Source organism: Homalodisca vitripennis, chromosome 2 (genome assembly GCF_021130785.1).
Source record: "Homalodisca vitripennis isolate AUS2020 chromosome 2, UT_GWSS_2.1, whole genome shotgun sequence".
NCBI lineage: Eukaryota > Metazoa > Arthropoda > Insecta > Hemiptera > Cicadellidae > Homalodisca > Homalodisca vitripennis.
The window spans coordinates 101,039,432-101,327,789 of NC_060208.1; the positions used below are offsets into that span (position 1 = coordinate 101,039,432).

Here is a 288,358-nt window from a genome sequence, read left to right on the forward strand (position 1 = left end):
ATCCTATTGTCAAAATCTGTAAGCAGGGAAATAAGGTATCCATATCTTGAGGCGGCCAGTCATCGTTGAATGAGAGCAGTCTCAACATTCCTAATGTTATTTTATCAAACGTTCCTGATAAAAGACAAGAAATTAGAATTGAAAGCAACATTTTAAGCTCTCTTATGACTTTAAAGGAACTCAGTTATCTAGTCATGATGAAAGTTAATTTTCCCACTCACCTTGTAAAGCCCCAATTCCGCTTTGAAGTCCATGCCAAGGAAACACCATTTCTCTAGAGACAGAAATCTGGGGGAATAAATTTACTTTTTAAAGTGAACATGGAGCTGTAACTGCCAGCCGGAATAAGAGATAAAACCGTGCACTTAGCTGGATTAAAAACAAGACCCTACACTATCGCTGCCAGCTCGATAAGTTTCAGAGTCCTCTAAAGATTTGACTATTTCGCAAACAAAGATTATAATCAATAATTATGAGTGTAAACTATGTAATTGATTTCCTGGTTCTAAATATCAGAAGCCACGTCTCGTGATATGGTCTTAAAACAAAATCCGTAAAAATTCCAAACACTATTAACGACGTTTGCTTTGTCTTACACTACAATTCTTATGATTAACTTGTGACTCTTTAGTTGTCACTTCAAATACAATCCAATTTTACTCATATCGGCTTATTTGATACTCTGAAAATCTATTTGTCACTTTGCTAAAACATTGCAATGCAATGCTCTACTAGGGACATAATATAAAGCTGACACAGCCTAACTTCAGAGAACATAATACTTGGTGGTAAGAAAGTTCAGCAAAAGCCATTAGTGCAAATGGCAGACCAAAGGTGCTCAGTCAAGGTTTTAAAGATTAAAACAAATTAATTATAAAAAAAAACTGATAGGCTTATAACAGATTTCAGAACCATATTCCATTAAGACAGACAGTCAACTAACCTATAGTAACTGTTCCAGTTTATCTACTAATAAAAGGTGATCTTGGATCAGGTGGCTTCAATCTCCCCTAGAGGATTTTTAAAGGAGATCAGCCTCTAATAAAAAGAAAAGAGACAGGTGGAATTGTACTAGAGCTATTAATTTTATATATCATTATTCAGCTCATAAATTTGAAATGGTTCATAAACTTTAAGTTTCTCCCAAGTATTGAGTTCTGTATTTTTTTAGTATATGCAAATTATTTGACTAAGCAACTAAAAGAAAACAGCAAAGCCTATTACTCGAGAGGCTGGACAAATTTCATTGCTGTCTACCTGTCCACACACTATCTCGAAAACAAACTGACCTACAGACTTAGTAAATAATATGAAAAAAATAAAATGGATTACGGAAGGTATAAAAACGTCTGCTAAGAGAAAAAGAGAGTTACATGTCATAGCCAAAATAAACAAAGATCCAAAATTCCAAAACTATGTTAAGAACTACAAAAAGTGTTTTAAAAAAGTAGTAAACAAAGCAAAAATTATAGCAAATGAAAAGTTTATAATCAATGCAAAAAATAAGTCAAAAGCCACTTGGGCCATTGTGAAAAAAGAGCTAGGAGTACAATGTAGCAGGGATGACAAAATCATTTTAAGCATTAATGGCGATGAGATAAGAAACCCCCGTGCACTTGCTGAACAGTTTAATGCCCATTTTGCTAACGTTGTTGATACGCTACATATACCAAAAACAGTACAAACACATAACATTAATGCTAGATCAGTAAACAAACTACCAGAATTAGATTTTCTTCATTTTGTATCAGTTACTGAGGTAGAAAAGATAATTCTTGGTTTAAACAATAGTAAGGCATGTGGCTGGGATGGCATACCCATATCTTTACTGAAACTTTCGTCCAAAATAATAAGCCCAATATTGACCAGGATAATATACCAGTCATTCCTCTTAGGACATTTCCCAGATAAACTAAAGTTGTCTGAAATCATACCTGTATATAAAAAGAAAGACTCCCCTAAGGACATCTCAAACTATCGACCTATCTCTTTATTGAGCAACATTTCAAAAGTCTTTGAAAAGGCAGTACATTCTAGATTAACAAAATTTTTAGAAAGAAACAAATTAATATGTGATGAGCAGTATGGTTTCAGAAAGAACAGAAATACAGAGTTAGCTATGGTTTCGTTTGTAAATAGTGTTTCAACTTCCTTGGATCAGTCAAAGTATACCGCAGGTATATTTTGTGACTTATCAAAAGCCTTTGATTGCGTAAATCATAAATTGCTCCTCTCAAAATTATATCAAATTGGAATTAGGGGTCTAGCTTTGGATTATCTGCAATCATATCTAAATAACAGGAAACAAAGAACCATTATCAATGAGAATTCGCATAGAGTCACATCAGATTGGGAAAATATTTTTTATGGTGTCCCTCAAGGCTCTATTTTAGGGCCTACCCTTTTTCTTATATATATTAATAATTTACCAATCGACATACCAAACAAACAATTTATTTTATTTGCAGATGATACAAATGTTCTTATTACAGAAAAAAACTTTTTCAATATGGAGGAATCTATAACAAGAACTCTTCAGTTGTTAGAAAATTGGTTTAATTCTACTGGACTTCTGTTAAATCAAACTAAAACCAATATAATAAATTTCAGACCTAGTAACAATGGTAATAGCTTCTTAGAAAATTCTGGATTAAATCTAGTGGACTCTCACTAATTTTTAGGTATCAAAATTGACAAAAACTTAAATTGGAAATGCCATGTAAACCACCTTGTAAACAAATTGAGTTCGTTCCGATTTGCAATGAAGATTTTGGTAGAATCCGTATCTATAAACACATGTAAAATTGTATACTTTGCATATATTCAGTCAATTCTTAAGTATGGTATAGTAATATGGGGATCATCTCCTGATTTTGAAAAAGTTTTCATGGCACAAAAAGCAGTGGTAAGAGCAATGATGAGAGCAAACTTCAGAGAAAGCTGCTGTCCTATATTTAAAAAAGCAAAAATACTTACACTGCCATGTTTATACATATTGGACATTTTAAATCTGGTCCACAAACATCCAAATCTTTATAGTTCATACACAAACCAGCATACCTATAACACCAGACATAAGGATCTTTTGTTGTTTCCAATTCATAAAACTACCTTATTAGAGAAAAGTCCTTTATATATGGGTATTCGTGTGTACAATAGTTTGCCAACACCATTAAAACATCTTGAAGAAGCTCAATTTCACTGTTTTACTTTTAAATTTAACATTGTTTATTAAATTATGACAATGCACCTGTTTGTATTACAAATTGTAATAATGTTCAAATGTAATGTGCAATAAAGACTTTGACTTGAAATTTTGCAAGAAGCTTCTTTTCTATATAGGTAACAATTAGTTTGATGATGGTACATGGCATTCCATGGAATTGGCCGAGTGTTAACAAATATTTTTACATTGGTATTATGAGTAACCATATTGGCAATGAGAAAATAGCAGGATAAATACATTTTTAAACAAACTAAGTACAATCAAAAGATTTAACATGTGACATTTTATTCATAGAGTAGAAAGATAAAATGAGTTGAAAGTCAGTAACAATCTTATATTTCAGTGCATTGTGTATTGTAGTAACCTCCCTAGCTCACTGGACTTCTATTATTTGAACACTGCTGTCAAACTAACTAAACTATAAGTACTTTGAAAATCGACTTAGATTCAGGCAAGACTGAAGTAAATGTCCGACTAGTGTTGGCTTGGGAGAGCAGGCAACAAAACAGTTCTGCGGTATCATGAATTTGCCATACCCCACTGAATTTAAGCCTTACAATGTACTCTTACGAAATGTTGTCAAAGAGGTGAGTTTAGGTACCATGACACAAGCTGCTGAATAGGCTGTGGCCTTACAAAAAGTGGAAAGTGAGGAAGACCCACCAACAAATTATAAACCTAACCTTACCATAGCATTGGATGGTATGTGACAAAAAGGCAAAAAAGAGGCCATATCTTGCACAATGGTGTAGTATCTGCTATCTGGAAAGGTAGTAGATGATGAAATACTAAGCAAATCTTGCAGATGCAAAATTAGGCTTCAGAAAAAGCATGAACAAACCTGTGCTGCTAACTACCAAGGTTCTAGTGGTGGCATGGAGGTAGCTGGTGTAAAAAATATTTTTCAGCGTTCTGAAGAGCTCCGTAATGTCAGATATGACAAATATCTTGGTGATGGCGACACAGCTGCCTATACCACCATTGCAAACCTCAAGCCATATGGCCCACAATGTAATATTGAAAAACTTGAATGTGTAAGCCAGGATGTGTAAGGATGAGCACCAGATTGAGGACACTAAAAACAAAATTTGGCAAACTAACACTTTCTGATGCAAAAACAATAGGCGGCCAAGGATGGTTGACAGGGTTGGCAATACAGCAGATAACAACTTATTATGGGCTTGCTATTAGAAGAAATGTTGACAGTCTAAATAAGATGAAACAGGCTGTTTAGGCTGATTTCAACTGATTCTGAACCAGCACACAGGCTGTGCCCCAAAGATCAAGGTACTTGGTGATAGTACATGAAAACCGTTCAAAATAAGGTAAAATACTGTCTCAAAGATCACTTCTAGCTGTTGTTATAGGGCAAATAAAGCCCATTTTTAAGGATTTGTCAAACCCAGAACTGCTAAAAAAGTGTTTACATATGAGTACACAAAACCAAAGTGAATCGCTCAACAACATGATTTGGGCACATATACCCAAGCGCACTTTTGTTATGCTGACAACGTTGGAATTGGGGGTAATATGATGCTGTTGCTGTCTTCAATAAAGGAAATATAGCCAGATGTGAAGTTTTAACTAAGCTGGGGATTACACCTGAGACAAACTGTGTAACAGTGCTTCAAGACGTGGATATTGTACGCATCAAAAAAGCAAAAAAAGCAGTTAATGAAATAGAAAAAAAGGGTTGATAACAGACCATTTAGAAGAGAAAGAGGCTAGAGGATGATTATAAAGCAGAGGAGGACCCTAACAATCCTCGATATGGGGCAGGAATGCACTAATGTGAGTTTGGTTTCTATGGTTACTGCATGTGATGATTAAATTGACTTTTTCCAAAAATTTATTTTTTGTATAATTAGATATATTATTTTTAAAACTATAAATGATAGGCCAGTATATATTTTTTATTTGTAGAGTGCATTTATCTGTACATATTAACATGGGGAAAAAGACAGTTTCAATCATATTTTTTTCCAGATGAAATTGACTTTTTTGTGATTTATAGCAATTTTCTAAAAAATTGCCAAAAATATAAATCAGATACAACATTTAAAAAAATAGTGATTAAATGTGCAGAAATGTGTGTGTTATATTAATTTGCTATATCTTTTAGTTTTTTGTAATGTTCCTTAAAGTTAGACACATTAACATTGATTTAAATGGAGCTCCCAACTCCCCTTTAAAGCAATCAATTTAAAAATCATTTACACCGATCAAATTAATAGTTTGTTATATAAGATATGTAAATTGTCCTTAATTTGAGCAAGACATTTATTCCAGTTAATTATGTAAAGAAAAATGTAATTGTTTAAATATTTAAAGAGAGAGAGAGAGAGAGAGATGTCTTCATGTTTAGTTTGTATATGGAATTTATCTGAAATATAAAAATTTGAAACATAATATTTAAGTACTTATCTTGTCATTAGAAACAATGAAATCTAACTTATTATTAGAAACGATTATTAACATTTGTTCAAGATCAATAATAAATTGTTATGTATAATAGTATACTTCTGATCTTAAAAGATGTTTAAAAACTATTACAATGAGGTCTTATAGGTAATTGAATAAAACACTTTTAGGCAAGAACACAAATTCATTATATGAAATTACTTACATATTACCATACAATGTTATAGTTGTTTGAAATGTCCACCTTGATTTTGTATACACTTCATACAACGACTGAGAACAGAATCACAAATTTTGATGTGACAACGTCTTAAATTAGGTTGCGGCTCGGAGTCACTCATGAAAAAGTGTAACGCCCGGTAACGTTACGATGCCCGTCCAGTGGGTCCGCCGCACGGGATAAAGCAGATAACTGTGGGTCCGCCGCACGGGATAAAGCAGATAACTATGTTTATTCGTGAAAATGTGGAGTGCTTAGATTCGTCATTTACAACAACTACAACAATAAAGGTAAATAATTGTACACTGATATTTCATTATCGTAAACTATGATTGATTGATTAATTGTTAGATTGACACAAAAGTTGAGAAACTGAGTTTATAGGTTATGTCATACTATTGACAAATGTTGATAGTATTAAGTAAATTATTAGTTTAAATCACTCTGCAATCAATCGTAATTCAGTCGATTGAGAAGAAACAGCGCGTATTGCTAGTCAAACATTTAAAATAACAAATTATAACCTCTAACCTGTCATAACAGTGCGACCAAACAAACGAACTAAACCGACCAATCACCACGCGCGGAGTTAGAATTTAACTGTGTTTAGCAAGAATTTCAAATTCCAATTTTAGTAAATGTTTTATTCAACTTTACCATTTACAATAACAAATTTTAATTAATTTCAAATTATGTACAATGTTTTAGTAAACAAAATATATTTCTATAGTTAAAATTTGTGCAATTCTTATTTTCATTCAATTCCTTGTTCCTATTGTGCAATTTAATAATATTCATATCAATAAATATTCTACCGAGAAAAAGACGTTGTCACGTAAAATCTTCGCCCGTAAAACCGACTTTACAGGCAACCATAATTTTTTTTTAGCAATAAAGGTTTATCATTATTAACAAGTTCAAATGTATTTCTAATTAGGTTTCTGAGTTCGTCAAGATATCAGGTCTGGCGAGAGCACAGGCCAATCGGTTGTACCATGGCAACCAATCCATTCATTAAATGTGTTATTTAAAAAATGTCAAACTTTGGTACCGAAATGTCATCTTGTTGCAAGATGAGCGATATGAACATTGAAAACAGGATTGTTTAATGATATACACTTGGATTCTTATTTTATTCCAATTATTTTACTCAATAGTTTTTAGTTTTTCCTCGGGTTTAGTAAGAATAAAATACGTATTCTGTGTCTTTACTTATATAGCATACTGAGCATTTTGTCACCATTTTAAACTGTTTACTATTTCTATGTTAGTTAAAATACCATTTGTACTAAAATCTTGTATAATTTTATGAGTTTGAACTTTTCCGTCAGTTACGTATTTTTGCTATCAAGTAGAGCAGCTTTTGTGAAACACTTTATACAATCAGCTTAGATTTCTTATTTACAGATCACTTTCATATTTTTCAATAGATTTCAATGATTTAGGTATAGTGTGGAGAGAAAGAAGACAATGTAAAGAAATAGATGATTTATTGGTAACATTGACAAGTCACAGATGCATGGTCCCTTGCAAAGGCACAAAACAGGCAAGGCATCACAACACAGCTCGTTATCGTATTAATGGGACAAGTCAAACATAATAACTCCAACATTGTTGTTAACTTAATTAAACGTTCTATAATTTTTTTGAACTAAACCAGTTAAAGCCTGACAACATTTAGATTACTTCAACGTATAAAATACTGTGTAGACAGCCTGATCTTAAGTGACCAAAACTTTAGAATTTTATAAATAATTATAAATATAATAGAGCAGGAACCGTGGTGGCTACACAGAAAGCAATTTATATTCTGTACAAGCTGCCAAGCAAGCATACATGGAGTTTTGGAAAGACTTAAGGTTATAAATTACCACCATTAAATTAAAATATTGTTAATTTAATGCCTGTCCTTGATTTATTTACTCAGTGAAAAGATTTTAACTTGCTCAAACACTTCAACTTTGTACATTTAATTATCAATAATCTTCACAAAAACAGATGTGAATCTATATAGACTTTTTGATGTATAAGACAGGCAGTTGATGATATTAGAAGAAAGGGGTGTAGGTTAGCCCATAGTCTTGTAGTTTTATATTTAAGTAGAAAATTGACTGATAAAAAGGCTGCAACTAAAAATTTGCTGCATATCCTTTTTTAGACTCTTTTAAGCAAATGCCTGTAATAGTTATAAAAAAATCAATAATGCTGTGTTTTATAAATGTATTTGCTTCTTTTCATTTTCTGTATATTATGACAAATAATGTAATACTCTTATTGGCTTGTAACTGTTCATTCATGAAAATCACTTTAAATGCAAAAATAATTTCCAATTAACTGCTAGATCTGTGCAGAAATGTGATTTCACAGACATGTTTTCAATATTAAATGTAAATAGTCTAAGTCACACAGATGTATAAAAATATTTCTATAAACTAGTTTATTGACCAATATCACAAACAACTGACATTTATGCAAGTTGACTAAGAGTTCTAACTTTCAGTAAATAAAGAGAAAAATCCTAAAAAAAAAAACAATGAACTTCATTTCATAACAAACAATATGACCTGTGTCTGAAAGATCTAATTTGTTACACATATACCAACACTAAAATTCTTACATTTATATATAAAAAAACAGTTTACTTAAAAATACTGACTAGTTAGGTTATAAGCGATATTGTTCTTGGTAATATAAGTAATGTTTTCAGTTCAACATAAACTGTGCATTTAATAGACTACTAAAACCAGCCTTGTTACAATAAATTACCTTTGAAAAAAGGTAACTTGTTTTTTTCATATTTTTAATTTTCTGAACAAAAAAACATACAAGTAAGATACTATTTGAAATAGTATTGACGCATTAAACAATCACATTATTTCAGATTGTTGAACTTTTACTATTAAAATAATTGTTTTGTTATTTTGAAATGTCTAATTTAATAAATGTTTTAATTTGTTTCTACATTCTTTTAAAATTATTGTTTAAGCTTTTTAAGTATGTTTTTAATACTATTAAATGATATAAGTAATAAATATGATACTTAAATGTGTAACATGTTCTTGGTACGCTTATAGATGAAATTAAAGAATCAGTATAAATTAGAATAAGGCTGAACCTCATTTCTAATTAGAATGTGAGAATGAAAGTCTCCCAGGTACACGAGGAATGTAGGTCAATTACTTGCAGTAACATACACCACGTAGTATTGTAGAATTAGCACGCAATTCCGCTGGTAGACAGTCCGCTTGTGATCCGTAACGATTGATCCGCAAAAGTTCCCCCACAACTCTCCTCTCCTCTCGCCCATCTGTAACTTTCACATCAACACTCGCTTCAAACACACCATCACCAGGCCTCGTACGGAACATAACTTGTACTCTGTATTCACTAGTGTGTTTTCTGTGTTGTGTCATCACTGCCGACTCGACTGCAGTCAATTCTTGTGTTGCACATTGTGTCAGTCCATGTAATAAATCCTCATTGAAGTGCTTCACAACAGTTTGTGCCGCTGATATACTCCTGGCATCGTCCAATGAAAGCTTCTCCTGGTCAGTCTGGCAGACGCAGAACCAGTCCGGAATTCCTGCTTCGGAACAGGTTCTGTCGAGTGGAACTGGTTGGAAAAAGGACATTTCGGGACTCTTCGCACTGAAATGTTTTGCCCATCTAATATCTAAACCGGTCTCTTTGAGTTTTTCAAATTCAAAAACACTTTGGACATCTATAGATCCTGGCTTCTGCAACGTCGATAAAACGTCTAAAAATGTTCCATGTATGTCATAACTTGACAACAATCTTTTACTGTTCTTCTGCAATGCCTCCCTCCAACCTGGATAGATCTTATCAGTCCATTTAGGCATGACTACAGATACCATCGGCATTCGATCTTCAATCCGACCAACATCAGTGAGACGAATCGGGTCGATGCGGTTTCCATGGTCACCCAAGATCAGAACCACTGTACGATTGAACAAGCCTTCTGTGACACTCGCATTGAGGAAATCTCTGAGATCTTGATCTATTGCCTGCAACAAACATTAGGTAAAGAATTTTAGTGTCTTAATGACATGAAACCTTAGAACCATCACGAATTGTTTGGGGGAAAATTGTGCACGTTCACTGAAACTCAGTGGTAACTATGAGGTATTATTGTGTGAAACTAACATGTGTCTGATACTCAATACAATTCCTGCAGCTGTCTGCTGTGAAAGATAGTTTGCTTTAAAGTCATTTTGAAATCATATCTTACTCTCTCACTCAAGTACTCACTGACTCACTCTCTCTAAATAGCTCTGATACCATTCAGGAACTAGAAAACAGTCTCATTGCAAATAACTTTTTAGAAAACTTGAACAGTCGGGAGGATAAATTAGAAATGGCAGCAAAAATTGGATCAGCATTAGTAGAAGAAAATGAACTCTTAAAAGACGAAACACTCAAGCTAAAGACCAAACTGAGCATTATGGAAGAAAAACTTGAAGAAATGGGAAATGAAGAAAAGAAACATCTACATAAAATTGAAAATCTACAACTGAATGCAGATGTTGAAGCTCAGCTCACTAAAGAGAAGAAACTTTGCCAAGAAGCGCAATTTATCCATGAGGAACATGATTTACAACTCAGTCAACTCATTGATAGCTATGTAAAACGAATAGCAGAGCTTGAAAAAACTGTTTTAACTCTGCAAAAGAAAATTAAAAATCAAGAAACCAAGACTTTTCATGATTCCGAGACACAAACTTCCCCTCCAGCCGAAATAATCAAAGATAGTCCTCCCTCATCCCTCCTATTTGAAATGTCCGGTATCAAAACAAAACTTGATCAGATGAAGATAGCTGTTAATACCATAGCTATAAATACTTTAACTTCAGGAGACAGACAAACCTGTAATGAAAAACTGAATAACACCTTGACAGAGGTAGACCTGACTTCAAGAACCAATCAAACCTGCCAACAAAAACTGGAGAACTCTTTAACAGACATAAGAACACACTTGACTTCAGGAACCAGCCAAACCTGTAATGAAAAACTGTACGCCTTGACAGAATGTAGCCCACACCACCAGACTTCAGGAACCAGCCAAACCTGTACGCCTTGACAGAATGTCAGAGGAAAATAAATAAATTGAGACTGAGAGAAAACAACAGGACACTGGAATCAAAACTTGTGGCAGATGCAGAAACACAAACCAGAGAAACAACTATTTAAGAACATCTTGCACCTCTGTCTCTGGAAGTGATGCAGCTGAGGTCCGGCCAGGGCAGGATGGAGCAATTGATGGAGAGTTTGAGCATTAAGCTTGAGCTACTTGCTAGGACTACTCCACCGGCATCCCTCAACATATGCACTTCTGTGGAACAGACACACCTTAAACATAATGCCATAACCAAGATGAAAAATCCTGAAGAAGTGGAAGAGAACCACTACAGTGTCTCCCTTCAGATGGCAAAAGCTAATGCCCTCCTTAAAAAGACCACCATAACGAAACCATCTCTGGAGTCTATATTGACGAGTCAGGAAGGAAAAACAACAGGAAATGCAAATGCCTTGAAAGTGCAAAGAGGACCACCTGTTACAGCTAAGAAATTGGGTACTGATGAATCTCTAGAGAAATTCTTTATAGACAACATAGAAAGTTCCATGAAAATAAACATGAACTATTTATCACCCCCCCCCCCCCCAATGAAAGAGGTCAAATTAAAGAAACAGTCTCTGTAAGGAATATATCCATCCTCCCATCAAAATGTGGATGGCCTTATTACATTTTTTTAAATGAAAGACTAACCAAGTTTATATATATAAGTTGTTAAATGTAAGATTTTGTTTAGTTTTAAGATTTGTTCTCAGTTATTTCTAATTTCATAGGTTAATTTTAAGTTTAATTCAGATTTTCATGTTACATAATATAGGCCTAAGACCACTATTAGTTAAGACACAACATAATATCATCATTTCATGCAAACACATTCCAAAACAATATTAATTATAAGAAAACATGTACCTAAATAAGAAGATTCAAAAATAATTATAATATTAACTAGTCTATCCAATTTCAACATGGCCTAACCATAATTGAATTTTAACCCTAGACCTGACACAATGACAAATAGATTCGATTTATTTAGTTTCTTATAATATTATGTAATATAGCTCTGAACATCACCAAAATATGTTAAAAAATCACTTATTAGATATTAAATACCATTATCCTGTAGTTAATTATAAACAAACATAATTTAGAGCCTAGTTTAACAATATTTGTCAATACCAGAATAATAGTACATTTAATAGCGAAAAGGACCCAGTATATAGATAATTACCACCCAGGATCATAAAAATCATCTACAAAAGGATTTTTGAATATAATTTCTTTCAATGCTCGGGATAACCTAAAAGGGAGCAATCGACAGTGGAGGTTTGGTGTAATAATAGCAGCCATCTTGGACAGTGACCACTGACCTATCTCAAGTAACATCCTACCGACAAAATCGATGTTCTTTCAAATCAAACACTTGCCCATGCATTAAAATAAGACTTCTTATATAATATATTTAATAATCTCTAGATTTAAGAACCAAACAAATTATACTTTCCTATAGTAGATTTTTGTAAGGAATACGAATTTAATAATGCCCACACCCACAATATAATAATTTAGAACCTTAGCATAAGTATATTTAAGCACTTGTACAACAGGAGAAGCCATTAACTATTACCAAACAATGCTTATATATTAAAAAAAAAAAAAAACTTGTCCGAATACCTAAAGATCGTTTCTTTTAATATAATCCGATATATTTCTAAATTATTATTTTTAATTATAAGAGCAATAAAGGAACATTTAAATCAAATTCTAAAACCTCAAACCCAAAACCCTTCTTCCTCACTCTGACCAATAAGAAAAATTCCTCAGTTCGCCATTGTTAACTGACCACTCTGATTGGCCAGCAGTGATCTAAACAGCTTCACACAGACCCAAGCCATCTTGTTAGCATCTTTAACCAGTCTCCTCGAGGTCTTGAGACAAGACAGACCTCCGTTTACTGACTACTACATTTTTTTTAAATTTATCATAAAAACCTTCAATTTAACCAGTAAAATATCAAATTACACAGTACACTCACCTGAGCTTTGAGAATATTCCTTTTATACTTGACAAAGGGAATTAGTTGAGTGAGAACATTGAACTTATCATAATTGACACCAAGCAGTGTATTATACTTGGTATTTTTTTCACTCTCATATTCGTCGCTTCATCTGCCAGAACTGACATCCAGCATCAAGAGAAGTATTTCAAATAGAACTTCAAGAACTTCAGCACATAGAACATCCAGATCTTCACTCTCATCATTTCACCAAACTACCCACCAGGATGGAGCCCGTCTTCTAGACATTCGTCAAGGATACCCTTCATCACAACCCAGCTATCCAATCGCTCAATAAAGGAGAAAACTGGTCAGAGATTTAATTTAGGCTATATTCCAATATAAACCTTTCTTTCAAAGATCATTGTCCAAACCCAATTAAATGAACTTAAAATTGTACTAAATTTCCTTTAAAGCTCATAAAATACTTTAATATCAATTTTCTGTCATAATATTTTTTTTACTTACAATTAATATCAATTTCTTTATTTCAATATTTTAATCTTCCAAACAATAACTGTCATGATAAATAATTTAATATATGGCTGTCTTTGCTTTTAAATTGTCTTTGTCAGGTGAAAGAACCTACCCCTAGATAAGAGCAGAACAATTGTATTTAATAGAGCATTCATTATATTTTTTAAAAGAACCCTGAGAATTGTTAATAAAAGAATTGTAAAAGAAATTAATAATTATAGTTCATTAAAAGTTTGTAATACAGATTGTAAACAAGAATTTATTTATTTTCTCAACCACCTTTTCTCTTTATTTATCTTAAGATATAATAATAAATTGACACCACAACGTGAGAGAGTATTTTAATAATAGCCTGGGAAGTAAGATAAACAGAGTATCTCACCTACTAGATGAAATACATCCACATATCCTCATCCTGTCTGATCATGGCCTTCAAACTGAACAATTGGAAAATACAGGAATCCCTGGATACTCTCTTGCAGCCCACTTTAGCAGAATCGAACATAGGAAGGGAGGTGTGGCAATATTTGTTGATAATACGATGACTGACACAACAAATTCCTGTGACATCTCACAATGTTGTAAAGAGCTTACTTTGAGGCAGCTGTAATAAGAACTACCCTAGGTAAACAACATCTCAACATCATTGGTGTCTACAGATCACCCAGCGAAAACTCGGAAACAGGACTGGAAACACTCATTGATACTGGATGAGGTGGAAGCAGAGAAGTACCCTACAGTCATACTGGGAGACATAAATGTAAACAGCATGATACAGGACCGAGATACTAGAATGCTAAGTGAGATGCTAAACTCTCATAATATCACGAGAATGAACCTCCCCCAACTAGAATTACTCCTACTAGTCAAACATCGATAGACTGTGTATGCTCGAATCTCTCTGCAACTGACATGACTACAACAATCGTCATGACAGGCATCTCAGACCATACTGCACAAATGAGCACAATTAACATCAAAATACCCAAGCCTACTATCCTCAGCAAAATGACCAGAATCATGAATGAAAAAACTTAAATACACTGAAGGCATTGCTACATAATGAAAATTGGGAAAATATCTATGGAGCTCAAACAACCAACGAAGCATACACCTTTCTAATTAATACCATCAATACATCAATGGACTATGCCTGCCCAAAAAAAATCTGAATTCGGAAAGGGAAAAAAGACTGTATCTTTGCGGATGAGGAAGCTTCCAGACTTAAAAAAGATTACCTAAACTGTCTTACAAACTATGAAACTACAGGGCAGCACCACTATGAAACTACAGGGCAGCACCACTATAAAACTGAAGCACATCAAATTAAAAAAGAATATGACCTCAGACTCAGATTTCTTAAACAGCAAGCGTCCACAAACTATATTGAACAATCAGGCAATAAGTCAAAGGCTATCTGGCAAGTAAGAAACGGACAACGTAAAATACAAGCACCTACAAGCAAACAATTTCAACTTAGCATTAATGGCAAAACGACAGAAAATATTAGAGAAATATCTGACCATCTAAATCTGTTTTTTACTAACATTGCACCAGACAATTAGAAACAACCCTACCTGTGACAGGGAAATTCTTACAATAGCAGAAACCAATCATGATTTTCTACATTTACCTCTCATAAATGAGAAAGAAATCAGTGATATTATAAACACATTAAAACCTAACACATCCTCTGGTATTGATGATATACCAGCGAAACTGTTAAACACTCCAGTACTGAATTAATACCACCCCTGACACATGTTGTAAATATGTCCCTGACACAAGGACTTTTCCCCTCAGCACTTAAGCAAGCTAAGGTCTACCCTAAGCTAAAGAAAGGAAGTGCACTTGAAGCCAGTAACTACAGGCCTATCTCCTTGCTCCCAACATTCTCCAAGGTAATGGAGAAAGTGGTTCTCAGAAGACTCATGAATCACTGTGAGACTAACCACCTCTTGACAGGTAAACAGCATGGATTTCTTAAAGGCCGCTCTACAACATCAGCCATCATTGCTCTAGCTGAATTCATTGTTGAAAACTTAGAATCAGGAAAGTTGGTTACAGGCATTATGTTGGACTTTAGTAAGGCTTTTGACTGCCTGGGCCACAGTCTGATCCTTGGCAAGCTTGGAAGTTTGGGTGTCGGGGGTACTGCTATGAAGTGGTTCAGAAGTTATCTGGAGAGCCGCAGTCAGGTGGTAGAGCTGACAGAAATAAATAGAGGGCTCTCACAGGCTATAAGATCAAACCCTCTTCCCATAAAAAGGGGTGTGCCGCAGGGCTCGGTACTGGGGCCAGTGTTGTTCATACTGCTTACAAACGATATGCCGCGGTGGTACTTGGGAGAACACTGTGAAGCTGTAATGTATGCGGATGACACGACGCTGTTACTTGCTGAACACTCACCAGATGAACTCGCTCTGTACAGTTGTATATTGCTCTGGAAATGGCTTACCAATACTGCCATGAGAACGATCTTGCTGTGAATGTTTCCAAAACCAAGCAGCTGGGTTTCGAGAGAAGAGGGGTCTTGGTTCAAACTGTGCCTGGTATGTCTTTGGAAGAATACTCTGCATTTCTTGGAGTAATTATAGACAACCAAATCACTTGGTCTCGGCATGTAGATGCCTTAACAGCTAAACTCAGCTCCTGTATATATGTTCTAAAACGCATCAGACAATCAGGTAGTCTAGAGACTGCTATGATCGCCTATTATGCGCTCTTTCAGTCACACCTGAAATATGGGCTGGCTGTTTGGGGAGCATCAACAGCAACAAACACAAAACGTATCTTAGTATTGCAGAAAAGAGCAGTGAGAATACTGGCCGGTATAAATTCTACAGGCTCATGCAAAGAAGTTTTTGCGACATTAAAAATAATGACTGTCATCTCCCTTTATATAAAAGAAGTAGTGTTGTATGTTGATGCAGGAACCCTCCCACAAGGCTCAAATATCCACAGCTACAACACCAGATATGCCACACACTACACAATGCCTCGCCATCACCTCACACTGTACGAGAAGACACCAGCGTATATAGGAAGAAAACTCCACAACCTCCTGCCAAATGAGCTCAGGACCCTAACAGGAACAAGACTGAAGACTGCTCTGACAGCATGGGTGATCGACAAACCTTTTTATACGCTGGAAGAGTTCCTGCAATGGAAGAACTGAAAACTGTCCATTCTCTTCTTCTTTTCATTTTTAAAATGTTTGACGCCATTGTATTTCTTGACGAAACTGCAAATAAAGAAAATGTCTATGTCTATGTCTCAGGCAACATTTATAAATAGGGCATCTTTTTTACGAAACTTGTATTTTATAACATTAGTAATTTATGTGATATTTTAAACTTAAATATCTATATATTAGTGACACAGCAACAGCAAAGATAGCTTACTACGCCCTCTATGAATCTAACCTCCGGTATGGGATTGCGGCATGGGGGACACAACAACAAGCAACTTGCAGCGGCTCCTTGTCCACCAAAAAAGAGCAATCAGGGTTCTAAAGGGTCTCCAGCCTAAAGAATCCTGTCGTCAAGTCTTTGCAGAGTTAAAAATACTCACTGTAGTGAATCTTTACATCCTGGAAGCAGTCTATTTTCTCCACCTCAAGTAACCCGAAGCAGCAAGAACCGGTGCCCAAATTCACAGCTACAACACCAGACATGCCTCCAGCTACCAGCTCCCTGTACACAGATTGACAGCCACAGAAAGGAAACCGACCTATGCTGGAGCCAAGTTATGGAATGCCCTTTCAGAGGACCAGCAGGCTGCAGTTTGGACAACTCCTGAAGTGCTGGCTACAAGAACATCCTTTCTACCAACTTGATGAATTTGATCAATGGACTGACAATGCCTAACCACTGAATTTTAACATGTATTTCTATGACCCTTGTTCTTATCTCTATGATAATGTACAAAAGAATGTCAATAAACAATAAATAAAATAAACAACTTATATTAACTTAAATTGATTAGTTACTAAACATATTTTTCTAATTTCACTTTTTCATAAAATTATTTATGTCTACTCAGAATGGTTTTCAAGTCTGACATATTACAAAAAAAAGCTTTTACGGTATATATAATAATTTTTAACATTTTATTTCAAAAATGAGTTTTTTGCTAACTATTGTAATGAAAATGATATAAAACATCGTTAAATGGTGTTAAATTTGTTGGTTACCAGGCAAAACTAATTCTAAAAATATTTTAGTCCACATCAAGATTTATATCGTTGATGTTGAGCTTTTCATTCTTTTTTCTAAGGGATTTGTTTAAAAGTATTATTACTTTATTTAGTTGTGAATAAACTTGCAAGCAACTTCAGAGCTTGTGATTGAGACTGTGTTAATTGATTGAATATTAAACATTATATTAAGTGCTAGTTACATTTTTGTATTGCGTAGGGATAGGTTTCAAATGGCCACACTAGTGGACAGTGAACCTTGTTCTGGCAGACCATAAACAAGATAGAACAATGAAGTACGGTGACTGATTTAGTATGTATTTAAGTGATCATAGAGTAAATTTGCATAGATTAGTTAAACAAGTAAGAAAGGAAAGTAAGCACGTGGTAGAGATTCAGTTCCTTAGATTTTGATAAAAGATTCGGTATATTCAAAACTTCTTGATGAAACAAAACTTTCCAGTGTAATGTCCGAAATAGTATTATATGACTTATAGAAATTCTTTCTCTTAACAATGCCATATCAATTTTTAACATTAAGTTCAGAAATAATGTAATGCAAAATGTGAGTCCACTGCAAGACCAGACCATCCTACACCTAGGCTTTCTAGACTCTATTCCAAAACTAACAAGGTTTTGAAGAAAATTGTTAGTTCAAACTTGTTGGTGAATTTACAAGATATTCCCAGCTGAGGGTTATAACATGCATGTCTTTGATCAGCAATGGGAGCCTTAGTTTATGGTCACATGATGTCATGAATAGATGTTCCTACTTGTAAATGTTCAGTTATATAATCAAAATATAATCAGTCATGATAGATAGTATAAAAATGATTCTGTCTACATTCTTTTAAATGCCATAATAAAAAGTTCACAGGTTTTTAATATAATCTACACTGATATACTGAATTCAACTACCACCCTCAGGCTGTTTTACTGTCATTTGGATTTCTAACTCCTCATGCAATCAGTGACGCCCTTTAAATAGAAGTTTCCAATGACTGATTTTTTTCTGATAGTTTCCATCTAAGGCTAAAGATATGGAAAGGTGGAGAAAAATAGTTAAGAAAACCACTTTTTCCACATAACAAACCAACCGGTTTTCTATTGGATATTTAAAAAAATGGCAATAATAATACTTTTGATTTAAATTCTAATTTGATAATCCAAAACTTCGTAATGACATGGTTAACTGTACTAGGAAAAAATTAAGATATGTTTTGATTTCAATGTTGGCACATCTGTGTTAGCAACATTAACAAATGCCGCTCAATATACTTTTCAAAACAAACTGAATTTTTGTTATATGATCCCAAAATTGATTTTATACATATATGATCAATAGCAACTATGAAATATATTTACATAAGTAATATTGTTTTAAACACAGGCTTATTGGTATGGAATGAGGGGGCTCTGCAAATTTGTAGTTGATATTGCAGTAACATTGCTTATAATTCATAGAAATATAGTACAGTTTTCAGAAACACAGAAACATGATGAAAATTTATGATTCTGTGGCAAATAACAATAAAGAATTAATTATTACTATTATAACTTTGCTCACCCCAACGGTATTCACATAATCGTGGCTAGCTTCGTTGAACAGAGAGAAAAGGAAGGCGGGAGAATTTCGATAAACCCGCAGGAATGAGAGGAGATAGTGGAAGTAGATGACATGCTTCGGTCTGGCGCCGAGGCAGAAGGTAGAGGACATACGATATAACAATGATTTCTCCACAGCCAGCCAGAACGTGCGCATATAATGTACAGTCGGCTGGTGCTGCAGACCAGTGGAGAGATAGTCAAACATGTTGAACTGAGGCAGATCCTCTGAATACATTGTGGCAGCACCTTCATCAGCAAACTGCTTCCAGACAAATGGCCAGTTCTGGAAATATATTTCATTGTTATTGACCTAATCTAGGATTACATTAAATTATATAATTTTTCATTGTACCCTAACATGCAAGGATGTTGCAAGGTTGCTCATCTTATGTTAACCCATTATAAAATATCAAAATGGAAATTAATTGTTATAGATGATAATTTTTAAGGTTGCTTCAGACACTAGTGCTAAAATATTTATTAAAATAATGTTAGTTTATATTCAGTATATGCAATGTCTGAACATATTTATTTAAGGAATTAAAATAGGCTACATGTCATTCAAACAAACATGAAGATATTATATGAGATTTTACTGGTTGCATATTCTATTGTTTTTGTTTTAGTCTACTAATTAGTTTCTTTGGTCACTTGTTATGCATGTAGATAAAATTGAAACTTTCTTGTTGAAATGGTGATGTTGTTTAAATAATTAAAAAAAAAGATAAATACTGAACAATCAATTAATAGAATAATAGAATAATGTTTATTGTCATTTTACAAAATGCATTGACAAAGTCATAAATACACCTAAGTGGCATAGTCAAAAGAGATATTACTCTAATATATAAAAATACTGTACATATATTTTAGATTTGATGTTAAATAAAACATAATTCCAGTATACAGATGAAAGCTTTAACCCACTATACAAAAAACCACAAGAGAGTGCAGTTGAGGGAGGAGCCTATTTTGCCCGTAACCTTGGAGCGGCCAACGAGAACTGAGCGACGTTGCCAAACTTGTTCCCCGCTGTAACCACAAGCCGCGCGAGTCCAGTGTTCTTAAAATACTTAACTGTTACGCTCGAAAGAAATGTTAGAGCTGTCTTGAATTAATTAACTACGTATTACAAAATGTGATTTTACGGTCATTTAAAAAAAAGTACATCTCTGTAGCTTATTTCCATGTTGAGTTAAATGGATTGAAATAAATTATTGTATTATATTACTCATATACGAAGATCGCAGGATTAAAATCTTTAGCCGAAATATAAATTAAAAAGAAAACATAAAAATACCGCAAAAACGTTAATTTCCCGTATTTAAAAGTTAGATAATGCTATTATCACTGATATATAATAAGGCATTACATGTTTGCATAGTATAATCATGTTATGTTAAATGGATTTTCAATTTGGTAAGAAAGTTATCAAATACATCTGAAATATATGTTCTTTTCCATAAATATACTTGTTCAGTACATAACGGTGGGAATGGTTGCCGCAACGGTTTTGTTACGCACTTCGGTCTCATAAATTTATAACCATTTGAAAGCATTTTTCCTACCTGGCTATTAATAGTCTTGAATCTGTGTTATGTAAAATTGTTTTCACACGTGGGTGATTTAAATATTTAAACTGGCCATAGTTGAAAAATCATACAGCACAAGTATTTTTATAATATGAATGCACTTTCTTATAAAATTCTAAAGTAACGGTTTTCTATAACATCCAATTGAATTTGAACACAGTACATAATAGATGATGTCAGACGAGTGAAAATGTGGAGGAAACGGGTGAAATACCTGTAAACAAAAGCTGTACCAGCCAGCAGTGGTGGTAATACCAGACGGATGAGTCATACTGTTTCCAAGAAACAGCCCCTTCCTCCTTCCGGTCTCTGACCGTCAGTCAGTGCCTATTGTCGCTTAATCAGTGGCGGTTGAAAATACTGCATTCTCTTCAATTCCAATACGCGTATATTATTTTGTGCTGAATTTTACTGTTGATGAACGTTTTCGTGTTTTTAAGTGTTGTTTATTGGTAGCTATTATAAGTGTACTGATTATTTTCTGTGTAGTGTCATTAAATTGTAATATACTTGTTATTGTAATTCCTTATTTGGACAAAATGGAGTGTGATGATGTTTGTTCAATAAACTATACAAGTAATTTAAATATAATATAGCAAACTGCCAACGCAATATTGTTTTTCAATTATACTGATAAGTTTTAAATGTTCAGTATCAGTGTTAGTTGTGACAGCGCAGCGGTTTATCAGCCACAATGCGCCAGCCGTGCCGGGCGGCAGCGGCAGTTGTGTGGCAACGTCGCGAAGGCCAGTCCATTCTATTGGTCGCCGCCAACTGCACTCTCTGGTGGTTCCTTGTATAGATTAACAAATTGGAATATACAATTGGACAATCTAGAAATATATATCATTAATACTAAAAAACTCTGAAAGTTCATAAAATGGGTTCTGTATTAACCAGTTATATAGCTTAGTTTTAAAAATATTTACAGAATACTTATTAACTAGACCTATTAATTTGTTGTAAATCTTTTGGGAAATTAAAATATGACTTTGTTGGGTTTTGCTTAGCTTACAATGTTGCATTACAATATTATTTTTATTTCTGGTATTATGGCTATGTAGATCTCTGCTAAAAGTTTGAGAATGAATATATTTCATATGTATAATACTGAGTCAAATATATATAGGTCAATAACAGTTTGCAATTCTAGTTTTATGAAAAGTGGTTTGCAATGGTCCAGTGGTTGTGCTTGTGCTATTACCCTAACTGCCTTTTTTTGTAAGATAAGAATTTCATTGATTTTAGTGCTATTACCCCACATTACTAAACCGTACCTTATTATAGATTGAAAAAATGCATAGTAAGCACATTTTACAAAGCTTTCAGGCACATATTTCATTATTCGTCTTAGTAAAAAAATTACACAGGATAATCTCTTGGAAATATATTCAACATGAGGATTCCATGTTAAATTTTTATCAATAAAAATACCTAGAAATTTTACACAAGAAGAGAAATCATTTAGTATATCATATTGAGGAGTTCGTCTTAAGGCGAATAAAATATTTTGGGTTTTTAATTCATTTAATAAAAAGCCATTTGACCTGAACCACAATAAAGCTTCTTCGACTGTGTTAATCCAGGTTAATATCACAACATTTTAACCATACTGCTCACCAAGATTGACAATGGTGAAGGAAATTACTGCACAACTTGACTACTCTTAGTATTTTCTTTTTGTATGCAAAACTTAGACTTCAAAAATACCATAGATACTCTGATTGTAATATAGTGACAGCATGGTAATTACTGAGTGATGAGAAAGACTAAAGTGCCGGTGGCCTTAATTTTGCAACTGCACCAACACCTCAGCAGCAGTAAACATATGTCCTGCCCCCTCCTTGGTCTTGTACAAAACACCACTTGGAACCAAATATTGTAATATGACGGTAATTTTACCATGTAATTCTTTTACAAATTAATAGGTTCCAATAATACCGATAGAACATAGTTATTATGATTGGAAGAGGGTTAATCTTAAACTCAAAAGTAAGGTTTTAACGAAAGGTTGTCACACAAAAACATTATTTAGGATGGGCTCCATAATCAAGGCATCAATCTAAATTGACTTGAGGTCAGAAACTCACCTCGTAGTGATAGTAGGCTCCCCAGGCACTCGCTCTACCTGTCAACATCGGCACTAAATTGGGGAATGTGTTCTCTCCCACCTTGTTGAACCCCAGCAGTACAACGCCTTCCATCACATCGGTGATGTATCGGTATGAGAGTGGCAACTGGCGCATAAAGTTCAGCCGGGACATAGAGTCTAGTCCTATCACTGCCACGCTGAGCTCCACATCGTTCTGTAACAGATGCGTAAATGTTTGGTTAACTGATGAAAAACAAACACAAGATAATTTGTCCTTATGGCAATATAGAATCTTTAAATCTAGTTCATTATAATTATCATTAAAAATAAATAAGAGAACTTACATTAGTAATTCATCAGTTTAAGAATTACCTTGAACTTTCTAACAGATTGATTGCGCTGAACACTGGCATGGAAATTCTGGTAGATGCTGATTCCAGCAAAGTTATAACACTCGACAAACACAAAGTCTGATTGTAGCTGGTCACAACCTTTCATCAGGGTGGGATTGCTGTAGATGACATCAAAGTCACTCTTAGGAGCCCGGAAGATCTCCTGCGATAGCAGATAACAAAATATTATTGGTTAATTCTCAGTGAAACATCAATATTTGAGAATTACAGAAAATGTATCGTGAAGGAAACAGGAATTTTCCGGACATTTGCCATCGGTCAGTGATACAATACAATCACCGGAAAAATCCTATTTCCTTCACAATCCTTCCATCGTCAAAAACAGACTGCAAACAAAGAAAAGTATTGTATTTTTAAAGTTTCCAGCACCACCAGAAGGAGAGACCATACTCTTAAGTAGTCTGGTTTCAGACACGATTTGAACCTGTACTCTCTCACTCAAGACGTAAAATACTATGCCTCAACCCATTGGAATAACAAGCACTGGTTACATACCACTCAACCAGAACCAAATGCTGAGTCACAAGCTCGTTGTCGTCTGCATTAGACATTTAACTGTTCACTAGTGAGCCGTGCTTCCCTAGATATTATTGGGGTGCTGCCAAGTTTTTTATGCAACACCTAACCAAATTATTTCATTTTCATGAGTCAAGCTAGCCCGATATTTGTTGATTTGTAATGTCTGCTTCACTTATGATTAGCTGTACACTGTATTGTCTGACAGTTTGTTTTCATTATGTATAATGACGCGTTGTGAAAACTTGTGCGTTTCTGACAACTGTAACAAGTATAACATTTCAAAGAGTGATTGTGAAGAACATGTGAAAATTGTCAAGGCATTTTATACTTTGGTAAATTACTTATTCTAAAGTTAAAATGTTTAGATATGTAGTTACCATTTTTCTCTGTATAAAAAACATGATTAACTATTAAAAAAACCAAATACTACTTAAATATTGTTTACTTAAATTTAATTTAGATTTATATTGTTTTGTTAAGAATTTGTTATACATAAAAAATGTTTTCTAAATTAAAATTTTATATATTAACCTAAAGGAAAATTAATTTGACATAATATTTCAAAATTCATTGCTCTACCTTAAACAAAAAAATGTTATTACTGTACAACAAACTCTTTGATTGCACTAAAATTAATTGCTGCCACCAGACCTACAGAGGCTTAAATAACTACTACCTCAATGGGTTAACCATGTAGATACTAGTCCCTCCATTTTAACTTTTTTCCCATCTTCTCTGTTCCACACTCTCTGCTTCTTTCATATTCCTCAATTTATAAAAACAAAAAAAAGCAGAGAAAACAAAAACAAAAATTTTGTTAATTGTTATATCAACTTATACACCAGTACAAACTCCCAGTACAACTAGTTAGTGGGATAAATATACATAAAATAAATCTTGTTGGATGTAATAGAAATAGTGTTATTCTAGCAAGTTTGGAAACAACTGGCTACAAATTCAATTTTTGTAGAAAAAACGATTTAATCTGCATTGACATTTATTATTGGCCACTGGTCAGTTATCTATGGTTGGTTGTAGCGAGCAGTTATATTGTGTGTGACTTATGTTCTTCAGTCAAGTAATCAATAATGAATAAGTATTAGGTTTACTAAGTGTATGTTTTACAGATATTATGTATGGAGTTGACACTCAATATGTTTGTTGTGATGTCTTACTTCTATTTACACACAATGGTTTCGCATGTTTTGCTCACTTCAGCATAGTGTGTAGTTATGAGTTAGTTGAGTTATCCACCTGATGAAGAAATATGATTGCAGATCTCCAAACAGTAACACTATTTTTTGTTTCATATTATAATATTCATATTTATGATTCAAATGTCTGAAAATATCTTGCTACCTTTAACCTTATATTATACAAAGAAAATAAAGTTCCACATTATTAATATCATTTAAGTTTTCCAGTTTTCAAATGTAGCAAAATTGCCAACACAATAAAAATCTTGATATATTTTGGCCTTGTTGTAGAGATCCATCACAGACAAAAGATGTTAAAAGTAGAACAGGAAATGGCTTTCCACAGCAAGTTCTAAAATTCTGAAGTTTGTTTTAACCTCTGACTCATCGAGCAGGTTCAACCATGGGTCGAAAGGCGGCATGACGAGGTTTACCTCACGCAGTTCCTGACAGGTCACGGCTATTTCAAGTCGTACCTGAACCGGATGGGCAAGACCGGTTCATCGGATTGCATCTATTGCCCGGGCGTTCCCGATGACGTGGAAAACACCTTCTTCCGCTGTCCGAGTTGGGAAAGACCCCGCCAGGAGGCCACAAGAAAACTCTGTGTTTTTTCGGTGGACACAGTCTGCGAAATGATTATGGAGGATGAGGGGAACTGGGATTGTTTGTCACAGTTCGTCTAGGGCATCCTGCTGGAAAAAAAAAACTCGATCTGGACCGCGAAGTAGCCCAGATCTCTTGACCGAGCGGCTGGATAAGGAGCGAGCCCCACGGGCTTAAGCCAGATTTAGGCCTAGCCTGACGTAACGTGATAAACAATTCCAGGTTACAATCCTAAAGAGTAGAGGAGGTTTTTTAGTGGGTAAACCCATTTTTAGGGGAGTCCCACACTACAGGCTGGCCAATTGCATGCGTAATTGCATTTTCCCTGCCTCTCCCTCAAAAAAAAGTGTTTCGTTTCATAGTTTATTTTGATTTGTTTCTTGATCAAGAAAATATATATCACAGATCAGAGAAGCCTACTCTGTCAAAAGAGAACTTAGATGGATTTTATATCAGTCTTTAAATTTGTAGTAAAAGTATTTTTTAAATATTTTAGAACATTTAGAGATGGAGATGGTTCTTTAGTTAAAAGAACAGTCCAGTAAAAATTCATCTAGCATAATTCTTGTAGAGTACTTCAAAGGGAGTGTTTGGAGTTAAATTCCGACCTTATATTTTAGAATATTTTAAAGGTAGATTAGTACTTACCTTATCAATTAAATCTAAATTGGCTTGATAAATTAAGGTTACTCTTTTGACAATTTACACACTATAAATGTTATCAAATTGAAAATAATAAACAATGTTTATACAGAACAGTTGATTACATTTGACAGGCTCATTCAATTAACATTACACAACTTTAACAACCAAGATTGGATTTTTCCCTGCTTTAAATACCAGTGCATAGCATGGAGGGAATTTCAAAATAAGAATAGGCCTATATTCATCCCAGGAACTGTAATAATGGCCTTGTAAAACTTCAGTACAATCGGTTGAGTAGTTTACACACGAAAACAAAACAAATAAAGGTACTTTTGCATTTATAATATTATTAGGATTGTATAACATTTTCACACATGCTGATGTTTACCAAATTTAACTTACCATTTAGTAACTAGCTTAATCAGTACAATAAATAAACTTGTGCAGCCAGCCAATGAGTCCCGGAGCTCGGCCACTTACATCAACTCAGTACTTTGGAGTGATCAGTACAGTACATTAATTGGTACTAAAAGGACCAGTCGGTATTGGTATTTGGTACACCTGGGTTCCAGTTGCTTTGGACTAGTACTGACCTATCTTTTTACTAAAATTATGACATACACTTTTACTCAGCAATAAAAAAATTACCTGGAAATAACAGCTAGGAGGAGAATCAATGTCATAGCCACCTTCGACAAGGCCAGATTTATTGTACTTCAGGTATCCCTCCTCATCTATCATTGTAAGAATTTTGTTACGAGCAAAGCACCTGCAAAAAATTATTGTACGTAAATCCATTGATATTTGTCAGTAGTTATCTACCCATTAATTTAAGAAAGATTATTGCTTGCATTGAATGGAAAAGTGTTTTAATTTTATTAAATTAATTTATAGCAAGACTATGTTTAGGTTATCTTAAGGAAACGTAAGATTGTTGAGTTTCTGTTAGTTGTATTGATACTACGTGCTCATTCTATGACTGTATATTTGTAGGCCATTGTGACAATGAAAGCTCAAGAAAAGTTAAGGTAGAAGAAATATACAAAACATTTTGTACATTAATCTTGTAATTTTGAAATCACCAACTGGTAAGAGCTGACTGAACTAATAATATAATGGATGTCACTAAGCTTTGTATAGAAAAAGCTTGTTTGTTGAATACTAGGAAAGTTGCTTTTTACAGAAACTTTACAAAATTGTCATTTTTTGTCTGCAGCATTTCATTACAACTTAAACATATAAAGTGGTAAGTTTGAAGAAGGCATATACAGCTCTTTTGTTCTCAAGGGATTATATGTTAAAAACATTTATTTTTTCAAAGAAGATTTCCATTTTAGCCTTCTATCTATCCCCATGAACCCCATTGTCTCTGATTTTATCAAAAAGGATAAGGGAGAGAGTTGTCATAATAGAGAACACAACTGATGAGATATGAACCTGCACTGTTTTAACCCTTTGACTAGTAATCCCGCAACAGATTCAGGAGCACCCTACCTGCCACCTACAGTAATTCTGACAGCCGTGCGGGAAGGGCTATGGTGCTAAACAGTTTTAATAAAAATGTTTTGTGATGAATAATCTCTTGCTTAAGGGGGGAGTTCACGTCAGAAATGGCCAAAATATGAATTTTTACAATTTTTTATTTTTTTAAAATTATATATTAAATTTTGAACATAAAACAGTTAAAACCAACCTTATAAGATTTTCTTTCTCATAAAAAAAATACTTTGAAGTTGCACTTTATTTTAGTGATTTTTGCAGCATTACACAATCTTGACATAGTTTGCTTTTGTAGATTGATTACTTATTCTAAACTAAATCTAGCCACTAATATGGCATATAGTATTATGGATTTACTTCCAAAGCTAGAACCCATCAGCTGACTGAGAAACCAGTTCCAGGGAAGGGGGGGAGGGTATTATTCTATAGCAGAAATGTTTTCTGAACAGCTGACTCACTGTTTTGTTTACTTTGGTACAGTACAATAACTAGCTCCAGTCTTTGTTGTTGTTACCATGGAATTCAAAGTTTTCTTCATTATGTGTACATTTGTAGTTATTACTGAGTGAATTAGCCGGTTTAGTGAAGCTGTATGACTTACAATTTGATCTGTTGAATTTCACCAATGAATTTGTTTTGTTCCTGTAGTGTATAATGTAGTACATTTGATAAAGTGCTTTAGAGGTTAGATTTTTTTAGTTTACTAGTTTTTGCAATAACTGTTGACTATGCCTCCTGTGAAGCAAGCTGTGATAAAAGAACTTAGCACAAAAACCCGATCTAAAAAATCTAAGGCTGTGTTGGCAGCAAACAAGCGATGGAAGAACATAGGCCTAGCTCCAAACCTAACTAGGCCTAGTGAACCTACACATTCCACGTCAAATCAAACTCAGGCTGTGAATCCTGTAGTTGAACAGCCAAGTACTTCTCAGGCAAAAGATAAGTATACAAACTACAGAAAAGATAACCTAAATTTGTCGGAAACTGAAATAGATCGAGAAGTAAGCCTAGGCCTACCAGCAGACACAGCTGCGGAGTACTTGCTAGTTGATGTAAATAGTTTGAACACTTTAGTTGAGCAGCTTGCATGCAATGAGTGCTTTGAATGTGAACTAGTTTTAAATATAAAAAGGAATTTAGGCTTTAGTACCTCTTTATGTGTGGAATGTACAAAATGTAAGAAAGACGTAGCGTGTGTGTCAAGCTCAAAAAAGATTGCAGAGGATGACTCATATGATGTAAATAGGAGAGTAGTTAGATCTTTTTTGAATATGAGCAAGAGTTATTCTGCAATAGAAGAATTTTCTCTTATCATGAATATGGTTTGTATGAGTAAAGGGCTATTTCATAAAACGTCGGCCGAACTCCATAAGTTATCCCTAATGAACGGCACTGAGTATTTGGCTAAGGCAAGAAAATGTGTGAGAGACTACTGTAAAGAACATGACAATACAGTTACAGACAATTCTGTAATTGACTTAGCTGTAAGTTATGATGGTTCGTGGCACAAACGTGGGTTCACGAGTAATTATGGTGTTGGGACTGTCATCCATATCGATACTGGTTTAGTGATTGACTGTTGTGTGCTTTCTAAGTATTGTCATAATTGTGCGCTCACCAAAGAACGGTTGGGTGAAACGAGCCCAGAGTTTTTTTTTTTTGTATGAAGGGCATCAAGCAGAATGTGACATAAACTACACTGGATCGTCACCAGCAATGGAAGTCGCTGCAGCTGATACACTGTGGAGGCGCTCACTGGACTATAACTTTCAGTACACAACTGTTGTCTCTGACGGTGACTCGAAAGTATTCAGCCACCTGATGGAGATGGATGTCTATGGTAAAGATGTGGTAATAGAAAAGGAGGAATGTGTTAACCATGTCTCCAAAAGGCTGGGAACAGCATTACGGAAGTTAGTGAAAGATGCTAGTAAAGTGCATAAAGTTACTCTTGGAGGTAGAGGGTTTGGATGTTTGACCGAAAAAGCGATTTGTAAACTAACTAAATATTATCACAATGCTATTTTGGAAAATGTCCACAAAGAGGTCATATCCATGAAAAAATCCATTCTGGGTACACTGTACCACTGAATTTCTACCAACCAGAATCCAAAGCATTTTAAATGTCCCGAGGGTGAACACAGTTGGTGATTGTACATCCGAGCTAAGGCCAATAACTTACCTCCAGGTGATCATAGTCAAAATGTAAAAACACCCATAAACAACACAGTTCTAAAACATATTGTACCAGTATATAAGAGACTAACAGAGAGGGAACTTCTAAAAAAGTGTTTGAGAGGGGAAACTCAAAATAGCAACGAAAGTTTGCACAGCCACATTTGGCGCAGATGCGACAAAGCCAAGAATACTTCCAAACGTTTAGTAGAAACTGCAGTTTATAATGCTATCAGTGAATACAATTTGGGAACGTTGCCACCATAGCAGGTCTTGTGAGAGCATCGTTGAAGCTGGGCGCAAACACCACAAGAATCGCCAAGATCCGTGACCGACGTCGTTGCCAAAGAATAGAAAAGGCTAAGTGTGAGAGGTTAAAAAGACGAAGACACTACTTAAAGTTGAAGAAAATCCATGAAGAAGAAGCAAAGAAAAAAAATGAAGGAGTCACTTATGGACCTGGAGAATTTTAATGTAAGTAGGTCTTTGTCAATCACTAAAAGCACCGTGTTTTGGTTTTCGGTCGTTTTTCAAAAGTTTACTTTTTTCGCATGGGAACATAAATATCTCAAGTTCTATACTAGATAGAAGGATGAAATTTTTTAAATTTTGTTCAGTTTGACAAGATCTACAATCTTTAGCATGGATTTGTAAAAATAATGTCATTAAAATATTTAAAAAAATAGTTTTTACCAGTTATTTTGGGGAAAAAAATATTTCGAAATTTAAAAATTTACTGTAATTTTATTTTATATAATTTTCTTAAACCCATACTAGAGATTGTAGGTATTACTCTCAGGAACAGATTTAAAAAAAAACAACCCTCTATCACTTTAAAAACCTGAGAAATTTATGTTCTCGCAAACCCTTGCAATACACAAAAAATCCCCCCCCACCCTTGCGTAGCGGAAAAAAAATTTTTTCCAGTTTTTTTCTGTATGTTTTATATAACTTCACCTTAAGGTGTAGTATGAGTAAAATTGGTTTGTAAATAAAGATTTTCACTTTTTATTTGAACTCCCCCCTTAAATGCAAATGCGATCTAGCGGAATAAATAAAAAAACAGTTTCAAGTAGTTTTTGTTGTTCCCACTAGATCATAGTTGTTCTTTTATTTATTTATTTCAGAAACAATTGATGGTATTCAGGCCATATGACTGTATTCAATCAGATGTTCCAAGTAATCAGCTTATTCTATTTCTGTTTATGTAGTGAGTACAGGTTGTAATTTCCCTTTTATGTTACCAGTTGCCTTAATTGTAAACGTTTTGTTGTGTTTACCATGAGTAAATAAACGTGGCTATTTACTGATTACGTAAAATGGCGTGAGAAAGACTTACAGACAAATTTTTGGCTAATATGCTCCCCTGAGACTTAGATGCTCAGTATTTACCCGCCACCATTCCTGCTAGCCCCGTGCAGATAGACCAGCCTTGGGACACGATGTGCCAGGATTGCCAAGTTCCACTTAATGTGTCAGACTGTTTCCGCGCCTTTCATGCCATCAAAGATTTCTGAGGAGACGTGTATTGTTACTAACTTGTACCTAACCTGTACCTTGGTATGTTTATGAGAAAATGCTGAATATTTTATTTTATTCTCATATCTTGTAAATATAACAACTTTTGTGCAAAATTATATTATTTTTTGTAAAAATTAAAAAATTGCCAAAAAGTTTAATTGAGTGTTTTTTATAACACATCTACTGCAGTAAATCCAAATCATCTAAAAAAAAAACCAAATTAAAAACTCACTTTTTAGAGCTCTCTTGCTGAAAAAAAAACCACCAGTCAAAGGGTTAAATTCTGAGTTTGGTGAAAGTTTCCCCAATAAAGTTTGTTTTGATTTATCAAAAGCCAATTCATCTTCTAATTTGATATGAAACTAAGTTTTATTAAGTATTAAAATTTTTCTTATAATCTTCCTTACACTTTTTTTTGCACAATATACAATATTAATTATAGTGGGTACCACATGAGTGGCCCTGCATAAGCTAAAATCGGCCCTAAACACAGGCTAGTATGGCTGTTTAGTCTGTGAGAGCACTTGGTCAATCCTTGAGATGCTATGGCTCTCTGAACACAGTATTATTGAAATAATACTGTCGAATCTTGATAAGTTAACCTTCAATAGCTAAAAATCCTTGATTAGTTGAATTCTTTTGAATTGTCTTAACTTTTTGTTAAGTTCATGTTAATTTAAAATTCTAACACCTATATAATTTGAAATTCTTGCTATCCATATGGATCTGTACAAGTTAGAAGTTTAAGATGATGCACCTCAATGAATCGAAAGTAAACAACTGTGCTAGTATGCAAGTAAATAATTGCCATGCAAATTTTCATGTTGTAATAAGAACCTCCCCCCACTGCAATGTTCTGTAACAGTGTGTAATTTTATATCGTACATACTTGTGAATATGATTCATAGCCCCAATGTTAAATCAATAGTTTTGTTTTGATTAATGCTTTTCTGTGTGTAGCGTGATGGATGATATTATAAGTATGATATTTAGTTAAACAAATAGTAAGACCAGCTTACAACCTAGCAATGCAACCAAGTCAAGTTTAGTGACTCTAATAACTCGAATGTCAGCAATTTTCATTCTCAGTAACTGGATTTTCCTTGTAACTTCAAATTTATGTTAAGAAGGTTCAACTGAATATCATTTGTGCAAGATAATTGATTACAACATAAACTGCAAATTTTTTAATAGTTCAATTGATAAACACAATTTTTTGGTCAAGACCACTTTGTGTGCAGTCTCAGTTACCCTCCATTCTCGCAGGCCTGACAGCTAGGTGTAAGCCATCAGTAAAATGGGTGATTTTTTTATAACAGACTTGGCTACCTATGTATTTATCCTGTATTTACTAAGATCCCTACATTAGTCTATAAGTTACCTGATAGGCTTTGCTATCTTGACATGAGGAAGAATGGATTCGTCAAATGGATGCAGAATGGGGAACTGACATGACACCTCCGGGTCTCTCTCATTGGCATAGTAGTTCTGTAACATTAGTTAATAATGTATTAATGCTAGTGGGATAAGTGAAGTTATTTTGGTGTAGAATTTCTCAATCTCCCCTAACAACACGTGAACTCAGAAGGCTTCACTTCTGGCTGGCATATACCTCCCAGTTTAACCTACAATGGGTACAGTAAAAACTGATGTCACTTATATCTGGGCAATCCTATGGATATCCCTGAGCAGCACATCACTAACCACAAATGTGAAGATATTGAGGTAAAAGGGTAGATCAGTAGGTCTAGTCTATTGCAAAGGATGACTTAAGAGTGGATGAAGGAATGTTGCATGTTGGACATGAGGAAGTCCTGTCCCCTGCCTGCTTTGACTTAAGAGATTGGAAAGTAGCTGGCCTTCCCTTCTTCCAAGGCAACATGACTGAAATATAGTGTTCGCTATCCTTCTCACAGGATCTTGACAGGAGGCGACCCTTACCTTCGACCTTACCCATCCTGGGTATCCTGTTACTCCGGAAGCAAGCACAAAGGTTCCTTTTGGTCAGTTTCTTGTCCTAGTGAACAAAAAGAAAAAAGATAGCTTAACTAGCTAAAGGGCCATCATTTTGTTCCAACAGTGGGATTAGCAGATATCTTTACATTACCGTCAAACTGTTCCTAAATATCACTAAAATCTGTCAAAGTCATCATTAGACTGTTTAGCCACTGTTTTTATACCCTAACTATCTCCTGATAGCACTAGGTCCATAACATCAAGGGTTCAAATAATATTATCGAGATTACATGTTCTGTATTATTGAAGGTTTGGTGATGAGTCAGTTAATTGTTTTTGGCTTATATAAATTCACAACTAGTTACCCATGGCTTCACACACAATTTTCTGCATCATAGGCATATCTTTTATAAATGACATAACAAATATTCCTGTGATAAATGATGGTCACCAAAAGATATTCTAATTTCCTGACCCTTTTTTGAATAGCTGGAGATAAGTTTTAAGAACAGTATTTTAAGATCCTAAAGTTGGAGAGTGAAACAGTTTTCATTAGTACCAATGAAGCAAATTGAATTTCTTTCTGGATCTAGTCAATAAGCATCGGGACTAGTTCCAAAAATCGAAATTCATTGCAGGTATCATTACAATTACTTAATACTCTTCAAAATACATTCCTCCTGCATCAATACACTTAGTTCGGCGGGTCTGCCACTTATCAAAAACCTGCTGAAAGTCAAATATTATTGAGGATCTTTGTTAGCAAGGTTCTCTTGAACCACCTCGATGGAGTTGAACCGATGTCATTTGAGCTCCTTTTTCATTCACAGAAACAAGAAAAAGTCTGAAACACCCACGATTCATCACCGGTAATAACATTGTCGAGAAAATCTTCGTTTCTCTGGATGCAGTCTAAATTTTTGTGTGAAATTTTCACCCAAGTTTTTATTTCTCAAAACTTTTGGTTCCAGTTTCAAGCACTCTTTCCTCATTGCGCATCTCTGTTACAATGGTTTGAAAGGTTCCGACAGTCATGCTGGCTGGCATGATAACACAAAAAAAAAATCACAAGTTACAAAAATTCACCTCCTGTCTCAACGCATGCCCGCAGGTGACATAAAGTGCACCTGAGTGGTGCGGGACTCCTCTACCGAGGCCGACTGGTTGGACCCCCTTCCAACTCACTGGTTTGTTCTCTTCACCAGTTTGTTCAGGATACAGCGAACCAGTCCCGATACTTATTGAACAGACCCTGTAGATCCAAATATTTAAATAACAGTAGGTCAATGTGGAGGAATAATAAAGTTGAAGCCCATAGTTTTGTTGTTGTTGTGAAAGCACTTACAAAGTAATACGATGGAGGCCACTCCACCAAGTGTATGAACCATACTCCAAACTTGCGATATCTCTCATATTGAGCAGGATTACTCAACGATCAATGACTAAATAGATTACTGCAATGAATCGTCATCAGTAGGGTAAAACTAATCTACTTAATAAGCCTACTTCTGGTCTAAAAGCGTCTAATCCTGGAACTTGCTACTTTAGTACAAAGAATAGAGAAAAATCTTCCGGATAGACTTTTCAATAGGACAACATTGTTGTTAAATCTCTGCACTGCATGTCACATGATTTTCAAAAAAACGTTAGGATGCACACGTGCACAAATACCTTAATACCAACACTTTTTCCCAACTGTCCCAATTTGCAATGGTTATGAATATGGTTATTCCCTAAAATGAAAGCGTGCCTACTTTGCAGCAACCCAGCTCTCACTGTCTTTGTTTGTACCCTCGACATTGGTTCTTCAAATATATCATCCTATTTTCTTCGTTCTGTCTAGGAATTATAAACATTTCTATATATCTATTCAGTATTGTATGTCTCACTCTTCCAGACAGACCCACTGCTTCCTCAATGGTTTTCTGCCATAAAAAATTGTACTTTGAGTCAGGTATTTTGCTTTGTGATTCCATTTGCAATGGTCACAGACTCACTGTGTTTGTTTCCTAAGATTGTAGTCACATAGTAAATGGTTTGTTTAGTCATTTTAGTGCCAGACCCCTTCGTTCGCCCCCATCATATAAAAGGAAACTAATTTTCAGTAGCCAAAATAAACTAACTGGTTGAATTTGCTACTGCTAATTATTAATAGGATTAACAGTATTGGTATCAAAATGAGAGGCTATATTTATGTTCTGAATAGCTGTAGCTGCTCTTAAGTTTAAATTTGTACAATCTGGATAGCTTCTGGTTTGACAGAATATTCAAGGTGAGCCATTATTCCACTCAGTTATATCATGTTAATAAAGTTTGTTGAATTATTGTTAGTTTTTTTATCCTCCTGATAAAGATATCATAAAAAGTCTATTAGTTACCAAAAGGATTTTATTTTTGTCAAAATCTTTTAATTTTGCACTCCTGATACTATCATATTTTTAAAATGAAAAAGAACTTTTGATGGTTTCTAGACACACCTTCAATGTTATTTTTTGCACACTTCTGCATTGCAGATTGATCATAGATAGTTTTAATTAACTACACTAAATTTTAAGGAAATATTTAATAATGTACCATACGTGTGGAAAAGTGAATAACTTAGTTGATATTAAGAAATAAGTTGCCTACCTCGTATATAACCATTGTTTCAAGTCGTGGACCAAAAAACTCCTTCTGCACATGATGATATGTAACAATAGCTGAAACAAAAATTCAAATCAAATCAGCAAGTGGTAATTTAAACCTTTTAAAAAAATAATCACTAAAAATACAATAAATTCTTTAGGAAATTCCTCATTATCTAAGCCATTATTGTGTATTGCATTTAAGCATCATAAAACCTTTTACATATGTTTTCAGCTTGTCTTGGGAAAGTAATAGTCCAGAGGTTAGAACAATTGTTGTTGGTGATATTAATGTTGACTTCACAGTTGCTGATATTAAGGTTTACAATTTGATATATATGTTAGCTTCCCATAATTTAAAAAATAAAATAATGTCATAAGTCAGGAAAATTTAAAAATGTCCTTGTTAGATCATGTTTACACTGATCTTCCTGATGACGTGTTCAGCTTAAATACAGTTACGATTTATTGGTTTTACTATGTATTTTTTAATTAATTAACACTGTTCCTAATGTTATACACAGTTCACGTTTTTTGGTGAAAGTATGATTTTTGGATTTGTCTAATATACTTATTTGTATATTATTAGCAACTAAATTATTTTAAACTTTGGAATAAATTTACAATTTGTAAAAGTCCCTTTATTCCATTTTTTCAAAAGTATTATAGATAGGGTGCATACACTGATGTTACTCATAATTAACATAATATCAATTACATGTTATAGGTGAAAACAGAAATTTTCATTACAGTTTTACATAGGTATATTTTTTATAGCATCTAAATTTATGGAAAAATCTATTTAAAATGTTGGTATGTGAGATAGTTAGGCTAACCATGTCAGTTACCGGTGGAGGACAGGTCTGCAAGACCAGACAGTGAGCAAACAGTTGGGTGTTAACTATAGTTGAAGCTTAGTAGAGAATTTCTTAATATAATTTATAATATTCATTCAAAAATATATCAGTCTGACTAATGATGATTAGCTAATGTCTGGTTGTCTATAAACCTCATTCACTGAAAGCACATAACTGAACCTTACAACTTTAAAAAGTTGATACGTTTTTCTCTCTAAGATCAATATTTAAATTAAACTCCAGCTCGACAGCGCTAGTTCAAATTGTGAGTTACTTGTGTTTCTGTAGCAAATCTTGCTTGCTGTCACATTGTTTTTCTGAATTAAACAGCCATCTACTTTATCGCAACGGACATAGTGCTAAGTATCATAGGTTTATTCTTCTTTCCTTCTCTTCATTTACAAAAATTTTTTTCTTTATTTTGATGTTTTGTATTTTCGGTTTACATATACTTTTTACATTATTTTATTTCACATTACCACTCTTTCTTCTTTTTATTTTCTTTAAAATTATTCAATTCTCGTGTACATGGATCTATTATTTTACACATAGGATTTATATAGTTTTTTAATATATCTCTTCTTTCTTTATGTATTAAACTGTCTTTAGTTCACCACAGTTCCTCCTCAAAGTTAAATCCTATGAGCATTCACTGCAAGTTTCTATGTCCACTTACAAAATGTCAGTCTCCTATTTCAATCATCTTCTCTCTCACAAGTGAAACATTGGCTCATCTCTGTCTCTTTATGCTTTCATCTCATCTGTCACTATTCTATGGCGATGACTTTAATCTTTCAGGCCACAAATCAGATAGAACATGCTGTCAAAAGAAGTTAATACCTTGGCTTTCAGGTTTTGAAGTAGGAAATGTTCAAGTTGCTACTGGAAAAAAAGTGTTAGTAGGTGTGAAGAATCATCACCAACCAATAGGACCTTCTATGACTGTTTTGTCTTTTACTTACAAATAATGTATTCTTTGTTTTTTATTTATTGCTCTTTTTGTAAACAAATAATGTTTCACGATAAAAGTGATAAAGGCACAAACTGTTTCCCTTTATTTAATAGCCAATGTATGTTACTGTCAAAGTTATTGTTTAATAAATAAAAGAATAGCATATTATAGGCAATAAATGGTCGCATTTAGTCATAATTGTTTTGGTTATTATTAGTCCATACACACAACCAACAATTTAAAATCCCTCTTTTCTTGATGAACTGTGAAGCGTTAAACAATTACTGAACAAAACTTGCAACAATTATTTTCCCTGCATACCTTATATAATGAAAAGGTAAAAATACAAAAAGCACAATAAATTGAAATCCTCATTTTCTTAGAATGCTCATAACTCTATAGAGTAATCATCAATAACATTGAAATAAACTGCCTTAAATACGTTAAAAAACTGTTATCATTGTATTCTGGCCTAGATTGGTTGAAAAGTAAGGGGTTTCTCAGTGTACTTTTGTATTTCAAAAACGATTTTGCATTCCAAAAATTATTTTATAAATCAATCAAAACAATGCTGGCTCACTTCAGATATGAATTTACACAATGTACAATACACTTTTCTTAAACAACAATCCAAGTACTGACCAAGAGCTGTGAGGAAGATTAGAGCGTATCGCAGTTTCATGTTGAGCGTGACATCACCTGACCACCTCCCCCCACCACTTCGGGACCATTGCTGGAACAAAAAAAAATCTAAGTACTGACTGAGAACTGTGAGGAAAATGATAGTATTGCAGATTGTATTGATAGATTGCAGTTCCATATAGAGCGTGACATCACCTGACCACCTCCCCCCACCACTTTGGGACCACTGCTGGAACAAACACAACAATCCAAGAAGTGATCGAGAATTATGAGGAAAAATTAGGTTGTATCACAATGTCTTGTTGAACATGATGTCATTTGATAATCACCTCTATCCACACTCCGTGACTTTTGCTAAGACAAACTGGACACTGTTATTTATACATGTACAAAAAAAGAGCAGCTTAACCTAGGCAACCCCAAAGCTATCTAATAGAAGAGCACATCACTAACCGCATACAAGTATAATTTTGAATATTGGGAAGGTTCCAGAATTTGTGGCAGTAAATATCATCTTTAAGATTTGACAAAATGTTTGATTGGTATCATAGGTGGACAAGGAGAATCTTTCGGGTGCAAGCCAAACAAAAGAGGAATCAAAAAGTAAGGAAGCTGCTAATCTTAATCAATTTATTATTCAATAAATATTTAAAAATATTGCAACAGCACATTGCCCTCTGACACTGTCATGTAATGGATACACTAAGGAGGCGTTATCCCGTATCTATCAATGGATGTGACTTTGAAAGGGTTAAGGCTACTCAAGACTTGGACAGGTGCCTTAATATCAATTGACCAAGGCATTATTATAATTATTATTTAATTTCAATATTATGTCATTTTAATAATTCAAGTAAAACATATTTGTTTTGAGTACACACATCAAAATATTCCATACATAATTTAAAATGTTAAAAAATAGTCAATAAACGAGAAAAACAAGTTTTAATAAAAATTTATTAATTTCATACACTGTGAATGAATCATGTAGAATTTTAGTTGCAATTGGCCATAATTACTTATTGTGTATCATTAATTATAAATCTATATATATAAAAATGAATGTTTGTATGTTTGTCCTTTATGGAATCGTGAACTATTGGACCGATCATGATGAAAATTTGTACGTATATGTATTTTTCCACGGAGAAGGTTTATAAGCTATGCCCATCCCTTTCCCGATTCAGGATTCCGCCCCACTGGTTACAGAAATACCCATAAGAAATGCATTGCAGCAAACATATGTTAACGTCTTTTCAAATTTTTAATCAGCTGTTCTTTGTAAACATATATTACACTTATAGTTTTAAAGCATAGAGTAAGCTTAAGAGAAACGACAAATTTTGTTTAAACTGTTTTTGCAATCACTGTTAAACATAGACTTTACTATCCAGATAATACAATTCAAATTTGACGTAAAAATTCACCTTTAACTGCAATATTTATTTAATATAAACCATGCTCATGCTTGATCAGAAGAGTAATGCAGATATCATAATTACTATCTTACGTTGGCTACAAATATAAAGAATGTTATAAAATCAACCTTAGTTGTTTTTTTTGACAGAAGTATGGTTCTCAAAACTCCGTGTGTACATATTCTCTCGATCGAGACAACAAAGCAAGCTCAATCGTGGCATCGGAGATATAACTAATTTAATCTAAAATTTATTATAGTAAAAAAAAAAATTTACTAAGTAATATAAGGACTTCGGTTCTTAAGATTTGCGTGCGAAGCCGTGGGTAACAGCTAGATAGAGGCAGGAATATGGTACATACCTTCATAATACGCCCAAGAGGCTCACGATGGAACGACTATCAATTATCTCAGCAATGTTTAGAATGTGATAGAAAAAGAATAAGTGAATATAGTGTACTGTTTTCAACGGGAAATTGCGTGCGAAGCCGCGGGCAACTTTTGCAAAAAATTATTGAAATGCGCAGCAAAGCGCGCCGGGCCCGCTAGTTACTCAATACTATTGCACAGTTAGATTTATATTTCATAACCATATGGAATGCACAATGGAAATATGTTTTAAAGATTTGTTATCTTATAGTTACATCAATTGATAAGTTGTTACTTTACATTACAGTTCTGCATCAGAAAAATCAGCTATTATAGTCTTGCACCATCACTGAAGATGAGGTGTGTGGTACAGGCCTCTAAAATACAAAATGTGTATATGGTTTTTGTGTTTAAGTAAATGTATATTATTATAAATATACACACACAACTAATTTACCAAAAATCCTTTCTTGTTATAAAAACTACTTCGGTGTTGCCATAGCCTGGGGAAGAGTTGTTTTGTTGCTGCAATACATTGAAAAAATACTACTCATAATACAGTATGCTGGCTGAGTATAATAGAAATGGAGCCAATTGAAATGATGACTCAAAGGAAAGCCTGTTTAGTTGCCTTTGTCTCAATTCAAAACAAAAGACTCATTTCTGTTCTCATTACTCGAGCCAGAGAAAAACTGCTATACTGTGATAATGTGAAATCATAGAGAATTCTATGTGTTTGTCCAGTATATTATAGTTATAAATGTCTTCTAGGATATAGAATGATAAACTGAAGAACAAAAGACTGATGTGAAAGAAATCATTGTTCACATGGTGTCAGTCAACCAATACTTTGAAGGTGGAAGAGGAACTGATAGGTAAATTAACCATGTGCAAATACTATAATTCTGCCCATTAATCAGTTATTGGTTTTCTTACCACCACTGGGGCGCTTTTTCTCCTGAGGATACTATTTGTGACTACAGCACTACTATCTGAATTTTTTGTTCTTTCCCAATTAAAGTACCAATAAAGTTCCAGACAATAGCAAATCCATTAATTTTCAGTAGTCTGCTTCTCTCACATAGTCCCAAGAGATCAGGAAAAATATTTCTAATCCACTCCTTCCGATGTTCGAGATGACTGGGCATTCCCGCCAACAGTATTCCACCGCCTCCTTTTCTTCATTGTCAAATCTATACAGATCTCTGAGTAATTTTGTCTTAGTTTCATAATGTTTTCAGAGAGGTCCTTGACCTACATCTTACACAATCCGGCCTAACATTTCTAATACAAGTCTTCTAATAATAATATCAATTCTTTTGATGGCAGTGTCAAAGCCATTGCATTGTTTCCCCCACAGGACCTGTAAACAGCTCCTCAAAAACTCGGTGTATTAGTCAGTTATGCCACAACGAGATTGAAGTTTACATTTCACACATCTTCAAAAACCCTCTCTGAATCTAAAGGAATATCCACCTAAATGTTTCAGACCTTTCAAGAGGGACTGATCTCTTTTTGTCAGTAATATAATCTCCTTGTTTCCCTTAATATTTTCAAAGTCAGGTATCTGCTTGTATTTTGCTAGTTCTTTCAAGCTGATTGATAGTGTTGTGATCATGCTTGGTCCTGTATTATCTTTGAACATTGACACCTCTTTCATCCCATTTGATTCTTGTAAGGGAATCTTACTAATCGTTCAATATTACTTAATTTGTTTTGCACCGTTTACATATAAACCATGCAGTGAAATCATTGTGGATTCCTGTATATGCTTTCTGATTGCATGTTATGGTGAGTTACTTAGTATATCATCCTTCCCATACCAATTCAGAATGATATCCACAGTTTCAATGAAAGTAAATAAGATTTACCAGGCTTGACCAATTATCTCTTTGTCATTACTATTTTCTTAACGCATGATCAAAGCACTCTATATGACTTTGAGACATGCTCTAAATATAAACGTTCTCTAAAAATTGTAATTGATCATCATTAGCACAGCTTGGGTGTATCCAGTGTTTTACTGATTCAAATTTGTGCCGACCCTCGACCCATATTTATTTCAGTTTTAAACTAAAAAATCTCAAACTTGTTTTACTTATTTTATGGCGTACAACTAATAGTCCTTATAGGCTAAATAAATACTAGAGAACATAATATACTTGCAACTTTCTAAATGATATTGTGCATGGGGCGGTGAGTGTATACAAGTTGATAAGAGACTGTTGACTTAATTTTATAATTTATATAGTTAACTGTAAAGAAGGGTCAATATCAAAATATTGACACAAGCATACTTCATATTTTCAGAAATAAGAGGAATTGTATTGTTAATGAAATTAATTCATTTTTCAAACAATAACAGAAATAACTATTTATCTTTTCTTTATTTTTTATCCATGCTATTCCCGCTTATCAAAATCTAACATAGAAATCCATCAGAAGAGCTAGCTGTTATTTCATGACAAAACAATCAAAACTTGTGTCAAATAATTAAGCAGTTTTAGAGTAATTTATATTAATTTAATACAATTAGTACAATAGCAATTAATAAAATTTAATTATCACGGTAAAATTATTTGTTTTTGAAAAGTTAAATCTTAACCAAAAAGTTTACTTTTTGAGTATAACCCTGACAATAGTGACGGTACTGAATGCCAGATTTTATACAATCGGTCCGCTTGTTTGGTTATGGTCAATGCATACCCTACAAATGGGACATCATTAGTGAAAGCCACATCTCAACTTAGTGGCAATAAAATATCAAATCTGATATTTTAACTGAAATATTTAAATTTATGGAACATAGTAATACTTTCTACTGTTACGAGACACTCTCCTAACACTCATTTAAACAGTTAAACCAGAGGGAAATTCCTCGTGCGTAGTTGGCAACTGGTGTCAGTCGAGCGCCTTCCTCTATTTGGTATGCAACACGCCAGGCAGAGCTGTAAAGCAAATCGCATCCATTCCACAGCAGGCGAGAGGCGCCTCATTAAGATGGAACACCCTAGATACCAGTTTTGTATTATTCGGTGCTACCTCTTAAGAGACGCATTGGCTCTTTCTCCATAACTCCTCTAAGGAGACATTCAAAATTTTGTACGTGTTCTAATTAATGCAAATTCTTAAAAAGGTACTCTTATTAATGCATACAATAATTTATAATCAAAGAAAATAATGTCAAACCTAAACATATTGTTACGGTATAGTATATATTTAGCACACTACGATTACAATACGGAAAACAGTTTTATTATATTGTAAAGTATATTATAAAGTAGTAATATACTGAGTTTTTATTTAAACCACCTTTTCACATAATTGGTGGTATAGATATGCCTACTGTACAACTTCATTCACTGATGGTGAACCACTGCAGATCATTGTAGAGAAGTAAACACTTTCACAAATTTAACACTTTAAATCACAAAATTTTATCCATCTACAAGAAATAACTTATATTTTACAAATATAAATATGATGTGACACATGAGTTGTAATTAGTTTTCATGCAAAACATCTACCTAATTATCTAGTGCGATAAGCACTAAAATTATTAAAACTCAAGTTTACTTTTTGCGGCACCTAATCTTTTTACAAAACATTTTTCAGAAATAAATTGCACACATGAATACGCTTATTAAGTTTAAAAAATATTTAATATTTATCAAACTTTTCCCCTTTTGGATCTATATCAGGAAATAGCTGAGTAACATGTTTTTACAAATGCATATAAAGTTGTGTGTTTGTTGTTAACTCGTCCAATCTATGTACAAATGCTGCCTTTGTAGTTATCACAGTTTTGACTGAATCTATGAAACATTATGGAAGATATCGTATTCACAAGATCGCGTTATATTGCATAAGCTGATACATACAATATATGTAAATACAATTTCAGAATATGGTGGTTTTGGGTTGTAAAGACCATGATCAAAGAAAATCATTATGTGATTGCAATAAGCAGATAGATTTCTATGAAATCTGCCTAAAATAGTGAGTGATGTTATCCGTAATTTATAGTTTACACATCTAATTAATCACGTGTTTAGCCTGTGGTCATATTAAATTAGTTATATATTTAATGAGTGGTGGTGGTAATATTATATTATTTAATCATGGTACAAACCTGACTGAGTCATGTATTTCTTCATAAATTCAATATATATATATTCATATAACTTTTTTTTAATTTTGAAAGACTGTAACTTCTAACAAGTAATGTTTTATTGTTGTATTGTTTTAAACAATATTTACTTCAAGAAAAACACAATTACCTGTACAAAATTTTGAATTGCAATAATAACACAGCGCAGCAGCGAGGTTTTAACACACACCTGTTGACTAGTACCAGGTTCCCTTCACTTTCCTGTTGATGTTGTTCATGTGTCTAGTCTGAAAAGAAAATTTATAAACAGTTTTGCTATTTTATCAGAAGTCAATACAGCCGGTTAGTTATCGTTATCAACTCGATGTACCATATTTCTGCAACTAGAAATTTGCAATAAATAAACTTTTCTATTAGAACTCGATTAGGTGGGTTTTAAAATCCGAGTCGGCGCCTGCAAATGCCAGGCCACTCTCACACACCAGTTGTTGAATGTTGTAATCATGAATGTTATACTGCACGGTAAGGCCGCACTGCCCCGCTTCGGCTGCTGACATCACCCCGTAACCACGTGGTTTAGCCTCCGACCTAACCTCTACTAATGCCTGACAATACTCTAACATCAGTTGTATTATACAGGGTGTACATAAAGTCCTGCACGGGTATAATATTTTCTGAACGATAACAGATAAATAAACAAGATTTGGTACATCAATACTACACCTAAAAATCTACTTTTTGATGGAACTATCAGTTTTCTGTAATATCATGGGAACGTCCCGCAAGGAGTCAGAAGGAAATCTTAAATAGGAGCATAGGTCAATATGGACATCATTTTAAAGGGCTTATCTAGCAGAGTTTAATGCCGCAAACCGCACTCAAAAAGATTGATCCAGTACAAAATGGCGGCTGTTCAAAGATTTTACTTGGTTACATTTTATTAGTAGCCATAACCCCAGTAAAGCAAAACTGCAACCAAACAAATACTGCAGCTAACTACTACATTATGCTTGTCAGTTGTACAGAAGTGAATTATGACATTAGTTATCCTCAAGGGTTACAAATTTGGTCCTAATATATTGATAACGGGGAAAACCTGATAACAGTAACAATTAGAAATCTCAGCGACCTATGACGATCGGAAACACTTCCTATTTCCATAAAGTGTTGAACAGTTCTCCCTACAGTTGTTCTAGAAATTGGCTGCCTTTCGTGAAAGTAGTCATTAAATAAATGGCATGCTTCCTCGTGTGATCGTCTGTTATTTCCCCAACCAACCATCATAAGAAGTGTTATACGTTCACGTTCGTCAAGCGACATAATGTAGTTGAAGAACTACAAGCAATACGACAAACTCTTTTGTACTAAAGCGCACTGATAAAATTAATGGACAGCACTACTAAAACAAGAAAACTAGAATAGCCTACTATGAATAGACTGGCTAATAGGAAAGTCCTAACTGCAACCCAAAGATAAGAGATTTCTAATTGTTACTGTTATCAGGTTTTCCCTGTTATCAATATATGAGGACCAAATTTGTAACCCTTGAGGATACCTAATGTCATAATTCACTTATGTACAACTGACAAGCATAATGTAGTAGTTAGCTGCAGTATTTGTTTGGTTGCAGTTTTGCTTTACTGGGGTTATGGCTACTAATAAAATGTAACCAAGTAAAATCTTTGAACAGCCACCATTTTGTACTGGATCAATCTTTTTGAGTGCGGTTTGCGGCATTAAACTCTGCTAGATAAGCCCTTTAAAATGATGTCCATATTGACCTATGCTCCTATTTAAGATTTCCTTCTGACTCCTTGCGGGACGTCCCCATGATATTACAGAAAACTGATAGTTCCTTGAAAAAGTAGATTTTTAGGTGTAGTATTGATGTACCAAATCTTGTTTATTTATCTGTTATTGTTCAGAAAATATTATACCCGTGCAGGACTTTATGTACACCCTGTATAAACACGCATACTAGACTGCACAGTCGGGACGCAGTATCCCACTTAGACTGCTAAAATCACCCTGTCACAACGTGGTTTAGCCTCAGTTGCTACTGCTCGCAATGCACAAAGCTAGAAGCTAACTCCATCAACACGTGTGGTAGGATGTACTGAATAAACAGTCAACAGTGGATGCCGCGGCGAGCCATCAGATGACAATGTGGCGTTAGTTGCTACTGCTCACAATGCACACAGCTAGTAGCTAGCTGCAACACCACTTGTGGTAGGATGCACTGAATAAACAGTCAACAGTGGATGCCGCGCCGAGCCATCAGATGACAATGTGGCGTTAGTTGCTACTGCTCACAATGCACACAGCTAGTAGCTAGCTGCAACACCACTTGTGGTAGGATGTACTGAACAAACAGTCAACAGTGGATGCCGCGCCGAGCCATCAGATGACAATGTGGCGTTAGTTGCTACTGCTCACAATGCACACAGCTAGTAGCTAGCTGCAACACCACTTGTGGTAGGATGTACTGAACAAACAGTCAACAGTGGATACCGCGCTCCGACCCGCGTGGTAGTAGGTATAGGTAATATATATTTATAACCTAACTCTAGGTGTTAACTCACATTTAAATGCCTTATAATGGTTAAATGTAGGCTCACCTGGATTACAAATTAAGACTTCATTAAATTATGGAGGTGGTTAGATTAATCTTCTCACAGTGGTCTGAGCCGAGGGCTTCTTTACTTGACTAAATTCCGAAATCAAAATATCAGTTCTCAAAACCTCTTGGAGACGCTCGGAAACATATAAACGTGTTATAATTCAGATGTTCACATACATTTAAGTCATATTGCTTTTCATTTCAGAAACCAATGACACCCCTTCACGTTTCCAAATAAATGCATGCTCATAACCAGCATATAGGCTATAGGTCATGCACATAGTCGAGGTACTTGTTCAAAGACAGTTCCAATTATTTAGATAAACGTTTTATAAATACACACATTGTATAAATAAATATAATGTATGTATTATACACAGAGTATCCGTAAATGAGTTGACTTTCTATAGAAAATAAAAACACTTAATATATTATTATTTAAACTCAGCTGATTAATACGTTTACCATATGAAATAATTAGCTCGTTTTTGTTGATTTGATTAAATAAACTCATTTTAAGCAAGAAAATATATAATAACGAAATTGTGTAGGCCTAAATCAACCTGTATGCTTAAAACAAGCGGTATTTGGTGACATTACATAAACAAATTAAATCAAAATTTAAAGAATAAGTTGGAAAAACTACGTGAATGCGTAAAAACATGTTGCATCGAGTGTTAAAATTACGACAATGGCCTCATAATTTTGGCTGTTAATTGTACTAACGGATTATGAATCAGGAGATAGACAACTTTAATAACAAGATTAATGTATTTTATGAGATATGACGCTCGGTAGAACCTTTGTTATATCATATTATTTGTCGTTGCGAAATAAACTTGTTCATCCCGCTTCTTAGTTATTATAGTTTAAACATTTTGTATTGTGGCAGTTTTAAAATCTGAGATTACATGTTCAAAAACGTCTCAATAAGACTAACACTCCTAATCTAACATTTTGAAAAAAGGTTTTAGTATATTTCGCTTCTTGCGTACGGGTATTCCAAAATGTCTAAAGAGTTTTACGATTTCAAAATGTACTGTTTCCTCGTGAAGAAATTTAGCAAATCCAAATTTTTATCTAAGGTTGCCAAAGAAGTACTCTTCCTAAAAGTATATCACAGTTGTCACTTTTCATCACATTTTAAATGTTTAAAAATAGTTCAATTTAGGATATTTCCAACACATGAAACCTAAATATTTAAATAGTAAAGTAGGACCTACACAGTACATATTAATAGCTAGCTCTCTTAAAAACTATTTTTTTTTTTAATTTAAAGTTTGGCTTTATCTTGGATGGTTCAGAAATGGCACCAAAAATACTAATTTTCAAAATGTTTTTTGCATTACAGCGTTATGAACTCCTGTATCTGCAGTTTGTTCTTAATAAATATTATATACATTATATTATAATATATTAAATTATTATAATATAAGTTAATATATTATAATTATAAGTTAATAAATTATATTATATTTACCATTTTAACGGTTTTTTTCTCTGATAGATGTTGTAATTTAAGTAATTATTATTCATACAATTATCTATCTAAGTTCGATTATCTCGGTACAACAATTATGTTATTTAACTAACCTTTATTTACGGATGTTCGAACTGTAATCCGTTGTTTTAGAACTGAAGTTTTTTACAGCTCTTAAGACCTCTTCTCTGTTTATTGATCGATTAGAAGACCTGATTCGTTGCACCATGTCCTCTCGAGTTACGAGTATGTGCCTTGATAGATAAACCGTATTTTAACCTTCCCTACAAGTAAGTAATAGTTCATGCACGTTATTTTTAGGGATCTGGGTGGGTAATTGACTGACCCACCTCTCCAAATCCATTTTTGAGGAAATTCCTCATCCACAGTTTGTCACACCGTTTTAGAGTAGTGGGGACACCCCATCGTAAACATAGACCACGTTTGTTAGACAGTTTGTTCACGATTATTCAACAATACATTAAGCACGTAATAGATGATGAAATGCCTTTAGTTGTCTACCTCTCGCATCAGTAGGAATTCTCAAAAACCTAGAACCTCGTGTTGTTACGGCTCACTTCTCCATTGCTCCGGAAGGTTGCTTCGTTACCTTATAAAATCTTGCGAAAAAATATTCATATTCGTGCATTTTATCACGAGCCCAAAAATATAAGATAGTCATCTTCATGCAGTTCTTGATGTACCGAAATCCGGTATGGGTGTATTTTATTGTCCTAAGGGATCCTGAGTACTGATCGTTGGCCAATTTCTTGCATCGGTAGCCGCTCTTCGGAATGAACCACGGAACTATACCATAGCCAAAACGTTTGGAGCACTATCACTCCTTACAGGCCTAGTTAGCTGTTTCCCTTTGTTGTGATCCGATAGTACACTTCCAGTTTTACGAACAAGACTAGCAAGTCTTTGGAAACCCTTTCGTGAATGATGTTTACGGTCCTGGTAACGTTGAGCGTACATTGCGACAGCAGCTGTGTAGTTCTGTAACAATTCACCTAGCACCATCAAAATCGAGAAAGCTTACTAGTTGGTGAATGGCAATATTTGAAAGACAACAATAAACGTCTTTACGGACACATCACAAAACTGACTGACTAACTAAAAGAAAAAATCAAGACACGATTACCATCTCTTATCATTTTTCCCAAACTTGTTCAAAAAGATTCAGTATTTGTCGAAGATAAGCTTGCTCATACCAGCAGAAAGTAACTGAACGTTCAAACACGTTTTTAAATTAATTAAAGCGGATTAAAACATAGCTGACACTGCTATTTAGTTTGCTATCAAACAAATCCATCACGTGTCACTAATACATAACTCGTAATCAACGTTTAAATTTGATAGGAATTAGCATTTTTAGTATACAGAAATTATTTTAAAACACGTGGTACAATACCTTTTAACACCCTAACACAAACGTAAACAACGGCGTACTAAATGCAACAAACCGTCGTAAAAATTGGTACTTTTGGCGTCTTTTCACAACCATAAAAGATTAAGACAATCTTTAAATAATTAAATAAATCGTTTTTAAGATAGCTAGGTGTATTGAAAATCCTACTTTACTATTTGAATTTTTATGTTATATAGACTTACTGTGACGACATGGCTCACATTGAGGTTCTCAGCGAATAGCGAACAATACAAAAATTTAAATATACTGCAGCTCTCGATGTGGGCCATGCCTTGTCACAGTGAATTTGCTCTAAATCAGTTATTTATTATTCGATTTAAATAATTTTAGTGTCATTAGATTTGTGAAAAAATCTCTAAACACTGTTATTCTTGCAACTTTTGAGAAAAAATACTAGTTTTTATGATATTCAAAGTTTAAAAGTTTTAATGGCCTCCATTTTGGAAATAATAAAGTTAATTTTATTATATTTTTTAGTAACTGGCCTTGTTATCATACACATTTGAGTCAAATTTGGTATAATTTAATTTCTTACTTTTTAATATATTAATTCTTTTAAAAAAAACACATACAGACAAACACATGGAAAGCTAAGCATCCGAGACCCATATTCATATGGTGAAATATGTCTTTATTGACCTAAGCAATAACGTGATATACCTTTTTCCAGAGAGCAACGGGACACCCTTTATATTTATTTCGAGACCAAACACTTTAATTACCGAAATAACCTCAAGGAAATAACGATGGCATATCCGATAACTTTGTAAATTTAGTGAACAACTCAATGCACGTTTCTAAAACGGTAGGCCTATAAACCCAATTTCATAATTTAATTAATTTGTTCTAAGAGTCAAATTAAATAAACAAGTTTTGAGACCCGCTGTTGGTCAACTATAGCAATACACACCATTGCAAGCCAAGCCCCCCCCCCCCCCGTTCAGCCAGCAGCGTTGCCGTTTTGTCGTATCAGCTGATTTTCAGTATAAAGGCCATGTCACACTGCCGTGGCGTCGCGTCCGTCCATCTGCAGATGGATTTTTAAAATAATCGCTAACCATGTTGTCAAATAGGACAAGTCACACTGACATAACCGACGTGGCGCAACGTTCGTCGCGTCGGCCACCGTCTGCTGCGCTATGCGGCTGGAGCGATCCTTGGCCGACGCCGACGTCGGCGATGCTACGAAGGCTCGCGCATGCGCATAAAGCACCTCCCCAACCCCCTCACCAGGGCATCGCGCGCTCTTGCCACTGGCTACTCTTTTTATTTTATATTTTTAATAATTTGTTTAAAAAACCCTTGCGCGAAGCTCTAAAACAGCCCGACACTCCAGGATGAAATGACCGCCAGTTCTAGGGTTAATGAATACTCTGGTGTCATGTTTATATGCAATCATTTTATTTGTTATTTTTCATATTATGTTTGATCTATAACAAAATTAAATAGGCCTTATTTTATAAACATAAAGACTTATTACAAAACTGAAAACACCAACACAAAAATTACAAAATAATCCTTTCAAGTGCATTTTATTTATAAAAACCAATAGTTTTAAAGAGGTATATCAAAGTATTGAATGCCCTAATTACTAAGTTCATAATAGAAATAGTATTGCATGTAATAATGAAAATATAATTTTTATAATAATTTATATAGCGTATTAATGAATACGATCCAGAACAATAAATTAATTTTGTAGAGCTATAACAAACTATTAATTCCACTATCAGTGTATAACTAAACAAATTCAAAGTAGTTGAAATGCATAAGCAACTCCTAGAAAGACGTGGCGTTGGCCGCGGACGCGGACGCGTGTCTGGTAGTTTGACGGGATTCGAGACCGTCGCGGCATACGCGGACGTTCATACCAGTGCTTAATTTCTAAAATTTTAGGTGTGGGAACTCTTAAAGCGGGAAGCTCAGACCGGTGGGTATGGAATACACCCCAGGAAGGAGGGGGGCCCTCACCCAGGAAAACTTTTGAAAATTATAACTGTAAACCTTTGTTTTTAGGCCACCCAGACATAATAATACATTCATTTTTATAAAATACCAAGTGATATTTTAATGCTGTTTATTTTCTTTAAGGTGCTTGATTAGGATGTAAGAAAATAAAAACATGAATTTAAATTATTGAGTTTACTCTCTACTCTACTCTACTCCATTAACACCTTGTTGCCTACTTTAAATTTCCCAGAAATATTTGGTTTGATTTCATTGAACATTTTGTTTGAATCAATGAAGCTCGCCAATATTAATTTTTTAATGAATGGTAAAATAAAAACAAATTGAGCCTTATTCACAGTTTTATTTATACACATTACAGTAGTAATAATAATACATATTAATATGTAAATGGATGTTTGTTAATATAACAGCTCTTTTACAAGTTTGCATATTTTACAAAAAAATTGCATACCTTATGGGTACAAAACAATATTAATACATTCAAAATAAACCAACTTCTTGGAAAGGAAAAGGAAGCGTTTAATTACACACAAAATAAATGACACACAGAGTGGAGTAACACGGTTTCATTTTTTAAAATTTAGTGTAGTTTTAAAAAGTTAAGGTTGATTATTTTATTTGCTTATTAGTTATTATAACAAATATGTACGGATTTGTAGTATAATATTGTAAGGCAATGCCAAGACTGTTGGTAAACTTAGTTTTAGTTGTTTGTTAATATTTTAAAGTGAAAACTACAAAAGAAACAAAACAACAATACACAAAACTAACTGTAAGTACAAAAAAGAACTCAGAAACTTGAGTTCAGAACACAACTATAAGTCATTTCTTTATTGCTTTTAGACAATATATAACATTGTATAGCAGTCGTCATATATTCAAACAGCAAATACTCTACACACTCACACACAGTCAGACTTACATTTCACTCATTCACACTAATTCACACTATCTTTGGATCCAGATTTTAAATTTTGGTAATTTAAGATATTTTAGATATCCCAGCGACTCATCATAAGTTAGGCATAGGCTAGTTATTTTAATGAAAACTTAATGTTCTGAAATTCTAAAAGATATTTAAAAAACAGATTTAGGAAAAAAGTTCCCACAATGCAATGCTGTCTTCATGGTAAGTTTTCTGCCCTCGTTGTTTTGACTTGGTGTCAAGTGCAGAATGGTGTCCCTTCGCCAGCCAGGTTTTGACGTGTCGCTCGGGATTATATCTAGCCACAGGAGGTCCTAGGAGCCTGATCCGCAATAAATCGCAAACAGTGCTAATGTAGAGTGAAGATCTAAGAGGAGACATAATTAGATTCATTGCAGAAAACCCACGTTCACATTCAGCACTAGACACTGCAATACTATTTATGATGGAAATCAGTTTCTTAAACGACGGCGGTTGCTCTAGAATAGTAGGTTTCTCTCCACTTAACATAGGCTTCAGTCCCTGCTTGAAGTGTCTGAATTCTCTAATTATATCCTGAGAGCTGCTAATCTTAAATCTATCGCAGATTCGCTGGATCTCACATTCTCCGTAGGTGATGGATAAGTCTTTTGGCCAATACAGGGGGTGGATCACTTTGATGTCATTCATGATTTTGGTGTAGTGTTCAGCCGCATTTGAAGATGATGATAGCAACCTTGAAGTCAAGTTGTTAGCGAGGCTCCGATAGAACTGTTTTTCTGGAATACTGGGTATCTTGGATCTTACACAAAGTTTAACATCTTGAAACATCAAATCGTCAATAGCAATTTTAGCTTCCACTGAACGTCTACCCATGTTTTCAACTCGGTTTTCAAACACTTTGATTAACAGTGTTACATCACTGTGGGCTTGGATAAGGTTGAGGCTTGATTTTTGAAGCTGTAAGGACAAATCCGATAACTCTTCTAGAGCATCGAACATCAATGCCAGGTTGTGTACAAAAGTTGTAGAAGATAATGTACTACAAAGCCCTTTGCAAGTTGAACGTTGCTTCGAGTCCCTTTGTTTGTCTTCAGATGCTTCAATGAAATTATTGTACAAAGCTTTAAAATCTGTCCAAACTGCTTTCACCGCCATTAAGCTGGAGGCTACCCAACGAGTATCTAAAACACGGCCGATTTTCAACATTTGCTCCTCTAGTCCTTTAGCAACTTCTGCCAACTCCCTGCTGTTTTTCGGTGAACAACTAAACATGTTTCTAATTTTATCCATGAATATCTTAAAATGATTGATTCCAGCTACTTCTTCTATGGAATCGTGCACGGCAAGCTCTAAACGATGGTTCAAACAATGCCAAATGAACAAGTTGGGGAACGTTTCAGTACGCTGTATAGCAAGGCCAGATTTCTTGCCTAGTAGCACTGAAGCACCATCACAAGTTAGAGCAATCATATGGTCTTTCATGAATTCAAAGCTTAGACCTAATGCTTGTAACTGATTTAAAAGTTCTTGTAATATACCAGCTGATGTTGTGCTATTTAGCTCAAAAAGTGTTAAGAACACTGTCATAGGGTTTTGCATTCCCTTTAGAACAGTTCTGATATAAACCACCAAAGCATTTTTGTTTGAAACTGAAGTGGCTTCATCCAAAAGCAGGGAAAATTTAGAGTCTGACTTGATTAGGCCATTTATCAAGTCTGATTTAATTTCATCAGAAATATGATGAATTATATTGGAGCAAGCAACATTTGAATGTAGGATTCGCCCCATATCTAAGCCATTCATTATTTGAAGATCAATTTCAGTTTCAAACTCAAAAAATGGCCTATTTAGTTTAGCTTGCTTATAAGCCGTGCGGAAAATGCGCTCAGTTACAATCTGCTGCTCTTTATGCATAGAAGCAACAGCTTTTTTGATTGTATCTTTCTTAACTTCAATGAGTATTTTTTCAGCTAAAGAATGAGCTCGAGACCCACGGTGTAAAAATATCTTTTTCCTAAGAGAGGATTGCTGGTCTTTTTTATTGTTTCCATTAGCGGTAACAGTTCCTAAAACCCACTCTTCGCTAATCTTTAGGCCCTTCGTTTTCTCTGCACCTAGAGTACTCACACTACGGCAAACGTTGCAACCTAGTTCTCTGTTCACAATTAACCATGGATTTTTAGCTTTAAATTCAACAATTTGTTCTTCAGACCAACAAACTGGCTGTTCACCCCTATTAACAAAATCATTATTTTCATTACTAACCTTAGCTTCGTCTGCATCAGATCCCAAACCCACCAACCTGGATACTATTTTGACCGACGAGGAAGTCGAAGGGGAATGGTAATCGCAATTATCCTCATTGATCCCGATTGCGTCTTCTTTTTTATCTTGATCAACAATTGAAGTTGTAGTCAATGCTTCCGAACTGCAGTTCTCATTATTCGCATAACCTTTTTGTTTCTTAGGGTTAGGTTTAAAGAAATCAACAATTTTTCTGGTAGTCATAGTCAATTAGGAAACTATTTAGCTGCACCAGCACTAATAAGCATAAACACGAACACAATCAACGACCTGCACCTCAAAAACGAACTTAAGCGTGATGGGATGCGATGCAACTTGTAACTAAAACGCGAAACACACCAAGGTCAAGTCAACTAGTCAACACACTTGTGATCACTGGGGCGGTGGCGCGGTGAAGGAATGGAGGGGGAAAGGAAGGGGGTGGGGTGGGTATTGCTTTGTTATTGAGAGGCGCAGCCGCGCATGCGCGAACTAGGATGACTCGCCCGTCACCTTCCTCCTGCCTGATTCCGTGCAAGACTCATCACAGCACAGCTCACAACTGCTTGTACGGGCGCTTACTATCTGCTTACGAGTCACTCGCAAACAAAGCATAGCATAATATTGATCCTACCTATAATTTGTTTTAACTAAAACTTGTACTCGTAGTTTTAAAAGCGTTCCCTTGCGTTCCGGCACTCTTGGGAGGTAAGGGAACCGTTCCCTTGCGTTCCCACTGAAATTAACCACTGGTTCATACTATGGATGGACGGACGCGACGCCACGGCAGTGTGACATGGCCTTAAGGCGACGCGGACGCGACGTTAAGCTACGTTCCGGTTGTTTACATCCGTTTTGTTTTTCGGCGTTTGTTTATTCTGGATTTTATTATTATTATTATTATTATTATTGTTCACGTAATGTCTCGTAGTGTAAATAAGCGTTAATTTATATCGTGAAAGTAAGGGATTCAGGAAGATATATGAGAAGTAAAGATGAGCAGTAACGATCGCTGGGTTGTTGAATTCAATCGATTATCCCATCACTAGTTATTCTTTCTTTACAGTTGACAACACTGCGCCACAACTCAGGCTTGCATTGACATGTCTCGTACTATATAGTACTGTACAATACAATACTATACTAGTTCTAGTATCCAAGACAGTCCAAAAAGATCGTAGTTATTTGTCACTTCCGGTGGTCATTGAGCAGGTTGGCCGGAAGTAGCAATCAGCTGATAATAGTGAGGCCGGCCTGCTGTCCCGACACCGCTGAACATCTGCTACACAGTGCATTCAATTGAGAGTCAGGTCCTGGATACAGAAAACTTGTTGAGCCGACAATGCTAGTGTGACAGAAAGAAGACAGCTAAGAAGACAGCATAGTAGTGTGGAGGTAAAAAGTTCAATTTTTTATATTGAAACTAATAAAGCGGAGATTTAAAACGGTTTGAACGATTTAAAAACAACCTAATATTAGCTAAATATTAATCCATAGCAAAGACAATGTTAAGGTAAGGAACATTGGTGATGAAATCTTATGATCATGAAAACAAATCCATATTTTCATATTTACAATGACTCTAATAGCTACTCAGCTATAAGCAGCAATTAACGAATCATGACAATTATTTATATATAAAAATATATAATAAAAAACATAAATATTTTGCACCTCTCTCTTTATTCTTTTGTCAGTGTTGTGCCGTATATTTTGGAAACTAGAGAAAGTGGTAGATCACGTTGTTTGCTGTGTCCTCTTGAAAGTGCAATTTCTATGCATTTTGCGTAGGTTATGTTTTTTCCAGCACAAGTTTATCAGTCTCCATTACTCATTTGACAAATATGATAATTGTATAATAAATATTTATAATACATGAGGAAATAGAAAACTTGTAGACTATCATACTAAGATAATCTTAGCCAGGAATGTTTTAGTAATTTAGTTCTCTCCAACACTGGCTGGGATGGTTCTCGAAGAGAGAAAAAAGCCCTCAATCTCCAACTGAGAACTCTGTAGTACAGTAACAGTTGAAATTTGTTGTTTATCTGTACCTCATGAGACGAAACAACGTCGAAACAGCTGCACTAAGCGGGACATATGTCTCTAGCCTCAAACCAAGCTTTCGCAAGGCGAGCCGGCGCATACTCGTAGTAGTGTAGTGGTGCCTGCCTACACTACTTCGACCTCCCCTTTGGGGGCGAGCTTCCTTTTGTCACAGCGAGGAAGGAAGGTCTCTTTCAACCAGGCCTAACCACTGCTTGGATTGGAGTATTACTTACGAGCGACATGAGAGCATGCAAGTGTTGAATCCCTACCGTCTCCAGCATGCGTTTTCGGAAACGTTGCGACTGGATACCGTCCACCACCATTTCTTGATTACGGTCTCCAAACTCACGGAACTGTGCCTAAGGCGAAAGCCGGTGTGCCTAACGCCCGAATGTTTCGTCTCATCAGGTACAGACAGACAGCAGATTTCAGGTATCCCTGCACTTCAGCGTTCTCAGTTGAATATTGCTCTCTCTTCGAGAATCATCCCAGCCAGTGTATATCATAATTGTACCCACGTAAGTGAAAACCCCCCACGGTTGGGTTTAAAACATTGGAACACAACAAAAAAACTTACAAATTTAAATAATTTCTTTTATAACTTTACATTTTAAATCACAACAAACGATTCAGTCAATAAAGTCTTTAACAAAAATTAATTCTGTTAAGGTAGTTGAAGGATTTTGTATACGTCTTTCAATAATTAACAAGCAAAATAAAACTTGGAATAATATGTGTTGTAATTAGATAATCTACAACAAAACATTATGAGTTGGAAAAGGCTCGCTGGATATACTGTGCTGTGAATCCCCTTCCACAAATTATGCTCGTAGCGTAGACAGCCATTTCACTGGACTCGCGGTTCTACATCAAGAGGAAAGGAAGAGCTGTTTGCAGCTAAATTGGAAAATAAGTCACAACGAATTGCAACATGACTAGAACAAACTACAATGAATGCGAAGAATACCATTTGAAGTTTTTTCTATGTGCCGACAAAACTGTGTACATTGCCAATGTTTTCCACTGATTGGATGGAATTGGGAGGGGGGAGCAGAATATATCGTTATTAATAACCCCTCAGAACGCAGCTCTTGATACGCCCCTGGGTCATACTGTTCAATAGGTACTCCTCTTAAGAGTACATTTTTATCTGTGGGAGCAATCATTTGTAAATCCTCAGAAAAGGAATCCAAGCACTAATTGACAGGTCCGGCACTAGGTTATGGCCTACTGCTAGCATTCCTATCTCAATGAATTAAATTAAATGAATGAATGAATGAAAAATGCCTTTATTAAAGAGGCGGAGTTAGGGCTATTAAGCCCTCTCTACCACTCTACCTCTAAATCATCTAGACCTCTACATCTCAATCAGTGATGTATTCTCAATATCGATGTTTTATCCATGGTAGAACTCTTTATATACCATCAGAAGAGGGATCCAGTACTAATTGACAGGCCCGACACTACCCTATAGCCGATTGAGAGCATTTCTATCTCAATCTGTGATGTATTCTCAATATCGATGTTTTATCAATTATATCACTTTGTAGATCCTCAGAAGAGGGATTCAAGCACTACACAACTATTTTAATCTTGCCTAGGTAACAGAATAAAGAAAATGGTAATGTGTTCTATTCTGACCTTTTCCTATATTCCGACGCGTTCCTTTTCCACTAGAATGACGGTTGTTTGTTTTCCAGGAGGAACAACCTTGTATTAATTTTGGTCCTTCACGTACATGATTGCTTCCTGAAATTAAACTTGACTTTATACACACCGGATGGTACGAATTTAACCTGTAAAAACGCAATTAAGAGAAACTTCAATTTTTCAGCAAAGATATTAACGTACAGGTAAAACTTTTAATTTATAGGTTTATACAGTAATAGCTCGTACCTTACAAAGTTAAAATAAGTCAGTAGGCAATATGAAATCAACGTCCGTGTATAACGAGAAGGGTTCAAATATCAAATGTATCTATCAGGAAATGATAAACTGGTTAAATAATGTTATTTCCGAGTGACAAGTTCAATCTCGTGAACAAGATTCTGTAACTTATAATGAGAAACAAATTTTGTTCAATGTTCGCGCTGGACCCTGGAGATCGATATTGATATTACCAATGTAATACTACGTGATCCGAAGAGAGCTACCGAACTTCTAAATAAATTCGACTACTTCTGTTCTGTGCAAACATTGTCTAGTGACAGCATAACCTTATGTTTAATTAACTACCATTAAGTTTTATAGTAACCTACTATTATTTCAATCTTTCTGTGATAAAATTGCTGTTAAGCACAGAGTAAAAATATCCAGATAAGAAAATTAAAAATGTTAGTACAAATATACTTTTAACTGTACATTTTAGCCAATACTAAATATGCAGCGATTGGCCAGTGTTATAATGCAGATATTAAAAACTCAAAGACACAGTTACTATCTAACTTTAACTACAAATTTACAGATTGTCTTTGTATAAACCCGTTAGGGTGTGGCTTCACAGAGAGCATGGGAAGAGTAGTTCGGAAGGATTGTTGGAGTGAGAATAAATTACAATGGCCATAAATATGTAATTCGAACAGTAGCAAACAGGAATGTTGGGTCCTGGTTCAAAAACAAACCCAAAAATCGTGGGTTGAAAATACAAATTTCTCCCGATAGTCACAGCTCCTTCGACAACAGACACATTTGTTTTTGTGTTCGATGATTGTTTCTCATGCGTGTTTCTATCTGAACCCATGGTGTCTGGTCCTGTTTATAACCATCCATTTTCATCTGTTTAATGTTCTAGAAACGAATTTAATTTTAACATAATATAGATAACCTTTTATAGGTTGCACAAGTAATGAATGAGTTAAAATATAAAATAATAGTAGTGACAAACTAGACCAATTACATGACACCTGAGACGAACTATAGAAAGTATAACGATTCATATTATTGATTTTTAATCTTGCTTAGGGTTTAAATCTAACCGATATGGGTTTTATCTACAAGCCTATACATTTTACAAGACGGTCTATTTATACCTTGCTAAATTTTCAGGCATCATTTAAGACTATTCATAATAAAAAACTTGTACAATATTATATGTTAAAAAAAGGTTACATTTTTGTAAGAACCCAACAGGGCCTCCTTACAATCGTGTCGTTACGGTTTGTATATCCTTACACGTGATGACTCTTGGTTACCAATAAATGTGCTAGAAGCTAGAAACTACATTGGTTTCTATTAATCCTTGGAAGAACTATTGATTTTTTTATCAAAGTGTCAACATTAAAAATACAATTCTAATATTTTTACATTGATCTTATGAGTAACCATGATGGAAAAGAGGATATCGTAGAATAAACAAATTTGCAAACACACTCAAAACTGAGTATCATCATATGACATCTTATAATGTGGCATAGTAACATGTGTGATGAAGTTAATTAGTTGGATTGACTGGTAAGACGTTCGTCACGTTCCATCACGTATTTCACTCCGTGTCACCGGTTTGTTTATACACTACTAAAACATCAAATTGAGGCCGTCCAAAGGAATATTGAAGTGTTTTTTATGGTAAATGTTGTAATAGCTGAAGTCGACTTTCATTTTCAAGTCCTCGTGTTAATATTCAAACGAGTTATACATTTGGCTTGTCGGCCACGGTGACTTTCTTTACATCAAATTCATAAATGTGCTCAATGACACGCAAACATCTCTCCAAACCACTTTTGTTCTGATTTCTTTGATCAGTTCCTCTCCGCGTACTTCCATTCACTCCCACTGAACAGCACCGTCTACGTTTACATTTTAAATACACTCGTATATAAATATCTCTTAAATGATGAACTAAACTGATTGACATCATTAATTTTAATTCCATATTTTGGTACCTTGGGTATTTTTACGTCTTCGTTTGACTTTAATAACCTAACTCAACGTTTTATGAAGGTATCCTGAAATTTCTTCCTTAGTATTGAATTTAATCTGTGCTTTGTGTTGTACTCTAAAATAGTTAAATTAATTATAAATTGTAAATGTTCATAAACGTCAATATTATTCTTATTACTGTAACTTTTTGAGGGAGTACATTACTCTTGTTTTTGCCAGGCACATAAACATAAACGCCCTCACTGCGGCTCTATACACAGTGAGACTCTGATATGGTGCTGCGACGTAAGGAGTCTGTCGCAGTCATCATGCTAATCACTATTTTAGGTTTATCATATCTGAAACTGAACATGCACGTTTTTGTAAAATTATACTCTTGTTAGAGGGTTTCAATCACAGAGTATGATCAGTGAGGTTGCTGGACCTTGCTCACTGAGTACTGTAGTGTAGAACGTAAGAACGCCGTCGAATATGCGACATTTCAAGTCTATTTGTATTACATTTTAAATAAAATTCAAATCGACTTGGCGGTTATGCTCTGCTCCGAGTACATTAGTTTATACTTCATTTGATGCATTCGAGACTGACTCAGCAAACAGCTGACACGAGTCTTCAGATTTCATTTGTTTATTCAGCTGTTTCGAATTTACTGATGTCACGAAAGGAAACATCGCACTACTATTAATTTTTAGAACTGGATCAGGATGACCATAATATTAAAACAGCCGCGGTCAAGTCACATAATGGGTACCGAACCATGATTAATTATTTCTCCTTATTCGGCCATAGGCGCTAGTTCCATACCACACCGAAAGGAATGTGTAGTAAATGTAACTGTTTGTGATCGGCTGATGGAGTTTCATTGTGAATGTCAAAGTATCGCTGAGATAAATAAATAAATATTATATTACTTCCGTTATTTAAATTTTATTTAACTACGCCGTGGTACAGATTGTACTGAAAATTCTCAGGGTCCATGGTTAACATATAGGTGTACTCTTATTTCGAAAATCCCTACGGGCTACGCCCCACTTATCTCAAGATTGTTTGGAATGTCATTTAAAATGTATATACACATGGTGTATAATTTCCAAATTATATTGCGTGCAGAGCCGTGGGTCATCCATATTGGGGCATTTGGGGCATACCGTGGGGTATGCTAGTCATCCATATTGTCGCGATGAACATATATGTTTATATGATACGATTGGAGAAAATAAAAATGAATATAGGTTATATTCAGCGTGTATTTGTTTTATTTAGGCTGTATAATTACAGTAATTATCTGAAACGTGACGTGACGTGCGGGAAGAAGAGTGGAGGGGAGAGAGGGAGGATTATTCCGCCCCTCTAATGTGATTGCGTGCCCGAGAAAACCCACCCCTACGAGCACTGGGGCCGGCGAGCAGAATAATCACAGTTATTTCTCTGCCTACTTTCATCTCACATTCGTTGTCATACTCCAACATATTCCTTATGAAATGGTAACACTCAGTTAACAGAAGTCGCGAAATATTTCACAAATCTGTATCAATCCTACGTCACGAGAGTGATGCGCTCTAAAACAGTATTTCAAAACATACTATCGTTAACACTTTTAAATATTTATAGTTACTACTTCTATTGTTTTTTGTTACTTTGTCCAGTAAGAGTCATTGTTCAGTAACACACTAATACGATCACGATATGTTATTTCATGAAAAGTCCAACTTAATTACTGCAACAATACCTAAGCTTAATTTTGAAAGTAAGTTTTTATTGATAATTCCGAATAATCAGTAATTTGTAAAAAAAAACATGATTTACACTAAATTAATCACGAAAGGAAAAACTCAAGTAGTCTATTTGATTAATAGTTCAAATTATAGTTAATTTAAAGATATTATTAAACCAAAATTACTATAATCAATTACAAAACATTTTCAATTATTTGTAATTAAAATTAGAATTTAGAAAAAGCTCTTAAAAATAAAATTTGACTATTCATTTGGCATTGATTTTCAGGTCAATAGAGTTAAAAATGACAACACAATACAGTAACAGTTCATTCCATAAGTTTAGCCTAGAGTAGTTTCTCTCATGGGGGGGGGGAGGGAATAGTTCTGAATTGATTATTCCAACAATGTTAATTGCTAGCCGTATCACCTGCCGTTTTTTGACAGTGCCAAGGAGAATAATTTTGAACGTAGTGGCTCTCTCATCAGTCTCTCAAACACTCTCCAACAGGTCCTCAGTAACGACCATACTTCTCTCCCAGCACCTTCTCATCCCCTCACATGGCCCGAGCTCTCATCCTCGCCACATCGACACATACCAAGTACTACAACATACACCACATACTTCCACATCAGTCTCTCAATCACTCTCCAACAGGTCCTCAGTAACGACCATACTTCTCTCCCAGCACCTTCTCATCCCCTCACATGGCCCGAGTTCTCATCCTCGCCACATCGACACATACCAAGTACTACAACATACACCACATACTTCCACATCAGTCTCTCAAACACTCTCCAACAGGTCCTCAGTAACGACCATACTTCTCTCCCAGCACCTTCTCATCCCCTCACATGGCCCGAGCTCTCATCCTCGCCACATCGACACATACCAAGTACTACAACATACACCACATACTTCCACATCAGTCTCTCAATCACTCTCCAACAGGTCCTCAGTAACGACCATACTTCTCTCCCAGCACCTTCTCATCCCCTCACATGGCCCGAGTTCTCATCCTCGCCACATCGACACATACCAAGTACTACAACATACACCACATACTTCCACATCAGTCTCTCAAACACTCTCCAACAGGTCCTCAGTAACGACCATACTTCTCTCCCAGCACCTTTCATCCCCTCACATGGCCCGAGCTCTCATCCTCGCCACATCGACACATACCAAGTCCTACAACATACACCACATACTTCCACATCAGTCTCTCAAACACTCTCCAACAGGTCCTCAGTAACGACCATACTTCTCTCCCAGCACCTTCTCATCCCCTCACATGGCCCGAGCTCTCATCCTCGCCACATCGACACATACCAAGTCCTACAACATACACCACATACTTCCACATCAGTCTCTCAAACACTCTCCAACAGGTCCTCAGTAACGACCATACTTCTCTCCCAGCACCTTCTCATCCCCTCACATGGCCCGAGCTCTCATCCTCGCCACATCGACACATACCAAGTACTACAACATACACCACATACTTCCACATCAGTCTCTCAAACACTCTCCAACAGGTCCTCAGTAACGACCATACTTCTCTCCCAGCACCTTCTCATCCCCTCACATGGCCCGAGCTCTCATCCTCGCCACATCGACACATACCAAGTACTACAACATACACCACATACTTCCACATCAGTCTCTCAATCACTCTCCAACAGGTCCTCAGTAACGACCATACTTCTCTCCCAGCACCTTCTCATCCCCTCACATGGCCCGAGTTCTCATCCTCGCCACATCGACACATACCAAGTACTACAACATACACCACATACTTCCACATCAGTCTCTCAAACACTCTCCAACAGGTCCTCAGTAACGACCATACTTCTCTCCCAGCACCTTTCATCCCCTCACATGGCCCGAGCTCTCATCCTCGCCACATCGACACATACCAAGTCCTACAACATACACCACATACTTCCACATCAGTCTCTCAAACACTCTCCAACAGGTCCTCAGTAACGACCATACTTCTCTCCCAGCACCTTCTCATCCCCTCACATGGCCCGAGCTCTCATCCTCGCCACATCGACACATACCAAGTCCTACAACATACACCACATACTTCCACATCAAAGCCAATGCCAATTCCATTACGTCATGGTGGCAGTTTCAACCATGTTTTTAATCTTTCACCTCTTTCTGGACCATTCACTCGATGTTATCTCTTTAGCCATTTTCGTGCTCTGTATAGAGACCAGAAATGTCTTAACTAAACTTCACTGGATAAGCTGCTAGGTCAGAATAATAAATGTCATAATTATAAATATAGTCCTTTCTTACTTAATTTTTTGGACCGTCTAGGCGTCTGTCTATTAAGAGTGTATGTTTTATAAATACTATTGTATTCATAGCGGTTCAAGGTGAGTCAAATTGGTACAGTTTGTTAGTCTTACTAAAACCACTTCTGTAAAAGCGCAGAAAACAGTACTTATGTTTTTTTTTATATTTATATTTGATATTTAATATTCATGAAAACCGACACAGAAGATAAATAAACCAATAAACATAAAAAATAAATTTAAAACAACAGAAATGTTGTTTTTCTTTTACAATTGAACGGAAAATAAAGAGGAAGCTAAATATTTACGGTTTAAATAAACAGAAGAAACTTTGTAAAAGTAACAAAATATATTGCAGAAAATCAGTAAAAACGTGTTTACTTGGTAAAAACTCATCTAAAAACACAAAAGATATTTTACACTGTTTTTGTGGTAATCTTTAAACGTAATTCTGAAATATATTCATTTAATTTGAAAGTAGTTATTCTAAAAACAAATTTTTCTCTACTTCTTTTTATATAAGGAATTTCAAAAGATTAACAACGTTTCCATGTTTATATAAATTATTACCTAATTCATATGATTCTTGATCACAGTTTTCCAGTTCATAGCGCGTCAAAACATGTTAACATAACCATCATCTTGAAATATGGTGGCTTCGCTGTGGAGAGTCACTTTCAGCCAACAAAATTAATGCTAAACAGAAAGTGTCAGTATTACATATGCACTTATAGAGATGAGTTGTGAGAAGTACGAGTGTATCATGATTTTTTTGAAGAGCACAATACCTGTGCACTGAACGCTTCTCGCTCGAACTGTCCTGGTCAGACAGTAGTGAGCGTTCACATGCATTTTAAACCATTTCCAAAAAAGAAAATATTAAAAAAGTGTCAAGTATTGGTTTTTGTGGAAATTGTCCGTTTTGAAGTTTACAAACTCCAACTAAAATGGGTTCTTTAAGAATTCCTCTATATCTTAGCACCGCTACAAAGAATCTAACAGTCCGATTTCATTGAAAACACCATGAAGCAGAGCTACCACCATATTTAAAAAGCTATCACGTGAAAAATTATTCTCAAATAGAGTATAAACAAAAATTTTAAATTCTAATATTTTAGTTTAATTTCTCTTCAGTTCAATACGAACATTCTCATACACATTTACATTTGGCCAAACATTATTTCTAGAATATTAATGGCAAATATTAATCAGACCATCAATATGATTTCATAATCACATATTTTTACTGCTATAGACAATGGTGAGATACACCAGATACTGCAGTAACGTTTTCAGTGATTTCCATGGTGTAAATATAGGAATAATGCTCGTCCAAATACGACAAGGTCGAATATTCCATTGCGTATATTTTTATTCATACCTTCCATCTGTTAATGGACAAATTCAACATCGAATAGGCATCAGTCAAAACTTAGACACTGAAAACAATTAATATACGCAAATTTAATGTTATGATACACAGCAAGAGGCAACGGTGCGTTATGCTGCATAAGGGAATAGAGGTTGTGATCCAGCTTATCCCATTATTCGGTAAGAGGCGAGGCGTTTAGAGCCACACTGGGCACAAATGATCATTGAAAATTTGAAGGTATAAACTAACAATTTTTAGACTTAATATTTTTATTAACAATTTTCATATCAATAATAAGTAAAAACACGGGATTTTAAAACCTGTATAATACCTCACAGGATTTTAATCTAAGGGTACCAAGAATTTTCCTTTCTATCTGCTAAGTAGTAAATACTTGTTGAGAAACTATAGTCCCCCAAAAGGTCGACTAACAATTATTTTTCGTAACTACAATGGAACTAATAAATTATTTATCAATAATATAACCAAGTTTTACTGATTTTCTAGAATGTATTTTGTTCGTCCAAACCGTCCGCTCAAGAACTCCTAAAGCTCATTTCTGGTGTTCTATGAGCAGAATCTAGACATTCACTGAAAAATAGTTCCAAATATCAATAATGACCAAATAGCAATTACAGATCTATGTTCATTTGAAGTAAAATTCCTATTTAAATCCTTACACTATGCTCCCAAGTTCAGAAACACTGTGTAATTTATTAAAACCCTCTTAAAGGTAGATCAGGACTTTCAACTATAGCTAATAGCCATATACAGTTTTGAATACAGTGTATAAATTGAACATTTTTGTGGAATAAAATTGTTCTTTAGATTTGTTTCGGCAGGTTAATTATTGAACACCATTGTTTTATTTGGTGTCATACTATGATGTTAATATTTAGCCTCAGTAAAATATTTTCCAATTTTGTAAGATTTTGTACTATACTATGCATCATACCAAAATAAATTACAGTTCTCATAGTTGAATTGCCAATTCATTCATTTCATCTAAATACAAAAAAATTTAATTTCGATCTAACATCCTCGAATCTTTCAATTAATCTTCAAATATTCCATTAGTAATATGATTGTAAGAGTGTGTGAAGAACATAGGTAGTGTTCGATGGGTGTGTGTGAGTGTTGGGGGTGGGGGGGAGGTTGCCCTCCCCTAGTGTAAGCCGCTCCGTCCAACGCGGCTTACTGTAGCGGTCAGCCTCTTGCACATTCAGCACCACTAACAATTTGTAACGAATCTTGGGAGCCAAGATTCGTTACAGATGTCCAACAACCAGAATTCTTCTAGCAAGTACAAGACTCGGGTTGAATTTGATAGTAATGTAGCTGACAGGTCTGATTAGATTCTTCTAAGGCGTCTCAAGGCTTTCATGTTCAGGAATACGCCCTTAGGATCTATGTAGGCCTTTCAACCTTTACGATGTTGGAGTGGTTGGTGTAGACTTCCGGTTAGCTTCTGTTAAAACCTCAAGCGGTTGGCACCCCTTGAGGTGACTCTGTTTGAGAAGGATCCTCTTCCTTTACTGCACCCCCTGTAGTTACTTCAGTTCTTCAACTACAAAGCACTGGCAACGATGTAAGAGCGGATGGGTTAGTCCTTCCTACTTGGTTTCCTTTACAAATTAGAGTTAGCGAGAGGAAAGCCAAGAACGTCCACTGAGAGCGCGAATTTTGAATAAAACACCTGGTATCCTTGGAAATAATTAATAACAATGAGAGATTTGATTTCCCTTTTTGTGATTCTGTGGATAAATAAGTAATTATTACTACTCCATACTACTTAGAACTTTTACTTAAAAAAATAAAGGTTCTTTTAAATATCATCAAAATACCTTCGGATACCTTTGTCACTCTTTTTTTTATTTAAATAATTTTGTTCTGTCTGTAAAATATAAAAACAACACAGCACAAATGAGTAAAAAAATTAACTCTTACAAATAGTTTATAACATAGCCTTTTATGTACAAAATGTATGAATATTAGGATGTATTAGACACCCTTATTTGGCATCAAATGTGTTAAAAGTGTATTTTATCAATGATTGATGAACATGTATAAGAGGGCGGATTTTTGGCGGGGCAAAAAACGTGTTTCCTTTTGATTAACATAAAAAATGCTGTTGGTTTCCCCTAAAAATAATAAAAATTCTACTGAAACAAACTAGAGAAAGAATATTTTTGAAGATTCGCAACTTTGTTACTTTGGTGATTAAAATATATAAAATAACTTTGTACCTTAACAATTCATATTATATACATACAAATGTCACTTTTGATTCAGAATTATTATCATTTATATTTACGAATGAATTATGGGCTGAGCGCTAGTGAACTCGTACGGCAGGAACAGATTCATTTTTATCTGTCTGTCCCCACGATATCTCGAAAACGAACTGGAATACACATTTGAAATTCTGCATGAAGCTTCATTTCTATATAACCAACACTGAGTTCGATGATGGTGCATGTCACCCCATGGGAATTGGCTGAGCGTTAGTGAATATTTTTACGTTTGTCTTACGGGTTACAATGATAGCAACGAGAAAACATAAGAACAAAAAATATGTAAACAAGCTGAGTACAATCACATGAAATTTTTAACATGTGAAATATTAACAAAAGCAGTTTATTCGTACAACCAACAGCAAAAATAGAGTGAAAATTCAATGTTAAAAGTACGTGACAAGATTTGATTTCAACACTGCTATGCACTTGCTTTGTAGTACTTCCCTATCTTGTGAATGTACGGGTAAGCTATTTATGTTTATGTTATAGTGTTCAGTAATCATGTTCTGTTCAACTAATCTTTATATGTTTTTTAAAACGATAAATTGTACTGCGGTCAAGTGTAAGAGAGTATTTATGGCCATAACTTCGCCTGTAACAAAGCCAAGTTTTGTTTAATTTTAATTTCAACCATGGAATTTGGCTGTGTGTCATTGAATCCTACCACTCAATAAGCAGGCACAATATTTCTTGTACGTGCCGAGGAGATGTAACAATTTATTTTCTGCATTAAGTCTGTCCGCAGGATATTTAGAGAATGAAATGAGCTTCAGACTGGAAATGTCAGCACGCTGCTACACGACACGTGGTGTAACGTACTCTACCTTGTACTACTGGTATGCTTCAATGTTGTTCCAATCGCATGATACCGATTCCAAAGCGGTTTTCTTTTATAGGAGTTCTGATAGGGTCTAGAGAAAAGGATATCATAACTTTCAGAAAACCTGCCGTCAAGAGGTTTTGGTTTTTTTCTGGACGGACACTATGTGCTCTCGGGTTTAAAGGAGCGGGATAAAATTAATTTAGAATCAGTAAGAAACTTCGGCTGGGATGAGATGCCTGTGTTTTATTGCTAGTATGCATGAACGTAACAATCTTCGCTACAGTCGTTTATTTTCTTAAAGTAAACTATTTTAACCCTCGTACTTGGTGTCCAAGACATTGCAGTTATTCAGTCGACACCAAGTCTTCTTGTTTTTGTCTAATCTGGCCCATTAAGTTCGCTATTTTCTCGACATTTGGCTTTAAAAATATATTATTTGGAATGAAACAAGTAAGAAACATGTATGCTTTTTTTATATTTTAACTTGTGTTTGCATTTTCGAACATTGGGTAACATATTCTGACTGTTCCTTTAAATTCCCTGTCCTAAATCCGTATAAATCTGACACTTAGAGGCGCTGTAAGTGGTTTTTAGTTGGGCTCTGGTGTCTATAAAATATGATTTGTTGAACTCTTATGATACATTCCGAATTAGGATTTAATCCCCTTTACTAGGACTATCCCACTTCAAGATTCAACATACAATTGTATGTCTAAGCAGCTTATACTGTTTTCTTCTTCGCAATTCTACCTGTCATATATAACAAATAAATGTAAGAAATGTCTGTTTAAGATAAATTATACTAAAACAATGCGAATATTTAAATGGGAGCACTTCTTCTCTAAACCAAAATCCAATCAAAATTAAAATTGAATTTGACACGAATCGTCGAACATTGCGCCGTATAGAGGTACGATCATACACGTACTCCTACATTTTCCACGACTAGGCAAAATATAATGGTTTCTCTCCCTCTCGCTTTAAGTGCCCCAATAGTCGTCTACATCTCCAGATTGGCTTGACGCCTCTTTTATTTCTTTAAGTTTACCTCCTCCTTCCTCAAATCTCTTATTACATAATTTGATAAAAATACATTTTAAATGAATAATGACAAGGTTTAATGGCGAAGTTTACGCATAGTTACGGTATATAATGTATTATAGCGCAGCGTATTTGTTTGAGATGAGTCTCGCACTGTAGAAGTAAGAAACAAACTTGTAAACCCCTGCATGAACCATGACTTGAAGTTTTAATCTATATTCTCCAAACACACCGTACATTTAATAGTTAACATTCAAGACAGAGAACAAAATATCCGAACCCCTCTCAACTTCTCAGTCTGAATGCCCCCCCCCCCCAAACTCGAATCCTAGATACGCCAATGCTGTGTACGCCAATGTCACAGTTTGTGCTTCGCTTAAATCGAATCAACTCAACGTGCTACACAAGTATTATAGTACGGGAGCTAGCAACGTTTCCAAAACAAGAATTTCAGGTCAGCTGAAATTTTGGTATGCTGACTTTCTTGCTCTTTCGGTTGGAGTCCGGGCTATCTGGCTGGCGGTAGTGGTTGCGTTTATTAATGCGCATCTTATCTGCACAGGTAAAAATCCTGGAGCGCTTCGGCAAATGGACAACATGGCGTCAGTCTAAAGTCACATGTTTGTTTTGTGTTTGTGTTATTTGTGATGTTTATTTATTAATTTCGTTACAATCGCCAGTGGTAAAATGAAATGTGTTTCTGTAATTAAAAAAAGCACTTCAAATTGTCTCTCTCCAACCACCTGTCTCATTTATTTCAGTAGGCAGTTCAATGTCACGGTACTTTAATTTATATTTTAAACGTATATTCAAAACTTCCTGGCACTTCTTCAGTTTATCAACCACGAAAAGAATGATTTTATCTTTATGTCCTTTACAGAAACACATTTCATTTTACCACTGGCAATTGTAGCGAAATTAATAAATAAACATCACAAATAACACAAACACAAATTGGAGTTTGTTTTGTTACCACCACGAAGACAATTGGCCAAAAGTGTATATTTATGATCAATGTAATTTACTCAGGCCTCAGTGTTTTATGATCCATACTTGATTGTTTGCCTTGTTTTCCCGATGATCAAGAAAACATGCATCGTATACAGGTCTGAGAAGCCTACTTCTGCCTACTAAAAGACAACCACGATTGTAAATCTTTCATATCTGCATTACAGTACTGATTAAGGATTGCATACTTAATATTTGCTAAAATGTACAGTTAAAAGTGTACTTACACTCTGCAGAACAGAGGTTACAGAAAACGTTGAATTAAGAAGTGCTGTTACTAACAAGCTTACTCTATTCTTTCACACTATAAAATATGTAAAAAAATGAAAAGAGTGGTTAAATTAATTAAACATATGGTGATGTCTTAAAACAATGTTTACACAGAAACGTTGATTACATTTAAAAGGCTCTTTCAATTAATATTAATTGATTGTTGTAATGCAACTGTAGAGACCAAGATGGGATTTTCGCAAACTTAGAGACCAGTGGGGCTTAACGCGGAAGGATTTCCGAAAAAAGAACAGCCCCGTATGCTAACCAGGATCTAAGAATACCCATATACAATTTCAGTACTATAGGTTGAACACTTTACGCGTGAAAACGTAGTAAACCAACACATTCACTTTCGCATACATAATATTAGTTAGGATTCACTGTATGCTACTTAAATTGAACAAAAACAGATCAACATTTTTTAGTGAAGGCAATGTCAGATCAGTGCTCAATACCGGATTGTTTCTCAGCTTAATCTTTCGAAGATGTGTTCTATTGTTCTTCGTTTTTAAAACTGTCATCTACTCTTACCTGTTCACACCAACATCTTCAGCCAACAGATGTTTAAACAAAAGCTTTCAATAATACATATCCGCCTGTACAGATGAGTTAGATAGCGGAATTTAATCGTCATTGGCTGAAGCTCAATTAACGATCAATATGACCAGTGATCTCTATATCTGTTGTAAACAAAGTAGTCTTGCCGATTTCCATCCAATTTTCACTCAATAAGCGTACCTATAAGATTTTGTTTCTAGTACTTTTTTAGTGCGTTTCTTTTCCGAAGAGGTTAATTATTTTATAATAATGTCGAAGTTTTGCTGGTCTCACTTCATAGAACTTTGCTGACACAATTAAAATTTGTTAAATATTTCGGTCTCTGTGGAGAGTATTCGTCGGTTCAAGAATCCGAAAACACCAATAATACAAATCCACCTGTACAAGTGAGTTGAAGGGAGTTGAGCTGTATCGATATACGCTGAATCTTAATCATTGAATGATCAATATCAACTGCTCGTCATTGTACAGTTCGTTGGTGAGACGGCCTTGAGTATGTCTCGACTGATTGGTCTCCCACACTCGTATCTGTGTAAGAAATGGAATTACTTTGCAGGTTTGTTAATGAAGAACATTTCCGATGATTCGGTGTTGACTGATGTAGTCACTTGAAACTGGAGATATTATTTAATAATTATTATTTATGATAATTACCTAATCCATATTTCTTCCTTTCATTTTAGGGTTGTTTAATTTGATGACTACGTAAATTAGTATTTATTTACAAATAATTGGTAATATAACATTCGTGTACATATTATAGTTCAATATAAATCTGTTTATTAGTAATACATTGCCTCTGCGTTCTCCTCAGTGCATGTGACGTATTCGATTGATGTAACAATCTCTATTGTTTCGTACATTTGTACAGATTGACCTTCTCGTAGGCTACTTACCAACCACCACATTTCTTGTTTTGCCTTAGCTGTTGGCATGTACACATGAATAAAATGAAATAATGTGGCAAAGCTGTCAGCTTTTTGACATAATTTGACGCTTTTTTGTTTCTCGACGATATTGTTTATTATTGCAACGAAACATATGGCGTCATTACTGTCAAGAAGTTGGCAGCATGTGATGCAGTGTTAGTTATGGTCAAGCTTCAGCCAATCAAGATATATCTCCCTCAAGATAAATTCACTCTTATGTATTATTAGCAGTCTCGGTTTAACATTTGTTTATTGGAGACGGCTCTCTCTGATATCAATATATATCAAGAATTTAATTGTGTAAGCAAAGTTGATACTGTATGAATCAGTACACTTTGGTGTGTACACTTTGTTAGTATAGAATCAAGTACTCGATGACTAATAATTCCGACGACTTTTGCTATGAAGCAACGACTAAATCTATCTACTATTGCATATGTCACGAGGTTTTATATTTGCTTTCTCAAATGTATGAGCTACTCTCGTTGCTAAATTTGTAATATGACAACTTGTACTTGTCTATATTATATTTTCTTGAGATCTTGAATGCATTTACTACGTAATAACTATTTTAAAAATTTTTTCTTAACGCTCCTCTTAATTTTAAACCTCGCGGATTACCTACAATTAAATATTTATTTTCGTAAAGAGAAAAGGAGGGGTAGTTTAGACCAAGATTAATAATAAAATAGGAATAAGACTCCAAATGATGTAAACGCGGAGAATCGTTTATGCAAATCTCGACATTTTCAGCATTTCAATACTCTTGTGTAAACACTCTTCCTTGGAGAAAAGAATGACATTTCCTTGGAGATATCATCAGCAAAACAGATTGGCGGTTTCATTGCTTGAACGTATGTGCAGTGGGATAAAATGAAATATAAATATATTTGAAATTATATATACAGAAACACATAACATGCCATATTTACAGTGTGGGACTAGTATTGCAACCGATCGCGCGATCATACAAATGTAAGCTATGTAAAATTAATTTTAAAAATGGCATTACATTTATTAACGCTTCTTATTAAGTATTACGTTATGATCTAATTTTTCAATTAAGACATGAATTGTAAATCAATTCTCAAAATGTGAAAAGCCGTAAAAATAAAGTTCCTTTTTTTTAATCAAAATCTTAAATTGTTATCAGTAATAAGTAACGAAGGTGACCCAAAAACAAATTATAATACACATAGTAGCCAACAACAGATTACTTGTAAAGTCATAAGGTTAACAGAAAAGTAGTAGTTTTTATCAAAAATATATTTTTTTTTAATAAACTGGCAGTAAAAGTTAAACACCTAGTAAATTCTACTTGAAAAAGTAATTTAATAAATCAGTTTCAATAAATGTTATAGTTAAATAAAGTTAAATTAAACAGTTCAATAAAGAGTTTTCCTTTACGGTAAGGAAACTTTATTATATTACGAAATACCAATTACATTGAAATAGTAACCTAAATTTTAGCAATAATACGTATACTCTGGAAGTGTTTAATTAATCCTTATTTAATTAAAAATAAATATTTAAATTTAATAATTTTGCTATACAATAAGGCGATAATTAGTTCTTTCCCCGCTAATGTTTGTTCATTTATTGCTCACAATTGTCATAACTTTGGTCAAATATTCGTCTATTTTGTTCATGGAATAAGTATTAAATTGTAGGTAAAAAATCATTATTGATATCCGCACAACGTTCGTGTTTACTGTTGTAAGTGTGCAACCATTATCAAGTGGGCATAAGGGTAAAGAATCTAACAAATAAACGCCAACTTTACTGAAAATTATCAGATGAAGGCGTTGCATACGCTCACCCCGCTATTAAAAATTACTCATGACGTTCCTGTATCTCGAACGTTAACACCTCATTCTATATACAGTGATAACAGGCTATACTACTGATTTTAGTTTACATTTACAACTGAAATTTTCGATGCTAAGAAACATAGATCAGGAGAGCATAACTAAGATAAACTCAGTTTAGGGAATCTGCAGTACCGCCACCGGCTGTTCCTCACCTTTTGCGAGATTATAAACGTCTATGTCTTCATTAACAACTGAAATTTTCGATGCTAGGAAACATTATTCACGACGGTAAAGATCAGCAGAGCATAACTAAGGTAAACGCAGTTTAGGGAATCTGCAGTACCGCCACCGGATGTTCCTCACCTTTTGCGAGATTATAAACGTCTATGTCTTCATTAACAACTGAAATTTTCGATGCTAGGAAACATTATTCACGACGGTAAAGATCAGCAGAGCATAACTAAGGTAAACGCAGTTTAGGGAATCTGCAGTACCGCCACCGGATGTTCCTCACATTTACGAGATTATAAACTTCTTTGTCTTCATTAACAACTGAAATTTTCGATGCTAAGAATCGCGACAGTAAAGATCAGCAGAACAAAACTAAGATGTACACAGTTAGGGAATCTGCATTTGGCCACCGGCTTTTCCTCACCGCTTACGAGATTATAAACTTCTATGTCTTCTCCACTTGCAGCATTACTCTGTGTAGGTATTTTTACAGATGACGTAATATTACAAAAACTATATTATTCACTATTGTACTGAATACGCTACCTTTTTTGTAATTAATGCTGTACACCGCGGACAACCTTGTACAAGTGTTAGTTCCAGTCCATGGCAGGCCATACATGTAAACTAAATTATAACCAAATGTCTTCGTTGTGTTGAGTGTTTCTGCGTGCTAGTTTGTTTATTTATTAATTTGTGTTATGTTTAATTTTATTTATTTGGACGAAATGTTCATTTTTAACTGCTTGACGAAATGATTTGATAATGTGAAAGTGCTCCCGTAAGTAGTCATCATTGACAAAACGAGTTTTACCGTCGACGAACAAATACGTAATCTTATGTAATTTAATAGACAAAATAGCAGAATAAAGTTGCAATCGAGGTTGGTAAAATCATAAAACATTTTAACATATGGCATATTAACACATGTAGTAAAAAAATGGGACAGTATAAAAATCGGCGTTAAGATTTTATTTCAGCGCGCTCTAGCTTTGTAGTACCCGCCTTTCTCATTGCAACTTTTACTATCTAGACACTGATGGAGAACCTAACTCAATGGAAAAATGTGAATGTATCATGTGACAATATATTTCGAGAAATAATCTTTAGTTTAAATTTTGCATAAAACTTTATTTCTACATATAAATAAGATTGAGTTATACGATGGTTATGTAACCATGGGATTTGTTTGAGCGTCCTTGAACCCTATCACACAGTAGGTTGACACAATTTGTCCTTTGTATGCCGGGGAATGTAAACATTTCTTTTCTGTATAATATATGTCTGCATATCTGTGTGCAGGAAATATTGAGAATAAAATTAGCTATAGACCTGAAGTTTTCATGCAACCTCAACGAGACCTGCAAAACCAAGACGGTTTGTGGATTTTTAAGATTTTAAAGTTTTAGGTTTTCAAGGACGGTTTAAGAGCTCTGAGACAATTTGAGAATTTTAAGGCCTGTTTGAGGAATGTAAGGACGATTTGAATAATATAATTATGTGGACTGCAGTTTTATGTGTTCCTTAGTGTTGCACCATGCTGTATCCTTTCTGTGAATGTCATTATTTTATACAGGTGTGCAGGTAACTCTTGCCAAACTAAACAGTCTACTGGAGTGAAATTTTAGCAATACGCAAATATTAGGAACGTAATTTTAAGTCAAATTGTAATTCGTGGATTTGAGACCGTCTCCATGCATTACTAATCAATCAATGGAAGATGAGGTCCTTTTCTCTAATGATTTTGTAAACGTTCAAGTATCATATTGACATTCCGGTGACAGTTTGAAAAAAGTCGTGCGTAAAAACAAAACAAAACCTTACAAGTTCAAAGATTTAAAACCACCGAGAAAAAGAAATTATAGAAGCGTTATTAGCAGGGAGTAGAATTATTATTATGAGAAAATGGCATTAAAATAAAAGAAGTCTAATAAAAGTGTCCAAAAAAGGATGCTAAACACCGCCTGGAACAGTTACAGCGTATGACACAGTTACACGTGACCTAGTAATTCAATCAAGGCGACGTAAACAAATGGCCGTGATATCCTTATCGAAAACAGGAAGGGATATACATTACATGATCGCGTGTGTTATTATTTTCAGTTTTTTATTTCTTATTGCTGGTGGACGATGTGTGGGCTTGGTGAAATTTAAAAAACAAACCTTTTAGTTTTAGTTGTCTAACATCTTTATACTCATACGCTTTTTAAAAGGTCTATTTCCATTAAAAAATATATAAGTAAAACTTTCTCACATGTACACGTACTAACTCGTCCTATCTCATCTGTCACGTAATCAAATCAAATACTCTTTTATTGCATTTTTACAATTTAACATTGTATCGCAAACTTCATTAAAGTTTTATTTGTAAACTTTTATTCATTCACACACATACACACAACACACACACACACATCCAAACTTACACTTACACAAATTCACTCAAGCACACTCTCGCTGACACCAGATCTTACGCCTCTCATAAATCCCATCGGCTCATCATGAATTCATCGACAGAGTAGAACGCACTAGACTCCAATAGGCGTTTAAGACGAGTTTTAAATTCATTTTGATTGTTGGAATTCTTTATACTTTCTGGGAGCTTACTGATCAGTCTGACACCAACTTGTAGCAGATGCTGTGACAAGCGTCAGTCTGTGGTGTTGGGCTCGATAGTTGTCCCTGCTTCTTGTCTAACATCGGTAAAGGTCCCCGCCAAGAACCAAAGTCCACTTTGATCTACAAAGTACATGACCAAGTGAAATTTGTAGGGGCAGAGCAAACTCAGAAATTCTAGCTCTCTGAAAGATTCCATGCACGAATCACTGTAACCTAACTGGAGTAGTAGTAGCTTCCATGAGCGCACTAGTGATGTAACGAGTCCACATATTATGATTATTTAACACTTAGATCAGCTTGTGAAAGGCAATGAGCGAGTAAACAGTAACTAGGTTTAAAATCAGAACAGATATACGAAAAAAAATCTGGTATCAACTTAAGATCAGAATTAAAATACTTTTCTTGTAATGTAATATTAGCCATTAATCAAGGGAGAAATAGAAAGCATTATCTTTAATTTTAGTATCATCCTATATATAAAGTCTAAACAGTGCACAAATTAATATTATAATATCTCTATATAATGATCGGGTATTACTGCAATGGAGTCGTCTCATTGTAGACGTTTCCACTCGTGCTGTACATTATGAAATTACATAACTTATTCGTCAAATATGAAAGTTAACGCCGATAATGGCCATGAAGCCCTTATTTCGTTTTAAAATCTTCCACGGTTATACCGATCTTGAAACAGATCATGTAACATTTATTAAATAGTAAAGTTTATTATGTTGTCCATATTTTACTTATGTTCGGTGGACTTGAAAAAGATGTTACAACGCCTGCAAAGGAAAGAAAATAAAGTAAAGAGAAACAAATATTCAAAGGTGTAATCGGATGTTTTTGTTTCCGGAAGCCACAAGGTCGCAACAAAGTAGGCCAACAACAAGGGGTAAGTGTCGGAGGGGGGACAGTGGAGGAGTGAACAGTCTTACAACGAGGGGTGAGGGGAGGGCCTCACCCAACCCACCCCTATCATTAGCCGCTAGAGAGCGAAGTGCTTCATCCGTCAGGTTATTGCTGGTGAACCTTCATTGTAATCACGCCACAACACCGACATCTCTGCCCTAGAGGCGTGTAATGAACATTTCAATCATGTGATGATCAGATCCGTAATTATGGACCAAACTTGACAAGTGGGCATATAAATGACTAGGTTATAAATGACAAAATAAGTTTTTAAATGTCAAAAATTAAAATTGTTATTGTTTTAAGTAGATTATGAATACGGAAGACAAAATAAAGAAATGTTGGCAAATAAATTAATAGCGACTCTCTCGAAAACCTTAATACATTTAAGGAATACAAAATATTGTTGCTACGATCAAAACATTATTATACGTTTAATGTTTGCATCGCATTCTTGACAAATAACGATGCAAGTAATGTGCGTTAAAAATATTGCAAGTAACAAATTCATTCTTCTAAACATTTTGAACTGTATTTGTTTACAATAGGAGAGAACCGCATAAGCGTTATTTGATAAAATTACTGTTTTTATTGATAAAATCACGTTTTTATCATGCTAAAATCATCATAAACATGAACATCAAAAGGTTTTTTTAGGTTTAATTCCGTACTATTACCCGTAAATTGTACCAGCGATTTCAGTTGTGTTGAGGTTAGCATTGTATAATGCTTAAGTTGACTACATTCAGTCTTTTATCACTGTATCAGTGTATGGTGCGCGATGTGTTAACAATTTGTTATGCCTCCGATAAATAATACATGGTGAACTTTAAATCAAAATAGTATGACTATTTTTTGTTTATACATATTTTGGATTTTATGATAGTAAAGATTCTCGGAGTAAAAAGTTTAAAAACTACGAACTAAGAAGTAGTCAATAAATATTAATAAATTAAACCCACACCAATTTTCATAAAATGAAGACTATCCGTGTGAACTCCTGCACGGAGATGGACCGACGGACAGACAGACTTGTCACAACATATATTTGTTTCAATTCGGGACACTCAAAACTGATATCTGCGCTATCACAATACGTTCTTCTATAGCCTATTACGTTCAAAATATTGGATCAAGAATAAAAAAATACTCGGTCATTGTTGATATTTTATTATTTACAAAAATGTATCAATGGGACGGATAAACAGTATTAGCCATAATAAACAGTACTGAAACTGAATCAGCTGTAGTTTCCTTCTCGATCAGCTGATTCAATTGTCGATAGTTCCCACGGCTTCTTGTTCATTACTTCTTTCTTATTTGAGGTTAGTTTTTGCTAACATGGTGCTAACAACTGTAGAGAAAGTTTTTATCGTAGAGCATTCATTATTTTTGCTAGTTTTGACACAGCGGAAGGGCTTTTCAGGTCGCCCAACTACTGTATGTACAAAGGAAAACCACGGAAGAGTATTGCAGCAACAAGTCACCGAAAAGAAGTCTAGTGCGAGCTTCTCTTAAAATGAATATTAGCAATACGCCAATGCGAAGAATTAAAAAAAAAAACATTGGTGGTACTGTGCTTCAATGTTAGCAATATGCTATGAAGAACCTGATGTTCTGAGTAATGTATGGGTTACAGATGAATGTCATGAGCACCTTAATGGTTTCATAATGAAGCAGACAACACGTTTTTTTTTTGGATTTGAACGTCCTGACATTGTTGTAGAGAGGCTACAGCATAGTAAGCGTGTAACCATTTGGTGCGCTGTGTCTGGGAGGGGTAAAGTGGGACCATACTTTTTGAAGGCAACAAAACTGAACGGGGGTAATATTTAACATGTTAATACCCGAGTTTAACCAATTTTGCTTCCTCTGAATTTTATTTATTGGTAAAATCTATATGTAGGGCCTAATGTTGCTGTGTTTACCATAATAACATATTACCAATTCAGTACGGTCTATTTTGGCTAATACTGTAGGCCTAATATTGAACTTTAGAATATAACGCGTACATTAAATAATAGGTTAAAATGGTTTGTAACTGGATTCTAGTACAACATAACAGTGACAGAACTGTGTTAATGACCTGGCCTATCGGCGTGCGTGACGTTCCGATCCTTGTGTTGTGCGTGCCCACAAGTGACGCTGCATTAGTAAATAGCTAATAAATCTGCCTGGCCATGTAAAACCGATTTACTTGTTATTATTTTATAAGTGCTTCGACATAGCGAACAACGATGATACGCTAAAAGTAGTAAACATCAGATTACGAACATTCAAAAATTAATATCACGTTTCACTATTCTCTCCTGACCTAAGTTATCTTCAGTAGAACCTTCTAAAAATGGTAAACGGACTGTAGGTCCATGTCGTAAAACTGTCGGGGTAATTTCTTACCAGCTTCTGAAGGGGTGGACAGTGGGTGGTCCCAGGCCGGGACCGTGGACCTACTGTCCGACCTACGGATTTCTTTTGACGAGAGTTTGACAGGGGATCGCCGTACTCACTCTACTGCCCTTGAACGGATGTTTCGAGATCTACACTCTATATCTGCTAAATATTATTCAGTAGACTACTGCCTTTTTACTAGTTCTTTCTGACTTGCTACAGAAGAAGACACCTACAGAAAGATTGAAACAAAAAGATAAATGCATAAATGAAAGTCGGGTTTATTTTCTTAAGTATATTGTTAACTAATACACCATTTGTAACTTAAGAATTGCTGTTACGGTTATAATGGTCTTTGCTTTGTGGATTCGTTTTCATCCCGCTATCAAAACAACTATTAAAGTAGGTATCGTAAAATGCACGGAAAAATCAGGTAATCAGAACAAGAATTTACACTTGTTTTGTACGTATTGTACATATATCAGAAGAGTAATAAATAATGTGCAAGTACGTTTATTTTATGTACCAATGCTTAAAGGACTTCCTTCTTTAGAAATTAATTTACTTTAAGTGGATCTAATGACCACATAAACATTTCCCATGTAATATGAAAGGGGCTAATATGTATCATGGAGCTAAAATAGGTCCAATGCCATTAAATACTTTCCTCGCTGTAAATGTAATGATACAATTGTTTAAATGTACTAAAATATGATGTCGGTTTTGTAAGATAATGCTTGGATTCTCATAAATGCTTCTGGTTTAGCACTTATATTAGGAGAGGATTAAACTTGTCATAGCAAAACCGTGAATACCAAATAACATAGCAATTCACTGAGCAGAACATGTTACATAAAAAAGGTATACAGGTATTTATTTTTATCAGCTAGGTTTATAACTTTGTAAATTTACCGTTTAATTTTAAAAAGAGATATAATATTTATGTAGGGCTATCATATAAATATCTAGCGCTAAACAATAATAAAATACACAAAGATGCAATAAACGTCATTTCATAACATTTCTGTTGAAAAATATTATTTTATTGTTAATCGTCCTCCTTTTAAAATTTTACTATGGATATAAATACATAGATGAGTAATATACGTTGTTTTAATTTGTTACCTATCTGGACTTAGGGCAATAGTCCCACTTATTAAATTTGTATAAGTTATTATTTTCTTCAATAACAGTATCCGTCGGTAAAGTAATTTTCTTCCAGAATCATATTAAATTTGTAAGTCGAAAGTTAACTTACATTTTAGGTTAATCTAGTGTTACTATTCAATTCAGCATTTATTTGTAAATTGTAATTAATCATGTATTGGTAATTCAAAAATAATAATTGTTAATAAAAATCATAATTAGTTTTCATAACCTTTTGTAAAATTGTCCATACTGCTAGCATATTTTTTAATAAACATAAAGTTCGTTGTTAGTACAAATAATCACCAAATTTCCCTAATTTAGTTATACCTCTTTTAAAAGTTTAATTTTTAATATATCTTACCTCCTGATATACGTGTTAGTACTCGCATATACTCGCACCCTTTTGTGTGAGCTATGTGTCTCTGTAGACAGTTTCATTGAATTTTTGGTTTATAGGGCAAGAGCCACTATTTAAAGTAATACAATATTTTGTCTATGTATAGTTATCTATTTAAAGTAATTTTATACAATTATAAATGTGATATATTTAATATGATCTAAAGTGTTGTTTTATTTAATAACAGTAATAATAAAACAATCAACTATCCATTTAAATTAACGTGTTCTATGAGAACGTGTCTACTCGCATATACCGTATTATACTAACGATGGACCAAGATAAGGTATAATTAAAACAAACTGTAGATGTTTATCATTCATTAGGATATTGCGGAATTACTTAGGTAGTAATGTAGTGATGTATGGAATTTGTTCAAATTTAATCCCAATTAGCAATTTACTTTATATGTGATACCTTGAGTTTTGGTTTGAGTAAGCTGTTGTTTATATTTACTGCCTAAGCAGTACGCTGTGCGTGTGTAGTGGAAGTATCACTCACATTCTTCCACAGAATGAAGAATGAGCGCAGGTAGAAAAATTATTGCACGGCCAAGTCAGTTTTGAAAAGTAGGACAGTTAGTCCACGCCGACACCCGTGGACTAACTGTCCTACCCTGCAGAAAAGTGACGTCAGCCACCCTCGTCAAAACTAGGCGTGGACCTACAGTCCTACAATCATGTAGTGTCCTTGAAACCATAACAAAATGCTCTCTTTAAGATCTGGAGTTTACCATGTTATTATAGAAGAAATTATTCAGTATCTTGCAGAATATCTCCATTCAAACATTATAAAATACTTTTTATGAGTTTTAATGGGGTTTTCGATGTTATCCTGAAAAATTTGATACAAAAGATCGTAACGGATATTGTAAAGACTAGAGAGCTCCTACATTTTCCAGAGCACTGAACCACCGACAAAGATCCTACTGCTATTGATCCATCTAATGTAGCTTGGGACTATTATACCTTTCTCTGTAGCATTACATGAACTCATAATAGGTTAACAAATGTTAAGGAAGACCTAACACTTCACTTTGTACGAACATTGAAGACAACAGAATCTACGACTCTGCTATTTGTGATAATATAGTGAAAGTTGACAGTTGCTGATTGTATTAGTGTGTCATCCAGGCAGATAACACTAACAGGGATAGTAGAGAAACAAGACATTAGTGTACAGTATTTGCATATTTTAGTAAAGACTGTATGCTAGTAGGAGGGATAACTGTATTTTGTCAATCGTAGAATCAAAACATTAAAAAGTAAATGAATGTGAATTGTAATTAACTGATGTTGTAACTTTTCATTAGTCCAATAATTTATGGAGATAAAAGTTTAATTACTGCAGTGCTTGTGCTCTGTAAAACAAATACTTATTTAGTTTCATCGGTTTTTCTTTTTCGATTAAAGCATTCTAGTACAAGATCCCACAACAAAATAGTATATTGCTTCTTAGACTTACATGTTATTTTTAAATCCTAGAATAATAATTGTACTTTGACGTAATATATTGTAAAAACTTCAAGTGAAACATCACTTGCGTATTGAAGTAATTGTGTTGAAAAGATGTAGGGCGTCGCAAAAGTTCGTAACGCTTCGTTAGTTCAACATGACATAAACATTATCTCCCGCCGTGCTTCGCGGATACGGACGGAAATTATTTCCATTCTAAGGAAATGGCTGTACAACCGAACCTATTGCAACTCTTGTCATACTTATTGACATGACATAAACATTATCTATCACCGTGCTTCGTGGATATGGACGGAAATTGTTTCCGTTCTAAGGCAGTGGCTGTACAACCGAACCTATGGAACCTATTGTCATACTTATTGACATGACAAACATTATCTATCACCGTGCTTCGAGGATATTGACGGAAATTGTCTCCACTCTAAGGCAGTGGCTGTACAACCGAACCTATTGCAACTCTTGTCATACTTATTGACATGACATAAACATTATCTATCACCGTGCTTCGTGGATATGGACGGAAATTGTTTCCGTTCTAAGGCATTGGCTGTACAACCGAACCTATGGAACCTATTGTCATACTTATTGACATGACAAACATTATCTATCACCGTGCTTCGAGGATATTGACGGAAATTGTCTCCACTCTAAGGCAGTGGCTGTACAACCGAACCTATTGCAACTCTTGTCATACTTATTGACATGACATAAACATTATCTATCACCGTGCTTCGTGGATATGGACGGAAATTGTTTCCGTTCTAAGGCAGTGGCTGTACAACCGAACCTATTGAACCTATTGTCATACTTATTGACATGACAAACATTATCTATCACCGTGCTTCGAGGATATTGACGGAAATTGTTTCCACTCTAAGGCAGTGGCTGTACAACCGAACCTATTGCAACTCTAGTCATACTTATTGACATGACATAAACATTATCTATCACCGTGCTTTGCAGATATGGACGGAAGGAAATGGCTGTATAACCCAACCTATTGCAACTCTTGTCATACTTATTGACATGTCATAAACATTATCTATCACCGTGCTTTGCAGATATGGACGGAAGGAAGTGGCTGTATAACCCAACCTATTGCAACTCTTGTCATACTTATTGACATGACATAAACATTATCTCCCACCGTGCTTCGCGGATATGGACTGAAGGAAGTGACTGTACAACCCAACATATTGCAACTCTTGTCATACTTATCGACATGACATAAACATTATCTCTCAGAGTGCTTTGCAGATAAGGAAGGAAGGAAGTGGCTGTAGAACCCTACCTATTGCAACTCTTTTCATACTTATCGACATGACATAAACATATTCTATCACCGTGGTTTGCAGATATGGACGGAAGGACGTGGCTGTACAACCCAACCTATTGCAACTCTTGTCATACTTATTGACATTACATAAACATATTCTATCACCGTGCCTTGCAGATATGGACGGAAGGAAATGGCTGTACAACCCAACCTATTGCAACTCTTGTCAAACTTATCAACATGACATAAACATTATATATTCCCACCGTGCTTCGCGGATACGGACGGGAACTGTTTTCCGTTCTAAGGAAGTGGCTGTATAACCCAACATATTGCAACTCTTGTCATACTTATTGACATTACCTAAACATATTCTATCACCGTGCATTGCAGATATGGACGGAAGGAAGTGGCTGTATAACCCAACCTATTGCAACTCTTGTCATACTTATTGATATTACATAAACATATTCTATCACCGTGCCTTGCAGATATGGACGGAAGGAAATGGCTGTATAACCCAACCTATTGCAACTCTTGTCATACTTATCGACATGACATAAACATTATATTTCCCACCGTGCTTCGCGGATATGGACGGAAGGAAGTGGCTGTACAACCCAACCTATTGCAACTCTTGTCATACTTATCAACATGACATACAGGTAAAACATTATATTTCCCACCTTGCTTCGCGGATACGGACGGAAAAACTGTTTCCGTTCTAAGGAAGTGGCTGTATAACCCGAACCTATTGCAACTCTTGTCATACTTATCAACATGACATAAACATTATATTTCCCACCGTGCTTCGCGGATACGGACGGGAACTATTTCCGTTCTAAGGAAGTGGCTGTATAACCCAACCATATTGCAACTCTTTTCATACTTATTGACATTACATAAACATATTCTATCACCGTGCCTTGCAGATATGGACGGAAGGAAGTGGCTGTATAACCCAACCTATTGCAACTCTTGTCATACTTATTGACATTACATAAACATATTCTATCACCGTGCCTTGCAGATATGGACGGAAGGAAATGGCTGTATAACCCAACCTATTGCAACTCTTGTCATACTTATCGACATGACATAAACATTATATTTCCCACCGTGCTTCGCGGATATGGACGGAAGGAAGTGGCTGTAAAACCCCAACCTATTGCAAACTCTTGTCATACTTATCAACATGACATAAACATTATATTTCCCACCTTGCACCTTGCTTCGCGGATACGGACGGAAACTGTTTTCCGTTCTAAGGAAGTGGCTGTATAACCCAACCTATTGCAACTCTTGTCATACTTATCAACATGACATAAACATTATATTTCCCACCTTGCTTCGCGGATACGGACGGAAACTGTTTCCGTTCTAAGGAAGTGGCTGTATAACCCGAACCTATTGCAACTCTTGTCATACTTATCAACATGACATAAACATTATATTTCCCACCTTGCTTCGCGGATACGGACGGAAACTGTTTCCGTTCTAAGGAAGTGGCTGTATAACCCAACCTATTGCAACTCTTGTCATACTTATTGACATTACATAAACATATTCTATCACCGTGCCTTGCAGATATGGACGGAAGGACGTGGCTGTACAACCCAACCTATTGCAACTCTTGTCATACTTATCGACATGACATAAACATTATCTCCCACCGTGCTTCGCGGATATGGACGGAAGGAAGTGGCTGTACAACCCAACCTATTGCAACTCTTGTCATACTTATCAACATGACATAAGCATTATATTTCCCACCGTGCTTCGCGGATACGGACGGGAACTATTTCCGTTCTAAGGAAGTGGCTGTATAACCCAACATATTGCAACTCTTTTCATACTTATTGACATTACATAAACATATTCTATCACCGTGCCTTGCAGATATGGACGGAAGGAAGTGGCTGTATAACCCAACTATTGCAACTCTTGTCATACTTATTGACATTACATAAACATATTCTATCACCGTGCCTTGCAGATATGGACGGAAGGAAATGGCTGTATAACCCAACCTATTGCAACTCTTTTCATACTTATCGACATGACATAAACATTATATTTCCCACCGTGCTTCGCGGATATGGACGGAAGGAAGTGGCTGTACAACCCAACCTATTGCAACTCTTGTCATACTTATCGACATGACATAAACATTATCTCCCACCGTGCTTCGCGGATATGGACGGAAGGAAGTGGCTGTACAACCCAACCTATTGCAACTCTTGTCATACTATTCAACATGACATACAGGTAAACATTATATTTCCCACCTTGCTTCGCGGATACGGACGAAAAAAGGTTCCGTTCTAAGGAAGTGGCTGTATAACCCAACCTATTGCAACTCTTGTCATACTTATCGACATGACATAAACCTTATATTTCCCACCGTGCTTCGCGGATATGGACGGAAGGAAGTGGCTGCACAACCCAACCTATTGCAACTCTTGTCATACTCATCGACATGACATAAACATTATATTTCCCACCGTGGCTGTACAACCGAACCTATTGAAACTCTTTTAATACTTGTCGACATGACAAACTCGAAGGTAGTCACATTTTCTTTGCGTGTTTTTACCATTGGCTTTGGCAATTTCTTCAGTATCAGGTGCGTACTCACATACTGTGACCATTCTATAGACTTCCCTTCTTGTTCAGATATTGGGTATTACGCCGAAAATAGTTTTTGATTTTCGAGAGCACAGAAAAATGGAACGCAATCTGACGGCCAGTGCCATTGAGAGGACATATCAAATTAATTACAAGCGAATTATGCTGACTGGTCCTAGTTAGTAACCTTACTGAGTCGTCTTGGTTCGCATTTGATTTTGATCGGTACTTTATAAAAAAAAACTTTTTAGACTTTAAAAGTGACAGATGTTATAATCTAAATTATATGATTAATTTATTCTTATTTTACAGCTCTTATAGTTTAATTAAGCCTTATGTTCGCGTGAGCTATTAAAATTGGCATATTTATTGTAATGTATTGAAAGCATTGTACAGTGTTAATTGGTTACTATTATCTTATTAAAATAATTGATACATCATAGTACTGAACAAACATTAAGATGAAAACATTAAACTGTGGGACCAGAATGTATATAAAGCACCAGGAGGACAACATAAATTGCTTGCAGAACCAATAGGTATTGATGGTTTTAAAATTGGCACCATTTAGTTGATGCCGAAAACTTGAGATTCCCATTTCCGGTGTGCTGAAATGGTGGCAGAACACGACAGTGAGCGAGGAAGAAATTCAAATACTGCCTTTTGGAGGTTACTGACTATGTCTTTCTCTCACATCGGTGGATAAGGTAGCAAATGGAAACGAATAGTTGGGATGTCCATGTTGGATATGGTCCATGAAACGACCATGTTGGATATGGTCCATCCCATCTCAGGATCGATGAAAGATGAGACTGGCTGAAGTCAGGAGGAGCCATGGGCCTGACAGAGGTCGGGATGAACATGTTTTTCTAACTCCTTTTAATCTAAGGAGCCTTGGGTCTATATAGTCAGAGAGCATGTATTCTTGTCCCATACAGGCGAAGCTCTCTGTAATTTAGAGAAGAATAGGCTTGGACACGCTAGTATTGTAGTAAGTTGAAGAGAATCATTAACACAAATGTCATGCACAATGATCGCTGATAAAGCTGACCGTAAAAAACGTTTGCAGGAACAACAAACCATTGTTAGATATTACAAAAGTACGAAAACATCCACAGTTACCTTAACATTTGACTTCTAAACCCAGGATGAAACATTAAAATCGTTAAAACATATCAATGGTCTTACTTTTAGATTGCAAAATGTGATATAAAATATAAGAAAGTAATATCAATTTTTTAATCTGGATTTAAAATACTTAAGATCACAATCTTATTAGAACCCCCATTGACTTACGTCAGGAAACGCCAAATAATGACGGATTGATTTCCGAGTTTGCAACCACTTCCACAAAATCATGACACAAAAATATTAACCCAGATGATAAATGTTCGAAACTTCATTATACGACCAACATGAAACGCCGGCAGGAAGTAGCGTGTTCGGGCAGGTCGGCTCGGGATTTAACTTGTTGCATCGCGTGTTTTGATATGCAACTGGCCTGCTTGGTAGGGCTGATCTGTGGCAGCAACACGCTATTCACGGGCGTAGTCAGAATATATTTTCGGGAGGGGTTCACCCGAAGTTCAGTTGTGGGGGGTGGGGGTAATAGAAGTACCTGAAAACTTGTGTAAATTCCAGCCCAGATGTTCAGTAACAAACCAATGTTTTTTGTTCCAAATATCACATTCACTCGTTGTTTCCGGAAATACTTTTCTTCGTTCGAATTTCCTAATCTCCACACAATAACAGTTTTACATTCAAAATGTATATTCGGAATTGTTAAAAAAACTATTAATATTAGCATTTTGTGATTAAAAACCAAAATTTTTTTCTCCTTAAATACTTAATTTGTCTGAGGGAATAAAAAGGTAGACGTCTCTTGCACTGCAAGCAAAGGTTTTTCACAAATTTCACAGGGAATGGGATGTCTAAATACGCATAACCATCAAATGTGTTTCTTTCTTGGAAGAAGGAAACTTCTAGCCCTTGTCACTGTGGAGAAGAGATGGAGGCATATGCTGTTCTAATCTAGCCAAACAATGTTGTTTTGACTCTTCTACTTTAGAAGGGGCACCCGCTTCAGGTTTCCTCCCCACGACGAGAATAAACCACACTTAGAAGTACTTTCTCCCCATAAACAGGCGTCACTCCTGAAAATACAATAGATTGCCAATTTTATCGTAAGTAATATCTACCAAAGATCAAAACTCTTTTGGAGAAATCATTAATCATTTCATAATTCCGCTGTTTTAGTGCTTTTCCAAATTGAAGAAAGAGATCACAATCACAACAAACGATATAATCAAATCCTCAGACCTCAGCAACACAGTCTTGAGTCAAGGAAAGAAAAACATCCCTCGAGATAGTACCTATCAGTAAAATATCAAATTCTAGAGGGGCTGATCAGATATATAAATTGAATTGTAATGGAAAGGCAATTATGTACAGTGCAAATCATGTGATGCCGCGCGGCCTGCCGTAATCGGGATTCTCGAGAAAGATAAGATAACAGCGACAAAAATATCGATCACAATACCTGGAAATGCTTGTAAGTTTGTAATTTTGCAATTAAAGAGTTGTTTTTTCATTCTATCATGTCTATTTCTATAAATTTATATTTTTGTGTTCTTCATACTGGTGTGTTCGGTATAATCCCAAAGTACCCTTTATGGTTAGTTTATCATCTAGATGTGTTTATTTACAAGAATCGCTCTTTACACGAATTTAGTCCAGTGTTTTAAATTTAAACTCTTTTATAAGCAATTAATTGTAAAATATTGACACTGTCATACCACTTACATATGCTCGTCAGCTGATCATACTTCTACACATCTCTATTATGCCACTTTATACAGGGTGATTCATGAAGTTCTCCCCCCACTTCTACAGCACATTGTACTAGTAAAAATAATGAAAAAATGTTATACAAACATAGGTCCGAAAACGCTTCGTTAGCGAGTTACAGCTAGCGAAAGATTTCGCCTGAATTCCTGGGTAAAGAGTAAAATAAAGCCATACTGAACTTTTGGAAAGGTTAATTAAGTAAGAAATATCGTGGATTCTTATGTATTTTTACCTGATAAAGCTAATAAAATAGGTTTCAGAACTGTACCTGTAGTAGTTTTTGAGGGATTCAGGGTTAAATGCAAAAAATTGGGGCACGAAACAATGTTTTTTTAAGTTTGATGTACAATAACTTTGTTAAATTCGTAATAAAAACATAAAATCAACGATTTTATTCAGTATAATACATTACTAGTTTTAAGCAAAATTAATCAGGTTGGGCCAACCGTACGCACCTTTTTATAATAGATGTTCGAAAATGAGGCCATCATTATCAATACATTTTGCAGCACGTTTGTGTATTGCTTTTGTTGCGTTTCTTAATTTTTCATGACTTCCCTGTATCTGCACAGCCGAGTCCATAATACGGGCAATTAATTCATCACGAGAATTCACTTTTGTCTTGTATACAATGTCTTTCATCCATCCCCAATGCAATAATCCAATGGAGATAGATCTGGTGATCTTGGTGGCCAAGGGTGAGGCCCTCCACGACCAATCCAGTGTCCAGGAAATTGATGATTTAAGTAAGCAGAAACGGCACGTGAAAAGTGGGGAGGTGCTCCGACATGCTGGAAGTACAAATTTTGTCTGAGATGTAAAGGAACATTCTCTAACAGCTGCGGCAACTCTTCTTGAAGGAAATGCAAATAGAACTCAGCATTTAGGCGTCCAGGTAATATGAAAGGTCCAATCAGCCGATTGTGCAAAAGGCCACACCAGACATTGACGCTAAATCGGTGTTGAAAGTTCTGTTCCACTACCTCATGTGGATTTTCTTCTGCCCATGAGTGTTCATTGTGCAAGTTATTGACACCATCCCGAGTGAATTGTAAACATCCGTAAACAAAATACGCTTGTAGAGTTGATTATTAATATTCAAAAAGTTGCAAAACTCCAAGCGAAGCGGACCATCCCCTAGCTGTAGATGTTGAACCTTTTGTTTATGAAACGGATAAAATTTGTTTCGATTAAGTGACCTCCACACCGTTGACTGCGAAACTCCTATCCGCCTAGAAATACGTCGTGTACTTACACCTGGACTGCGATGAACAGCATTAATAACAATATCATCATCAAGTTGGACAGCTCGTTCATAATTGGTTCTAGTACTTGGTAGTGATCCTGTTTCCCGAAGAGTACGAAAAGTTCCTGAAATTGTTTTGGTATCTGGAATCCTCCTATTAGGGTAACGTAGTTCATATTCTTCTACAGCAGCTCTAGCATTACCATTACAGTAACCCAAAATAAAAACCATATCAGCGTATTCCTCTGATGTAAATAAGTAAGGCATTTTTTCGCTGAATATAAATCGAATTATAACTCACAGAAAAATTGCATTTAATAACACGATTCACAGAACCCGATCTCCTGCTGTAGCTTTGCAAAACACCACTAATACACAGTTCTAACGTAACAGTACAGAATACCATTGTTGAACAGCTGTTATTCGTGCGTTACCAACTTAGAAATTAATAAAACAAAAAACTGCATTTCGATGATTAGTAAACAATAATGGGAAAATGTTTGCTTCATTTATTTTCGAACATTTGATGTAAATTTTTATTAAAAAAAAATACAGCGTAATAAAACATGATATTTTTATTTACAAACAAATTTATTTAACAGTTAATCTTGTTTTCTCAATTTATCTCATCATTAAGGAACAAACATTTTGTTTTTGTTTTATTTTAACTAAATACCGTACGGTATTTCTTTACAGCTAGTAATGTATTATACTGAATAAAATCGATTTTTTGGTACTTATTTCTGTTTTATTTTAGACTTTGATTATATAATTTTTCTCAGAATTAAATTCTATACAATTAATTTTTGTTGATTTTATGTATTTATTACCAATTTAACAAAGTTATTGTACATCAAACTTAAAAAAACATTGTTTCATGCACCAATTTTTTGCATTTAACCCTGAATCCCTCAAAAACTACTACAAATACAGTTCTGAAACCTATTTTATTAGCTTTATCAGGTAAAAATACATAAGAATCCACGATATTTCTTACTTAATTAACCTTTCCAAAAGTTCAGTATGGCTTTATTTTACTCTTTACCCAGGAATTCAGGCGAAATCTTTCGCTAGCTGTAACTCGCTAACGAAGCGTTTTCGGACCTATGTTTATATAACATTTTTTCATTATTTTTACTAGTACAATGTGCTGTAGAAGTGGGGGGAGAACTTCATGAATCACCCTGTATATCCAACTCAAAGAAACAAACATACAGCACTGTAACTCAACATCTGTAAGTACTATTAGTTGTGTAACTAATTCAATCAAAACCACTATATTTAGATTCTACACAAAGTTTGGCCTGAATCAGATATCATACAAATTGGAGACAGGTTCAAAAACACACTATTAATCATTTCCAACAAATCCTGTTATTAAAGATGAATTCTGGTTTATAACGCCTTCGTTGTATGTTACAAACACAGTAACACGACATTTCGAAAACAAGTCTTTTTCTTTCTGTAATTTTCTTTAGGTGTCATGAATACAAACATAGAAGTCAAAGTCATATTTGAAAACAGAAGAGCTGTAAAATAAACAAAAAACACGTATCTGATATCAAACACAAGATACAAAATAAGAAGCAAACACAAAATTTTGCATTTTGTTTGTGGTCTTTCTGTATTCGGCGTTGAATATCTGTTTAGTTTTATTTTTGACTATAATTTTATGTACCGTATATGATATGTACCTTGGTGGTGTGTTCATCACCACGTTTAGTATATATGTTAATTTCCGCCTATTCCCCAAACACTTATAATGTCTTCCGTGTATGCAACTATGACAATAGCAAGTGTTAAAAATATGCTATTCTTTCAAACTAACCGTCGACGTTGCCAATCAAAAACCTGAACTAAGAGTTATAGGTTGATAGCAATAGGCGGATCATAGAATGAAGTCGCCTAAAACTGGCCACAACTTAAAGAAAGGACTTTACAAGTTGTGAAATACTCTCTTGTATAATCAGATGACGTAACATTCCTCTCCTATCAACCGACAGTCATCATTTCCCAAATCCATTTGACAGCTGTGTTTGAGAGGAGTAGATAAATAGCGGTGAATCCGTCTTACTTTGAAATGGACCGCTCCTTTTTCAGTTAAGCCCTCAAAAGCCAGTTAAGCTTGAAGAACTGCTGCTGTTGTATGGCGACTACTGGCACTTCTAATTGGAATATTGAAACTGATAGTTGGTTTAATAAACCACCTAAAACTCACGACACCAGTTAGTTCATAATTAGTTTGCCCTGAGTATGAGATACAGCAAGTTGAGTTTGATTGGTTGAGCTTTGGCGAAGCATATCACTAGTAAAGCAGGAAAAATTCCATTTCTGTCTGTCCGCCTGCACGAAAACTCAAATCGAACTGACTTATGGATTTGAAATATATATATATACATTGAGTTCGATTAATGGTGAATGTTACTCCGTGAGATTTGGCTGAGCGTTAGTGAGTATTTTTAAATGGCCTTAAGGCTAGGTATGATTCAGTTGGCTGACACAGAATTTCCTATTTGTCTGCGGGGATGTACATTTTTGTTATGTCAGTGCGTCCCGTCTTTCTATCTCGAGAATGAAATGAGCTATAGGTTACAAATTTTGCAAGCACCTACGCGAAATCTGTACGCGTCAAGCCTCAAGTGGTGTCACGTACTACCTTGTTGTTATAAGAAAGAAATAAAGATAGAGAAAATACATTACACAGTTCAGTTATTTGGTGAACCTTTGGCTGTATAATGAATTTTTGAATACAAAAATCGATTTATGTGGTTTCATATGAAACTGTCGGACATATAAATGTCGATGTGTTTAAATAAAATGGCTGCAAAAATGTATAGAACACATAATACATACATATATAGCAAATACGTTTTTCTGAAAGAAAAAACAGCACTGAAACACGAAAACCTGTTACCAATATATTTACAAAAAAAGTCAACGCATGTGCTATCTTACTTTAGCACAGGAATTCGGATATTACCTCAAAAATAAACTATACAAATTATTTCCACTAAGTTCAATTTATGTAAAACCTTCAAAAATTGTATGCTACTTACCGATTTTTTCACAGATCGAATATCCGCTTCCAACATCCAAACTGGAACAAAGAAAGCCACTGATGACATCATTGTTTATATTCTGCCCGCCAAACAGAAAGAGAGACAGAAACACGCCAAAGTAGATCGCTTGTTATGATAATGAATTATTTGACATTCCTGGCCCAAAATAAAATTCCACAACTTGGCAATGCCTACTGTTATACATCAAAGCGTATTTTTAAATGTGCCACCTGGCAGCCGTATTCTATTCTTGAATCCATTCAGTATCACTTCAGTGTTCCACAAGCTACACTAATAAACCGTGCATATTTATTATTTTGATTTCAACACCCCAGTAAACTATTTCTAAAACTTAATCTAAATAATATTATTAAGACCAAATCTTAAACCAACATTTATTAAAAAAAGATATATAGCAAATTACAATTGTGATTAGCAGAACGTCCATTTTATTATCTACGACACCATTGGTATCTCAAAAACTACAACTTTTACGAGAAATATTAGATGAGGAACTTCACCTACTTGTATGTGACTATTAAAAATATAAATTTATAATCTGAAAATGTTGCCGCAATTTTCTAATTTGGCTGCCAGCTTAAACTTTCTTACGAAACAAACTGTATTTTTTTAAATTTTGAATATAAACCAAAATTATATCAATTTTCTTGTTAATTTACTCGTTTAAGACCTACAGCCTACTACATATTTTAAAATATTACACGTTAGGACATATTAACCGCTGTATGATCAAATTTCAAACTATATTAAAAAGCGAATAACGTTATTGTTTAGTTAACTATTAGTATCGTGTTTGTAGTTAACTGCCTATAGTTTTATTATAGGTGTTATTCAGTAATAAATCTTAGTGTAATTAATGAATTGTTAACATGTGCCTAGAAATTGAATACTTTTTAAAATATGATCACCATATCCGACAGCAAAGTCATGTAGTATGACGAAGGACTTTTAATTTTTTAACCATTGCAGTTAAGAGCATTTAACACTTCATATCGTTACTATACATAAATATACTTTCAATGAAAATGTCCTATTTCTCATCATATTAGTGAACGGCGCAGATGGATTCAGAAGAAAATATTAAGTGAGAGCATAGGTCGAGAAGTATATCAAATTAAAGATGTAGAAAACGTAATACCGCAAATCCGTCACGAAACTGTTCAATCTAAACAAAATAGCAACGATTTACATTAAAAAAACCTAAGTAAGTTGAAAGTAGCTTTGCTTTCATTCTCTTAATTCGTTACGATAGTTAAATCCCAATAATCGACACTGGATACAGGCTTATATTATTACAAATGACTCACACAATTTTAAACATGCCAAAACGTCCTAAAAGAAACATTAGTATGCTTGAGATCCTAGACTACTAAATTAGAAAAGAAATTGCCATGAATAAAAACGTTTTATAACTTAGTCTTATATCCAAAATCTCAGATTTTAGACATAAAGCGAATTATAATGTGTTCAATATAATTCAAATTCAGTAGGAATTTGCATCGGTGAATCTTGGGAATCTAAGAAGCGCGTGAAGATCGGTCTCTGGAGCAGTGAATCCAGACATTTGCAGAGAGGACTGAGACACTAGAACAAGACAGTAGGAAGGACATAGCCAGATGGAATCAGCATGCTGGAACTCGTCAAGTAATAGTAGAGGAATTCTTATAGTAAAGGGACAGAATAATTTGATCATCTATGTAAATCCAGCTCCACTAGACCCGCAAATGAAATATCGGAATTCAAATTAAATATAAAACTTGCAGTGTCAGTGAAAAACTTGGATGAAGTATCGAAGAAAAATCGAACTGTTCTTCAATTTTTATTATTTCTTTCCACAGACTGTTTTTACAAACTTTTTAAACATATAATATAGAGAACCTACATTATTATAATAATTTTGTGTAAAATGTATTATTTATCAGTAATTAGCATTGATCTGTTCGATATATGTAAGTTTAAGAAAATATTTGTAAGAAAATAAAAACTCTTTGTCGTTTCACTGGATTTCTTTGTGGTATAAGAATTTCCACATTATGTACCACAATAGTTAAATGATCAAAATTCATTTTATATTTTAAATCAACATCCTGTTTAAATGGAATCTAACATTAAATATTATGCGCCAAATTACATGTTAAAATTGTCAATAATTAAGAAAAGTCTTTTAAATTAATAAAACAATTCTTAAATACAAAAACGACTCTTACTAGAAGAAACCCATATGCCAAATTTGAAGAAACGAACAACACATTTGATAACTGAGAAACGAACAATTCAGATGTAATAACAGTCAAATATTACAGTGGACAATTTGAACTTGCTTAATACGATCAATAAAGTGTTATGTGATTTACCTGAATACGATGCCGATGAATACTTTATAGGTACATTCGTTCTATCGAAGAGTTGTATAACTTGTAGCTTGTATGAGTTGTAGAACGAACTAGCTCTGCACATCGATACATACTCACTCTTACAGTGATACACTCTACTCGAAGACTGACTGGCAAGAGGAAAACTTTACAGAAGTATTAATAACCATTAGCCAATCCTAACCCACAACATATCTGCATGATAATACCGGTCAGAGGAAGTGGGTACGGTACAACGCTGGAACACGGCTTTATCACGTTAACGGGTATTTTAAAAATATATCCTGATCAACATGAATTTTGACTGCTACGGTCAGTTATCTGCTAACATCCATTTTCTTATCAAAAAAACTTAAAAAAATACATCCTGGAGTACTAATTTGTTGAAATCACACAACATTAAAACTATTTGTAAATATTATAACATTTTTATTTTATTTTTTGTATCGTGTAATTCTCTATTTATTTATATTTATACAATAATTTAAAATAAAGAAAATATTCCAAAGCTTTAGAGTATGAACGGTTATGTGGAGTAAGGAATGTTTTGCTGTTAGTTTTGTCAGGGACCACATTTAAAAAAAAAGATACGCTTATACTTTCAGACACGCAAAAGAATGAAATTAGTTGTCACCCAATAAGGTGAAAACCGAGTATATGGCTAAATATGGCGATTTTCAGTCTTGTGATACTGATATAAATATAACGGTTAATTTTAAGTTGTGCGAGTGAACCTAAAAAATATGACATGATAAAATTGATAATTTAATATTTTTTACCTTTTTGATTTCCTTCCATTTTGACCCCCATTAAAAGTAGATCGGCTGACGATCTGACAATAAACACGTGTGCAGCCACTGTATAAGCGATGCTGGCGCAAATTGATTGCCCAGTGGCTAGCAGTACGAGTATACACTACTGCACCACTGAAGTGGAAGATTTCAGTGATCAATATCGGTACTGCTCACTAGGCTAATGATTCATGAGACGTGAACTTGAGCGTAATATAGCAGGTCAGCACCAATCTCAATTCAAATATATAACTCGTTTACTTAATCAGTTAGTCACAACAGAATTACATTTTTTGCCTGCAGTTCCAAACCAGAAATCGTTATCTCGGTCTATTTGAATAATGTAATATCTACATTATAAAGTTTACGTAATACCTCAGCGTGAACGGAACAGGCCAACCAATGCACTAATTACATAAATGACAGTAATAAAATTGCGTAAACAAAGTGATTACGCAATGAAACAAATCTATGGAATGATAACGACTAGTCTAGAACAAAGTTCCGACGGAAGAATTTACAACAGATCCTCCTGATAAATTCTTATGAAATCTATTATTTAATGCTATTCCATGTGGTAGGTGCCTAATGTTTTGTACAGTATTTCGCAAATAGTAATTCTGAGAAATATTATGGAAAATTGATAATAAAAACAGCTAACTAGGTAATAGCTAGCTGTTCAATAACACTCTCTTCCCCACATTCACACAAATATGGCCCTGGTAGTACAGTATAAGCTGGTATCGTTAAATGTAATCGTTCTATTTTAGTCAACATCGATACTAAAGTATTTATTCTACCATACAACTTTATTTCCGCCAGGTTAACATGTGGGAGTTCCAATTTCCAGCAATGCTGCCAACATCTGCATACGGGTAAAATAAATTCCCTCTAGTATATTTTGAAGATCTATTAAAGCTTCAACTACCGGGTTGTTTTAGGTTGAGATCACATTTCATCAAATCACCATCCATTGCATCGATGCAAACGGGGGGAATTTGCAATATGTCTTTCATAATCATTACATCTGAATTTCATATGTGCTTAACTTCCGTTTATGTAGCAGTGTATTTCTCTACACATATTGCTAGGTGGGCAGGGAAACTAGCAGTCAACAAACGTAAAACGAATTCACAATTTCATTTATAACAGAACATTTGTGATCACTATTTTATTGCTTAAAATGTTCAAATTACAACCTTAGTCAACTTTGAAAATTCCCTTTTGTATAAGAATCTCTCCGTACACGCAGTTGAGATTTCTAAACATCTTTGATCCTTATTGTAATTAACTCTTATTAAGATTACATTGGGGCTGGAGATAACTCTGGAAAGAGTTGTTAGATGATGTTAGATTACAACATCTCTTCTTTGACGTGTGCCATGCAGCTTACGCCTAACTCCGTGACGCGCTCAGCCTATTAATAGCCTGGCTGGAGGAAGCATACATCGAGGTTCAGAACACAGAACAGTACAGATAGACACCACACAGCTGTAAAAACTTAATTTCATTCTCTACGATTCGAGTTTTAAAATGTATCAATAGAACGAAAACTAAAAAACTTGTGGTCTGCTGACTTATTTGATCCTACACTAGCTAGCTACAAAAGTAATTTTGTCACGATTTTTTTTAGGGAAAATGTTACATTTCAACCAGAAATAGACTGAAATACGACTTCAAACGAAGACAATTCACCGTTACTGAATAAAACCATGTGGGAATTTCTCCGTTATACTTTCAGCGTAATCGGAATATTCACTACAGTCAGCTGTAGTCGAATTTGATCCAATAATTATTTCATATTCGTACGTCACTTTAACCAAAAACGTTTTCCTAGTCAAAATATCCGTAAAACTTGTTTTCCTTTCAGTGTTATTCGATGCCGTTTACAATATTTGCTCTCTTATCATTAATTGTAAAGTAAAAATGTGATAAACTAGTCTTAAGTCAAATTAGTGCAGGAATTTAGGTTATAAAACAACGATTTTATTTCACTACTCAAATATATAAATATGAAACAACCGCTTTTTGGATTTGGATACAACTTTTAATACGATCAGTGAGTACGAACGAAATCATTGGAAAACTGTTTTAAAATGAACCTATATGAAAGGTACCACTCTTATTTATCTGGCTGAAATCTGTTGTTTCCATTAACGCGACTGAAACCTGATTATTGAATATCGACGATTCAGTCTGCCTCGTCCTCGACTACGCTAGGTCCTTTTGTTTACGTATACGTTTGACCTACCTTTAGTCGGATGATCTCGTATGTATTGCAAGCGACACGACTTCACTTATTAATGTAACTTTTTCAGATTATTTCAAAAGAAACCGCAGGACCAAGTCTAAAACAATAAATATTTATTAAACTTTATTTATTATATATTTATCAAATGATAAAATAGGAGTTAATGCAATAATCATCACGCATTGATGGACAAACGTAATATACGCACAGAAACATGAACTATTTTGGTAACAAAACCGACATTTAATTTCAAATGCGACTAAATAACTGGAGGTTGTTTTAGATCACTCACATTTAGGTGGAATGAAAAATCAAAACGTTATAAACCGAGAATGGAGAGCAATAAATATCTAGCCACGACTAGCGTATATCAGGAGTAGCCTACATAATTTGCTTAACCACACTACATTATGGTAAAACATAGTATCAACTGATAATCATTTACAGATAAATTAAACCTTTCGTTTGATCACGGAAACTGGAGAATAGGAAGATAGAAAATTAGCCAATATACCTCCAAAAACTACGAAATGATTCGTGACATTCTCCCAATATTACAGAAGATAATGCAATTCAAATTATCAATAATAAAGTCCCATAGAGTAAACTTACTTCACGATACATTTATTTTCATACAGGTCATTAGTCATTAGTCATTCGATAGAAACAGAAATACCTTCATACCTTTGTGGACAAATGTAAAAACGTTAGATCAACAGCTTTCCAGACTTCATCAAAGTAGAACAATATGTGGGGTCTGTGGAGGAACCATAAAGTGATATTCTGAGCCTAATGTATACCACCAGGTAGTATTATAGACCGTAAATACAACTACTGTATTTATGGTCTCTAGTAGCATCCACAATAGCTAAACCAACATCGAAATAATCTCTGCCACCTTGTCAATATACGAGTAGATAGCAGAGTATTAGTTATCGATCCCCACTAAATGTGCTAAATTACATTGCCTGACAGATATGTAACTGTGTCAAGAATATAAATAAAGTGTGTTTTATCTATAAATAAATATTTGTGTGTTTAAATCTGTTTTACCACTCTGATAATTTAAATCCATAGGTAACAGACTATTTCCAGTGATCTTGTCAGAAATAGCTAACAAAAGTGCACAGTTGGTAGATTATTTAAAATCAGCCTCGAAATAAAAACTTAGTAAATTAATGTTAAACAGTAAAACTGATTTAAAAATCGAAATATGGTATTCAGTATGTAATACCCTTAAATAATAATAATAAATCGAATTACTGAAAAGGTCACTAGAACAACTATTTATATGGCGAGTTGACGACCATATCTAGTATTGCCGTTACGTTGCCTGGTCCGAAATTCTAGTATAATCACTAACCACAGTGAGAAGTCTATGTTTTGAAGACGTCAACGTAGATTTGAACCCTTAAAAATGGTAACATATGAGAGGGGAAGGTTGTGAATTTTGAATCATTGAACAGACCAGTGCGCATTGTGAGTGTGGACGCACTCTCGTGTAAGCAAAGGCCAGGCCAGAAGTAGAAGACAATGGAAAAGTTCATGAAGTAATGCTGGGGAAATTAAGATCGTTAGCTCGGTCTGTTCGCCAATGGTTACAGATACCGAGGTAAATTACTTGAACTTACCGTGCTTCGGCTCGGCGTTGGCTGCAATTTCGAGATTGTTTTCGTTCATTGTCATGCCACGGTTCCGCAATGGCTACTGTACAGAAGTGGATTTCTTACAGTGATCATGCTACGGCTCCGCAATGGCTACTGTACAGAAGTGGATTTCTTACAGTGATCATGCTACGGCTCCGCAATGGCTACTGTACAGAAGTGGATTTCTTACAGTGATCATGCTACGGCTCCGCAATGGCTACTATACAGAAGTGGATTTCTTACAGTGATCATGCTACGGCTCCGCAATGGCTACTGTACAGAAGTGGATTTCTTACAGTGATCATGCTTCGGCTCGGAATTGGTTGCGGATACTGAGGTCGTTTGCTTGAAGTTTGTGCTCCGATCAGAGCTGCAGATATCAGGGTCGTTTACTTCAACTAACCGTTGGTTTCTGATGGCAAGGTAGTTTACTTGCATGATATTCTACGGCTAGGCATTGACTAAATGGATGCCAAAAATGTTTACTTGCACACACAAAGAACAAATATTTACTAAATGTGCTGACACTTCGTTGTCCGATGGTTGTTTTTAACTCAGGAAGAGTTCAAATTCCACTATTTATAGTTTACGTAGCTATGACGCGAAGGTTCGATTCAATGTGAATGTTGAGTTCACCTTCCTCCTAGTGCAGCGTCTGAAATCTCAGCTGTCACAGTCAGACTCCTGGACTTTGGAGCCATGTAGGTCTGAAGACATCTTAAACAGCTTCGGCAAGCTCAAAACGAGCACTATAGGTTGTTTTTACATCAAAGACACAAACTACAAAATGTACTGTAGTCTAGGTGAGCTGATGTTCTCATTTTCACATCGGGCGCACAGTTATTTGCACTACGATGTTTTAGACACGATCCCAAAGCGCGGTGGAGCAATGGGTTGAGTCAATGTGAATGTTGAGTTCACCTTCCTCCTAGTGCAGCGTCTGAAATCTCAGCTGTGACAGTCAGACTCCTGGACTTTGGAGCCATGTAGGTCTGAAGACATCTTAAACAGCTTCGGCAAGCTCAAAACGAGCACTATAGGTTGTTTTTACATCAAAGACACAAACTACAAAATGTACTGTAGTCTAGGTGAGCTGATGTTCTCATTTTCACATCGGGCGCACAGTTATTTGCACTACGATGTTTTAGACACGATCCCAAAGCGCGGTGGAGCAATGGGTTGAGTCAATGTGAATGCTGAGTTTAGCTCCAGTTAACCTACCTCCAGTCCACCTTCGTCGCCGAAGTTGTTTTGGATTTTTCAGACGAACATGATTCAACATTTCAGGAGTGCAGTCAGATTTCAGACGCTGCATTCAGAGGAAGGTGAATTGGAGCTAAACTCAAAATTGTTATTTTATTACGAGGATTTATTGGTGATAAAATGAATTGATTTGAATGAGAATTAATAAAACTGACCAATGCACTTTGAGAATGCAAGCGATAATTGACAGGACAATCCGACCATTAGGACTGCGAGCGCTTGTTGTCCCTCGAGGGGACCTTCGTCCATAATATCTTGGGGACAATAGTTCTCTGGACAGACAGGCAATGAGTAGTACTGTATAAAGTTCGTTAAGTACTGAGAGGTGAGTAGAACGTCCAGCCATCCCACTCTGAGAATTAAAAGGGCTCGGTATTTTGGACATAGTGCCCTCTCTTCGGTATTGCTATTGTTCAAGTAATTTTGTTGGACTAGGTCTAAATAAAAGGCAGTGCCTATCACTCGAGTGCATGTTACCCCATGGGTTGTTGCTAAACGGGCGTCAAACAATTAACATTAGTCTTATGAGTAACCATGATGGCAATTCAGAATAAATAATTTTATGGTTAACAATAAAATTGCAAAATAAATACATTTGTAAACAAAACTTGACATTTTTATAATCCATGTGACGTTTTAACAATACATAGTAACACTTTGTACACTGATGAAATGGGCTATAGATATGTGAAATTTTGCTCGCGACTTCAGCGAGGCTTGTTTTATGACAAGTCGTGTGGCGTAATCCTACCTTGTAGATTTTGTCGCGACTCGCGGATATTTTTATAGAAGTGTTCACTTTTTCGTCCCGATAAGTAGCGAACATTTGGTTCTGTGTTAAGCCGACGAATTATTCACGGCACTCCTGCGTCCCTGCAATAACATTTCTGCGCACTACCGTTTAACAGGTAGTAAAAGTGCTAAACCGTTATGTACACAAAAATAACCGTGAGCCAACCAACAGATATCATTGTATGTAGCAATTTTAAATAGTACATTCACTATCTTATGGGTGTATACATTACTACACAAGATAGGCTAATGAGAACAAGTACATACCGTATGTTGAAGTTGTAGACCTAATCAAATACAAGGTTACTTAGAAACTACAAAACTCTCTTTTGTACACACAGACCTGACACTCCTGCTACAGCTGTATAAGTACTAACGTTTCTGTAATTCTATCACGGCTTTAGCAATTTGGCATGTTGTGTAAGAATTTTACGAGCTATCAATAGGTATATTTTCAAAAGTTATTGCCAACATAAATTGCTGCCATTAAATGTACACAGACGTTGTCTCGGGATACAGCAATGCACCACCAATTGTAACAAATACTACACAATCGAACTGTGTAGGTACTACAGTCAATCGATTAAATTTCCGTTTTAGAGACATTTATAAGATTACTTTACTCGTTGTTTTAGACACTGAGTACAGATATTAATGGACAATACTTTTATATGGATGCAATGTATTCTAAATTTAGTTATACAAAGCATATTTCATAATTAACCAATGTATCTACATTACAAAACCGAGTAGAGCTGAAGTAGCGTCCAATGTTGCCTCTCGACAAACGGAGTAATATCAATCTTAGCTTCGACGAACGATCTTAACATATTGTAAAAATGAGAAAAAAATAAATATAAAGTTTTTGTGAATGTTTAAAAGAATCATTCTTCTAGTTTATGTCGTAACTATAGCTGGACTGGAGCAGAAGTAAGACGCGGTTAATGTACAGGCGCGACTGAGGCGATAACGTCTTGTCACACTCAGTTGTTCGTTCTGTCTGTATTCATTAGGAAAGGAATGATTTTATGGACAATCTTCTTTGATTCCGTCAACCTCACACGTTATTCAGAATATGTTTTTGTTTATATTGAAATGTTGAAATTACTCTATATTGGTTGTAAATGCTCATATTTACAATCAAAAACTATTCAAGTGAAGTTATTCACAATCAAGCTTATGGTACCAATAAATGCTACAGGTAAGTTCCAAAACGATACAATCATAATAGACATATTAAAATATAAAAGAACATCATCGACAAAATAAATGTGAGCCCATAATACCGAAACAATTTTAGTCCTCGAACAATGTTTAGGTTACACACATCGATATCGGAATAAACCACCAAGTCACCAATCATGAAATAGGTACTAGCAGCTTGATAAGTTATAATGTCTCTCTGGTAGATTGCATTAAGCGAATTTTTCAGTTTCTTTGCCCACCTCACAACCTACATATTTTTGAATAAGATTTTATTTGTTTATGCTGTGTGTGTTTCACGAGCGAATTAAGACTAATGTTAAAACAATTTTTTACACCTCTGGAACAAAACAAAGATTTCATTTTGATGTAAAGCCACTTCACTCGTTGTTGACGTCTCTTACGGTTTGAAAGTCTTTACGGCGTCAGTAGGGAAGCATTTGGCGTCATTCCAGTTTGGCTCGTGGGAAGCTTTGCCGGAGCGCATTCAATCAAACGCCTTCAACGAATCCCATTAATCTTTTTAGCGCGGAAATAATAAAGTTATTTGTGTTCTGTGTTAAATTCAATGGATAGTTTTAAAGAAAGGAAAATGCGAGCATATACAATCCTACCAAACATATTTTAAGTTCAGCCTTTACGCATTTCCCTCATTGTAATATTTGCCAAAATTGAATAAACACTAAATGCTTTTACTCCTGATCCTCCTTCACGCTAATCAAAACTCGTGTTACCCAAGTACCAAACTTGAGAAAAGTACAATTTTAAATTGAATTATAAAAAAGAAAATCGAAAAAGAAAAATATTACTTATGAAAACTGCACATTTTTAAACACAAAAACAGGTAACTTCCCTCGTTTGTTGGTGATACATACATAAATTTTAAAACATCTCATATTCATATCTCTAGATGTTTCTTTTTGGGCCCATTTTCAAGTTGCTCTCAATTACTTCTATAAATTATCAACAATTCCTCTTGGAATTGTCAACAAATATTGCTTCCATTTTCCAGTTTAAAAAAGTTTAAAGTGCCATTTCCCAGTTTAAAGTACCTTAAAAGGATGTGACTAAATATTTTTAGACGTCTTTTTAAATTTAACCAAAACTTTGACTACAGTACTTAAAATGAAGAAAGAATTAAATTATCTCTTCCGGCTCAGTCGGAGAATGTTAGATTTCACATGTGACCGTAATAGCTAAATCTCGAACTGAAGATGCGTTATTAGTTTAGATGTTTAATTTGCACAACAATTGTGGGAAAATCACTCTAATCGTTATTGTAATCATATTCCTTTATAAGGGTCCAATTATGTATAATTCTATAACATTAAACGTGTATCATCTTAAACCTTAAGAGTTTTCGAAAAATAAGTAAGAATAAATGTTACTTAAAATTCTTGACAAGGTTTGTACCCAATTATTCCCACATTATTCATGTTTACAATTATTCCCGCAATGTCGTGTACTAATTAAATCTTTGTAAGCCCCCTGTCTGTATATCTTACAACATATTAAAAAAAACGTAGGAAAAAATTAGTATAAATGGCCTTAGAATTTAAATACACTTTTGTTTTGCTCTATAACGATTAATAGCTTATATATATATATATATATATATATATATATATATATATATATATATATATAGAGAGAGAGAGAGAGAGAGAGAGAGAGAGAGGAGAGAGAGAGAGAGAGAGAGAGAGAGAGAGAGCTATTCCAAACTTGAATGGGCGCCATATTGAAATCCTAAGAGACATCGAAAAAACTGAAAGAATAAAAGTTGTTTATAATTACGTAAAGTATTTATAAAAAAGTATCGCTTTGGGTGTATCATAAGGTATCAGTTAAGGTATAAATTTTGCTCGAAAGCGAATAGTCGCCATCTTGATACCTTTAATTAGAAATACAGGTTGTACTACTATCTTTGTATTAAGTTTAGACTGGAATTTTAAATATTACGAATATTATCACTAGCTCGCGTTATATTGCATAAACATATACATATATACACACATACTCACATATACACATTTTCGGTTTGTGGTAGTTTCGGATTTTGAAAGTCATAATAGGAAATAATACAACAAATGTTCCTGAAGTTTTGTACCTAAAACTGTAACTGGATATCTTACAATATAAACTAGATGAATAATTATACGAAAATATACGGCCAACTTGAACGGGCGCCATATTGAAATCCTAAGAGACATCGAAAAAACTGAAAGAATAAAAGTTGTTTATAATTACGTAAAGTATTTATAAAAAAGTACCGCTTTGGGTGTATCATAAGGTATCAGTTAAGGTATAAATTTTGCTCGAAAGCGAATAGTCGCCATCTTGATACCTTCAATTAGAAATACAGGTTGTACTACTATCTTTGTATTAAGTTTAGACTGGAATTTTAAATATTACGAATATTATCACTAGCTCGCGTTATATTGCATAAACATATACATATATACACACATACTCACATATACACATTTTCGGTTTGTGGTAGTTTCGGATTTTGAAAGTCATAATAGGAAATAATACAACAAATGTTCCTGAAGTTTTGTACCTAAAACTGTAACTGGATATCTTACAATATAAACTAGATGAATAATTATACGAAAATATACGGCCAACCCAACATTTCTGTACAACCCTACTACAGAAGACTATCGGAAAGGATTTAGAGGTTTGTAAACTTACATTAAAATTCGACGAATCACTTATTTTTTTTAATTTTATAACCTAAAAGTGAACGAGACGATCAAGTATCATTAATTGAAATTAAAACCTGTAAAAGGAGTGATAGAAATCTGTATGTAGTTGTGCATAACATAAGTATGTCAAAATGAATGACAGTATAAAGATATTCTAGGAAAATCTAGAATATCTTACATTATGTTGGTATAATTCTGGTATCAGAATATTTGCTACAAACAAATATTGTCAATGTTTCTATTGTAATGTCAGGCTATTGCAGGAAACTCCTATCCTGGAATATACAAGACGAAAGCTTGAGAGAAACAACTCAATCTGAACTGTAATCCAAATATTGTAACCTTTATCCTTTTTCTATGCATCGAGATAAAAATTCTAATTTAACACATTTAAAAAAATGTTGGTAATGTTCAAACATTAGGAAAAGGAATTTTCCTATATATTCTATAGATTTACCGAGTATGTATTTTAAATGTTAATAGCATGATCGACTATGGTCCTATTCACCTATCCTATTATTAGAACTAATAATCCGGAACTCTCAGTATCTTTCATTAAAAAATAATATACACACTGTTTTATGTATGAAACACACTCAAGTAGGATTCTTAAATATTAACATACAAACAAGATACGAGGTCATCAATGTCAAAATACAAAATATACTCACCGTAAACGATTCAAGTTGTTAATTTCGTGAATTCGAATAACAAATACTGTTTATGAAACAAAACTTCCACTTCACAAAAAGAGCTTAATAATTCTGTCAAGATAAAAATAATAATCATATGACAAATTAAAATAATAACGTGTATGAAATAAACACAAACATTGTTAAACTTATAATATATGTAAAATATGTCAAAATACTTTTTTAAACATAAACGGACAATGTTATATACACCCGTTTGTGGTATTAAATGTAAAAGATTCTCTTTGTAAATCTAAATATTTTAGGTTCTTTCATGCTAAAATCTTTGCCGATATGACGCGCCAAACGGTATTAATATTCCAAAAGCCGAAGAAAACAAACGACCAAAGCGATCAGTATAGTTCCAGTCGACATGTGAAAATTATTATTTATCAGATAAATAAAGGTTGTGTTCGTTTTTTCATCGGTTATGTTACAATAAAATCACTATTTTATAATATTTTTAAGTCAAAGCAGTTATTTGTGACTCAACTCATAGCTTGTGAAATGAGAAAATAAACGGGCCAAAACAGAAACCTTGAGGCACTCCTGCACAGTCAATTGAGTCACCCACTCAACCGTGTTTCATTGCATGATACAAGGAGACGAATTTAGCTTACACCAGAATATTCTTAGAGCATATGTGTTATAACTCAATATGGCTTCGATAGGCTAATTTACTTTGGTTAACATTCAATTGAGAAACTAATTATATAAATTTAGAAATTAGCATATCTTACCAAAATTAATATAGACCTGCAGTGTAATTTTTTTAATGGAGGGGCACTGTTTGTGGGCATTATATTAAACGAAAACTGTTTGAAGGATGATATTAGATCAATTTTTTGTTTGTGCTTATTACAATCGTTCCTATCGAGGACTTTTTAAACATTTCCAAATACCGCAAATAACTGAAAAAAAGTGTTCTTAAAAGTCTCTTTACATACATACTTTTATTTAAAATGTATTCGTACAGTTTTTCTTACTACGTACTTGTGAATGTTTGATAAATAAATTATAACAAAACGAAACATTAATCATTCCAAATACTGAATAGTTTTCAACATTATTGATCATTGCGGTTAAATTTATTTCTTGTATGGTATTTAGTTACGAAATGCATTATTTTTTATTTCTTTAAATTTTCCTTTTTATAACCTAAATCAGTTTTAAAAGGTTCAAAATCTTAATGGATTCTAGACGTACCAAAGTGTCGACTCTGTCCACATTTTTACAAAGTTGCAAACGTAAGTTCCAAATATTGAAATAAAACTTCGAGGAATCTGTCACAAAAAGAGGCACAGTTACGACGTATTAAAATTACAGCTCACATGTAATTTATTCAGAAAGTTTAAATAGTACTTCAGATTATTTTTTCAATGTGTACAAAATTACTTTGACCAAACAATAAAAATCTATTTGTAGAACAAAAATAGCGCACACGCACGTATAGTTCCCAGTCACGGCATATTGAGTTTTAGCTGATAATAAAGTGGTTCCCGAGTATTGGAGAGATAAGGGATATGTCCCTGATAAAACATAATAGGACAGGCTGCTGCTATATTATGGATTTATACTGAAGCAAAATATTTTACCCGATACAAAATACACCCTGTAGTATTTTTGTACGTTGAACAAATCTATAATACTATACATTTACAGTGTAACCGACCTAAGATTGATGGATCATATTTCATGGAACATTCTTTATTCGACACATCAAGAGATTAATTGTCGATGTATTCTACAAACAAGCCGTTAATTCAGAAATTACAACTTCGCGCAAGATTTCGCTTATTCACAGGAAAATTGTATCCACTAACCTATGACCGTCAAAACTGCGACGAACAACGTAAGATTGATGTGATCAATGACAAAGTTCAACAAAATAAACTTATTACGTGATTCGACAAAAATACACACAGACTAACTCGAATTCATATTTCAATACTTCTTGTCACAAATCGTGGCAACTAAATGCAACTCTACTCGCCGTTATATCACGGACACAAACATAATATCATATTCATTTATTTATATTTGACAATTTAATTTTTTAACATTTGCCGTTCAATAATACAACATATATAAAACATTTTAACATATAAAATAATTTTACATATAAAAACTATTTCATTTACTTTTAGACTATTGATTTAATATTCACAAAATTTTAATAACTGAGCGGGAACGCTTGATTTAAGAATACTCATGTTATGCCTTTATGAAATCAACTTCAATAATAGTTATTTGTACCATTACCAACATATCCATACAATACCAGCATCATACTTTCTTCCGTTTGTAATTATTTTAATTGACAGCTGATTAACAATGATCCAGCTGAACAAAATTATTCTACAATATAAATTAATTATAGGTATGTGTGATGATATCTCCTATTTGAGTATATAAGATCATCACACATAACTGTTCGATCCCGATTAATCAAACAATGTATATCCTAAAAGACTTACACATTTCCTTCATTTGGCACGATTAAAAGGTATCAACACTTTGATAGTAATTAATTGTATTTATATTGTTTGGTCCACTACCTATTTTATTCCCTTTTTCGAAAACTTTAATTAAATTACAAACTAATAATAATAATAATCGACCAGACCTTCACATCATCGCAGCATACCCCAATTAACCCATCTATCAATGCACCGTATCTAAGCAGCATCCAAAGGATGTCACACATCTCGCCCTATTGGAATACAACAACCAACTGAGGATTCGGATCCGCCATTGACTACAAGAGCAGCCCTTCATAGTATCAGTATTTGTGAGCTCATTCCTTTAATAGGATTAGTCTTTTTATTTATTATTCAAAATTTAGTAATAAACTATTAAATTACTTTCCATTAAAAAAAAAAATTAAATATTGGTTTTTCGGACTAAAAGTCCAAAACCTAAGATTCTGATATAGAAGTCATAACTCAAATCATTTTGTTCTGCATTCATTAATTACTAAAAGTCATATTAACCTTTATTGATTCAATAAAAATAAGATTAATCAAGTGGAATTATTATTGTACGTGTTAATCGAAAATAACTATATATTAATAGACGTCAAAAGTTTGTTTCCAAAATATTATTGTTTTCCTTCGAAATAAATAAAATTATAGAAGGTTACAGCAGTCATAAAACTTTGGATTTTATATTTGTCTCACACCATTTTGAGGCGTGAAACTTGTAGGCTTATACCCTCCCTTAAAAAGTACAGAAAGTCAAGTTGTATATCTCTAACGTACAAATATTTAACTAAAGTTTGTACTTTATTTACAAGACCTTTTCGCTAAGTAAAGTACTCAAGAATACTGGCCTAGTTAAATTAGAACAATAATTGTTTCGTTGACTTGATAACATCATTAGAGTCTATTTCATGAGTACAGGTTTAAGATGAGGAAATCATATTTGTTTTAATTTTTGTTCACATATTTATAATTGTGTTAACACTTTGATTACCGAGCGGTGGGGTGACAAGTGCCCTGACCACGGCAACAGCAAACTTCGGTAATAAAAGAGTTAAATGTCCACAGTTCTATAGCTCTGCTGTAGAACAGTATGAAAAAATGTACGAGTATATTTTTTTTATTGTCTGGCTCAGAAAAGGATTCAATTGCTTATTTGAAATGATCAGGGAGTATTAACAGAGCTATGCATATTAGAAAGGTGTATAATAATTTAGCAGGTTTTGAAGATATTTTAATTGTAATTCAAAAATATCTAAATAAAAATAATTATCTAATTAAAATATAAATATATTGTAAATTTAAAGAAGACTATGTTGCCGGTATTTACACTGTACTTTTGAGTCTGCCTCAATTAGAGATTATCTTTACGATGTATTCTCACCTACAGCATGCCACCCACACAACACAGTGCCTCACTGCCAACTTCACGCACAGACGTTGCGTCATCCTTCTTCAGTAACAAACAACTGTTTCTGTGCCACATCCACCGCAACGCAAACATCGTATGCTTGATCCAAATGTCACGCATTCTCGGCAACTTTGAATAACGTCAGTGGCCGCCCCCGATGTATAGTGGTCGGTCACTTCATCGCAAACATCGTATGCTTGATCCAAATGTCACGCATTCTCGGCAACTTTGAATAACGTCAGTGGCCGCCCCCGATGTATAGTAGTCGGTCACTTCATCGCAAACATCGTATGCTTGATCCAAATGTCACGCATTCTCGGCAACTTTGAATAACGTCAGTGGCCGCCCCCGATGTATAGTAGTCGGTCACTTCATCGCAAACATCGTATGCTTGATCCAAATGTCACGCATTCTCTGCAACTTTGAATAACGTCAGTCGTAGTCTTCGATGTATAGTAGTCGGTCACTTCATCGCAAACATCGTATGCTTGATCCAAATGTCACGCATTCTCTGCAACTTTGAATAACGTCAGTCGTAGTCTCCGATGTATGGTAGTCGGTCACTTCATCGCAAACATCGTATGCTTGATTCAAATGTCACGCATTCTCTGCAACTTTGAATAACGTCAGTCGTAGTCTCCGATGTATGGTAGTCGGGCCGACACTGAACATCACAATGTCGCCTTCCTCTAGTAATGCGGATTCCTGATTTGAATCAGTTGATTTGTAAAGACGGATTAATCAACATAATACTGATTTTGGACTCCAACGGAATCACAATATGGCACAGCTGTGAAGACACTGACGTTTGGGCTATCTCTTAGTTGGGACATTGAAACTGTCCATCGAACTGGGAAACGTCCTATCCCACTATTTTTCATGCAGGCGATATTTTTAACAATGATGAGTTGAAGGGGCACCCCAGCGACGAGCTCCATAGGTTCGGCGAACATTGGAAGTACGTATGTGAGACGAAAGCTAGATACAGTATATTGTGTCAGAACCGGAAATGGAAGGCCTTCTGCACCTGTCATTGTTCCCTTGACTTAAATGTGACGAGGGTGCGAAGTCAGAGCCAACACCCCTGGTCCCCTCGGTCGAGTGGTGAGCCTAGCCAGACATTACGCTGTCCTCATCCAGTTTCTCACCAAAAGGCAACACTCCACAAATCTAAGATTGTTTTTCTACATTATCTTGTTTCTTTCAAATTAAAACTAATTTATAAGAACCTTTTATACATATTCTTGTATACACTTAAAAGTATATTTAATTAACACCTATAAGGAACATCTAAAAGAAAAATGAAATAAGTTAATATACATTGTTAACATAATGTAATTTATTCGCCTTGGAGAGTTAAGTGCCTTTATTCTAACGTACAATGTTTTATACACGTAGATTATAATAATGAATTAAGCATAAATATTTCGTGCAAAATATTACTGGAAAATATGGAAACCTTTGAGATCGGCTGGTTAGTTCAATATGATAAAAGTATTTGTTCACGTTTCCGATGAAGGCTTTAAAAATATTGAGTACAAATAATTTTAAAATCAGCAATAATTAGAAAATATTTACAAACATACATGTACGTTTTTCAAACGAAGGTTTTGGTAAATTTTCTCTGCATGCCTTTCAATTTTCTTATAACCAGGCAAATGTAAAAACTAAAACATTTTTGTAAATTTGATATAATTACGTATCTTGTAATCTTTCGTGTTTACAATTTCAACATTAATTAAAAATAAACTATAGTCCAGGAGTCTAGAGCCAATTTGAATAGTATAAGCACACAATCTGGGTTTTTATGTTGATAGAGACTTTTGTCGTGAAAAACAAATAGTTCGACAGTTTTGGTGAATACCGAAATGGAGTTTTTTCTTAGCGTGACGCAATTAAAACCAACCATCAGACAAGTAAGTTAATGTTAAATCAGGTTGATTCAACTACACAGAGAACATTACAGTGGCGAATATTAGTCTCTTTGTCTAGTTGTCTCACTTTGATATGTGTCTGTGGATCGGTTTCAAGTGTATCAAGCTATGAGAAATATTAAAAGAGAAAAAAAATCAAAGTTTCATATCTCTAAACCTTTTTATGCCCTTTAATCCCCACCAAAAAACGATTTTTTTTCTTATGAGAAAATGTTCTCTCCACTTCACTACAAATCAAGGTTGTCTGCTTATACAATACAAATTGGCCCTCGGCTTCTAGAGTACTAGCTCCAATAAAATGTCCCTCGATACAAAATCAGTGTGTGGACGTAGCAAACGTCCTGAAGGCGTAATACCTGAGGATAACTTTGAACACACATAACTGCGTGAAGATCCCAGCTCAATCCTTGATCAAGGTGTATTCCTAGGAATTAAGTTTAATGAACTTCCTCTCAACTTAAATATGATGGCCTCGCTACAGCCGAGATCTGAAGAGCACACAGAAAAATTGATAAAAATAGTTTCTTTAATGTTGGGTTTTAGATTCATTTGGTTGAACTTTTGAAAACAACTATTCAAATCCTTAAATATACCATGTTCCAGCAAAGTTGGCTTTTTACTGACACAGAGAGTTGTGCCAACTGCTTACTTAGAGGTTTCCGATATGCAGTGACTTCCGCACTCTGGCAACCTTCTGCTCGTACTTTGTAAACACTCATTGACGCAAGGCATGCTTGTTACACCCGTATGGGAAATGGAGTCATGTGAAGCTGACAAAAAATAATTCTTAACATATTGCAATCGTTTGTTTAGTTTATTTTCATTGTTTCTTTGGCGAAATATAAAAAATCTGTTGGAATATATTTTAAATTTATCTTTCCAAATGGGTGCCGCCAGATTTACATGGCTATCGAACCGACAAGCGCGGCCGCCCAATTACTCCATCCACAGCTAATGTGCTGAAGTCCACTGCCAGTTTAGTTTTCATCGGGTCTTGCAATTTCTAAATAACACATATCTCATCTAATATATATCACGGTTTAAGACCAAGTACTACTGCTTTAAGGTTAGACTAAAGTTACAAAAACTACTCTGTTAGGTGTTTCAATGTCTCTATTAATTCATTTAAAAAAAAACATATACCAATAATTTAACAATTTTTTAATGCGTAAAACTTGAGTTTTTGTTTTCTTCAACTATAAATCTTCTTATTCAGGGCCTGAACAACAGTACTATTAACTATAATTTTCTTATTCAGGGCCTGAACAACAGTACTATTAACTATAATTTTCTTATTCAGAGCCAGAACAACAGTACTATTAACTCTAATTTTTTTATTCAGGGCTAGAACAATAATACTATAAACTATAATCTTATTATTCAGGGCCAGAACAACAGTACTATTAATTATAATCTTCTTATTCAGGGCCAGAACAACAGTACTATTAACTCTAATTTTTTTATTCAGGGCTAGAACAATAATACTATAAACTATAATCTTATTATTCAGGGCCAGAACAACAGTACTATTAATTATAATCTTCTTATTCAGGGCCAGAACAACAGTACTACTAATTCTATTTACATGCTTGTTCCATTCCGAATACGGTCGCCACAGAACAGAGGCCAGAGTTAGCTACAAACCTATTTCACTGCGCCTATTGCACGACATCCTCTTGACATTTGAGAAGCCAAGAAGCCTGATAAGCTAGCTCACAGTTGCACACGTAAGCGAGGAATAATTACGATCCTAGGGTAGGCACAGACATTGCTTTACTGAAGCCAAGAAGCCTGATAAGCTAGCTCACAGTTGCACACGTAAGCGAGGAATAATTACGATCCTAGGGTAGGCACAGACATTGCTTTACTGAAGCCAAGAAGCCTGATAAGCTAGCTCACAGTTGCACACGTAAGCGAGGAATAATTACGATCCTAGGGTAGGCACAGACATTGCTTTACTGAAGCCAAGAAGCCTGATAAGCTAGCTCACAGTTGCACACGTAAGCGAGGAATAACTACGATCCTTGGGTAGGCGAGATCTTCGTTTTACATCGTAAAAATTATCACCTTTTGTTTTAAGCAACTTTAAGACAATTTCTTTTTTTTCAATTCACCGTCATATTTCTTCTTTTCGCCATATCTGTCTGTCTATTATTTAAATTAATTTTAAGTGCTAAAAGTTTTATGTTATTTTCATCGCATTTGCTGCAAGTATCGGTTCTTGGACAACAGAATGATACATTAAAATCACTATTCCAAACAGAACAATTCGATACACATGAATCTGAAAGCTCTGAAATATTTCATGCATTTTAGAAACATTAAGATCTCGAGGTAGATATTTTTAGACATGAAGACAGTAATGAGCTCCTCTCCTTGACCGATACGATGTTTTCTAATTGCTTCTACAGTTTCGTCAGGGAGCTTATACTGTCTGTTAAAATGCTTTTACCGATGATCCTTATGCGAGCACCAGTCATTATTAAGCTTTTCAAAATTGTATTATGCTATGGGTATTTAAAATTAGCCTTAAATAGTATTTAAATCAAGATCAGACAATCCTCATTGTCCCTAACCGATTTAAATTAAATTGTCTAAAATTAAATTTGTACAACTAGTAACGAGAATTCTCAAAGGGAAACAACTGGAACCATTTGTTAGCTATAAATAAAAGTTATTACGTTTTATTAAACATACGATAAAGTGATTTAACTATCTAGGCTTTATGGGTAAAAACAAACTTTGGAGTAAAAAAGAATAAGAAGGTTAAAAATTAAAACAGACATTACAAATCTTTTATGGCGAAAGATTAGAATTAAAAAATAAATGTATTTAATTGGCCCTTGTTTCAAAAATGTCTATTCCTGCATAAATTAAATAATGGAGAGTCTACACAAATAGCATACTCACCCTGTTTATATACTATTATATAACGTAGTCTATATTGTCAACAGTCTTAGGACAATTAGAAGTCGTGAATTCTCACAGATGCATCAACTGGCTCTAATCAAGTTAGCCATGCATTCCAGGGACGTAATAGCAGGAAATACAGCCAGGCCCTCCTCTTTAATTTTAAACCTTTATGATCCTAAAATAGTTGTTTTGTTTTAATACTTAATAAATGTCAATAAATATCAATAAATTCATAGAACCTTTTCTTACATCATAAATAAACAGGTTATCGTTTGACATAAATATTAGATTGTTATACATCGCCAAGTGTGAATTATTATGAAACTCATTCTTAGCAAACTTATAATAACTTTTTATACAGAGCATCAATTGAATATAACAAAAATGTGCTTGTGTTTACACCGTGCAGTAAAGGAGAAGGGAGGTAATCTTTCATTGTGGCAGCACGAAAGATGTCTGAATCAGTCTTCTCTTTAAACACAATCTTTAAAACATGTCAAATAAGAACAATAATTTAGATCATTCCACCAGGAATTATGGGCATTTAAGGAAATATTAAAGTATCATATATTATAATCAGACCTAAAGAAAACCTGTTGTCGATGGTGACTTTTCAAGTTCTGTATACGAAAAATGACTGGAGGAAATGATATGCTTTTCATTTATATAAAGTTCCTTAAATAATAAACCAATTAATAACAAGTACCTCCCTGGTGTTCTAGCCATTGTACATACTGTCAAACGTCACAAGTGTATATTGAATAGTTTTGATGTTATTCTGATTATTTAATTTACCAAATTTTCTAATTTAAATATGTATAATTTATCGAAAAGTGATCTTTTTCTGTTTTATCATATGATATTTTTATGGGCTGTGACTTCAAAATTTTAAAAGATTTAACTAAACCAAAACCCAATTGCACAACTAAGGTCCTGGTAGAGTAAAACACGTTACATTGTTACATCATTACATGAATTAACTGTTGAAATTAACATGAATAACCACACCGCATATTTAGTCCATCAGGATGTTTAATTTGTGGAACTTTCTGATGAGCTATTTTTAAATGATTAATTTTAAGTTTATGTAAATGTTGAATTTGATTAATACATTTTAGATCAAAACATCCAACAAAGTTTTGTCACGCCGTTAGATGGGCCGAAATAGGGTTAGACGTAAGTGAGATTTGTTTCACTGCGATTTTTATTTACTCCATGTGCAATTGAGTTACTGTCTCACCAATGCAGTTTTACACGGAAATTTAATGTTGCTGGATTCGCGATTAATTTTACCAACCGTGTAATTACTTTTTGTTACGCAACTAGAGACAATTAAGATTTAATTAGTACACTACAAATTTTTCAGCGAACTGTACAATATTCACAAGGAAAAAGTGTGTTTTTTGTTTCAGAATAGTTCTTATGGGGTAGTTTGTCTTACAAATGCATTCTATGTTTTGAGGTTTTTGAATGTTACTCGAGGTGGATTACTAAATAAATATAAATATAGTACATTCGGTCTCAGTAGTGAACTGTGGCATTTGTTACTTCCTCTCCCAAACCACTAGAGCCTGAGCGACGAAGCTACTGGTGGCTGTGTAGACGTAATCACATGGGTTACATTCACTTCGGCACACTTTTGTTGTAGCAAGGAAAATTACTACTTTAATTTGATTCTACTACTGTATTATATGATGAAATGTGGAGATGTGAATGTTTCCGTAATATTTCCGTAAGTAGAGATGGCAAATATAAGTTATGATAACAAGTGTTAACTATTACATATTATATTATTGAAAAAAGTGTTATAATCCAGATAATACAAATTCATCTAAGAATTTTCTCCTAAAATACATAAAATGGTACAGAGGATATGAATTCTTCGGCACAGGCTGCCAACTTTGAGTCTAACACTGTATTTTTTTTAAGTTATACGGCGTATTTCTTTATTATTTCACAGATTTTTCTTAATATAGTTTGTTAAGTAAACAAAGTCTCCAATTTCGATTTAACCACTACTATATTTTGTTTACTCCAAACATATAAATAAAATCGCTTCCTACTTGGCAAACGCAGTGTGAGCTGTAAAACTTATAAAATAGTAATGACACCTAGGCGCGTAGGCTTGACATGCCTGTGTTGTTTAAACAGCTGTTAGACTAGTCGGTGTGACAGCTGTTCGCAGTGACAAATCAGCACTATTGTTAACTAAACAGACCACACCAGAGCCTACAGTGGAGCCGGCCTTGCTCAACTCCAGCTGTGTCCTTTGCTGCCATATGTGTATTCGCAGGACACTCAGGCATTGGATACAACCTGTCAAATGTAGTAAACAAATTGGCAATAGCAAGTGTGGTCTACAGGATAAACGGACTTTTTTCATGCCGTCGATGGTCTAGTAATGTTGATTCAATAAGTTATGTGACAAAGACTTCAAAAGTACCCTGTACTAATTTAGGTAATTCTAAGCAATATATGGGTCATCCTCGATTTTTCTCATATTACAATATAATGTTCCAATAGTCAATTAGAAGAGGAAATGACTAGAATTTCTTGCCGGAAAGCAGTTATAGAGAGCAGGCAACCGCCAGACGGTCATATATTGCTTAGAGTTACCTATTAGTGATCAGGGGCACTGACGTGATCTGGACTTCAAATTTGGAACTACTCGAGTTAATTTTTTTTTGTAAAAGAGCAAGCAGCGCGAAGCGCTGCGCAGCGGGCAGGCATCGTGCGTGATCCTTTTTTTGTTAAAAATTTCTGATAAATTGTTATTACATATTACAATATAATGTAGGTAATGTATGTAAAACAATTTTAAACACATAATTACATGCTGGAAAGCAAAGTAAACCAATATAATCCGCCCAATACAAAATCTCCGTAAAAATTTGGTAAAGGAATCTGTGTCATTCCTTTGGCCTGAATCAATTCAGTATAGACGAAGATCACGCACGATGCTTGCCCGCTGCGCAGCGCTTCGCGCTGCTTGCTCTTTTAGAAAAAAAATTAACTCGAGTAGTTCCAAATTTGAAGCCCAGATCACGTCAGTGCCCCTGATCATTAATAGGTAATTCTCGCGGTTGCCTGCTCCCTATAACTGCTTTCCAGCAAGAAATTCTAGTCATTTCCTTTTCTAATTGACTATTGGAACATTATATTGCAATATGAGTTGCCTGCTCCCTATAACTGCTTTCCGGCAAGAAATTCTAGTCATTTCCTTTTCTAATTGACTATTGGAACATTATATTGTAATATGAGAAAAATCGAGGTTGACCCATATATTGCTTAGAATTACCCTAATTTATAGTAATTGTCTGCAATCTATACGTAAAAGAAAATATTAGATTAAAATGTAGTATTATATCTTATCAGATATTATTCAGTCCAATTTTAAGAAAGTAGTAAATATGTTTTCAGATCTAAACGCTGATAATCATTCTCGATGTATCTCACACGTGATGAAGAAATATCTCAACTATTCATGAAAAGGGACATAATTGAGGCATTATTTCCCTTCTGAAGTTGAAGTGGGGGAGGGAGTGGGAGTTATTTCAGTCACAATCTGCTTGCCCGCATGCAGCGAGTCCTTATCTAAATGACAGGGGCGTAACTTCTTGATAATGGATGGGAGTTAGATTAGGGCCCTTATTTCCAAACGAAATACAATATATTAAACATTTTAAGAATTTGATGTGGGAAATGATAAGCCTTATTTATCGAAATGGCAAGATACTCAGGAAATAAGTGCCTCTAGTATTATTTTAAACATTGTAAATTAGTTATATTTTAGTATTGATGAATTTCTTAAGATAATTCGCCCCAAGCCCCAGGTTTGAGAGCATACAGTGTTTTCTTTCCTAAGCTATTACTGAAAACAATGAATTTTTCAGATGAGTCTAGAAAGACAGATTTGTAATTCTGTTACAAATGAAAGTGTCCTAAAACGATCCATTCATGCATTATCAGTCAAAACATTTTAAACATAAATGTAATTACTTTCCTCTCTAGTTCAGTAAATCAACAACTATTTCCGAAAGTAGATACAATTTTAGCCACAAGACAGTAATTTGTTATCATAGTTTACCGGCTTGATTTATACATAATTTTGAATATGGCGCTAGAATCATAATTATAACGGTTTGTAGTTAAGTTATAAGCAACAGGATTCAATAACAAATTTAATCATAAAGAATACTGCAAAGCATACAGATAATTTAATTAGCTTTATAAATGCATATAAAGAAAATAATAAAATTTTAGAAATTCTTATATGAACATATTAAAAATGAAAAATATATTGATAGGAATAATTAAATTTCAACACAATCAGCTGATAATCATATGATAGATTAAATTGACTGAATAATACAATAAATTTATGTCTAAAGTAAATACCACAGAAAACAAGTATAGTTTACCACAATATTAAAAATTAATGTATTACTACTTATAGAATAACATGGCATTACGCCTACCCCTACACAAAACACCAATAACTGAATACAACATAGCTCCAGTCAGGATACTTAGACACGGTACAACGACAAAGTCATATAACGCTGTTTAAACAGATGTTATGTAAATGGTTTGATAAGGTGGATTTTAACGGGAACATGGAATTATCATTAAATTAGGCTACATCTCGCTAATAGTTGTAGAATGTTTAAAACGTGTTAATTAAAAATACAACAAAACGAGTTTATCTTGTTTCTCTAATGGGTTGAGAACACAACATACCATAATAAAATAGTATAAGATTAATTAAATATACATCATATACTTATGTGAGAATAGTGGCATAATTATTATGAACGCTATTTCTGTTGAAAATTAATTTAGGCTAGCCTATTTATTCGTTTTATACATAATTTAAACCATTGATATGAACAAATACTTAATACTAAGATCTCGGAATTACGGCTAACAATTTCATTTTATTTATTACAAATTAATTTCAGTATAATGTAATACAACTTTATCGTGTTAAAATGGCATGCATTAAAAATCATGTAAGTTATCAGAATTACAAAGCAATGATCATTCATGCGTTGACATATACTTCTGTATCACCATCAATAATGCATTTAATTATTAATAATATCAATTCGTATATAAGTAGCATTTCTAACAGTTGCAAATAAGGTTAAGTTACCTACCTGAACGTTCGCCAGACTTACAACCCCTTCTGCAAGCAAAAGTGAACTGCAACTGGCTCGCAACAGTGTGGCCAATGGGCAGGTTTAAACCCGCCGCCTAAATATTCCCTACTATTCCCGTTCTCCCACACATTGATTATTCTCAACAATGCTTGACTTGTTCGTAACGTATACTTTGTACAATGACCGAGTACACAAACCGAACAATCCAGAACGTTTACACGCCCCCAGTCCACCACCAGATTTTACAACAGCTTTAAGTAATTGTTTGGCTATTTCCGTTTGTTTACGTTCTATTTCGATTTGCATTTCACAAAGAAATTACGTTTTACAGTGTTTGTTGTCTGCTCAGAAAACCACCCTTGAAATTAAAGTGCGGTATTAACGATTCTTTTCTTCCTCCGCGTTACTACAGCGATTAGTCACGTGTTCTCAATTACAAAGTAGATGAGCGCTTTTTGTGGGGCGAGTTTTTAGCTAAAGTCGAAACGGGATTTTTTAAAGGCTCCTGTCAAAGAGGAATAAGCTTTAATGATCATTAAAGTCAATAGAGCGTTAACAATATTATTGGTTAATTATTAGTCACACATTCAAATGAAGTGTGCTGTACTGATAAAATTGTCTTTTTCAATGCATTTAGTTACACTAATATATTGTGTAATATTGAATTTAATACTTTTTTCAAATTTTTAAACTTTAATAATTACAGGAATAAAACGTTATTTATATAGCCTATATATATAATGTGTTTGTGTATTTTTTTACACACTACAGCAACCAAGTTCTCCCAGTAACCCTCAATCACCACCCCCAAACAAATTTCCATTCATCAGGTACACCAATATTGTGCAATTTGCATATGATTGTACAGGGTGTAAATTAAGTCATGACATGCCTGGATATATTCCAAACCGATCGAGATATTAATATACAATCTTCACCATATCTATTAAAATACTTTTTGGAGGGTAAAAATATTCCCCCAAGGGAAGTCACTTTAAACTTTCAAATTGCAACCATATGACCTGTCATTTGAAAGGTAAATTCGAAAGAAACATAATGATATGAACAAAAAATCTCTACGACGATCCTAGCAAAAGTTATGGACAAACAACCCTTTACATCTAAAGGTGTAAAATAAATCCTGATACGTCTGGATATATTCCAAACGGATTGAGATATCAATGTACAACCTTCACAATAATTATTAAATTAGGTAATTTTTTAGGGTAAAATAATTTACCCTCTTTTTTAGAAACCCACTTTGGTTTGACATTATGTAACAAAGAGTTAATACAATTACGTTTATTTATTTGATTAGAAATATAATTTAAATTCTCTATAGTTTACAAAACATTTCTTGCCTTGCCCAGGTTTTCCACATATTCCACAATATAATTGCAACAATTGTGTTTCTGTTCATTTTTAAATATATTAGAAAACCTCATTTTAAATTAACAATAAATCAAATATCTTTGAGTAATACGATTTATAGCATATCATGTAAGTGTGTTGTTAACTAAAAGAGGGCTAAATAACTCTATTTGCCATCAAAGGGCCTAGAGCACTAATGATATCTTGTAATATAAACAAATCAGGAAACACACAAAAATGTGTTCACTCATAGTTTTGGATTAAAAACTATAAACATGTACTGTAATAAAAACCTGACAGTCATCTAATGTTATTCTTGTGTAACATTGCATGCAAATCATTCCAACAGTTTGATTTCATTATATGAGAAACTTTTAACCATTTTTATTCTACAACATTTGAGATATATTTTAAGAGATGATTTTCCTAAGTATTTCTGGTTCATTTAGAATACTCTAGTTCATATACTTAATAACACAAATCATAAGCAGTTGATAAAAAGAAATCTATAGTACGTTTCTTGTCATAGCAATTAACACTTATTTTGTTAACTTCTGCAAATAAACTGTTTTTATTCTATTTTGGCCACAATCTCCTAAAGTGTATAGCATTGAATAGAAAATGTTTTAGTGAATGTTTTAATTTGTGCATCATTAACCTTTATTACAGACCTTAGGATTTATAATCTAATATAATAGTAAATTGTTGTATTTGAATGTTTTAAATTGAATGAGAATGGCCACAGTTTAATAAATAAAGAAATTATCAGTAACAATATACCCTTGTCATAGGATTTCATTATTTTGTCTGGAAGTTGGGGCACAGGGGAATACCACATGTAGCCTATATGATTTGTTGCCTTTTATACTAGTTTCACAAAAATAATATGCTAGTATAAACACAAAACTAGAAATTTCCAGTAGTATTTTTATTTCCCCCTACAGTCTCCCTTTAAATATATTGTACAATGGAATAAATGTACTAAAGTTGAACATTTCGTACACACATAAAAAATAAATAGCTGACACCAAGAACAGTGTAGTAGTGTGATCTTCGAATATGTTTTTACTTTCAAATTCTATGTTTAGAATTTGTTTGGCACTTTTGGGAAGGTTAATAATGTGCTGTATGATAAACCCAGGCTTTTTATTAATTATGTAAAAAAGTACAGTTTTGCTTGATAAAGAATTAACATGCAGTCTCTTCTTAATTAGTCAATGCACTTGGTTAAACATTCAAAGCTGACACGTGGAGAGACAATGCAGGTCAAATCAAGCTTAGCGAGGGCGGTAAGCGACATGTGTCAATAAATTAACCTGTTAGTGCCTTCAATTATTGAGAATTTATAACGCTGTCAAAAAAGTGCTGCAGTAGTGGACAAATGGTTGAAGGGACACCCTGGCAGGTAAACAGAACCATTTGTCTGACTGTCTACTTCTGGTTGTCATGGCAACACTAGTTACTTCACAACAATGTTTGCATTTGAATCCTTGGTAACACGGTTTCCTTCAATCATCAGTTATAAAATGATTGAACGGTACTTTGGGATTATATCGACCACACCAGTATGAAGAACACAAAAATATAAATTTATAGAAATACACATGATAGAACGAAAAAACAACTCTTTAATTGCAAAATTACAAACTTACAAGCATTTCCAGGTATTGTGATCGGTATTTTTGTCGCTGTTATCTTATCTTTCTCGAGAATCCCGATTACGGCAGGCCGCGCGGCATCACATGATTTGCACTGTACATAATTGCCTTTCCATTACAATTCAATTTATATTTCTGATCAGCCCCTCTAGAATTTGATATTTTACTGATAGGTACTATCTCGAGGGATGTTTTTCTTTCCTTGACATCAGCGCGGGCTTCGGCAGCACCGAAGGTGCTGCCGAAGCCCGCGCTGATGGCCGGAGGCACTCGCATTTTGGGTGGCGGAATGTGATCAAGAATAAAAACAAGTGTTGAGTGTTTTTTCAATAAAGAGTTTAGTTTTAGTTTGATAATGTTTGTTTTTGTTGAATTTTTGTGTTTGGAGAAATGTAGAGGTAAAACACGGAAGTACAACAAAGCGACGAACCAGCTGAACGGGCGGCGAGACTCTGCAATCACGTTATCTACTAGACCGCTCGACTTTGACCTCTGTCTGAGGATTGGGAGGGGTTTGCGATAACTCAATTCCTGTTTTATATTGACGAAATATTGTTCTACGCTAATCTAGTAATCAGTAGAAGCAAAATGTCAAATAACGATTCATGTCTGGGTGTGGTCGGTATAATCCCAAAGTACCGATTGAACTTATATCATATTAGTTCAGAAATGAAACTTTGTTAAATGTTATAATAAGAGAAAGAATAATCCTATTTCCCCAGGACATTTTGTTAAACCAGGATTCACTTTCATATCCTAATCTAATAAAAATCTAACAATTTAAACAAAGGAGGTTTAAACTCTTGTAACATATAGCACAAAAATAGAAAACTGTTACTTAGAAGGGTCTTATAAAACTCTTTTGTTTAAAGCTTATTTACAATGCATAATCTGAAAGGATAAGAACATTTTACACATTTGCCACCTGTATATCTTGCCAACATCTAACACTATGTTTTGAACATTGGAACCTAACTTCTTTTCCAGGTGTCAAAAGAAACATTAAGGCATGAGGTTGGCATACACAAAATTGAAAGTTGACAAGAAGTTGTATATATTAGAGCTTACTTGTAAAAAAAGATAGCACAAGAACAAACAAAATTACTATACAAAACCGACATTGACAAACATGTACAAAACGTACTGCAGGTGGTGGAAACTGAATCCTTATAACATAGAATAAGTAGTATTCAATGTTTTTAACATATAACAATGGCAAATATATGAGAACCTACTATTCTTTATACTACACATTTTGAAAAAGAACAAAATGATTACAGGTGTACATGATAAATCATGTGGACAAAGTGAATGAAAGAGTTGAAAATTCTCTAAATCCTTGCCAAAACAAATCAGCGTTTTCTGGAATAGTGGCTGAAAAAATAAAGGAGACAGGAGTTTAACACTGCATTATTGCCCCCCAATTTCCTATTTGTATCACAATATAAAAATTACTGACTGGAAAGATATTTTGTCCAAGGCAAGAGTCATATTAAGGAACAAACTCCTACTTTTTAGAAAATATTTTACAAATTGTAATGTTAATCACAGAGTAATACAGTAAGGCTAATTTTCATCAGTTACATCAGTTTAGGCTACTAATTGGAAATAACCTCAATACACACCAGATATGTTCTCCTTAAATACTGGTATCTAAATTTACAAGGACTTGGGAACAGCTGTTGTGCAGTAGTTCTTTGAACAATAGGCCTATATTGAATATAACACACACAAATATGGCTATAATCATGTTGTCCCACAGGACAAAAATTATGAAGCCAAATGAGTTATAAACAGGCATTAACAATTTTTTCACTCTCAGCCATTGAATTTTGAAACTGGGTATATAAGTGGATGCAAAAATTGTTTATTACTCAACTTCTGAATGCCAAATCTGAACTTAAGTCAGTATATAAGTTTACCAACTTGGATACATATTCGCTATACTGTTGGTGAGCCAATCTCAATTAAATGGATCTTTTTTTGTGCACTTTAGGAAAAACAAAACAAAAATTACTTACAAAAATACCATTCTATTATCCAAAAATAATAAGGGAAATGTTAAAAATTAATAATTTCAACAAAGTAGTTAACATCAGGTTATCAAAATCCTGGCAGTGTGTTCTAAAGAAGCCATATTGGTCAGATTTATAATTTTTTGTTAAGTTTTAGCAGAAATGTATTACTGGCCCTGCCAGTTTTAGCAGACATTTGTTGACTGAAAATGGCTTTCGACAGGAAGGCTTAAATATTTCAAGATTTGAATTATATTTCAAAAGAGCGGTTGTTTACATTGTAATGGTGTAAAATAAGTTTATTTATAATTTAAATGGTTAATGGCGAAACTGTTTATTTTAGTTATTGCACAATATAGACAAAACAGAAAAATTTTAATTCATTGCAATAGTCATTATTGTTAATAACATTTTTTCAATATTTTTTTCTTTTCATTAAAAAATATTTTGTTTTACATTGTTCTATATTACATGACACATAATTATACATTTTGGTGACAAATTAAAAATGTAAAGTGTAGATCTCTGTCAAGTTGCACATTGCAGTTCCTTTTTAAAGGTCTTCAGAAAGAAACCAAACAGTCACTATTTCATGCCAATAGTAAATGGCGACTGAATCAGAATTCTTCTTATGTGCTAATAACTATCTACCTACCTCTTGTAAAGTTTCAAGACGGAGAATGTATTAAGTTGTTCAATATTGTTATATAAATAATAACATCTATATAATATCAATATTGTTAAATGATATGAAAAATATCTCAAAGCATCTAGTACAAATTAATATTCAATATTATGTCACAAGATGTCAGCTACACATGAAATCTTCCTTTCTTCTGAAATTGCCACAAGAGATATCTAAGTGTTGTTTATGATCAGAAGTATTGCATCAGGGAGACTCTGCTGGTTGATAATACTTTATTCATTGAAAAATCTTGTTTGAAGATTCAAAAATGGTAATTACTGTATCCAAGTTCTACCCTCCATTAGTCTTATTAGGGCGACAGATGTACAATGAGATGGAGAAAAATATTTATACTAAGAGGCCATATTTTGGAGGTCTTCTTGTTTGTACAAAGTACTTTTGCTCTTGCCTATTAATTAATATTAATATTTGAAATGTTCAACTTGAGATATTGAGGAACTAACAAAATATTTATATATATATATGTATATATATATATATATATATATATATATATGTATATATATATATATATATATATATATATATATATGTATATATATATATATATATATATATATATATGTATATATATATATATAATTTTTGACAAAATAGGAGAAATTTATATGAAAAAAATGATGAGAAAAAATTACTGTATAAAGTATCTGCTGCAGATATCTGGACATAATTATACTAGAACGATTATGATAAACACTTAAGCACTGTACTTTTTATTTAATTTTTAAATGTCTAGAATTGTATTGATTTGAAACTATTTAATATGAATTATGGAAGTTTAATGCATTTTAACAGTTTTATTTTCAAGGCATCAATAAATTAAAAGGAAAGAGAGAGCTGACAATAAGTCCAATACTGTATGAAAAGTGATAAACAAAACCAGGAAGCCTAGGACACACAAAGAAGAAACAAATCCCTGATAATGAAAGAAAATAACTCAATGTAACAGCTATGCCTAAATTCCCAAACGTTACAACTATTCCTGATAAGTATACAAATGAAGTGAAGGCAATTATTACCAATCTAAAATACAAAATTTCCACAGGTATTGACGAAATATCTTCCATATGGTAAAATTTTCTACTTATAAACTAATTATACCCCTTACAGCCATCTTCAGCTAATCATTAAGAGTTACCCTGTAAAAATGCTTATAATACTCTTGAATCATTGTACCCAGAACAATCTGCTGGCCAACAATCAACATTGTTTCACAAAGGATAAATCACTTTCTTCAGCAATGAATACACTGGTTGAGGCTATTATTGACAGTGTAGAAGAAGTTAATCAGACTACAGCCACTCCGCTAGACCTAACCAAAGCATTTGACTGCCTCATTTGTCGAATAATAAAGCTTGAGCTTCGGCATGATTGATACGGCAAAAGAATGGTTTTAAAAGCTACCTAAAGTGCAGAAATAAATTGCGAGACCCAAACACTTCACAAACGGAATCACAAGAGAAGTCAAATCCTGTCCTCTGCTAATACAGCTAGGTATGATAAAACGGTCTATACTGGGACCAGTTATACATGATCTTAAACACAACTGTTTTGTATTATTATTTGAGTCCATAATAAGATTTTATGAGCAGTACTATACCTTGGACTTATAATGGTTTAAACTGAAAAAATTCAGTTAAACAATTCAGTTAAAGTAGTTTAAACAATCTATAATGCACAACATTTTAAGACATTCAAGCCTTACATGGAGTTTATTTCCCTTCAGTTTGGACCAGATACAGGGTTAATGTTTGCTTGTTTTCCTTATTGTGTTTTCTTATTAAAACAAAAAAGAAAGAAATGGAAATTAAGCACATTTTAACAAAAATCAATTGGTATATTTTGTACAAAATGTTTCACATTCCATTAACAAAACCCTTTATAGCAGTACAAACAACACATCTATGTACAGTAGTATATAAATATTTCATGGAATTATTCATTTACAAACAATGAAATCATATATGAACAAACCTTAATTTGTTACTGACAAATAAAAATTTATTTTTTCATTGAAAATGTTTTATAGAAAACATTTTTCGTTTTTGACATTTTGAAGTAAATATATAAATATTTTTTTCTAAAATTTGAACATTACTTTACTAAGCTGCTGTAATTTAGTAATCAAATAGAAAGGCTGTTTACATAAGGAGATTAAAAAAAGGTAAATTTAATGACATTAATTTCAACAGAAAATGAAATGACAATGTTTCCAATATTTTTTATTTTTGACATTTTGAAGTAAAATATAAATATTTTTTTTTCTAAAATTTAAAAATTACTTTAATCAACCATTGTTATTTAGTAATCAAATTGAAAGGCTGTATACAGAAGCAGATTAAGAAAGGAGAAATTAATGATAGCTATGATAGCTAAACAAGTACAATTTCGGGTGCCAAGTACCACAAAAATGTAAGCAAAGCCCGTATCTTAAAAGGATAAAATTTCAAACTATTTTAAGACTAAGACTCAATATTCCTGAGTTCACATGCATGGCAAATATGATAAATAATATTGTATGATCTTATTACTAGCTAAGACCAAGTATTTCACAGAAAAGTACTTGTACCATACAATTATACATGCAATAATATTAGTGCTCATCACCCAAGCTGAACATCTATAGGAAGCTTCCTTTATCCTTTCCCTTTTTCTATTTTCGAGAACTGGTTTGCCTAAGGGGGTAGGGTACGATAAGCGGACCCGGTTTTTTATATTGGAATTGGCAAACGATATTACTTAATCATTTAACCATCAATCAATCAATAATGATTAATTATTTTGAACAATTAACTTAAATAATCTATATCAACAGCTGTAAACACTTTCAAATAATACATATAAGGTGATATTTCAATTTTACATAAGTAACATTTGATTATTAAAAATAGCAGTAAATTATGTTTTACGTGGCTTCAACATGTTGGACTCGTACCGAAAAACCCATTATGTGAAATTTGTGGGAAAGAAACAAATCGTTGGCTTAGTGTAAAAACCTCGTATTTCCATTTTTTATAAAAAATTACATTTTGGTGGTTTTGGATAGAAAACCACGTATATTACATTGATCAGCTGTCCAAAAAAATCCATTTGCATGGTGCTGCTCTCTACAAGCAAAAAAAGGAACCACGTATATCAGCTGCCCTCAATACCTAGTGGGAAGACCTCGTATATTTACGGAAGTTTGGTTGAATGTTTGAAGTGTTTACTTTGTATTTTATGATTTTTAAACGTGATGAGAATGTTCCAAGAAATGCAGTGAGGTAAGTAGTTTGTTACATTGACAAATAAATAGATTCTTCTAGTGTGGTAAACCAGTTTTGTAAAGTGTAAATTAGGCTATGAAAAATGAAAACCTTGTATAATCAAATGTACATAACCATGATAACCTCGTATGACGGATATACATAGTTTTCCTATTTACCTTTTGGTTGTAATTGAACCACTAATAGTTGATATACGAGTATTTCATGGTACTTAAGTTGCAAATAATTTATTAATTGAAGGTCCTAGCACAATAACAAAATAATTTAATAGTACACTAAACAACTAGCCCAGAGTTTTTGGAATTATATTAAAACGATTTGTTAAACTATTAACAGGTAGACATAGTATTAACAGGTTCTTATCCTGATATTTTTGGTTTCAGAGATAACTTCAGAATCTAAAATGTCAAGAGGAAACTTGATGGTTAAGCTCGCCCTTCAAAGTGAAAAGGACCACATTTACGCGTAGAAAAGTGATATTGGCCATCAAAAGCTTCAAACTGATCCTAAACTCTTTCCAGTTTAAACAGTTTCAGTAACAGGTGATATATTTTTTACTCATTGCAGGTGTGTATGAAACCTAAAATACAGTTTTGATGTTATAAAAAGCAAATTAAATTTGTGGTAGCCTATAAGTTGCACGCCTTTTCGCAAATTTAATAGGCCTGTACATCATCGATCAAAAATGTATTACGACGTAGCACACTCATACAGCTTACACAAGTTGTTAATTGATTACAGGCATGGTTAAATAAAATCTAATATCAGTTACACATTACATTTCAACCTACTATATTTTGAATTAAAAACATATTTATTCTTTTTTAATGTTGGCTATATACATACATTGAAATCTTAAAGTACCATGATTGTAATGTTTAGGCTACATTATTGTGTTTTTTTTTCAGGCGGGGACAAGTTTCTGAATGAAACAGCTACTGAGAATGAAAAACCAACATCAGATGACATCCTGATAAGAGTTTATCGGATGCGAGGAGAAAGATGTATCTGCAATGGATAGCAGTATTTTCATTGTTGACAACTTATTTGAAGACGTACATAATGCACAGAACATCAATAATATTGTAGTTGTTGCAATGGAACTTGTTGAAGAAACCCTTGAAGGGGAAGTTGAAGTAGAGAATAACTATGAAGAAAATGAAAAAGACATTGAGTACGTCCCAGATAACGACTTAGAAGAAGCTGAGCGACTTAGTTCATCCGAAACTGACGGAGATCAAGAAGCTCAGGCTACTGAAACAGCCAAAGAAATAATTGGCCTACCTAAAAGAAAAAGAAGTCGACGTTGAAGAGCAATAAAAGACAGTTGTTGGGAACAACGGAAAAATCATATCAAAAGGTCAAAGGGAGAAGAGTATTTCGGTAGGAGGAAAAATGAAAAAGGGAAAACTGTGTTTAATGTCAAAAAAGGGGCAAAGCGTATCAAAGCACGCTGCTTGTGTAAAGTCACTCCTAAGACGCAATTTAAATGCAGTACGATTTCTGACGATGAGAGGCAACAAATGTTAGAAAGATTTTGGTCCCTGACCCATGGAGAAAAAAAGGTTTTTGTCCAGGGTTTAGTTGAAGTAAAATCCGTTCTACGCAGGAAAGAAGAAAAGAACACCTTTGTTATATTATCTTAATCCTAAAAATATGAAGAGTAAAGTAAAAGTTTGTAAAAGAATGTTCCTCCAGACTCTATGTGTCGGAGCATGGGCAGTATCGAATTGGGTAAGAAAGAGTTTTGAGCAAGGTCTAGTTAATGAAGATGAGGTAACGGATGAAGAGCGAGACCAACTCAACACAAGAAAGAGTGAAACTGATAAAGCTAAAAAGGCTTTAGTGGAATCATTTTTGAAGCACTGCCCAAACTAGAGTCCCACTATTGCCGGAAAGACAGTTCCAAGCTATACTTGGAGCCTAAGTGGCAATCTAAAGCAGAGCTATTATACAGGGTATATGAGAGCTTTTGCAAACCACAGGATAAAGAAAACATCAAAACATCGATTTGCCTGGTCCTTGAAACTTTTGACGAGTGTAATTTGAGCTTATTCCAACCAAAGAAAGATCAGTGCGACGTATGTTGTGCTTATAAAGTAGGGAATTTGACCTAACAAACATACACAGCTCATGTAGCCCGCAAAGAAGCGGCCAGGAAACAAAAAGAAAATGACAAAGCCACTGCTGACAATCCCGACAGCAAGACAGGGGTATTCACTATGGACATGCAAGTCGTGTTGCTTAGCCCAGATTTGAAAGCTTCAGCCTTACATTACCGCATGAAGTTGAAGGTGCACAATTTCACAATATTCAATCTTAATACATTGGATGGATACTGCTACCTTTGGGATGAGTCTGAAGGTGCGTGAATGCAGACAAATTTGCAAGTATTCTGTGTAACTTCACCAAAACCCAAATAGACAGAAACAAATACGATCATGTCATCTTTTACAGTGACGGATGTACCTATCAAAAGCGAAACTGTATGGTAGCCAATGCCCTCTTGTTGGCATCACAAGAAACGGGTTTAAAAATAACTCGGAAGTTTCTCAAGAAGGGGCACTCCCTGAAGAGGGACTCCAAGTCTTCCTTCTTAGAGACTTAGAGGTAATGGTGGACACAATTTTAGTAAAAACGCACTGAATAAAAGTTTCTTTGAAGGATCAAAGTTCGGACTGCACAATATTGTGAGTTTAATGTACTTATTATCCAGAAATCAGACAAACTATGATTTTTTAATTCTTGAGTTTAGTTCGGATTTACACAGCCCATCAAGAAGTATGATGTTTAACTGGATGTCATTTTGCAGGGAGGTTTGTTTTGTGTGGATTAATGAACAGTTCAATAGGGAAGACAAGCTTGGAGGTCCTGGAGTGGTGGTGGAAATTGATGAGTGCAAAATTGGAAAACGGAAATATAACAAAGGGAGGTTGGAGAAGGAACCTGGATTCTAGGTTTAATTGAAACTATACCAAAAGGTCAAAAACATGGGGGTAGGTATAGAATTGAGATTTGTCCTGAAAACAAACGAGATGCTAAAACCCTTATTCCTCTCATATTAAAACTTGTAAAGTCTGGAACAACCATAGTCACAGACATATGGAAAGCGTATTTTGGATTAAGTGATTGTGGTTTTGTCCATTATACCGTCAATCATAGTGAAAACCTTTTAGACCCAGCAACTGGTGTCAACACTCAGACAGTTGAAAGCTTGTGGAGAGCCGTAAAACACAGTTTAAAAAGTGGTATACCGGCCAACCTTCTCGCATCTCTATGAATATTTATACAGAAGAGAGGTACAAATTTTTGAAGAGGATGTGTTCAACCATTTCCTAAAAGCAGTTAAAAATTGCTACCCAGGAGAAAACATATAGATTCGACAAGTTTCCATTTTCTATTCTAATTATTGTTATGTTATCATTTATTTTTCTATTCTAAATGTTTGTTATAATTTCTTAATTATTTATGAGTTTTCCTATTTTTTGTTTTAGTAATTTGTTTGATCGTTCTCGTTCTGGTTCATTTATTACTTATGGTATCACTGTAAATATTAAATTCATATTTTAATTTTAAACTTATGATTGTTATTGAGGACTGTAGATACTTTTATATCAATTGATAGTCTAGGTTTCAAGATACAAATATTAGGTATTGATGATTAAATTCTTTGATATAAAAAACCGGGTCCGCTTATCGTACTCCACCTGCCTAAGGATTAGCTCTTGTTACTTGTTACTCTAATTGCATTTCATACAAAAGTTTATACACTGCGTACTGATTATAAATTGTAAAAATGTAAACAAAATATTATGAGTGCTCTTTTTAGACATACTTTCAATTTGTGATAAAAATTCACAAATAGACATTTAAAATCCTTAAATATTTTAACTTTAAAACGCAAACAGCTATCTGAAGTTATTCATACATGTAGGTTTAGACCAATATGCCTATATTTTAACATTACATATAATTCATCTGTAAGTTTTAGTTACAATTTTACTCAAAACTAATTCTGAAGTTATGTACTTTAAAGGAGAATGTTTTTAGACATGAGCTTTTTGGAATTGTTTAATACAGAGCATATTGGGCTACAAGCAAACAAACACTGCCTCAAAAACACTAGAGCCAATATTTCAAGTTTTCATAGAAAGAATCAAGCTAAAAACCTAAAAATTATAAGTATTAAAAAATAAAAACAATGGTTAGGGGCAGTTTGAAAATTACACACACAACTGAAATTAAATTTTTGAAAAACCATACCAAGAATTTCAAAAACTAAATTTAATACACTTGTAAAAGCATTTCCCCCCACAATAACAGCAGGCTACATTTCCCCCCATTTATAATACTTTTGCAGGAAGAAAGTAACCACACTTGAAAAGATACACAAAAGGATTGTGCACTATTACATCCTAAAAATACTAAATTGCACCAAGAACTAACATCACAGACCTGTTTATATTTTCCACTGACTTGGTTATATATGATATCTGTGGTTTTATGGTAATAAAAGTGTTGATTTAATTTTAGCTGTATTAAAGAGATAGTTGTACATTCATTAAAACAATACAAGAGCTGCATTTAGAGTAAATACAATTCAGTTACAAAGATGACTGACTATTTCTAGATTTTTTCATTATGAGAGCTCATCACATTTTTGGATGAGCAGTCCAAAAAGAAACAAATTTTTCAAAATAAAAAAAAAATACTGTATACATTTCAACAGTACATTTCTAATCTATTTTTATACATTAATGTCATTTTAATTCTAACACTTCTCATACTATGGTACAAGTTTTCCAATACTGTCTTTTTGGTATGGTTTTTTTTAAGCCTTCCGTTAAGATTTAAGAACAAGTTACAGTCATCAAACTTTACCACTACAACTTTTTATACAGTAAACAAAATTGGAGAAAATATTCCGTTAGTTCCATAATTGTGAACTGATTTTCACAAAGTTTGCCAATGGTGTTCGTCACAAGTTCATCAGTCACGAGGCTGCTGTAAGTCAAATATTGACTGAGCATTAGCTAAGCTTACCACTTGAGGGGCTGGGAGAATTGTATTTCAGTCTGTCTGTATGATAACTTGGAAAAGAACTGACCTATATAGAATTTACATTTTGCCTAGTTTCATTTCCATAAAGGCAGCATTGACTTTGATGATGGTGCATGTCACTCCATGGGATTTTCTAGGCCGTTCACAAATATTTTATACATTGGTCTTATAGGTAATAATGATTGTAATGACAATATAGTAGAATAAATAAATTTGTTAATAAATTCGGTACAATTATATGAGATTTTATCATGTACAATTTTTATTCATAAAGTAAAAACAAAAATTATGGATTGAAAAATCAATGATGAAAGTGGATGATAAGATTTGATTGAGTGCACTCTTGTGTTGCAGTAGCTCATTGGAACTTTTACTATTTAAACACAGTTATGATACAAAACTTAATAAACAAAAATGTGAATGTATCATTGCAAAGATATCTCGAAATAGATTTCATCTGTACTCTCCACAATTTGCTTAAAACTTCATTTCTATATAAACAAGAATGAGTTCTATGATACATGCCCAACCAAGGAATTTGGCTGAGTGCCACTGAAGCCTGAACAGGAGACTGATACAATTTTATTTTATCTGTCAGAGAGATGTAAAAATTTATTTCCTGTATAATTGTCCGCAGGACATTTCAGGAATGAAATGAGGTATAGAATTGAAATTAATTTTGCATGCAACTTCAGAGAAGCCTGTTACATGGCACATGGTGTGGCGTACTCCTACCTTGTTTAAGTGACTACTTGCCATTACTGTAGACTGTTGACATTATTGGGTAGACTAACAAGCCTTTCAAAAGACTTATTTCAATGCTTTCTTTTTGTTGTCTTCAATATTATTTATTTTCCCTTTTCCATACATATCAAAAATTGATAATCAATTGGTATTGGTTCATATTTTTTTTTACAAACAAAACCAAAATGATAAATTTACTTCACTAGTGATGCGATTTTCTATTCCAGTACATTATAACACTTCATTAACTACACTAACATCTTAAAATTTTCTATTCATTTTGGATATCCTCATTAAGAATTTCCTCTTCCTCCTCCTCATCATCATCATCATTCTCCTCCTCCTTGGTTTTCTTCACAATGTTAGAGAACTTCTTAAGTTTGCACACAAAGAATCCATCCATGTTGTGTGTATGAGGGTAATAGCGACGGGCAAGCTTCAATGATGGATGAAATCTGAAATAATTGAAAGAATAACAAAATCAAACACATATTTATTTATACAATTCAACAAGGTAAAATTATATTCAAACAAGAGAATTCCTGAAAAATAGACTTAAGTTACAGGCATCCCTTATTTGAATTTTATTTGTCTCCATACTCACTCGTATGTGCTTGCTAAACTCAATAATTTTAAGGTTGGTTTTGGATAGGCATAAAATTCGAATGTTTGGTCTCTCATATCGCCTAGGAGCCACAATGGTGCCCATGGCCGTTCTCTGCCTCAGGTCAGTCAAGTCATTAATACACCTAGGGGCCATCTCTGTTTTGACGTTCAGCTCACTGTTTTGTCGTATGTGTAGCCCACTATACTGCACAGTTATAAAATTAAATCTATCCAATTGTGGCTGGAAAGTGCAGCAATCTCTTGGCAAAATAAGTAACTAATTTAATATTTCTCTATTTGAAACATAAACCACAGTAAATAAACATCATTTAGAATAAGTTTGTATCCGACTGTCAATATCACTGTAGCAGATATAGTTTATCCTGCTAAAGGAGATATGGGAGATAGTAAAACCTGATGACTCAGGCCATCAGGCTGACAAGAACTGAAGGTGTCTTATTGGAACTTGGTGAGGAAACCACAAATCATGACCTCCTCAGTGCTGCATTGAAGGATGTGATCAGGGCAAGTGGAACCATTCAAAGGTAGCAAATAACAATAACATTTCTAATAAAAAAAGTCCCTGAATAAAAATATGAAGATTTTAAAGAATTATTACTGAGTAAGGTCTACATAAGTGAAATTTTGTGTGAAGGTATTAGTCAGTTCTATCACAATACACGGATATCTTAGTTAACCCTTTTAGCCCCGGCGTCCAATATATTGCACAGAGGTGGTCTAGCTAAAATGCCCAACATCCGATATATCACACGTCTCGAGAATTTAATGTAGCTGGCTAATAATATGTCCAAATGCCATCAGTTTCGGTATAGTGGTCGGTGAAGAAACGGGCTACGTGCAAAAACAATAAACCTTCCAATTGGCATTGTATTCCGTCGAGCGTAGTTTATTTGTCGATGTCAGCCGCCAGACGACTTCAGTTGCATTTGTTGTTGTATGCTGAGTTATAACCTCAATTAGTTTGCGTGATTGAAAGCGGTTGTTTTTCGTGTGATTTATTGTATTATTAGTAAAAACATGAGTAAACGTTGTAGAGAAAAGTCACCAGTGGGTGAAAACACTTTGATAAACAATATTATTAGTGGTGAAGGTGCTATTTTTGAAGACAATGAACCGAGCAATAGTTTTGTGGACAACATTGAAACCTCAAATGATGAATGGTCTTCTGAAAATGAAGAACCGGCTATTTTTGAAGATGATACTGACGAAGATCCTGATTTTATTCCCACAAATCTTGAAACAATATCTTCCTCAGAAGACGAGAATGAAGTAAACATACCTTCAACGTCAACAGGTCAAAGTAGGTCTACAGTTCGTCGTAGAGGTAGGCCTAGGAATACTGTTGTAAATATTGTATAGTGACATAAATATTGATAGTCCATGCAATGCAGAGGTACAAGTCCAAAACCTAAATGTTAGGCCTAGTGATGATGTTACTGAAAATATCAAAGTTGGTCATTGACTGATGAATTGAGTGACACTCAATATGACTGTAAACAACATTGTTTATAATGAACTATCAGGCCCAAGACATGCACCCCGTCTGATGCCAAGCCTATAGCTTACTTCAATCTGTTTTTCACAGTTAACTTTTTGACTACATTGGTAACCATGACAAACCAGTATGCTATAGAGTATTTGAGGTCCCATGTAAATTTATCACCCCATGCAAATGCACAATCCTGGAGAGCAGTTACTTTGGCAGAGATGAAAGGATTTCTAGCTGTTCTTTTTAATACAAATTTAATAAAAAAACCAACAATTCGTAGTTACTGAAATACTAGTTTATCCCAAAACACTCCTTGGTTTCGAAATATGTTCAGTAGGAATAGTTTTGAGACATTGCTACAGTTTTTTCATGTCGCAGATAATAATACACTTCCTGGTGAACCTAATTATGACCCCTGTGGAAAATTTCTTCCTGTGATGGAACATGCCAATAGATTATTTCGGACCTATTACATCCCCCATAAAGAAATTTCAATTGACGAGAGTTTGATTGGTACAAAATGCCACACACAAATGTTACAGTACCTACCCAATAAGCACCACCACAAGTGGGGCATAAAATTATGGATGCTCTGTGACTCTGTGACCAAGTATTGCCTTGCATTTGATTGCTACAAAGGAACATCAGGCACTGATGGTAGGACAGAACACGGGCTTGCTTACAAAGTTGTGGTAAATTTATTGAAAGCTAGAAGCTATTTGAACAAGGGATAGCATCTTTTTGTTGATAACTTTTTTGTTACCATTCCATTAGCTGAATATTTATACAGCAAAAGTACATTCTTGACTGGAACTGTTAGAAAGAATAGGAAGGGGCTTCCAGTACCAATAAAGGCACAATTGCAGGTAGGGGGAAAAAGATATATGAGAAGTAACAGCCTATTGTTGCTTGCCTATCGTGAATAGAAGAGCCAGAAAAAAACCTGTAATTTTACTTTCAACAAAGGGAACTGCTAAGTCAATTGAAAAAGTGAAAAAAAAGGAAACATGGGGACATTATAATAAATAAACCTGAAATAATAAACAGTTACAACATGTATATGGGAGGGGTTGATTCATCTGACCAAATGCTTTATTGTTACCTAGATGAGTGCCGCACAGTAAAGTACTGGAAGAAGGTTGTCTTAAATATCTTTGCAAGAATGATTCTCAATACATATATTATATACAAAGAGAACTGCTGTGGTAGGCAAGTAACAAGGTACCAGTTCACCACAGAGATTGTAGATGAGTTAGCCCAGCAGTGGTTGAATACAAAGAATCGATGTGATGATATGGCTGGAGGAGATAACAGTAACTTAAATCAGGAAACACAATTTGGATTAGAAACACTTCCAAATAAACGGGAAAGAAACTGTTCTGTCTGCAGCAAAGTAAGTGTGGCTTCTGGAGGGAAAAGAAAGAAATCTAGAACTGTTTGTGTGAGATGTAAGAAAGGTGTCCATGCTGTCTGTATTGGGCACCACAAATGTTAGGTCACGCAAAATAGTTGTTTATATAAAATGTATATATTGTTAGTATTATATTATTTCTTTTACTTTTTTGAAAAATTAAACAAGTTTTAGTGTTACAAACAATTACAATTGTTACAATTAGTTTGTGTTATTTTACAATTGTTATTATTTTAAAAGTGCAAAAACAAGTATACATATCTGTATAATTTTACTGACATGTATGTGGAAATATATGAAGAAGTGCTTATGCAGCTATACAATGAATTGGATATATTATCTCCTGCATTTATCAAGGTAAGTTCTTCAAATTTTGTGTGTGTAGTAAGAAATATGTGTACAACAAAATTGTTTCATTTTTCAGGGGATACAATGTTTTTTTCTGCCCTTTATGTATGTCCAAACTATAAAAAATAAAAACTTTTTATGTATATATACACTAAAAAACAAAACAAATCATTCTGTAAAAGTACTTTTTAACTATTACATCTAAAAGTACACTTATTTGTGAAAAATTTTAAACAAAAACCTCAAAATTATCTTCAAAAATAAGAAAACTAGATGTATATTCCCTCAATTCTGCACTACGGTCCCTTATCACCATGGGTTTTCTGGCAAGTCCATGGAAAATTGACTGGGGTTAAAAGGGTTAAGACCATTATTTAATTTGATGTACATGTTTATTTATTTGACAATGCATAAATTTGTAATGACTTTTGTAGTTTATGCATTTTAGTTAAGGACATTTTTTGTGCATTTTAAATGTAATTATTATTATTATTATACATGTTTAATTAAATGATCTACACTAAAAAAATCATCTTTTGGATTTCAGGGTATGTAAAGTTTTTAGTGATCTGCTGTTAAAAGTGATTAAAACCAAGAATTCTCAATACTTGTCACTAACATTAATCCTTTGTTGCTTAATACAAATTTTTCCACCAAGTAAAACCAGATAAAACTTACAGGTAAAAGCTGATATTTTCGGTAACAGTGTAGAATTTTAGAACCTTGTAGAAGGCATTCCACATGTATTTTTTAAATTAGTATAACAATCAAAGTTACAATACCTGGAATGCCTGTAGTTGGTAAATCCTTCATTACCGAATTCCAATCCTGTATCAACAACTTTGACATCTCTCCTCTTCAGTGCAAAGTCAACCACAGCTTCATTCTCTTCTGGCTGAAACAAAATCACTACTTATAGACTTATGACTACAACAGGATATTACCTATAAAATAGAGTATCTTAATTAGTGAATTACAATGGTTGTTTTTTTGTTAACCCCCAATCTCACACCATGACAGCCAGACACGTGTCAGGTCTGCGGTGTGAGCAGTCGATCATGCATATTCCCCACTACAACATTTGTCACTGCCAAGTTCAAGTAGCTATTTTGCGCTGAGCAGTAGTCGCATAAACATGGCTGCTTCTATTGATTCTCCCGTCATATGTGAATTATGGAGTTTTATTTGTTTCCTGCAAGCATAAGGAAATAGTGCAGCAGAAATCCATCGGAGAATGTGCCGTGTTTACGGAGATGGTGGTGTTGTACATGAGTGGTGTAGAAAGTCAAAGACGTTAACTGACACCCACAAAAGAACTTTGTCAATTTGTTCAATAAGGCTGTCTGTAGCGACAGATTTGCTTTCTTGACCTCTTTCATCCTGCATGTCAGTTTGGTGATCTTTACACTTTCTACACCATCACTCATAAAGTTCTCTCCATAAACACAGGACATCCATCTCCAATGGATTTCTGCTGCACTATTCCCTTTGCTTACAGGAAATGAATAACGCTTCTCAATTTGCATTTGGCAGGAGATTCAATAGAGGTGACCATGTTTATACAAATGCAGCTCAGTGCAAACTGACTATTTGAACTCGACTGTGATAAATGTAGCAGGGAAGATGTGCAATCGACTACTATGCACACCGCAGACCTGTCACGTGTCTGACCACCAAGGCGTAGAATGGAGAGTTGAAAAAGAAAACCACCCCTGTAGTTTTTAGTTAGGTTTGTTTTATATCCAACAAAATAAATTAATGTTTCCAAACTAAACTATCCCGAATAAAATGTTGGGAAGAACACCTGTCATTTACAAGGTCCAAAAGGAAGAGTCATTTTTCAGATACAACTTTGGGAAAGTACTTTTCAATTTTGCTTCTCAATTGTCAACACCACTAACACATCAGAATCTATTCTCGTATCTTCTGTGATAAATTATAGATTTTCGGATCATTATACACTGCTGCTTTTCACATCACTGGACCAATCTCTCAATTCAGGAGTTGCTAAGTATAGTATCAAGTGTAATATTTCCCAGGAGGCCCTTAGGTGGGGAGTTTTTACTGGACCCATTTATATCTTAAGTGTTGTCATCAGCTTGTTCAGGCTCCCCAGACTTATTCTTTTTATACTTTTTGTAAATTTCTGAAGTATACATCGTGGCAAACTAAATTTATTTTTGCTGGTTTCTAGAGGCATTATAGGTACATTTGGCAGAAGATCCAATGAACAACTGAGAAACTAAATATTTTTACTCTTATACAACCAATTTTCAAACAAATTTTACATTGACTCCTTGATTATCCAATTATAAAAATTCAATTTTTCTGTTATTTTCATAAGATGTTATATATGATCCGGTGACTGTAATTTTTAAAAATTATTATTATTATATCTAATAGTATATATTGGATACCAGATACTAGGATACTTAAGCTAAATAAATAAAAACAAACTCTGATTTTGTTTTCTTTCAATTTTATTTTTGAAAGCTAATGATAAATTTGGTTAAAATATAAAAAGTTAAAATTACAATATCAGGGGTTCTGGTACAATATTGAAATATGGGAAATGAGAATTTAAGTTAAATTAATTTAGTACCCACCATGACAGAGCAGGTAGAGTAGACGATGTAGCCACCAGTGGAAGACTTTGCGTTGGTACAGTCGATGGCTTCCAACAGCAGTTGACGTTGCAGTGTGTGACATCTCTGCACGTCCTGGGGATCTTTACTAGTTTTGACACTGGGGTCCTTGCTGATGACCCCAGTTCCCGAGCACGGAGCATCAAGGAGCACCCGGTCAAACCCCTTCATAACCTGTTCCATACAAAAAGTCATTTATAAAATAAGATACCACTATAAGGTATTTCCTAATTGAATACAATTGTCAATAACGAAAATACATTGTCTGGTGAATATTATACTAAACTTTCCGTACCCATCTTAGTCAGAAGTTATAAAAATATAGTTGATTGGAAGGCTCTATTGACTGGAACAAAATTTTAATACTTAACACGTGCACTCAATCTGGTACACACCGAGCTTTTGTAACCCATGTTGTGCGCCTGAAGGGGTACACGTTGGTATGTATTACCTTTCGATTTTATTGTTTGCCTGTCTTGGTCAGAGTTCCCACTCAATCTTATCATCAAATTCACAGCTCTTTCTCGGATTTTACAATGCAAAAATATTCATTTCACAGTCGAAAGTTTTTGTAAACATTAGAAAATGGTTTTTTTCACACAGAGGTCGATTTCAGTATCTAGTGCCAAAATGCGCCACAAGCGCGTGCAGTGCCCTAGGACTCAGCACTTTGGCGTTTGTTGCCGGGACTCGTATGGTACACGGTATGGTTTGTTAAATAATGAGCATAAAAGGGGATCAAATTTGCTGCTTGTATTATATCAGAGCTCTTACTATTAATCGACCCGTAGGAACGGTTCATACAAGCGAGAATTACACAAACCTAATCACAGCGATCAGTCCTGGCGCGATTTAGAGCAGTTTTGAAACGCCGATGGAAAGCAAAGAAAAGTTTTTCACAGCGAAATCGCGGAACCCCTTTAGATGGCCAATGCAATTTTCGGTGTTCTACTGCAATTCAAGTTTTCCTTCCCCACCTCATTCAGCAGTAAACTCTTGCTGAGACAACATCAATTAAAAATTATGTTTATTTTTTATAATACTTCGCTGTTTTATGATTTAATCATAAGTCATAAGTCATAAGTTTCTTTATTGTCATTAAACATTACAAAATGTGATAGACATAGTCAATTTGTAACAATAAGTTAGGCTATTACAATAATTTTAAATGTATGAAACATAAGTAGCCTAAAATAATAGTCTATATAACAAGTAGGTCCTAGTTAAATTATAATATTATCAAACTTTAAAAAATCTTTTAAGTCATAAAAAGGGTTAGCAATTAACCATTTGTGAAATCTGACCTTAAATAGACTAAGAGGTAAGGACTTGGATGCAATATGTAGTTTTATTGTACAACTTGAGGCCAACAACATTGTAAACTATTTGTACTCTTACTTAATCTGCAAAGTGGGATTACTGCCTTAGACTGATTGCGAGTGTCATGATTGTGAACATCACTATGTACGGAAACTAAATTTGAGTTATATTTTTCACATTTACCACACAGACAAATATATACAGGTTTATCACAGTTAAAATTCTACTATCTACAAAAAGGGGTTTGCAATGAGCTTTGACTAGAGATTTGGTAACAATCCTAATGGCCTTTCTTTTGGAGCAATAAAATATTATTTACATGACTGCTGTTTCCCCACAGGAGAACACCATAACATATCACAGAATGAAAAAAGGCAAAATAAACTATACGTAAATATTGTAATGGTAACATGGAAGAAAGACTCTTGAGCAAGTAAATTACTTTGGCTAACTTTGTGCACATTGATTCTATTTGGGGAGTCCAAGTTAACTTATTTCTACTATTATTCCTAATATTTTAATTTCTGTGATGGATTCAATATGGCCTAGGCTTACACTATTTTTTAAGCTACATAAAAGATTTTGGGTTTTTGCCCTGATTCAGTGTTAAACTGTTTGCTGCAAACCAATCTACTGCTTGCTTCATGGTGTTTTTCTACTACTAATGAAAGACTATTTACATCACTGTCAACACTTAAAAAAAGTAGTGTCGTCCGCAAACATAGCGGTAAAGGATCGACTAATATTATTTGGCAGATCATTCATAATCAAAAGAAACAATGTTGGGCCTAATATAGATCCCTGAGGCACACCTTCATTTACCTCAACTTTTTTAGATTGATCCTTACCATTATCTACATATTGCGACCTTCCAAGTAAGTACGATTTAAAAGAAATCTAATTGGTGACCACAAACACCATAATAATTAAGTTTCTCTCCAAAAGAATCTGGGTGGTCAATACAGTCAAACGCCTTACTCAGATCACAAGCTGTGATCTGAGCAAGGCGTCTGTCTTCGAAAGCCTGTAACATTTTTGAAATTAAGGACTCAAGGGCATCAACTGTCGATCTATTTTTAACGGAAACCAAATTGTGAGTTTTGAAAAAAAAATCATTCTCACTTAAAAAAAGGTACACAATTGCCTATGTACAACATGTTCTATGATTTTACCAATACAAGGCACAAGAGATACAGGACGGTAGTTACAGACCTGGTTTCTGTCATTCTTCTTGAACACCGGCACAACTCTGGACACTTTCTGTGAAGTAGGAAACACACCCTCTTTAAGGCAAGCGTTTATGCACAGCATAAGAGGCAGCATTATTTCACTAATCACCAATTTTCAAGATATAACTAGACAGGCCATATACATCTTTGCTTTTGGTGCACTTCATTTTATTCACTGTACACAACAAGTCTTTTTTCAGATACAGTTTCCCAATGAAGTTGCTGCTTGAGGTTGCACGATGTTCCGCAGAAAGTGGCTTGAAGTCGCAACAGGTTGTGACTTCCGCAGCCTTGGTAGCGTGTACTGACTCGATGAAGAAGTTGTTGAACTCATCAGCGGAAATGTTTGTTGTCTCGTTTACGGCTGGGGATGTCTTCTTTTTTTATAAGAGACCAGGCTGCCTGACAAGGGTTGCTCGCAGGACTCAATAAAGTTGACATTGGCTACTAGTTTTGGCTTGATTTACTGATTTCCTGTACCGACATCTGATCTCCTTATAGGCCCTAAGAGCCTGTTTCGCTCCCAGTAGTTTTGAAAACTGTTCGGTAACCCATCACCCTCTTCCTTAAAATTTCCAGCTCCGGAGTATACCACGCAAGATGTGATTTAATAGACCGTTTCTTCACGGTATGAGCTTTAGCTTTTACATACTTCAAAGGGCAACAATCATTGAATATTTCTAAAAACTTGTTGAAGAACTGGTCAAACATGGTTTTCTGCTGTCATTGTTTTGCACTTGAGAAGTTCTAGCCAGTTCATTTCACTTAAGCAAAATTTAAAATACAAAATGCTATTTACAGAAATGTTTTAACCATTTTTACTGCAGGAGTTTCTTTGGGCCGCAACTTCCAGCAAACAATTACATTTTATTTCCATCTCGACACCCTCTTGATCTGCTATGTCAGGGCATACAACTTTGTACTCATAAGCAGATGTCTCAATATCTGTGAAAATATTATCCAGACAGTTGTTATTCCTTGTGGGTTTGATTGTTGACGTAGTGACAGTTTTAAACTGAGCAAGAACAATTTTCAACTTCTTAACTGTAGGCGAGTTTATAGTGACGTCAAATTTAGCATTAACATCCCCACCTATAACTATGTAAGCCTTGAAGCGACCCAAATAAATTAAAAGCTGCTCCAGTTTTTCTAAAAATATATTTGCATCACCAGCTGGAGAGTGATAAAGAGTTATTGTGAGTAGGTTGAGGTAAGAAAGCAAAAACTGCTGTACATTCAAAATGGAGCTCTTCACAGAATTGATCCACCGCTATACGCTCATACCTTAAGTTACTAGTAGCTGAAATAAATATGCCTGTTCCACCTCTAATGTGATTACTTCTGCAGAATAAAGATGCTCGCACATAGCCTTCCACATCCACACAATCCTGTTCCTGATCACTGAGCCAATGTTCACAAAAACACAGCAGGTCATAATGATTTTCATCACCCAGGACACTTAAAATATTTTCTTTTTCTTGCAAACCTTGTACATTTAAGAACAGTAACTTTAGGTTAGGCTTTGAGGTAGGCCTATATAATGACGTCTTGTGTCGGCGACCCTGGTAGGCACCGTCGCACCTAATCGTAGTAGTGTCACTACTAACCTCAACATTAGTTCCATCCTCAATAGAGGGTACAAGCTTAGATCCACACAAACTAGGCCTAAGTATTTTTGCAGATTCGCCTGTACATTTCCAAAAAAGAAGCCTCATGGGCTTCTTTCTCCACGGGACTTTGGCGTTTAAACACAAACCGACTTACATAAGAACCTTCAGGCCAGAATTCTTCATCATATACTGTGGTCCACAGCGACAAAGGGACACCTATTTTAAATGAACTGTATCCTGGAAACTTATTTTTTAACTTTGTCACTTCAAAATTATTTTTACCTTTGGCTCGAGCATTAACATATTGCTTAATATTGTCACTTTCTCAACACCTTCGGCAAACCTAGAAACAAATATATACTTATGTTTTTTCCACAATCTTCAGTCTGTCGTCATTAACCGAAGCGCGCGCGGCCCGTTAAGAACTGATATCTTTTTGGGGTTATTTTTAACCTTTTCCGTTTGTTTACGCTTTCTGTATTTCACTTCAATAAATCCGTTATTGGAGAGTACTCAACGTTCCTCTTCCAAAACCACTTGTTCCACATTGGACGATGGGGGACAGACGGAACATCTGTTGTTTTTTTGCAGACCTGGGACGTGATGTGGACGGTAATGCCTGGTTCTCATGTAGCCTGGCTGACCTCACCTTGTCGTTTTTTTTTTTTCCATTTCAGACAGGTTTCTTTTCACGTTAGCAAAAGTTTTTAGGTGGTAGCACTGAAATTTCTTTGCTCTTACAGGAAAAAAGGTGAATTAACTGCTGGCGTCAAAATATGTTTGTCATTTACGCTTCTAAAGGCGACGCAGAAGAGACTGAAGAGTGGCAAGACAATTTATTGTTTATTCTATCTTGAGTTCCAGGTTTCTATCGTCAGTTTTACCTAATGCTAAAACACTTAAAACTTAAGGAAGACACCAGAAATTAAAAAAAATTAATACCAAATGTCCGAAAATCATTCTACGAACAAATGTTGTTTCTCTATGAATTAACTTGTTTCTTGATTCCACAACACAAGACTACACTCTACTTCTATTATAAGCCGCTCAAAGTTTAAGTCGCCCTTTTTAACAGATAATAACATCAGAACTGAAATGAAAAACTCCTGTATTCAAGGAGAGTTGAGACGCAAGAACTGGTAACAGATGCACAGGCCCGTGGCACTTTTTGGCTTGAAATCGGCCACTCAGCGTAAAACCACTGATGCTCACTTATTGTTTGAAACTCCAGAAGTCCAACAGGTGAGCAGTTCTTGATAGAGAGAAAACCTGAGTTCGGCATTTTGTGGCATTGAATCATATTATGGAGCGATTCACATGAACGAGCACAAGCCTGCCAATTGCAACATGAGTAGAGATATTCACAGTTTGTACATTAAACTCATGGCTTATTTAGGGCTTTTTCACGGTGAACAAAATTCACGGTTGTGTTTTGTTTGACTACTACATGTGTTTTAAGTCCTCACACGGTTGGGCGGAGACCCTGTTGGTGGTTATTTTTTAAAATATAATCCTGCGCTTAAATAAACACCTAAGACTATTGTGTACGCCGTCAAAAGTATGTTTACTTAGTTTTTAAGATAAATTAATTTCCTTGGGGTACATGGAAAAACATTGAAAAACACAGTTAAATAAATTTGTTGTGCAAAATTGTGAAGCCTACATATATTTCTCGTTATATTTAGATGATTAACATAAAAAAAATACAATTACAGTATTTTGACAAATTTGATGACAAATAAAAAAGTCCGGAAATAAGCACCCGTTGTGAAAATGTTAATAAATTGAATCCATAAGTATCCACAAATTGCAATTACTCAAGTGTCTTTGAGGAGGCTGAAAATATAATTTTAACTCTATGATATATTTATGTAATAAGAACATTTTTATTGGAAACACATTTAAATACTTTGATATTGTATATTTACAGTGCTCTATTAATACACTGTAACAAATAATACAAAATATAGTCTTATACAATAATATTATCATGCAGACTGTACACGTTCACTTTTAATATGTATTGTGACAGTAATGGCCAAATAGACATTCGGAGGAGTGGTTATGCATAGGAGTGGAAGGAGGATGAAGCACTGACCCTGAAAACTGAGAAGCAAGATACGGAATCAGCCCAAATATTAAAAATTACAAATAGCTGGAGCATAACATGACAAAGGATACTCTTACTGTTTTGCCCTGTGTTTTGCTTTAAATAGTAGTTTACTTTCTAAGTTGGTTGAAAATGTTTTTACAATAACAAGATTTAGCTTTTGGAATACAGCTATTTACTATTTCAGGGCCAACGAATAATCTGATACAAATATCAAGAAAGATTGTCTAAGAAAATACTAGACTTCAATACAAACACTTAATAAATTATAATCATATTATGTTGTTTAAAATTATCTATAACATTTATACATTTGTACCACTGTGTTTCACAGTACTAGTAGTTTTTTGTAGAAAACATTTCACATCTGCACTGAGGAAAATATAGACTTTGCAAGATCATCCATCTCCTTGGAGTACTTCAAATGAAAAAAATGCTGATAAGATAAATTAATTTTAAATAAAAGTTAAAAACTTACTGTGGAGAATTTACGACCATCGTAGGAGCAGATGACCGAGTTGATTACTCCGAGACGGTGGAAGTTTCCTACAATTGCTTTACCTCTATCTTTATTGATATCATTTGCAAACAAGACTCCTGTGTTTTTCATAACTGCAGCTGTAATTGACACACAAGAACTGGTTCACTATCTTGTAAGTAATTAATCAAATTATTTTATAATGTTAAAACTGTACAATCCTTAGCGCTACACTAGAATCAGTAAGAATTCTCCATGGAGTTACGTTTAATCTACAAAATAATCAGACCTGAAAATGTTATAACAAATTAAAAATTTAAAACAATATATTTTCACTAAGTTACAGTTTAAAATTACATATTTTAAACATAATTCTATCTTAACATACACTTTTGTTTAAATCATTTCAAAACTGTAACTCTTAATGATATAAAACTATGTAAAAACATTCATAGCATAGTAGGCTTAACAACACAAGTAAAATATTACAACATTTCAGTACGCCTAATAGCAATATTTTACTAAAATAATTTATAAAGTTGAATTTCAATAATCAATTATTTTTCTTATTGTCCCTCAACTATTATCTTCAACTTTGCCTCAGATAAAAATGTCAATAGCAAGAATACCATTTTCTTTACTTAATGAAATATATGTAGCTTTAAAATATTTTAGCATTGTTAAATTAAATTTAGGGATGGGTCAATTCCAATACCTCTATTCTTAGTGGTATCGAGGATTCTTGACACCGTGGCTCTGTACATTTGATCCTGATACCAATATTTTCTAAGTATTTTATTACAAAATAATTAATAGATTCTACAGAAGACTCCACTGCTTAGCAGTAAACAAACCGATATTCACTAATGTTTTTTTCTTGTAATTTGGGTAGCTGTATAAATGTCTATAAAAATGGTTTGAAAAGTGGATTGAAATTATTTAATGACCAGATTTAAAATCTTAAAAGCCAGATCCGCTTCAGTGGTAACAAATCAAAACCACTTAATGTATTATATTCCTAGTTACTAATAATAATTAAAGAGTATAACAAAACTGGTTTTAACGTGAGAAATTAGATAGGATAGATAGTAAGAGCAGGCATTCCTCTTTTTCTTCATAGACTTGTTCTTTTTTAAGTCTCTATGACATAGAAAGGAATATCCTTCCAGTCTGGAAATGTAAGTCTGGTATATATAGGATAGGAAGAGCAGACTTACCATTTCCAGACTAGAAGGATATTCCTGTTTTATGTTATAGAGACACACACAAAATTTCATTAAAATCAGTCTAGCCATTTAGGAGGAGTTCAGTGACATAAACATGCACACAAGAAATGGTTGTACTGATTTTAATAACATTTTGTGTGTGTCTTCAGGTGGATTCAAGAATGGTTTTGATTTAAAAATTTAACCCATTGCGGATCACTGACGAGCTGGGCTTGTCACGCGGCGGCCGGGTTCGTACCGGGTCTAGACGATGACGAGCTCAGGTCGCAAAAGTGGTTTGCTTTTAAGTTTCCCTCCAAATAGTTCTATTAATGTCTGATAGATCGGGCGATCGTCTTCACTTGTCAACTAAGAGTGTTTAACAACGGTCTACGTTTAGAGTTTTCAAAAGTTTTATAAATATCCTACAGATCGCAGTTGTATGTCGAAGTTGAAAAATCATTCATATGAGTTTACTCTCTGCTTTTTAGTGCTTCTGATTGGGTGTTTTCCTAAGTTGTTATTATAATACTTTTGAGGTTAGTGACACAACTAAACGACACAGACGTACATATTGGCGGGTTTAGTCTAGACAATGGCACGGATGTTGTAATCGCTTCGCCCAAGCCGCTTTATTTAGACTATGATTCCGATATTATCCCTGCCACCCCGGAACCTTGCTCGCGTGTTATCGTTCCTACATCACGGATACCCCAGCAGGTCGTTGTTCCATCTGAACGAATACCTTCACAGCTGAATATTCTAGTATACAATAGCGAGCGATACGATGTGGCGCACCATTGCTGTTCGTTCGGCCACTGACCGTAAATTAATTCGTGCTCGTGCGCCAAAACAATACGATCCGCAATGGGTTAAGCAGTTACAAATTAACTTCAGAAGATAAGTTTTTGAAGCGCCAGCACATTATAAATTAAATTTATTTTATGTCATACCTTACATATTCGAACTGTTGCAGTAGATGATTTTATTTTTGTTACAATTACTCAAAACTGTATCTACAAATCCTAATGCTAATAATATTATAAATGCGAAAGTGTCTTTGTTCGTTTGTTTTACTTTCATGCATAAACTATTAAACGGATTGCGCTGAAACTTTACATAAACATTCCTAGGGTCCGTAGGATACATACAGGCTTATTCGAAAATCCCTCCAGGCTACTACCCATTGGTCATTACAGTAGCAACAAAAATCCCACCTTGGTCTCTTAAGTTATAAAATTTTAATTAAAAGAGCATAGAAATGCTTTTAAACAAATGTAAACAAATTGAAAATAATAAACAATATTTACACAGAACAGTTGATTACAATAGAAAACATAATCAACCGTTCTGTGTAAATATTGTTTATTATTTTCAATTTGTTTACATTTATAGTGAGTACAGATATTTTTATGCTTTTTTTTAGATTTCAGTGATTAGGTAAGTACTCATCTATCTTACAAAATTACCCAAAATATAGCACTGTCAGAATTTGACACTGAAGACTCCCATTGAAACAGTCGGAAAGAACTATGCTAGATGAAAGTTAGCTGGACTGTTTATAAAGAAACAAACGCATGGTGTCATTGTTAATGTACTTTTAGCTGTAAATTATTATAGAATATTAAGTATTAGTTTTAAAAGATAATAGATACTGTGAAACTGCGGGTAATAGCTAGTCCTATCCAATTTTTGTAGTCGGGATAGAATACAATTGTTTTAGAATCTGAATTGAAGATTGAAACCATTTTAGGATTGGAGTTATAATTGATTTTTCTGTAATTGGCTATTACATATACAATTCAACCATCTGCCTGATTTGGTGACCAGAATATGATTAAAATTAACAGTGCAAAAAAACTTCAGTATCCCAAGAATTCTGCAGAAAAAAGATACCTTGGTGAAATTTGAATGTTTCACATTGTGTTGAGAAGTGTATAAAATAAAACATACCTATGTGAGAAGCTTTGCCTCCAGGAGCTGCACACATGTCCAGCACCTTCTCGTTCTCTTGAGGCGCTAAAGCCATCACAGGAAGCATACTAGAGGCACCCTTTAAGAGAATAAAATATACAAAATTAATGTCACTATAAACTAATTATAATTGAATACAGTAAATGCTATAGTGGAATTTACTTTTTTCTTATCATAAACCAGCAATGAGCTGACATAAAACAATTTCATTCTTTAAGTATTAACATGTCTTGTGTAACTCAGTGTAACAACTACGGCCAGTACAAACAGCTTTTATGAGTAAACAAAACAATGTCAAATATATTGTATCAAGACACTTAAGATAGTCCAGTTATGAAAGTACAGTGTCATTTTATAAACAGAGTTTTTTGGGTAAAAATACTTACATATTTCATTTCTTTTTAAATATCAACAAAATACACAATAGGCCTATTTCTTACAATCCATAAAAGTGTATTGACAATAATTGCTTTAAATACTTATTCTTGTTGGTTGCTGCATTGTAATATGGCAAGAATGGACATGGTTTAAACCAACAACAGGACACCAGTGCAACTTCAGAATATTTGCAACACAATCAAAGACAAAAACATTCATGTACAAAGAACTTGACAAAACACAAACATCCGTTATACATACGCAAGTATGTAAATTAATGGTGTATGAACAACTAAGATAAAACCATTATGACACAGCTATAGTGCTAATACAGTGAACTATTAATTATTGTTTCTGACATAATCGAATATCATTTTGTTCTAAAAACATTTCCTAAATCCAATTTGTAAAACAAATACTTCTAAAAGATTTCTTTTGAAATCTAAGTTCTTAAGTTCATACTGTTGGTTTCATAACAATAATTTAGGTATTTCTACTTAATACAAATCAAAACTGCTGACACAACTAATATCTTAAGATTTATTTTTAAGGAGAAGCCAATCCCCTTTTAAGCCTTATTCTGCCCGTCCTCATGGGCCATTGGCCTGTGTGAGGATCTTATCAAACAGAATAAGGGGGAGAATCGATACAGTACAAAGTCGATGATACTGATTAAAAGTGCAAAGGTCACAGACAGGATTCAAACCGGCGCTATCTCAACTCAGACTCAAAGTCCAAAATGTCTTAGACAGCTCGGCCATCGGCTCATTTAGAGTTGGAAATGTTTCAACATGGTGTTGAGTGGAATATTTAACATTGAATTATGTTCATTTGGGACAAGATGAGGAAACCCCTCATTGTGACAGGATATTCAATATGAGTAAGACTGGAGGTAGGGACAAGCAGATGAGGAAACCCCTCATTGTGACAAGGTATTCAATATGAGTAAGACTGGAGGTAGGGACAAGCAGATGAGGAAACCCCTCATTGTGACAAGGTATTCAATATGAGTAAGACGAGGTAGGAGCCACCACCTGCGAGAGCCCATGGGGAGGGATAAGAGGCAGTAACTCAGTCATCACCTCCCAGTTAAAAGCGGGTAGAGGGTGGGTTGCAGAGATTTAAAGTAACACCTCAGTTCTTGCTGTGTGTATGTTTAGTATCCATTATATGTTCTACTGGCAAGTACAATTAAGGTATTAATCTCCTTAATCTTAATTGGAGCTTAATCTTAGTTTGGATTCAAAGGGATTCATTAAGACTTCTATTTTTCACAGTTATCCATTAACGTGCTAACCACTGGAATTAGTAGTACCACAATCATGTTATGATGAGACAGTATCACAATGAAACTTGGACTATGTAGTTGTACTACTGACTGCTAGATAGCAGCACTTTTTGGCTGTGAACTCTTCCTAATCTAATCAATCATATATTTAATGTTTCTCATTGACATCACTTTGTAAAACATTTCTCTTTCTTTTACTGTAAACAGCTGATTGCTGTTGTTTTGACAGTTGTGAAGGGAACACTCACAGCTGTATTATTTGGCTCATGGGTTGTTCAACTAGACAATTTATTGTAAATATTAAAAATAATACTGTTTGAAAAAAACTGTTATGCCACATACTATATTTATGTATTTTACATGAGACCATATGGTATGTGTGTTTACATCTACATATGTCTGTAGTATATATATTTTTGATTTTTATGATAAATTTAAAACACTGAAAGTACAATTCTGTGTAGTTCGATTACGATATCTCATACATAACTCAAGTAACTGCAATATGTTTGTACAGTAATACATTATTATGACATAGTACATTATGATCAAAACCCGGTAGCCAAGTAAATTTCCTGTTTTAAATCAAAATTTTGCGTTGGTAGCATACCTGGAGTATGTAGTGGCCTGCCAGGTACTCTGGAGTGGCTCCGATGGGTACTGTAGAATTATACACAACCAAACCAACCTTCGACCACTTGCCCACAGGGTCCAAGTTCACCCCTCGACCTATCAGCGCCTGAATGTAACAAATAACCACTATTAAACAGTAAACAATATAGGTTGGGAAAGATAAATAGAAGAGTTCACCTTATAGGTTATTCCCTAAATAGAAATGTTGTTTAAAAAATGTCCAATAAAACTAGTTCTTTCAAAATACTCAAAAAGTAGGAAGAAACTGGGTTGCTGTTTATCAAAAAGGGCAATCATACACATTATTAGACTAGCAAAAATACATTAAATTGCATTCAACAAACTCTACTTTCTCATTTATCAAAATTTACCAATCCTGGTTCTTGATCTATCACAAAATCAAACCCAGGATTTTTGTTACGAACCAAATAAGATCTTTGATTGTTTTACCTGTTAAAAATAGTTTAAAAATAAGAAGTTAACTTTTTTAATATTGTGATTTAATACAAATTTTGTTCCATTACTTTTTACTATTACTATTACAATGTATTTTGTTCACAATAATAAGAAAAGATTGATTGGTTTCACCACCAACCTGGGCAAGATCACGACGTCGTGTCTTGAGGCTGTTCGTCCGTATTGTCAGTGGCCTCTGGCTCTCACTGGACTCCAGGAAATCCATCAACTCTGTGAGCGGAAACAGTTTCATCAGTTCCTCCATCAGGTAGTCGTTGTAGCTGAAGTATTGACACAAGTCCTGCTTCAACAAATTCAGGTATTCTTCGCGGGACCTGCATTTGTTTGAAAAATAAATAACTAACAGAGCTATGAAAAATACGTCAAATTGTTGTTATAAAATTATTTGAAAGGTCCTTACAGCTTGATTAATTTATATTATGCAAAAGTTCTGTAGCGTCTCTTGGGACCAATCTATCAAATTAAATATTCATATCATTTGCAATAATTTCCAACTCACTGGTAATTGTTCGGATCACTGTGTTATTTGTAGTATGAGTAAGTTCTACTGTGTTCTGTTGCTTAAATAGCTTTTGAATCAGTTTATTTCCAAATCAGTTATTCCCAGAGTTTGCAGCTTTTTTATTATGATAAAATATCAATTGGTTTCCTAAGTTGTTACTAGGAGGTCTGCATAACTATATAAACAAAATGTTTAAATGCCAGAGGTGTGAATGGATCATCTTTCTCTTAAGTGTTGGAGGAGAAGTGTATAGGCTAACACAGAATAGTTCTTGAATTTTAATAAAAATTCAAGTACAGAGTGTATAAAAAAGAATCATCCGATTTAATAAAGTCATAAACTATTCTGTTTGTTGAGCTAAATGCGCCAACAACGTACTGTTTAAAAGAGTATCTTTTAAAGTTGTATATGGTTCCCACTAGGTAGCAGCAGCGCACTTGAGAGAATGCCTACTTCATTTCTAGTGAAAATGGTGTCTGCACCACAAAAAGCGTTTTGTGTTCTACGTTTTTCGAAGTGTGAGTCTGTAATAATTGTTCAGCGTGACTTCCTTAATAAGTATGGTGTTGATCCTCCTACATCATAGAGCATTAGACGATGGTATGCACAATTTAAAGAAACAGGTTGTCTGTGTAAAGGCAAGTCACCGGGCTGTCCCAGAGTGTCCAATGAAGACGTGGAGCGCGTCCGCCATTGTTTCACACGCAGCCTTCAGAAATCTGTTCGCCGCGCTGCTCGACAGCTCAACATGCCTCCTATGTCCATCTGGCGTGTGTTGCGTCGACGATTACGCATGAAAGGATACAGACTTCAGATACTGCAAGCTCTTCATGAGGGTGATAAAGAACGACGCATGGAGTTTTGTAACTTCGTTCTTGATAAGATGATGGACGATGAACATCTTGTATCGCGCATAGTGTTTAGCGACGAGGCAACATTTTATTTAAATGGAAAGGTAAACCGACATAACGTTAGAATATGGGGCACAGACTCTCCAAAATTTAATGTGTTTTGCGCGGTTTTATGGGAAAAGGTGTACAGTCCATTTTTCTTTGCTGAGAACACTGTTCAGGAATAACATATCTTGATATGCTTGAGAATGATCTTTTCCCCCAATTGGAGACTGATTCGAACGACTTCATTTACCAACAGGACGGGGCACCGCCACATTGGTATCTGGCAATTTTTAAATCAAAGAATTTGTGACCGGTGGATCGTCTGCACTGGACAAAATGACGCATCCTTACATTTCTGGCCTCCAAGGTCACCGGACCTTACTGTATGTGATTTTTTCTTGTGGGGTTTCATCAAAGACTCTGTATATGTGCCTCTGCTACCAACAATAATGGATGAGCTGAGGAATCACATTACACCAGCAGTGGCATCAGTAACTAAGGACATGCTTGCTGCAGTGTGGGATGAATTTGAATACCGCATAGACATATGTTGTGTATCTAAAGGTGGACATATTGAACACCTTTGAAAAGGTATGAAAAAAGACTTTTTGAGTTTCCCTTTCAGCCAAAACAATTAGTATTTATATGTTTACAGGGTGTCCAGTAATGACCAAATCTAAAATTCAAGCACATTTCAAGGTTTTTTCAAGGCTCAAAATTATAAAATTCAAGGCTATAGTCCCGTGGTTTACTTTTGGCTCTTTATCGGTAACTAACAAATTATTAAACAAGCCAAAATCAAGTCACGAAATAGTGTTTTACTTTCCATTAACAATAAAGATTTCTCAAATATTAAGGCCTCTGTTTAAATTAACTAATGTCCTTATAACATTATTAACAACATTTTATAATTCGTTGTTGAAAAATTTACATTAAATGAGGTTTTTTTTCAGAACCTATAACTTATAAATTGAACTTCCTTGTGTTCAAAAACTTTGAACTGTAATCGTACCTATAAAATATGTTAATTTAATTATTTAAACAATACTATGCTTAATGTGGCATTTAATTTAGTTTTAAAATGAATTTCAGTGTAATGTTACTATTACAAAAAATAGTAAAAAAACGTTGTAGGCCTATACAAAATTATGATAAAGTACCAAAGCCTAATTTAATGTTTTATATTGTAACAGTTTGTTACAAATACAATTTTAATATCCAAGATAGGTAAATGATTTTTTTTCGATTTTTTTTATTTGAAATCTGAAAACAAACCCTCAAAACACAGGATAGTTAAAGAAACAGTTTTACTTTTAAGTTAAAGAAGGTTTTTACTTACACTTTCAACATCAAACCCCAATACTATTCTAAACCAGTTGAGGGTTAGGATTAGTTTTAGGTGAATATCAAGTTTCATAAAAAGAAAATAACTGTTAAAAATAAATAAAAATATATTAATATTCATTTTGTAAAAAAAGGATTAAACTCAAAAAGTCCAAAACATGGGTTATTAAAATGTTGATGAACCCTTTTTACAATTTAATTTTGTGTTAAAAAATAAAATTTGTCACAGAAAAAGTGTTACTCTCTTAGAAAACATGTGTGAAATTATAAAACTTGATTTTTAACAATTGAATTACTAACGATGTATTGCAACCTTTACTCATTGCACAAAATTAATTTAAACAAATAAGGCTATTGACAATAAGTTAAATGAGAAACAACCATTAATAGTATAGCAAGGGTAAATAAACACCTAGATTACTAAAAAAGTGTTGTATTAATTATATATCTCAAAATAAATTTAAAATAAATCCTGTAGGGGCCCCCCCCATCCAGTAATTGTACACCATAATTGATCACATGATCACGTTTTTTTCGATTACCTTAAATTGAAACATTTAATATTCATCACTATGTTTCAAAGAATTGGTAACCTCTTCAACATGCAGAAATTTATAAATACAATATATATCGCGTAGGTTATTTAGCCACTCTTCAAATTACTTTAACATCAAGCATATATAAATGCCATCTCTCGTCAAACCTACCTTACAACGCCATTTTTGGCGACTGCAAACGAGAGCGAGTTACTTCCAAATTTCCTTTGTATCCTGTCAATTTCACATCGATGTGAACATAATGAAAACTGATTGCTTCAATATCTACATATTGTGTTGAGCACGGCGTCCACTGCGACCGGCCCGGTCCAGCCCAGCCCGGACTTTTATACTCTGTCAAAATGCATACGATCAAATGAAAACCCGCACCACTGCGACCGGTCCGGCCTGGGCTTGGACCGGGCCGGTCGCAGTTGGTGGGTGTCCATTTGATTGCGTTAAGTATTTCGACTTCACAAAAAGGCCGAGCCGGGTTCACTCCAGCCTAGCACCGCCCACTGCGGCCTCCCGGCCTATCCAGCCTCGGTTGGCTCTTCGGGTGCCGTGTGGGGCCGAGTCTTTCCGGGCTGTGCCCGGGCCGGTCGCAGTTGGTGGGTGTCCATTTGATTGCGTGTATTTCGGCTTTCCCAAAAAGGCCGGGCCGGGTTCAACTCCAGCCCTAGCACCGCCCACTGCGGCCGGCCCGGCCTTTTTTGTGATGTCGAAATACACGCAATCAAATGGACACCCACCAACTGCGACTGGCCCTGGCCTATTCAGCCTCGGTTGGCTCTTCGGGTGCCGTGTGGGCCGAGTCCTTTTCCGGGTCTCTGCCGGGCCGGCCGCAGTGGGCGGGTGTCCATTTGATTGGCGTGTATTTCGACTTCACAAAAGGCCGGGCCGGGCCGCCCGCTCAGTGTGCGGGTGTCCATTTGATTGCGTGTATTTCCGACTTCTCAAAATGGCCGGGCCGGGCCGGGTTTCACTCCAGCCTAGCACCGCCCACTGCGGCCGGCCCGGCCTTTTTGTGATGTCGAAATACACGCAATCAAAATGGACACCCACCAACTGCGACTGGCCCGGCCTATCCAGCCTCGGTTGGCTCTTCGGTGCCGTGTGGGCCGAAATCTTTCCGGGCTGTGCCGGGCCGGCCGCAATGGGCGGGTGTGTCCATTTGATTGCGTGTATTTCGACTTCACAAAAAGGCCGGGCCGGGCCGCCCGCAGTGTGCGGGTGTCCATTTGATTGCGTGTATTCCGACTTCACAAAAAGGTCCGGACCGGGCCGCCCGCAGTTGGGCGGGTGTCCATTTGATTGCGTGTATTTCGAGTTCACAAAAAGGTCAGGGCCTGGCCGCCTGCAGTTGGGCGGGTGTCCCATTTGATTGCGTGTATTTCGACTTCACAAAAAGGTCGGGCCGGGGGGCCGCTCGCAGTGTGCGGGTGTCCATTTCATTGCGTGTATTTCGACTTCACAAAAAGGCCGGGCCGGGTTCACTCCAGCCTAGCACACCGCCCACTGCGCGGCGGCCCGGCCTATCCAGCCTCGGTTGGCTCTTCGGGTGCCGTGTGGGCCGAGTCTTTCCGGGCTGTGCCGGGCCGGTCGCAGTTGGTGGGTGTCTCCATTTTGATTGCGTGTATTTCGGCTTCCCAAAAAGGCCGGGCCGGGTTCACTCCAGCCTAGCACCGCCCACTGCGGCCGGCCCGGCCTTTTATTTGTGATGTCGAAATACACGCAATCAAATGGACACCCACCAACTGCGACTGGTGGCCCCGGCCTATTCAGCCTCGGTTGGCTCTTCGGGTGCCGTGTGGGCCGAGTCTTTCCGGGCTGGTGCCGGGCCGGCCGCAGTGGGCGGGTGTCCATTTGATTGCGTGTATTTCGACTTCTCAAAATGGCCGGGCCGGGCCGCCCGCAGTTTGGGCGGGTGTCCATTTGATTGCGTGTATTTCGACTTCACAAAAAGGTCGGGCCGGGCCGCCCGCATTTGGGCGGGTGTCCATTTGATTGCGTGATATTTCGACTTCACAAAAAGGTCGGCCGGGCCGCCCGCAGTGTTGCGGGTGTCCATTTCATTGCGTGTATTTAGACTTCACAAAAAGGCCGGGCCGCCCGCAGTGGACTGGTGTCCATTTGATTGCGTGTAATTTTGACAAAAAGGCCGGGACGGTCACAGTGGGCGTCTTGCATTAGAAACGGCAGCGGTATAAAAAAAATCAAAAACTCCCGATTTTATACAAAATTCAAGCATAATTCCCGCCCTTTTCAAGGCAGGTAAAATTCAAGCATAATTTCCCGCTCTTCCCGATTTTCAAGGCTGCTGGACACCCTGGTTTACTACTGTTCGAAATATAGACATGCCAAATCAGATGATTCTTTTTGATACACCCTGTATTTGGTTCATTTGTGTTTTTAAATATTGTTTACACAGATATTCATAAAAAAATCCCTAAAATTATTCTATAAAATATTGTTGGAGATCCAGTGTTGCCCTAGACATTCACTTACATTTGTCTATACCGGTCATATACTTGAACTTTCTTGAATATAACATATTTTATGAAATTATTTCAACACAAAAACTTATAGATTGGTGGTTTAGAGCAAATAGGGTTGTGATGGCCATGTGTTATGGTAGTGAGTTGGGAGTATATTGTATGTAGTCGCAAGGATCTATACAGTATTTCTTAAAGGGCAATGGCTCTCTGGATAGGATATAAGTTCTTACAGGTACAATCAACTTACCTATCTTTCTCCCTGAATTTGTTGAAGTTAGAGAGTACAAGAAGGACATCTTTTATCCTCTGCTCCACCTCAGGAAGTGAAGTCTTCTCCCTCTCTCCTGCAGCTGGGAACGCAAATACTTCTCGACTGGCGACATTCAGCTGCATTTCGTCTTCTGCTAGTTTCCTGACAACAATTTATGTATTTAGATTGACTAATCAACAACCAACTAACTATTTAAGATTCAAACAGACATTCATATGCATCTCCTTTTCTGCTAGTTTTCTGACAACAATCTATGTATTTAAAATTGCCTAATCAACAACCAACTATTTAAGATTTGAACACAGTTATTTGTTACTATACATTATAAATTTACTTTATGTAGAGTATACATATTTTTCTATGGCAATATTTTTTTATCAAAAGAAACGTAAATCCTGCAATATGTAAAGATATGATTACACTAAAATAAAAATATGTAATGCTATAATCAGCTGATTAGAGCAGCTAAATTTAAACAGCTGATTGTTGTGGCTCATTAGCAGTGAGTGCTATCACACAGCAAATTGATATTGTTTAGCACTTGGCTTTTTAAAAGCGAATTATCTGCCTTATTTACCAACCGATTTTCTTCAACTTTGTATTGCTGGATTTATAATTAAATTGTCTGTAACTTTAATCTTGAATACAAATATGAACACACAAAAGCTTAATGTCTGTAACCGTATGAAATATAAAGAGTAAAAAATCATAGGGTTTCCTTATACAGGGTGAGTTTTAATGTCTCTCAGCCCTACTCTTTTCCACATTTCTCTGGATCACCACTAATCATTGTTGAGTAACAAGTGCACACAAGCGTATAGCGCAGTATACAGCAAGAGGCTTAGCTACTGTGTATCTTACTCGAATTTGACATTTATGTTTACTATCTTAACACCCACTAACCCCTTTTCATTTGAGGGTCTTTTTAATGTATTAAAATCTAAGAGTACAATAATGTTTTGTGTAATAAATAAAGATTTTCTAAAAAATCTGCACTAACAATTTTAATAAAGTTTGTAAAATTAATAGCCATATAATAGTAGCAGTACAATTTCGTTTATCTGGATAAATTGGCACTGGAAGTGAATCACACACAACATCTGAACAAACTGGGAATACAGTATATTACTTTATATTATAAATAATATGGAATTTATTTGTTGCAATTATGACAGTAGAAGAGAGCCAATTAATTATTTCATTTTAAAGAGATTAATTATTAAAAACACAAATAATTACAAATGAAAAGAAAATTTTTTATTTACTGTTATTATTGGTTTACGTTGAGAATTTTGTTTCTTTTTTAATTTTGCAAAACTTGGTTTAAACACAAAGTCTTATAAAAATTATGATAACACTTTAGTTACACAGTTTTTCGTTTGTTTATTTAAAACCATAAGTTAATGACTATTTATGTATATTCTATTTTAAAACTATATTTGTAAAATAAATTTGTACAAATAACTTTTCTCCTCACACTTGCATTTTTATTTTATTTTTGACCAAATAACTATGTAATACACAATATTTCTCTAAAAAATGTATTTTGAAATATGTATGTATGTATGAAATTTGGTTAGTTTTTTTGGCCTTTTAAATGAATCAAAATAAATCTTAAAAATATTAAATACAACAAAACTTTGTTCAAGCTTAACTTTGTTTTGAAAAATAAAAAAGCTTTGATCAAAACACTTGTTTTATTGTTAATTTTTTGCACATGACTTTAGGAAATGGCCACAGTACTCAAAGGTACTGTTACAAGTACTCTTAATACTAGGTGTAGATTTTAATCTTTTCTCAATATGATAATTCAAATGAATAAATTACAATACTTTTACAGACTAAAACAAAATTGAATTTCTAAAAGTCACTTTCTTTAGTTTTTATAGATTATACAATAAATTTATATTTTAGGTTGTGATTTGGAAACTTACTCGTCTTTTAGTGTCTTCTTTTTTAGTTTCTTTGCGGCTTTCTCAACAGGTAAAAGGTCATCTTCTTCATCACTGCCATCTTCTTCATCCTCATCTGACTCAGCTGTATCTGTCATTTCTTCACTTTCTACTTCAGCCTTTGAGAATCAATTAGTAAATTAATATAAAAGTTATAGTCATTTAGAAACAATTCACATTTTAGAGAAACAGAATGAAGTAGTAATAATTTATAATTTCATGTTTATGTTATTTATTTTACTTTCAACTCTACCTACGACAACTTTATACTCTTCAATCTAGGAACCAAATTTAATATAGCAAGGTCAGAGTAATAAGAAGTAACAAAAATGTATTTTGATAACATTTTGAAGACCTAAGAAAACAAAAGTTGTCTATCTTGTTATTTTTATTGTTGACTGTTGTGTATGTACTGATCTACATTTATTTTCTACAAGTACTTTTTTAATAATTTTTACTCAGGAATGGTCAAAATCTTCAGTATTACATGAAAAAGTGTGGAATGAGTTACTGTCCTCATACTATATACTATGTGTGAATGTTTACTATGAAAACTAAACTGGTTCTTACAGAACTTAAATAACTAATCCTTCATGGATGGATTTGGATATATCCATTTAAGGTGAAATTCATCACAGATGGTTTTCAGGCGTGTCGGCAAATTCAGAGCATACAGACACAATTTTTTTTATATAAAACTGTATTTATCAGAGATAATGTACAAAAATATAAATAAAAATGTACTTTGTGATTAAATGGAGGCCACCCACTCAGAACATGCTGTGACTATTATGGTTACTTAAATTTACTGTAAATACTGTAAAATGTGTTTTTTCTTCAGTTTAAGATAGTTATAAATATCTTATGATATTTTCTGCTCTATCTCTCTCTCAAGCATTCATGATTAGACCCTACTATCTCAAGGAATGTTTTTAATTTATTGTAATCAGTGGAAAAACATCACAACATAAAAGATAAAACGCAAGGTAAGAGGGAGTGTTAACGATCCACACAAATAGGTTGTCGCTGTGAATCCAGGCCATGGAACATGACCGACTTGATGGGTGCCACTGACCAAAACATTAACTTTCTCGATATTAATAGCTATCTTAAAGTGGAGAAAAACACATTCTATAATACTTACAGTAAATTCGTCTAACAAAGTCATACTGTATTTTGAAAATGAAATGTAGTCTCTGTTTGATCAGGAAGTACGATAAAAACTCTCAAAATATGAATTGAATGATTTTTAAGGAAAATTTGTTTTATGTGCTGCCAACACTGCATATATCAGCATGCTGTGTTTACTCATACAACCATAAAAATGTAAACAAATTTACTATCACATGCTATGTTTTACAACAAAATTTGTCAGAAAAATGTATTACTACAAATAATTGTTTTGTTCCTAGTGTATTGTAATATTTTACCGATATTTTTGCTTCCCATGAAGGCTTACTAGCTTAAGGTATCATTACATCATAATATTTTATATTTTATGTGTATAACTATATATTGTGTAATATTACAACTGTTATGAAGACATTGTTTACAATATGTTTAAAACAATTATTATAAGAAAGTATTAGTTTTTTAAATTTTTCTTATGTGTTGTTATGTAATACATTTGTGCCAAAAAGTTTAATGATTAATTTCGGTTTTTGATGGATATTAATGTTTTTATTACTTTTAGATAAGTAATAATTTAATATAGTAAAGATCTTTTAAATAAAGTTAAATTGTGGAAGAATAAAAAATGTCTTTTATATTAAAACTTTGTGACAAGCATACAAAGCAAAAAATTAAAAACTCAACCAGCAGTACCCGCTGGGATGCATGGTAGATGTCACATCTGTGGTAGAACCAGGAACAAGTTAACAAGGAAAACGTGTAATAAGTGCTTTAAGGGTATGTCCTGATCACCTGAGAAATGTGTGTGTACAGTGCCAATAACACAAAGCTGAGCATAATTTTACAAAGCTGTTTTTATGATACACTTTTTGAATGAATGATAGGTCTAAGTATGTATAGTAGTTATAGTTGTTTAAATATACCTTAAAAAGGCAATTAAAATAAAACAAGTAATTACCCACCAATGTGTAGTATTACTTGATATCTCAATTTTATTTGTGTAATAAAATAAGTTAGTAAATTAGCTCTCTGCTTCTAATATTGATTTGGTCTTCATTTTATTGCAAATATGTTTCATACAAGTTGTTATCAATATAATAATAATTTCTGTATTTTTTAAAACAGTTATATTTTATTTTAGTGTACAGATTAATGATATTGCCCACAGTATGATACTTTGCTTAAAAATGCATGACAAAAAAAATTGTCAAGATCTAAAAATAAAAAAGTTTTTTATTATTATAAAACCCTTAAAAATACTATTTAATCGATTAAGATGATTAAATATGGGTTTATGCCTAAACTAGTAAATAAAAAACATTGTAATTGGAGTACAATTATACTCCGTGTGACTACTCAAGTTACGAAATCTGAGCAACTAATGGAGTGTTAAGTACTTATTATTCAATTCAACTAACCTCAAATTTTGCTTTCTTTTTCTTTTCATTATGCATGGACTTTTTTGATGGCTGGTCTTCAACTTCAGATGCGTTATCTTCTTCCTCATTACTGTCTTCAACATTTTCACTCAGATCACTATCATCTTCACTGGCCTCTTCTTCACTTTTCACTACCTCTTCTTCATCATCATCTTCGTCGTCCTCTTCACTACTTTCTATCAATGGTTTCTTACTCTGTTTAACTTTTAACCAACTTTTATTCTCATCAGTGAAGCCTTTTATGTTATCTTTGTGTTTATGTATTCCATTTTCCATTTGATTTTGCTTCTTTCCCAAGTCTTGTTTTGATTTAACAGGTCCACTATGATGGGTCTTTTCAGCATTGTTTAAATTATTAAATTCGTATTTTTGCTTATTTTGAATATCCTTATTGAGTTTGTCAGATCCTTTCAAAGGATTTTTTGTGTTTTTATTAGTAATTAAGGGTTTACTTTGCAATTGCAACAATTTATTTTTTAATTTAGTCTGCTTTTTCTGTAAAATATTCTTTTCGTTTTGTAACTTTTGCTGTTGTTTTTTTAAAACTTTGATGTTACCTTCTGCAGCCTTGCATTCCTTTTGCTGTTCTTGGCTGTCCTGTTCAATGTTAATCTTTTTTGGTTTCTTCCCCAACTCTTCTTGAAACCCTGAAAAATTACACTGAGAGTTAGAAAAAGTAAAGCTACGATAAAATATTGGTTCATAGTCAAAACTTAACCCTTTTAATGCCGACGTGCGCCGCAAGCGCTCGTCACTGTTTATTCGAGAAATGCTGACGTGCGCTGGGGGCGCTTGTCCGGTTTTTGTTATATTGTAGTTTTAATTATTGACCAAATGCCACTAAACTTTGCATACTGTATCTAGACACTACTACTATTGATACAATAAAATCTTTTTTACTCTATGCTCAACATGTGATGACGTATATCAGCTGTTTTCAACCTCATTTACATCCAATCATTCAGTGAGCGTCTTTGGTTGCTGTGGTAATACGTTGTTGCTAGGTTATGTTTTAATGGGAATTATTCGTGCTTTTCTTTTGTTTATTTCAGTTTGTTTATATTATTATTAGTTTTGTGATTATTGTAAATAGATTTGACCATGAGTAAAAGAGGGAGATTCATACTTTGTGCTTCTGCAAACACAAGTGTTAAAAAGTTTAAATTATGTACCCTATATTGTAAATAATTAATTTTAATTTTATGTAACCTACTTTCTTTATTATTTCAACAAACAATTTTATACATTGGACTAAACAACACGTGTAAATAAAGTGATTTTGAATGAAACTGACCAAAATATGTCTTATTGAATTTTACTGTAAAATGTGGACTTTACAAGGTTTTTGATAAAATGCTGTAACTTCTCTATTTTTCAAAGTAAGTTCTTCAAATTTGGTGTGTGTGTTAACAAATAAATATAGTACAATTGCCAGTGACTACTTTTTAGTGAAGGCTAATAATAAAAGTACTTTTATATGTTCAAACTCAATTTTTTTAACTTTTTGTTTTTTACAAATATAAATGATATAAATTTTTAAAAATTGTAATACTCATTTTATTTAAACACTCCACATTATTACGTAAAAAACAACACCTCAATGGATAATTTCCTTCAATAAATAAAAAAGTTATACATTTTTAAAAAATAGTTGTCAAATTATGGAAAAAGGGCCTGGCATTCTTCGCATGTACTTTTTGAAAACAGGCTGGCATTTTTCGCATGGTCACTGAAAAAATGTCTGGCATTAAAAGGGTTAAGCACTATTTCAATCACTGCACTTAGTCCATTTTAAAGTTATGACTATTATCAACAAAGTTACATTCTTATGTTCACAGACTATTGTGAATTAAAATATTATTAAATTGGCATAAAACACAAACACTTCATGATAAAAAAAGAACAAGAAAATAATTAACTGAATGAATAAAACAAATAAATACTACGATGAATAACAAGTAAATTAAACATTATATTAATCAAATTCTTTGACTCTGGAAGAATAATTAATAATTGCAATTAATAAGTTAAAAAAAATAAAACAAATGCAACAAAACAGATGCAGATATTAGAAAAATATTTTTTGCCCATAAAACTTGAAGATTTACAAAATGTAATTATTAATATACACAGCTACTTTGTAATGTTTATCCAACTTTTTTTATAAATTGATTTAGAATAACAGAAGTTGTTATTATATTCATGAGGTTGCGTTAGTATATATTTTATACATATATCGTTATGGTTTGAAGAAGTGTCAAACAAAAAAAAGAAGAAAAGCCTTACCAACTTCTGAGATTTCTTCTTTAGACACCTTCCTCTTTTTTCCTTTCTTCTTTTCATTTTGTTCTACTGAAATTTCCTGCACCTCATCAACTTTGACATTTGATGGTGTCACTACAAACTGATTAGGTTTTTTTGTTAATTTCTTTGACCTCTTCACAGAATTATTATTGATCCCAGAGGAATTAACAAAGTCAAATAATTTAGAAATAGATTCTTCTTTTTCATTTTTCTTTGCAGTTTTTTTGTTACTATTTTCTGACACTGGTTTCTCAACAAATTTTGGAGAAGAATGTTCATTATTATCTAAATTAGTAATTGATTTTGACTTCTTAACCGTAACCACTTCTTCTGTTGGTGTGTGTTTAAGTATGGGTTTTGGAGGGGAACCAAATGAATCATTGGGAAATAAATGGCCTTTTTTATTGATTCGCTTTTCTGATTTTGCAAATTTCTTTAAAAATCTCTTCTTTGCTCTTTGGGCTTGTCTGTGACTTGAGGATTTTATGACTCCATCAGCTGCAACAAAAAGTTTGTGTAATATATAATTTAACAACATTTAAACATTAACATGTCTTAAATTAACTAAGTACTTGAAATCACATGACCATTTTGGTATCTAAAGGCCTTTTTTATTAAGTTCAATTAATTCAACTCAGCATCAAACTAAATTTTATAGTTTTGCAAATGAGTTTATTTTTTAACCTTTGTTAAATGCTGGTTAGATAATAACCAGTAATTTTCAATTTGAAATTTCATAGCAAAATGTACGAGGCACGTCCAGAAAGTAAGTGTACTGGTACTCTCACGCTGTAGAGAATACTTTTTCGACATGTTAGCAACACTGCCGCATAGCCTGACCCCTCCCCTTCAAAATGAGTCCAATCAGAGGTTTGTGTGTTGAAAACTCTTGACACAGTAGCACCTCTCATAAAAAATGTCGATTGTATCTCCCGCCAAGTGTGAAATTTGTGCAGTCATTCGCTACCTCGTTGTGAAGGGAAAAGCTCCGGTTCAAATTTATAATGAGGTGAAAACTGTTTATGGTAATGGAGCTATGAATCCTATGAGTGTGTACAAGTGGTGTTGTAAGTTTAAAAATGGCTGTATTTCCATGCATGACGATCAGAGGAGCGGGAGACCTTCAATTGTGACTGACAAACTTGTGGAAAAAATCGAGGTTGCAGTATGTGATGATCGCAGACTGACGTTAGATGAACTTTCTGCGATGATTTCGCAAATCTCCAGATCCCCGATACTCGAAACAATCACAGAAACTTTCGGATATCGGAAATTGTCTGCGAGGTCGGTCCCATAACAGCTGACAGAACAGCACAAGTTGAATCGAGTGCAGAGCTCCAAAGAGTTTTTGGAACGCTACGAACTCGAAGGCGATGATTTTCTCTACTCCTTTGTTACTGGAGACGAAACTTGCATTGCCCACCACACGCCTGAAACTAAGAGGCAGTCTCAGCAATGTGGTCACACCTTGTCACCGTCCGCCAAGAAATTCAAAATCACAATTTCAACCAAAAACATTATGGCATCCGTGTTTTGGGACCATAAAGGCATAATTTTGATTGAATATCTGCCTCACGAGGAGACCATCAACGCGGCAAGATACTGTGAGACGCTAAAAAAATTGAAAAGGGCGATGCAGAATAAAAGGAGTAGCATGCTGCATGACAATACCAGACCTTACACGGCCAATGCTACGAAGCAACTCCTGGACTCTTTTGGGTGGGACGTTTTGAACCACCCCCATATTCCCCTGACCTGGCCCCTTCAGATTTCCTCTCTTCACTTTCTTGAAGGTGCCCATGAGTGGAAACAAGTTTTCAACGGACGAGGAGGTGGAGAAGTGGGCGAAAGAGCTGGCGGGAGACTTCTTCTAAGCAGGCATAAAAAAAATTATCCCGTGGCTTGCATCGAGAGGGATGGTGACTATGTCGAAAAAAAAACTTATATATTACAAGTTTAACCAAGTATGTTTTTATTTTAATACATTTTTTTTAACCCTACATAAATTGAGTACACTTACTTTCTGGACGGTAATTATGATGCCCCTAGAAATTGTATATGCTTTTGCTATATCAATTTTTTAAGATTAAAAAACCTTAAGTACTATATACTCTCACCCTTACTTTGTTAGATGTAAGATCCCCTGGCATAGGCCAGTAACATTAAGAAGAGGTGGAATAAGGCTGAAAAGTGGATTGTAACAAGTATGCATTTTGGCAAAATCGTTAAACAAAATTGAGAGTAAAACGCGTTTTATTAACCTGCTGAGGGAAAATGACAATAAAACTTCACCATAGAATTAGCCGAATTACCTGCAGTTTCTCATAGCACTACTCTGACCTTTACAATTATTTTTACATTTTTGCCTGAATGTTAGTGTCTTGTTTATTCCCTCCACCAATGCCTACCTCTACTTAGCTTCTTATTTCACCCACCCAGAAATCCTAATTTCTGTCACCTAGATTAATAAACTATTTGAGGTATAACCTAAAATTTCAAACATATTATTGTTATTGTACAATTATGGATCATGACCGCCTAAATATTCTTTTTGGAAATTAAAACATACTATTTTAAGAAATTTATGAAAGTGGTTTGAGATCATTATAGCTAATGTAAGCTAGAACCTAAAAATGAATAAATTAATTTCCAAATAATTCTGCTTACATAATCCACAATCAGCAAAATAAGTAAATAACTTTCAAAACTAATTGATGTGTTAGAGTGAACGCGCCACAATCGAGTAATGGACACATTGTGGTTAGCCATGAGGCAGCAAAGGCTACAACACGGAACGGTTCTTGATGCTGTACTAAGCTGTTCTGACCACAGAGAACTCAGATAAGCTAGCAGGAGCAGATAAACTGGGTAGGGTACGATAAGCGGACCCGGTTTTTTATATCGAAGAATGTAGTCATCGATACCTAATATTCGCATCTCACATCCTAGATTATCAATCGTTTACAGCTGTTGATATATACTATTTAAGTTAATAGTTCAAAATAATTAATCAGTATCGATTGATTATATCGATGGTTATGATTAAGTAATATCGTTTGCCAATTTCGATATAAAAAACCGGGTCCGCTTATCGTACCCTACCCGATAAACTTATTGGAATCATTCTACAGAACAAAATAATATAAGGTTTGACGGGGTAGAAATGAGAAATAACAAAGTTCTAGAACATAAAAAATGGAACAACTGTTCACACACGGAGCAATACTTCCATGTTGTACATCCGCGTAGGGCATCACGTGACCTTTTGTGACTGTTATTCAACCTCGTGATGATGTCATCGGATGCGGCACCATCTTTGGAAATGTAAATGAAAAATAATACTAAAATGAGCAGAACTATAACCCAATTGAACAATGTTTTTCTTAATTTCGAGCTACAAATTAATTAGTTGGTATCGGGTTGAGACGAGCGCCTCCGGCCATCAGCAAGGGCTGCGGCGGTGCTATAAAACAGTTTTTTTTACTATTTTTCCGAATTTTTCTGTCGCAACGAAACATCAAAGTTTCCCGGTTTAAAAACTATACATGATTGCACGACAAACGAACACACTCATTATTAAAAATTCCATGTTCTATAAAAAAGGAAATAATCTTCTTTTTGGTCAAAATGTAAACTCTTAACATGCCTGACAAAACACTCCACGACTCGTCTGCGATTCAACCAACTAGTGGATGGTTGATACATGATTGTCACGCACTTACTCGATCCAAACTACGTACACGTTATCTTGTGAAGCACTGACTTCTGACCCGGAGCGCTCAGATAACAGATATGCTATAATATTTAAGTAAACAGATTAACCCTTAAATGAGCGCGCGCGGGGGCCTCAACGACCCCACGAGTAGATATATTGCTCTATTTTTCAAAGTAGGTTAGCTAGACTGCTGTGACGCTAGATACCTTCCGGGTAGACGATGAGTAATGGCGCCCTACAGTCAGTTTGGCTGTGACCGTCGCGGGTGAATCGTACAGTCCGTTCCAAACAAACATTACACGTTTGGGTCGTCTAGACCCCCGCGCGCGCACTCACGTTACCTGCTAGTGTTGCAATTACCGGGTCATTTTTTACCCCCGCGCGCGTACTTGTGTTATTTGATATGTGCATTGAAAGTGAATATTTTTATATGTGATACAGAAGGAGAATTTGTATGTATATACATTGCTAACGGATTTTAAATATAGATTGTGATAAAGCCTCATGTAGCGAAAAGGGCAACTATTTCTTCGCTTCCAAAAACGCTACGATCATCGATCGTCAAGCTTGCTAATGTGCAAGAGATTCCTCATCGAGAATCAGCAGTCAATCGGCCAGCGGGTTCGAGAGTAAGATGTGTTGTTTGCCCCCGCACAAAGGACACCAAAACAACACAAAAATGTTATAAGTGCCAACGACCTATGTTTTTATCACACATGGGGACCTTCTGTAATCTCTGCCAAAACATAAATAACGGTGTAATTACTGATTCAGACTAAGTTTCTTCAGAACACATTTTTCACGTGTTTAATTGTGAGGTATATTTCTCATATAATTCGAGTTTTCTATACTGTATATATCTACTGTCATCTGAGGTGTGTTCAATATTCAATAAATATTTTTTTCTTTATCAGTTATTTCTTTCCCCCGTTTACTAGTCCTACTTTTATCTCCCCAAAACAAAGTCTTAGTAAGTTCAACAAACACTATATAGTATTTATATTTATATAATACTTTAAAAACAAAGCTTATTTTACAAAATAGAAATAAATAAAAAAAATGAATTGTATTATTATTTTTATTATTAAATTTTACTACAAGATTGTGGAATATAGTTTACATTTTATTTCAATCAAATAATTCAGTATCTATATAGTTATTCATACTATATGTATACAAATACATATATGGTGATTTATGCAATAAATTTTTTTTTCTTAAAACTATAATTTAATACTTTTAACGTAAAAATGAATAAAAAATATAAAAATCATAATAACTATAGTTATCTTTAATTAAATATGTATTAGACATACGCAATAATGTAAGTAACTATAGTTAATAACACAAAGAAGGTAAGAATGCACTCATATTTATTATTTTCTTAATGGGGGTCTAGAAGACCCCACGCGAGCACTCACGTAACTTTAGGAGGCGCGCTCACTTAAGGGTTAATTATACAGACACAGAACACAAACAGAACTTTAAAAACTTAACTAGTTATAAATATACCCCCTAAAACGATATATATTTTTGTTTCGGAGTAGTAGTAGAGTTGAGCAGAATACGTTGATTACATCAAATTCGTGATTTACCAGGTCGGCCTTTAACCTCGTAATTGCTTTTTTATTAGCTACTCCGGTCATTAACCTATCACTAACACCTTAAAATGTTTATATAACCAATAGTTAAGTATTTTTAATTGATAATTTGGTATCCTGATTTGTAGTGGAGGCTGCTTACTATACTGCGGCCATGGTTTATATCTAAAACCGCCATTTAATGATGAATTTAAAACTTCTTAAAAAGATTTGTTCATGGGAAATGTGCTAACCCCCAGAGCCTTTGGGTTATTTAAAAGTAAACATTTAGTGATCCATATACATTGTTCTCATGCCTGATCTAGTGTTAAAATGTTAACTTATTTGTTTAGAAATAAAACATCTTATTTTTCAATAAACAGTAGCTACAATAGTTTTGTTTCTTACTGTTGTTTTTAGAGGCTACTAACTAAATAAAGTATAACACTTTCAGATAGTTATCTTATAGATCATGAGTTATAAATCAAAATTAAATCTATTAAGTATTCAATTTCAAATAGGGATGATAGTGAAATAAACTGTTCTCAGTTTAAACTTAGCCTAGTTTTGGACTTGATACTTACATTTAGAGTTTAACAGAGCCGATGAAAATTCTGGATCCTTCTGTTTTTTCGATTTTTTCCCTTTACCTTTCTTAGGTTTAAGTTCATCTGTAAATTTAGCTTTCCTACCCATGCTTCTTCAAACTAAACTCGTGTACACACAATTCTCAGGAAGCAAATAAGCTATTTATTTCACAAACGTGTATATAAAGTATGTAATTATAAGAATTTTTCGTAAACCGGATTATCAAAATAAATAGTTTTTACAATTTACAATTCATTAACGAGAACACGCGTTTTAATTCCTCACAGGCGACAAACACAAGAACATAACCTATTTATTTTAAGTTTCCTTCCTAGTCTTACTCCAGGCCAGTCTGCATTCTCAAACAATCCATTCCATTGCTTACCAAATCGCTTACCGGTCAAAGAGAAAATAAATTAAATCACTCAATCAAAGACCACTACATTGGTAAAAAATGTTATATTGATAATAATTTAAAACGTTACACAACAACAAGGCGTTCATTAGTGATTCCTAGTTAAGAAGGGGTAAGTTGTTATTGTGAGGTCTAATAATACAAAATAATACCATGTTTTGTAGGTTTTAAAATAACCCAAAGTTATTTATTCACTTTTTTATACAAACAAAGAACAACAGACCACGTGGTATTATTTTAAAACATTTCAAAATAAGTATTAAATTTCTCTCTAGAAAAACATGTTTATGAATTATGTGGTGAACTAACTGATTATTAAGAACTAGTAACAAAGGATTATCCTGAACTTATGTCATCAGAAACTACAGCCGAATTACTCTCCAGGGTTGTACTCTCTATTGCTCTCAATTGTTCGATATGCTTCCCTGTGACTGTGCCACAAACGAGGGCTGTATATGAACGTTAACCGGTCCTTCCTTGCACTATTCCCGGCTTTCATCCTTTCTCTAGCTCTTTTTGCACCCATACTTCTATTTCTTCGCCAGGCAAAGCGTCCTTACGTTTTAATGTTCTGTCATTATACATTGTCTAAAGCCACATTTTTTATTTCACTAACATCTGGACATAGCTTGTCAACTAAAGTAGGGGTTTTCTTTCCTAAAAGTAATAAAGATCTTCCCGTTGTTTTCTGCGAAGTGTTTCTGTTCGCCGACAGTACGTGTTGTAAAGCTAGAGAATCATAAACACTTTCATTTTTGCAAGCGTCAAACTTGTTCATAAATGTGCGAAAATGTCGTTCTTTCAACTCATCCGTTTTTGTGTGGTATGTGGTACCAGTCATATGGTTTATATTGTTGTGGTTACAGAACTTCTTAAATTCCTGTAAAATAAATTGGAACCCGTTATCTGTTTGTTTCAGAATTACACATCTTGAAAACCAATAGCTAAATCTATTTGTCAGCGACGCTGTAATGATTTGTTCTATTACCTATATTTCAGCCTACTTTGAATACCATTAATGCCAAGTAACCAATATTTCTTGTATATTGACCTCGCAAAACCAAAATAAAGACGTTCCCAAGGATCACTTGGAACGTTCCACGGACAAAGAAGGCCTTAATTTTCATACGAACTGTTACACTGACAAGGACTATGCCTTCGTATATAAGCCTCAGCGTATTTTCTTTAGTATAGACCAACAAATAATAAAGAACCTCGCCAATGACCACATTGTTGCCACTTCGGCGTGTTCTTTATACATAAATTTGAATTTTTATCCTAAATCACACGATTTAGGAATTTAGTCGCCCAAAACGTTTTAATTAACCTCTAATTAATTATATTTCACCTTTTCCCAATTAGTCCAAATATACTGATGTGGCTTTTCCTTCAATTAAATGAGAGTTTCTGACTATTTCAAATTTTTTGCTAACTGTGTTCCAAATAATCTGACAACAGTTTAAAATCAAATTTTCGCCTGTTACTTCTTGCATATCACCTTTGGTAGAAACGTTTAATTTTTTTTCTACAACTAACGCTCAAAGTTCTTCTTCATCTTGTCTCAGAGTTTCCTTTGAATCTGAATGGATAAGATATTACTGGCAGTCACAATAAGAAATCAGAGAGATTCTTTTCACTCCCCTTGACATACTGAATACCGTGATTATATTTCATGAGTAGCAGTGTCCATCGAAACCGTCTACTGAGTTATTTTACTCGTGTCTCGATCTGTACCAAAGATACGACAAAATAATTCATGGTCAGTTCGAAATGTAAAATTTTTTTCCCAGTTTTGTACTAGCGAAATTCCTTCATTGAGAATACCAGTGATTCTTTATCAGTGGATGCATATTTCCTTTTAGCCCCAGAAGATTCTCGATGCATTCTGCATTGATCGCTCAATCCCATCTGGTGCGTCACGATAAAGAACAGTACCAATACTACGTTCTAATGCATCACAACTATGATAATATGCTTGTTTACGTCATAAGGCATCAGGATGTCTTCCCAGGATAAACTATTTTTAACCTTATTAAACACTGCTTGCTCCAGCTCAATCAAGTTTCATCGTAATTTATTACGTCGTCCTACATAGGTCTGCACATATAGTAAATTTAAAATAAATCATTCATAGTAGTTTACTAATACTAAAATGCTTGCAGATCTTTCACATTTCAAAGATCTGTTGCATGTTTAATTGCGTTTATTTTTTAATCTTTAGAGTGGATTCTATTGGCATCAATGCGTTTGGCATCAATAAAGTTTATATAGTCTACAGAAACTTGAATGAACTCACACTTCGATAATTTAGCTACTATGCCTGCAGAAAATAGTCTGAATAATACTTCGTAAATACCACTACAATTTCTACAACTTCGTTATTAAGTCTGTCATTTTTACTGTCTTAAACCTTAAATTTTTTTGTTTTTTTTCAAAAGAAGGATTGCAGTAGGTTAACAGCGCAAATCTAATTATCTCTTAACCTCTAATTTATGATCATCGCACCGGTACCCTATAGTCTACCAACTTTCATAATGTAACAGTGATGTCAAGAAACATTCAAACGTAAATATCTGCCACTATCTGAAATGTTTAGGTTGTAGCAAACGATGCAATCAGGAATGATAAATTTAATACACCACAGAAAATGATCAAACCTGTTATATCGACTATATTGACAGTAATAAAAAAATACCCAATACTCGCATGTACTTCATTAAATGAGATAATTACTAGAAGATTTAAAAGGACTACAATTCTTAGAAAAGAATTAGCGTGATGTCACTATCTACAAACCGCCTCATCGAACTACTATTACTTTACACAATTTCTTATACACACTGCCCATCATAGACACGATGTTTTTTAAAGTCAAAGCTATACTACCACTAACTGTTAAAAATTGTATGATATGACAATAGTGCTGTTAGTGAACTGTGCAATGTATGACTGCTCCCGTTCATATGGCATTAAAAAACAAAACTATATTACATATATTTTTATACATTTTTACCCCTAGCAGGCAAAAGATGAGCTGTATTATGCTTCAATCACGCTCAGACGTAATTCTTGGTTGACCATTGTAGGACTAATTTGTTTTTTAGAATGCAGTTTCATGCAGAATTAAAAGTCTGTAGATACAATATTTCTCAAGACATCTTTCCACTAGACATATTAAAATTTTTGCTCATTAATTTGGGTTTCATAGCAGTATTTAAATAATACAAGTTTACACACCAAGTCACCAATAGATGATGTTGTATGTGTTGAGGTAGTTAGGCTACACGTGTTAATATGTCATACGTTAAAATCTTATGTGATTGTGTTCTGTTGTTTTAAAAATGTTACTATTCTGCTATTTTCTCGTTGCTTTCGTTAAATTTGTTGCCGATAAGACTAATGTAATGCGTGGTCCTAAATTCATCTTTCTGTGCACTATGTATTACTACACTAAGCCATTTTGACATCGTAAACATATTCCCTAACGCTCAGTCAAATCCCATGGAGTGATATGCACTATCATCGAGCTCAGTGTTGTCTATATAGTTATGACACTTAATGCTTAATTGCAAGCCTATATAGGTCATTCAGTTTTCGAGATATTGTGCATACAGACATAAATAAAAGTTGACCAGCCCCTCAAGTAATAAGCTTCACTAACGCTCAGCTAATAAAATGTAACATCTTATTCAGTTAAACATTACACAAAACATATATAATATTAATACGTTACTAAAAATGACACATGATGATAATGAATATTTGAAATTATACTACGAGTATTTCAAAATTCTGTACTGCAAAATCAAGACTGGATTAAAACGAGAGTTTTTAACAAGTTTTCTGCAAATCCAAGACAGTTGTTCTAGTATAAGACATGTAACTAGAATACAAATATTTTCTCATTAAAATAACACTGTAATAACATAGTTTATAAAGCATTGTTATAACTATACATAAAATGTTATATGGTAAAATGTACCAACCTGAATATCCCTGTGCAAAACAGCCAAACAACGTCTAGTCTGTTCTTAATTAATATACTGTAAGAGTAGGTGTGTGCTCTCATCATCGCTGGACTACAGCTAACACCACGAATGTGATATCTGACGAATTGACCATGATCACGTTGAAATGGATCTTGAATCTTTTAATAAACACGTATAAAGCTTTGCTTGTTACGTGTTGGTTGGATGCTTATATCCCCTCGACGTTCCAGATTAAAGCGCCTGATATTCCAAGAGTTCACTGACAATGAGGTCACTTCAATCTTAAACGTATACTATACGCCAAGCGTGACCAAGTCGGCAGGCCAAAATCAGATACCAAGGAGATGTACGCAAATAGGTGCGATAGGCAGATTTCTTCCCTCTAAATAAAATGTGTACTAGAAATGTGTTGTCATTAATAAGGCTAAGCAAGATGCAGTGGAGGATCAACATTCTAGCCCCTCCTTCTGGATTTTTACCTCTAGGCTTTCATGGGAAAAATGGTACCATGAAACAATTGACGTGTGTAAGGTTGGAGGCGATTCTCTCACAACAGAATGACGTCTACATTACGGTCGGAGGCAAACATATGAAACTTGTTGCATCGGGTAGCTATCTACGTGGTTGGTGTTCTGAATAATTACCTTAAGATGTGTGTAAATTGAATATTAGATATTAAAATGATATCATGACTACCTAAATATTTATTTGAGTGTAGAATAAGAGTTATAATAGTGAAAATCCACTTAAGAAAATAATTTTTCTTGAAAAAAAACCGAGTGACAGACCTTGGTGAGCTAAATATGTAATGCGTACACGTCACCCCGTTGCTCAACGTGATATCTCGCTTATAGGTATGAGACTTTGGTTAGGGAAGTTACTCGCTAAATAATATCTTCTACAACCAATGTATGAAGATGCTTTTACAGGAAGCGTGCTGCTAAACTGGCATGCTTCTCATAGTCATCCTCCCCAATGGCTGAAATAATTGATATGTTTATAGCCGTACCGCTTTCTGGAGATGTTCTAAGAATAAACTTAGATATCATAAACATTGGAACCCCTATATCGAAGTCAAGAATGCACCATGGTAGATTAGCAAGAACAATAAATAAGTGGCATTTTGAAAATTCTACGTGCTTTTCTTCTTCTCTGGCCTACTACAATGGACCTGAGCCTCAAGCAGCCTTTACTGCACCCTGGAAGTGCAACAATTCATCAACAATTAATTGGTAAAATCCTCCTGGGGATGTCAAAGATGGCACAGCTCTCCCTTGCTGTCGAAGGTCAGATATCCAGCAGTTTACTCCTGCATATTATATAATCCACAGGGTGAAACATCCCTAAAAATACAAAATCCTTTATTACAGTAACGTCAAAGCTTTCGGCTAAGCCTTGGTGAGGGTGCAAAACACGGCCAATGCAGATTTACTGTGTCGAATGTTGAGCTAAAGAACCATAGTAAACACTCCCCTCCCTGGGGTTCAGTTGGATCAATAAACAGCTTTCAATTCCTCACCCTGTCACTGCAGACTAATCATTGATCAGAACTACTACTACGTTTGAACTCCTTGTGTAGACTTCCCCAACAAATATCCATTCCACAGTTATTCTTCCATTATGTGTAACAGTGGCTTTTAGGAAATCCCCAGGATCCTTATTGGTCGGAGGTCTGTTAACCCTGAAAACCTTGGTGGATCTTATTAAGTACTTATAAAAAAACTCCTCTTCATCAATGAGCTGTCAGAGCACTGGAGCTGCCCAGCTGGAGTTGAGATAGCATAAGCAGACACATCCACCGCCCAGGCTGGTGGTGATTCTCTAAAAGTCCTGACTCTATTTCTTTCATTGGTATATCTCTTACTCTATTCAGTCTCCAGAAGCCAAAAGCCATCAGTCTCCTTTTTTCTCATTGACTAGCTTGCACAGATCAAATGGAAGTTTGTAGACTGGGCCAGTTCACATACCTTAGAGGAATCTTGTGTTCATGACCTTGTTTTCAACATAAGCACCACTATCTGCTATTTCTTTTTCTCTGGAGATTGAATGCAATGAGCATGCAGATACATCAATACTAGATAGCCGGATGCATTTGCCTGTTGTAATAATTTCATATCTATATCTGTTAGGTTGGTTTTCTTCTTAGACTCCAAACAAGACTCAAGAATAACAGGGAAGTAACAGGTCCATGGTTCACCTAGTGAGAACTTCAAATTTCCAGGTAAGGCTGATTACGCTTGGGAAGCACCCAATTCCTAAGGGTTCTGTTTACAAGGCACAACTGCTGCAGCATGCATTCCATAGGAATGGGACACATTACACCATGGAAATTGGAGAAGGTCTCAGTAAATCTGTGATGTGATTCCTTCCAGATTGTATAGTCAAGACTTATAATGCTTTGCTTGGCACTACTTCTAAGAGGGACATAGGACCAACAACCCCACAGAGTAGATGCCGTTCAGGGCACTAGTGTAGATCTTGGGGTTTAATAAAAACACGACCAACTCAGGCAAGCTGCAGAAGCGTGATCCAAACCAGCTACAAGTTTGGGTCTCTATTGGTCTTTAGTGACTAAGACAGTACCAGCAAAGCACTCTCTTTGCTCATCCGGGATCATCCAGACTCTGTCAGCCCATCCCTAACAATTAAGCACTCTTGCAAGACCTCTGTGTAAAATAATGCAAACCAAACCATCTACCATTGGAAAATATGATAAGAAGAAACCTTGAGATACCTAACAGCCAGCTTTCTTTACTTTCCAGAAAATAATCTCTGATTAGCATGAATAATATTAAGTAAAACTTGGCTTTATTGGAGGCTAAAACTTAGATTCTAAAGTAGTCAATAAGTATAGTCTATATTGGTTTCTTTGTGTGTAAGTTCATGTCTGAAAACCCATTTTGCAACTGCAGTGGTTACATGCAACTGTTTTTTATTAAGCTTATAGCAGTGTTTACGTTGTTTGATAAAAAGTATAAATTTGCAAGTCATCAGCAGAATGATTTATTACAGTTCTCACATCATCTACATTGAGGATGGTAATAAACAAAGCACAATGCCTCGTGGAGCTCCTCCAGAGACAGTTCTCCATGTCTAGTACTTATATCTTGTTCTCAAACATTGTTGACATACGGTAAAGTCAAGTAAGAGAAGTCAAAGAATACAATCTGTACTTTAAGAAGCGCAATAGTTCTGCTATGATTTGTTTTGAAACTAGATTTAAAGTAAGAAAGAATATTATACTGATGGGACAGTTGTACTACTCTCTACAAACAATTAAGACAGATCTGGAAGAGAACTGATTGGGAGATGATTGAAAGACAGGTAAAGGATTTACCAAAGCGTAAATTAAAATAGTTATAAAAAGTGTTATTTTGAGTTGAAAAAAGACTATTAGGCGATTGTTTATTTTGAAATAAAATGCTCGTGGGGGAATAGGTAATGTTAGCCCACCCCCCATTGTATGCCCCTTATTGTAACTGCATTAAACACGATAAGCATGTTTTTAACACAATTTAATGAGGTGAGGAATAGTGAGCATATTCACTGATGCTATGCAGCCTCTTGAAAAATATCAATAAGAAAAAGAAATGTCCAATCCAATGAGTTTTTAGTGAGTTACATAAAATTCCACTCTACAGGTCTACTTTCAATATCTTAAATACAATACCACTCTCCCAAGGATATACTGTTGATCTGTTAGAATCACATTCTTCAGTGATATACTCTTCATATTTTAAGTAGAATCCCACTATCCAGCTATTTACTCTTGAAAAGAATACAAACCTCCAATTGTATACTGTTAATGTATTGGATATAATTCCATACTCCAGTCTTCTACTCTTGATGTTTTGGGTAATTTCCACTCAACTGTGATTTATTTTTATGTGTTTGATAGGACCACACTCTAGTGGTCTTCTCTTAATATATTAAATACAATCCTACTTACCAATAAAATACTTTTTCTATTAAAAAATAAAAAGGTTTATTTATTGAAGATAAATCAAAGATAAAAAGTTGAGAGTAGCCAATTCTTAAGACAAGATTGTAAAGGTGGATGTAAAAGGTGGTTTTTCTGAGTTTTACATGCAGATGTGTGCTTGTGATTAAATACAAAATAAACACCAAACAGCTGATGCCAACTTGCTAATCCTTTTAAGCACACAAAATTTAAATTAAAATTAGAAGTAACAGGGTGTTGCTCAAAAGAAACAATTCTTTTATAATTTAATTTCATATAATCCTGTATACATCACATCTTAATTACATATTTTCAATACTGTACATTTAGGATAGTTCTGATTCAAATTAATTAATAACAACTTACTATTATTACAAAATTTAAATCTCAAGAGAAATTTAAGACAAATCAGCACCAACATTACAAGTATAGTTTATAAAACTTACTTTACAATAATCTTAACAGATTTTACATAGTTGTATTATAAATATTGTTCATGTATACAGTAGACTACACGTAAGAACATTTATTTGAACACATATTAGAAGTATTCTACAACCAGTGGCAACATTTACTTGTAGGTTTGATCTTGCAGCAAGCAACTGCTAATTTTGTAGAAACTTTTGAATTTTTATTATTTACCCTCATATAAGATGAATCCAATAACAGATTATTTCACTCAAAAAAAGGCATATGAATACATTTTTTGCCATTTTTCAAAGTGAAAATGGACAAATTATGAACATATGTACTGTACTAGATAAATAAAGGATTAACCCTTTCTGAAGTATTTTTTACCTGTTTACTCCTTCAACTCAATATTTATTTTAATATATTTTTAGTTAAAATCAATATTTTAGCAAACTAGTGGTTTTACAAGTATATTCAGCATTATATTTTATAATATTGTATTATTAATGTATTGTTTCAAGCTATTGAAAAATAATACTAAAACTAATGCTTTGTAATTAAACAGGGTATGATATATTTCAAAAAATTCAGTGGAATGAAGACTGGGATTTTTTGACCAGGTTTTGTATAAGTACAATGCAAAACACAACTCACATGTTGTGCGACATCGCAATTTTATCGTTCTACTCATACATCAGATGGCATCCAAGATTGTAATGACACTATTTTTACTTAATTTTCATCGTCTATGATGTTTCAGATTTCTGCTGTAATCACATATCATTTTTTGGAAAATTGTCTGCTAGTTTATGTAACAGTTGATGAAAATGCCTTATTTAAGGCACCTGGATTGGAAATAATATATCCCACTAAAGCCAGTATTCTAGCTTATTTTCAGAAAAGTTCATGTCAATAACTCGTCATTACCAAACACGTCTTTTGGACTTTAAATTTTTTGGACAAATTTACTATGGAATTAATACCAATGTCTTTCTTTACACATTGATAGATGAGTAATGACCTAATACATGCGAAAGCGTTAGTTGTTACTCCCTAAGAACGCCGTACATTTACAACACCAATAGGAAAAATTACAGATCGACTGAAAATTATGTACAAATGAAATCATTGAAGATGTTGTTCAACATGCGAGTGAAGAGGCAAAATTGTGATGTCGGACAAAGTATGACATAAATTATAAGGATTAACATGTTTTTTTTAGTGTTCTAAAACAGATTAAATCAAGTAAACTTGAGCAAAAATAAATTTGCTGTTAATTTTAGATCAACCCAAATTAACTTACCCTGTTTGAGATAGCAACACATGGGTGCTTTACTAGTTCATAGTGGTACTAACAGACTGCAGATGTCTTTCTTCCCAAGTAATTTATTTCACTCTGTTTCTTCCAGCAGTGAGGCCATGGAGTGAGTAGATCCCAGACAGACTTCCAACCCAATTCACTCTTTTTATTTTAACAGACATTTCAGTGGTTTTAATAAAAATGAGAGTAAATTTGGAATATTTTCCCATATCATTAGTGATCTGATTTGCACAAGAACAGACAGACTGGTATGAAAATGAGTACACACGATAAACATAGAAGGGAAAATTTTAATCTGAACTACACCCTAGTGAGCTAAAGGATTTTTTGTTTAGTTATTCTACGAGCCAAAGTAATGAAGTCTAAATTCGAACAATATTGGTCAAAGAAACTAATCCCTCTGACACAATTTTCTCCCCAGACACTGGATTTGAGTGCTTCAAACAATTTTTGCATGATGAAGCCATTCACTTTTACCCCAAACAGAATTTTGTAACTGTTTACTAGGCCAATTGAAAATTTAAAACTGATCTAGTTCCAGAACAGGATGTAACAGTTGATGAAAATACCTTATTTAAGGCACCTGGATTGGAAATAATATATCCCACTAAAGTGGGTACACTTTAAAACTAAGAAGTATATGCTCTGTGAGCACTAACACTAATAGCACGGAACTTAAGTGGCTGAGCTTTAGCGATGCCTATCACCTGTGAAGTGGAAAAATTTCTTTTTTATCTATCTGGCCACACAATATCTCAAAAACGAAATGACCTATAGACTTGAAATTATGTATGTAGCTTAATTTAATATATTAGCAATACACGGTTTGATGATAGTGCATGTCCATGGGATTTGGCTAAACGTTAATGAATATTTTAAAATTGGTCTTATGAGTGACCATGATGACGAGAACATAGCAGAATAAATACATTTGTAAACAAACTCAATAAACCCATAAGAGATTGAAACATGTGGCATATTAACACAAGCCTAACTATCCCAACACATACAACATAATTTTATAGTGACTTGGAGTGTAGACATTTATTATTTAAACACTGATATGGTATCTAATTTAATGAACACAAATCTGAATGTATCATGTAAAAATAGGTTGATATGCAAATTTTGCATGAAATTTCATTTCTATAAGAACATGTTCTATGATCATCATTTTCTTATAAATTTCTTTTTTCTATGATTTTCTCTTTATCTATCTGTCCGCAGTACATTTCAAGAATTAAATGAGCTATAGTTTTGAAATTTTGCATGCAAGTTAGTGACCAAACATGCTTAAGTGATTGTCTTGGAGCATAATAGATACTGTACCACTTTAATTGTTTTCTAACATTTCAGTTCTTTAACTGTCTTAAAATATGATTTCAAATTTATTTCTAGGTTATCCAGCATAAAAATTACATAAAGAAATAATAAGCTAATATAGTTTAGCTATACAGTATGTTTACACAGAACTCAAAATACAGCTTACAAATTTAATTATATCAAAGGTTGGATAAACAAATCTCTATCCAATAATTGTTTTACTTAATTTACATTATACTATATCACATGTATGTTTTAAATGTATGATCAACATTACACTATTGGTTTTACCTCAAGTTTATTTGTTATAACAATTATCAATGTTTAATACATATTAAATTTGTTACTCCACTTCAATCTTCATTAGGGTCAGGCCCAAATATGATCTGTCTACAGTCAACATAAAAAAAGATTTTTGGAATAAACAAGTATTGATTGAACTGAATCTATTCCAACATATAATATTTTATAAATTTCAATGTTATGTATCCATTAAAATATTTTATTTTATGTATGGGTGTTATTTTTTGAAGATGTTATGAACTAATTGTTTAAATATTAATATTTTTCCTCTTACTTTCAATAGTATCAGGTTTTTCTCCTGCCGAGTAGTGCTTCTTGTTACGCTTGATGTCAAGAATGCCTTGAACTCGGCGAGATGGGTCGATATGTTGGATGCACTTCGTGACACCTTCCGCATTCCAATGTATCTGTTGCGGCTCATCGAGGACTACCTCCGTTCTAGGCGTCTGATATACGACACTCGAGACGGAGTGCAGACGGTGGAAGTCACCTCTGCTGCCGCGCAGGGTTCAATACTCGGCCCGGATCTCTGGAATATCGCTTATGACAGCCTCCTGAGATCCGAGATGCCAGAGGAAACCGTCTTAGTTGGGTACGCCGATGACATTGCGGCTCTCATCACCGCACGCAACATTGAGCTGGCCCAGCTAAAGTTGAACCAGGTCATGCGAGTAGTCAACGCCTGGATGTCCGATCACGGTCTTTCGCTTGCTCTGAGCAAGACGGAGATCGTGATTCTCACAAAGACGAGAATTGACACCATCGTCCTGCTGTGAGTGGGAAGGGAAGTGGTCCAGTCAACTCGGTCCAGCAAAAGACGGTTATTGATGTCCGCAGTCCAGTCAGTGCTCCTTTATGGGGCAGAGGTGTGGGCAGACGCTCTTACCAAGGAATTTTATAGGTTGCGACTCGCCAGGGTTCAGCATCAAGCTGCGCTCCGGGTGTGTTCCGCCTATCGGACAGTAACCGAGCCTGCCGTCCTGGTGGTTGCCGGAGTCATCCCTGTCAAGCTCTTGGCAGGGGAGAGGAAGGCGATTTATCAGAGACAAGGCGAGATCGGCAAGGACGCAGCAAGATCCGAAGAGCGTGGCGTACCCGAACCTTCCAGCAGTGGCAACACAGCTGGGAGCACGAAACCCGAGGACGATGGACTGCGCGACTCATCAAGCAGGTTCAACCATAGGTTGAAAGGCGGTATGGCGAGGTGGACTACTACCTCACGCAGTTCCTAACAGGTTACGGCTATTTCAAGTCGTACCGGACCGGTTCACCGGATTGCATCTACTGCCCAGGCGTTCCCGACGATACGGAACACACCTTCTTCCGCTGTCCGTGTTGGGAAAGGCCCCGCCTGGAGGCCACAAGAAAACTTGGGATTTTTTCTGTGGATACGGTCTGCGAAAAGATTATGGAGGATGAGGGGTACTGGGATTGTTTGTCACAGTTCGTCCTGGGCATCCTCCTGGAAAAGAAACCCGATCTGGACTGCAAAGTGGCCCAGATCCCTTGACTGAGCGGCTGGATAAGAATCGAGCCCCACGGACTTAAGTCAAATTTAGGCCTAGCCTGAGTAATGTGATAAACAATCTCAGGTTAGAATCCTAAAGAGTAGAAGAGGTTTTTTAGTGGGTAAACACGTTTTTAGGGGAGTCCCACACTACAGGCTTGCCACCTGCATGCGTAATTGCATTTTTCCTGCCTCTCCCTCAAAAAAAAAAAAAAAAAAAAAAAGTATCAGGTTGAAATAAAATAAAAATTTACATTTTAAATAACCATCTTTTACTTTGAGGCTGTTAAGTAGCTCAAAACTAGCGTTGTTATTTTCTAAACAAATATAGAAAAAATAATGTTTAAAATAATACCCCTACTTGACAAACATAAGAAATTATATTTTTTTAGCTATTTAAAAACATAATCCAACAATTAATTAAAATTCTGTATTACTAAATGACCACAAATCTGGTTGTTTTATCCTCTTATTCAAAGATTTAATAGTCTATAAGTTATCTAAAAATTTGATCTGTAAACTGTTACTACACTAACACTAGCGGTTAACACACACATACACACACACACATTGAACACCAATGAAGTAAAATATGATACAATCAACATTAAACACTTACTCACTGTAATCGAGGCAAGTGAAAGTCACTCTACTTTCATTGTTTGCTTGTTGAAAATCTAGATGATACTGATTTGAATTGATTTGGCTCAAAATTTTAAATCTGAATAATCAGATGGGTTCGTCAGGAATCTTCTACGTTCTTCTCCCTAATGCCCAAGAATTTACTTGGAAACATCCAACTATTTTATGCTTCTTATAAATAAAATGTGTTACCAATAACTTAAGACGAAATTTAAATACATAAAACAAGTTTGATCCTGGGCGAAGAATCACTCTCTTCTCCTCCTTCCACCCATTAACCTTTAACATTTTTTTTTTCATTTAAATTTATCCTAATTTCTATTCTAAATTCATTTGAATAAAATAATGACTGCTTCATTATACAATATAATATGGATTTAATTTCAAATTTCACATAACATACATTATGAAAACGATATCAAATGAAAGGAATATACCACTGTGATATATTTACTATTATGAAAGTTATTACATCTTATTAAGTAGTGATTCTTGCTTTTCACAAGTTTTGTTTGACAGTTTATTATTTCTCCATGGAAGCAATATCTAATAGAAAAAGGTTAAAGCAAAGATTTTTCACAAACATTAAAAATATTAATAAGATTTATGAATTACCATTACTTTATTAGTTTGATTTTTCAAAACCAAACATTCAAAATTATGCCATTATTAGATCATTAATATACTACAGTATCTTTGGTTCCATGCAGCATAATACCAATCAAAACAGTATTTAAGCAATAGGCCTACTTTATATCAATTAAAAACAAATGACCTGCAAATGGTATAAACTAGAGGTAGAGGTTGGGTGTTACCGAAGATGATTGATAAATGTTAATTTTTCACAATAGGTTTCAGTGCTCTGTTGGACACTTAAATCTCATCCCAATAATAATTGTCACTTGCACGAGCCTCGAACACATTTATAAATAAATAGTACATTCACGATTAAATCACTCTAACAATTATAAACACCCAATGATTCAAAACATTGATCAGTTACAAATATTTACACACTTTAATCACACCTACAATTGTGTCACAGTTTTAGTGATCAGTTACCATTATCAACAATTACTCACATAAATAACTTAAGATTTATGTAATGACAACTCATATCCATATTTGTAACTCTTTCGTTTCCCAAAAATAATTTTGAATAGAGCGGTTTCCTCCAGCCACTACCTAACACAGTCTCTTACTGTCTTATAAGACTTGTCCACTGGGGGGAAACTTGTAACTGATTACATCAACTTATGTAAGAACATGTGAAACAACATAAGTAGTTTCACTTTTTTTGAATCCACACCAGATATTGCTGTAGCTGGGGAAAACATGCTGTGAATCTTATAGATGGAAAGTAACCTTGACATACTCATAATGCTTATGTGGCAACGTTTCCGTTCAAAATTGACAATGTTACACTTTTCATGCTTACAGCACAAACGACCATTATCATTTAACCTTCATTTACAATACTACTACAACCCTCCTAAACTACCAGACCCAACTTTGGGTGTAAACCAAAAAATTGGTAGTTTTCTAAAAAATGCTTACACTATAAAGAAACTACAGTCTTAGGAACTATGCACTTAAATATAAAACAAAAATGCTTAGTTAATATCACAATGGAGTGTGCATTGTTGGATTACTTGAGTGCCTAGTGATTTGAAAATCCAGTAAAAAAAGATTATAATCTGTTGAGAGTAGCTTTAATTATTCCAAAGTAGCAACTACCATCCAAAAAATTGCAAACCGCTTAAATAAGTAAACTACTAATTTTTGTGAACGTTTATGTCTTATTTGTTCTACAAATTGCCAATTAGCAACTCAAGAAAATGTAATACACATTATTTCCCATAACCCAACAACAAAATACAATGACAGTTAGTAATTTTTTTTAGGAACAAGAAATTAAATTAAAGTTATAATGAATTGCAAAAAAGTCCTTCAAAGTTTAAACATACAATCAACCCTTGTTCGTAACACTTGTATTTAAATCTATGTATTGAGCATCGAAATAAAAATAACAATTAGTACAAGACTGTAAAACCCATAATTGTAAAATGAACTAATAGGAAAACGACTGACAACAAACGTAAAACATTGCACTATTTACTTTCTATTGAACTGTGAAATATTGGCACATCTGCTTTCCTCGTTGTTCAGAAAATAAATAACAATTATATCATTTTATTTTTCACACTAAAACATAAAGAAATGTGGATTTGTGATTTTAATAGACAATTGACACTGATTCCAGTATTATAATAAACATTTGAAATTAATAAATTATTTAAATTATATTATTCAATATAAACACAACATTGAAAACAATTACTGTAAAACAATTACATAATTATATTTTATTTTTATAGTAATTGTTAACTATCACTATATTTCATGATTATGTTCATAAACATAATATTTTTAAGTGATTTTTGTTATGATTACTATTTTAACATTCACAAATATATTTTCGAATTTTTATAAAGAGAAAAATCTAAATTCCATAAATTTTTTTAGGGATTGGAAATAATGTTATGATAAATTGATAATAAAACCATGGTATCTAACAACCAAGAAGGCCTTTTTTGAACCTGCCTATTTTATCTATACTTATTTTTAAATGTTATATAGATTACCAAGAATATATATATTATTATTATTTTCCAAAGGTTGGTTGATTTTCAATGCTGGACAACGGTGTTGATAGTTTACCTCTAATGAGGTCAATTGCAGGATGTCACTCCTCAAAAACATATTCCCCAGATGGTATAAAAGACGTCACAGAAAGCTACGCATACTCCAGAATCTGTTTGTGATAGAACAGCAAATAACTGTAAAATAGAACAAACTGTTAGTTAAAAAATATTGTGATCATTGTAGTTGGATATTTACAGCAGTCGTATTCCAATACTGCACTAAAGATGCATCCACAACAGTCTGTACACTTTCTCAGATATCTAACGGATTTTGCTGTAGCAAGTTTAGCAACTAGTGCTTGCCCTATAGTCATAGTATTCGACATCAGTCTCTCACATGCTTCTCTCACATTTTTATTTTGTTTGCTTGGTAGCCATTCCATGCATTCCACACACAACTTATAAATAAGTACACAATATTTTTCCAGTCAATTTTTGCATAGGATTTTTCTGTTTATGTGTAAAAAACTTAAATATAAGGAGTGTTCGGAAAGTGCATCTGTTAAGTTTTCTGTTTTGTTAAAAACAAAAATTTTATAGTATCTCAAAAATTCTATATACATTTCAGACTACAGTATTCTATTTTATGCACTTAGATACATGAACATTTTGATGTTTTCAAGTTTAAGCTTGTTGTTAAAAATTATTACAGAAAGAATAAGTAATTTGGATCAATAGTATTATTTATATAGTAATTTATAACTAAACTAAAATGGTGCCAATTGATTAAATTTTATCTCTTGAAGCCCGGTAAATTGTATGGAGTACTATTTGATTAAGTATGGAGCCTAATACATATAGTTACGTTCATAAACTGAACCAGTGATTTTAATTTCCACTTGATTTAACCAAAAATATTACTTCTCAACAGCTAATTCTGATAAATGTGTCCTTAATTCATATACAAACTGAACATTTGGCTTGTCTTCATTCATGTAGAATTGAAATATAAGATTTGCATTCTAAAATAATCATAACTTTGTTTTAACATTATAATCTGAGAAAATATTATGAAATGGGTTTGGGAAAACAAACTTTAATCTATATTTATTCAGAGTAACATTGAAGAATAACCAAGCCAGTCATAATGTATTATTATTATTGCCTATTTTATAACAATGAACAATGGATTTAAACTGTATTGATTCTCAATGAGTTAACCCCTTAATGGCTTTGTGTGTAAAATTATTTTGTTTTGTGAATGTTTTAAATGTTTAGTTAGCTCCAGTCATCTTCACCTTCATCTTAGTGCAGCATCTGGAATCTGACACTTTCGTAAACTTGACTCCTGGTATTTGGAATCATTTTGTTTGAACAGAACCAAATAATATCAGTGACAAAGAGGCTCAAAATGAACTTTTTACATCATTTCGATATCATAGATAACAAAATATAGTGTAATCTAGTTGAAGAGGTATTTTCATTGTATCACAGGTGCACAGTTGAGTGCATTGTGTGACTACAGCCAACACATCAAGGTGCAAACACTCGTGACAGAGGACCAAGGAAGTGCTGACATCTAGTAGAAAATGCCTGAACTACCTGTGCGTCATACAGTTGTCATAGAAATGATTCTTGCACACTATTAAGGCAGACAAAATGAAACAGGAACAATATAATGATGCATAATATTATATCAGTTGCACACTTTTATGCAATCGCTATGAATGTAATATTACGTTAAAAACCGTGATGGAGTTACAAGACTTATCAATTTTGAATTTAGCAATAAACCGATTTTATGTTAGATATTATTGTGATTGCAGGAATACCAAATGTGTCCACAGATATTTATATTTGAATTATACAGAAAATTTAGTAAAAGCTACGAAAAGATTGCAGATTTAGTACATATCATTTGAGTTCCTTTAATGTGCTTGTGTCATTTATCAGTTTTTAGGATAGCACATTTTCTATAAATATGTAATAACAATTTGAGCACTATTGAACAAATAAATAGCACAAAGCCTGAAAGGTCGAAACCCCTGTCTTAGGGTCTACTGTTAACCAAACCTGGACATAATACACTGTTTTATTCCATAATATGTATAAGGTAAAAAGAATAATGTAACTTCAATAAATGATAATATTAATTTCAACACAGTAATTTTTTTGTTAAATTATTTGATCTTATCTTTCAGAGATCTAGTTGTCTAAACCAGGCTTACATACCCTTCACTGTCCAAGACCTGGTTAATGTTGGCTCTGGTGATCATGTGGTCGTCGCACTTGTACCAGTGTCTGTGTTGCTGTCGAATGTACGCTGTGTAGTGACCTGTGTCTAGGGAGCCGACATGGTTGATCACAGCAAATAATGAGTACCTGAACACAACAAACAATAACCAGTCAGCAAGATTCTCTCTACATCAGTGCAGAAAGCTGATTGCTGTCAGCATGTCAGGAGAAGAGAACTGGCTGAGTCCAACAAACAGAGGTGTTGCCTTTGGTATCTTGTGTATTGGCTAAAAAGCCAAAGAAGTTTAAACAAGCACAGCCTGCTGATAAAGATATGACAACAGAAACAGGTAATTTTTTGTCATTTAGGCTATATGTCACCTAGGACATATAAAGAACAAGAACCAACTCTGATAGTTATTGCGAAGCACTGAAGAACAGGTGAAAACTGGAGAGAATATCATTATATCGGTATGATGTTTCTTAAACCCTTCAATGCCTGACTTTTCATGGACCCATCTATTCCTAACCGCAGGAATTCATAAGCATATCGTCACTGACATCGTGAGTCTGCCACTCTATTACTTTTTAAAATATAGTAAAAGAAACAACTGTATAAAATTATGGAAACACAATAAGTGTTACAGTAGTGTATTACATTACTGTTCTTTTATAACTGTTTATATTGTGTAGTAAAAAAACACATTTTCATAATTAGGGTAAACCTACAAAGCCATCAAACTACAACACTTGTAGCACATGATTTTGCATTTATTGTACATTAAAAATATATTTAGACTCGTACAATAATCTATATTGAAAAAAAGTGATATTGTAACACCGTGTGATGAATATAAAGTTTCTTTTTATAATTTAAAGCTTATATATTGTGGTTATACACTGTTTTTTTTCTTTGTTAAGAGGACAAGCAATTTTTAAATATTATTTTCAACCCTTTTAACTTTATCAAAAAATTTCCAATAACTTTAATTATTTAATAGCAATTGTAAATTGTAATGATCTTTTATTAACTATAATATAACATATAAATGTTTAGAAGTACATTACTTATGTCATAAGGATATGTAGTAATTTTCAATTAATTGTAAGTGAATACATTTGTAGTTGAACATATAAGTAACAACAACTGAGACGATAGTTATTATATTGTAAATACAACTTTTACCTTTATCTGTAACTTTGGTTGTCACTAAATATTTTTAACAAATTAAAGCTATGGATTAAATCAGTTAAAATTGTATAGATTTTGAGCCAGTTTTGTTAATATTAAAATCCTGGTAAAAGGACTGTACATCCATGTCATAAAACTGTTGGGACCATTTCTTACCTACTTCTTAAGGAGTGGACAGTGGGTTCACTGTCACGGCCTGGGAAACACTGTCCGACTCATGGGTTTTTTTTGACGAGGGGTTGACAAAGAATCAACGTACTCACTCTGCAGCAATTGAAGAAATGTTTTGAAATCTTTACTTTATAATAGCTACATATTAACTGCTGTTGGATTCGTTTTCGCCCCGACTAGCAGAACAACGAATAAAGTATTGTAAAAGGGCTATGAAAAGATTTGTGCTCTTTGGGTGCCAACGATGTTGACTGACACCCAGAAACTCGCTTTGACATCCTTGAATTAGATATTCGGCCATCTTTAAACTTTTGACGCAATTCACGTACAACACCATCACTCATGACATGGCACATTTCCCCATGGATTTTGCTGCTTTATTCCCTTCTGCTGGCAGAAAATGAATAACACTCCTCAATTAACGTTTTGCGGGAGAATCAATAGAGGCTATCATGTTTATGTGACTGCAGCTCAGTGCAAACTGACTACCTGAACTCAGCAGTGATGTATGTTGTAGCGGAGAAGATGCATGATCGACTACTGCTCTTGTCTGCTGATCTGCCACTTGTCTGGCTGTCGTGGCGTGAGATCGGAGATAAAAAAAAAATGCCCCTTGTGTTTGTGAAGTGAATAAAAAGGACTCTAAATAGAAATAAATGATCTAGTCAGGAACAAAAGTAGAATATACTGGACTATTAGAGTAGTATCTATGTGGGATCTTAGTCTAGATAGAACTAACTTAACCTTTTATAAAATATGAGACTTACCGATCACACAAAACTGAACCAAATTAAAATTTAGGTTTGCCAATGCAAATTATTATTAATTAATACCTTTACTTATAGTAATATTCTCTGTTAGTGTATTCATTTTTTGTCCATTAAGCAGACAGGAGAAAACATGCTCTCTACTGACGCATATTAGGACATTTTTCCTCACAAACTAGTAAAGACAGATGTATTTGTTTTTACATCTGTTATTAGGGCATATTTCTTTGTCTCCAGAGTCACAATCAATTCATATTAAAGCCTTATAGCGCATGCTAAATTGCCGTCTTCAACAACTTGATAACACAGCCATGTCTTTTACAATAGAGATTACAGAACCAATAGTTCGATGTTTGGTTCACTTGAGTCACTTTGTCTAGCACCGTAATTGCCATATTCTCAGTGACATACAACCTATTTTAGTGTAGTGAAAGCTAACAAGTTTCCAGTCAAAACACATAGCCTTGAAGTGGGTTTAGTTTTCGCAGTCATTACACGAAGTAGAAATATTACAAACATAAATACTTTATGGCCTAAATAAGATTTCAACACAAAATTTCTGTTATCAAATACATTTTTGTATAGAAATTAAAAAAGGGGGGAATTTTTAGATTTTTGTAGACTCACTGCGATCTACATTTTTACTCTCAAAATCCTGCATTATTATTCTTAGTATACTTTTATGTTATTTGTAGGTTTTCGGAATGGCGAATTTTTTGTGAATTGTTAACAAACAGAAGTTTGAATCTTGACTTTGTAAATTGTACATCTAACTGCAATGTAAATTCACGGGATAAAAAATATAATTTTGAATATTACAGTATTTAAATCAATCTTTGTATCTTTTCATTTATTCAAAACCCTATTGACTATGAGATAAAATCATATAATTAAGAAAGCATTTTAAATTTAAAGTTATTTAGACTTAATAGTTTTTCCATTATCTTAATACAGTTTTTGAAAATTGTAATGTTACATTAAACCACAGCCATAAAACATGCTTTAGTCTTGCCATACCTGTAATCTTCTAGTACAGCCGCAGAATAAGGTGGGTGTAGTGTGTGGTTATTGCGTTTGTGTGACATAAAAGGGCTCATGTCCAACTCCTGTGGGAATGCAACTTCTGTTGAGATCTTCTTGTGAAGCCGATTTGAGTGTTCAAACCTCTACACAGTCAACACACAAAAACGTTATTCAGCAATTTGATAGAAATGCAACATTTTAAACAGATAAAAGATTTCAAAAATATTATTCAAATGAAAATGACACTGAGCTACTCTAATGTTTAAACTAAAAGTAGTAAAGTTTGAAGTTTGATCATATTCTCTTCCTTCCAAAAGAAGAAAAACTCTCAAAAATATGACAATTATTGACAAGAACATGTAATAATTGTGAGATCCATTCAGAAAAGTAAAAAGTAACATTTCATTCTAATGTTGAAACAAAGTATGGGTACTTGTTTCTTCCTTCATCAGCCATACTCAGACCCCATCGTGGTTGATAAGTCTTGCTTTCTGTGATTGTTTACAACGATTAAACTTACTGTTCTGTTATTCTGATTTGAATGCAAAGAACATCAAGGCAGTAAAAAATCCATCATCAAAGATTTTAATGTGTAATAAATTACAAATTCAAATGGTGGTGGGATGATGTGAATGTGTTTTAAGCCATTTCATGCAGGACAAGTAAATGTTAATGGCAAAATACAAAGTGAGACCATAAAAGAATACAGATCATTCATTATAACAAATGCTCTAAAATAATTTTTATTAAGTAGCACTGATTTGCATAATATTGGGGATTCTAACTTACCACTACTTACTTAGATCACCACATGGATTATTCAAGTACTCAAATCTATGGACAAAACAAAGCAAACTGGCAGTGCTCTAACAGTCGACATTCTTACTCGGTACAGTGCTGTAGAAGAGAAAATTTTATACCAAAACATGACTATATTATTTCAGAATTCTAACATGATCCTCCAAATAGCACAAATTTAAAATGACTTCAGCACAAGATACCATGAGCACGCTATCCTAGGAGAGAAGAGATGTTTTTGTTGAGTGTTGAGTTTTTGGTGATAAATTACTATGAGACTGAAAAAACTTCAGAACTCAATTCAAAACAAAACAGAGAAACGATTAGTAAAGGAATTGTGTTGCTGTATAACAATGCTTGGCCTCATACTGCATGTAACACTAATAGATAGTTATTTTCTGGATTAAATTAGGTTAGCTTGATAACCTAATTTATTGAACAGTTCAGTTGAGAGTAGTTCAATAACCTGCTGTACAGCCCAAATCTGGCATTGTCTAACCCTTGATAGCAAACATTTGAATGTGATTTGAACATGAACTTCTAGAATTATGGCTGTTTTATTGGTAGGACGTTTCTTTGAGGAAAGTTTAGATAAGATGGTTGCCTGTTATGACAAGTGTCTAAGAAATGATGGAATTGTGTTTAAAATGTAATCTTTTACAAATAATCAAAATCACAAAAAATTATTCTTTTTTTTTCTGCAACTACTATTTTTTAAATACACACATCCCTTCCAAATTAAAAATTGTCAGTTTTTAAAAATCAAACCAATAAAAAGGCATGTAGTCTAGTAATTATTTAAAACTATACTATAATTCATGATAATATACTCAATTTTGATAGAAGTTTAAATTAATGAAACCATTAATGTATTACAATTTTTACATTGCATAGAATGGTATAAAATGTCCACACAAGGTCAATAGCCTGATATGGTCAGGATAGCAAATGTACATGGCAAACATCAAATTTGGAACCTCTTACAACAAGCAATTCTCAGTCCACACAGGGATGATGGGTTTTACAGCTGTGTCAACAATTTTAAACAGATACAGTATTTGGATCATGATTTTTCTACCGAATGAATAAATCAAATCTGTATTATGAACATTTCAGACATTGGACTTCCAATTCCATTTAAATTATTTTTTATATCCTTCAATTAATCAGGTTCTCAAATTAGTTTCACATCATAAATAAATGTATATGTGTATTACCATAACATTAAAATCATTAAAAAATTACATAGAACAACAATCATTTATAAAGAAACACTGCATTGAAATCCCAGCAGCTCTTTAAAATGTTGAGCCAGTTAACTAATCACTCACTCAGCTCTCAGTTTTAGTGCCTGCATTCTGATAAAACAATGTAGATGTAGGAGTTTGAAAGTTAAGCACACAACTAACCAGTAAAGCAAAAATAACGAGATTTACATTGAAATTTAGCTAGTTTATTTGTGTTTAGACATATAAAACTAAAATTATTTATGAACAATATCTTCCAGTTATTACAATGGCTTTTATCATGTGTTAGTAAATTATACAGCTGGTATAAATCATCATCACTGGTCATTACAACCCAATCTGAGAGGGTATGAAATGACTAGCTCAGGATATGAATGTTGTTACTCACAACAATGGAATAGACAATTCCTGCTTTCATTGTGTATTACAAGCTTGTAAACTTGGTTTAAGTCATCATCACTGGTCATTACAGCCCATTCTGAGAGGGTATGAAATGACTAGCTCAGGATATGAAAGTTGTTACTCACAAAAATGGACTAGACAACTCCTGCTTTCATTGTGTATTACAAGCTTGTAAAGTTGGTTTAAGTCATCATCACTGGTCATTACAGCCCATTCTGAGAGGGTATGAAATGACTAGCTCAGGATATGAATGTTGTTACTCACAACAATGGACTAGACAACTCCTGCTTTCATTGTGTATTACAAGCTTGTAAAGTTGGTTTAAGTCATCATCACTGGTCATTACAGCCCATTCTGAGAGGGTATGAAATGACTAGCTCAGGATATGAAAGTTGTTACTCACAACAATGGACTAGACAACTCCTGCTTTCATTGTGTATTACAAGCTTGTAAAGTTGGTTTAAGTCATCATCACTGGTCATTACAGCCCATTCTGACAAGGTAATGAAATGATTAGCTCAGGCTATGAAAGTCGTTACTCACAACAGTGAACTAGATGACTCCTGCTTCCATTGTGTATTTGAAGCTTGTAAAGCTGGTTTAAGTCATCATCACTGGTCATTACAGCCCATTCTGAGAGGGTAATGAAAGGACTAGTTCAGGCTATGAATGTTGTTACTCACAACAGTGGACTAAACGACTCCTGCTTTCATTGTGCATTAGAAGCTTGTAAAGCTGGTTTAAGTCATCATCACTGGTCATTTCAGCCCATTCTGAGAGGGTAATGAAATGACTAGCTCAGGCTATGAATGTTGTTACTCACTACAGTGGACTAGACGACATTGTTCGGTTTATGAATGCTGTTTCTATCGAACGTGGACAAGGTATCCCTCTGGCTTTCATCATGTTGGCTACAAAGTCATTTTATGAGGCTCTGAATTCAGTTTCATGGTACTTGATACGCTGTTTACAATGCACCTATAAAATGTAGTAAGACAAAGCACTTCAAGTTTAACATTTTCTCCTGGTGGTGGTGATAACTTAGTATGGGATTTGGTTATATGATAGCGTGATATGGATTTTTGTTGGTTTGGGCCTAACATTTCAGCTACTCCGGAAAATAAAAACTAGAGTTTCCGAGACAACTTAATGAATTCCAGTAGGTGGAAGAACATTGGCCACTAGAGCTGCATCAGCTGCATTAGCCATGTGGCCAGTCCAACGCTCCCCCCCGCCACTTGTGGCTGTGAGGTGAATTTAACTAGTTTCTGTTTTTTGGAACTCAGTGCTTACTCAATCATTCTTTTCTTTTTCTTTTCTCTTCTCTCCCTTGTTAATGTTACATGTAATTAAAAAAAATATTTAATTAACCTTTTAACAAAAAGTTTTATTAGCATGTACCATATCAATGAGTATTGTAAATTACCCCACTGTCTTACTGTATATTGTATTCAATCCTAAAAGACTAATATAAGTGATTTATACCATAAACAAATAATATCACTATTGAGTAGAAACTCATAATTTCTTTCATGTTTCTATTATTTATCAAGTGTGCAAATTGTGTTGAACTCTGATTAACCGCTTTATTGACAAACCAAGGAATTTTCCTGCACAATCTGGGTTCATAGTTACAAGGTACAACACCAAAATAATTTAAAAAAATAATTTTACTTTACGAAGAAAAAGGCAGCATAAGCCTGTCAAAACTATCAGCACACTAACTTTCTGGGTTTTGTTTTATGAAAAAACAAAATTTTATTGGGAATACAATATATATAGTAGATAACACAACTCTTCTACTAGTACACTTGTATATAGGAAAGAATTTTATGTTGATAATTTCCTTATAATTTATACAAGGGTCGTTCGGAAGGTAAGTTAGTTTGACAAATAAAAAATTACAAGCAACTTTTACAGCTTTTTCATTACATACATTTGAAAGAGAACTTATAATAATATATTTAATATATATATAATTTACATTTAAGCACTTATCTGGATACAAGCTTTTCAGTAACAATTTAATAAGACTCTGTAGCCTATACACATAATCGGTCACAGCAGTTTTCGCAGTGGCGAGGTTTGACACCACACATTGTCTTATTTGTCTGACTTGACAAACAAGACCCATGTTCATCACCAGTGATTATGTGGTTTCAAACAAATTTTCATCTTCTTCTTGGTACTGGATAAGAAACTTTAGAGCCATTCCATTCTCTTTGTTTTGAACTCATCAGTAAAAGAGTTTGGGTTGGGTTGGCCACTTCGCATTTCGTTTTGAACATTGCTTTGTTCGAAGCAACTGCAATATGCTCATAATGTCTTCTCCAAACTCAAAAGTTAATTCACATAGAATTTCTATCGATTGCATTTTATTACCAAAAGAAATCTAATGACGCTATGTAATTTACAGTCGGCAGGAGATTTGATTGCAGTGACCATTTTGAGTACAAGTTTAGAGCGCTTAGAATGGCCTAGCAATATTCATTATGATACTGCCAGATGTATAATAAGTGTAGCTACACAACACCACTAAGATCGCACCGCGACTTTCACCCTTTTAGCAATTAATCAGGTGCCTTGGAAACTTACTTTCCGAATGACCCTTTGTACAATAAAGAATGATGAAGTCTTCAGTTATTTAAACAAGATATACCAGACCATGTATCACATAACAGGCTTCGCTGAAGTTGCATGCAAAATTTCCAAATCTACAGCTCATTTCATTGTGTTTCCTGTGGACAGACAAAAGAGGAATTTTGTCAGCTCCCTGAGTGATAAACAAAATATAAAAAATTTCACAGCTATAGCTCAATTAATTTTCAAGACAACCCCTCTTTGCTCAGTTAAATCCCTGCTGGGTTATACACCATCATCCACCTTGATCTTATCTATGTAAAAATAAAATCCATGCAAAATTTCAATTCTATAGATTAAATTGTCAACGTATTCTGCAGGAAACAGGCAGATACATAGACAGACAGATAGAAGAGGAATAGTGCCATAACAGTCCCCAAGTGGAAAAGAAATACACAAAGTTCTAACTCTATAACTTAATTTGTTTTCACACTTATATCCTGAGAAAAGTTAGGTTCTTAGCCAAATCCGACAGAGGGATATGCACCATCATTGAACTTATGTTGCCTTTATAAAAATGAAACTTCATGCAATTCTTCTAGTCTATAGGTGAATTCATTTTTAAGGTATAGTGCAGACAGACTGACAGACAGAAGAAAAATTTTGCCAGCTCTCTAAGTGGTAGGCTTTGTTATCTCTCCGTCAATAAGGAGCCAACAACCACAGAGGTTCCAACCTTGAGATGGAAGCAGGCAACGATGGGTAGTGTCTTCATGGTCAGTTGTTTTGTGGATTCTTGGTATGTGTCACAGTTGTTACATCTGATCTTGGCCGCTGATCCGAGATGCTCTGCCCGCGTAAACTGTTGCAGACATTCCAGCAGCGACAGCGAGTTGCCTACACTGCAGCCTAGGTCCAGCGAGATGTCCCAGAATGGATCTATCGTCGTCGATACCCCACTGGAGATTTGTACAACAGCGTTACATATCACATAATTACAAACATGTAGCAATAACATTAGGGATGGTTTCATTACGAATTTTTCCTCAACTTTATTCTGGATTTCCATTTTAATTTTTAATAGTAGATAGAGATTATAATCTAATTCAAAATAAAATTTTCAATTTTTAATTTGTGTTAGATTTTAGGCGATTGATTTGTTAAAACTATTGTTTTCTTGTAATAACTAGACATACAACATATTTGATTTTAGTTTTATGCTAATGAGCATAATTTGAGCAAATCAATCATTTTGTAAACTGTAGTGGCATACAATATTTCTGCTTACCAGTTCTTGTTGAAGTGCACTGACAAAACACATTTTTCTTTTCTAAACAGTTTGAGAGAACAAAGTTAATAATTTGAAGGTAATTATGCATTATACCAACCACACTTCCTTATTCTACGTTTTTGACTAAAATGAACAAAATCTTACCAAACTATATTTAAAGAATCAGAAATTGAATAAGAATAAATATTTTGTTGGTGTTGTGTCGGTTTATCTTTTTTCAGAGAGCAAAAATCAGTTGGGCGATCTGACACATCTATGTAGCATTTGACTTTACTCTCTGGTAGGATGGTTGGCCTTTGGGAATGGATAGATGACGTGTGCATGTACATCTCAATAAGTAGTTGATAAAAATAATAGTAACTTTATTTGTCACAAGAATTTTGTAGCTATTGAGTTAGGTGAGTTTAGTTAAGTTATATAAGTATTTGTTCTTTTTTTCTAAAGCCCTGGGGTTTCCCCCCACATTTGTCCTGGGTAGGATACAGATTCAGTAAGTGAAGATAAGGGATAAATAGATTGTACTTGTACAGGACAGTTATAGTTAGGAAAGTTTTTTAATTTTTAACTGTAAACATACAAAAAATAAGTGTGGTCCATATGATGCAAAAGTACCAACTAAAAAATTTTATTCTAGACACTAATGAGAGCTATCATACCAATGTCTATCTGAATATTACTATTATGGGACTCTTCATACTTGTTTTTCCAATGACCGTATAATTTAAATTGTTTATAATAGTGGGAAAGTATAATATGCGCAAAGAACTAATTTAATGGCAATCTTCATCAAGACCGAAATTATTAATTAGCTATCCAGGTACTTTAAGCACATTTTTACCAATTTTTTCTTTTGGTTTTTTCACAACTGTTATAAAATATATTATGCTTTACCCAATCTATGCTTTTTATAAATGTTTTGCCAAAACTATGCAGAACTTGAATACAAAATAAAATATATTCTTAGACACTTTCATTTAAAAAACTAGTTATTGCCTAAACAATTTTACGTACAAGTAGAAATGTTGTGTTTCTTGATTGGCTTATTATCTGTTTTGAAAAAGAGAAAAATATGTACAATTTTAGAATAAAAAACAAAAAATATTTCTTAAAATTAAAAAATGTACATAATACAATAATATTTACAAAAATATAGCAAATTGCTTCTTTCCACATCTCTAAAATATAAGCTTTTCTTGTATATACAAAGTACATGTTCATTGTTATTTGTATAAAGATTAAAAAATTGCAATAAAACATATAATATATTACAACTTTGCAGTAAATGTAATAAGAGATTCTTCATATCCAGTCTAAAAATAAACAGTATTATTCCACTACAAGTAATACGTAACATGTTTGTAATTAGTAAAATAAACAATATACCAAATAATTTTTAGCCATTAACCCTCCGAGTGGTGAAAGACGCTGCAGCGTCTATTAAATCTCGTTCACGAGTGGCAATGGCGCTCTAGCGTCTATTAACGCAAGCCTCTCTTGTTCCAATATTTCCGATGTTATGCCGCGACTTAAACGCTATATATTAGATATGGTTAGAAAGACCAGATTCTAAACTTTAATTTGATATAGTATTTAGATATGCTGGTACTAATGGAACTCTTACAAACGGTTCATCCACCTACTGTACTACCTCCTGGACCAAGTGTAGGTCTTCTTCACGGGATTGCTTATTTACCAGACTTTGTGCAGTGTGTGTACACACCAAAAAATGGGGTAAAAGTCACTTCTGGTGCCCAACTTGTAATTTTGGGGTTCATAGGGAGTGTTTCCCTTACCTGCAACATTATTGGAGGCCTCTCAAACCAGGAAGAATGATGAGGAATGAGGTTGGCTCTGATACTGACTAAAATGCAGTAAAAAACGTGTACATAAAAGTTTCGATCAGCAAATAGTGCGTTGTTTTTAGGAATAATACATATAACGGATACATATTTTTGTTCAGAATTAAATTTTAAACAAAATGGCTATTTTGGATTTGTGTTAAAAAATTAAGTTTAGGAACATTTACTCAGCCTAATATAAAACAAAAAAATTTGAATTTTTATTTTTGGAATTCAACCCATTGGTTTTTTACACCAATCCAAGGTAAGTGTTTCATATTATTACCATTCTACTCTGTGTGTTATGAAGTTTAAATCGATATATGATATGTCATACTTATATAATATACAGGATTTTATATAAATTTTCTTTTGCGAACATACAAAATCAGTAAAAATGTCCCGCCACTTGAAGAAAAAAGTACTGCCACTCTGAGGGTTAATCATTGTTGCACAACATTTATTCAATTAATGTCATCAGCTGGCAACACAGTATTGAGGGACCGAAATACTCACATTTCATCAACATCATCTGCACCCAATCAATGGCAAGAAACAATAAGCACAACCTGCTAAATCATTATATTGCTGTCTTCCCTACTTTCAAAATATAGATTTAAAAAGTTATAATACCATTTATATTTGTAAAAAAAACCAACTCGCTCTGAGTTGGTGGGACAACATTTTTTAAAAATACAATTGAAATATATCAAATATATATATTGAAATACTTGTAATGAAAGGGTCTATATAATTATAATAAATATTGGTACTTTATAATCGATTTCCAGACAATATTTAGCTTTGTTTAGAAGACTGTTGGAAATACTGCACCAACATTATGTCATCTATTGTTATGCTGTTAAAATTTCTGTTGTAATGTTTAGTACTTACTTTATATTAAGAACTCTTTTGTGAATGTTTAGACTGAAATAAAATAAAATGGGTAAATTTCCCAGTAAATGAAAACACCCGGTGGAAAATACCAGGGAGTATTATCCGGAGGACAAATGTAAGTGTAGCACCACAAACTTTTATAAAAGTCTAAAAGACCAAGTTTAAATTTGGGACCTCTTTTAGAGACGTTATTTTATTAAATGAGAAACTGTTAACATTAAGTACATTTGTATTTAGTTTCTGCAATGTTCCGTTTACAAAACAAAATCTTGTATTGTGATTTTATTTTTTCTCAGACATTTCTACATATCATTTAATGACACTTTGGGTATAAATTACTTTTTAGTTATCTAATAAAATATAATTTTGTTTGGAATAGGAATATTTATTTGTATACTTTTAGTCATAGAGAACTCAACATAAAAAAAACATTCCATTGTTCCAGTAAAATGCGGCTGCGACTCAGACAGATACCCCAGTGGAAGGAGACGAGGCTTGGCCAAATACAAGAAAAATCCTGAAATTGAAAGTGTTAAGCAATGAAGTTTATTACAAATTTAAATTTCCATTAGGTATAATTTAGATAATTGGAAACATGTAAGTACTATATTTATTAAGATAAAGCTCTGATGGTTTACTATGAGTTAGAAATGAATATGACAAATCGACTCATTATGAGTTGATAGGCAGTGAGATCAAACATAAGAAGACTATCACTACACATGTACAGACATGCTCAGACTTGGCATGAAGGTACTGAGGTATACCATTTGATATCATGTTATTGTATTTCTAGGAAATAACTTGCCCACACTAGAAGGGCTAACCTTAATTTCATTCATAGTCCCATTTTCAAATCATTCATTTGTATTTTATCTAGAGCACTTTGAACAAAACTAGGCATGACATAAAAAATATGGTATCCAATTACTAACATTTTATTATTTTGTAGTTGTTAGCACAGTTATATTTACAAATAGCAAATATTTGTGGCTTCGTACCTAAATTCATTTAGAAAAACAGGGACACCAAAGCATAGTCTGTTTAAATAGCATTCCAAACAACCATGAGATAAGTGATAGTCACTGTAAAATATTCCAATCTCTTAATCAATTTGGAATTTAGTATAAAGATGGGGCCCTGAAGTCGGAGAGTGAAACTAGTTTTTTATAAGTACCTCTGAAATTTTTCAAATTTTTCTCTAATATTTCATGATATTTTATTAATAGCTCCAACAATTTCAGTAACAATTGAACTATTTTAGGCCAGTGAAGAGCAGTCCTAAGTCTAAAGAGAGACTAAAGTTGAAGTCCTCAGCTTATCAGTTAACATACTTATGATGTAATAAATGACAGCATTTACTGTAGTTGATTAAAATCCGAATACAAACAAACCCAGACAAAGAAAAGCTTCTACACATATAATGACATTTGTAAAGTGTAACTAACTTTGACACATAAATAATAACAAACATTTACATTCACCTCTTTAAATTTGAATACATTATTATACTTATTATTCATGACTTTGAATGGCGATTAAAAACACATTTGCTATCTGCTGATTAAGCCAAGTCCATAAATACAATGGAAAATGGAGTGTTAAGGGTGTTTTCGACCAGTAGGGCATAGCCCATATTGTTGGCATACATACATAAAAGGAATAGGCCTATGTGTTAAGCAGAGAACCTAAGAATACCCATGTAAATTTTTGTACTATCACTCCAGTAGTTTGCACGTGATTGAGTAATACAAACAGACAGATAACAATAGATTTTTATATAATAGTATAAATGTATCCAATTTTTGGAAACAAAACACAAATATTTACCAACATTTGTTTAGTACATATGGTATTTTTTTTTAAAGTTATGGATGTACAACTGATTTTCTTTTAGACGTTTCATAAAATAAAAGGTTTTTCGCCTTCCAACTAATCTATTACTAAAAACAGCACTATCTTTTTTTTCATGTTGCATCATATAAATAGGCTCAGATGACACCATATTGTTGACGTAAACAGACTGCAAGCCAACATACTCTAAATATAGAAAACTGTGAACAAAACACAAACATCTGATGTAGGTAACTGTGACGAGCTCCTCACGTGTGAGATTTAATGGGGTGATCAACCGAGGCGGAGAGAAAGAGTGGGGATGGAGGGGCCCCTCCTGCCAACTACAGATAGCCCGTGTGAGGAGCTCGTGTCAGTTTTGGATCCATCAGTATAAACATAAACATAACCTAAATGTGATAGTGACATTTTTTCTAACCACAATTGTTTTAGAGTTTCTTTACTCGTATTCTTTTTACTTACTTCTAAATTGGAATTAATTATATTAATATAGAACTTTCTTTATAACTCCAAAGACACTTTACACGAACATATCTGCAAAACATAGAAATTATATCGAATTAATTATATTAATATTGAACTTTCTTTATAACTCCAAAGACACTTTACAAAATGTGAGATGGTGCACAACGAATAAAATGTCATAATCTTTTTGTGCTATTGGAATGTATTCAAATTAATAGGGCAAAAGCAACATATTATAATGTGGAGTCCTTAATTGGTAGTAAATAAATTAATAATTACACTACAAAATCTGTAATAAGAGTTATGTAATAGCTGTAATAAACTAAGGGTATTAAAAAAGATTAAAAAAGAAACTTGCGAGTAAATATTCAACCAAAAACATAATAATAGAAATATGACAAAACCAATGACAACTACCTGACTTAAATACCTAACATAGCACGTGACATCATTAATAAATAAAAAATTTTGCTAATTATATTATATTACTGTAACTGACAAATTCAGTTTAAGATCATATATGAGTATATTTTTGGTTTACAATTTTAAACATTTATATTTATGTAAGAAATATTACACTTATATTACAGAAATTTTATGTAATACGGATGATGAAAATAATTTAGTCCTACTGATCTCTAATGCTACGAATATAAAGATTTATGATACAATTACAATTACACAAATTTATTGAAGACTCATTAATTCGGATATAAAACGACTCATTAATTCGTAAGATAATAGAAATCAGAACCGTTCCGAACTGAGGTCGCTATTAGCCGCATGTACAGAGTTTGTCAGGAATTTTCGGGATTTATCGGTACTGCTCGGCTCTGCTCGGCTCTGTCCCCACTCTTTCTCTCCGCCTCGGTTGATCACCCCATTAAATCTCACACGTGAGGAGCTCGTGGTAACTGTGATCTATTAGGATAGTCATCAACTACGAAGACCTTTGCTAATACGGTATATATAGAATGGTATGTCTTAAGTCCGACATAGGATGGGAATGGGTGGAGTCGTATTCAAATGAACTCTCACTCTCCAACTAAACTCTAATTAATCACATATTATATGAACCCTATTAGAGTGAAGTTTTTTGTACAGTACATGCTTTTGATATCAATCTTTTATTGAATATAATAACAATCATAGCTATTGTGCTATTTGAATTCAGTATTGTGATACAGTTATTTAGTTTTATCAATGAAGACATGACGATTTATCTATTGAATACTGTCCCAATTACAGGATTTTCTAACGAATAATCAAAGATGAATTGATATTACCAAAATGTATGTATACCTGAAATGATTAGCTGTAAGTAATAAAAAGGGAGGGTACTCAAAATCTTTTTTCAAAGTCCCACTTTTTCCCGGTCAAAAATTTTCAATATAGTAATCTATTTGTAAACAAATACGGGGCAACTATACTATTTGACATATGCTTTGGATTTCAGCAGTAATGAAATTCTATTAATTAATTAAAAAGCTCAACAGCACGTCCAGATAATGCATCTGTTGTAAGTAGCCTCTAATTCCTAGATAATGAACTGTTGCGACTACCTGCTTAGATTCTATGTGCAGGAAATTTTCATTGTACCCACTGTCCATTAGGTATCTTTGAGGAGCAACAAAAAGAAAAAACATACGTATGCTTTAAACAAGCTGAAAAGTTAGACAAAACAGGCTTATGTTTTTTTTTAAACATAAGTTTAACTCATATAAATCTTTGTCAATGAATCATTCACTTACCAGTCTAGTTATGACATTTTTTCAATGCTGTGTAGTTTTTATTACCAGTGTCTAATGTTGCTTGATTAGCGAAATACATAATAATATCTTTATTGCATTTAAACAATTTCTGAAATTGTATTGCAATTGTCAACTTTATCACATTTTGTAAAAAAACCATGTACACGTTTTCAATCAGTCAGACATACATTTTAAACATTCATACAGACACATCCATTCCACATCAGATCCAGCTGTTGAATTTTGATTTTTAAATTTCCCAGTGGCTCATCATGAATTCTTCAACAGAGTAAAATACTTTAGACACCAGAAGGCGCTTGAGACGAGTTTTAAATTGATTTGTGTTGTTTGAATTTTTCACACTTTCAGGGAGTCTGTTGATTAGTCTGACACCAACTTGTTGCGGGAGGTGTTGAGACAACGTCAGTCTTTGTTGCTGTGTTCTGAAGTTGTCCCTGCCTCTGGTTTCATATTGGTAAACTTCCCTGCCACGAACCAAGACACACTTGGAGAAGCAGTACATGATCACCTCAGATATATAGAGGCAGGGTAAAGTCAGCAATCCCAACTCCCTGAAAGATTCCTTGCACGACTCTCTAAAGTTTAACTTTCCAATTACTCTTACGGCTTTTTTTTGGAGTTTAAAAACTTGCTCCATTTTGCTTTTGGAACAACCTCCCCAGAGTCTTATTCCATACGATAAATGTGCATGGATAAGGCCATAATAAGCCATCTTTAAGACTCTTGGGTAACAGTACATTGCTAGTTTTCGCAATGCAAATATGCCTGAGGAAGCCTTAGCACATACGTTATCTATATGATCGTTCCAGGTCAGTCCTCTATCAAGGAGCATTCCCAAAAACGTGATGGAATTAGTTTCCTCTAAAAGGTCCTCATCCACAAAAACAGCAGGCTGCTCTGTATCTGGCTGTCGGAGAGAGAAATGAACAACATTTGACTTCGACTGGTTGGTTTTCAAGTTTATTTCCGAAAAGAACTGTATAACTGAATTTAATTCTGTGAGTTATGTGATCTCCAAATCTTTGAGAGATTTATTTTTGAAGCAGAGAGTCGTGTCTTCAGCATACTGAATCAGTCTCCCATGGTCAAATGAGAGAGAGAGAGAGATTGATCAGTTTTGTTAGTGGTCTCAAAATATGCCTAATGCATCGTTTGATAAGCCACACCGATACTCCGTTGGCATCACATGATTTCTTTGGGTTCAGCTTCTGCACAACACGCGCCACCTCCTCCACACACACAGGGGCCAAGGCCATGGATGCAACTGGAATTCTAACATTTTCGCAAGGTTGATGTTCTCTGAGCGACGGATTAACCAAACTGACAGAAGAGAAATATTTATTAAATTCATTGGCAACTTGTGATTTATTTTGAACAATTTTGTCTCCAATCTTTATAGCAATTGATTTAGTATGTTTTTTTAAACTTGTATCTCGAGACGAATCGTTTATAATTTTCCAGGCTGTTTTTGAAAAGTTTTCACAGGTATCCAGGGCTCTATTAACATCATAGGCCTTGGCAGCGCGTAATACCTTTCTGTAAATTCTACGGTATGTTCTGAAAAAGTTTTTGAAATTTTCATTTTGAGTGAATATTTTATGAAAGAATTTAAGCTTTTCTCGAGATACAAGTATTCCTTTGGTCAACCAGGAGTTTCGTTTTTGTTTGAGGTTAATTTTGATTTTTTGGAAGGGACAAGCAATGTCCAAATTATAGTTAAAACCATTGCTGAATGCCTGATACATGACATCGACACTTTCGAACTCGTCTAAAAATGCCCAATACTCGTTACTCAGGAATTTATTCGGCAAGCATATATTCTGATGTTTGATTGACCTCATGATTTTAAGTTTCGGACTTTGAATATCCAGTTTGCACTCACGAACCAAGGCCTCCAGTGCGAAATGGTCAGAGATAGCCGTGTCCACAACAGAAACTGTTGTGCCCGGAATGTTAGTAATCACATTGTCGATGGAAGTGCTCGTCGTAGCGGTCACTCGTGTAGGAGAATTCACGGACCAATTTAGATTGAAGGAAATAAGAACATCGCGAAGCCGCTGGGTAAGAGGGTCAGTGTGGTCCAATACATTGATGTTAAAATCACCAATAATTAAAAATTTTGTAGAATTTCGAAAAAAAGAATTTAGAAGGTTTTTGAATTTTTAAAAGAAAGAATTGCTATTGCCATTGTTTTGTGTGTTGTATTAGTAATTAAATTTTTGTAACCGTAGCATGGAAGAAGTTCTGATTGTTATTGTATGTTTCTATGTGGAGAGGAAGGAGAAAGCAATCGATGTGGAGAGGAAGGAGAAAGCAATCGAGTTGGTGGTGGGCGATGACAAAAGGTTATCTTGCCTAGGGTGTTAGAATAGCTTGTGCTAGCCTCGCTAGTGTGTCTAGTGATAGTGACCTGAGTTTTCCAATCCAAACAAAATACTACAAATACATAGGCCCTATTACAATGGCAAAAGTGTGTATACAGGGTGTCCCAGACCATATGTTCACTAATTACATAAACATAACTGTATGAGCTAGAACCATCAAATAAATTACAACCTACTAAACCAAGGAGCTACCAGCTACTTGATAAAATTAGTTTTAACTGTTCAATATTCAAACCATGACCCTCCTTTTCAGGAACATCCTGTAAATTAAAACAGTTAAAATAAATTTTATCAGATAGCACTAGTTTATTTAATGGTTTTGCAATTTATTTGGTGTTTCTAGATCATATCGCTCTCCTTAAATAGTGTACTGGTGGTCTGGGAAACCCTGTATAGTATGTAAACTATTGTAGATACTGAGTTAAAACAATTATTTTCATTTTAAGAAGTGTAAAAAAGCCATAAGACATAAAAAAGGTATAATTCTGTCATTACATCCAAAATATTCAATTAACTCCTTCACTGCTGGTCTATACTGACATTGAGCATAAAACTAAGACTCTGCACTATAAGGCATCTGTTGCAATCAACATATTAAAACTCTACCATTACTATTCAAAGAAAACAAATTATCAAATAAAAAATATGCACTTATAGTTTTACAAAAAAAAAAAAAAAAACAAATACAAAAGGTTAGACATAGCCTGGAATGACTCTAACAAATTAAAGAATAACTAGGCTTCAAAATACATATGATTTAGAGAAAGTTATTCCTTAGTTAGACTGACCTGCATGCTGTGCAGACAACGTCAGACTGCAGTCCACCAGTGAAGATCTGATCTATGATGCAGCTGCAGTGGTGCGGGTTAGAGGGGGCAGTGGTGCCCTTACAGTGACGGTGTAGCAGATCCAGGGTGGCGATGAAGAATTCATGGGCATCTTGCTGCTCGTAGCCTGCCAGGTGTCTGGCATGCGTCCATATCAGGTGGAGCAGTCTATGTAGGACCAGTGGTGGCTTGCGACCTGAATAAAACTGACCACCAAACCTTACTAGATCTGTGGGATGTCTAAAATATCAAAGAGTATTTTGCTACTCTAAAATGTATGACTATTGATTTCAAAGTCAAAATTTACAAATATAGTTACTACTTTTTAAATTAGTACCAATTTTTCTTCTGAAGCTACTTGTCCAAATGGAAATACAACTATTTTAGACATTACATAAGATTTAACCACCCAAAGAAGATAGATAGCTCACACAAATAAAATTGTCAATTGCAAGTGAACTAACAAAGATAAAACAAAAAATAAAATGAAATGGTGAGAACAATTACATTTACTATTTTCTTATGGGTTTCACAGACTTGCTTTGTAAAATTCATAAAATAAATAATACAGGATCTTTACAGCTTAGTATTACAGAATAAAACTACGTAGGTTTAGAAGTAAGAAAACAATTGTTTAACAAAGCTTTTGAACGTGTTACCCGTGTTATTTTAAGTACATATTCTTTACAGTTCTATTGCTGGGCAAAATACAAACCTGAGTATGTAAGTCTGTCATAAATCAAATATCTCCTACACATTTCAAGGTAAGAGCTTTAAATTTGGATTTTCTATAAGAAAACAGTACTTTGAAGTTTTGTGGTAGGATTGCATGATTGATGTACAGCAGACGATAATACTACTTGGAAAAATCAATAATACTCAATGTTTAGGCATAACTGAAATAAATTTGCCGTTTGACTGGAAAGGATTAAAGAAAACGTTAATGAAATGTTATCAAAGAAGTTTCAAGGAAGTCAGATTATACAGATAACATAATCTCCAATAGAATCTTATCTCTAATCTTCCTCAAAATACAACCTCAAAGAAGTTAAATTACAAGACCTCACAGCTAGTCCTATCGTACCTCCTGGAAGAGTGATGATATTTCGCACACAAGACAGCGGCCTGGCTGATCCTGGAATTGGCAGATGTGGCGATCAGAAAGGAAGTAGTCGCGCAGCAGTGGGGTGTGCGTCAATGCCTGCACGATACAGTTCATGAAGCATGTATTGCCGAGGTTCAGCAAACCTCGGAGGCCTGAAACATTCGTCAGTTTTTTACCCAATAGGCCACTTCCTGTTACAATATTTTGTTGGAATTCACTAATTTGTAAATGTGGGTTATTGATCACCAGAATAAATGAATGTAAATCAAACAATAACTAGGCTTTAGTTTGTTAAGCATATACATCATGGGAGTTCTCCACAACTCATTATTACACCATTTATAGCCATTTCTGTCATAAATGCAGAATGTCCACAAATATAAACAGGGGGAATTGAAGGTGTTTCAAGGCCTGAATAGTAAAAAATTCAAGGAGTTTTTTTTAAATTTAGAAATACTTATATCATTCAAATTGTTGTAAAATAATACATATTACACAAAAACAAATCATCTAATACATAAATAAGCTTTATTTTAATTATCACACAATGACAAGAAGCCTCATATGAGAAATTGTATTGATATAAATTATAAAATGATATAAACACATTAGTAAAAGACTGTATAAAATCATTAAAATAATTTAACTTCAAGTTTTGATGATAAAAGTTCAAAAAGAATATAGAAACAAATAATGACTTATTATTTGTATGAACACTACAAAGAAGCAAAACCCAAAATATTAATAAAAACAAAACATAATAATAAAATATGAAAAAGTTGAATTAACACAATTAACAATTTGCAACATTGATATTTTAATAACAATACACTTACAAGTATGAGCAATAGGTTTTACAAGTATAATTCATGGTGTGTTATTTCTAAATTACTGAGATAAGATAATTAAAAAAATATACTGATGACCTAAAAATTGTAGTCACAGGCGTAGTGGAAAAAATTAAATTTGGAACCTCTGAGCTTGGTTTGTGGCAATAAGTGAGTATTAAGCCTTAGAACATTACTGTTAAATTTTAATTACAGACTTAAGATCACTTCCAAAAAAATCAAACTTAACAGCAATGTTACAAGGCTTAACCCTGGAACTGGCGGTCATATTTCTCTCAGTGGCAGTGTTTTTAGTACTTCATACATTGCCTTATATTTATTTTATTATTACATGTTTACTATAAAGTACCTATGTCATATTATATATTTCTTTATTCAGCATTGTTCAAGGAACATTTTCACATAATATAATTAAAACAAAAAAATACCCTTACTCTACCTCTTCATGAAAAAAAATTTTTGTAGAAAAAAGAAAAGTTAGTTGAAGTTTTTCATTTGTAAAATTGTTGTTGTTAGTGATATGCAAAATCCAAAATATAAAAAAGGAAGAGCATTTAATTCTGAGTAAAAACAAAACAACACATAGTTTATAAGGTATTTATTTTTACATGTGGTAAACGATACAAAGATCATACACTGACATTCGAAAGGCTAGAACTTCAAAGCTCACTTGGATTTGTACAATCTTGTAACTATTAGTTTATATTAATTTTTTATTTTTTATTATATATTTTTTTAATTATGTTCTGATTGAATGTCTAAATCAGAATCCTCATCGTTGCTTATTTCATGTACAACTAGTTCTCGAATGTCACTTGAACGATTGCGGAAATTATGATCCATTATGTAAACACGCACAAAAAACTTACTATTATTGTGTCATATACACAACCATCATTACAACGAACTCAAACAAACAATAAACCAGACAGAACACCATGCAGCTGACGAAATAACAATAGCCGAATGAACCAGTTGACTCATCGCTGCGCACGCAACTAGCGCGGTACGCGGGAGAATGTAAACAAACAGTCCAGAGATTATAAAACATATGGACGTGTAACGAAACGATAAAATTATTTAAGAGTGTATTATTTACTTAAATTGAACCTTCCTCTTTCGATTGGTGTAAATACCGATACTCTTTGATCGTGTTTTAAGTACGTAATATTGAGAAATAAAAGACGTATTAAAACGCCCGATATCGGGTGCTGCCATCTAGGATGTGACTAAAACGCCCGATATCGGGCATTTGCCAGTTCCAGGGTTAATACACAGTTATTGCCACATACCCAGTTCAGAGATTTTTATTTTTTTTCAGTCCACTCTAGTAGTCCTGTATAGTTTACTTGGTATAGGCTACTGCACTAAACTAATAAATTAAAATTGATAAAATGTTAAAGAAAATTTTTATTTAATTATTAGAATAAGAATTATAGTAAGAATTTACAGTTAGTTGTTAAGTATTTTGTAATTCTTGGGTCAGATGGTGTCACAAGGTGTAATTCTCATCAATCAATACCAATTCAACAAAAACTAACATCTCAAAGCCAAGAAATGTCTCATTTTTATATGCATGACTAGTTACGTTTAAAATTTTAGTACAAAATATGTTGACATAACATGACCCTTAAACACATCAACTGCGGTTCTATTCTAGTGATACCAACTGGCAACTAATACCAATCTGATTGCAGTAAGGCATCTGCCAAAATGAACATATTAAATGAACACAGTCTTCTAAATTTATAGTGAAATGAATGTAAACATGCTTTTCATAAATTAAAAACTTTTACAATAATTTTAAAAGATTATGATTTTATGTTCTTTTGTTTTTTATACTATCAGAGTTTGTGAGAGCAGCGCTAATATTTGTCAATAATACTCCTTTGTACATCATTGACATGGCTAGTTGTTGTCATGTATAGAACATCTAAATGATATGTTTCCAAGTGCTGCACTAATATTGTTCAATAATATTCATTTTGCCGGTCATTTACATTGCTAGTTGCTGGTTAAAGCCAATAATGGAATAAGATGTCATGTATAGAATGTTTAAATGATAGCTAAATATTAAGAATTGTTTAAAATTAAACAAATTTACCTCGCACGCTATTCCAATATAATTTTCTTCTACACTGCACTAAAACTACATAATGTAGGTTGAAAGCTGGATCTTCGATTCACTGTGAGAAGAAGGAAGGAAATATGATTAGGATTCATTTAAATATTTTCTCAAAACTGTTGAATGTGGACAAGTCGAATACAAGATGGAGAGAGAAGGTGACTGACTCCTCTCCTCCCACTGTCTACCTGAGGGCGAAATTTAGCGACGATAAAAATTAACTCTTCCAGGTAGTCACTGCCTGTCCAAACTTATATAATCATCTGGAACTGCAAGCTACTTCACCAGAGTGCCAAGAACCATTAACTCTTAATTAACTGATGGATCCATTCCTGTACGTACAGGTAAACTAATAAGTGCTTTGAAAATTTTTATTTTACCTATACGTGAGAACGATTCAGTGTTGTCAACTAAATATACAATGTGTCCCACAAAGAGGTTTACACATTTAAGCTTCTATAGCATGCTCATTTACTGACCAACCATTTTGAAACTTTGCAATTAGAATACCAAGACCAGTGTGTACATTTACAGCTATATCAAGTTCACAGAAGTGGAATGGTGATAAAAATAAAAAAATCAAAATCAAGTGCATAAACTGTTTTATTAGGAATGTAAAATAAACTGTCACTATTTTGTGTCGCTGCGGATGGGTTTGTTTGAATAAATTTGATTTATAATAAACTTTTCATTGTTATTTAGTTAAAAAAAAGTTTTTATCAAATTCATTTCATCAAATTGAAATTTATAGTATAATAACAGTTTATTTTGCGAACCTAAAAAACAATTTATGGACTTGATTTTAATATTTTTCTTTCAATCCCCATTCTCTGCGAACTTGAAATAGCTGTAAATTTTACGTACTGTTCTTGGTATTCTAGTTGAAAGGTGTGTAAAGTTTCAAATTAATTGACTACTAAATGACCTTATGGATACTTAATCGTGTAAACCTACTTTGTAGGACACACTGTATACAGCAAATGCAATTTTTGAGATGCCTTGATTTATTTTTCAGATTAAATACAGCATGTGTGTTAGGGCCCTTTGAAATAGAAGTAAAATTTAACTATACGAAAGAACATTAATACAATTTTGTTTAAGAGGAATGAATATGTTAAAATTTTCATGTATTAATTCCAAGACTTCTAAAATACCAAAGTGTATTAAGAATATTTTAAAAATTGTAGTTAAATTACTATTTGTTGTATTGTATGTAAATTGTTAATAATTTTAAATGATTTTTTCACATAATTTGCATGTAAAGATTGAATTGAACTGACAGTTGCTGCAGTAAAGATATATTCTGAACTTTTCATAACATTATGATTTTGATATCAAAGTTATAAGATAGTAGAATGTGAATAATTATAACCTCAAGGGACCGAGCAAAATTCAAATTGTTCACAAATTTAACTTGAATTTTACAAATATGTAAAAAAGGCTGAAAACTTAATTTTAACTACATGATACTTATAAAAACACCTCGATGTTAGAAATATAGTAAAATGCTATTATTATACTGCAAATTTGAAGTATTGTATAAAAAAGCAGTCATCTCATCAGGAGTAAGAAATCCATTACATGCATGTCATATGCATCACAACTAGTCTCTTAAGACAAGAAGCTGTAAAGCCTCTCATTGCACTTAGTCCTTAAAGGACATTTGTGCTAGCTTCTGTAGTAACAGGATATTCAAGATAGGTAAGGTTAGGGGTACAGGCTGCCTCCTGTCAAAATCCATGAGGAAGGATTGCAGGCATTAGATCTGTAATGTCAACTTTGGAAGAAAGGGAGGCCAGCTCTGTACCAGCCTCTCCAGTCAAACCGAGCAGAGGTGGAAGATCCTTATGGTGGAAGATCCTTATGGTGGTAGACCTATGGGTCTACCCTTGAACCTCTTTATCTCAACATTTGCGGTTAGTGATGTGCCGCTCATGGACATCCATAGGGTTGCCCAGATTTAAGTGACAAATCAGCTGCTACACCCAGTGTAGGTTCAACTGGAAAGTATAAACCAGCCAAAAGTGAACCCTTCTGGGGAAACAGTGACGGTTAACCCATTGCGGATCACTGATGAGCTGGGCTCGTCACGCAGCGGCCAGGCCTAACGGCACTTTTACGATGATGAGCTCAGGTCGCAAAAGCGGTCTGCTTTTAAGATTCCCTGTGTAGACATCATCCCTGCCACCCGGCACCTTGCTCGCGTGTTATCGTTTCTACATAACGGATACCCCAGCAGGCCCATGTTCCATCTTAACGAATACCTTCACAGCTGAATTTTCTAGTATACAATAGCGAGCGATACGATGTGGCGCACCATTGCTGTTTGTGCGGCCGCTGACCGTAAATTAATTCGTGCCCGCACGCCAAATAAATACGATCCGCAATGGGTTAAACAAAGATACTGAGAACACTCAGACACCTTTCATGGTTCATCACTGTTGCTGTCTGCATACGTTTATTGACGACACATATGTGTGTGTGTTTCTGATGCAGTATTATTACTTTTAAACAAAATTTAATCATAGCGCTTTATACTATTTTTTAAATTATGATCAACTAACAGTTATACATTCAAATAAGAATGATGACAAAAAGAGGGAGAGTAAATAAAACTTCAAGCTCAATACTTCAGCGTTTTACTGAGATTTGGGATCCCTTGTAAGTTTTTAAGAAAACTTGTCTCTAAAGGCAATGTGTATATTTTGCTAAGTTACATTTAAATAAAACTGTTATTACAGATTAATCCATCCCATTTATAATCAAAAGGTAGTACTTTTGGTAAAAATATAAAAAATTCACAATTTGTTACAAAACTGAGAAATTTGATTGTATCACCTTTATTGGGTGTAACAATTAATGAAGAAATATTTTAGAATTATTCAATTAAATCTATAATACAAAAATAACATTGTACGTGTTTTTGTCTGAATGTTTTGTCTCATTGTGTAAATAGTAGGATATATCTCACATTAAGCATATATTTTCAAAGCACTATTTATCTGGTTTGAAACATTAATGAAAAATAACATATACATTTTTCAAATCCTAAAAATTAGAATGATTAACAATACACAATTTACTAAACACTCTAAACACTTTTATAGTAATTTTCAATACAATACACTGGGTAATTGTTGTAACTAATAATATTCCCATACAGAAAAATAAATACAGAAAAAACTACCTACAGCCCTGCAAGGCAATTTTTAAACTACATGACAAAAGTTCCTTGAATTGTAAGGAGAATATTGAAAAACTGCTAATGCTTATCACTGATTGGATTTTATTAGGAAAACAATATGTATATTTTATTGAAATTCTTAAAAAAAATACCTGGTTTGATAAGTTATCAATTAGAGCCAAATGTGTTTAAAAATTAATATATTCCTTTGACAATTTTTATCAATTAGATTAAACTTTAACATGTTTCGCAGGAGTACACACCCTGCAGCAATTTAATCACATCTTGTATATAATCAGCTATACAAATGATAAAACCGAAGTAAATCTTCCAAAACGTGAGCAAGTTTCTCTACTAGTTTCCTTCCTAGCCTTAATCAATGTCTTATTGATTAAGACATATTTATTATTATAAGGAAATAATTTTTCTGAATTAAACAATTTATATTTTCTTCAACATTGTATTTTGCGATGTAGTGCAACAACATGCAAATTAGCAAATTATCGCTGACTTACTCTTCTGCCACTTTAACACTAATTAACATACTGAAGGACAAACAGAAGTGCAACTGTGATAACTGCATGTTCAGATAAAGTGGTAGAGGTTCTGCCCCTCCAAACGTGCCTGGTCTCAGTCCGCTCCGAGCAATGGTAGGACGTGTCTTTGCAAGAAGTCCGTTTTTCAATTCTGTCACAGCGCAATGGAGTGCTTGCTTGAACAACGGTACGCAATCAAGTTTTATGTGTGGCTTGGGAAGAATGCAACGGAAAGTTATCAAATGCATTTCGAGATCTCAATGCGGAAAGTGGCACAAGGCCTTCAAGGAGGGCCGGGAGGAGGTCACCGACAAGTCTCGTTCAGGACGCTCTACAACAGCCCGAACTGAAAACATCCAGTGTGTGTGCGAAGTTTTGAGTTCAGACCATCGGTGAAATATCCAGATAAGTGGCACACGAAATCTTCTCCCAAACTCAAAAAAGCGTGCATGAGCAAGTCTGGTATCAAAACAATGCTGATAATCTTCTTTGACGTCCGATGAATCGTCCATTTTGAGTTTGTACCACAAGAACAAACTGTCAACGCAGTCTTTTACCTGGAGGTCCTCAAGAGACTGAAACGCCAGATCACGCATGTCCGGCCTAACATCAAAGTCATCTTTAAGCTCCACTACGACAATGCCCCCAGCTTCATTGTTACCAACTACCTAACCCAGAACAAGACCCCCAGCCTCCTACAGTCCTGACAGATCCATGTGATTTTTTTTGTTCCCCCAATTGAAGAGAGAGCTGAAGGGAAAGCACTGGGAGTTGGTGGAGAACATCCAAGCTGAAGTTACAAGACTCCTGAGAGGCATTCCAGTCGAGGAGTTCCAGAGTGCTTTCCAGGTGTGGCAGAATCATCTCTGCAGGTGTATTGATACAACAGGAGACCATTTTGAATAATTTTAGCCATTTGTACCAATCGGATGAATAAATATGTTTTTCTTCAACCCAGTAAACCTGTAATAATCAATAAAAAATATTGCTTAACAATAAAAACAGAAACTGAGAACATTCACAACTGCAGTAAACAAGGAGTTTGTAGGTGAATAGGTTACACATATTATAAAAAATTGGGTTTTCTCACGATTAGTATAACAAAGAATATGTTCGAGGTAATATAAGACAAAACATAAAAACTGTAACTACCTTAACTCAAGATAGAATGAGGAAAATCCTGTGCAGGCATAATACGCTACATGATTGAGCTCGATCTTGTCTATGTAGAAATGAAGTTTCATGCAAAATTTATAATCTATTTACTCAATTTACTTTTAAAATATCCTGCAGACAGACATACAAATAGAAGGAAAAGTTTACTGTCCGCCTGAGTAGAAAACCACCAAACCTCATCAAAATAATACTGAAAAGTTACTTCTAATAATAAATCACACATATGGTTTATATGTGTTATGGGTAACAGAGATAAAATAACTATAAAACCTACCTATAGTAGTGTCTTTGAGAATGGTGCGCAAACGAGGGTTACTGCGCAATACCTGTGTTTCACGCATTCTAGGGATCCATGGCTCACAGATCGCTGATACGCCTAGACATGCCGCAGCCCTCGATCTGTTCTCTCGCGCAACCTTGACACATGTTATTACTTAGCAAAAACCAATCAAATGGCCAATTGTAAACTTAAGCATTTTAAGTATATACAGTTTATCAATGACTCATACCAACAAATTTCATGACCATGTTCTTACTTAAAATGTATTCCTGTGTTGTTAAAAATAGTGGCAGTTAATCTAAATTCAAGAAAGGTAATTATAGACCACCTCCGTCATCAAAGCATTTCTTAAAGTGACAGAAACACTTGTCGTGCCAAGATTTAATGATTTAAAATAGTATTACCTTCTCACCACATGAAAAACACAACATTATTCTCATAACTCAAAAACTCTATGACAAAATTCTCATTGCCATAATACTGGACTATATTGTGATTGACCAACTTTTTGTAGAACCAGGCCAGTCAATAGAAAGCAAATAGAAATATTGCTAGTGTTTTTGCTAGTTTTATATGTTTGTTCATTTACTCTATATTATACATTTTTTATAATAATAAATACTAAATCTTATTTATTGTTTATTTAATTTTTAATTTTAGCCTAATTGTAACATTAAGTTTGTTAGTTGGATAATTTGTTGAATGAACTCAAATGTATTGGTTATATTAACAATTAAATTATAAATTCACTTTAATATAATTCATTCAATAACTTTAAAGTTATAACATTGTTCAAGTAAATTGTATATTTTACATGGTTATACTGTAATTTTATTATGTATGTAAGTTTGACTTAATGGTCACATAAACTATTTTCATAAACAATAAAATTTCCGTTCTCAAAGTTCAACTGTAGTTTTAGTTTATCCATAGTTACTTTCTCTTTAACTCTTTTAGGACCAATGATGATCTATCACCAGCATGCAACTATGAACATTTCTCGTACTTAATATTTTCTTTTTAAATTTTACCATTATTAGTATTTAAAGAATAATCATATATTCCTATGCCATTCCTTGCTTTGTATTACATTATTTTGCATGTAACTTGAGTTTTTCTATGACAGCATATTGGAACAGCTGTTTGTTTTAATGTTCACTTGTCTTCCAGACTGTTATACCACTCTAGTGAATGCTGATGTGTAATAACAGCTGTGTAAATACTTATCTCTTTGCAGATGACTTGGGGCTATTGGTTAGTGCTGAATCAGCCTTGGACCATGTAAATAAACTTAGCGATAAGAATTCTACTGTCTTGGACTGGTGTTCTACAAATAAACTTAGTATAAACATTGAAAAAGTTCAAGACCTACCTCTCAATTTGGACAGTAAAAGTAGCGATAATAGTAATAAGTTTCTTGGAATACATGTTCAGTCGAATCTCAAGTGGCATGGCCATATTAACTATATAGCCTCTCGAGTTGCTAAAGGTGTTTTCTTAATTAGGGCACAATTTCAACTGATTACTTATTGTTTGTATACTATGCTTATGTTCATAGCTTTATCACCTATGGAATCACCTTATGGGGCAATACACAGTATGCAACAAAACTTTTAATTCTGCAAAAAAGAGCTGTCAGATTGATTGCTGGTGTACCTAACAGAGATCACTGTAAAGCTTGGTTTGCAAAGTTTAATATTCTAACCCTACCATCTGTTTATGTATTAAGTGTTTTGATGTATGTTAAAGATAACTTGAATGACTTTGTTAGCCTTTGTGATAACCATAACTATTTTAAGAGAAATAGGAATGATCTGTTGCTGATGAAGTGTAAATACACAAGCACGCAAAGTAGCTTCAGGTATCTGGGAATCAAATTGTACACTGAACATATAAAAAAATTATCTAGGCCTAGGTTTGAAACCTCCATAAAAAACATGTTGCTTAAGAAGTGTATATATAATTGCCCAACTAAAAATCCAAGCATTTTTCCCACTACTTTTGGTAAACGTTCTGACCAAAATAAAAATTTAGAAAACTCAAACTCCTTCCAAATCGACTCAAAATTAGAAGAAGTAAAGACAAAAGTTATGGAAAACGGGATGCTAGGAGATCAAGACTTGGAAACGTCTTTAACATTGGACGCTGAAGCTGGAACTATTTTGTTGCAGGAGAATATAGAACTAAAGAACAACGTCCAAAATTGTAATAGCCAGATATCTGTACTTGAAATTAAAACACTAGGCTTGGAGGCAAAAATCGAGGAACTCACAGAATTGGAATCCAAACATGTTCAGAAAATTGAAACTCTCCTCAACAAACTAGAAAACCTAGAACAGCAACTCGAAAAATGTAAAAATAGATAAAATTGAACAGCAAACTATTTTTGAGGAATATGACCTAAAACAAACCGAAATACTTAATAATTACTCTAATAAAATAAATGAACAGGAAAAAATCATTTTAAAATTAAAAAGGGTAGCAGAGGCCTCCCACACCCATGACTTAAAATCTTTCAATAGTATGGAAACACAAACAACTGGCACATACCCTATGCTTAGCAAAAACATACACTTTGACTCTACGCTTCTATTAGATATTGCTTGCATCAGAAAGAAGCAGGACCTGATGGAACAATCAATAATAGAACTGAGAAAAAAAATGAACAGCCCATCTACAACAGTTCTTGAACCTGATGTCAAGAAGAGGCAAGACAAAACAAGACTAGATTATAAGGTAGTCCATACCCAAATGAAGCTACACAAATCCTTAAACTCTAGTGCCAAATCATCCCCAAAACTAAATAAAAATCTTACACAAAAACAAGTTCAATCACCTCGGAACTTTTTCAGTGTTTCACTGCAAGTTCAAAAATTGAGATTCCAAAGTGACAGTAGACTCTGCTAACAAGCCGGCCATGGTAAGTGAAGAAGCTTGCCAAACTTCATTACTTCATCTGAATGATTCTCCTATGACTCAGAGTCATCCTCCGACAACTGACCAGATTTTACAGAAGAGTGGGGGATCCAGACAAACCTCGTCACAAAAACTGAACGATCTTCCAGTGACACAGGGTCTCTTTACTGAAACCGACCAGACCTTACGGAAGAGTGCGGGAGCCAGCCAAACCAAAAAACTGACCAACTCACAAGACTACTACATAAATCCATCTGACCAACTTTCTTCACCACTCACCCCTGCGCACAATAATCAATACATAATAACACAAGCACAGGTTGATTTCCCAAACAACTATTTGCCACCAAAACAATGGAGGGATGGCCAAATAATCAAAATAAGAATTTTTTAGATCTTTACCCAAGAAAAACGAGCAAATTCAAAACCAGGATATTTCTAAACTCGGCCCACCCAGCAAACAGTCTAATTTACACACAAAACAACAAGTTCAAATAAATTCAAGAAGTAAACTTCCAAATCAGCTTAACTTCTTCCACCAAAATATGGACAGGATGACAAACAAAATTGAAAGACTGGAACACCTTTTGCATAGCACTAACCCGGACTTTGTAATTCTTACAGAACATGGACTGAAAAGCAATGTAATAAACCATGCCAAGTTGGCTGATTACACACTTATCAGTGCATATGGAAGGAAAGAACATATCAAAGGAGGGGTTGTTATTTATAGGCATAACAATATAGCCAACAAAACTGAAAATTTAGAGATTGAAGAGTACAGCTTAGAAATGGTATGTGAGGTAACAGCAGTAAAAATACACATAAACAAGAAGAAGAGCTTGTTCCTGCTTGGAGTGTATCGACCACCTTGTGCTGACCTTGATACATCACTACAAGTTCTGGCAGATGCCCTCGACAGCCTTCCTACTCAGAGAAATGACACACTTATCATGGGGGATATTAACATTGACAGTTTAGACGAGGCCTCTAGAGAATCCGTTGCACTAAATGTGCTACTGGCTGGTTACAACATAAGAAGACTTGATCTCCCAGCCACAAGAATCTCAGAGACCTCAGTGTCCTCAATTGATATGGTGTGTTCAAACATTCATGACAGGATTAAAGTAGTGGTCTCTCACACAGGTCTATCAGACCACACAGGACAATACTGCACACTGGACTTTCCAAAAATGAAAGCAGAAATGACATACACTTCTAGACGGAATTTTAACTTAAACAATCTGCTGTTTTTAAGAAATGAACTCTCCCTTGTTACCTGGGATTCTGTTTTGACAGCAAATGATGTGGAAGAGGCCTACTTTAATTTCAACCAAACGCTCCAGCTTGCAATTGACGATGCATGTCCAAAAAAAAGATCTCGAACTACACAAAAAAGGGGTAAACGACTGAGGTATGATGAAGAAATTATGACACTTAAAAAGGAGTTTTTAAAAGCGCAAGACAGATTTCTCCTAACTGGCCATCCCGATGACAAGAAGACAGCCACAGATAAAAAGAAATCCTACGACCAAAAATTAAAGAAGGCAAGGCAGGAAACATGTGCTGCATACATTGAACAAGCAGAAAACAAAGCCAAAGCCATATGGGACACCATCAATAGTGAGAGGAAAGGGAGGAAAGAACTTGACAACAATCCTACAATAGAACTAAATGACAATGGAATAAAATTTACTGACCCTACAGATGTAGCAAATCGCTTTAATTATTATTTTTTAAACATAGCTGAGGAAACACTAAAACAGAACAAAATATATAACACACCACCATTAATTCAAGATCTTCCAGCTACCACAGACAATACTCTTACTTCTTTACGTCCAACAACACCTGACGAGATAGGCAGAACCATTCAATCATTAAAGAACTCCACATCCTCAGGCATCGATGAAATATCTTCAAAAATCCTGAAAACATGTGCAGATGAGCTAATATCGCCTCTAGTGAAGATCGTCAACATGTCCATGGCAGAGGGCACTTTTCCATCCAAGTTGAAGATAGCCAAGGTATTTCCAAAACACAAGCAAGGGGACCTACAAAACATTTCTAACTACCGACCTATCTCACTGCTCTCATCTGTCTCCAAACTTATTGAGAAGATTGTTAAAGTAAGACTCCAGGAACATCTTAGTCAAAACCAATCATTGACAGACAGCCAACATGGGTTCGTTACTGGAAAACAACCACAACTGCACTGATAGACCTTGCTGAGTATATAATTGAGAACATAGAAAATGGCAACACTATCACCAGCCTGTATCTTGACCTAAGCAAGGCTTTTGACTGCCTGGGACATGATCTTATTCTAGCTAAACTACAAAATTTAGGAATCCAACGAACAGCACTAAAATGGTTTGCAAGTTATCTAAAAGGACGAAGCCAAATGGTAGAACTAAAACACACAACAAGAGGATTTTTACAAATACTGTCAGATCTGAATTGGTACCGACTAACAGAGGAGTTCCCCAGGGCTCTGTCCTAGGGCCAATTCTGTTTGTGCTGTTTATCAATGATTTTCCAGAACATCTAGAGGAATACAGTAAGATGGTCATGTATGCGGATGACACTGTGCTGCTTACTGCAAACAGAAACGTAGATCAACTAGAAGTGAACACTTTTATTGCCTTCAATATGACACAAGACTACTGTATGAAAAATGACTTAGTTCTCAATGAAAGTAAGACCAAGCAAATGTCATTTGGGAATAAAAAGTCTACAGTATCTGAAATGCCCAACCTGACAGCAGCTGACAAAATCAAACATCTAGGTGTCATACTGATGAGAGTCCCAGGTTGTAGCGCCAATTTGATGTGTGTCACCCCCACGTTGACTGCTGTAATTTGCTGAAAGCCCTTTACCTTGACTGCGTCAATTTGCTGCAGATCCCCTCCACGTGGTTATGTCAATTTATTGTGAGTCGGTTCTTTAGTGTTGTTGACTCACCATGTAGTTGTACGCCTTTTTGTCACCAGTGGCACGTTGTTGTACCATGTTGCTCATCATGGTATTGGTCGCCATCTTGCCCAATGCTAGCTGCATTCCCTTGGTACTGCTTAAAACTTATTAAATTTGAATGTCTGTGGTGTTATCACCAACAACAAGTCTGTGTGTATCTCAGGTTTTAAAATATGTTAAGTAGTGATTAAAAAATTTAATATCACTCCATCACACTTTTTATAAACGGGATATTCAAAGAAAAGTCAAACCAAGTGACCATGAGATTAATTTATTCCATGTCACACTCTCAATACATATTATAATTTCACTCACCTTGCAATGCTTTGATAATTTAAAAGACTAAAATAATATCCCATCCTTCATTAAAATTTCAATACACAATACAACAGATCACTACTATCCCAGGAGAATCAACAAAACCTCCTTGCTTCAAGTCTGGTGAGAGAAGACCGAATCTCCGTATAAAACTACGGATACCGACTCAAAACAATACTCATCCCCTCTCTCGTTCAAATCAGCGTCTTCACGAATAAATATAATTTGATTCTTTTCTTATAATTGTCGAAATTTATCACGTTTACTATAATTAATCAATTTAAGTCTTTCTATTTTCTTTTTATTATTTTTTCAAAGCTTTTTATTTAAAGTTTTAGCAACATGTGCTTTATGACGTCATCAATATACAAGTCATTAATCCCACAATTGGCTTTTCTGCGTAGTTCTATTTAGCACCTTTGTAAAACACGAATTTTGGTTATGTTTACTTCATTTTAATTGATCAAATCTTTTCCCGTATAAAGTTCAATAAATTTCTTCGTTATTAGTTAAATAAACTTCAATTCCAACAACATGTGATTCACTGACGTCACAGTCTGCCGATTCATTGACGTCACAGTCTGCCAATTCCCCGCGAATATTCAAATGTCGTAATTTGACCTGTTACAATACTTGATGAAAATTTATCCTGGAATAATCAAGTGGACAATCTTTGCCTAAAAATCGGGTCAGCTCTCTATGCCATAAAACGAATCAAGGCAACTAGTACCCCTGAGGTAACAAGGACTGCATACTATGCATTGTTTGAAAGCCATTTACGCTATGGTATTACTGTCTGGGGTGGATCCACTATGGGCAATGTCAACCGCGTCCTGGGTATGCAGAAAAGGGCAATCAGAGTAATAGCAGGGTTAAGTCCAAGACAAAGCTGTAGAGATGTTTTCAAGAACCTGAACATCCTGACGGTCACTTCCATCTACATCCTAGATACTATCCTTTACTGTGTGACCAAAGACCCCCCCTAAACAAAGTGACATGCATGAATACAACACCAGATATGCAGGAAACTATGTGCTGCCAGGTCACAGAACAGCCATGTATGAAAGGAAACCGTTGTATGCAGAAGTGAAGATGCTAAACAAGATACCAGACCACTTGAAAGCTGGAGGCCCTGTGCTGATGAAGAGGAAGCTACAGATATGGCTGCTAGACAAGGCTTTCTTCACCCTAAATGAATTCTTTACTTGGGGAGACCCCACATAACACTGAAGAAGCTTATCTATTATACTAATTTGACTTAAATTTGACGCTGTAACATTTCTTGAAGAAATTGTAATAAAGGATATTGTCTAATGTAAATGAATTTTACAATGCTAGTAATAGTATGCTTCTTTAACTTGTTTCACATGTTATAACTTGTTGACATTGTTATACACTATTGTAGTGTTCTGAAAATAAATAATTTGATTTGATTTGATGCAAGGATTTTGAATCTGCCTCATTGCAGGCTAATTTTTGAGCTACTAAAACCATATTGATGTTATTTAACCAACTACATTTTTGTTCAGTTGACTTGAGTTCAATTACAATTCAAGTTAAGCACACATCAGGTTTAAAGTTTTTAAATTAAGGGTATTTTCAATGCTTCATAAATATAAACATGAAATTTTATTTAAAAAATTGAATATACGAGGCATGTCCAGAAGGTACGTGTACTCAATTTATGTAGAGTTCAAAAAAATTTATTAAAACAAAAACAAACTTGGTTACACTTGTACATATGTAAGTTATTTTTCGACATAGTCACTATCCGGTCTCGATGCAAGTATTGAGCCGTGGGATCAATTTTTTTATGCCTGCCTCGAAGAAGCTCTCACCAGCTTTTTTAACCACTTCTCCACCTCCCCCTTCACCTCCTTGACAACTTGTTTCCACTCATATGCACCTTCTGAGAAGTGAAGAGATGGAAATCTGAAGGGGCCAGCTCAGGAGAATACAGGGGTGGTTCAAAATGTCCCATCCAAAAGAGTCCTAGAGTTGCTTCGTGGCGTTAGTCGTGTGAGGTCTGGCATTGTTGTGCAGCAAGCAGACTCCCTTTGTCAGCATGCCCCTCCTTTTATTCTGAATCGCCTTTTTCAATTTTTAGCGTTTCACAGTATCTTGCCGCGTTGATGGTTTCCCCGTGAGGCAGATATTTATTCGATCAAAATTATGCCTTTATGATCCCAAAACACGGATGCCATGATTTTTTGGGCTGAAATTGTTGTTTTGAATTTCTTGGCGGAGGGTGACACTTACTTTCTGGACGTGCCTCTTATACGGACATAGATTTAAATGTTGTAAGCATAAAACTGCAAATAGTTTGTTAAAAAGTTCTTAAGTAAAGTTGCCCTGTTTCTTTGTTGAAACGTCATCCTAGTAAAGCTTTTGCCATACTTTGCTGTAGAGTTTGTTTTATAATATTGATACTTTGTATAATTTTCATGGTGATGAGTGTTTTATTATGGATATAAAAAATAATGCAAATTACAAAAGAGATATATTGTAACAATTCATGTTTCTGTCACAAGAAAGTTCACTAAATTCTTGTGATTTCATTTTTAATTTGTATCAGATTATGTAGCAATTACAAGGAGTGATAATATTTTTATAATATATATATATATATATATATATATATATATACACGTGTGTACATATAGCTGAATAACATATTATCTAAATAAGCATTTAATTGTTAGTAAAATACTGAAAAATCATTTATATACCTCAATATTTACTCTAATAACATGTGTTTTAAACTACAAAACATGCCTTGAGGTTTTTTCCAAATACAAAACTTGCTTATCACTCATAAAAAAAATGTCACACTCTACGATTTGTGAAAGGGCTGATAAACAAAAGATGACTAAAGTTTTATTTACTGATTCATATTTACCTCCACAAGCTCAGAGTCATACACATAATCTCCACACTGGAAACACAAAACGTTGCCATATTTGAGTTCCACAGCTGCAACAAATATTTAATATTGGTATACTGTCAGGAATAAAGAGTATCATGGGTGAAGAAATAGAAGAGGAAATGATTGTAGAAAGAACATTGATAACACTGCAGTACCTGCAGGTCACTTTTAAGGTATAATTGTATTTTCTAATTAAATGGAAGTCACACTCACACAGAGCAAAGTACCTGTTAGGTTAAGTTAGTTTACTATCAATGTTATAATAATCAGTGTTGCTGAGGTGTGTTATGTCATATGGACTGTGAGCTCAAAGGTCTGGCCATTACCAATGAACAGCAACATGTTATCTTATTGCCCACTGTCGCTACATGTCATTCATTAAGTTACATACATTCTCTGGTCATGATTCAGAGACAACCAAACAATCTGGGGTTCAACACTACTTTTTCCATCATACGTACTTCATGACAAATTACTGTCAATATCCCAAGAAAAGTCATTAAGCCCAAAAAATAATTCACTATTTAACACTAACACTTCATATAGGGATAATGATTCAACAAAACAGTTTAAGGTAAAAGCAAGTACAAATGCAGCATACAAGATTCATGGGAGCTGAAATAAACTCAAATTTTGTGAGCACATTTGTTTCATATGATCTGAAATCATTAGTGTGTACCCTATCCCTATGTGATTCACAAGGAAATTATTGATTTAAAGACTCAATGGCTTGTCATTTCAAATCATTATTCACACAACATTTAGTTTAAATAAAACTTGGCTTTGTTGAAAATGAAGTTAGGACTATGAAACCCTCTCTTCCACTTAACTTCTGTACAATCTATTCTATTAAAGAACCATATTGTAATTAATTAAAAAGAACATATTCTGGCCTGGGACTGAGCCCAGCAATAGATATCTATGAATATCCTCCACTGAGTCCAAGAGCTTATAGGCACTCCACTAATGAAAGTTCCAATTAGGAGATACACATATTTCGGGAGAAATCACAGCTGCAAAGCAGATGCCACTAGATCCCTGTCCAAAACAGATATTAAATATGTTTAAAATATGTGAAAGGATTCATCATAATCTATTTTTGGTTGGATAATTCTTCAAAGATGAATGTTCTGCACAAAAGAAACTCCCAAGAAACAACACTTTAAAATGCTCTTCAGAAGAGTTCTGATAATCTGAGCTAATCTTTATTTAACTGCCTACTTTAAGTTATAACAAATTTAGTCTACATAGGAATGTTGACAAAACATTATTTTGGCTGAAAACTTACAAAACATTATTACATTACTTTGTAACAGCAACGAAGAACAGTCTAAGTGGCTTTGAAAATGGCTATGAAAGATACTGAACGCCACTTTCCATTTTCACTTTTCTACGGAAATCATGATACCATATAATTTAGTCCTTATTAATCCAAACTCAACAGGACCGAACCTATTGCTTTTAAATATAAAAATTTGCAATGATTGAATTAATTTGTAGACTTAAAAGAACCATCTGAATATGGCAAAAGAGACACGGATTGAGACAAGATGTAGATTAGCATTTTAGCTTAAAAAAAAACAAACAGAATTATAAAAGTTAGATTTTATTGTGGTCAAAAGTGGCTTAACCAATTATGTTGGATTCCATCTAATCACATTAGTAGCATATATCTGAGTTGCAGGTTAATAATTTTGTATTACAATATTGTAAAACACTTACCCAGAAAATGTTTTTTTGACTTGGCATGCTCTTGGATGTGGCCACCGCTATAGCACCCAAAGTAGATGCAGTGAATGCAAGAATGCAGCCTTGGCTCGATCTTCTTACAAGAATAACAATAACAATGCAAAGCCTGTAAAAATTAAATTTTTCAGAAAGTTAAACTAAAAATATTTATGCTACTTTTATAATTATTCATTTATTCACATTCCTAAAGATTTGTGAATCAGATCAATCCTTCTTTATGCAGCAGAGACTTGGGACGTTTGACAAAAATGTAGAAAAGAAACTAGTAACTGTAAAAAATAAAGTTTGAGGGTAAATATTTGGGAGGGATAAAACACAACCAGAAAATTATAGAACTGTTCAAATCTCCAGATGTTGTGGCTGAAGCTAGGAGTAGAGGTTTAAGGTGGACAGGGATTAGACAAGAGGAAGGAAAATGGTAAAGGAAATAGAAAGGGAATCCAACAGATGAACAGAAATGATGGAATGTCCAAGTAGAGAAGGACTAAGAAAACTGACAGGAGAAGAAGAGGGTTTTGCAGTTCGGGAGATGGAAGTTGCTAGATGATGTCATATACCACCCTGGATATTCATGACAATATAAGTGTGTAAAATTTGGCAAATTTGAATTTTTAATACCACTTTTTATGAAAACTTTATACAGGCAATATGACCTTTACACTTTTGAATACGTTGAATTGATTTATAAAACTGTTGATTCATTATTTTCATCTGTCACTACTGAACATTTTTAAGTTGTTTTCGATCTTCAATGTCTTCCATTCTCATTTGGTAATAAAAGCCATAACATCTGATTACTTCATTGGTTTAGCTTGTAATAAATAAAGCAATGAGTTGTGTTATGAACTGAACATCCAGGATCATCGCTCTTTTGCTAATATTGACAAATTTAATTTCTAGGAGAGAATGTTTTCTAAAACTTTAAATCTACATTGTAATGCCCACTAATCATTCAATTCAATTCTTTATTCACACATTTAATTTGTACAATTTTACAAAAAATATACAAATATTGTGTTTTGTCAAGTAATATAATGGAGTAATGTACAATCAATGAAAAACAAGTAAGAACGAGATACCTTAACTTTCTAATTAAAAATTGAAAGGAAGTCAAAAATTAAACTCGAGGAACTCCTTAAGAGAATAAAACACTGAACTCTTTAGGAGGTTTCTCAGCGATCTCTTAAACCCAGAAAGGGAGATTTCTGCTCTTATTTGTTCCAGTAACTTATTGAACAGCTGAATACCAAAGTAAAACGGATTCTTCTCAAACTTGACCGTTCTGTGCTGTGGAAAGCATAGTTTAGTTTTATTTCTTGTATTGAAATCATGGAAGTCTGTTGTTTTAGGAATTTCATCAAGATTTTTATAAGTAAGAATGAGAACTTCGTATATATATATATATAATGAGTGCGCTGTAAAGATATTGAAATTTAAAAAATATTCTTTGCAAGAGTTTAAAAATTAAAGAGAGTTTAAATTTGCGGGGGTTAAAAATTATTCTCAGATCAGACTTCTGGGATCTTAAAAGCCTGTCTAAAGAAAATGGATTACCCCAAACCGCTATACCATAGCGCAGAAGACTTTCACACTATCCTCGGTAAACGTCTATGAGAACATCTACGCTACAAGAGGGCTTCAAAATTCGTATTACAAAGGTTGCAGAGCTCAAGCGCTTCAAAAGTTCAGCTGTATGAGGTTCCCACTTTACATTTTTGTCCATAATTAATCCCATAAACTTCGAGGATTCACAAAAGGTGATATCAGCAAAATGATCTATCCCCTCGGTCCTGTCAGCCGAATGCCCACAGATCTGAAAATGTATTGGACTGGTCTTCGTTTTATTCATAAGTAATCCATTTGCCTGAAACCAATCTGAAAGCTGAGAAATCGCTAAGTCCATAGTATTCTTTGCAGCTACAGCGTCTTTACCGGTGAAGAGTAGGGTTACGTCATCTGCAAACATTGTGATTTTAGTGTTCTGAATTGTACAGTCTAAATCATTAATATAAAGTAAAAACAATAACCGCGATAAGACGCAACCCTGAGGCACGCCGATATCGACTCCACTCCAAGACGATGAATGCTTATCATGAGTACTGTCCAGAGATACACTCTGTTGTCTTCCAGACAGGAATGACCTGAACCAGCTCAGTGCTACACCTCTGACGCCATAATGATATAATTTATTTAGCAGAACCTCATGACACACACAGTCGAATGCCCTAGACAAATCGCAGAAAACGCCGATAGCCCTCTGCGATCCATCCAGGGCCCGTAGAACATCATTTGTGAATTGATACAGGGCTGATAGTGTACTCTTTCCTTTTTGGATTTGTTACATTTAAACATGAACATTACATCTGTCAAGAAGGAGGGAGCAATTGCAATGGGATCTCTTCTATCACTTATTTCATAATATGTTAATGGCAAATGTTGAGAGAAACTCTAATAAACTTATACATTTTAAAGAAACATTTAAAATGCATTGTTGGGATGCATATTAGAAAAATTAAAATTTTTATTTTAAATTTTGAAACAATATTTGATGAAATTTGTACATTATGTTGGGAAAGAGCACAAAGAATAGAGTAAAATAACACCACTCCCACTTGCCTTGGCTCAAGTGCTATAATGATTTAAAAATATATAGATGATATGATTTAACATAAACGTAATATTATGTATCTGACTGTTAAGTTTAAATGGAAAGTGATTTAAAGGGTAAAAAAACCAAAAGAAAAAAATACTTATACTGTCAAGAAATTTTATAATTCATCAACTGCATTGCACACAGTTAAAAAACCATGGATAAATATGAAGGGTGGTGAGGTCAGTAGAACTTGTCCAAGTATGAAGTAATGTGTGGAAGAAATTTCAAGATGGGGAAGAATGTGATGTTGAATGGCTAGACAATGTCATGATAACTTGTCTACCCCATATTCCTATTCAAGGAAAAGCTCAGAAACTTGTAAAATACTTTATACATGACAATTATTTTTGTATTAGTTGTAAAACAAAACATGTTATTGAAGACTAAACCAGAATGCATTGGATATAAATTAGTGATAAACAATAATACACTTTTGATAAATTAGTGCAACCTTGAGAGAAAAACATTAGGTACTTAAAGACTTTATAGCAAGAACCTCTAATGGAAGTGCTTCGATAACGAGTATGTTTCCCAAATCTCCTTGAGATTCTTGCTATCAACATACTACTGTAGTTACTCAGTCATTATGACAAATAAATATCTCGAATATTAGGAAAAAAAATATCTTTGCTAAGAGTAAATGTTACTGTTTATTTAAAAAAACTATTTTTCACAAGTAATACTACCCGAACTTTTATTTAGAAACATAAAAACTGTCTCTTATCACCAATACTGTACTTTTAAACCATTTCCACAATTACTCATAGTAAATATTTACTACATACTTCATACAAGAAAACAAACTGTTTTGTTCCTTGTGAATTCGTAGTTGTTTTGTATACTTTAATTCTTTATAAAATAAAACTTCCCATTCCTATAAGGGGAATTTAAGTTAGAAATTTAGTGCACAAATTAAAAAAAAATTTAATTTATGTGATGATAACATTTTTTCTAATGCACATTTACAAATGCTCTATTCCTACTGTAATCTAGATAAATCTAGAAAACATAATTGTCAAGAAAATTTTTAATTTGTCAACTAGATTGCACACAGTTAAAAAACAAGGATTTAAGTATGATGGGCGGTGAGGTCAGTAGAACTTGTGCCATTATGAAGTAATATTTGGAAGAAATTTCAAGATTAGGAAGAATGTAACGTTGAATGGCTAGACAATGTCACGATAAATTATCTACCAATAGTCCTATCCAAGGAAAAGCTCAGGAACTCGTAAAATTCCTTAGACATGATAATTATTTTTGCATTAATTTTGTGTTTACTGACCAAACAATTTGAATCCGTACATAATGTAGCAGTGCAATAATTGCATGCATATTTTGGATATTTAAAAAATATTCTGGCAAAGTGGATTACCATTTTGAACATTCACCATGGCTGCAGTAAAATAAGTGGCCACCACATCAACCGAATCAGTGATTTTAAATTATCGATTACAAACACCTAAATTATTGAATACAAAAACATTCTAATTATAGTTATTTACAATTGATTATCATATCTGTGGTATTTGAGTAAAACCAAAATTACAATGATTTTACTTTTTATGTTAAATTTAATGTTATTTAACACAAGTATAGATAGTTATTAATTAATCATATTAAATTTTTACTTTTTTAGATAGCCTATATAAAAACATAGCTCAACTATACTATAATTAAAAATATCTTTAATGTAATAAAATTCAACATATTGGTTTTCTTATTGTTCAGTAGCTTGAATATCAGAAATATCATTTGTCATGGTGGCCGCTTATTACACTGCAACCCTCAACACAGTGTTAGATCTAGAGTTAATACTTTGACTATTGAGTAATAGAATGGCTGTTACTTGTTAATACAATTTAAAACTAACAGAAAAGGAAGTTAAAAAAAAAAAAATACAATAAGTAACTGCCTAACTGAACAAATCTGTGTTTTAATGTTAATTGTTAACAATGAATAATTTAAAAGGATCTCATGATATACATTTGTCCTCATTAGGCCTATATATTAACACAAAATACAACATTTTAAAATTGTTTGTTGTTCTGTTTGGTGACCCCAGGTTCTCAGTCTTTACCCATTTTTTATGAATCATTTTATGAAATTTTACAGATGTTTTCCTACAACCCTTGTACTAAATTACAAGACAAAACTGACCTCCAAAATCCTCCTTTGAAGGATGTCTTTAATGGACCTCATTTTTAAAAGCTGTCAGATTTTCACCAACATTTTAAGAAAAGTTTCCATGTCTATTGTCAAAAATCCATACATACACATACTAAATTTTTGTCACACTCCCATTTATTTTGAGGAAATGGAAAATCCTTGCCAACAGCATGAAAAGGTGCACAGGTATAACTACTTATAATTAACTACAATTTTAAACAAAAGTATTCATGTAAGTGTGCAAGGTGTGGTAAAAATTCCAAATCAAATTGATGTTGAGAGGAGGGTAGGAAAATCTCATTCAGAGTAGTTGTGTACCCCTTACTCCTTGCCATGTCATTTGGCGGGATTTACCAATTCCCAAAGTAAATTGGAGTATGAAAAACCCTACATTTATTGATTTACGATAAGTTAACAGTCCTCTTGCTGAGAAGTTGATTGTTCAATTTACAAGGATGTCACTTAAATTGCATAAATTATTGGACCAATTTAACTTAACAACTAGCTAATTAAAAAATTCCTCAATCTCTTGATAGGTCTCAATCTCCCCAGGATCAAAATAGGAAAAGTGGCAGCTACATTATAATATTAAAAAAAGTTAACTTTCCTTATTTATAGAGCTTGGCTTGTTATTTTTAAATAATTTATATCAAATTACCTAAAACTACTAAATTATCTGTATCTATGTAAATATTTAATTAAATTGTACAGATATATTTAATAGTTAGGCCTTCTATCTTAATGCTAATACATTATCAATGTTAATAAAGAACACTGTGCTATTTATTCTTGTTGTTAGATTTGTTTACGTTTATCGTGAGCCTACAACAGTTGGCACTACCATGCAAAAAAGTTTGCCGGTATAGCAGTTGCAGTTGGTCATTATTTACAAAAACCTAACCTACAAACCAAACAGCATTCATCGATTATACCCCAATTACGTAACTTAACTTAAAAATTATGTCAAAAAGTTCGTTAATGAAACTAGAATACATTTCTATGTATTTACCTTGGTTTTGCGTGCATCAGCTGAAATACAAGATACAAAGAAGGCGTGTATTGTTTTATAGGGCTGAATTCCTTTTGCTACTTTAAAATTATTTAAATGTTTACATCCGTCTCCCATAACTAACACTTATATGTTTTTTTAATAAAAATATATTAGTTTTAATGGTTAAACGAAAAATTAATACAAATAACGGGTGAAAATCTGGAAAATTTTAAAAATTAAAGACGTCTGTTTAAACTCCTCTAGCGGCCATCAGCCATGCCAAGTTGGCTAGTTAGTTTGCGTAGCTTTAACACTGCACCAATAGATTGCGTTAGTGTTTTTGCAGACTACAAATTAGAGGCGGCGTTTCAGCCCAAAATTTAAAATCAATAATTTTATTTCAATGGCTGTTTTATTAAAGAGAACACACTGTTTAGTCTAATGTAATTTAAATCAAATACAAAATAAGACAAATTACATTACTCTCACTCTATTGAAGTTCCTTACTTCTAAAAACTCGTTGTTATGATTAAAGAATATACAAGCACTATGAAGTACTTCTTTATGTAAATTCTGCAGTAAAAAAGTTCTTAAGACTAATCAAGATGACTTATCAAATTCAGTGGCGTGATTAGGACTTGGCTTTGGGGGAGATGAATCTGATTGAAGAGCACAACATGGAATAAATCTATTACATTTAAATACATTAAATAGTTGTAATTCTAAGCAAAACACTTCTCTACTGTATTTCAAACAAGTTGAATTGCTCTTATACATATTTTACATTTTTAAGGCTTTTGGAGGGTTCTCTCCCCTTCATTCTCACTTGGTTACACTACTGAATTCATACTAAATAAATAATTGTATGATACTCAAACAAAATACATAGTTGAACCAAAACTGTGATACGTTACCCAGTTTAATAGAATACCTGGACATCCATTTATTAGCTGAGCGTTAGTAAAGCCTATCACTCAAGGGGCTGGAAAAATTTTCTTTTCTTTGTCTGTCTGTCTACACGATATCTCGAAAACGAACTGACTTGAAAGTTTGCATTAATCTTAATTTCTAAATAGGTAACACTAAATTCGATGAAGGTAAATATCACTCCATGGATTTGGCTCAATATTAGCGAATATTTTTACATCGGTTTTATGGGTAACCATGACAGCAATGAGAAAATAGCAGAATAAATGTATTTGTAAACAGAGTACAATCATATGAGATTTTAATATGTGACATTTATAGTCATAGAGTAAAAAGAAAAAAATAATAGAGTGGAAAGTCAATGACAAGATATTTTGATTTCAGCATACTCTTGTGTTTTAGTACTCTTCCTAGCACACTGGAACTTTTATTATTTGATTACTACTATGAAACGTAACTTAATGAATAACAATGTGAATGTATCATGTGGCAAGATATAACGAGAATGATTTCATCTGTAGACTTTAAATTTTGGATGAAACTTTTTTTATACATAGACAAGAATAAGTTCTATGATGATGGATGTCCAACTATGAAATTTGGCTGAGGGTCATTGAAGCCTATCACTCAAAAGGCTGACATAATTTCTATTTTGTGTGCCGCGGGGTTATAAAAATTTCTTTTCTATATTATTGTCTGTTTCTGTGCCCACAAAACGTCTCGAGAATAAAATATAGATTTCAAATTTTTAAAGCAATCTGAGAGGAGCCTATTACGCAAAATGTGGTATAGTATTCTCTTACCTTGTTAATAATCACCAATAGTAATAGATTCATTTCTATTAAAAAATTTGTTTAATTCTACTTTATATATCTCGTCTCACGATGTTCGCTTACGCCAATCTCCGAAACCACTAAAGCGATTTACATGAAAATTATAGATATGTATTGGTCCAATTTAAAAGTAGCATAGTTTTTATCTCTATTAATAAAAATCAATCTTTTGATTGCTAATTGAAGGTTTTTTATAGATAAAGGGTTAAATTCACTTCTAGAGCTTGTTAAATATATTAACTGGTCTGTGTAAAAATAGTTTTGTGGCAGTAAAACCTAATCTTTAATTAATTAAATCAAAACTTTCAATTTGTTTACATTTATTATTATTTTAGTCTTGAAAGCATAGAGTAAGCAGTAACATCACTTCTTATATCAACCTTTTCTGCAATTGCTGTTTAGCGTAGAGTAAAAAATATTCAAATAAGAAAATTAAAAATTTTAATAGTATACGTTTAACTGTACATCTGAGCAAATGTTAAGTATGCAGTGCTTGGGTGGTACTGTAATGTTGATGTGAAAAACTGTTGATATAAAAGTTATCTTACTTTTACTATATACACGTAACACATTCACTGGGACACTAGTCATGTACTGACTTTAGGGCAGCAGGGATACTATTTATTGGAACTTGTAGATTTTGGGGACTGAAATTTTCACAAAAAAGATTTACAAACAATTGAAATTAATTTGAAAAATGCCAACTTGTGTATCATGAAGACATTTTTTTATTGATCTGCAATTTTGTTTAATGGTAAGGTTGGCAAAGTTTCTGACTCTCATGAACATCTTTACATTATTAAAAACCTTCAATGTTCTTTTAATTGGTAGTATGTTCTCCATCATATGAAACTGGTTTCTACTGACTCTTGCAGCTTATTGTGCCTCATCTTCTTATTGAACTTCAAAGGCAGAGTTAGGACATGCCGGCATTTGCCCATTATTATTTGACATACATGAAATGACAAGATTAGATAAAATGTTTATATATTTGTTCATCTGTGTTTTTAAAATAAACTTTTTACGTTGACATATCAAAACTGACGCTCCTTTTTGAACCACCAGATATAACGATTTATGGAAAAAGCTGATTTAATACAACTTAATTTGTATTGCAGCATAAATTCCCTGAATTCTATTTTTTTTCTAACTTTTGTTTTCTTTTAAAAGTATTCTTTGGCTTTTCCTGACCTTTTTATAAATTTCCTGACTTTCCCTAATTTTTCAAGTCCATGTGAATCTTGGCCACATTTTGAATCTGAAATCAATAACTAAAAAGATGCTAGCTTAGAATAGGAAAACTTCAATTCTGAAATCATCTAAATACAAAAAATCAATATATGGATAAGTCAAAGCCAGAATTAAACTCACTTAGGACAATGAGAAGGGAATCAAACTGTTCTTAAATGAAATACAAATCTGCAAATCTGTAGCAAAATTTATTTGAATAACAATACTAAATGGACAGATCACAGTTTCATAGCCAGCATAAAAGCACAAAATCATACATTATATATATATATATATATATATATATATATATATATATATATATATATATATATATATACTTAAAAAAATACAAATGCTCAGAGTTAAAATTAAACAAAATGTTAAACAACAGCTGATGAAAATGTGATACAAGGTTAGCAAAAGTAACTTTTCAGAAGAAAAATCTTATTTTTGATACAATAGTCCTTTATATTAATGATTATAATCACATTTAACACAACAAACACATAAAAATAAATTAAAACCAATACAATCACAAAGCATAAATAAGGCATTGAATACAATAATTTAAATTATACTTTTACATAAAAATACTTATGGATCCACAAAATAGCTCTTTCAGTTAATTCAAAATAAGGAACAAAACTAAAACTATTAAGTACACAAAATACAATATAGAGTTGTAAAATTGGTTCTTACTGAATAAAGCAGGAGAAAATCAAGTGAGATATAAAAATGATGTAAGTAGAATGCTTTAAATGTATAAATTTGATGGAAACAAATAATGAATAAGAAATATATAAAATAACAGGCCAAATATTTGAAGATTTATTCAATATCAGACCAATTATAAGATGGTTTCATACTATATCTCGACGTATCTGCCACCATTCCAAGATACCGATTCCATTATAGTATGGCAATTAAATAAGACATCACAACCAAAGTTACAGAAATTGGGAAGTAACGGGTGACAGGAAATTGGGAAGCATAAACAAGAAAGCAGTCTTAGCCCCCAGCAACGTGATGTAACAGATACAGCTTATCAAAACTGATCTTGCCCACATTTGTGATGTGCAAATCACTGTATGTAAGACTTATGCGTATTACAATTTGGTTGTTAATGTAGTATAAATGGTTTTTTGCATATTATAATTTGGGTGTTATTGTAGTATAAATGGTTTTTTAACTCTTAAAAGTTATTATTATGGTCATGATTCAATAATAAAAGCCTTGAAGAGCATAAAATAGATGAAAATCAAGTGTTTTTTTTTAATAGTGTAGAAAAAAGTGCAAAACGGGTCTTTTGGGTCTGGTGCACTTATATTAGAAAATCACTGGTCCCATCAACTTCCACCCAAGGCAACCATTGTTAATTTAAGGTGGGCACTCCCACCGGCTTTACCACAGACCAGTGACTCTCATAAGTGTACACCAGATTGTACAAATCCCTAGAGTCAGGAGTGGGAATCGAACCCGCGACTCCAAGAGTAACTCCCGTGTCCGAGAGTAGCACCTTAGACCATCCTACCTTGATGTGTTTCATGTTCAGATAGCTCACTTAAGACACCCACTGTAGCTGTTTGATTCAACTGGATTGCATGCCAGTTCTAGGGTTAAACCTCAAACACACTCTTAATTCTGATCATGTTATATTTTTCAAAACAATACCAACGATGATAGTATTTGAGGAATATGCATATATATTTTGTATGAATGAAAGAAAAGTGTGAACGGGACAAAACAAAATTTTGAACAGTGTTTGTGTTAATAGAAATAGTCAAGTATGTTAATTGGCAAGGTGCAGTCTCAATCCATAAATAATTATGTTAAGTGTACAATTATAATTTTGTATATTAGTCAAACCATAACAGTTGATAACAAGCATTTCAGTGTGGATTGCCTTTTCAAACGAAAAACAATCTCCATTTTCTTTCTTTCATAGTTATTCTGCCCATTCTCATGAGCCATGGAGGCACAGACCAGAGGTAGAAATAGACTGATGGAAAGTGTGGAGGGAATACATGAGTCATTGATTGCACATTTTGTCCCCCTTTAATTTACTAAGTATAGAGATAGTTTGTAGCCGTACAAGAGATTGGTTTTAAAGACAACCTTTATTACAGTACATAACTCACTGCACTAGTACACTTCAACAATGGATGTTCCATTGAAAAGTAATAATAAAAAATGTGCTGTATTTAGATTATGATAAGTAAGGAAAAATAAAAGTTACTATAGTTTGTTGTACCTGATCTAAATTTGTAAAATATATACACTTTTTGTTTTCATTAACTACACATGTATGTAGTGTTGATGTTTCATTTAAATTTAGCTATCAAATTAGTATTCCCAGATTATATGTTTTATTTAAATTGACAAATGTAAGTACAATACATTTATTGTAAAAGACTTAACTGGGAAGTTTGATAATTGAATAGACGTACTAGGTACTACTAGGTAAATTGTGTCATGAGCAGCCGAATCACACATGGTAAAAAGCCAGTTCTGACCTCATATGTAGCTAAACTACATAGTTAATGAAAAATATGAAGAATTAAAGTTTTATATACACATATTCTTTTTTAATTTTTCTGCTGACAAATGTTTTCTAACTAAATAAATAAAAACTTTCATAGAGGACTTTTTATGTTTTGTAGTTAAGAAGTTTTGTTACCATATTTTATGATTTATTTGAATAATAATTTAAAACAAACAAAACTTTATAATACGTTTGTAAACATGCCAATGTACTTCTGTACAAGAGTTCAACAAAACTTTATTACGACAATGAAATGTCTTACCCCAGTGTTAATTGAACACAGCGAGTTTTCTCTTCCATATGTTTACAGCACAAAAGATCTATAAACTTGAAATTTTGTATGCAATATCAGCGAAACTTGACATATGAGTAGCTTAATCGTACCTTGTAAACATTAAAATGTTTTTAGGCAAATTGACAAGTTGGAGTTAAATGTTCCTGGAATCATTATTTATACAATCTGTATATATTCGGTAAAGATTCTATCTGTAAGGTCATCATAAAAGACAACTAAATCTTTTCTTTGCCTGTGGTTAGTAGTGGTGCCATTTGTATATGAAGAAGTAATACAAATTCCCCTAATATAATGCAAAATGTTAACACAAATTTGTTAACTGAAAGAATACTTGTTGAAAGAATATCATTGTCATTGAGATAAGTATCTAACTGGGTTATAGTACTGAAGAGTCTTAAAGTAATTGTAAAAAAAAATTAAAAGCATTATTTAGTAAGGCAACACTTTTCAATATTATTTCATCTTTAGGTAACTCCAATTTTATGGCCAAAAATTAAATTAATTTCGAAAAATGTAGTTTTACTAATTACTAGGGATATAGCAACTAAGAATAATATAAAAGAGTTTAAACATTTACAATTTTTTTTCTTAAACATTGACATAAGAATGAAACACCATTGCTTAAGGTAGTATACAGAACCTCCATTTTAACAATAGGGAATTATTAGATGGATTAAATGTTTTTATGGGATATCTTTTAAAGAAAGATAGATTACGCAGGAGATTTTAACATTATCATTTTAGATTGAACTAAGAAGATGAAAGAGCCAAAGAACATTCTAAATCTCTTTGGAATGATTTTTTAAATTAATTTCCTAACTAGACAACAACTTCTAAATCCTGTATTGACAATTTATTTAGAAATATTGATACAACGGAAATCAAAATCTCAGGAATCATAACTGCCCTATCTGATCAAGCTCTTACAAACACAAATAAAAACTAAAGGAACCTTCATCTATGTAGGAAGACAATTTTTAACTCAAAGTATGACAATTTAAAAATCTCTATTAGATAAAGAAGATTGGCTCCCAATCTTTTGTTCTCTGGTTAATAAAAAGTACGACTGTGTTAATAATATTTTCATCTTTGTTTTCCTCTTGTACAAATTAATAAAGAAAATAAAAAGAAGACTTGGATTATAGAGGATTTAAAAAATGAAAAAATAACTAATTTTAGTAAACTTAACTAAACAAGGTTCATACAATCAGATAAACTTAAAAATAAAATTAAGCAATACAATTTAAAACTAATAAACTATAAACACAATTATTTTGAAGCCAAAATAGAAAATATTAATAAGAAGTAAGTTCTTAATAATTAACCTAAAAGAAATGGTTGTAAATATGATGGGAATCTTGTCCTGAAAGCCAAAGATCTATTAGTAAACCATCTATCATTGCCAACTCTTTCAACGATTATTTTGTAAATGTTACCAATGTACAGTTAAAATATCTTCCTTCATATACATTACAATCAAATTTTGAGAATAATAATACAACGTATTTAAAATTTGAATGTCCATCCACCATCCTGGAATACATTTTTAGTTGATTACACTAAAGTATTTAACTCATCGCTAAAAGTTATTAAATTTTATTTGGTCTTGATTGTTATATATAAAAGAATAAATAGTTTTCTTCATATTAGAAGAAATGATTAAGTAATTTTCATTTTGATAATTAATAAATAGAACAACAAATAAAAAATTATTATTACGAAAGTTTTATTACTGTACAATTAGTATAACTTTTACATTAAACAACCAACTCATAATGGCAGTATTTATTGCACACATGTGCATAAAAATAAATAGATATTTTGACTTGTGGTGGAATCTATGAGTTAAAGATTAAAAAATTATACATCACCAACTATCTGTTTGTTTTGAATTTGTGAAATTGCTTATGAACAAGAATTTTAATCACTGCTTAATAATTGTATCAAAATACCTTATGATTCAATTCTCTGAGCAAATATGGTCTAAACTAAACATTGATCGTCAGCTTACTAAAAAAGAAGCCAAGCAGTACATTTTTCAATATGGTAACTCTTTAGTGCAGTTTCATTACATTAAAATAGCTAAAACTTCTGTACAGTAAAATTTAGTACACTTATACGAGTCAGAATTAATAGTATTAATAACTGTGATAGTAATAACATAAAACATTTTCATTAAAATTTTATCTTTTTGATGTAAAAACAGTTTCAGAAAATATACATGGTCTACAATATTTGGAATATTTTTGTTCCATATTTATGGTGAAAATATTGCGTCCGTATTGATGTTACATGGAGTCTAGCACATGTTATAGTCATGCTGATCAGTCTAGTTTGTGCTATAGACTAACACGGGTTTCCATTATTGGCCATTCATTATTTTCAAACTTGCATAAGGATATTTCTAATAAAATGATGCTTTGAGGTGGTTGCTTATGTAATTTTTGTTTTTGAGAAGTGAAACATATTATGGAAAAACATATTTGTTTGATTTTACTCTCATAATAAATCTGAACAGCTCGAGCTGCAGCAGCAGAAAGGTTGTACCAATTCCCAGTAGCGGCCAAATGGATATAACCAACAACTGTGCAATTTGTTCCAAAAACTGTTATTGGTAATAAAATTTATTGGAAATTTGTGTTATCTATAGACTTAGACATAATTTACAATGGTGTAGTTTTTTAAGTGTGGATGTACAGTTTCCATGATGATGACGGAAATTGTTATCAATTTATGGTAAACAATTGATTTGGCCCAGAAAATTGACAAAACAGTTATTAATACAGAAAATAATTTGCTTGTTGAGTTTTCAAGTTCTTACTGAGATTTACACAAAACAACTTGAGTTATTTATGAATTTTATTTTTATTACAACGTAGGAAGAAAAGCCTAATAAAGAGAATTATAATTGATGATGAGTCTTTAATATTCCTTAACCCTTTGGATGCCAGCCCATTTTCCAAAAGTACTACCCAGAAATGCCAAGGGCATTTACAGCAGTTTTGCAAGCTTTCACTAAATGTATCATAACTTTTTTATTTTTTAACAGATATTGATGATTTTTTTACCATTATTTTGCTTATGAAATGCCCTTGTTCTGTTGGTAAATTTTAGTTGCATAAATGTAATTTAAACTTATAAAAAAGTTAAAAATTAAGAAAAAAAAATTAAAATTTCCAAAAAACATTTTTTTTAGCACAAATAAGTGGTTTAAAAGAAAATGTATGCTGATTTCCTGTTATATCCTAGTAAACTATATCTAACCCTTAACCTAATTACAAAATTTTAAAAGCCTACCTTATATAGAAGTCCAGTTATGATTTTTTTCACTAAATGTGACACGGGCACAGTTTTTGTAATTTGCATGGACGTTGTATGTAATGTTACACTATATTCACAAATCAATATTTGACACTATACAAATCGGTACTTTGGGATTATACCAACCACACCACTATGAAGAACACAAAAATATAAATTTATAGATATATTATAAACAAATATTGTAGAACGAAAAAACAACTTTTTAATTACAAAATTACAAACTTACAAAGATTATCAATTGTTAATGAGGTCAGATTCGCTTAAACTTTTTTCAATGAACTTAGAACATTATAAAACGATGTATTTGAGTAACAGAACTAACATTCCATCAATCAAAAAGCATTTCCAGGTATTGTGATCGGTATTGTGGTCGCTGTTATCTTATCTTTCTCGAGAATCCCGATTACGGCAGGCCGCGCGGCATCACATGATTATTTAAGTTTTTTGCACGGTACATAATTGCCTTTCCATTACAATTCAATTTATATTTCTGATCAGCCCCTCTAGAATTATATTTACTGATAGATACTATCTCGAGGGATGTTTTTCTTTCGTTGACATCAGCGCGAGCTTCGGAAGCACCTTCGGCCGGAGGCAATCGCATTTTGGGTGGCGGAGTTTGATCAAGAATAATGACAAGTTTTGTGCGTTTTTTTTTCAATAAAGAGTTTAGTTTTTATTTGGTAATGTTTGTTTTTGTTGAATTTTTGTGTTTGGAGAAATGTAGGGGTAAAATACGAAAGTACAACAAAGCGAACGGGCGGCGAGACTCTGCAATCACGTTATCTACTACACCGCTCGACTTTGACCTCTGTCTGAAGATGGGGAGGGGTTTGCGATAAGACAATTCCTGTTTTATACTGACGAAATATTGTTCTACGCTAATCTAGTAATCAGTAGAAGCTAAATGTCAACTGTCTGAGGATGGGGAGGGGTTTGCGATAAGACAGTTCCTGTTTTATATCGACGAAATATTGTTTTTACGTTAATCTATTAATCAGTTGAAGCTAAATGTCAAATAACGATTCATGTCTGGGTGTAGTCTGTATAATCCCAAAGTACCAATGAATCTAATAAAAGGGGCATAGTAAAAATGCCCTAACAACAAAAGTAATGAGAGAATTACAAACGTAAACAACGCATAGCAACACGAACGTAACCTCAATCTCGACCAAACAATTCAACAGCTGCGAAGCTCAAATACGACCAAACAAACAGTCCATAAACGAATTAACTACTTTTTGGTTGCAAAGCAACTAATCGACTATCGATTAGTCAAAATTTCGCGGCAATAAGATAAACTATAAGAAAATTACAGGTGAAAAACGTGACGTACCTATATTACGGCCGTTGGCGATTTTCAGTTGAGTAGCCGACGGCCGTAATACCGGTACGTTGGCATCCAAAGGGTTAACATTAAACTGCTCAAGTAAGTGTGTAGAATTTTGTACATTTTAACCATGTTATAATTTTTGATGAACAAATGAACAAATTACAAATGTAACATGTTCTATTACAAAAATGGAGTGAATGTTTTATTAAGCTCTATCATTGTTAAAAATGTACTGCTTGACCTAATCTGTATCTATAACACCTTATTACTAATGATTGCCAACAAGTAATTCATTATTATGATAAGGAATCCCAGTCTGCTATATACACATTACAAGTAGTGGTTACAAACAAAAGGAAATTCACCGCTATAAATTAGAATCCTAAGGCTTTTGTGATCAAACATGGATGGAATGTACTGGAAATAACGATTCGATTCAATTCAATCACAACTGTAAATCGCAACATTTGTTGTTGAAAAATCACGAATATCAAAACTCCTTTAAAAACTTACAACTATGAATAGTGGAACATTAGTGGTACACAATCCTGAATAAGACTCATTTTCACAATCACAGATTTCTCACCTTTTACCCTGTAGGAAACATTTAAAACAAAGTAAACCCATTTACTACAAATTTTTAGAAAACACATTTTACTAATCTCTTGACCTATTTATGTTCAACTGTAAAATTCTAATTCCGATGGTTAAAATAGTTAACTAGCAATATGATGACCTGAATCAAAGAAAGCATTTGAAATAATCACATAAAGAATTATTCACTGTTGGTATTTGAGAAAATAAAAATATGCTAAAACTTATTCTGTTACAATGGTAAGCTATTACTTATCTATAGATATCTTATCAAAATTCCTTATTCCTAAAGCCTTTGTCCTTATAATTCTGGGTACTCGGTGTCTGCACTCCTCTTACTCCTCGACGTTCCCTTAAGATATTCCAACACGAAAACTCGCAGGATCTTGTTCAAGTTGTCAATGGTGTCAAAGTCCAGAGCATTCCGATTGTCAGACATCTTATGCCAACAGTCTGGGAATGGAGTGGGAATTACATGGAGACAAGGAACATCTGCACACAGAACAATCAACTGAGAATTCATTCTAGTGGTTTTATCCTCCTAAACTTATTAAATAATTAGCATTACATAACTAGTACAAACTTTTTCTTGTCATAATATAATACCATACAGTATTACCAGAAAATTTCTAAATTTTTACACTACAACCAATATAATAATTCCCATTTTTCAACTACCCTTTCTCTAAAACAGGTTTGAAGCTAGCTTTGTCAAGAAACCACTATCTTGGCAATCTCATAAAAATACATTAGGTTGAATGGTAACTCACACTCCACAGTTTCAAAATAGCATTGAGAACACACCATCTTTACCATCAATAATTTCTGGACAGCCTAAAAACAGCAGTGCATACAAGCTTCACCCTAAGCTATGTCAAAATTAAATTAACTTATAAATTTCAAATCATTTAAAAACTTAAAATCCCTGAACCAAAAATTATGAACTGAAAAGAGGTTAGAACAAATACAATGATATATGAGAATAACATATCTAGAACAGATCAAAAGTAATTTTAATGTTTAAGTTTTATGACTAATAATTATTAATACTGGTATTAAGAATTGTATGGTAAAATCTGACAACATAATAATACTATCAGTTACTATTACAATTTAATCTATGAAGATAATTATTAGCCTACTGAATCTATTTACATATAACTCTATATGCAGTAATAACAATAGACACTCAATGGTCAAAAGCAGAGAAACAAGATATACAATCATTACCTTGGACAAATTTGTTTTCACAAAACTGATCACTTCTAAAGTGGGTAGAAATTTGTGAGCATAACATTAACGATTCATCAATCTGAATACTCTAAACAAAACAGGAACAAAGCGTCTTAATGACTTTTACTACTTTTGAATATGTACAAAAACATACAAATAGGTAATTTTAGACATGATGTTCTAAATTTGTAATTAAAACTATAAGTAAGCATGATTTTAGAGGACCTAAATTTTGCACTGTAGAATATGTGAAAGTGGTAATACTACATGTATCAACATATAATTTGAATATCAAAGTATTTGAATCCTGAATATGATAAGGCATAACAGCAAAAACACATATGGATTCACAAACACTATAAATAAGACCGTATTTATCATATTTTAAAATATTTTTCATATCATATTCCCTTTACATTCTATGACTATGATAAATAACTGATACTTCCGGTATCTTAATACGAGGTCTAACCAGAATGTAACAAATGTTTTTGAATGGTGCAGCAGTGTGCGGGGCTACAGCCGCCATCTTGGTGTCAAAACACTCTGATTTTCAGTACGCATTGAGCTGTAGTCTCGCACGGTCTGTATATCTTTTACTTTTCTCACTGTGATTAATTGTGTGCTGCAATTGAAAATCCCACCACTTGTGAAGTGTGTTCAGTAATAAGGTTTTTGTTGGTAAAACACCATAAACCAATGGAAATCTATTGCCAACTGTGTGAAGTCTATGGAAGTGGAATAATGAGTGAAAGCAGAGTAAGGCAGTGGTGTATTGAATGGCCACAACAATGTTCATGAGAATCGTAGTGGTCGGCCTAGCCTAGTGACTGAAGATTTGATGTTGAAAATCAATGACAAAGTTTGTGAAAAATACTGTTTCACAATAACTGAATTCTCGGAACATTTCCCACAAATTTCACAAAGTTTACTTCATGAAATTGTTGTAGGGTAGCTTGGATACCACAAATTCTGTGCCAGATGCGTTTCAAAATCCTTACGGAAGATCACAAAAAGACTTACTGCATTGTTAACTTTCCTTGATGAACACGACAAAAATGGTAATGAACTTCTTGATCGTATCATTAGTGGTGCTGAAACACGGTTGAAGCATGTCAATTGTGAAACAAAAATGCAGTCTACGGAATGGGGCACACACATTCTTTAAAAAAACCAAGAAAATGACTCCAAACTGTCAGTGAGAAAGATTATGTGAACTGTTTTTTTGGGATGCTAAGGGTGTAACTCTGGCTGATTTCCTTGAACGAGGATTAACAATCAACACAGAGAGGTACTGTGAAATATTGCAGAAGCTACAGCGAGCGATACAAAACAAGCGTAGGGAAAAACTGAGCTCAAAAATGTTGTCTTTCCACGACAATGCACGTTTTCATACAGCCATTCATACACAACAAGTTTTGGATGATTTTGATTGGGAAGTGTTTGATCATCAGCCTTATAGCCCAGATCTGGGACCAAGCGACTACCACCTCTTTTCAGTGATGAAGACCTGGCTCACAATGCAGCTCTTAAATAGTGACACTTCACGCTAGTGTTAATCAGTGGTTAAGATCTCAGGTGGCAGATTTCTACAAAGCTGGAATCGAAAAATGTATGTCACGTTATGATACATTTTTTAATTTGAACAGGGATTACATTGAAAAATAGCTTAAGAGTGTAGCCTTTAAATGTATATAATAAAATGTTCCTATTTCAGTTGGTTAATTGTTTATTTCAAAATGTCTGTTACTTATTGGATAGCCCTCTTAGTAGTGATGAAGCAACTATTAAAAAACAATGACGTTAACATGGTCAGACACCAATATTCAAATAATGTTTGAAAGATACTTGGTGTGTCAAATGTTGATGACTAGTGAATTGATTTCATTAACACTGCTTAACCTCTTACCTTGTCTCACATCCAAATTGTTAAATACCCACAATATGTTTACACGTTTTGGATACAGTTATCTGTTTACATTATGAATTCCACAACTTTAGAAAGTGAAAGTATTATACCAATTTTAAATCTTTATCATCATCAATTCTCTTTCAAAGCCACTGTTATTAGTAGAATGCTATAACCTGAGAGTTCTTCTGAAGGAGTGTTTCCATTTAGGTAGAAGAGCTCATGAATTCATAACAATGAATAATTCTGTGATGAATGCTTAGATGATTGTAATTTTAAAATAATCCTGTAAATCTTACACAATTAGCCAAACCATGAGCAGTTGTATAAAGAACCTCAGGAGGATTAATGCAAAACGCAATATCGTGTACAAACTCTTTTGTAATAACAGTGAATGCACTTTTATAATATATCATTTGCCACATAACTATTATGCATGACTACATTTTCTTTAGGTTGTGCCAAACTGGCATACAGCATAATACTTTATCTTGATCAATTATCCATCATCTGTACACACCTAAATTACTAAGGTGACATTAAAAATTGATTATTTTAGAATTTTTATCTTCAATTTTTTAAGAGATTCAAATGAAACTGTCAGAAGCATTTAAATGCCAATAACCAAGAATTAGAAGTCTGCATTACTAGAATATACCCCCAAACACACAATGACAAGTCTTAAAACCAATAAAAACTACAAAACGTTCATTTTGTGACAGTAAAGTTACCAAAATGAAAGTATTTCAAATTTACGCATCAGTAACTAAAGTATTACAGCTTACCTTTGTGCAGGAATGGAATGTGGTCATCCTCTATATGAGCGGTCAGATGCATCTTGTAGAAGTAAACTTCATTATTCTTCTTCTTCAGCAGTCCAAGGTCAGTGAGGCGTCTTTCTGCAGAAACCATCTGAAGGTACCACTTGTTGGTTTTCTTGAAGTAGCTAAAGAATGTGGGCCTGGGTGCCCCCAGTAGATCTAGAAGTACCAGCAGATCCTATACACCAATATGATTCAACATTTTAAGGATCATGCCAACCAACACATGATTACAGATAATTCCCATTAAGCAAATCAGATACCTTTTAAATTTACTATGAAAATCAATAATGTTACATACCTTTCCTTTAAATAAAATTTACACAGAACGCAAATAAATAGACAAACAAAAACAAACAAAGACAGTATTTATTTCAAGTGTAGTGTGTATCGGGGCACTTCTGGTTTCAGAAAATTATATTCCTGGTGCCATAGTTAAGTTTGCCTGTTGAAAACCAATTTAAATTTGCTCGATCAAATGTATACATAGGTTTGAGAATATAACAAAAGTTCCTATTCTCATCAACACTACCAAGTACTGAGAGTCATATTATACTAAAACACATTAAATCACTTAGCATTCTGAAGAAATAATGACATAACTCAAGAATTGTGACCACTTACAAAAAACAGCAGATACATTGATAAATTTACATAAATCTCACTTAGAAACATAATACATTATGAAAGTTAAAATCTTTATATGATTTTATAATAAATATGCTCACACTTTGTAAACCAATAAGCCAAAACAGTCTAATCTAACAACCAAGATTGTGACTTAATTACAATTAGCAAACCAGTTGTAATTTCCATCTCATCAGCCAGGTGGCCCACGATCACAGACTGAGAACGATAACTTAAGGATGCTGATCTAGCAGCACTGACCTAGAGTAGTGCCGCTCCTGCTTACAGGGTATCTCTACACTGTTGATCTGTCATTACTACACAACTAAACAACTGTTTTTCAACGCATCTCTGTTCTTTAAATATTTTTTTCTGCCGTTAAAAATCAGTTTTCAAATATCTAGAACAAGTCTACATCAGGGCTTAAATATCCATGAGGTCACTGTAGTGTTGGTATTAATTTCTTTTGTATTCAATGTGCTGGCCCCTGTAAGCTACGGTTTCATGCTGGATGAAAAATATCTCTGACATAAACGGAGGCCACTATTTTTGGAAAAGTTTTTCTTATGAGGGACCTAAAAAATATATTATTAGAAAGAACAGACTTTATTTTACTAACTGTGAAAATTACATGTCATTATGATAGTCAGTTCTTGTTTTCTGCCTCCTGAAAGGAAACAATGTAAATTATACAGCTTCTAAGACACTTCGAGGCAATAAACTCTTCAAAGACATAAGAATTCAAACAGTCCATGAACTACCTGTTATAAACACCTATACATTGTACTGACTGAATTAGCCCAGATGAAGACAAGACCAAATTAAGGAAACTGTAAAAAAATTATATGATTAGTTTAAATCTATAACTCTTTTTAAAACCTCCAATCAAGTGAACTGACTACACAAGGTTTTAAAACATATAAACCTGGTCAAAAAATGACAAAAACAAAACATTTTGTACCAAACCAGACTAAACAAAAGATTTAAACTCTACAAGTACAAATCTTAAATTGACATAGTTGGAGTCAGATAAACAACTCATAACAAACTAAATGATACATCTCTGTCTGTACAAAATTCTACTGCTCTTTTGAAATTGATAAAGTTGCAGACAGAAAACCATTTACAAAAACCTGAAATGCACAACACTTCTTCCATAACAACCTAACTACTCTTCTAAAATTGACATAGTTGGAGCCAGACAAACCACTCATAACAAACTAAATGATACATCTCTGTCTGTACAAAATTCTACTGCTCTTTTGAAATTGACAAAGTTGCAGACAGAAAACCATTTACAAAAACCTGAAATGCACAACACTTCTTCCATAACAACCTAACTACTCTTCTAAAATTGACATAGTTGGAGCCAGACAAACCACTCATAACAAACTAAATGATACATCTCTGTCTGTACAAAATTCTACTGCTCTTTTGAAATTGATAAAGTTGCAGACAGAAAACCATTTACAAAAACCTGAAATGCACAACACTTCTTCCATAACAACCTAACTACTCTTCTAAAATTGACATAGTTGGAGCCAGACAAACCACTCATAACAAACTAAATGATACATCTCTGTCTGTACAAAATTCTACTGCTCTTTTGAAATTGACAAAGTTGCAGACAGAAAACCATTTACAAAAACCTGAAATGCACAACACTTCTTCCATAACAACCTAACTACTCTTCTAAAATTGACATAGTTGGAGCCAGACAAACCACTCATAACAAACTGAATGATACAAAAGCCCTATCTGGACAACACTTCTATTGCTCTCTTAAAATCAACAATGTTGGAGCCAGTTCAATCACTCTGAAAAATCTAAATGTGTTCTCTACTTAGCACAGCTCAAAAACTGCTCCAGAATGCATTGACTGCAAAAATCCATCCAAATGATAAAGATATAGAAGTAATTTGGTTCCAATATATACTAAATATATAGACTTTTATAAAACCATCAATGATGACTATTTATATAATCACCAGATTAAAGTCAACTCCTTTACAAAACTTTTCCCCACAGAAGAATTTTCACAAACATCCCTGAAACAAATATTTTAAAACCTATCACACCCCAAAAAAGCAGAAAAAAGATAGACTGGAGGGAAAATAAATGGACTATCACAGTTCTTGAGATATGTGAGCAGTGAACTTTGTTATAAAGTAATTACATCACTATCAGTTCTATTCAACTCAAGTTGTAGCCAATCAGTTATCTTATCTATTCATAGAACTGTAATTACTTTTTTTTAACATATACAGAAAACATACTTAACTTTATGATCTTTCATAACCGTTATGGAGAATATGAATTCTGTTCATAATAAAAAAGAATTTAGGATTATACCACAATGAATTAAGATCTTGAAATTTGCATTTTTTTATAAACATGGCTTTTTTATTATGATATACCACAGTTTTTAACCTTTTAAGATGCCACTTTCTTACTGATAACTTGCTGCAGACACTATTTGTAATATTACTTGTGAAAAAACTTGACAGCAAAGGCATAGGTACCAATATACTTCTATTACTATAAGACTTGCTATTTTGCTTTAAATTCATATTATTGTATGAATATTATGTAAAATAGTGGTTCCAAAGAAAGCTACTAATCAGGCTGCTTGATAAAATATAAAAAATAAGAAAAATATATTTACTAAACCACATTTTATTAATCCAGAGCACACCACCACAAATAATCTGTACATTGAGGGAGCTGTAGGTTTAACAAGTTTGGAAACCCCTCATGTATAATTAGACTATTTATTACATCTTTATGAATGATCAAAAGTGTAACTTATTAGTTACAGACATCTCAAATATCTGCGTATAACTCAGAAAAGTTTCCCGGAATCGAAAGTAGGGGTCCCTGACCTTAACTTGTAAATGAGGCACCTATCTGACTGTTAGCATTTGAGTCCTAACAGGTGATAATGATCCAGATTAACACTTGGCGTTTCCATCCAAGGTGTGACCCATCGATACTTATAGAACACATGGTAAGATGCAATATTTTAATGTAATTAAACCATAGTACATTCAATTTTAAGAATTTGAAATTATTTTCCTGAAATTTTGGTAATAAACAAAATTAAAATATGATGATATTTAAAAATTAATAAAACATGGCTTAAAATATGTTTGGTCAGCCACAATTGACTGTACTAGAATAGGCACACCAGTTGCTCCCGTCATACGGTACATTAGACATTGTACAGCACTAATTCCCCACTACCTGCCAATTCTGGGAACTCATGGAGGAAACTTCACCCTACCTAACCACACTAGAACATTCTTTGAGAAGAAACCTTTGTATATGGGAGCATAATTTTACAACAGTCTACCAAATGAAATCAAGAGTGAAGAATTAAAAGTAACAAAGAAAAAGCTTCACCAATGGCTAATGGATCAACCTTTTTATAACCTAAATGAATTTTTTATGGAACTGATGTATTTTAATTTGTATTTACTAACAACTTAATGTGGTCTTGCTTATGTTGAATAAATTTTACTTTATCATTTAATTGTATTATATTTGTTATTGCACTTGACACCATTTGAAATCTTGAAGATTTTGAAAATAAAGATCTCTCCCTCTCTCTCTCTCCTTCCCTACCCCCTCCCAAACAAATATTTCATTGAACATCAAACTTTTATTTTTTTAACATTCACACATCTATTTACATAAATAAATACATGAACAATTAAAATGAGCAACATAAGTTTTCAGTGGTTCATTGCAAATTAAACAGATCCATGCAAATTACATTTGAAAATAGATTAAATAAAAACTCTGACCGACTCAAACATTTAATAACAATTGTGTCAGAAATGGCTTACTACTGAATACATTTATTTTTTTAACATTGACTCAGTCAGCATTACATTATAATACATTCAAATGTAATTTTTATCAAAGGTATTCTTCACACAAAGCAACTAAAGCTTTTACAAACATTAAGCTCTGCTTATGTCATCAACTGATAAGTAATAACATTCATTTCACTGTACGTCTGATAAAACACTATGCTTCAACATCAAATAGCTAAATGATGTGTGGAGAAATGAATAAATAGTAACTTTTAATTATACATCACTACTAATTCTTTTCTTAAAATTGTTAAATGTAATAAATATCTGTCAAAAAACTAGCATTGTATTTTTGAATTGAATTAACATGCACAGTATGCAAAACTCATTAAGAAGGTTAAAAGTCAGATTTAAATGTTTACCATAATCCTTTAATTAAGCAAGTATTAAAACTTCCTTGATAATAAAGAAATCACATTAAAATCACTAAAGGTTGTTAGTCTAATTTGCTCTTAAAACATTATAATTTGGAAATAATTCATAGTATTTTTTTGTGATTCTATTAGAAAAGGAGAGTAAGGAATAAGTAATGGGTAGATCCATATCTTCCTTCTCTGTTGCTGAGTAGGAGGGTAATATTTCACTCCCAAGGGCATCTAGGGGAAAGGGCTATAATTTACACTGATTAAGTCCCTGGTGTATATTCCTTCTACATTTCTCATGTGTCTTCATTTCTCTCAATAAATGAACACACTAGATTTTTTCTCCACTAAAAATTTTGTTACACTTTATCTCTGAAAATGTCTTGCAAATTACACACTGTATCAATTTTAGCCTAAGTTTGTTTATTACCTCAAGCTTTTCATTAATTTACTGCTTTAGTTGGAAATTAAAATTGGAATAAGGCTTAAAAATATTAGTGTTAAAGCACTAAATTTTTTTGTACTGTATTTTGTTGTATTTTAATTACCTTTCACTTTTCATAATTTATTGAAAACCTGAAGTTAATTAAAAACATCTACTGAAATATATGCTGCAATAAAATATGTATTTATATTTATTTGTTTATTTGCAAATTTTTCTCCCTTTTAATTCCTATATCAATAATTTAAATTCAGGTATTTTACTAAATAATAACATGCTGTTGTAATTAGCTTATAAAATATTCTAGAGAATTGAACATGTTATACGCTTACACAGGTGTCTTTTAAACTTGACACCAAGTATGAATAAAAGATTATTCAAAAGTATACAAAAGAAGCAACACAAATATTTACCGGTCAAGAAAAGAAATAGTTGTATTGCTACATTATAGGTATGATATTTTTTTAAAGAATTTTAGTTAATTTACACAAATGTTATTTTTACAGCACACAACAATGCACAAATATGAGCATTAATGTCTAAATTACTATGAAAATGTATTTAAATCTAATATGTATTTGAACACCTAATAAAAATAACAAATCTTAACATTGTTACAATAACTTGCTTGTTATTTTACAGATTTTGTGAACTTAAAAATAAATAAAAAATGCACAGTCAGTTGAAGAAACTATGTTCATAACTAGACAAATAGGAAAGAAACTAAAAGAATGTGATGAAAACTGATTTCAATTTTTACTATAATCGTATTTTTGTTAAATAATACTTGTTCAGATGGAAATATCCTAAATGTAGTGAAAAGAAAGTCCTTATCAGTATAATATGCAAGCCCTATGTTTATATGGTTAACCAATACTTGACTGTTGATATCTTAAAAGACGAACAGAAAATAACATATTGTATTAAAATCATTTATAACTATGTTCCATCACATTAACTCTTTAGTAGCCGTATATAGTGAGTACACCACACAGCTGTGAATACACACAGTCAAGATGATGTATCTGCTTTTACACATCTTTTTAAATAGTTAAATCAATTTCAATATGTAATATCTTTTGTTAATAAAAATCCTCAGCATTTTAAAAGCCATACCCCAGTAGTTTGAAATAGTTGTAAAAGCATTTTATTTGTAGCAGCGAATTATTATAGCAGACAATATTATATTACTGTTGTAGTAATTTACAAATAACATATTAACAAGAAACCATAACTGAAAAGGTGAAACAAGGGACAACATCTAACACAATTGTTTAACAATATTATCACCAAATCAACACGATCTTTACATAGACTATGTTTAACATTCCAATTAACAAGTAACTAACATGGCTGTTAACACTTATGTGTAAATTATTACAGAAAGGTTCTATTTTTCAATGGTAGCAATGTTCTTTTGCAAATCGCAAACTCTTAGCTCCAGGATATTATTAGCATTCACAATAATTAAAAGAATCATAAAACTTGTGTGTGTATCTGTCTGTATAGTGGTGGGTGACCTATTTAATCTTCGTAAAACATACAATATTTGTCTAATGTACACCATAACTAATACAATATGGTAGCTACAATGAGTTACACGGCCATGTACACTAGCTTGCATGTAGGCTGACGACTGATGATCCTTAATATTAGTCCTACTCTTGATCCATACAAAACTTTAGTGTTGTGATCAACTCCAAAGGAGGTTGTAGAAGGAACACTTCCAAGAGGAATCCTCAATTAGATGCATGTGATAGAAACCTTCTTAGATGGCAAATTCTGAGAAATACTATTTTCCCCGAAGTTTTAATGCAATACCTTCCAAAGTTAGCATAATCCTATATTTTCTTACTATGATTTTATTTATCTTTCTTGTCATCATGTGGGATATGACAAACTCTAATCACACAATTAGGGTTTTCTACAAAGACAATAGTCTTTATTTGTACAATTCTTTGAGAATTATTCAATAATATAAAATGTGTGAAGTAAAAGACAGCTTTGAAATTGCCTTCTCTCTTGATGTCAACAGTTAGGCAATTGTGTAACTTAGTCCCAATGTAAGAAGGTTTTTCTTGAAATCGGGCAGTACAAATGTACTAAAAAAGCATATTTGTCGTATCTATACAAAATGTATGCGTTTTTGTATAAATGCAATATTGCTTCATAGACATAGGCAGCAACCTTGTCTTGAAAGCACAACTTGTTTATACAGGCCCTTGGAGATATTTTATTTACGTTTACAAACGCATTCCTAGCTTGAAGGCGTTGTAACTCTTCTTGCAACAGAGCTAAAGGAGAGTTGAGGAACTTGTTGGAGAGTGAAATATGTTTAGGTTATCATTACACAAAGTAATGAAACAGGGATTTGGGAGTCCTCCATATACATCAATAGAACAAACTAAAATACTATGAACGATATTATTAGGCAAAAGCTGGTTCTACACAGTGTTACGAGAAATATCAACAAAACTACACGATTTAAGAAGACGCCAGCAGCCTGCCAAAAAATTATCAACATCTTCACCCTCTTGTTGCCGTTCATGAAATAAGACCCCACACTAGTGCCAGGATTAGCATATAAACTAAGAGTTCTCATCAGATTGCTACTGTCAAGTAACAATTATACGAGTGGCTTCTTGTCCCATTATATTCTGCAGCAAAGAGAGTTAAACTTTGTCAGATGACTTGTCTTGATGACTTTACATATTGTAATAAGACAACTACCACTCATTAGCAACATTACTTCCATCCAATACTAAATTAGGAGGCAGCTCACCACTTGTGGCTGTAAATTATACATCATAGTTCTATTTATTTGCATTAAATTATGTTTTCTTTATGTATTAATAGTTTCAAACATTTTGACTAATTCCTTAGATTTTCATATCTTAATGTAGCTATAAAATAATAAAAATATATATGTTAACAAATTGAATACTGTCTGCAAAATACTAATATTTAAAAATATATGTAAATCTATTTATTTGGATTAAGTGATTAGTTTCTTTCTCACTTTACAGAAGTAGACTGGAGATTGCCGCTCAGCGACTGGGTGAGCTTATTCAATTCACGAGAATTTTGCATTAGCGACTCAGAATATTGTTTCAGAGGCCTGAAACGGGCAACGTCTCATAGCGAAATAGCAGGTAGACAGAGCTGAGCAGTTCTGACTACCACCAACAAAAACCCCGTACATCTACTGGCCTTTCTAACAGGGTTGTGAATTTTACAGGTAGGTGAAGGGCTAAAAGTGAGGGGCTGATGGTTGAAGCGATTCTGGTGGTGGGTACGCGAACCATGTAAAACTGCGTACCCACATTGGCTGTTCACACCCGTCCCATAGGGATGATATATTTAGAAGGATCCATAATCAAGAGTGTAGCCCATATGAAAACAAGAAGTTGCCATGGCCTTGCACTTACTTAATCTCTACAATCAACTTGCATCTGTGTAATAGTCAAAGAGTCAAAATCTGAGTTTTTGTGGATCTCTGAAGAGAACTCTAAATTATGAAGAGTTTTCAGTTTAGTTTTCCCGTTGTATTCAACCACCTTGCAGCCAGTAAGGATTAATACTCACCATTCTGTCCAGATGATCTGTGGAAGATGTAATCTCAGGATACTTGTTCTGTTCCCACATATTGGCAAGACTCCTAGCTCCATAAATAGAATCATCTGGACCCCATTCCACAAATGCTTCTTCCCCATCAAAGAATACGAACATCAAACTCAGCTCCTAAAATACATATTACAAATTAGAGTTAAATTATTAATGCGCCAATTTCTTTGTGATATAATGAGTTATTAGGTAGATTTGAAAGAAAACTGCCAATTGCAATCACTCTTATACCGGAATTTCCAGAAATATTTTGCACTTTCTTCATATATATATATGAAGCTGCCTTGTCAGCACAGAGCATTAGCTACTCTAACTGATTGTTCCCGAACGTTTACAGCGGGCACCAATGAATTGTACTGATAATTTAGTAGTGTATAATAACCCGTATAAGCTCAATTTCTCAATACATCTTGTCAGCACAGAGCACTAGTTACTCAAGCTGATTGTTCCCAAACAGTTAAGTAAGTTAGTTACTTACCGATTTTTTGAACTGCTCTAGACTGTCCTGAAGAGCATAAGCCAAGTCAATCATCATGGCACAGGGAACAGCTGAGTCCGTTGCACCGAGGAATGCCCCCTCATGCATCTTTTTGCTATCGTAGTGACATGCCAGAACAAGGTAACGGTCAGCCGAGGGATTAAGTCGAGCGACAATGTTTGTAAACGTCAGCTGACCCAGAGGAGTGTTCTGTTCTGACACTTGAGTTTCTACTGTCCAGTCTAGATTCTTCATTTCACCCATTATATACTGTAACATCAAGGTACATTTCTTGTTTTGATAACAAATTCAAATAAAATTTCTTTGAGTTTTTGAAAAACTACAGTTTTGTAAGCTATTAACAAATTAATTTAATTGGTAGAATTTCAATGAAAAAGTAATCTGTTTGGTGATTATGGTATAAAACTAATTTTTAAATAAAATAACGTTTTTTAAGTAAAAACTGAGATTCTTTTGTTTACAACCAAGACATCAAGATATACACCACCATAACACGAGACATGGCTCCAACTTTGTCCTACAACCTTATCACTTAAGTCTGATCAGCGAAAAGCAATATATGCTGGAGCGAAGTTGTTCAACCTGCTGTGGTGATTAACAAGAATAACTACACAGTGGTCTGCATTGCCGAGCACTGGTTGCGGTCAGAAGAAGTTGTGCTTCTAGTTCCAGAGCATTTTTTACTGCTAAACAGTTTTTGTAGCAGCCAGCATAACCATGGTGGTGTTAGCATTTTTGTTGAGAGCAATTCTATTTTTAAAACAATAGATTTAAGCATGTATCGTCAAGAACTCCATTTTGAAGTGACTGGTAAAGAACTTGTTAATGAAAATTTAACAATAATTTCACTTTATAGATCACCAAAGATAAGGACTGATATTTTTCTGTAAACCCTAGAAGTGCTTTTAAGATACTTAGTAGGCCTAAAATGTAAAATTGTTATAGGTGGAGATATAAATGCAGAATTTGACGTGTTAACTCAAAAAATAGTGTTAATAGTTTTTTAAATATACTCAGACAATATAATATATATTGCACAAATAACAAACCCACACGAGGTGAATCTTGTTAGACAATGGACAATTACCAATATAAATTTACAAAATTATAAGTGTGAAATTCTGAGACCAGATTCATCTGATAATGATACTCTGTATTTGGAAATATATATAGATAGTTTGTATATATGCACTAATGGTTTGGTAAACAATCAAACGCAGGTTGTGTTTATACCAATAACAAAAATTAAAATAGTGAAGTTCAGAAAAATGTTGGTGTATGAAGATTTTATGGCAACTTTGGGACAGAATGAGTCTGCCTGTATTTGTTTTGAAACATTCTTCAATAAATTTTTGGTTTTATTTGAAAAGTCTTTCCCAAAAAAGATGTGTAAGTCTAATCTGGAGCTTAACAAAAAGTGTAAGCCAACTTTGAATTGTTATACTCCACAGCTTGCTCTTATGAAGAACAATATTTTATTGTGTAAAGACATGTACAGAAAACAAGGAAATGAACAGCTTTTAACTCTTGAAGAATTTGAGGGGCAATTACAGATCTGCTTTAAAGGAAGCCAAGAGGGCGAAAAATGAGGAAATAATTGAGAGTTATTCAAACAAATGCAAAGCTGCTTGGAGAATCAATAAGAGAGCAGCAGGGAAAACTTCTTCAATCAGCACAAAACCTAATATCCAACCAGATGAGTTCAACAGTTTTTGTAAAACCTCAGTGGAAGAAATCAGTTCTAAAATGAATGCTTCTCCCAGTTCGGCAGTGTGGTGTCTTGGAACATGTACTACAATGCAGCCTTTTCTTAATTTTACTTTTTGTACAGTGTCTTTAAACAATGTGTATAATTTAATTATATCTCTTAAAAGTTCAGCAACGAGAGATTATTATGGTATGTCCATTGATCTTTTAAAAGAAGTTGTTTTGGAGCCTCTAACATATTGTACAAATCGTAATATTATAGAGGGGACATTTTCTAATTTTTTAAAGTTAAGTAGAGCGGTACCCATTTTCAAAAAAGGGGATCCTATCAAACCAAGTAGTTATTGTCTGATCTCATGTATACCAGTCTGGGCTAAGATTTATGAGAAAGTGCTCAAGATTCAGATCTGTCACTATTTTGAATCCCACAATCTATTTAGTAACAATCAATTTGGCTACTGCACTGGAAGATCAACTGTACAGGCCATGGATACTCTTGTGGAACAAATTTTATTGACTTTAGAAGGCAGTAATGCAGCTCAGGTCACTTTATGTGATCTTAGCAAAGCCTTTGATACTGTGCAGCATGATGTATTGTTGGAAAAATGACAATTTTACGGTTTTCAGGGTACAAACCTCACTGTCTTGGAATCTTACCTCAAAGATCATAAACAATTAGTTGAGATAGGAGGAAAGAGATCCAAGATTGTTGATATAAATATTGGAGTCCCTCAAGAGACGGTTTTGGGGCCTTTACTCTTCTTAATTTTAATATATGACTTAAGTTTCAATCTGTTAAATTTTACCACAAATTATGCCGATGATACATCTTTCCTCAATGCACATAAAAATATGGAACACCTTATTTTTATTGATGGAGGCAACCTCTTGGTTTGAAATCAATAGCCTTTGATTAAATAAAGATAAAACACAAAAGTTACTTGTTTCTTTAAGATCTGTAAATATAAAAAAATATGTTAATAATCTAGTTACCTTGTTAGGAATAAATATTGATGCTAAACTTTCATGGAAATATCACATTGATAGTGTTGGTATAAAATTGTCTAGAGTAATATTTTTACTAGCTATTTAAAGGAATCATGTACTACATAACTACTAGTTATGTACGAATGGCATATTATTCATTTTTTGAAAGTATTATAAGGTATGGTTTAGTGGTATGGGGGAATAGGGTAGGCATAGAGAAGATTTAAATCCTGCAGAAAAAAGCAGTAAGAATATTAACTGGTTCTAAGCTAACTCATTGTAGACCACTTTTTGTAAAAACCAGTATTTTAACCATTGTAAATTTGTATATATTTGACAATTTACTTTTAGTCAAGAAAGAATTTAACAAATACCTTTTAAGAAACATAACACATTACCACGATGACTGTTTAAACAAAATGACAATATCTACTGCAACATATAGACAATAGACAATAGACAAACTTCTTTATTTACATATTCATTAAGAACAGTTATAGAGTCACATAATATTATTACATAAATATGGATGATGAATGTTTATACATTTGTGTTTCAGTTTAAAAAAAAAAAAAAAAAAAAAAGTCAAGGTACATTTTGAAATCTCCATGTTTCATTGCAGGCGTTGAGGAACTCGTCCAGTGAATAAAATGGTTGATTTACTAGGATGTTATGCAGTTTTCCTTGTAGGGCACTCCTCTTCAATCTTCTCATTGTTTCTGGGAGAGCGTTCCACAACTTCCGGCCGATATAAGATGGTTTTTCTCCATAAATTGCTGTGCGATGTGGAGGCAGAACGTAGTTGGCTGCATGGCGAGTGTTGTATGAATGGATATCTTTCCCTGTTTGAAGACCCAGGCTGTGCACATGTAGAATTACTTCTTGGATGTATAGAGCAGTGACGGTCATTATGCCGAGGGTTTGGAAGGCTTGTCTGCAGCTTTGTTGATGTTCAAGGTCAGCGAGGATTCTAATGGCTTTTTTCTGCAGGACAAGCACCTTGTTGAGGTTTCCGACAGAGGATCCGCCCCATACAGCAATCCCATACCTCATATGGACCATGAGGTATGAATGAATAGTAGGCTGTTTTGGCATTTTCTAGGTTTCCAATCCATTTTATGCGCCGAACAGCATAAATACCTATGCTGATTTTTTTGCAAAGGCCATCCACATGCTCTGTCCAGCCGAGATTTCCATCCAGAATGATTCCAAGGAATTTAACATGGTTTTCAATTTCTACGTCAGGTATTTTTGGAATGTAGTCTTTTCTTTTACTAAAGTTAATCTGTATGGTTTTTGATGGATTTACAGCCAGGTCATTTTTCCTGCAGTATGTCAGTGCTTTGCAGAGGGAGTTGCAGGCGGTTGTATGTACTCCTTCTGCAGTGTCATCCTTTATTAAGAGTGTTGTGTCATCAGCATACATTACACAGTTGGTATTGTGATCTTGGATGTATGCTGGGAAGTCATTGACAAATAAGACAAAGATGATTGGGCCCAGGACTGATCCTTGTGGCACTCCACGTGTGACTGGTTGTGGGTTTGACTGGTAGGTGTTTTTATGGCCAAGTGTAATGTTCTGTATTTCAACTACCTGTGTTCGCCCTGACAGATAGCTCATAAACCAGTTGTTTGCTATGCCAGTAATGCCAAGAGATTTAAGTTTTTCTGATATGAGGTCATGTCCTAAACAGTCAAAAGCTTTGCTATAGTCAAGGAGGAGAGCAGAGATGTATTTTCCTTTGTCTATTTGGTCAATTATGTATTCTACTAAGCTGATGATAGCTGATGTTGTTGATTTACCTTTAAGAAATCCATGTTGGCAGTTAGTAACTATGTTATGCTGCTCTAGGTAGGTCATAAGTCTATTGAGTACTACTTTTTCTATTATTTTTGAAAATGTTGAAAGAAGTGAAATAGGACGGTAATTTTGAACTTCAGTGGTTGATCCTTTTTTATGTTTTGGATACACTTTAGATTGTTTTAATGCAGTAGGAAATTGGCCAAGTCTAAAAGATTTGTTTATTATGCTGACTAAAGGTGGTATAAGCTCATCAGCACAATACTTTACAATTTTAGCTGAATATTCATCCATTCCACTGGTATATGTAACATGCTGAAGGATAAATAAAATATCTTATTATTATTGTCTATTGTTTTTATGACCAACAACAATGCAACTCTGTATTTCTTAATGTGCAGACAAATCTAAACTTAATTAATTGTAGGCCTATATCCTTAGTTCATTCATTCTTCAGACCTTATACTGTAAGAGCATGCGGATGTTTAATCAGAACAATTTAGTTTGTCAGAAACGTTTTAAAATAATTTGCAAGTATTGAAATAAAAAAATATTTTTAAAGTGTAAATTATTTAAACACATTATCAAACTAACATTAAATACCTCAAAAGTGACTAAAATCTTACCTAGCCAATGAATTCAATAAGCGTGCATTGCTGAAAAATTGTAGCTTCAAATTAAAATATAATACTACATCCCACAAGGGTCAAGTGCATATAATTGCAATTTATCTTAAAATGCAAATGCTAATGGACCATTATTGGATTCAAACTTATGTGCACAATTTTTCTCAAATATTACTTTAGAATTAATACAGCAAAATCAAATTTTTACATAATTTTGTAGTTGTTGTGTTCCTATTAAGAACAAGTAGGTATGTTCGAGTTTATCTGGTATAAACACTTATATAAATATTTCACAACAGGTGCTTTAAAAGTGTCTATTATTGTCCTATTATAATTATATAATCACTCAACATACAGCATTGCTATATTGGGATATTGTAATACAAAGGAGTTACAGACACTGTTTACAAAAATAATCCACAAGAATTATTTAAATACTACAGTTGAGAATGATAATATAGATCTGCTTTTAGAGAGTTAGAACTGCTGACCTTGCCTCATTTATATACAAGGTGTGGCTATTAAAAAAAGAGGTTGATGCTACTGCGGATCAAGGAGGCATGCGTCAACCGCCATTAACCAAAAGCTGTTTAGTGTGAACCTTTCTCTTTAGAACGCAGCTAGTCTCGTTTCTGTAAACAACACTGTTTAGTGAGAGCCTACATTCACATTATTGTTGTTTTTTGTGTTTTGCTGAAGTTAATTATTGTAAAATTTCACTTTAAAATTGGAAAAACTGCTACTCAAACTTATAATTTACTGAAAGAAATGTATGACATTGAATGTTTATCGCGAGCAGGTGTTTTAAAATAGTTTAAGCGTTTTCAAGATGACAGAGAAGACGTTGTAGATCATTCGAGACCAGGTCGCCCTTCATCTTCAAAAACATGAAAATTTTGGAAAAGTTGGTAATTTTATTCAGTTGATTAAGTATTCACGCAATTGGTGAAACTGTAGGTATTGGTAAAGAATGTCTACGGCAAATTTTACATGACAATTTTAACATGCGAAAAGTGTGTGCTAAATTGGTGCCTAAAATTCTAACGTTTGAACAAGTTTACAAAAATGTTTGTACTGACTCTTTGAACGCAATGGAAAATGACCCAAATTTTTTTGGAAACGATAATAACATATGATAAAACGTGGTTTATTACTTATTATCCGGAAACAAAGCGCCAATCCATGCACTGGAAGAGCCCAACTTTACTGAGACCCAAAAAAAAAGCTGAAATGAGCGAGTCTAAATTTAAAGCATTGATGATTTAAACATATATATATATATATATCCATTTGATTGTGTACCTTCATTGGGTTCCTGAAGGTCAAACAATTGATCAATATAACACCTTGTGGTACTTTCAAAACTACGTCAAAGAGTAAGGAAAACTTCTCTGAAATGTAGAAGGACAAATCATAGGTTCTCCTCCAAGACAATGTATCAGCTCATTCCGTGTTATCTGTCATTAGGTTCCTACCCAAGTACAGCATCCCAGTGTTAGAACATCCATCTTATTCACCAGATCTTGCATCATGTGATTTCTACCTGTTTGCTAAGGTGAAATCTGCATTAAAATAGACAAGACTTTAGTCTGTGGAAGCTGACTTCCAGCACTCTTTCCAAACAATGGACAATTTTCATGGAGTATTATAGAGATAGAGAAGGAGTCTATATTGAAGGTGACAATAAGTGGTTATACATCAAATAAAAATAAAGTTACTTTTCAACGTCAATCCCGTTGATTAATAGCCACACCTTGTAATTTGGATGCAAATCATTGGACGGAAGAACAAATCATTGGACGGATTCCCACAATCAAAACACACAATATAAATCAAAAAATTCTTAAACCTCAACAACACACAATAAATTTATTTAGTATCTTTCATCACAAGCAGAAGTCAGATTATAAAAAATAGAATTCCTGGAATACATACAATTTGAAAACAATAAAAAGTATTTAAAATCAAACTTAACAGTGTTTTGCTGTCTATATTATTCTATACATTAGATGAATTTATGAATCATAACACAGTACTTACAAAACTAGATTTAAAATAAATTTCCTACATTTTAAAATGATTGGAATATTTCCAAGTTTACATACATTGTTATTTATTAAAAAGTTATTATATTGTGGAAAATGCTGAGATGTGACTTTAAAGTTTTCTATAGAACATTGGTTACATAACATAATGTTGTATATCTCAGTAAAAGTATTATTATTATTATTACTGATTATGGCATAAGTACAGCAGTAGCAAACACAGACTATCTTATTACACAGTATAAAAAAATTACAAACCTCAGAGGCTTTTAAGTTTTTAAACAACAATATATATGTTAACCAGATATAGATGTGTTTGTTTAAGTAAATACAGCCTAAAAGTATTAAGTTTTCAATTTACTGAATATATCATACTTAATTAAATAAAGAAGTATAGAAATAGACCTAATGAATAATCAATGTTTGTGACCTTGAGTTTATGACGAGTGCAACAGAGTAAGTTTTATAATTATTAATCATCTTTACAGTTTTATTCACAAATAGCTCATTTAATTACATGTATTCTAGAGCTCACATTTTAGTGTATTATTCGTTCTAATTTAATTTTTTTAAATATTTTTGGTACAAACAATATTATGAATTTGCACCATTTGTATATATTTATATCAGTAATCAGAGCAAGCACTAGTTGTATTTAACTAATGTGTTATATTCATAGTTTTTAATATCGGTTCATGCAAACTGTTTAAATAGTAGTTCGTTTTTATTTACCCAATTGTTATATCCTTATACTAAACTGGTAAACCTACGTTTATCTAGCTTAATTGGTATCGATGCAAAATTTTTGTGATTCCTAGGTTAAATTCACAACAATCACAAATAGCAATTTGATTCCTGTGGTTTAGTTGAAAATATAGGGCTTGCCACAGATTTAGAAAATTAATACCTTGAATGTTAATGTATTTGTCTTGGATTTATATGAAACTTATATTCTTAGTAATTTTAAATTTTACAAGATTAGCCTTAAGTAACTAAGATATACAAACACAAGTATGTGTTTACCATATTCTTGGTAATATTTTTAGTTCAGACTATGTTTCACATTGTTTATGGCATGAATATTGGAATTGAAGATTTTATTAATTAATAATTAATACATTTTTTCCATTTTGGTGCTATTACAATAAGTCAAATCAATTAAGGAATACTTTTCTAATTTTAAAGTATAAACTAAATTTGACTAACCTTTAGTTTAGCTTGTAACAAATTTTGCCATATTGGCATGTTTTACAATGTAAAAACTTCTTTACTGGCACAATAGAATTCTGAAGAGTTTTTTTGTGTGATTCTTAAAAAATACAATTGGTTTAATAATAAGCACTAATCATAAAATTTATAGAATTGGAAAAAACAACATTTAAATCTAATATTATATCATATATTTAGGTAAGCCTGTCTGTACCACAGGGATTTCAGACCTGCCAACCTCAGGTTGTCAGTTCATCAAAGACCTCCCGATTGCTGTAGAAAGCTCTCTCAACCAAGTATCTTTTTAAGTGTTTTTCAGTGATTTTAAATTATCAAGTTTCCTTAAACTATTTGGTAATGAATTAACCAACTTAGGTCCAAAAAAGAAAACTCATTGCCAAGTTAACAGCATTTGATATCTGTCCACTATATGATTTTCTTTATATCTTGTATTATGTCCAAGAACTGAAAACTTTATTTTGAAAGAAAAAAATTACTGAGTGGCAGGCTGGCAAGAGTGAGGGTGTCACTTGATTGAGGAGCTCCTCACAACTGCAAAATAGCATTAGGATACCATAATCGTTTACATGTGTGCTACTGCATGATTTTAACCTGCTTTTATCACCCTACAATTGGCATTTTTGTAAATTGGAAATATTCTGTGTGTGAGTGTTTTATCTCACTAACTAAAGTATCCAATCTATTAAAAATACTTACCCTAATACCACAAAATAGTGCCTCAACTAAAAATTGAGTCTGTTATATAACCACAGGTAGTCAACCCACTGGCTTGAAATGATCAATCACTGGCTACTAAATCATCAGAAACTGATCAACTAAATACCACAACTATTTGTAGACAATAATTTTTATTGTTTTTGCTCACTATGAAAATGTTTCTCTTATTCCTGATCTCCCAATTGCTTATGAATTCACAACAAAAAAATCAGTGTTATCTCAGAAACTAAGTTATTAGAATTTTGCACAAATCTAGGAGTATGTTGTGTGAACATGAGGTTGCATGAATCGACTGTGCCACATTGTTTGTGGGTGCTACCTGGCCGAAATAGACTGCTCTATTACGACGTCATCAGCAAGAAACACTGGAATGATTGAAAACTGGATATTTGGACTTCTATATGTCCAAGGATGGGTTTTAGCTATAATAGTTTTTTCAGGAACACTACTGTAATGTTTCACAACTGCTCATCAGCAATGAATGTGTTTTAAAGTTAATTGGTACCTGGTAAACCTGGTCATGACAGCAGTATAGTAAGCGACTACAACTAAAACCGAATTAGGGTACCAGATTATCATTTATAAATCCTTAAACTAACTAATACAAAAGCATTCCAAGTATGTTAATTGTTTAATAGTTCTTTAAAATTAATTATTGCCAGCTCTTTTTAATTAATAAACAACAATATTGTTCCAAATTAATTCAAAGAAAGTAAAATCACTTGTATGGTATTTGAGTATTGGCCACAAGCACATTGGTGATGTACATAAGTTATTTTAGTCACAGCCACTTTGACAGACATGTTTATTCTTCAAAATAGTAAAAAGTAACTAAATGTTTTATTTGTTAAATAAAAAAAGACAGATAGACTACATAATCTTTTATTAATTATTAAATTATTACAATTTAGATATAAAAACAGTTTGTTAGTTTAGATAATCATGAATATTGATGATTCAGTGTGGTGGTGGCCTCTATATTAGATTGCAACTCCTGTACATTATCGGTAATGTAAAAAATGAATTGTGGGTTTGTGACTGGTTTTGTAACTTACCTCTCTCACTTTCTGGTGAGACTCAGTACCCACTACTCTGGGAACCAAAATCTTTGTCAGGATCTTGTCAAAACGTTCCATGTTAGATAACCCGGCAATCTGGGACACTGCATCATTTTTTAGTGCTCTTGGTTCATGATATGCCTGAAAACAACAACGAAAAAACATAATTATAACAGATTTGTTTAAATATAATTATAATAAAACCAGACCATCACATTTGAGCTACATGGCCTATTGGTTATTGTCTATAATAAGCTCTGGAGGTAACATAGCATTTGTTACCAGGCGCAGTATATGTTACTAACATATTACAATAATTGGTACTTTGGGATTATACCGACCACACTAGTATGAAGAACACAAAAATAGAAATTTATAGAAACAAACATGATAGAACGAAAAAAACAACTCTTCAATTACAAAATTACAAACTTACAAGCATTTCCAGGTATTGTGATCGCTGTTATCTTATCTTTCTCGAGAATCCTGATTACGGCAGGCCGCGCGGCATCACGTGATTTGCACGGTACATAATTGCCTTTCCATTACAATTCAATTTATATTTCTGATTAGCCCCTCTAGAATTTGATATTTTACTGATAGGTACTATCTCGAGGGATGTTTTTCTTTCGTCGACATCAGCGCGGGGCAGCACCGAAGGTGCTGTCAATGCCCGCGCTGATGGCCGGAGGCACTCGCATTTTGGGTGGCGGAATGTGATCAAGAATAAAAACAAGTTTTTAGTGTTTTTTTAATAAAGAGTTTAGTTTGGTAAATGTTTGTTTTTGTTGAAATTTTGTATTTGGAGAAATGTAGAGGTAAAACACGGAAGTACAACAAAGCGATGCACCAGCTGAACGGGCGGCGAGACTCTGCAATCACGTTATCTACTAGACGCTCGACTTTGACCTCTGTCTGAGGATGGGGAGGGGTTTGCGATAAGACAATTCCTGTTTTATATGGACGAAATATTGTTCTACGCTAATCTAGTAATCAGTAGAAACGAAATACGAAATAACGATTCATGTCTGGGTGTGGTCGGTATAATCCCAAAGTACCCAATAATTTATAACTATTTCTGAAATTAAACTTATTAAAACATTATTACTGTAAAATAAAATACACAATTGTCCAATAATTTTAAATTTATTGCACAAGACTTTCCAACATCAAGGATGACATCATCAAGTATAATTCATACAATATTAGAACAGCATTAATCATTTTACAATTTAAAAACAATTAACAGCTGAATAAAAACTAATAAAATATTTGTATCAATAAAAGTATACAAAATATTATAATAAATATATGTATAAATGTTTCGGTCAAAAAGAATTTAATTATATTTTTTAAAGAAATGTGAAATTTTAATCGCTCCAAAATCATTGTTCAATATTTTATCTTCAAGTTAAAAAAAAAATGCTTAGTAGCCTAAGTGTCGAGTTCTTGTTTATAGTCAGATTTTTATAATTTGAAATTTAACAGACAAACTCAAAAATCAGCAATTGTCAAACATGCATTAGAATGTTGCAATCACAATTATTTTAAATTTAAATTATTAAAATTAGGTAGTCTGTAAACAAGAACTTAACGCTTACAAAACATTGTATATATTTAAAAAACATGACGATAAGATAAAATAATGAATGATTTGGACCGAATGAAAATTCACCTTTGCTATAAAAGTAAAACTAAATTCTTTTATATTCAAACTTTTTTACATATATTTATTATACTCTTATTTACTGAAATATTTTATTAATTTTTATTTAGCTAATAATTGTTTTTAATTGTAAAACTATGATGTTCCAAATTGTATATTTTCTTTTACAGCAATAATTTGTTTTCTAATAGGAAGAGCTCCTCCTTCAATTATTAAACAAATTACAAAATGTGTGTGCTGTTTTTAAAAGAAGCTTAGCATTAAATCAGTTTAAGAATATAAAATAGAACAGGTGAATAAATATTTCAAAAAAATCATGTATATGTTGAAAATTATTTGAGTGATGTTGGATAATAACTGTAAAAATACTACATATATTACACAAATTATTACATAAATAGTGTGAAAGTTGTACCTTACCTTTTTTAAGTGAAAGTCCGTAGACACATTTCCTTTCTCAAAAAAATTAAACAGGTATAAAACAAAAAATGTGTTGAGTATCAACCCCATCATACCTAACACACGTACTTTCCCCGTCTTGAACTAAAATTAAGGGAATAGGCTACAATCCGCAAAATTAGAATCCGGTTATTTTCTTGAAGGTTAACAACTTTCAATAGTTGACATTTCTCTTCCTCCTTCTACTGTCGTTCTGGTTCTGAGGATTGTGTTGATGTTATATGCATACAAGGTTATGTTGATGTGACCATATGGTAGCCCGTTTCAGTTTCAAACAGACCAAAGCAAAAAGGCCAACATATGTCGTTGTATACAGTAACTTTATAGTAAATGCTGCCAACAATGAAAAGTATTTTAACATTAATTTTTTGTCTTAGTTTTTGAAATTATGAATTATAATACATTTTATTAAAAGGTTAAATATAATAAATGGGTGGCTAGACTACGCTTGATTTAAAAGGAAAGACTTTAGAGCTTAAAAACGTCTTTGTTATGAAACCAACGTTTCACTAAAACGGTAAATAATCACTGGCTGAAATGTTGAACTAGTTATACAATGTTATACGTCAAGCACCAGTTTTATAATTTGAATAGCGTGATTAATAACCTGTAATGTTGATCCTTTCTGTGAGTACTTTTACGTAAGAAGTTAATCTTTAGCCCTAAAATGCTAAATAGAAGAATTAGGACTTGATCTATTCAGATCTCATGAGGGAGACTGATAATACGAATCGAAAAACATTGTTACAATGCATAGTTCATTTCCAGAATTCAAAAGCATCCTCAAAGGGTTTTATTGGTACATCTTAAATATATCATTACTGAGATTGAGGTTGTTTTTCAGTGCTAAAAACCATCACAACGGATGTAATACTACCAAAAGTGTATTAATTATGACGTAACCTTTTCGATTTTATAATTTTATGATAAATAGAGAGTATAATCAATTCAAACCTAACTTTTGCATGGATCTTCGACATATCAAACTAAGAATGCTGTTTAAGAATCAAGAATAAATGATTTCTAATAAAGAATAATGATTCAAAAAGGACAGGTAAATTAAGGCTATACAAAGCGCCTACAAAACAAATTGGGAACGGCATTTTATCTTTTGAACTATTTCAGATACCAATAAAACATTAACCATAAGTACTATAACTAAAAATCTACTTTTTTAATACTGTGCTGAAACTGGAAAATCTTCAGTTCAGTTTTAAAAAAACCCAGATAATTATACCACTGATCTTCCAGAAATTGAATATACTCAAATTTCAACTTCCGCAAATGGTACTGCAGCTTTATCAGGCCATAAATATTGTGTTCGAGCATATCATTACTTACAACAGAGTTTAGATCACAAATCGGTTTAAGACATCGAGAATCAAAATTAACGAGAATAAATCTGTTCAATCTTAGAACTACCTTTTAGGTTCTTAAATTGGTTACGATCGTGTTAACAATGGTCAATAGTTAACACATGATTAATTGTTAATTGTTTCTTTATATAATATTTAATTATAGTTCTGAAATTGAACAGATTGTAAGTAAAGGACATTTAATTTGTTTTAATCAAAATCACTGCAAACGACAGTGTGTAAAGCGGACATTAAAAATATCAGAATGTAATAAAAGAAACTGAATCTATAAAGCTAACAGTCTAGATGTTTACTGCTATTCATAATCAATAAATTATAAAATTGTCATACCTGCGATCAATTTTCACATTAATCGTAGCTTTTTTGTTTTTAACACTGGTTTTCAATGATTCAAGTTAGAACATTTGTTATGAAACAAGGGGAGTTTAAGATTGATAGGCTTAGGTTAATCTGTGCTGGACATGGAGTAAAAAGAAAATCCTGGGTTTTCATAAACTCAGAAATACAAATTAATGATTGAAGATGTCTCATCGCCATTGCTTGACATATTTGGAATACCCTACTGAATTCAATCAAACAGATTGAAAGCCACCCAATGCTTGCGGTCTGAACTGAAGAAAAAAGACTGTTCCACGACGAATATTATGTAAGAAATTAAGTGTGATGTTGGAGCTAACTTTGTGAATGGAAGGAATAATAAATTATATGTTGTTTGAACAATAAAATTTATATGGGAAAATGTTTTATTTATTTACCAGTGATAGTAAATTATATATGTTGTTTATTCAGTTATATTTATTAAAATAAGAATAATGTAGTTTTCAAATCATACTGTTATTTTCATTTCCCTATAGCTAAAACAGTTGTAGAGGATATAAGAGAAAAAAAATTAATTAAATTATAATCAATTTAATTTAATTATAATTGGGACACAATCGAAAGTGAACGACCCTTGTTCTTTAAAATGTAATAACCCGATCGTTTCAAATAAAATGCCTACAGTTTACACTTGAACCAATATGTCAAATACCTCTATTATTTTGTTCTTTTAATAGTATAAGATTATAATTAATTGTATAAATACAATTATGAACCTATAACATTAATGTTGTCAATAAAAAAAAAGAAAGTGCCATAAATAACCATAATGACGACTTGTTGGTCTCTGGTATCTTTTCTGTCATCAGCTGATCTATCCATCCTGTCTATGTTCGAAATGTTTTGAGTTTGGAGATATGTGTTTAACCTGGCAATTAAAATAAAGTTTCATTTAAAAGACTCAAACTTTACAATCAATACGTGCCTATAATTCGTTATACATTTTTAATATGGCAGAAGGTTTTAGCGATCTCCGGCAGTTATTGCGTGTCAAACAAAAGAATGCCGCTGATAACGAATGTCAGGGCAAAAGGTATGAAATTATATCAACTGGTATAATTGTTTTAAAATTAAAATAATTATTGATCATTTAACTTTATTATTAGTAAGGATATTATAAATATGAATTATTGAACTTACTTCTAATTCATTAATAATTGTCATTGTTTCATATGATATCTTGGGATACTTCTCATGTGTTAACTAATGCAAACTAATAGTATGGTTGTAACATGTTCTATTAAATGCACCTTTTCTATTCAGATTCATGAGTGGACCTTTCTATTGGTCTCAGTATCGAACAATTGAGGAAGAGATAGCCCTGCTAGATATGATCAAGACAGGAATAAAACAGAAACGCTTGTTTGATGACGCACAGTGTACCAAGATTGAAGAGAAAATTGATCGTGTTGTTGAACGAGCAGAGAAGGGAAAGTATAAACCCTGTACTGTTGATCGAGCACCTTTGCGAAACAAGTAAGGTTTAACATTTTTAACTTTAAATGACTTTCCACAATTACGTAGTCATTTGGCTTTCTCCTGTAGTTGAAGGGTCAGTTACAGTAGTTCTATAAAAACAATTATTGTCTATACTATTACTTTTTCACATTAAAATTGACAAAGTTTTCATGATGAGTACAGTATTTCAGGTACTTCGGTATTATCCAGCGTCCACTATTTTTGGAAGAGTTTCTGCAGATCAAAAAAACTACATTATTAGAAAGACCAGACTTTATTTGACTTAGGCTACTTTGAAAATCACATTCTTTATGACAATTTGGTCTTGTTTTCTGCCTCTCAAAAGGAAGGCCACTCTGTCCCTATATTCTACTTGTCATTACGGAATATAAGTAGGTATTTTTGTTTTTGTTTTTTTTTCCCCCTTGGGGCGGCCTACTGCCATGCACTTAGGCCTAAGCCTCAAGGGCTTTTTGCGTACCTCGGAAACACACCATGAGGCCTACCAGTCTATAATTTCAGCAGTTCCACAAACCGCCGAAAACAACCTATCAGGTCCTCCTGGGGGAATTCACCACCCCTGTCCAAACTACCAAAGATGGCATACTGCTCGCCTGCTATTGAAGGGCAGTCAAAGAGCAGGTGCTCAGCAGTTTCATCCTGCTCATTACACATTCTGCAGAGCGGATCCTCCTGAAGGATGCTGACTCTGTGAAAATGCTTCCTCAGGTGACCATGCCCCGTGATAAGACCAATAACCCGAGAGGACATTGATCTATTTAATGAGAGAAGGTCCGACACCACCCTGGAGGAAGGCGTCTGTAATACCATTCTGCTCATTCTCAAGCCCGGATGCAACCTCCACCTTCTCTCATGGTCCGCGTGAACCCATTTCGAGACAACCCTAGAGGATTCACACCTTGGAACACCGCAGAACAGTTGAGGGCCCGTCATAATTGTCGCTGAGTCCCGGTTGGCCAGGGCATCAGCTCTTTCGTTCCCAGGGATCCCCTCATGACCAGGAACCCAACAAACGGTCACATTGTTAATTCTGGCAAGGGAGGAAACAGCTTGATAGCTATCCCAAACTAGTTTGGATTTGATCATACAAGAGTCCAGCGCCATCAGTGCTGCCTGACTTTCCGTGAAAATATTAATCCCTTGACCTTAATTAAATAATGGTCTGTTTGTATTTCAGAATATTTAAGTTTCTTGATTTTATTTTGAATATAATGTTACAAATCTTATTATGTGATAAATCTTATTCTTATAGGTAAACTTAGGCAGAATCTTGTGGACGAAGGAGTAGGATTCTGCCAAACGACTTTCTTAGTATTTTCATTTGTATTAAACAGCTGTAATGACACTAGTGAGCTTTGAAATATGTTAGAGTCATTAGCATTGCATTGTTTAAAATTAGATTGATGGGAACCATTACAGCCCCATTTATACATTAGTTCCATACTAGTTCGTTCTTTGGATGACAGACACTCAAAAACATCATGTAAATACTTACAAAGCCTAAACGACGTGTGATAGACAATAGACATTAGACAATAGGCTTTATTTGTACATTCTTAGAGAATTACAAAAACAAAAGTATAATTCAGGGATAATACATGTATAGTTTTAAGTGTCAAGATTCCATTGAGTTTTCCAATTTAAGAACTCTTCAATTGTGTAAAATGGATGATGCAACAACCATCTTCTTAGCTCTCTCTTCATGGCATTGCTACTGCTCTGTGATTTGATGTGTTCAGGCAGGACATTAAAAAGCTTGGATCCCATATACCATGGCTTCTCTGAAAACAGTGCCGTTCTGTGTACTGGTAAGGTAAAACTGCAGCCCGGCGGGTGTTATGTGTGTTCAGGTCCCTACCCCTTGTCAAGTTTTTATTCTATGCGTAGTACATTATCACTTGAAGTATTTATAGAGACACCACAGTGATTATGTGGAGCTCAATAAAGGCATATCTACAAGTTTCTCTAGGCTGTAGACCAGCTAAAATGCGGACACACTTTTTTTGAAGAATAAGGGTTCTTTGTAGATTTGCTTTACTAGAGTTGCCCCATGCTGAAAGACAGTAGCTGGGGTGAGACCCAAAAACGGCATAGTAAGCGGTAGTTGCTGTTTTTAGATCACATAAACTTAATTCGGTACTTTGGGATTATACCGACCACACCAGTATGAAGAACACAAAATATAAATTTATAGAAACAAACATGATAGAACGAAAAAACAACTGTTTAATTATAAAATTACAAACTTACAAGTGTTTCCAGGTATTGTGATCGGTATCGTTGTCGCTTTTATCTTATCTTTCTCGAGAATCCCGATTACGGGCCGCGCGGCATCACATGATTTGCACGGTACATAATTGCCTTTCCATTACAATTAAATTTATATTTCTGATCAGCCCCTCTAGAATTTGATATTTTACTGATAGGTACTATCTCGAGGGATGTTTTTCTTTCGTCGACATCAGCGCGGGCTTCGGCAGCACCTTTGGGCGTTCCTTTATTTTTATTTTTTTCGGAAATGAAAAACTGATAACTTTGGTGCGTTGTAGCGCTCGAACTATGAGAGTGGTAGGCAATCCACGCACACCAGCTTGTTCCTCACAAAACAAAGGAAGGGATATTGATGCACACGCACTCCTTTTTCATCATTTGCTTTGTTGCCGTCAGCTACAAACATCGCCATTTCCATGTTTGTAAAAAAAAAAAATAAATAAAGGAACTTGGAGCGATCACCAAACTGTGAGTTATTTTTTTGTAGTTGCCACAATAGCATTTATTTACTCCATATCTTATGTTAAAATAACGTACCAATTATTAAGATGATTGGACATTTATTTTAGAAGTTATAAATTTTAATGTTTCAAAAAACAGGTTTTTCCTCCAAAATTTTAAAATCACAAAAAAGTTCATATTTTGAAAGATTTTATACATAAAGTAATGAAAGTCACACCAAAATACTTCGTTTTCACTGCGTTAATGGGGAAATATATAGAGTTAGCCAATCTGCTGTTAGTATAGGGACACCAGTAATATATCACTTTATGTGGGGTGTCCCTATACTTTGTGGCAACACTGTACTAAATTACCAATAATAGCTATTAAATTGGTATAAGCTAGTATGGAATAAAAAGTACTTACTTTGAACAGTGGTTTTGTGAAGTTTGATTGAAATCAGTTCAAAAATGTCAGTGCTACTAGAGGTTTCTACAGTGTATATAAATATACACGTGCAGTAAGAATAACAAAATCATTGTGAATTCAAAGCTCAACATGCTTCTGTGGGTGAGAGGGAAGGATTATCATAAATAACACTGCACCTCAGGTTGTGACAGGTTATAAGCCTCCTACCGCATCCATATCAGTCTAATTATTACTGTTTTAATTTTATCCCTTTTGGCCACGTTTTCTAGCCATACTCAACTGTGCACCCTCCCAAAATCCCATTTTGGGGAAATCGGCAAAGTTGTAATAGTGACTAAAAAGTTAACTTCTATTTCATAGAAAGCTGTCCTGATAGACTCGTATTCGATATATATATATCAGATGATGTTTATACTGATTACTGATTGATATAGAAACAAACCTGGTTTATATATATATTGAATACGAATCTATCAATTATATCAACATATCTATAGACATTATAATAATCTTATTTGAAATTAAAATAATTAATATAATACACGTAGTGACATAATAATAAACATAAATAATGAAGGAGCTATAACAATCAAACAAACAATTAGAACTGGTAATAGGAAAAATTCATCATTATTAATGAAATGATAATAGCATTACAAACATTAATTTATAAGAGAAAATACGAAATGTGCGTAACTATTTATGTTTACTCCTGTGTAGCTATGATTAAACGCTTTCAAGAAGTTGTTGAAAGTATGCTCTCTAGAAAACCGTACTTCTCTTCTCTACAAATACCCACAGAGATGATCTGAAAGCAGGTCAGCTGATATACCACTTTTTAAACTCCGTTTCACGATCCCCCACAAGCTTTCGAATGTCTGTTATTGTTTATAAAAAAAATATGTTTATTATATGGAAAAGTTTTTAAAATTCTACACAAGTTACTTATTGTTAAAAAATCAGTATCTGTTGGTTCAATATTGTTATAAAGTCAACGCTACATACATACACCAATCGGATAATAAATCCAAAGCTATCTGGAACACCATAAACAATGAGAGGCAAAGAAAGGTAGGATCTGAAACTACTAAAATAGAAATATATCATGACGGAGAACTGTTGACAGATACTGGAAGAATAGCTAATTAATTTAACAAGTATTTTGCAAATATAGCTAAAGAAATGCTTAAAGTAAATAACATAAACGATGATTCAGCCCCAGCTACTCAACATGTCCAAGGAGTTCTAAGAAAAATTCTAACAACTTTGGAACCAACTACAGGTGATGAAATTGTACAAAATTCTATCCAAAATTTAAACAAGGTGGCCCTCAAAACATTGCCAATTACAGATCAATCTCTCTCCTCCCATCAGTTCAAAACTTATTGAAATGTAATTCTTATTAGACTCTTAAAGTCTCTAATAAGACAGAACCAAATCACAACTGCAATTATCGACCTAGCTGAATATATAATTGACAATATTGAGATCAGCAACACCATCACCAGCTTATACCTTGATCTCAGTTAAGCCTTTGCCTTGGACATACGTATATTGACTAAACTTTAAAACTTTGGTATCCGACAAACAGCACTCAGTTGGTTTGAAAGCTATCTCAAAGGACGAAAGCAATTAGTGGCACTGAGGGAAACAACAATGGACTCACACAATCGGTACAATCTCATCCCCTACCAGCAAGAAGGAGTTCCACAAGGCTCGGTCCTTGGACCAGTTTTGTTTATTTTATTTATAAATGACTTTCCAGAGCACTTAAGGGAATATTGTCAAATGCAGATGACACAGTTCTGCTTGCAGCAAATAGAAATACTGAACAACTGGAAATTAACACTTACATAGCTTTCAACATGGGTCAAGAATATACAATGAAAAACGATTGGAGAGAACCAAGACACTAGTACTCATGAAGCCACGAGAATAGCATATCACGCATTATTCGAAAGCCACCTCCTTTATGAAATTGCAGTCTGGGGGTGCTTCTTCAGGTGACAATCTCCACAGAGTTCTGGTAATGCAGAAAAAGCAATAAGGTTAATGGCTGGAATAGGATCTAGAGAGAGCTGCAGAAACATTTTCAAAAACTGGAAAATATTGTCAATAACATATATTTACATCCTAAAAACCATACTTTACTGTATAAGTAAGGATCCTCCAAAACAAAGAAATCTACACTGCCATTACACTAGACAAGCAGGGGATTACACTCTACCAGTCCATATAACACCATTGTTTGAGAAAAAAACCGTCATATGCTGGAATGAAACTTCAATAAGCTACCAGATCATTTGAAAGACAGCCCAGGATCTATAAAGAGTAACCTAGGGTGTTAGCTGCAAGGCCGTAATGTAGCTGTCCGTCAGCCTTGTAGTAGTTGTGGCTGTCATCAACAGCTGTGCTTCTCATATACATTCACTGTCGTGTGTTTGGTCTTTGTAAATATATATATATATAATAACTATATTTGTAAATACTGAAGATTTTTATCTCAAAGAATAACAGTTTTAATTGTTCATCTGAGAGCATTTTTTATTTAGATTAGTTGTTGGCAAAGTGCAAGTTGAGAGAATGGAGAAGTGTTATCAAACACAAACTTCCTAAATTGTGAGTGTGCTACCTACTGGTGTTGGAGAAAGCAAAGAAACTTATGTAAACAAACCTTGATAACTTCCAATAGTTGTAATAAATAAGCTGTAAACCAACCATAAGGCCTACATAATTTATTACTAATTTGTACCTTTGTATAGATGTATAGATGATCCAAATTATATCATATTTAATAGGTTATAATTAATGTTGAATTTTCACTTGAAATTTTTGTTCAGGGTGTATTTATATATCTACAATTATTTCGTCAATCTATCATTTAATTGTTTTGATGTGACATGTTTGCATTATATTGAGCTGTAATTTTGAAATATTAGATATTTCTTTGGAGAGGGCTACACATATGGGTCACAGCTGGCTCGGAAGGGTCCTGGGATGGAACGACTCTATCGTCCTGGCCAGGTAGATCCGATTCCCAGCTGGGTTACACGGCTTGTCATCAACCCTCTTGTGCGGACAGGAATCATACCAGAGGGCTTCGTCAATTCTGCAGTTATCAATGATTATCGTCCTGGTGGCTGTATTGTATCGCACATAGATCCAGTACATATATTTGACAGGTAATATCAGCATCTACTACGTTACTAATAATATTAATTACTCCCTCATCTGATCAAGAGGATAGATTTCAATCTTCGAAACGTTGTGTTCTACATTTGGTAACATATAACGATGGCAAATGTCAAAAATCCTATTTACATCACTTATTTTCAAAATTACAAAAACTAATGGTTTTATTATTAGAGGCGGTTTTTTTTTTTTATACAACAAAGCTGATTTTATTCAAAACGTTACAAAAGTGAAACATTTGTTTAATATTCTTAACTTTTAGACATAGTGTGGAATTTTAATATAACTTTGAATTATACTAGACGATATAAAAAGTGTTAAAACATCTGTTTCGTATCTTCATGAAAGTAAAATGGAATTTTGTGTTTGTCCATCTCCTTGATTCAACATTTAGTTGTTTACTTAATTCGTGCTAGTAAGATTTACTTGTGTTCAAACATTTAGCTATGGTTTTACATTTTAATAACTTTTTATTTTCTTTTGGTATGTAGTGATTCATGTAATTATTAAAAAATACAGCACTTCAATATCCAATAAATTTTGTCAGGGAGTAATGTTTAAAATTGTTTTTTGTATTTTGCTTGTGTACTTCTTCTTAATGTTGCATTTGATATATTCATGATTAATTTTATTGTCTTTTGTATAGTTTTAATTTGTGAGTTTATTTTTCCACATTCTGTTTTAGCATTAATTGTATATCTTTGATTAATTTTATATGTACATCTTTTGACAAGTTTTTCATGTAGTGCTAATTAAATTTTAATTTTCTTAAATGTATATGAAACTGTAAATAAATACTTCAGCTTTAATTTTGCTTTATTTAATGTACTCTTGTAAATCTTTTTAATATCCATGTTTTGTATTTATCAGTGAAGTTTCTGATAAAGGAGACATTGGTATCGAATGGCCTAATAAAATAAATTGTGTATAAGTACAGGTTTTTATAATTTTTAAGTTTAGTATTTTAGATTTCCATAACATTAAACTTTAAGAGCCAGTAATTGATTATGTTAATTTTGGTAATATTCAAGGGGCAACTATGTATGGTACTGTTTGGTACTGGTGTCTACTTATTCTGCAGATTGTGAATTAACCACATTTCAGTAACTTACCGAAATCTGTTTATTTGTCGTCAGGACATCTTGAGGATAAATGAGCTTTTTACTTACAGTTTTGCATGCAACCTCACAGAAGCCTTGCTACGCAATACTTGGCGTACTCTTATCTTGCTTTATATTGCTTTTTTTGTAAGTATTATATGCGAATGTTGAGTTTAGCTCCAGTTTACCTTCCTCTTATTGCAGCATCTGAAATCTTTTCCTAAACTCAACATTCACAATTAATCAACCCTTTGTACCATGGCTACGGGTGCAACAATTGTATGGTAAAAAAATAATGAAATGGTAAAAATAAATATAAAGAAATAATGAGAAGCAATTTCTTAAATATAAAACTTTGTCTCATAAAAATAAATTAATAATGCTAGTTGCTGTTTATATGATCACATTGTTCATGGGTTATAAATTAATGACAAATTATTTACAAACCAGGAAAGATCACAATTTCAAGTGTGAACGATCTGAATGAGAAAATGGCTTGGCTTATCAACACGACTGTCCCTTCCCCATCACTTTAATTTTTACAGAAATACATACTATTGTTGCCAATTTACAACCTAAAATAACTGTGCCACACATCAGTGCTTTAAGTTTCTCAATGTCTAACTGGTGTTTTTTTCACTACGATTAGTTAATAAATAAATGTGAAAGTGAAGATTTTATTGGTTGCAATTCAATGTATGGACATACCAGTATAGAAATATCGATTTTAAGGGTTTATATGTTATAAAACAAAATGTATTCATGGTGAAACCAATTTTTTGGTGCATTATAAAGAAAAATAATTTATT

General features: G+C 33.8%; 5 protein-coding genes across 8 annotated transcripts in view; 1 reads left to right on the forward strand and 4 right to left on the reverse strand.

Annotated features, from left to right (window-relative positions):
- Positions 1-7,340: 7,340 nt before the first annotated feature.
- LOC124354454 lies at positions 7,341-123,730 on the reverse strand. Of its 3 annotated transcripts, none has more exons than XM_046804909.1 (10): positions 123,101-123,730; positions 95,462-95,502; positions 38,586-38,676; positions 36,139-36,209; positions 32,936-33,042; positions 27,007-27,127; positions 23,352-23,534; positions 22,978-23,193; positions 19,255-19,578; positions 7,341-9,892 (listed from the first exon to the last, which is right to left on the reverse strand). In XM_046804909.1, exons 2-10 carry the CDS (start codon positions 95,495-95,497, stop codon positions 9,044-9,046), a joined length of 1,998 nt encoding a protein of 665 aa, XP_046660865.1. In that variant the 5' UTR covers positions 95,498-95,502; positions 123,101-123,730; the 3' UTR covers positions 7,341-9,043. The 3 variants fall into 3 exon arrangements, with proteins under 3 accessions (XP_046660865.1, XP_046660866.1, XP_046660867.1); XM_046804910.1 differs by lacking the exon at positions 123,101-123,730 and adding an exon at positions 97,840-97,896; XM_046804911.1 differs by lacking the exons at positions 95,462-95,502; positions 123,101-123,730 and adding an exon at positions 44,652-44,769.
- A 9,224-nt stretch (positions 123,731-132,954) lies between these two features.
- Positions 132,955-176,265, reverse strand: LOC124354455 (26S rRNA (cytosine-C(5))-methyltransferase nsun-1-like). Its single transcript, XM_046804913.1, has 12 exons — positions 175,899-176,265; positions 170,002-170,517; positions 167,695-168,362; positions 165,128-165,264; positions 163,170-163,334; positions 157,265-157,460; positions 156,647-156,775; positions 154,350-154,449; positions 151,192-151,331; positions 144,406-144,618; positions 142,582-142,694; positions 132,955-138,379 (listed from the first exon to the last, which is right to left on the reverse strand). The coding sequence occupies exons 1-12, from the start codon at positions 176,008-176,010 to the stop codon at positions 138,196-138,198; spliced, it is 2,673 nt and encodes an 890-aa protein (XP_046660869.1). The 5' UTR covers positions 176,011-176,265; the 3' UTR covers positions 132,955-138,195.
- Positions 176,266-191,873: 15,608 nt separating this feature from the next.
- Positions 191,874-240,390, reverse strand: LOC124354456 (ubiquitin carboxyl-terminal hydrolase 22). Of its 2 annotated transcripts, XM_046804914.1 has the most exons (11): positions 240,130-240,390; positions 234,275-234,407; positions 232,526-232,599; positions 223,411-223,552; positions 215,247-215,419; positions 214,124-214,368; positions 204,123-204,164; positions 203,571-203,793; positions 197,802-197,950; positions 194,652-194,801; positions 191,874-192,614 (listed from the first exon to the last, which is right to left on the reverse strand). In XM_046804914.1, the coding sequence occupies exons 1-11, from the start codon at positions 240,244-240,246 to the stop codon at positions 192,572-192,574; spliced, it is 1,491 nt and encodes a 496-aa protein (XP_046660870.1). In that variant the 5' UTR covers positions 240,247-240,390; the 3' UTR covers positions 191,874-192,571. The 2 variants fall into 2 exon arrangements, with proteins under 2 accessions (XP_046660870.1, XP_046660871.1); XM_046804915.1 differs by lacking the exon at positions 204,123-204,164.
- A 10,490-nt stretch (positions 240,391-250,880) lies between these two features.
- On the reverse strand, positions 250,881-277,145 carry LOC124354457 (glutaminyl-peptide cyclotransferase-like). The gene is made up of 6 exons (XM_046804916.1): positions 276,845-277,145; positions 274,756-274,899; positions 264,567-264,836; positions 264,050-264,205; positions 255,120-255,333; positions 250,881-251,684 (listed from the first exon to the last, which is right to left on the reverse strand). The coding sequence occupies exons 1-6, from the start codon at positions 276,935-276,937 to the stop codon at positions 251,494-251,496; spliced, it is 1,068 nt and encodes a 355-aa protein (XP_046660872.1). The 5' UTR covers positions 276,938-277,145; the 3' UTR covers positions 250,881-251,493.
- Positions 277,146-279,441: 2,296 nt separating this feature from the next.
- LOC124354458 (RNA demethylase ALKBH5-like) overlaps positions 279,442-288,358 on the forward strand; it is a 20,291-nt gene continuing 11,374 nt past the window's right edge. Inside the window, exons 1-3 of the mRNA XM_046804917.1 lie at positions 279,442-279,670; positions 279,901-280,113; positions 286,197-286,439. Of these exons, the coding sequence (XP_046660873.1) occupies positions 279,588-279,670; positions 279,901-280,113; positions 286,197-286,439 (539 nt within the window). The 5' untranslated portion in view covers positions 279,442-279,587. The remainder of the gene's footprint in view (positions 279,671-279,900; positions 280,114-286,196; positions 286,440-288,358) is intronic.

Excerpts from the sequence above, each read along its gene's own strand:
- LOC124354456 (XM_046804914.1), bottom strand. The coding sequence starts at position 240,246 with ATGGGAGACGGATGTAAACATTTAAATAATTTTAAAGTAGCAAAAGGA. Across the intron at positions 232,600-234,274 it reads GTCAAAAAAACATTTTCTGG|CTGTGGAACTCAAATATGGC; the intron begins GTAAGTGTTTTA and ends TATTTGTTGCAG. Across the intron at positions 204,165-214,123 it reads GTTGTCTGCACAGCATGCAG|AAAAGAAAAATGTGTTTTGT; the intron begins GTCAGTCTAACT and ends CAAACTGTTTAG.
- LOC124354455 (XM_046804913.1), bottom strand. The coding sequence starts at position 176,010 with ATGGGTAGGAAAGCTAAATTTACAGATGAACTTAAACCTAAGAAAGGT. Across the intron at positions 156,776-157,264 it reads GACGTCGTGATCTTGCCCAG|GCGCTGATAGGTCGAGGGGT; the intron begins GTTGGTGGTGAA and ends TGTTACATTCAG. Across the intron at positions 151,332-154,349 it reads AGGCAAAGCTTCTCACATAG|CTGCAGTTATGAAAAACACA; the intron begins GTATGTTTTATT and ends TGTCAATTACAG.
- LOC124354457 (XM_046804916.1), bottom strand. The coding sequence starts at position 276,937 with ATGATGGGGTTGATACTCAACACATTTTTTGTTTTATACCTGTTTAAT. Across the intron at positions 274,900-276,844 it reads CGGACTTTCACTTAAAAAAG|GCATATCATGAACCAAGAGC; the intron begins GTAAGGTACAAC and ends TGTTGTTTTCAG. Across the intron at positions 251,685-255,119 it reads CATTCCATTCCTGCACAAAG|ATGTTCCTTGTCTCCATGTA; the intron begins GTAAGCTGTAAT and ends TTCTGTGTGCAG.
- LOC124354454 (XM_046804909.1), bottom strand. The coding sequence starts at position 95,497 with ATGTTGGAAGCGGATATTCGATCTGTGAAAAAATCG. Across the intron at positions 36,210-38,585 it reads AATCTTCCTCACAGCTCTTG|CTATTGTTACATATCATCAT; the intron begins GTCAGTACTTGG and ends TTTTTGTTTCAG. Across the intron at positions 33,043-36,138 it reads AAACAATGGTTATATACGAG|AACTACTATGCCAATGAGAG; the intron begins GTAGGCAACTTA and ends CTAATGTTACAG.